The sequence below is a fragment of the Equus asinus genome, chromosome 9, assembly GCF_041296235.1.
Source record: "Equus asinus isolate D_3611 breed Donkey chromosome 9, EquAss-T2T_v2, whole genome shotgun sequence".
In the NCBI taxonomy this organism is placed as follows: domain Eukaryota; kingdom Metazoa; phylum Chordata; class Mammalia; order Perissodactyla; family Equidae; genus Equus; species Equus asinus.
The window spans coordinates 24,259,007-24,521,619 of NC_091798.1; the positions used below are offsets into that span (position 1 = coordinate 24,259,007).

Sequence of the window (262,613 nt, forward strand, 5' to 3'; positions counted from 1 at the left end):
ATTTCAATTTCTGGATTCCCACCCCGTGGGGCTTTCACTCCCATTGCTAGCCTCCAATCTCTGAGCTGCCTTCCTCCCATCTGCCAAGAAGAGAGATGGAAGATGAGGCGCCTAGCCCTGCTCGCTTGGAAAGAGCCATTGCAGCTGGCGCCCTGGCCTCCTTGCTGCTGGTTAACTTTCTGCCAACATAGCCACACTGGAAATTCTGGTTTGCCAGCCGGGCCTGGATGAGAAGCGCCAAAGGAATCCAGAGCGTGGGTTAAGGTTTCTTCCCAGCTTGTCAGGTGGGGCAGGGGGCTAAGGAGGACCTCCGCCCCGATAGGGATGGGGATGCGGGGGAGGGGGCGCGGGCAGAGCCGCCCGCCTCGGGATTGGCTGCAGACCAAGGCGCTGGGCCAATAGAAAGACACACCTTTTTTTCAGTAGAGCTAAAGATCAACTAGTGATAATTATCTGCACTTTACTCCGCAAAGAAAAATGCAGTTGTTTATTTTACAGCCGGTCTGATAAAGATGTTTGTGCCTCTCCATCTCGCATCCCGCGTTCCCTGAAAGCCTGGTCTGCACAGAGTGGTCCGACCTTTAGTCAAATCCCAGCAGAACTACGAGTGAGTGTCCTTATTTTAGGAAAGCGCCTCACTGATAATTTTTAGAGGTCCCACCTCCCTTTAAGAATCTGACAAAAATTGTAAATGCTTTCCCCAGAAAGATGCACACACTTCCCTGCACACACCACTTTGCACTGAATTTCTGGGGTGTTTTGCTTAGTAAGCCTTGGTTTTTGGATAAAGAAAAAAATCCTAAAGTTTGCATGTACATTTCATAAAGAATAGTGCACAAATCCTGAAATGTTCAGCGTGATCAATGGATTTTTACGTATGTATACACCCTTGTAACTGCCATCCAGATAAGAGAGAGAACATTTCCAGCCCTCACGATGACAGAAGGAAATTTTTTTTTTTTAATAGAACCACTCTGAGCATTTTGATGTTTGGTGTCAGTTTCTTTCCCTTATGTGGTTGCTTTTTTAAATTTAATTTTTATTTATTTTCTTTTCTCCCCAAAGCCCCCCAGTACATAGTTGTATATTCTTCGTTGTGGGTCCTTCCAGTTGTGGCATGTGGGACGCTGTCTCAGCATGGTCTGATGAGCAGTGCCATGCCCACACCCAGGATTCGAACAGACGAAACACTGGGCTGCCTGCAGCGGAGCGCGCGAACTTAACCACTCGGCCACGGGGCCAGCCCCTGACCCAAGGAAATTTTGACAACACTTTTCTGAAGCCTTCACAACATCTACTCCTAACCCAGACAGAGATAATTGCTCTCCATATTAGCACCACCCCATACACACAAGACTGTTACACTCATTACTTTGTATGGGAGCTATTTATTTAGGTGACTACCTCTCCCACCACACTGGGGTGCTTTGGAAGCCCAATCTTGCCATATGAATCCTGGCGTCCCTAGTGCTGATGACACCAGGCACCAAGACACTCAAAATGTACGTGTTGATCTAACTGAAGTCCCTCCTCTGGAATTCTTATGGCCTGCTCTGATTCAGTCGATCTTATTGATGATAACAACCACAAGGCAGTGAGTGCTAAGCCCTGTGCTGGAGTACCCTGTCCAACTTTAACTCTCACATCGACCCTAGGCGGTAAGTGGTATTATCACCATTTCACACTGAGGTTTACTGAGATTAAGGGTCTTGCCCAAGCCCACAAAGCTGTCAGTGGTAGCCCTGGGATGCAAACCCAGGCCTGTGTGACACCAAAGCTGCACAGTGGTGTACGAACTGTCTTCTTTTCTTAGCTCCTCTTGCAGTAGGGGGATGAGGGCAGGGGGGTGGGGCAGGAGGGGGCTGAGGCTGAAGTTACAGGAAGAGGAGACTGGTCCTCTCCCTCATGCAGCCAGATCCTAGCTTCCTGAAGATGACCGCAGAGCTGTGACCCCACCCCCACTCCTTTTTTGGTCAAAGTGCTGAATTTCAGTTGGAACATATGTTCTTTAAATGATAAAAGTCATGCACACTTTTAGTTTAGAAAAAATAAATTGCAGTTTCAAAGAGTATAAAATGAAGGCTAAAAGTCCCCTGGCTCCCCTCCAATAAAGAGACAGTCATTGCCACTAACAGATTCTTTCGTCTCTATCCAAATATTACACGCATAGACCTAAAAGCGTGTATCCTTTTAAAAAATGGGATCACATTATACCGATTGTATTTCAATCTGTTTTTCTCATTTTGTAATGTATCTTGCAGACTTTTTAATGTTAGTATTTATGAATATACTTTATTTTTCAAATACTGCATCTTTTTAGAATATTCTGATATATAAATATTCTATCGCTTATTTAATTACTTTTCTACTGATTATCAATAGGACAGCTTGTTTCAGGTTTCATTATTATAAACTCTGCTGTAATGGACGTTCTTGAACATACATCTTTATACTTGCGTACAGTTATACCTATGGGAGAAATTCCGAAAGTGGGTTTGCTGAGTTAAAGGGTATGATTATTCAAAATGTTGATTCCTCCCAAAGGGCTTGTGGTAGGCTGAATATTATCCCCTCCCCCAAGTACCCACATCCTAGTCCCTGCTTCTGAATTTGTTACCTTACACCATAAAAAGGACTTTGCAGAGGTGATTAAGTTAAGAATCTTGAGGTGGGGGGATTAGCTTGGATTACCTAGGTGGGTCTGACCTGATCACTAGGGTCCTTATAAGAGGCTGCAGGAGGTCAGAGTCAGAGAAGGCCCTGCGAGCATGAAGCAAGATTAAAGAGATGGGGCCCTGGGCTACAGCCTTCAGAAGCTGCAAGAGGCCAGGAGGACACTGTTCCCTGGAGCCTCAAGAAGGAACCAGCTCTGCTGACATCTTGATTCTTGGTTTTGGCCTAGTGACTAAGTCAGAAGACTTCCATGTGCTGATGTCCATAATTGTAAGATAATAAATTTATGTTGCTTTAAGCCCTTAAATTGGTGGTAATTTGTTAAAGCAGCAATAGAAGCCTGATATAGGGCTGCATCCTCTCTCATGTGCACCCAGAGAGGAGGAGGGTGTTTGATTCCCCAAATCTTTTCAAATACTGGAAATAGGCTCTAAACTTTGCCAGTTTAGAGCACAAGTTGTTAACCTGTTTGGATCCCATTGAGAATCTGAGGCAATCTATGAACCACTGTCTCTAAAGGAGAAAAGAATGCACATATATGTGTGTCTGCTGTTTTCAGAGAGACCATGGACCCCAGAAGCTTGTCCCTGGACCTCTTAAGGTTCAAGCTGTCCTTTTAGGACCTCAGACTCCCCTTCCCTTGCCAGCTCCTCCAAGGCAGGCTGAGATTCACATCCATGGTCTCAGTTTGGGAAATCTCAGACTGTTGGGGCAGGAAGAGTCCTTAGAGGTCACCTGGGGTACCATGCTCATTTTAAAGATGCAGAAATTGAGGCCCAAGGTAGAAAAAGACTAGTCCTGGGCCTCAGGACTCGTGGTCCTGTGTATTCTTTGTCTGCACATGCTCTGTCTGTGGGGGAGGAGGAGGAATGGGAAGCATTCCTGGGTGAAGCCGGGGCTTGGAAACACCTTGGCAGCCAAGACCAGCTTTCTTAACCGATCAACCCCAGGAGGGAAAGGCCTCCCATGGCCTGGCTTTGCCCACTGCTGGGGTGGGGAATGGGTACAAAGACCCAGCACGGACCCCTAGCCTCAGGCTCCAGGTCCTTCGAATGATTTCTGGGTTCCTCTTGGGAGCTAAAGAGCCTGCCAAGGAGGGGCTGGGATGGGGAAATAGGCCCTGCCTTCTCCCCTCCAGTGCATTTTCTCCCCTCTGGTTTTTAGGAACAACCCAATCTAACCTCCTGGCTTCCCGGGTTCTGTGACAGTCGTCTCCAACTGGTTTCTTCTTCCTCATCCAGGCTTTTTGGTTTTTGAATCTGTTGGAAGATAGCTTTGGACTGAATGGGGAGTGAGGATGACGAAATCTCCCAAGATGTACTTCGACCTTCCCTGGGGAGTCCTGAGTGGAAACCCAGGTGGGAGAGAAGGAAATGGCACCTGGCTGCAGAGGGAAACAATGAGGGACTCTGGCTGGCTGAACCCTCTTCTCTGAATCCGTCCCAGTTACTGAGCACCAACAACATGCCAGGCGCTGTGCTTAGGTGATTTTGTGCATGCTCTCATTCAGTCCTTGCAACAGCTGCAGAGTAGGTATTATCACTGTTACTATTCTTTTTTTTGGTGAGGAAGATTGGCCCTGAGCTAACATCTGTTGCCAATCTTCCTCTTTTTACTTGAGGAAGATTGTCGCTGAGCTAACATTCATGCCAATCTTCCTCTGTTGTGTATGTGGGATACTGCCACAGCATGGCTTGATGAGCAGTATGTAGGTTCGTGCCCGGAATCCAAACCTGCAAACCCCAGGCTGCCAAAGCAGAGCACAGGAACTTAACCACTACACCATCGGGCCAGCCCCTCACTTTTGCTATTCTTATCCATAAGAAACCTGATGTTCAGAGATTAAGAATTTACTAATTCCTGGCAGAGCTGGGTTTTCAACCCTGCTTTTAACCAGTTACTCTCTTTCACCCCCATTCTTGGCTGAGAAGGGTCCCAAAAGAGAGAAAATTCACAGCACCACAAACTGCTCCCAGCAGGCTCTGCCTCCACGCTATTCCCCCCAAATCATGCCCGTCCCTTACTCTGTTCCTTTATGGGGCTTGTCCCTGTCCTTCCTGCCTCCATCCCACCTCCACAGTCTTCCCAACCCCGTGTATAGTACAACCGTAAAGCTTGACGCCAGACAATTAGTCCTTTATTCTCTTCTCTTTCATGACAGCTGCTGCTGTAAGGCAGGCTAACTTGTTGACACCAATTACATGGCCAGCTTTTTTGAGGGGGTAGGGGATTGATTCGTTCAGCAGACATAGATGGAACACTTTCGGTGTGTCACCTGCTGTGAGAGGCACAGGCACTATGATGGGGAGCAAGACAGATGCAATCCCTGTACTCACGGACTGTATCCATTCAATGGTCACGCAATAAACATTGAATTATAACTCTGATACATGGCAAGAAGGTCAAGCACAGAATGCACGGAGAGTATTTTACGGAGCAATTGGGACCTAGGCTTCTGGGAGGAAGAGGCCTTTCAAGTGAGACTTGAAGGATGATGGAAGGCCTTAGTCTATGAAGACAGGGAGGTGAGTGGGGTTGGGGGGGGGCGAATGTTCCTGGCAGGTGTGAGCCTCTGGCGGTGCAAGGGGGAGCCTGGGGCCCCAGGATGAACTGAAATAAGCCAGTGGTATGGTTAACTTCTATTGTTTTCTGAGTCTGGGTCCTTAAGTATAAAAAGGGAATGCTGACGGTGGTGGAGTAAATTAAATGAGAATATGCGGTAGGCGTGGATGGGCTGACCCCAGGCTGCCCTGCTGAGAGTCAGCCCCTTGACCAATGCGGTCACGCATGAGCCCAGTGAGCTTTCTCCAGCTCAGGGCTGGGATCCTTGCCAAGAAGTGTTTAAGAAAAGCCCCAATCAGGCGCTCTTTGATTTCCCCTGTTCTTGTTGGTCTGAAACTCCAGAAGGCAGAAATCCCTGGGTTTTCTTCTGACTAATGAAGGTGGAGCTTAGGGGCCGCATATTTTTAGCTCTGATAGCATCTCACAGCATATTTTCCCAGGGAAACCCTCCTCTTTCCCCATTCTGCCGGAAGCTCCAGGCTAGCCAGACGGTGCAGCATCTGGGAATGGCGGGAATAGGCTGAGAAGGAGCTCAGACTGAGGAAATCAGAGTAAATCAAACCAGATGGGGAAGTGGGGGCTGGCTTTGGGGCTGGTTACTCTGCTTCTCGCCTAGAGGGAAGCAAACGCATCTTTGTCCCTTTCCCACCTCCAGCTTTATGCTTATTAGGGAAACTGAAGGCAGGATCAGAGCCAGCCCCCTCCCACCATCTGCAGGGTCTGGGACAAAAGTACCACATACCATATGCCTCTAAATAATTAAAAGTTCTAAATCACGCTACTAAACTGTTACAAAATGTGCTCTGTCTTCCTGACAACAAAATGTATCTTTATAACACAAAATAAGGCATACGTAAAGTCACGGGTTTTATATGACTGAAAGTTGGCAAAAATACCAAAGATCACTCAATTATCATTGCATATTTCTAGGTGTTCAGACTGGATAAAATAAAGACATATGTAATTCATAAGTTAATATGTATTTATACCACAAATTTTACTTTCTTGACTTCATTTTAGCAACATTATGCTTCATAATCAAGACCTCCCCTGGCTTTATTGAGATACAATTGACAAATAAAAATTGTATATATTTAAGGTGTACAAAATGATGTTTTGATAGATGTATACATTGTGAAATGATCGCTACAATCAATTTAAGTAACACATCCATCAACTCACAGGGTTACTGGGTTTTTTTTGGTGTTGCAAGAACACTTAAGATCTGCTATGATCAAGATTTTATTTTATTATTTTTAAATTTTTTTAAATTTATTTTTTATTTTTCGAGGAAGATGAGCCCTGAGCTAACATTTGCCAATCTTCCTCTTTTTTCTGAGGAAGACTGGCCCTGAGCTAACATCCAAGCCCATCTTCCTCTACTTTATATGTGGGATGCCTACCACAGCATGGCTTGCCACGAGGTGCCATGTCTGCACCCGGGATCCGAACCGGTGAACCCTGGGCCGCTGAAGCGGAACATGCACACTTAATCACTGAGCCTCCGGGCCAGCCCCTGATCAAGATTTTTATATAATTTGTGTTCTCTTGTCAGTAATGCCAAATTAGACAACCTTTCTTGAGTCATTGTAACTCTTGGTTTTTTTTTCATTAATTTCAATTTGAAGAAATTCTGCTCTGATAAGGGGTAGCATCTGAAACTATCAATAAGATTTTTAAAGCAACACTTAAATTCAGAAATGAACCATGTTACATTCAACCACTGTACTGGGGTCACATACAATTATTGTTATTACAGAAAATATTACAAATATTCATTTTATTATATAAATCATTTATATAAATATCCCTTATATGACAATTTTCACTGTCTCATAAAGCATTATCTAGAGCATATGGTATTTCTTATTCTTTCAAATTCTTCAATTCTGGGATTTATAAGGAAACCTCCCTAAAAGCAGTATGTGGCTCAATTTGTTCTGAACTCCTCTGATCAAGATTTTACTTTGACCTATAATGGCCAAAAAATAGTTTGTAAACATGTTACTTTGGAATTATTTGTATGTGACTCTTCTCCTCCTCAGTCATGTAAAATATTTTTGTTTTACTGTTTCAATTTCTTTATATTTTATTGGAAGTTCATTTTGTTGTATATGTCACATGCATTTTCATTTAGGAAAGTCAGTTTCTCTAAAATTTGCAAAAAAATATGTAAAAATTTGTAAAAATATATTTAATTATTCTTAAAATAAATTAGACAAACTTAAATGCCTTTTTTTGTAATGTGAATAGTAAACACTAGTTCATACCAAATAGCTATAGTTAGTGTAAATTCAAAATTAATTTTATTTTCCCTCAGGACCACAACTCACTTTATTCGAGGATCTTCTGTGATTTTATTTAACTCTTTTAGTGCATCTTTTACTTTGTCTAAATTAAATCTAATTACTTTAACAGCATTTTGTCAGCAACTCCGCTGAGCGTCAGAAAGTGGTTATAATGTGAAATCTGATATGCATTCCATCAAATGCTCTTTGAACAGCTCCACATTACACATAATCTTTTATGTTCCAAAAATGGTGACATCATTAGAGACACTCTTGTAACCACATCTTCTAGTAACAAATTCAAGCTATATGCTGTACATGGCACAAAAAAGTCCTCCTGGAATTTTGGCTAAAAGTGCCATTATCATAGGCTTGCCCTTTTTCTCTTACCTACATCTTCCAAGCAGGGTTCATCCCAGGGATCAGTGGCAGCATCCACAAACCTTTATTGCACTTGGACTCTCCATCTGTGAGAGCTGTGCCTCAGTATCTTCATCTGCAAAATGGGGGTAAATAACAGCACCTACCTCCTACATGCTGCTGTGAAGCTTAAATGAATGAAGCATTTGAAGCACTTTTTCTGATGCCTGGCATGGAGAAAGCTCAGTAAATGCTAGTGATTATTAGGATCACCATAGTCTCCTTCACACTCTAGTTCACTGCATGCATTTTTTATCCCTCCCATGATTTCATGAGTTCCTTTAGGTCTGTGCCATGACTAATTTTTAATCTTATATAGAATCTTGCAAGTGTGAAAATATTCAGTATTCAAGAAGTATTTCTCAAAGCAATGGCACCCCAGGGTCCCCAGAGACAGCATCTTTCTCAAATGTATCCTTCCTCTTCCCCAGTGTTATGGGCTGAATTGTGTTCCCCCCATTTCCAAATTCATAAATTAAAGTCCTAAACCCCAGTACCTCAGAATGGACTGTATTTGGAGGTAGAGGCTTTAACGAGGTAATTTAGGTAAAAAGAGGTCATATGAATGGGTCTTAATCCAACACGACTCAACTCTTTATAAGAGGAGATTAGGACACTATCACACCCAGAAGACCAGGTGAAGATACAGGGAGGAGACAGCCATCTATCAGACAAGGAGAGAGGCCTGAGAAGAAACCAAGCCTGCTGACACCTTGATCTTGGACTTCTAGCCTCCAGAATTGTTGAGACAATAAATTTCTGGTGTTTTAATCCACCTAGTCTGTAGTATTTCATTATGGCAGCCCTAGCAAACGAATACACTCCCCTACCCTATTCTCTCCCATCATGAAAATGCTTCTCCTTTCCATCTGAAATCCTTCAGTACTTTGCCAGGTCCCTGCTTCCCTAATTGTGCCCAGGTGTCATGACTGCCTGCACGTCCAGTGGTCTTTCTGTAGGAATTTTTTTAATATCTTAAAATGGACTTCCATGTCCTTAGCCTAGTGCTTTTCAAAGCACATTCCAGGAGAGGGTCATTAGTGTTGCAGAGAAAGTGGTTTCTGAGGTCATGGCCACTAGGAGACGTGGTGTTATTCCAGGCTGATTAGGTTCCCCAGGGCTCCTCAAAGCCGCAGATCTCCAAGAGGGGAAAGCGCATGGTGTGTTCCCCAAATTTATTTGACCACTGAGCATCTCTCAGGATTAACAGTCCTCCAACTACATTAGGTCAAATATATGACCTCTAATGATGAGAATCTTTGGAGGTGGTAACACGTGGCTGGAAAGATTTTGAGTTTGTAAAGCAGTCAGGCCCCTCGAAGAAAACGAGTGAGAAATTACCTAGAATCAGGATATAAGGGCTGGAAGGGAGCTCGGATTACTTTGTCCAACTTGAAGATGAGGAAGCCGAGGGCCTGAGAGATGAGAGGGCTGCCCAGGCCACAGCGGTGGGGGAGCCACTAATGGCCTAGACTATCTCTGTGGATGGTCTTCAGGAAAGCTGATGCTGTGTGAAACGAGGCTCCAAGCACTGGAGCTGGTTTTAAACACACCCTCTGGGTTCTTCTAGTGTCATCCTTTCTGACGAGGGTGAGAGGTTCCCAGGAACCGTCAGCCCGGGAACTCCCCAGCCACCATGCTGGGCCTCTCGGATACCAGGCTCCGCTCAATCTTATTGACCCAAAGACTGAAAAGTCCAGTGACCAAGTCCCTAAGTCTAGTTTTGGGGTCTGGGCTGGCTGATCAGTTCACTATAGTGTGAAAGCAACAGGCCAGGCTTTGGAACTGGGTTCAAATCCCAGCTGTCACCTACTAACTGTGAAAACAAACACACGGTACAGCCTCTCGTCAAAGTGAGGATATAACACATACAGTGACTGCGGTTGATGCAAAGGAATGGGTGAATAGGGTTTAGCATGTCTGCACACATCAGGCTTCATTAAACACTAGTTCCTATTCTTCCTCTTAAAACTGGAGACCTAGGGTGTAGAGTTACTCAGCGAGACTGTGAAATCCCCAAGCGCAGGAAGCATCTCCTAAATCTTGCCCAGTGCACATCAATTTGTAAAGAGGCAATTCCCTCAGTGAGAAAGCAAAACAAACCATTCATCTGGGATGCACTGACCTGCTCTATCTCCATCTCCTCCCATTCTCTTTCAGATTGTTTCCTTAGTCATTAGTCTTAACGTGGCCCACAGATCAGCTAGGACTGGAATACGACCGAGAATCAAGACCAAGACGCTGGTTTCACTAGTTTGGAAGCAGTTTTAATGGAGATGGAAATGTTTATCAACTCAACACAGGTACCCCAAAATACAAAGCAAAATATCATCTTCAGCTGCATAGCAAATACGATTTAAGAATTTAACATCATTATTTGATCACAAGCGTAAATATAAGTCACCATAAATAAATGTAAATTCATTGTACAAAAATCCCCAACAACTCTTAATACAAATATGGTACATTTGACAGTTTCTGAAACAGATTTTTTTTTTAACTTTTTAAAACCTAAGATTTTTTTTTCCTGGTTAAGACACACAAAAAATCAAAACTGGGGCAGTAATACCAAGAAAGAAAGAATATTAAATGTAGTCGGGGTTCATAAATAAATGCTGCTGGCGAGTCAGGGAAATGAAACGTCTCCCTCCAGAAGGTGAAGACCTCAATTTATTGGGATTAACCTTCTTGAGGATAATGGGATTCTACCCAGACGTCAAACTCAAGGTTTTGAATGCAGGGCGGGAGGGTGGGTTGTTCTTGAAATAGCAATCTCATCAAATGGATGATGCAAATCTCCACAAAAGCAAAGGTCAAGGATTTGGAATGAACTCTAGGACTGAAGAGCTGGTCATCTATCTGAAAGAGCTACTGTTCCCAGACAGGACTGAAGATTTGGAAGGCTCTGGAGCTGAGAGGTTTTATGTGGGTTTTGAAGGCATTTTCTACTGTGCACTTCTAACATGTGCTGTAACTCTCCCTTTGGCCTTTGGGACACATCTATGGTCATCAACAGGGAAAAGATAAGAAGTCAGAATAGGAAGTGGCAGCTCCAGACAGGAGGATCTGCCAGCTTCCACTCCGAACCACTTTCCTTCCCTACAAATATTTTCTTTCATGGCTCAGAGGGAGCTCAAAGCCCAAGGTTAGCAGTGGAGAGAACCTCTATAGCTGTGGTCCTCAGACGTCCACGTGGAACAGAATAACTCTGATAGCTTGTGGAAAGTGATTTCCTGCCCCTACTCCAAGAGACGCACAATCAGTGAGTTTGAGGTGGGGCACAAGAATCTGCCTCAAATGTGCTAATCTCAGGAAGTCCTGATGTTGGTGGCCTTTGGACCACACTTGGTGATCCCCCTCTCTCTCCTCCCTGATGTGCATGAATACATTACACAAATCTCTTACTACGGACACTTCCATGCTCTTTCCATGGGGTTAAAACGGGCCATCTGGTTAATAGCAACCATTTCCGTTCATCTTCCCTGAGGGAGGGGACCATTACTGCTCTATTTTCTTTTCCTCCCTTGGCTGGGGAGAAATATCAAATGTCTCATTTTATATGTTCTCACAAGCTCAGGGTCACAGACTCCCTTTGAAGATGAGATGCTCTGTAATAAGACATTCACTTCCCAAAGGCTTCCGTCCTAAGCTTAGTGGGAGATTCTGCAAGGAATTCTGGTTCAGTCTGGGAAATGGAAGTAGACTGTCCCTGTGAGATACGCCGCATACCTCAAAATCTAAGTTAAGGAACATTAAGGAAATTGAGAGCAAAAGATAAAACGTCCTCAGAATCTTTTAGGACAATGAAAGTCCTGATTCACTAAAACAGGACTCCTCTTTGGGGGAGTATCTTAGTATTAAGAACTCACTGACAAATATTATTTATACCCCTTACCTCTTTGATCCCAAGATATTTCTGGCTTCTGCTAAAATAACTCCTTAATATTTTCTTTCTCATGGGAGTTTTCCTTGATGAGAGAGTCTGGGCAAAGAGGTGGTCCCTAATTTGGTCGCCAGCTAATGCTGTGGGCAACACATGCCTGACTTGTTCAATGCTGCATCCCCAGTGTCCATCGCCCTATGTGGCTTGGTGCTCACTAAGTATTTGCTTAATGAATAAAGGACCATCGCACCATCAAGCTGATAAGACGGCTGAAGAGCTTTCTCTTTGGGGCCATGGAATTCCTGGCTGTGTTCATAAATACTGCTTCAACAGCAGGCCTGACCATCTTCTTACCCCAGTTTCACTCAGTGAGATATAGTTGTGAATGCATTTCGAAGTTCTCTAGGAGTGCCCTGTGGTTTTTGGGACTCTATGGAAGGCCAGAACCAACACATCTACCACGGCACCAATACCAGGAACCTCATTCTCTGTACATTATGGCTCAGTGTCTGGTCCAGGAGTACTCTTGGCAGTAGAATCTCTGGTATCCAGAGCAGGAGGAGATGCCACCTGGGGAACTGGAGGGAGGGAGCCACAGGAGGTGAAGAAGCCAGCAAGTGGACACATGCCCATCAGGCCAAGCTGACATTTTATGGCATGGCCACACCCTTTTCATGATCTCTGAGACTTCAGTCCTGGGGTTACATGTGGGCACCGGGCAGGAGGTCACATCTTGGGAAACAACCAAGGATGTGGGGTGGGGCCATGAGATGAAGAAAGGGTGAAACTAGGGCTCTTAACACAGCTGAGGAAAAAAAGAAGAAAAAAGCACATACTGCCATTTCTTTTCTTTTTTTTTCATTTACACTATGGAAAAACCACCATGGAGATGTCATGGGAGAGCATGCACAGGCCCAGCCCTTGGGTGTAGATGTGTTTGGGGAGGTTCTTGTTTGCTTCTAGGTCCATCCCACACGCTGTCCAGTCGGACCCTGTTGCAGGCTGGCCGTGGCCTTCTCTCTCCTGCTTCTTCTCCCTCTCCAGGTTGAGGGTCTGCAGGACTTTCCGCCTAGCAGGTGGTGGCCAAGGACTGGTGGATGGGGGGCTGGAAGCAGCGCACATGCTCCACGGTGGAACTGTCTGTCTCCACGGACTTCATGTACTTATTCAGGATGGCAAAAACCTCATTGTTCAAAATCTGGTACTTCCTAATTCTGTCTGCCATCTTCTTCAGGGGCTGTAGCAGGACAGGGAGGAGCAGGTTAGGGGTGGGAGGAGGGGATAGAGAAATAAATCAAGAGCAAGAGAAGAATTCAGTGAGGGTGTGGTCCAGGGTGCTGATGCTTCAATGATCATGTCATTCTCCTGCTTAAAGGCCTTCTATGGGTTCTCAGAGGTCAGCAATCAAATGTTAACTTGGTGATAAAACTCTTTGAGTTTGCAAACTTACTACAAAGCTACAGGAATCAAAACAGTGTGCTAGTGGCATGAAGACGGACATATAGACAATGGAATAGACAGCCCAGAAATAAACTCTTCCATATACGGTCAAATGATTTTTGACAAGGGTGCCTAGAACATTCAATGGAGAAAGGATGGTCTTTTCAACAAATGGTGCTGGGAAAACTGGATATCCATATGCAAAAGAATGAAGTTAGATCCTTATGTTACATCATATACAAAAAACTAGCTCAAAATAGTTTGGAGACCTAAACATAAGAGCTACAACTATAAAATTCTTAGAAGAAAACATCGAGGAAAAGGTTTATGATATTGAATTTGGCAATGACTTCTTGGATATGACACCAAAAGCACAGGTAATAAAAGAAAAAATAAATTGGACTACATCAAAATTAAAAACCTGTCTGCATCAAAGGACATCATCAACAGAGTGAAAGGACAAACCATGGAATGGGAGAAAATATTTACAAATCATATAACTGATAAGAGATTAATATCCAGTGCTCACTTCGGCAGCACATATACTAAAATTGGAACGATACAGAGAAGATTAGCATGGCCCCTGCGCAAGGATGACACGCAAATTCGTGAAGCGTTCCATATTTTTGTGGAACCAGCCTACATGCCCAGAAACTGATGATTGGATAAAGAAGATGTGGTATATATACACAATGGAATACTACTCAGCCATAAAAAAAGACGAAATTGGCCCATTCACAACAATGTGGATGGACCTCGAGGGCATTATGTTAAGCGAAATAAGTCAGTCAGAGAAAGACGAACTCTATATGACTCCACTCATAGGTGGAAATTAGTATATTGAGAAGGAGATCTGATCGGTGGTTACCAGGGAAAAGGGGGGGTGGGGGGAGGGTACGGAGGGGGAAGTGGTGTACCCACAACAAGACTAACAAAAATGTACAACTGAAATTTCACAAGCTTGTAATCCATCATAACATTAATAAAAAAAAAAAAAAAGAGATTAATATCCAGAATATATAAAGAATTCCTACAATTCAACAACAAAAAACAAACAATCCAATTAAAAAGTCAGCAAAAGACTTGAATAGACATTTCTCCAAAGAAGATAAACAAACAGCCAGTAAGCACATAAAAAGATGCTAACATCACTAATCACTAAGGAAATGCAAATCAAAACCACAATGAGATACGACTTCACACCCATTAGGATAGCTATTATCAAAAAAACCAGAAAATAATACATTCTGGGAAGGATATGGAGAAATTGGAACTCTTGTGCATTGCTGGTAGGAATGTAAAATGGTGCAGCCACTATGGAAAACAGTAGGTTGGTTCCTCAAAAATTAATAGAATTACCAAATAATCCAGCAATTCCAACTTCTAGGTATACACCCAAAAGAAATGAAAGCAGTGACTCGAACGGGTATTTGTATACTCATGATTACAGTAACATTATTCACAAGAGCCAAAAAGTGGAAGCAACTCAAGTGTTCATTAATGAATGAAGGGATAAACAGAGTGTAATATATCTACAATGGAATATTATTCAGCCTTGAACAGGAAGGAAATTCTTACACATGCTACAACATGGTGAACCTTGAACACATTATGCTAAGTGAAATACGCCAGTCACAAAAAGACAATTATTATAGGATTCCACTTATCTGAAGTACATAGAGTAGTCAAATTCATAGAGACAGAAAGTAGAAGGGTGGTTACCGAAGGCTGGGAGGAGGGAATAATGGGGAGCTGTTTAACGGGTACAGAGTTTCAGACGTGGAAGATGGAGAAGTAGTGGAGAAGGATGTTTGTGATGGCTGCACAACAATGTGAGTGCACCTAGCGACGCTGAACTGTATCCTTAAAATTGGTTAAAATGGCAAATTTTGTTATATATATTCCACCATAACGGAAAAAAAATCCTTTATGAGGTGGCTTCTGCCTCTTCCTCCTCTCAGCTGGTCCCGGAGACTCACCCTTTGTTCCAGCCATACATCTTCACGCCTCTGTGCCTTTGCTCTGGCTGTTCCTTTTGTCTGGAACATTCTCCCAACCTTCACCCCATATTCTGCCTGGCTATTTGCTGCTGGTCATTCTGGACTTAGCCCTGGCATCACCGATACAGGAAGCCTTCCCTGGCCAACCTTCCCGGCGGCCTCAGCCAGGTTTAGACAGCCCTCTCGATGCTCCCACAGCAGCCCTGCTTACCCCATGACAGCGCTTCTCCCATCCCGGCGCCTGCACAACTTTCGCACTGAGTGAAAGTTTGTGCAGATGAGGAAGCAGCATCAGCAGACTGTGACTGGCACTGGGAGGGTGTATTTCAGGTCTGGAGCCCAGCCCTGCCCTGCAGGTGACCTGACTCATCCCAATGGGTTATGAGCAAGTGACTCATGGCTTCCTATGAGAAGGTCCCCCTATGAGAAGGCTGCTGAGTGTCATTGGACCTACCTGCAGTGTGGGGTGTTGGCCTCCATAAGCAGCTCACCCTCCTTTTCAGGTGAAAGCCTGCTTTCAGGCCTGGCCCCATCTCCCAGGCCCCAGCCACGAGCTGCTTACCACATTCTTAATGATTTCATCCTTCCCGTCCTGCCTCTGTACTTTTAGCAGGTGGTAACAGAAGTCAAACAGGTCGAAGCGACGCTGCTGGCCCAGCAGGACGATGATGGAGCAGCCTGCCCAGTTCAAGCCATCACCAAAACACTGCCTGGGAGTGGGGAGAAGAAGCAGCTGGAGTGAGAGGCAGGGGAGGGAGGGAGCAGGGGCCCTCATCTTGGACCAGGAGTACAGCGAGTGAGCAGGGCCCATCTCTGGGCCAAGTCTCTTAATCCGTAAAATGGATACAAATGAAGCTGCAAGTGTGGATTCACTTGCTCCAGGGACTGTGGTTATATGATAAGCCCTTCTAACTGCAAAGGGGTGTCAGCCTGTCACCCCACTGATGTAAGAAAAACTACTTTTGAAGACAAATTTGCAAGGAAAAAATCCAACCAGCCCTTCAGATTTATGTGGCTGATTATTTTGGGCAAATCAAAGGAGAATCTGTCTTGGCTCCATAATGGAGCCAGAGGGACACCTGTGAGGGGAAGGGCCATTTCAAACCAGGAGACCAACTGGCCAGTGCACGCTGAGAGGACAGGGACGGGGCCTGGTGGGCGCAGGAGCTGATGCTGCTGGCGTGAGGGGGCTGTGAGTCTTCTTGGGCCTGGTAAAGCTCAGCCTGCAGGCCCCCAACCCTCACCAGCAATTTGGGAGGCTGTGGACTCATCTCTCTGCTGTTTTTTTCTCCTGAAGCAGCAGCCACAGCCTAGACTGGGCAGAGTTTCTGGCTTCCCCATTACTGGGGCTGAAAGGGCGGCCCCAGCAGCTGCTCTGGACACAGCCTCCTATCCCAGTCCCAGCGCCGTCCCTCCAAGAAGCCTTCTCTGGCTCTCATGTGCTTCCTCTCTAGAGCTCTGGGCTCCTGGAGGGCAGGCCTTGTATGCCCTCTTTACCACTCTGCTGGGTGAGCGAAGGAAGAACTGGGCTCTGTGTCTGTCTTCTCTGGGGACAGGACTGGGTTACTCTTAAAGGCCTCCTGTTTATCAGGAGGAGAGGCCTCACGAGCCAGGCCACCATGGGCAAGTTAGGGCCTGACCTCCGCCAGGGAAGCCTTTCTTGTTCTATGAACCCTGGAGTCTTGTGGGGGGTGAGGTGGACAGTGAGGTTCTTACTGACAAACCCTCACCAGAGCTCCCTCCTGCCCACTTAACCTGCTCAGCTTCCAGTCTCAGAAAGAGAGGCCCTGATGCACACACTCACAGGCACATGCTCCATCTCTGCCTCCAACGACTTTTTGCTTTTCCTGGAATGTCCCCTTCTCCCCTCTAAGATCTGAATTCCAGGCAATGTTCAAGCTCAATTCTAGTCTGTGAATTAAATTCCTTTAACCCACTCATCTCTCTTCTTGGGCATCGGTCGCCCTTCCTGCCCTTCCTGCAAAGCAGCCTCAAAGGGTGCACCTTACATCTGTTTTTTGTCTCCCCCTGGCCCCATAAACCCCACAAAGTCAGAAACTGTCTACTTTTGCTCAGCATTGGTGCATGTCCAGCACCCAGCAGTGACCGACACGCAGTACATGCTCAATAAACAGTTGTTGGGCAGCCCACCCCGTCCACCTCTCTGGCTGAGCTCTGGTGGCCTGATGCCTCTTGGGGGACAAGCAGGTTGAGGGGTGACCTTGCCTTCCCTGGGGGTACTCACTCAGCTGTGAACTCGTTGGTCCCCACGGGGATGCAGTAGACGAACTGCATGGCACTCCAGAGCCGGTGGAACTCCACGCACTCGTCAACGTGCATGACGCCGTTGGTGGGCGGTGGGCCCCGCCAGATGGGGTCCTGCAGGTAGCTCCGGATGCGGGTCAGGATGACCTCGAACATGGACAGGCCGCAGCATAGCCGCTCCTTGGTCAGCAGGTCACCCTCTCGAGCGATGGCGATTTGCTGGGAACGGAAGGGTGTGTAAACCTTCTATCCTCATCTCAGACCCCATCTTCCACCCCTCACTAGAGATTCCTGAACCCTGGAGCTGGCTGCACCTGGAGTCCGTTCACCAGGACTGATGTCTGCCCAGAGTAGGGCGCTAACTTTACAAACCTGAGTGCAGCAGCAGTGAAGTCTTGTGCTAAGTAAAACCTAATGGGAAGTAAATACCATTCATGGAGGAATAGTTTAAAAAAATTTCAATCTATCTATGTAACGAAATACTAGAGGCCACTGAAAAGACTGAGATAGACTACTGCCAGGATTATTATTACTACTGTACTATTATTACTGCCCTAGCTCATACTCACTGAGTGTGTGTAATACACTAGGCTCTGTTCTCAGTACTTGATAAAAGTATTGACTCCATTTATTCCTCACATCAACCCCATGAAGTAGGGGTCATTATCATCCCCATTTTACAGATGAAGAAATTAAGGTTCAGAGAGGCAGCCAGCGGGTGGTAAAGCTGGGATTTGAATCCTGTTAGTCTAGATCTGTTGGCTAAACTGTTAAGCGAACAGAGTAAGTTGCAGAAAAGGATGTATACTGCAACCCTGCTAAAAGATATCAACAACACACAATCCCACAAACAGACACACAAAACTGTCCGTGGGGTGTGTGTGTAAACCATTTTAGAAGGACTAACAGCAGCTGTGGGAGCAGACGGGCTTGGAGAATCAGGTGGGATGTTTACCTTGTACTTTAAATACTTCTGTACAGTTGAATGTGCTACCGTGAGTGTATGTCACTCTTTCAAAATTTGCCATTGACTTACAGACTTATTTCCCTCCAATTAGAAGTCCTCTGACCTTTGTAAAAGATCTCCACTAATAATTTACACTGGCTTCTCAACCGTCTTCTGGTTACTGCATCTCTAATAATCAGCTGGCTGGACGAGCACATCAGAACACATTACTGTCTGCATTGTGAAGAAAAATGTCTAGGAGCAGAGGGCTCCAAAGCTATCTGCCACGTAAGATAGAGAGATAGACAGTAAAATCTAAGGTCAAAGTAAGGTCTCCAAATCTAAGGACAAAGCTAACGAGAGCTGCTTTCCGAGAATGGGAGGTCCCAAGGCACTCATGGGGTCAGCAGCCCAGACGGAGGTCTCCCGAGGGAGCTAATTTACAGAGCGACTTCTCCTCTATGAATTGTCTCTGTCCTTCTTCTCTGAGTTAACAAGGGAACAGAAAAAGCATCTGCGAAAATCAATTTCTGCCTGGAGGACTCGGATACAGTGAGTACCCTTTGGAGAAGGCTGGTATCTGGATACTCCTTCTTTATATAATTCCGTGTGTTTTCTGGAAGTCTTGTACTTATTTGTTCATCTTAATGACCATGTAAGGTACCCCAACTAAGGAGGCAAAACAGCGATTAGCCCATTTTATAGATGAGAGAACTGAGATTGAGACATGAATTGTCTAGCACTAGATTATGTGACAATTCAGGGGTGAAGGGGGAACAAGGACCCCTGCCAGAATGTTCTTTCCATGACAGCACTGGAAAACAAAATTGGCCACCTCAATCTGTCCCAGAAACAAATGCAAACAATGCAATACTGCGAACGCCTCCTGGCTTTCAATGTGCAGCAGACTCACGCTGTCACTGACCGAGATGTTACGTTAGTCCACTGAACCCCAGCTAGCTCAGAAACCAATAATTTGTTAACTTTTCTTTGGTCTCTGGGACATCTACGTTTTAGACTAGTATTCCTTGAGGGCTGGGAGATTTATAAAAGTGGCACTTCCTCTCCGGCAGAATGTCTAGGCTTTTGTTTGTTAAATACTCAGCACTTGATAAATTGAGATTTCTATCAGTTCCAAGGAAAAATGGGGTTCACCGGAACAGGGGAGGAATTCAGTGTTCTAACTGGAAACACACGCCAAACCCTGGGTGCGAGAGGCCAGATTCTTGCAGGATGACACCAACCGTGGAGCAGACACATTTATATGTTGCTGGCTTGGGGGATTTCTCCCTAAAAGGAAATCTTTAGAGGACCTCCTCTCTTCAGCCCCTGAAGACCAAAAAAGAAAATGTGTGCACGCCACAGCATCTGAATTCTGTCTGCGGTGACTCAAAGAACCCAAATGCCACTCAACGTCTAGTCATCGTTTTCAGTAGGAAGTGGGTGGCACGCAGGGGGTCTGCTAGGGTTGGTCATTGCGTGACACCTCGCAGATCGCGCTCTGCAATGTGCTCCAAATACTTGCCACGTTTTCCCAGAGAAGAGGCTGCCTTCTGCCCTCTGCTGAGGATATGAGTCCTCAGACTCATATGCTTTTGTGATAACAGGAGAGAGGACGGCTGGAATGCAAGTCCAAGAATGGATTTGAATGCTAAACCTCTTAAACAGTCGGCTTTGGGGAACAAAACAAATCAGCTTGGCTTGTTTCACCACAGTGCCCTGTTTCTCTTCTTCCTGAATCCTTCCCCTGGTGCCCCCAAAATGTCAGCTTGCTTAAAGCAACTTACAGGAGAACCACATTCTTTTTGTTGTCTCTCTTTCTCCCCATTTCTCTTCTTTCCTGACTCCCTGCAGAGTCTCTGAGTTCTCTGAAGACAGGGGTCCTGCCTTACTCATCTCCATGTTCACAGCGACTGGCACAGGTTTGTAAAAATTAGCTTCAATTACAGAATTAACACATGAGCTCATTCACCTTTGAAAACATTAAACATTACAGATAAAGCTGAAATCTCCTTTGATCCCCCCAACTCTGTCTCTTTCATCTCTCTTCAGAGGTCGCCACCATTATGAACGAGGCGTGTATGATTTTCTAGGAAAAGTTTTACTTATGTGGTTTTGTTGCGTGTGTTTTAAAAAAATAAAAATGGCACCATCCTCTATGAATTGGAGGGCAACTTGCTTTATTTACCTACCCACGTGTTATGATTTATCCACAGGGATGCATCAAGATCTAATTTTTCCTTTTCATTATTATATGGCGAGTACTTAGCATTTAGATGACTTTACCACATTTTATTTAGTCGATCCTTTACTGGTTGACATTTAGGTTGTTTCCAGTTTTTGCTTTAACAAACAATGCTACAGTAAACATCTTGTCTTCCTGTTAAGTGTTTTTCTAGCAAAGATATCCAGAAGTGAACTGCTGGCTCACAGGGTGTGGAGTTGTAATTCTGAGAGATAACTTAGCGGAATTCTTGATACCTAACAGGGAAATAATAGATACTTGTCTGACTGCCTCCTTTCTTGGCAAGAAGGATGATACAGGGGGTAGAAGAAACAACTCAGGCCTGAGAGTCAGCAAATCTCATTCCAGACCTGCCCCTGCCACTGACAGACTTTGTGGTGTCAGACATTCTTTGTCTACCTCTCCCTGGGCCTCAGTTTCCCCACCTGTAAAATGAGGGGGTTAGACCAAATGCTCTCCCTCTGAAGTTCCCTTTGGATCTCAGAGTCCACGGTAGAAGGATCCTACCTGAGGGGTCCCCAGCCGCTCGATCAGAGGGACCAGGTGAAGCGGGGCGTACTTGGCTTCCAGGCGTTTCATCCGGACCTCCAGACGCTCCCCCTCTGCAAAAGTAGTAGGAGGCAGAAAATGAGATTCAGGTCACGCCAGGGCAGCTGCGGGAGGAAAAGCTCTCAGAGGACCTGGTGATGTATTATTCTAAAATTTGGAGGAAGTGTGTAGAACCTTCTCTTGGAGCTGGCAAGTGTGATCAAGACTCACTACAAGGAAAAAATGTTCTATTATCTCTGTCCAACAATGGAATCATCTACCTCATGGGGTGGTGAGTTCCCCATCACTCAAAGGACTTAAACCAAGGCTAGACAGAAACAAACTAGGGATGTTCTAGAAGGAACAAGGCTGGGAGTATCATTTCCAATTCTACCATTCTCTGACTATTCAATGGCTGCCCAAAGTTTTAACCTTCCCCCTTTCTGACTGGAGATCTGAGTTTACCAGGACTAAGTGAGCATGAGGTTCAAACTCAAGTTGGCTACTGAGCTGCTGTTAGCGCTTTCTTACCTTTGATGTAGACTCGAGGCAGGATGTTCTGGAAGGGTGCAGCATGGAGCAAATCACAGACTTCCTCCTGAGACTGCAAACAGAGATGGGGGGAAACAAAGAGAAAATCAATTTCATTTTAAACCAGGAAGAATTTTCACTCCTAAAAACTTGAGCACTGGCATCAGCCAGACCTGGGTTCAAATCCTGGCTCTTTCACTCACTGGCTGAAGGATCTTAGGCAAGTTGCTTAACCTCTCTGAGTCTATTTATTTATGGGCAAAATGAGGATGAGAATAGTACCTATTTTAATGGGTTGTTGTGAGGATTAAATGAGAGAATGCCTAGCCTCCTAGGGTAGTCCCTGGCACATAATGAGTATAATACATTTTCATTATAATCTTACAAGAAATTTGTTGAAGAATTCAAATGAGTGGCAGTGGGATCAAACAGATGATGGGCCCCAGACTGTGTTTATCTGGTTGACTGTGAGGCCTGTGGGTTCAAAGCAGGTAGCTGGGCCAATCCTCCAGCCCACTAATCCGGGATGATTCTGTGAAAAGGCTCGTGTCTAGTTGGTTTTCCCCACACAAGACTCCACCTAGTGAGAGAATAGGGACTAAAACCCAGGACAGACAGGTTTTAATGGTGACTTGTCATGCATAAAAGCAAGCTTAAAAGCAAACATAGATCACAAAGGTTGGAGGGAAAAGTCTGGGGGAGGACAGGCCTAGAGGCTATGGTCTAATGGGCTTAGTGCCCCAGGACCAGCTCATGATCACTGGATTTCAGAATACAGGGTTAGGGACAGGGACCTAGAGAAGCCACCCTCTACTGGGTTTTGGTTTTTCTTCTTTAAATTGTTGGGATTTGTATTAGGTAAGATCCAGGCTTCATTCAACTCTGACACTCTTGGATCCTAAGCATCTGAGAAAAATCAGGATTGTGAGTGTCCTTGGCTTTCTTTACCCAGGCATGGGTGGAACATGATCATCCTAGAAATCTATAGGCCAGCTGCTCAAGAAGGGAACCTCCAACCTCCTTTCTTACTACAGATCAGTCCTTGAAGTGAGGACAGCAGAGGGAGGACAAGCGAACTCTTCAGAGGGACCTGCCTAATCTGACTGACTGTAATTCTCAGTCTCTTAGCTAGAGGGGAAATTTTCCCTTTCTTAATTAAGCTGTTTCTCTCCTAACCAGTGAATCAAATAACCTGTTGCTCATTGCTCTAAGTTAGATCCTTTGACGCATCACATGACTTGAAGACTTGGCTTATTAATCATTCAGGCTATTCTTTATTAATATGGTGAGTTCTATTGATTGAGTTTTGAATGTTGAACCAGGCTTGCATTCTTGGGATAAACCTCACTTGGTTGTGAGGTGTTATCCTTTTTAAGTACCGCTGGATTTTATTTGCCATTTTTTTTGTTGTTGTTGAGGATTTTTACTCTATCTTCATTAGGGACATTGATTTGCAGTTTATAAATGTTTTTGGTTTTGGTATTAACATAATGCTGACCTCATAAAATAAGCTGGGAAGAGTTTCCCTCTTTCCTATTTTCTGAAGAGATTGTGCAGAATTGGCATTATTTCTTCCTTAAAGGTTTGGTAGAATTCACAAGTGAAATCATCCGCCTCTAGAATTTTCTTTGTGGGAAGTTCTTTTTTCCTTAACTAGGTATAAAATTTCTTTAGTACCATTAGGTACTAATGGTACTGAATTAGGACCATTCAGGTCATTGATTCTTTTCCTGAGTGACTTTTGAGGGTTTGTGTGTCTCAAGGACTTGGCTCCTTTCATCCAATTTATGGGCAGAGTTGTCTGTCGTACATCTTTATTATCCTTTTGATGCCTGTGGGATCTATAGTGATGTCCCTATTTCATTCCTGATATTGGTAATTTGTGTCTTCTCTTTTTGTTCTTGGTCAGTCTGGCTAGAGGTTTATCAATTTTATTGATTTTTTCCAAAGAACTAGCTTTTAGTTTCATTCATATTTCTCTGTAGTTTTTCTGTTTTCAATGTTACTGATTTCTGTTTTTATCTTTATTATGTCCTTCCTTCTGCCTGCTTTGTGTGTAATTTACTTTTCTTTCTCTAGATTCTTATGGTAGAAGCCAAGATTACTGATTTAACATCTTATTCTTTTCTTAATATAACATTCAGGCTATTCTTTGATACCTCCAGTAGTCAAGAGCTCAGCACAGAACTGGAGGCAGCGCAATCCATTTTTGAACAATGATAATGGTTAGAAAGTTTGATTTTGTATTACACCAAGGCTGCCTCCCAGTAGTTTCCTTTCATGATCTTTGTTCTGCTCCAGAGCATCAATGAATGTGTTTCTCTAGCCAGTATCTTCAGGCACTCCTCTCTCCTCCTTTCAGCGATGAGCTCCTTACAAGAGTTTTCTACATCTTTCTCCATTTCCCAGTCTTTACTTCTCTCCACAGCAAACAGAAATACCATTCTAGCTATATCGCATCATGGCAACGGCAATGGCCAACATTACCAAGGACTGCTCTGTCACCAAGTTCAATGGACACCTTCCAGTCCTCATCTTATTATGGCATCTCTACTCTATTAGGCACTGTCCTTCCTCAGCTACTACGACAATGAGTTCTGCTGTTTTCCATCATTTTAGTTTCTTCTTTTTAGACTCTTTAGCAGGTTTGACTTCTAACTAGCCCTTAAATGTTGGTTTTCACCAAGGTCTCACTTTGTTTCCTTTTTCTCCTCACTTTATTCTACCTGGTTTGTCTTACCTGCTCCCAAGACTACAAGCATTGCCTTTGATTCATCAACTTTGTATTTCCAGCCAGACTTCTCTCAAGCTCCAGACTTGGACATCCACCTCCTTGCTAGATTATCTCCACTTGGATATTCCACAGCTCAACATTTCTAAAGCTGACCTTCTTCCCTTCTCACCTGTGGTTTCTTTCCTCAGAGAAGGGCACAATCACCTCCTCATCTGCCCAAGCCTAAAACCTGGGGCTCATTTTCTCTCTCTTCTTCACTTCCCATGACCAATTAGTCCTCATGTCTCTTGATTCTCTCCACCTTGACCACAATGCTATGATGTTCTTAGGGGTAGGGACGCCTTCTCTATTTTTGCCGCTTAGTCCCAGTGCCTAGAATATAATAGTTTCTCAATAATTACTTATTAAATGAACAACTATTTGTTATCCCATATGTTTCTTAGATGAATAAATGAATTTATTTATCCACATGACTATCCTCCAAGTATGAGAATGCTATTACATCCATTCATCCAACAAACATTTATTGAGCACCAGGCCCTGCTCTGGGCTTTGCAGATATGATGTTGAACAAGTTAGACTAGATCTTTGCACTTATGGAATTTACATTCTAGTTGACAGAGACAAACAAAAACATGTAAACAAATTGGAAAATTTCAGATTGTGATAAAACACAACAGACAAGCTAGAGAGTGACTGGGAGTGGGGAAAGCTCTACTTGAGACAGTGGTTAGGGAAAATATTTTTGAGGGGGAGATTCTTGCGCAGAGAATGGAATGAAGTGAGGGAGCCAGCCATGTAGACATGAGGTAAGAGCATTCCAGTGCACAAACTCTGGGGGGACAGTAAACTGAACTATAACGATGCAGGGAGTCATAGCACAGTCTGAAGCCCCAATGGCAGGGAGGGACTAGATCACATGGGGCCTCACAGGCATGGGATGGAGTCTGGCTTTTCTTTTGAGTTAATGAGGAACTACAGAAGCATCCCATGCAGAGGATTGGTACACAAGGCTCCACTGCCAAGTTTTCTTATCTTTCCTTCAAAAATTTCAGTTGCTCCTAGAAATGTCTTCTTACTAGAAAAGTTGCCCATTGCACGAACTATCAACTTTCTATTTTGTTAATGTGAGTAAAATCGATCTTGGGAGCCACTTAGGGGATGGAGAAAGGGGATGAAGGCTCCGGTCCTCTACAAGGAGAGCAATGCTGCTGCTTTATTCATTTTACGCGATGAGCTTCCACTTCAGATTTTTTGGGGGAAACAAGAGTGGTCCATTTATCCCCCTCTGCACTGCCCCCTCCACCCTCTTACCGCAGTTTTGCAAACTGCAGGACCAGAGGCTTGGGTGGAGGTGGGGCGGGGGAGGGGTGTCTCTTCCTGTTGGCATGCTTCCTGTGTGCTCCCTACCTTGTAATGCCACTTGTTGATGAAGGTGAGGAAAGAGAGAAGAATGTGGTTTCCCAATAGAGGTGGGACAGCATTTGCCTGGCAGGTCTCAGAGGATGAACTATGTGGCCATTTGCATAATGAGGTGGCTGTACACTCTGCAACACCTTTTGTGGAAGGTATTCGTTTGGCATTCGTTAGTTAGATGAGGCCATTGTGACTGACAAAAATGTCCAGTTTGGAGCACACAAAGGCTTCTGTTGGGGATCCACATAAGCTTCCATTGTGGGCACCTATGCCAATAGCTGACCTCCCTCTTGTCTAATCTCTATCTTAAAGGATCCACACTTTGCCTTCCACTCTGCCCAGGAACCTATCCAGCCGTGAAGTGCACTGAGAGTAGGTTTGTCCCCTACTTGCCCCCTGGCTCTTTCTGCTCTAGCCGGGGCAGCTTTTTGTTGTTTGAATGCACCATCTGTGCACACATCACAGAATTTCTGCCTTCTCTCTGGAATGCTGTCTAACCTCTTTCCTCTACCCGCTTTGCTTAGCAAATGTCCACTCTTCCTTCAGATCTTAATTCAAAGCATCATTCCTTCCAGGAAGACTTCCTGGACTCCTGTACAACCTCCCTGCATGTGCAGGTTCCTTTGCTATGTGTCCACAAAGAACCAAGTTCTTTTCCTTTTCAGTAGTTGAACTCAATCTGTATTATACATGCCTACGTGTCACTATCTGATTAATATCTACCTCCCCCTACTGGAATGTAACCTTCATGAAGGTAGGGACAGTGTCCATTTTTTACCATATTTTATTCCCAATAGTCAGTACAGTGCCTGACAGAGTAGATGCTCGGTAAGTATGTGGAATAAAAGTTGAATGCCTGTGGTGTGAAGGGAATCGAGACTTAGAACAGGATCTCTCCTATTTTGGGTTTTCTTACAGAAGCCTAGGTGTTTCCCCTTATCATTAAGGGAAGTATTTTCTCTTCAATGTTATTGATCGCTCTGTATGAACAGTGTGAAGTATTTTAAAGAAATGTCCCATGTAGTAAGATTTTCAGGTGTTTTTAATTTTCTATCCCTCTCTCTCTTCCTTCGTTTTTCACAAGTATGTATTTACTAAATTTTCTACATTGAACATATATTTAAAAAAATTGAAAAAAACTCTGAAAGTAACCAATTCTTAATTTTAAAATAAGGAGCTTTTGGGGTCTAGATGCTGGAATCAGAGGGAAGGAAATAAAATCCACTTGATCCAGCAAGAGTTGCATAGGTTTAATAATGTAAATGGTAGTTGTTTTTGTTTTCCGTTTTTTAGGCTACACTTAAGGAGAAATCAAAGATGCGGAACAAAATACAAATCTTACAAAAATTACAGCTGTGACGATATAAAAGTGAAAGTGTAGCTGACAGGAAGCAGGAGGTGTTAAACGTCAGGAGCGGAAGTCAGGAGTGTTAATTTCCTCCTCTTCCATGGCAAGGAGTCAAGATACTAAATAATGTTACCAAACAAACTAACAGAGGTGTAAGTGTATTATCTATGATCACATGAGAAAACAACGGAAGTAAAAAGTAACATAATCCAATACTGAGAGGAAGAGAGGGGAGAGATGTAAATGAGCTAAAATCTCATCTTTCCAGCTAGGGAGTCAGTAAGTATTGTCTACAGTTGCTAATTGAGGAATAGTTTAGCCTCATATTATTAAGCATTATGGTGGTAACAAGTGGAAGAACCAAAAACAGAAATCATTAAAACAGGCTGCCTTGGGGACTGGGATGCAGGTGGGGAGAGGTGCAGTGGAGCCAAGAATGATGTTTTTCATCATAAGCTCATCTGATTATTTGATTTGTTAGCAAGTGCAATTAAGATCAGTTTAACGGAACAAAATGAAGAGATTGGAATAAATGGTCTCTAAGGATCCTTCTGTAGAACTGAGAGTCTGTCACAACATAATCGCTCTGTCCTTCAGGGATGGAGGGGAATGAGCGTTTACTGAGCACTAACTATGTGCCAGGCGCTTTTTACCCATTGTTGGCTTTGTGCTTCAGAGCATCCTGTGAGGCAGGTAGCTCTCACGACCCCAACCCAATGGCAAGGCTGTTGAGATGCTCAGAAAGGTGCAGTTTCCTCATCAGGTCTACCCAGCAATAAGGAAGCAGATGGGCTGATATGGAGACCCGGGGCCACCTCACTTCCACACCCACTGCATTTCCATGGCAGCCCATGCAGTCCAAGCTTTGGAAAGCTTGAAATATTTTTCCCTGTCATTATACATACACGTTATGAAAAAAAGGGTAAAATTATCACAAACAGAAACAGGAGAAAATTACTTAAAATCTTACCACCTGAGAAACTTTTTACCCTCACTCATATCTGATAGGATCACATCATTTGTTGCTTTGTTTAGTGGGTTTCTAGTCATAGCTACTAACATTCTTTACACACAAAAAATTGTGACATATATATGCAGTCTGAAGAAGAATGAAGAGTCTTCATCTTCTAGCTGAAGAGACAGGAAATTACTGAAACCTCTGTTCCCCAACCCCCAGAGGTGACTCCTATCCTGAATTTGTGTAAACAATTTCTTTGCAGACAACAAAGTTTTGAAGATCTGCCATTGTGATTCCACGGTAAATAACCAGACCACTCATGTGGTCACTTTATACCTACAAATTCCTTCTTTCTTGATCCTCCAACCAAAGTTCTCCGTTCATTCTTATCCATCCCTCAAAGACACATTCAAGTTTCACCTTCTAGGATTCTTCCAAGCCCCTTCAGTCTACAGGTTTTCTTTTTAAAAACTGATCAGAGCCCTTATTCATTCAGGGCGCCCACCAACCTGTTTGCAGGTTGAGCTGTCTAATCTCGCCCCAGCCCAGGGTCCTGAAGTCTGTGCTTCTGATGGAGAATCAGAGCAGTGCTTCATATGTCATGGAAACACTGATTGAGAGAGAGTCTTCTCGGAGAGACTGGCCATACTCAGGCCCTGCATTTAGTCTGATATGAGAGGCCAACAAGAAGAATATGGAGAATCCAGGTATAACATTATCTAGAGATCAAACAAGGACATGCCGAATTTTGAACACTTTCATTCTGACTAAGCTATAGCCTGAACAGAAATTAAGTCATTTATTCATTCAACAAACAATAAGCATCTATTACACACAAGTCTCCTGCAAGGTGCTAGGGATAAAACACTAAGTGAGGGAGACCTGATGCACGGTCCTTACCAAGATGATGAGGAAAACAAATAAACGGGCACTTCTAGTCAATACTACAATTGGGGTATGCATGGGGGCTATGGGAATACACAAGAGGGGCAACCAGCCCAGGGTTCTGGGGAGAATGATAGGGAAGGCTTTCTGGGGAAGGAAATGCTCGGCTCAGACCTGAACCAGGAGTGAGTGTTGGACAAGCGAGGGGGAACAGCATGTGCAAAGGCCCCAAAGCAAGAGGGACCACGATGGGTGAGGGGCAGACAGCAGCTATCAGTGCTGGGGGAAGGTGATGAGATAAGGAAGGAGGGATAAGCAGGAGGCAGATGAGCAAGGATCTTGTAAACCTCACTTAGGCACTTGGATGCTATCTTGATGGTTCCATCAAAGAAATGGCATGATCAGTCCTGCAGTTTCACCTTCTGGTTTCAGGTGAGAGAGAAAGGATGGCAGGGCATGAAAGGGGTGTTGGGATGGCCCAAGCAAGAGATAGTAGGGCCCAGAGTAGTGGCAAAGGAGATGGAGAGTGGGGAGCAGAAATGGGAGACCCAATAACAGACTGGCTGTGAGGGCAGAGAGAAGGGAATGACGTCCATGCTGAGCATTCACGGGCTCAGAGGACACAGCGAGCATGCAGGCAGGAGGAATCTGAGATCAGGTCTGGGCAAGGAGAACTTCTGATGTCTGTAGACATTCAAGAGATGTTTAAAAGGCAACTATATATAAGGTCTGGGGCCCCGCAGAGCCTGGGGAGTGGACCCCAACTTGGGAATCATCAGCAGGAGGATGGAAACTGACTCCAGGGGGAGGAAATACACAAGTGCCAGGCTAGGTGTGGGTGGGCACTTCTCAAGGTGGCCAGACCCTTCCAGATATTTCAATTCCTCTGCCTCTATGAGACCAAAGAGAAGGTGCAAAGTGCCACATGAGATCAAGGGGAGACTGATAAATTCTGGGCACTTCCATGTCTACCAACACACAACCTGAACAGGATGACAGGCCTCTTTTCGAGCTAAGTGTGGAGAAGAATGCTACTCCTGTGCATTCGGTGCTACCTCCTCCTTCCTTCCTTTAGTTCAGCAAACATCTACTGAGTGCTTGCTCTGGGAGCTGACAGACACGCCCAAGACACAGAGACAAGGACGGTGTGCTCCACCTGCTGCAGAGGGGCCTGGATGCTGCAGGAAACACAATGACAGGTAAGACAGGAAAAACTAGATTGTAATGAAGTGACATTACAGTGGGGGAAGACAGCCAAGGACACCTGTGACTGGGAAATAGAACAGACTCGCTAGGTGCAAGAGAAGTTGGCAAAAAAGGGCTCTGGGGATGCGGAGTTCGGAGAAGCGCGACCAAGGTCCTTGCAGAGAACAGGCATTTGATAAAGTGTGTGCTGCGTAAGAGAAGTGAGGGAATGAGGGAAGGATGGCTCTGAGATGGGCCTGAGAGGATGGGCAGGGTTTTGAAGAGCAGGAAAGGTACAACTGCAAATAGATGGGAGATAAGATCAAAGTCAAGGTGGCTGCTATGAAGAGAGCAGGAAGTCACTGGCTCAGCTTGTGAGTGAGGGGTGGCTGGTGGGGCAGAAGGCAGGCAGGAGCCAGGCTCTCGGGGCTTATGGGATGAGGCCAAGCCCCCTTGCTGTGGCGGAGGAGGAAAGGGGACTCCTGGTACCTGAGGGCCTACCTATTAAGCTCTGGGGACTTTACATTCATTACCCCATTTAATACAAAGATTCTAGGAAGTAGATCCTTAGGCCCAGCCTTTTTAGGGTATGGAAAATAAGGCTCAGAGATTTAATCACTTTTCCAGAGTCTCAGAGCGATCAAGTATAGAGGCAAGACTGGAACCCGGGGTTTCCAAATCCAAAGATACGCCCTTTCCATTAGAGCGCCTGGAATCAACCTGACATCAGGCCGAGACGACCCAATGTGACCCACTCTTGCCTTCTCCTCTGCGCCTCGATACCATTTTGGTCCTGTTCTGTGTAACACTCTCTAGACTCAGTGACACGATGTCTTTAATGCAAGGCACGGTGCATTCTTTGGGAATACGCATAGTATAAGTAAATACCGCGATACTTCTTACTAATTGAAGAAATGGGTGAAAAACTGGAGCTGAGGCCTCTCAGGATTCTCTTGCTGACCTAGGCCTGGCGTGATCTGTAAGTGGGCCACGGGGCCTACAGGACAATCATCTTTTCCAAATCCAGCCCTACCCTGCTCTTTCATTCTGCTCCACTTGCTGAGTTTTACAGCCCTGGATGTAGCATTGATCTTTCCTGAGAGGGACAAAGGCATGAGGATTCCCCTGGGCATGTAGCAAGTCTCAATTTGGGACTGTTGATTTTAAAACTCTACGTAGCCAATTAGAACCTGTGGGGTGGTAAATGTCCTCACCATCTGAGTTTCCCTTACTTCTTAGGCCCACTGGGCCCTGTCCCCTAGAATACATCTCCCTCAGAATCATTAGATTACACACCCAAAATGCTGGGTGTTGGGAGGGAAAGGCTGGGCCTGCAATGTGGCCAATACAACAGCAAAGGCCCCAGGGAGCTCTGTTCATGGCAAATCACTGGAATGTGAAATCAGCAAATTCATGGTCTGGAACAAAAAATGGAATTACGTCTGAGTTTTAATTGGAACAAAGATCCAGGGTCTTCCTTCCATCATGCTGCTTTGAAATGGAAACAGCTGACTGGTTCATAACATCGTTAGTGTCCTATGCCTTGCTATATGGCCTTGTTATGCTGGACTGTGCATCTGACCAAGAGCAAGTGGATATTTCAGTTGCCTCCCAGATACCAAAGCAGGACAAAGTCCAGTGCTAGACTGTCAGGGCAATCGGGCAGTGTCCAGGGGTCTCAGACCACTCTGCTTTCACTGGGAGATAAGGATACCAACTTGTCAGGGTTTGTGTTTATTTTGGGGGAGGAGGATTGATTTCCAACAGAGATGACAAAAAAGTATCACCCAGGGCTGCTGTGAATGGCTTCTGCGGATGGTGTACTGCCCAAGGGCATCCCATCCTACAGGGAGCCAAACATATAGATGTGAGAGATGGCTTGTTTATAATGTAATCATTTTCTGGCAGTTGTATTTTGTTCTTTAAAAAGTTTTATTTAAAAAAAAATATTATCATCAATATACGATGATAATATTTCAAAAGCAGGAGGTGAACCATCTTGAGGAAGGATACCTGTTGATGACTGGCCTGCAGGCAACATATGTGCTAGTGTTGGCCCTGGGGTCATCTCATGTACCAACCATGATTATGAGGCAGTGGTTGCTTTTGGAGAGAAGTCTGGCACCACATTTGGGCTCAGCAGGATCGATTATTAATGTCTGCCTTGGCCTAGAAAAGGGGAAGTGGCACTAAAGCTACAAATTTTTTATCCTTGATTTCCAAGACCATCAACAACAACAACATTTTAGTTACTTTACGTGTATTATTTGACTTGACATTCGTCATTTTCTTCTGGAAATGCACCCAATACTTAATTCACTTTCTGGGCAAAGGCTATCCTTTGAAAAACTGTTAATTTAGTAGATATGGGTTCTTTTTTCCAGCGTTATTGAGATATAATTGACCTATAATATTGTGTAAGTTTAAGATGTACAATGTGATGATTTGATACACATATATGTTGAGAAATGATTACCACAATACGACTAGTTAATACACTCTTCCCCTCACACAATTACCACTTTGTTGTGGTGGTGGTGGTGAGAACATTTAGGATCTACTCTCTTCGCAGCTTTTAAGTATACAATATAGTCTTGTTACCTAGAGGCACATTAGAGTACATTAGATCCAGGAAACAGGTTTTTATAATTGCTACTCTAGCCCTGTTCTTTTTGTTAGCTAAGGATTTATATTTATTTTTGAAAAAATAGAAAATATAAATTTTTTTTAAAAAGGAAAAAATTTATAATTCCATCACCTAGCGGTCATCTCTGATAACCTTTCAGGTTTATCCTGCTGCGTTCTTCCTTGCAAAGAACACTGAAGCATCTATTTTAAAATAAGGATGGGATATAATTTACCTACTCCTCTGTAATCTATTTTTATCACTTCGTGTATACTACGAACATCTCATCACGTGCGGTGCAGAGTTTCTACTTTAATGTTTTTCTTTGGTCTGTTTTTGGTTGTTTTTGGCCTGGAGGAGTCTTTTCGGCCCCTACACCCTTTCCTGAGTGACCATCCTACCGTTCAAAATGATTTGATAAATGAACATCCACTAAAGTACATGCTCTCACAGCATTCTCTTTCTCGAACCCATCTCAGCAGGCTTTGCACTTTAGTGGGGCTTTTAAAGATCAGATAACATTTCAAATCAATGGAGTGAGTCTTTAAGAGGAGACTTTCAGACACCGTGAGAGAAAGTAGCAGGGAGGCATATGTTTTGGGGGAGGTCCTCTTGGTGACCCTTGAATTATAATACCAAGGAGGTAAATGTAACAAGCTTAGGGTAGAAGCCAAACACACCTTGGGCCTGCTGCAGATCTTCAGCGTGCCTCAGTTTCTCGACCTGTAACCTGACCTTCAGTCTGCTGTGTGGTTGGGCTGCACAGCCAGGGAGAGGGTGGTAATAAGAGACGGGGCTGGAGGAGAAGGCATGCCTGAATTCGCCGGGCCTTGCGGGTCAAAGTTGGGAGTTAGAACATTAAGTACAATGAGAAGCCACCTGTCAGCTTTAAGCGGGAGAGTAACATGATCTGATTTATAATTGTATGAAGATCCTTTCACTGTTATATTGAAAAACCAGCTGTCATTTTATCCACTAATGCTTTATCTATTAGCAAATTCCACCTTTAGCAAGAAGGGAAAGGCAGTAACCCTCAAAGATGCTGGGCTTGAGACAATCCTCTTAAACTGAGCACAGGAAGAAGGCATTATTGGTTCTTTTTTTCTCTAGAAGACCCTGAAACAGAGGTAAAGTCTGCCGACCCTGGCCCACGGGAAGAGGGCAGCCGACAGCGGTGTCTGGTGTTCTCTCAGGACCACTCGCAAATCCCGCGTGGCCCCCTTCTAATTTGGACTGGCCGGCTTCCCTAGCTTCATCTGCGTTCCACGATCCTGAACTGATATTGCCTGCTGGTACATCAAAGAGATGGGCAGCATGAGAGTTGAGGCTGAGTCTGGCGCTAGCAGATGCCTCTATAAATTTAAAAAATGAGGTCAAAAGTAGCTCCTGGGCATATGTTACCAAGAATAAATCTCACCAACTAACAGAAGTAGCTGGAAAAAACCAAAAACTCTCCTAACTTTTCTTCCTCCTTATACATCGTGACCTTGTCTGCTCAGTGATCCTTTTTCTTCTTAACTTTCCAGGTTCCATGATGAAGTTTCCTTTTTCCCCTTCAAATTTACGTTAGGAAAAATATTAAACATATAAAGTATTTGAAAGAACAGTGAACATCTTTATACTCTTGATTTAGAGTCACAGTGAACACCTGCCATATCTGCTTTGACTCTTTCTGTTTTACTGAATCATGTGAAAATAAGTTGAAGGCACTGCATTTCTTCAGCCTTAAATACTTCCACATGCAACTCCTAAGAACAAAGACATCCTTCTATGTCACCTCAGTATTGTGATCACCTACATTTCTTAACATTATATGATATACAGTCATTCTTCAAACGTTTCTTTTAAACATGTTTTTTGGGAACCAGGATCCAACCATAATGAGTTTTCTCCAGTATGAATATGAAGCTATTGCTCTATAAAAGGACCTCAGTGATTCCCGTTTGCGAACTGCCGTGTGCTTCTGCAGAGGGTCCTCCCAAGGAGGAGCTGATGAGTGACAACTGCTAATTGGTAACTTGTGCACTTACCAGGTGCCACACTAATGCTTATCATTCCTATTGCTTAGGGCAAGCGCCAAGGTATTATGGTTATGGGAGAAGTAATCATTAGCTGATTAATAAGAACCAAAAGCTTCTGTAAAATTGCTCTTCGTCAAATAGCAAGCAAAAGTGAAGAGGTTTTTGGCATCAGGATGCAAAAAAATTTCATTGTAAGGAAGCTACATCGGAATTCTACCAGGGACGAGTATTTTATTTTGGCATCGCTTTCAGTCTTAAAATGTTTCTTTCATATTATTCTTAATTTAAAACTGATGGACCACGAGGGATTCCCATCAAATAGCACAAAACCTCAAGAGTTCCCAACTCACTTAGTCTATGAGGCTAACTGGGGACTTGATTTCTCCAGGCTAAAGGATACCACAAAGATTCAGGATACAAATTTAAAAAACAGGGTCCACGTGATCCTACGCATGTCAGATTCATGGAGAACAGCATTAGATTACCTTTAGGCTCTGCTCCTAGATGAAAAACTATGCACTATTTTCAGCTGATTTCCTAAAAGGAATCATCAAACCAATCTCAAAGCAACATTTTCTTAAATAATATTTTGTGCTGGGTTTTGAAGCAACAAAATATAAATAATGTTAATACTACTGCAGTATCTCTGTCAAGTGAATGCAGAGAAATGAGCGGAAAACCTGAGGTTGAGCACCCACAGGAATCCCCATTCCAGTTTTCCAGCAGGAGGGGCCTCGGGGGACAGGGCCTAGCCAGAGAGCCCAGCGTTGCCAACCTTTCCTTATATGGATGCACATCACTTGTTAGTGTAAGTGTTTCCTGCATGCTGATGCTAAGCCCCAAGGATACAGGGCCTGGGGAGCAGGCAGGAAATTAGGCTTCCCACATCCACCATGACCTTTCTTTGTACAGAAAGTATGAGCTGCAGCTTCCAGCCCCTCATTTGGGACTCCAGGTGCAGCAGAAAGCTCAGCTGAGCTATGCTCCATCTGCTCCTGCTCTGTGGGCCCCTCACTTCCAGGAGCTCTCTGTAGCCCTGGCAAATAAATCAGTAATTTAATCTTATCTCATTCTCTGAGCGTGTGGTCTTTCCCACCAATCTGTGCCTCACTGGAATAATGCTACACATGACTATGTCTCACCTCCACCCCTTCCCCCACCCCTCGAATTGTCCAGGGGAAAAAGAATTGTTATTCTGGATCAGAACCATGTCTGGTCAACTGGGAGAGATCCACAGCCAAGAAACTTGCCTAGAAAGTAGCTCTGCCTTTCCCTCCAAATGCATGTCAATGTCTTCCGAGGGTGGCATGTCCCAAAGGGTGGGAACTGGGGGTACAGGGAAATGGTATTTAATGACAGTGAGTCATACTGTGAGACAGTTATTTCCTCTTCCGTTTCCTATCCATCTTTTGGACAACTTTAATGAACAAGTCTCCATACGGAACCAGCACGAGTTAACACCTCTCTAACATTTGCTAATCCCCATTTTTAACAGAGAGAGGAAGCAGGCCTCAGCTGCAGAGGGCTGGGCAGGCAACAGCTGGAATCCTACAACTTTGCTTCATTTTGATTGAATTTATTATTCTGGTTGCTTTCTAGTGGTAGTAAGAGAGAATTTTTTAAGAGAAGTGATATAAAGTTTCCTCTTAAAATAAGTTTAAGTTAAAAAAGTAAGTTAACAAAAATATTATGTAAATAAACAGGACCAGTGGTCTGCAGATATGGCAAGAATTGTGACAAGGACACATCAATGACTAACCTTGGAAACACTAGTTCAAGAAGAGACAATCAGTGATTCTCCAACCTGGCTGCACATTACAATCAAGTGTGGAGGTTTTAAAAAGCCTGGGCCCACTTATAAAGATTTTGTTTTCTGGGGCTGGCCTGGTGGCACAGTGGTTAAGTTTGCACATTATGCTTCAGCGGCCCAGGGTTTGCTGGTTTGGATCCTGGGTGTGGACTTATGCACTACTTGGCAGGCATCCCACATATAAAGTAGAGGAAGATGGGCACAGATGTTAGCTCAGGGCCAGTCTTCCTCAGCAAAAATGAGGAGGATTGGTGGCAGATGTTAGCTCAGAGCTAATCTTTCTCAAAAAAAAAAAATAGATTTTGTTTTCCTTGGAGTGGAATGGGGCTCAGACAACAGGGTATTTTAGGAGCTTTCTGTGTGATTTTAATGAGCAGCTGCAGCTGAGACCCCCGACACTCCCTCCCAAGTGTTTGGAGATGTCCACTGGACAGTAACACTCAGTAAAGCAAACAAGGCATTCTACCCATTGGGATTCCTCACAGGAAAGTCATCAACACAGAATTGAATCACCAAGCTCTTATCTCTTGGCGATTATTGGCAAGGCTAATGAAATGAGCATGGCACGTTTCAAGGACTCAGGTAGCTTTGGATAAAGGTGATTCTGTCTCAAACTGAACGGCAGTATCTTGAAGATTTTAGAGGATAACCAGGTACACTTCTATTCATCATCTACGACTGAGCTGAAACGCGCCTCCCTCATTCATTTAGGCCATAGATAATGAGCCCTGTGTTAGGTGTGGAGGATACAAAAATGACCCCCACCCAGGAAATCTTTCCACCATCTTCTCCTCTCTGTTCCCACAGATCAATTCTTGTTTTAGGCCATTTTTCATTCTGTTGTTGTGGACCTAGGCCGGTGGTCTCCATTTTTTTTTTTTTTTGCAGGGAAAGATTCACCCTGAGCTAACATCTGTTGCCCATCTTCCTCTTTTTTTTTTTTCTCCCCAAAGCCCTAGCACACGGTTGTATATTCTAGTTGTAAGTCCTTCTAGTTCTTTTTGTGAGCCACTGCCACAGTGTGGCAACTGACAGATGGGTGGCGTGGTTCCATGACCGGGAAACTCACCCGGGCCGCCGAAGCAGTGGGTGCTGAACTTTAACCACTAGGCCACCAGGGCTGGCTCTCTCCAAACTTTTCTGACCATACACTTTCATCAGTAAAATTCTGAGCAGGGGCTGGCCCCGTGGCCGAGTGGTTAAGTTCGCGCGCTCCGCTGTAGGCGGCCCAGTGTTTCGTCAGTTCGAATCCTGGGCGCGGACATGGCACTGCTCATCAGACCACGCTGAGGCAGCGTCCCACATGCCACAACTAGAAGAACCCACAACGAAGAATACACAACAATGTACCGGGGGGCTTTGGGGAGAAAAAGGAAAAAATAAAATCTTTAAAAAAAAAAAAAAAAAATTCTGAGCAAACATCTCAACTGACAAGTATTTATTTTATCAATTCTGAACAGCTGTCATTTTCAAAGTGCGTTAATATAAACAGGAGGCTTAATTTCTTTCTTATTCTTTTTAGTAAATAAATAGTTAAAAGCTCTGAGATTATCCTGCCCACCCCCTGGAGGGTTAACTCTCTATGCTGAAGACTGAGGGTATAGACGGTGAATGACGCCATCAGGGAAGGGACTGTGATCAACGATCTGTGAGCCCTGGAGTCTCACACACTGCCTGGCCCATGGGGGCTCTCGGTCCTGTCTGCAGAGGCCACAGCTCATACCTGTCTGACCATCTTTGCCAGGTACCTGACATGCTGACAGGCCTAGCACGTTTGTTTTGCAGATTAGGACATGTCTGAAAGGAGGTAAAAATAATTAAAAACTGTAAAGTCACAGAAAGGAAAGGTATTACTGGGAGTCACCTCCTTTCTACAAAGCCTGGCTCATTTTCTATCAAGGACACCACGGGGCTCTGGGTCTGGGCTGAGAAAATGCTCATATGCAAAGGTGGAAGGGCGCTGCTCAAGGAGCCTGGGTGCAGGGACAGAATGCGCATCCTGGGGACATGCAGGAGTCTCTTCTCAGGGTGAGGGGCAAAATAACCCTGGATCTGGTAGAGGTGGGAACACGGAGGGAGGGTCTGAGATGGTGGTGGAGGCTGGGCTCTTGCTTTTTACTTCCCAAGCATCAGGATTGCTTACATTTGTTAAGTGTGTGAGTATTTCTTCTTAAAGGAAAAAAGCAATAAATTCAAACAACAATTTAGAGTGTAAAGTAAAAAGTGGAAGACCCCCGTCTCCTGCCCCTGCTCATACCCCATGGAGGTAACCACTCCTCTCAGTTTGGTGAATATTACTTTTATAACTAAACAAATAAACTAAAGCAAATATACACATGAGAAAAATTAATATTAATACGCTGGAACATAAAAACATCTGGAAGGATATCCTGTGGAATGTGAACAGTGGTTATCTTAGTGTAGCAATGTGGCTTTTGTTTTCTTTCTGTTTTTCTGGGTTTCAAGCAATGAATTTATTTCAGATATGCAATAAGAAAAGCAAAAATAAAGAAAAGGGACTATAAAGAGGAAGCAGGACATAGAGGTGGTCACATGTGGAGCTGGAACCAATACAAAAACCAACATGGCAATGTGCAGAGCTCAGGGAGCAGCTCTCTGTCACTGAGGATGCTGACCATAAGGACCTTTGGTCCTCGCCCCAACTCCCGCACTAGCTGTAACCCTGGGAAGGTCATCTCTTTTCTGGGGCCTCAGTTTCCTAGCTGCAAAATGGGCAACTGCACTAGATCAGTGGTTCTCAACAGGGGGAGGTTCTGTCCTCCGGAGGAATATTAGGCAATATCTGGAGACACTTTTGGTTGTCACAACTGGGGAGGGTGCTACCAGCACATGGTGGGTAGAGCCCAGAGATGCTGCTCAGCATCCTACAAAGCACAAGACAGGCTCCAACAAGAAAGGGTTATCTGGCCCAAAATGTCAGTGCCCTGGATGGCTTCTGACAGCTTTCCCAGATCTGACAACATTTGATTCTGTGAGTTAGGATCCAGACTCTCCTCGCCTCCTGTAAGAGAAGTAACGCTCTCATGATTGACCAGAGTGTGACCGTGGCCCACCCAACTATAAGGAAGGGAGAAGAAACAAACAACAAGGCCAAAGGCAGAGAACACTCAAGGCCTCGGTGGGAGGCCCTGCAGTAAAACGCAGACAGAAGGGCAGCCTCCTTCCCCGGGGCTCGGGCCCTCCCTTGCTCACATGAACGAATAGGGCCCTCCTCTGGTGAGTGGTGGCATAACAAACAATGGACTGATGGCCCGAAAACCACACAAAATTTGAAGAAAAACTTGCTGACTGTGGAGTATTTCCCTGACGACAACCTTATGATTTCTCAGGGTAGGAGACAGTGGAGGAAACACTTGTCGTCAATAGCAGAATTCCTTTAAAAACATACCAGACTTCTAAATACATACTTAACAAATGTTGATTCATTTCAGATTAGACCCAACAAATATTTAAGAGCCTGCCATGACCAGACACTGTGTGGTTGCTTGATAAACACCAGATCACTGCAGAGAGGGGAGAAGGTGGTCTTCTCAGGCAGTGGTGCTGGGACAACTTGCAAAGAAAGAAAACTGGGTTTCTACCTCCCACCAAACACAAACATCAATTCCAGGGGAATAAAGGTCTGTTAAGTCTTGAAAGGCTAAACTCTAAAACTTTCAGAGATAAAATATCTTCCTGACTTTAGCGAAGATTTTTTAAACAAGTCAAAAAAGCACCAACCATACAGGGAAAAAAATGATAAATACACTAAGCCTTAGGAACTTCTGTTCATCAAAAGACAGGCCACAGATATACATCTGCAATACATGCTCCATAATATATCAATAATGCCTACAAATCCATAAGAAAAAGATAACTCAGTTAAAAAACAGGCAAAATATTGAAGAGCATTTCACAAATGAGGCTGACAAAATAGCAATGCCATATGGAAAAAGGTCCAGCATCATCAGTCACCAGGGAAATCAAAGCCATAAGGAGATATCACCACACATCCCCCAGAATAACTATGACTGAAAAGATGGACAAATCCAAGTGTTCATGAGGATGCGAAGACATTAACTCCATACTTTGCTGAATGGGAGAATAAACGGGTACAACTGCTTTGTAAAATTGTTTGGCAGTATCTACTGAAGGTAAACATATGTCTACACATTGACCCAGCCATTCCACGATGAGGTAAATTTACCTAATAAAAATGAGTGCATATATCTACCAAAAGAAATGTACAAGGATAGTCACAACGTCTTTATTCCTAACAGTGGCACTCTGTAAACAACCCAAATGTCCATCCACGTAAAACAGACAATTCGATTAGTCTATGCAGTGAGAATCCTGCATATTCCATATATTACTGTATATATGCTAGACCTTAATTAAAAACACGAAGCAACCCAACAACCCGCTCCTAGGTATATGGGTTTCTGTACTAATACTGCACCCTGAATTCTGAGAAACATTTATAAGCACCTAACTTAAAGAAAAAAATATACTTTTGCCCAAGTAATCAACCTTTTCAATTTATATTCCCTCCACTTACAAGTTAATGACATATTAATAATCCCTGTTAAAAACAAAAAGGCAAGCCACAGAATGAGAGAAGGTATTCATAGCATATACATCTCTATGGAACCCACAACCAGAAAGAACCCTGCAAATCTATTAGAAAAAGATGACATAGGAGAAAAATGGGCAAAAGACTTCTCACTTTGTACTTTTCGGTATCCTTACAGTTTTTCTAAAGCTATTATACACTACTTCTATTTTTTAAATTCATTTTTAGTTCAATAATAATATAGTTATGCACTGCATAACGACATTTCGATCAATGACAGATGACATATATGACAATGGTCCCATAAGATTAGTATCATACAGCCTAGGTGTGTAGGAGGCGATACCATCTAGGTTTGTGTACGTGCACTCTATGATGTTCGTATAATGAAGAAATTGCCTAACGATGCATTTCTCAGAACGCATTACCATCATTAAGGGACATGTGACCTCACGTGAATATACTTTCCTTCTAAAATATCAGACATTCCAGACAAAGCGAAAGTCCCTGTGGACCTCTAATCCTAGTTCCCTCCCTGAACCTGGAGACAATGACTGAATTATTTGGTACGTTTTTCTCTAAAATTTTTTTCAATGCAGTGTTTGTTTTTTTTAAAGATTGGCACCTGAGCTAACAACTGTTGCCAATCTTCTTTCTTTTTTTTCTGCTTTTTCTCCCCAAATCCCTCCAGTACATAGTTGTATATTTTACTTATGGATCCTTCTAGTTGTGGCATGTGCGATACCCCCTCAACATGGCCTGATGAGCGCTGCCTTGTCCGCAGCCAGGATCTAAACCGGTGAAACCCTGGGCCGTGGAAGCGGAGAGTGTGAACTTAACCACTAGGCCACGGGGCTGGCCCCAAATGCAGGGTTATTTTGTGAGTTTTATTTTTTATTTGTTTATTTTACATGTATGGCATCACAATGTGTATCTAGTCCTAGGACTTGCTTTTTTTCACTCAACATTACGTCTTTCACTATTTTCTATGTTAGTATGTGCAAAGCTCCTCTAGTACCTTATTCTTTTTAACTGCTTCCGAGTCCTCCTATAAGAATGGATGTTCCAGTTGAAATAGCCCTTTCCCTATGGATGGCCATTAATGCTTACTTCTTTCCTTATTTCCTCCCCCCTCCCCTCCCTTTCCTCCTTGCTTTCTTTTTTTTCCTATTAGTACTCCTCTTTAATGAGAACGATTGTTATGTCATTCAAATATTTATTTTATTTCAGCTTCATAAACCAAAAGGCTCCAGAAAGCTCACGCCTCATTCTAAACTCAGAAAGCATCATCTTAGCCTGGGGATTAGCCCCACTTGTCTAAGCAGAAAGCATAGCACACAGCTTTGGGGAGCCCTGATCCTTGCTATGTGTCTTACCCTCTGCCCAGGGCTGGGATCAGTACTGGAAACCTATGCTGTCATTCTTCCCCCTCTGCTGCTGATGTGCTGTGTGACCCCAAGAGTTGCTCCCCTCTCTGGTTCTCTATTTCCTCACTTACGAATGCAGGAGGTTGGAACACATATACTGTTGGGGTCTCCCTCCCTCAGCTCTGAAGGTCTTTGATCCTGAGTATCCTGTTGGCCTCAGTGATATATGCAAGCGAACACCCAGGCAGGGATGCTTGGGAAAAATTTCTCCTTTCCTGTGGCCCCATCAATAATCTGCCTCTTGGGGTCTGCACAGGCGACACTGTCCCAGCTCCTCTTGAGAGGAGGTGCTAACAGAAGACACGTCAGCACTGAGGCCTCATGGCCGTCCTCTCCCACCTCCACCCTTCTGGAGCCCCTGAAGCTTCTCTTCATCTTCCTGAGGCCTGGAGCAGAGCAACGTTTCTTCCTTATCCCTGTGACTTCTGAAGGCTCAGTTGCCATAGCAACCCAGACCCACTGAACCATGTTAAAAACCTGTCACCATAAAGCGGAACACTGAGCTGTCTCGAGAGTCCATTTGAAGGGGAACAGAAAGGCAATTACTCCTTACAAAGGATGAGTAAAACAGTGCGCATTTCAGAGGCTCTGGTGGGAAGGGTCTGCGAGAGCACTGGGTACACATCCCTTGTTGCAGAGATGGGGACCCCGAAGCATGGAGTGAACAGCTCACTGCAGGTCACAGACAATGAGAGGCAAGAATCTTCTGGGGCTCTTATTTTGAGCTCTTGCTATTATCACTTCCTTCCCATCTCTCTCTACTTTTGTTCCATCTCCTTCCTAATTCCTTTCTTTTCCCTTCCCTCTCCACGTGCTTCCTGCCTCCAAGATGATCCCTGGACTGGACAAGTGCACACAGCCTCGGCCTTCATTAACCGTCCAGTTGATTCTTCTCCCAATGGCAAAAAGGGCCTTTAAAAAGAGTAAATCAGACGCCTTCTCCCACCTTCCCCCCCCATCTCACAGTGCTTCAATGGCTTCCTGCAGTGGCTCACAAGCCCCGGGGCTGCGGCCACCTGCCTCTCCCTCCTCAGTCCTACCTGGTCCCTTTGCCTCTTCACTCCAGCTCACTGTGTGGTTCTTTCTGTTTCTACGACATCAAGCTCCATCCTCTCCAAAGATAGCACATCCCTCCTGGCACCCATCCCTCCCCATCCTATTTCCCTGTTTATTCCTCCATAGCAAGGACCAGCAGCTGAATTCGCAGTCTTTGGTTGTACACTTCTTTAGTCGTCTCCCTCTCCGGAATAAAAACGGTAAGAATGTGTCTCTCTTATTCACAGCCATTTGCCCACAACCTAGAAGCCAGGTAACGAGTGGGTTCTCAATGCCCTCTTGCTGAATGAGCATATGGAGAGACCAATGCGGGAATGGATGCCAGAAGACAGTCCCGCTGCGCCTGAGGATTCGGCCTCCCCAGGGCAAGATCTCTCTTTATTTCCTGCCACCACTCAGGCTGTACCAGTTACCCCATGCCTGTAGGACTTGGCCCACCTAAGGACACCACACATGGAGAAGAGCAGAGACAAACTGAGCACACTGGGAAGAATGTGGAGGACGCACCCTCTGTGCATAAACCTTGAGCGCTGGCGGATACAGGCGAACAGTCAGGTCGGAAAAAGTGTGCTAGTTCTGTGTGGTCCTGAGAGGTGGAAGCACAGGGAGGCACGCTTTTGCTCATTATGATAACTACGACCAATTGTTTAGTTCTTACTGCGTGCACTTTACGTGTGTGACCTCCTTTCAGCCTTTAAACTACCCCGAAGGGCAGAATCAGTCTCCCATCACAACAAAGGAAGATGGCACTACACCCTCTTCCCTCAGCCTGGAACAGCTGTCCTGCTTCCTCACCAGGCGGATTCCTGGTCATTCTCCAGGTCACCTCCCTCACCCCCAAGACCGTGCCAGGTTCTTGGTTTTATGCTCCTGCTGGACCCTGCACTGGTCCCTCATAGCACTTGCTGTGAGTGTAGACACATCATTTCTTTGCAAATACTTGTTCAGTGCAGGTCTCTCCTCTATTGTACAGGACACGAGGCAGGGACTGGCCACTGCTATGTCTATATCCCCCAGCACAGTGCCTGGCCTAGGGCAGCCAAGGAGGAGTTATTTGTTTAATGAGTGGATAGAAAACGAAGACTCTGATGGGTCACCAAGATCCTACAGCCAGTGAAGGTGGAGCTGGGATGGGAACCCAGGTCTGTCTCACTCCAGGGTCTGTGTTCCTCCCAGTGTTCGAAAGGTTGGAGCTGTCTGAAGATGGAACGGAGAAGTACTGCGTGCCCCACACTGGAAGAACATGAATCTGCCTTGCAGGGCCTCCGGGCCAGGGTGCGCTAGAGGGGCCTCAAGTATCTGGTTGGGGTGTGGGTCCCTTCCAGCCTGGAGACACGCCAATGCCTTTGGGCTCAGAACTCACCAGAGCTTGCTCTATAAGCAGGCAGAACAGGATGGCATTGCCCACCTCCCTCAGGCTCTGGAACACGTCTGTTTTGAGCTCTGCGTACTCAATGATGTCCTTCAGCTGGTGGTGGAAGAACTCCAGGATCCCTGGAAGATGAATGGGGTGGTCAGTGGGAAGCGGACACAGCTCAGCCAGGTTTATGGGGAGTGCCAAATGAGGAGCAGCCCCGGACCTGACGCTGGGGTTGCAAAGGCCAAACCATACACCCCTCTACATGGGGACTCAGGGGTGAGACTTCTCTCAGGGCTCAGTAGGCAGAAAGCTCAGGAGGCTGGCTCAAATATTTTTTGCAACAAACCAAAACACACACACACACACAAATAGCAGCCCTGAATCTTTCCTAGTCCCTCTAAAAAGTCGCCTTAACTCCTAATAATAACAGGAATTAATATTTGTTTATAGGTGTTAGATACTGTGCTAAGCACTTTATCAGCACTATCTAACACTCATAACAATACCATGAACTAGCCACTATTACCCCTGTTTTCAGATGAGGCTCAGAGAGGGCAAGTGGCATGCCCATAGTCACACAGCTAGTAAGTGGGGCAGCCAGGACTGAAAACCGAGCTTTTGACCCCAGCCCTTTCCTATTCTGAATCACACTGACTTAGCATCTGACATCGTGGTTTTACAAAAAAACCACCAGGTACCAAACTCATAGACTCCATCTTTCCCCATTCCCCAGGCTCCAAATTCAGCCTCTGCTCCATTCACTATCAGGGAAAGAAAGAATTATTTCTCTGCCCAGAAGCGGGGTGGCAAAAACTCCTGTTTCCTGACTCACCTTAGAAATGTCACTTTGTACCACCACCTGGGCACCTGCCTCCTCCTAACTGGGCAAACGGAGGAAGAAATCCTGGAGATGCTGAGCTAATGAAGACTTTTACAAGCAAACTTCTATTCATTATTTAAATGCTCTCCCATTTGCTATCTTCCTCCAGTCTCCAGCAGTCCTGTGAGGCAGGCCCAGCAGGCATCACTTACCCTCACTGATGGAAGAGTATTGCCTAGAGGGACTGGAAATGGCTCAAGGCTACCTAGCCAGGGGCAGAGGTAGGATGCAGAGCCAGTGCTCTGCCAGCTCCCTGACGTTAGAGGAGCAGACACTCCAAGGCAGATGGCCAGAGGCCCCTTCCACCATGGGATGGGTTTGGATGATTTTCCCAGCACCACCCCCGCCCCTGCTTCCCCATCACCCACCTGGGGAGCCGTACTCGTGCCGGGGCAAGCGGCATATCTTGGGCATCACCTCGATCAGCGTTTTCACGTACTGGAGAATGGTGCCCTGGAGCTGACAAAACGAGAGCACACGAGGAGTGAAATAATCCTCTGCTGCTGCATTTGTGCATCTCCAGACTGAATGTGGGCTACTGGGGTGGAGGGGGTTCTGTTGGGACCTGCGGGAAGTGCTACGGACTGAATGTTTGTGTCCCCCTAAATTCGTATGTTGAAACCCTCATCCCCAATGTGATGGTATTTGGAGGTAGTTAGGTCAGGAGTGCGGAGCCCTCCTGATGGGCTTAGTACCCTGCCATGTGAGGACACAGTGAGAAGGCAGCCTGAACCAGGAGGATCGTCCCCACCAGAACCTGCCCATGGTTGCACCCTGCCTTTGGACTTGCAGCCTCCAGAACTGTGAGAAATAAACATGTGTTGTTTAAGCCCCCAGCAAGCTGCCCAAGACAGTAAGGTACCGCTCCCTGGAAGGAGGGAGCAGCTTCTCCCCTAAAGGCGAGGGACAGCCCACTGCCCTTTATAAGGGAAAATGGGCCTTTCTAAGACAGAAAAGAGCACTCTCTCATTACTCCTTTGGGCTTATGGACTTCAAGGAGGGCAATTTCTAGGCATGGGGTCCTTCCTGGGGTTGGGGTACTTACATAAGATCCAGATAAAGCGCTAAAATGACATGGGGCCAGGGAGCTGTGGAGACTGAGATGCATTATCTAATTTAAGCATGGACAATACATGGCATATTCATCCCTCCTGTGTCCAAGGCAGACATCTTTAATCAATTACCACATTTTCCTGTTTAACTCTGGATTTAGCTTCACAATCCATAACAACCGTTGGTTCCACACAGTTGCTACCAGATGACTGGAGTTAGCAGGTCAATCCTGTTTGCTAATCCTGACATGGTTATACATTACTTTGTTTATTCCTCTTTTGTCATCTCAAATTTTCAGGGAAATCTTGTTTAAATGTTTCAGCCTTTCTTCAACAGTGTTCTGGGAAATTAAACGAAGGTTCAGATGACTATACTTGGGGTGGGTACAGAATGTTGGCAAAGGGATAGAGAATTCCCTTGAGGCCAGTGCAGTATTGGTAGCAGCATTTAGCAAGAAATCCCACAGGGAAGAAGTGTGGTGATTGATTAGAGATGTCTGCCATGGGCATGGGAGGGAGGAATGACAGCCCATGTGTCATGGATTTGCCATGCTCAAGTCAGATAACAAAGCAGAGGAGGGGAACATGAGCAGTCATTAGTAGGTCTTAAATGTCAAAATCAAGATTGCTGAGTTCAGTTATCAAATACAAGGAGTGAGCTCAGGCTGAGAAACTGAGAGGGAAAGTCATGGGTCAGAATGTCCACAGAAACTTTACAGACAACAGGCAAGAGGAACAGAGGGATAAAGGCAAAGGATTCCCTGGGTGAGGCCTACAGACAAACCCAAGGTGCCTGTAATTGGATTTTATAGGCCAGGCGAAAAGTAAAAGCAGGGGCTGGCCCTGTGGTGTAGTGGTTAAATCTGGCACACTCTGCTTTGGTGGCCCAGGGTTCATGGGTTCAGGTCTCAGGTGTGGACCCACACTACTCATCAGCCATGCTGTAGTGACGACCCACATACAAAATAGAGGAAGACTGGCACAGATGTTAGCTCAGGGCTAATCTTCCTCAAGCAAAAAAAGAAGAAGATTGGCAACAGATGTGAGCTCAGAGCAAATCTTCCTCACCAAAAAAACAAACCAAAAAAAAAAGTGAAAGCAGATCTTGTTCCTATCAACCCCACCTGGGCGCATCCCAGGCCTCACTGAGGCCCCTTCTTACCAAGCTCTTGACGATCTTCAGCAGTTCTTCCATGACCACAGCGATGCCCTGGTAACCCAGGAGCCTGCAGATGGTCTTGAAATGAGGAGGCCCCACGAAGTTTCTGTAGGAGCTGTAGATGTGGCTGTAGGCAATGTTGAGAGGCTGGAAAACAGAGATTGTGGTAAAGTAAGAGACTGAGTACCAAATGGATGCTGGGGGGAGTCCTGGTGGGAGATATTTCTCTGACAGAAGGGATGGAAACCTGATGTCACCTGCACTCTCTTACTGGGGACCCCTGTGAATATGGTTGCAAGATGCTAGCCATGGAGAGAGGTGTGGTCAGTGACCACAGAATGGAGCAATGGTCGCCAGATGGAGCAGTGATTCTGTGGCACAAGAGGACAAAAGACCTCCAGGAGAATATCTTTTTTACAGAGATTCCTGCCACCCACCACTGTCACTCCACAAACCAGGACTTTCACAAATTGAGCCATGGGGTGGGGGTAAAACAGATGATTTTCTTTCTCTAGAGGCATTTTTGGTAGTAGGAACTGGCTGGAAGAACATGTGAAAACTCAGAAGCTGATTCAACATTGTCTTCTTTCTACTTTTAGATTTCTCCATCTATAACAGGGTGGGGTCTTGGGACCGAACAGGGCTGGGTGTCAGAAGACCTCTGCTGCGGGCATGGGAAATCACTTAGGTTTTCTGAGCCCCCATTTCTTCATCAATGAAATGAGCGGGATGGACTAAATCAGTGGTTTCATAACTTTCCAAGTAGTGGTCCAAAGGAAAGATGTCATGGAAACTAGTATGTGAAACAGACAAAAGCAGAGCTGTTCTGTGTGGGTGCTGGTTGGGGGCTCAGAGACCTGGCCACTGACTGGCGACCTCCATTGTCCCCGGGACCCCATGAGATACCTTCACTGAATTAGCAGAACCTCTTTAAGATCTCTTTCTGTCTGAGAACATATAACCAAAATATAGAGCCCTAAATTGGTCTCATCTGGTTGATGAGACTATAAAATTATCATTGACTTTGTCTTTGAAATGCTGCCACTTATGGAGCACCTCGTGCCAGGCTTTGTGAAGCCCTCCCTGTGTATTCTCATTTAATCCACACAACAAACATACAGACACAGACAATTCTTAGCCCCGTTTCACAGATGAGGAAACTGAGGGTCAAGGTGGTAAGTGGCTTGCTCAGGGTCACACAGTTCATAGGTAACTGATCTGAACCCATGTAGGTCTGATTCCAACGCCTGTGTTTTTAACCTCTACCTAAAACGGCAGATTTTGGAAGGTAAATTCTTATCTGAAGAACTGGACAGAGTTTACATAAGGTTTCATTTCCAAACTTAGTTCTGAGTGTAGTTTTCCTACCTGGAATTGGAAAAATCTTGTAAAACGGAACATGCAAATATGGGAAGACCACATCTGATCTTGCATTAGCTGAAATTCTCTACTTGTTGGCTAACTAGAAATTCTACATGAATTGAATAGGAACTGTAATGATGATTTCCAAGGACTGAAGGCTTCTCAACTACCTTTGGAGCCATCGAGGGAAGATTAAATTATGTTCAGATCAGGTTTTGCGTTAAGTATGTTCTACCAAATACAAATGATTCTAAACTTTACAAAACAAGCATCACCATTATAGTCCCCTCTAGTAACAAGGATCCATGAAGAACACAAGTAGAGTCCTCACTAATAACACGGATTCGTGAGGAATCAGAACACCCACCCCTCCAGCAGGTTGAATATAGCCGGTTTGGTAAGCTAATGCCTGCATACGGGAGGCCTGGAACGTGAGAAAGTGCAGCGTCCGCATGCAACGCTGATGGGCTGTCACAGTAGACTCTGCCTGAACCCGGGGGAGGGATATCTTAATGCAGTTACTAGAGAATTCTCAATGTTATGGGGGAGGAATTGTTTCTGTAAGGAGGGGAACATAACTCACTTAAAACCATGATGTTCACTGAAGTCAATGTTCACCAAATCCTGGAAGTACAGGAATGGTTGAGTTTGATTTAGCCAACCGTGGGGCCAGGCCACGCCACACAATCGACTGTGTGTGGAGCAAACCATTTTCATGTCTCTGTAACAGGCCACCCTGTCAAACAGGCTGGGACTAGGGTGAGGTGAGCGAGGTGACAAGAGCACAAAATGATAGGAGGCGTCACTCTCCTATAAGAGAGCATCTGAGTTCTGGCCCTGTAATCAAAGTCCTAATCTGTTTGCAGGGAGGAGTATACAGCAAACACCAAACAAGCGATAGCTTACCTCTGCTTGGGGAAGGAGACTGACTAGAAAGGGGCCCGGGAGGACTTTCTGGGTGACGGAAATGCCCTACATGTTGATTGGGCTGACTACACCGATGCATACATTTGCCAAAACTCAGGAAACTATATGGACACTTAGGATTTTGTATACGTTACAAACTGAATGGTTGTATCCCCCTAAATTCAAATGTTGAAATCCTAACCCCTACTGTGATGGCAGAAGGAGGTGGGACCTCTGGGAGGTAATTAAGTCATGAGGGTGGATTCCTCACGAATGAGATTAGCGTCCTTGTAAGAAGACAAATGAGAGATGGCTCCCTCCTTCTCTGCTCTCCATCATGTAGGATATAAGAAGCAGCCTACGTGCAAACCAGGAAGTGGGCCCTCACCAGACATGCGATCTGCTGACACCATGATCTCGGACTTCCCAGCTTCTAGGTGATAAAAACGTTGGTGAAGCCACCCAGTCTACAGTATTCCTGTTACAGCAGCCTGAACTGATTAAGACACTGTATTTTAGTGTATATGATTATAGCTCAATAAAAAAGTAAATTAAAAAAAACCCCACTGGGCTATATCATAACCTAATTTACTTCCCAACATTTGTTTACAAAGATTAAAAACAAAACCATGATTTGAACTTTCTCCCAAAGACGGCTGCAGCTCAAGCCTATACAGGCACGAGGGAATGGTGACCTGATGTGCTCACGGCCATGAGGGGCACTGACAAGGCTCATGAACTGCCAGGACTACCTTCTCATTCTTCTTCTCTCCTTTCAAATATCCTATAAAAGGAATTACTGAGCAGCAGGGAGCTTTCAAAAGGATATCCCTGAAGGGAACATAAAGCAATCAGCTTCTTTTTTTCCTGTCTGATTCTCTGGGTTTTTTTTTTTTTGGTGGGAAGATTGGCCCTGAGCTAACATCTGTGCTACTCTTCCTCTACTTTGTATGTGGAATGCTGCCGCAGCATGGCTTGATGAGCAGTGTGTAGGTCTGTGCGCAGGATCTGAACCCATGCCTGGGCTGCACTTAACCACTACACCACTGGGCTGGTCCCTGACTTTGCTGATTTCTTTTCTTGCTTTATCTGAGTCTACAGGACAGGCTCTGGGGTGGGTGGACCTAGGTTCAAATCCCAGGTCCATAAATTTACTAGCTAGATGATCTACAGCAAATTACTTAAACTCTCTAAGCCTTGGTTTTCCCGAAGTAAAGATAATAATACCAACTCCCATAGGGTTGTTGGAGGTTTAAATGAGACAACATATATAAAGCACTGGGCATGGTACCTGGCATCCTGGAAGCACTCACTGCAACGACAGCCATTAATATTACTTCGTTTGATGATTCGGTAAATAAAGACTAAGAAAACACAGCTTCCTGGTCAAATTTCTTCCAGTAGCTTGGGCTACAGTCATGAGTCTCTGAATGTGGAGAGGGGAGTACATACGTAGGGTACAATTTTATCCCACATGGGGATGTGACCAAGGTCACAGCTGGGACCAGGAGATGGCATGTACCCAAAATGCAGATTTTGCTCAATAGTGACAATATTATAACAATGAGGGCTGTCCAAGAACAGACTGTGCTGGGTAGAGGCCCTCACCACTGCAAGTGTCCGTGTGGAGACTGAGAAACACTGCACAGAGTTGAGAGAAAGGAACCCTGCCTGGGGCTCAGGGTTGGAAGAGATGCCCTTAACCTCCCTTCAGAAGCTCAAGCTGCAATGCCATCTGCCTGGATGCTCATCCTTCTTAGCAGTGTTCTTAACTCTCACTCCCACCCAAAGAGCTTCTAGTACCAAGATTCCCTTAGCACTTCCAAGCAAGCACAAATAAAAATGTATTCCAGTGGATGGAAACTGCTCAGCAGCCCTCCCCAGTTCTAGGTAGAGGAGGTGAATAATTTTGGAATTGTTTTACCATGCTTGTTAAGGGGGTTTCAAAAAATCCCCCTTACAGACCTGCTCAGTGCACACAGGGGCCCTCTTGTTGACGTCCCCTCATTGGTCTTGGATTCTGGTCTAGGCCAGAAGTTTAGGCCTTAGTTGATGGCCCAAGCTCAGGAAGGACCAGCATGAAATGAGCAGAATTCAAAATTGTCCTAAGTCAACAAACTCCCCTCACTCCCCTCCCACCCCCAAGATACACCACACCCATGCAAGAGGAAACGCACACGCATGCTGGAAAGAACACGCACATGCACCCCCGGAGGGCACCCATCTGACCTGCTGGCTCTGGAGGAGGCTGGGCCCTATTGAGAAAATGTGGGAATATGGGAGCCTGGGCATTTTCTGAGGTTTGGCAAAGAAAAACAGGAAGGCAACAGGACTTGAGACACTGGAAACTTGCTACAAATCTCTTACACTGAACCAGTCCTACTAACTGAGTCAGGTTACAACTCTGGGCCTGCCTTTAGAAACTAATTATGCATCTTTTTTACGATGGCTCACTTAAAATCAAGCTTGTTTCAATCTACACTGCATAAAGCAGATAACTTTATGAGAGCTGAAGAAATAAACAATCTTGATTCAGGAATTAGAGCCATATTAACGTGAGACACAGATGTGCATTTTTTTAGAAAAAGGCAAAACTATTTTAAGGAGAGAACAAATAGAGTGAGTTTGATCTTGCAGATCCTGGGCACTGTATCTGTATATAGACTTTAAAAAAAATTGTGGTGAAATATCTGTAGCATAAAAGCTACGATTTTAACCACTTTTAAGTGTTGTACATGGACTTTTAGTCAGAAGGCCTCCATCTCTCACCAGATGGTAAACAAGGCCAGCCACGTCAAACAATGCGGCCTATTTATTTAGCAAACGGAATTTGCAAGCAATTTGCATCTCTGCTTTCTGGAATCACAATTGCTGTTTTCACAGATCCCAAGGGGAATTAAAACTGTTTATAATTTCCTGTTTTAGTCACAATTTCTCTAATGTTCTTTGAGCAATTTGAACACCATCAGCACATAAACACAGCTCCCTAATTCAGGTTGGAGAGCTGCGGGCCAACTCTCTGAAACCACTGCAGGTAAATAAAGACTCGGGTAAATGAATAAAACAGCAAGACCGTCCTTGTTGGGAAAGATCACAGGGTATGATGGGTTAAAGCACTGATAACTCCTGAGCGACAGGTTCAAATCCATCGCTAGGGTGTGGGTAAAACCGCTCATGTGTCTGTCTGTCCCTTACTGACATCTGCTGATCTAGAGGGCTGGGTCTCCAATATGTGGGTTTCCTTCTTGGCCTGCTCAGCTCAGAGGCTGAAAGATCCAAGGGAGTTGCTGTAGAGACCTCAAGAAATGATGCTTTTCTCTTTCTTGTCTCACTAACAAAGTCCTTTGGAGAAGGCAAGACGGAGAACAGGAACCGAGCCTTCCTTGTTCAGAGACACCACATCAACCCTATAATACTTAGAGATGCCCAAATTTTTGGAGGAAACCAATGCTATCACTTTGTAAATAATCTGTACCATATGATGATATGTAAGTGTATAATGTTTCTCTGTTTATGAATGTTTTTACATAATTCCTTCATAACTGCCCAGGTATATTTGTTCTCTGTGGCTATTACAAATTTCCACAAACCTGGTGGCTTAAAACAACAGAAATTTATTCTTGCATAGTTCTGGAAGCCATAATCCAAAGTCAGTATCACTGGGCCAAAATTAAGGCATCAGCAGGGCCACACTCCCTCCAGATGCTCTAGGGGACAACCCATCCCTTGCCTCTTCCAGCTCCTGGTGGCTGCCAGCATTCCTGGACTTGTGGCTGCATCACTCCAATCTTCAGATCTCTCTGCTGAGATCTGGCCTTCTCCTCTGTATGCATGTCACCTCCCTCTGCCTCCCTCTCATCAGGACACTTGTGATGGCATTTAGGACCCATCCTGATAATCCAGGATAATCTGCCCATCTCAAGATCCTTTACCTAATCACATTTGCAAAGCCCTTTTTCCAAATAAGGTAATATTTGCAGGTTCCAGGATTAGGACCTGCTATCTTGGGGGCCGTTATCAGCCTACTAGACCAGGGAAGGCAGGCACAGTGATCCCCATTTAGCAGAGGAGGAATCGAAAGCCCAAATGAAGTGAGAGACTTGCCTGAAATACAGGATGATATTCTGCCTTATGTACACACTGCCAAATGACCGAAATTCTTCTAGACTGGTGGGTAAGTAATGTTGTGTAGCCTGGGAGTGGGACCACGCAGACATGAAGGGGGTGGGGGGTGGCACTGCTAGTGATGTCCTCAGTGCTGAGACAGACTCCCTTGGTCAGGCTACGTGGGAAGTGCTGGCACCCAGGAATGGCCCCAGCTGTGACGTACCCAGCTTGCTGCAGCAAAGCACTGGGTCCTCGGTCCCATGGACCATGACCTAATGGGGAAGGCACTGCCAGAGTAGGATAAATTTCTAAGGTCAAATCCTGACTCACAGGGGCATCACTTAGCAAGTGATGACCACACCAAACACAAGATCACACCAACAATTTCCAAAGACCGAAACATTAATGGGAAATTATTAGCATAATTTAAGGGATGATTTGTGCCACAATCTCTATCACTCAGAAGGCAGTTTTATGATAGACTCTATATAATTTATTTAGACAATATTTTTAAAGTTTTGACTCATATGCAAATTTTGAATCCTGAAGCAGTTGCTAAAGGTTTTTTAGATTCAATGTCACCCCTAACCCTGAGTGACAGAGCTCTTAGGCAGGGGTACTTGGACTCCAGACTCCAGAGGAGGAAACACTTGCTGGCCATATTTTTCCAAACGTATTTGATGTTTTCTCTGCCGGCTACATTCAGGTGGCTGGATGCTCTCTCTGAGGTCTTTAAGTTCCTTGACTGTTCCCATCATTCTAGAATCCACTAAACAGCAAAGTCCTGTCTCTACCTCTCCGGAGAAGGTAACACAAGGCAAAGAGCTCTCGTTGACCATTGTTGACTGCAGAACAGCACGAGCAGAGCAGCAGCGCATCCGAGAGGCCAGCTGGGAGCTCGGGCTCTGGACCAACAGACCTCGGCTTTGAGCCCTGCTCTGCCACAACCTCGCTCTGTGCTCACGGTCAAGTTAATGAACCCCTCCGAGCCTCGGTTTCTCCCTTTGTACAATGGTGATAAGAGGGCCTACCTCAAAGAGTTCCCCATGGGTAAAACGAGAAAACATATGTAAAATGCACCAAAAAGTTCTTAGTGGTTATTTCTGAGCTGTACAAGTTTTACTGTCATCTTTGAACTTTTCTATATTCCTTAATTTATGTACAATAAGCATATATTTTTTTTTAAAAAATAAAGCTGTTTTAAGAATAAAAATAAAGGGAAGAAAGTACCATCCAGGGTGCCAACCTTGCCCATTACAGCCTCTGGATGAAGCTACAACCAACTCAGGAAATGGCTCTGAGCCACTGACCTTCTGTTCTTAGTAATAACAGCTGCTTCTCCTAAGCCCAGCACTGCACAGAGATGGGCTCATCTCTCTGCTGCAACAACGCTGTAAGGCAGGTATTATTGATATTCCCATTTTACAGAAGAGTTAATCAAGGCACAGAAAAGTCAGGGAATTTGTCCAAGGCCACACAGGCAGGATGTGAACCCAGTCTGGGGGTATCAGGACCTGCACTCTGAACCACTACCTTCCTCTGGGTGCCCTGACATCATTCCTTCACTGCCACCTGCAGGAAGGACTCAGGGACCCCGCTCTTGGCTGATGTCCTCTGGCAGTAATTTATCACTGGTGTAAACCAACCAGGCACCTCCTGGCCCGACAGCTGAAGAGGCTACAACTTGGATCCCAAGAAGGGTTCTTCCTGATTGAGGACAAAGAGTGGGCTGGGCTGGGGTGCCATCTCCTGAGCAAGTGTCCCCAGGGGATCTGTCTCATTCACCAAGGGCTGCACTGGCTCCTCTGGGTGCTGCTGGTGAATGGTGACAGCCCAGAGGAGCAGGACAAGCCCTGGACTCGGAGTCAGGGACTCGGTTTCCACTCCTGACTCTGCCACTAATCAGGTGCGCAGCCTGAGGAACGCCATCCCTTCTCCTGGAATCTGTGAGACAAGAGAAGTTCTAGGCCTCGTGTTCTCTGAGCGTCTCGACTTCTCAAATAAAAAGCTCAGTGTCAAAATGGCATCCAGGAGGATTAAAAATAAATTCCCACTTTCGGTGGCAAAGGCTTCAGTTCTGTCTCGTCACTCCACAGGCCCCTAACTCTGGTATTTTTATTCCCCTCAAAATAACCTTTTCAAAAGGCACCTGCAAACTGCTGCCCTGGCCTTTCTGTGGGGAGGACGCTTTTACGCTCTGCAGGGAGTCATCATCAGCACGCATTCCAGCAGATCACAGACAGGCCCCTGGAAAGGCCAAACGCCGCAGGAAAGCCACGGAACAAGTGTCTAATCGAGGACGACGGACATCCCGAGACTCCAAGGCGCACAGAGAGCCCTGGCCCGGGGAGGGTCTCTGGCTCACCAGGCAACGCCCCATAACTTTCTGATTATCACAGGGAGATTTTCCTAGGTTCACGTGGATACTCTGACCAAGAACCAAGAAGAAAAAGGCTGACTTTTTAAAACACATCATTTGTGTAAAATAATTCAGGTCTAAATCGATCCGACCGAGGGGCGCCGTAACAAATGACCACAAACTTGGTGGCTGAACTTTATTCTCTATTTCAGACACGCTCTGGAGTCTCCCCAACGGAACGGTGGCAACATGTTATTTTAAGGCTGAGGGGAACAGGAAGGGGTGGAATTTCAGAGGCAGATAAACCTTTATGGGAAATGGAAACAGGCGAGGAAGCAAAGTCAGGATTCTTGAAAGAAAAGGAACTTTGGGGATCATCCAACCCAGGAACAGTAAACAGTTTCCATTTCTGGTGTCAACTCCAACTGATTGAGTGGTTAAGCAGCTTCTTGGGATGCCTGTGTTGAGAAGGACTCTGAGGCTGTGTTTCTGAGCCCAGCTGGAAGGACTGCTGTATTAGTTTCCTAGGGCTGCAGAACAAGTTACCACAAATGTGGTGGCTTAAAACAAGAGACATTTATCTCACAGTTGTGGAGCCCAGAAGCCTGGAATCAAGCTGCTAGCAAGGCCACGGCCCCTCTGCAGGCTCTAGGGGAGCATCCTTCCTTGCATCCTCCAGCTCCTGGTGGCTCCTGGCATTCCTTGGCTTATGGCAGCAGCACTCTAGTCTCTTTCTTTGTCTTCACATGGCTTCTTCCCTTTGTATCCCTCTGTGTGCAAATCTCCCTCTCCTTCCTCTTATAAGGACACCAGTCACTGGATTTAGGGCTTCTCCTAAATCCAGGATGATATCATTTCGAGATCCTTAACTAATTAAATCCAAAAAGAGTCTATTTCCAAATAAGGTCACATTCTGAGGTTCTGGGTGGACCTGAATTTTGGGGGGACACTCAAACCCCCACGGCACAAGTGCCATGATAGTTTAGCAAGCCTGACATGGGTTCAGGACTAGGCAGAAGTAGTATTCAAATTTTCTATCTGCCGTCCTGATCTCGCCCAAACCCACAGATTTAGAGATGATGGAATTGAGGTTCAGAAAATAAAGAGTCTTGACTAGTGCCACGGGAGACAAGAATAAAGAAAAAAGAGGACCTAAGGGTGGGTAGGAGGCAAGGCAGAATTTGAGGGGGGAGCGGGTAGGAGGGGATGAGGATGATATTACTGTTTTAGTTGTGGGATAACTGAGAAGGGCATCTTTGCATTTGAAACCATTGTCCAAAGAGGGTCTAGAGGGGGCAAAAAGAAAAAGATAACTAGCCAATTAGAGAGAAAATTTAGGAGCCTTGGAAGAATTAGCACCATTCTGAGGATGAGTTTGCAGGAGACTGTTTGCCTTTTTTCAGCCAAAGGGATGAGAGCTCCTCTCACTGGGCAAAAGCCTTTCCAGACTGGTCCCTGACAGCATCGTGCGTACAGATGCATGCTGGTTGCCATGGTGAATGATGCTGATCTGAAGAAATGAATAATGTGAGCGTTGGGGGCGACAGTGGGATTACTCAGACAGTGGCGAGAGAGACACCAAGGAGAGCCCAGAGCACAGGAGGGGAGAAGGCACCATTCTGACAGCTTTGGTCCACTCTGCCTCTGAGAGCTGCGCTCTACCCAGATCCATCATTAACCAGATCCACTACAAGCATCAGGTAAGGGACACAAATGGCTCTTCTTGGAAATGGAAATGGCTTTTCCTTTCACACTCTGCTTGGAGGAGGGCCAGGCAATGGTAATATGAATAGCTAAAAACTGGGGAAATTTAGAAACAGAAGCAGAGGAAGAAAAATAAGGGAAACTGACTTGGTCCTAAAAGCTGAGGATGCTGCTAGCATCTTCACAGAAAGCTCTTAAAAATGTCTGCTGTAGGGAACTCAGTGTGCAAAGACAGCCAGTGGCAGATACGAGGCAAATAGGAGAACTGATTCATGACAAGAAATGGGATTCCTGATCACTCCGGATGGAAGGGGTTTACAAAGGCCGTTGCTTCTGTATCATAAGTAAATGAATTAAGATCTTTTTTCATTGTAGTCAGAAGCATATTTATAGGGATGTGTGGGGTGCTGGGGTGGAGCGGAGGGAGTGTATGAGAAGGGGCACAAATACTCTGTCTCCTTTGCAATGACCTTGCCTGGAGGGATCTGAGCACATCTGTCTCGTCCCTTTCATTACCTATTTCTCTGGGAAGAAATTTCCAGCCAAACAGAAAGGAACTATTCCCCTTCCTGAGCATCTCAGTTCACTGTCATCCTTAGAGAAGAAAAACAAGGATCGGAAAATCACTCAGTGCTGTGCGTCTTTCTGCAGCTCCACTACTCTAGGAATACGCGCACGAAAACAGAAGGTTGGAGGGAGGCAGGAAGGAGAGAGAACAGCTCATAAGAGAAATCAGTTTGGCGTAATATCCAATTCAGGTTAAAGTCGGATCGACTGTTTTTTTACTATGTCACCACAATCTAAAATAAAACGTGTATTTCGTGTGAGAGAGGAGGGGCAGAGAACAGAGCTGCGTGAGACCTGTACATGAGCAGGCACAGGTTGAATACGGCTGTGCCTGAATTTTAGCTCAGGGGAAATTCAGTGGAGGGGAACTGTATCTCTCAAAGGGAATTAAAGAGAAACTAAGAAGCTTAAAGATGGTGCTCTCTTACCAAAGCGAGAGGGCTGGCCATCTGAAGAGGGCTCATTTGATTTGTCTGGAAAAACAGCAAGTGGGTCTTAGCACCAGCACCTCGTTTTGCGATAACATTGTATTGCTAAACCCAGCAGCCCTGCATGTGGAAATCTGGCGGTAAAGTAGCTTTGAGTCTTGTACTTATTAACTGAGTGACCTCAGATTGCTCATCTGTAAAAGGGGGATCTAGCTCGGAGGGTGCAATGAAAAATAAATGAAATTTATTATTGTATGCCAAGCAACTAGCATTACCTGTGACGCAGCAACTGCTAGCTAACTGTTGGAGGTTATCACCATTATTAACGCTCACAGTACAGTAGTACTAAATAGCAGTTATGCTTGTATCGGGAGCTGATTATCTTGACCTAGGAAACTAATTTCCTGGGTTCCTCTGGTTTTGAAGAAACAAACTATGAGCAGAGGCTTTGGGGAGAAATCAGTTACCAATGAGTGACAAAGCAAATTTCCTCCTGCCATGAGCAACAGAACTGAGAGGCTAAAAAAGCAGTGGGCAGAATGTTCTAGATGACTGACCTCACAGCACTTGGAGAAGCCAGAGGTCCAGAAAGGAAATTTTAGGTGAAACAATTGCCTGACTTGGAGGTCACAGACCTGTGGTAACTAACATGGGGACTCTGAGTTTGTACTGATTTCTCCTTTTATTGCCTTTCTTCTTCTCTTTTTCCAGGGCTGGGAACAATGTTGTATTTAAAGGATCTGAGCCAGGGCAGCATGAGGCTAGGGGATGTGGGTGCATCTTTTTCAGCCTGAAGGTCTCCAGCTTTGGTATGAGACAACCCTGATTTGAACTTTTGTTCTGCCATTTCTTAGCTATGCCTAGCTAAGTAATGTCACCTCTTGACTCCCATTTCTTTGTAAAATGGGGCAATATCAGTGCTCATCTTGAATGCTCAATAAATGGCGGCTATGATTATCATAAATAAGTACTTAAATAAGGGGATAAGTTACTCTTCACTTTGATTCTGATTTCAGAATCAGGATGAACATCGAGGTTGGGAACGTTTCTTATACGGGAGCCATCATTTCCTGGTCGTCCTCGGAGCCCTGCCTGGAGGACTATTACCATATTATGTATAGGCCCAATTGGAACAGCATCTTCTCTGGCTATCTTCGCTACAGCTTCCACCACGAGGAGAAGGTGCCTCGATCTATCAGCTCCGTGGTGCTGGAACACCTCGCCCCTTCCACTCTCTACTTCCTGTGCATCAGCTGTAAGAAGGCTGCATTCCCCTACAGGCACTACTGCACCATGTTCCACACCCTGGATAAGAGTCCACTGGCTGCTGGAAGCTCCCTGGTGGACCCCCAAATCTCCCTTTGGGTCTTGATGGCCATTCTGCTGGCCTGCTTCACAGCCGTCTTAGCCTTCATCTGCCTCCAGTTCTGGTGCATCCGTTGCCATGAGCCTCGATGGTCTTACAGAGCTGGTCACATGGAGGAAGCCAATGGGTTGGTGAGATGGCCAGAAGAGGCCCCAGCTCTCGGTCAGAGGGAGGAAGACCTGCAGGGGCTCCCCCTGGTGGAAATGCCACGCAAGAACTCCGGAGCTGGAGCAGAACCGGAAGCCGAAGCTGACCAGGAAGCCCCGGATGTGGGTGCCTTACAGAGGGAGGGTGGTGACCAACCCGCCCTACTGCCTCATTTTGGGGAGTAAGAAGTGGAGAGGAGGCAGCCTGCATCATACAGCCTAAAGTCGCCCCCCCTCCCGCCACTGCCCCCCTAAGCAGTAGGTCTTCTGGCTACAGACTACTCATTCGTCTTCCCTCAATGTCAGTGTTCCAGTGAATCACCTGGGTTGGATGACTGCTCTATCACAAAGCTTCTCAAGCTGGAAAACATACACCCCCATGTGCTGAGGGAGTAATGTGGCACCTCTTAGGCAAGTCCATTTTAGGGGGAGCCAGTTAGGAATTAAAAACATTATCTTAATACTAAAACAAACATGAATATATCATGATGTAGAAAGTGAGATGTGCATGGCTTAAATAAAACACCATACTTCAAGGAAATTTGTGAGTTGAAGAACGGGCTCTTTGAGTTATGCTTTCAGTCATACTGGGGGGAGTTATTCTAGAAAGCTGTGAGGAGACTTGTTCGTGAGTGTTTTCCAACTTTCAGGCCATCACGTACCACCTTGTACCCCACCCTCATTTTTTTTTAAACCATAGACTATCTTTACTATTACGAACAATAGTTCTTTAAATTGACTTATTTTTAAAACTTCAAACTTTATTTTAAGAGATAGCCCTGTATTACTCTAAAAGTGAAAAACTAGCAGCCCCCTGCTATAAATAGAAGGGAAGAGACCTAAGAATAAATATAATGAAAACATAATATTAAATTTGACAGATGCTATTGCCTACTAAAGACTGAGCTTAAAGCCTGCTCTTTTATCTTCGATTAAAAGGGAGATTAGATTAGCAAACATTGGAAAGGTAGTAAGGAAACATTAGCACCAGCTTAAGTCTTTCTCCTGTGAGAAAGTCCATGAACTATCTAAAATGCTATCTGTAAGAGTCCCTTGATTTGAGAAAGTTGCTTTGACCAGATTGGTTGTTCTGGAGAAGATACCCACACTCTCCTAGCATCAGTCCAAGACCCTCTGAGCTCCACCTTAGGCCAAGCGGTGGGAACTTGTCTTGCTTCATCACACTTCCAAATCTAGGGCTCCTCGACCTAGATGAGTACTTTGTCTACCAACGTTATATTTATCCGGCCAGTTCCTCTTCTAAGTCCCTCTGTGCTTACTTTTCGCAAATGGGGTAAAAGGTGGCCATTTTTATTCCATCACAAAGAAAAATGTTGGCTTTTTTTGTTGTTGTTGACAACAGTGGCATTCTTTAGTCGGCCTGTACCAACCCCCAGGGTAAGAAATGAATCTCCTACATATGTCATCGTGTTGGTGAGACTTTGTGAACCTTGCTCCCCTGTCCCCACCATGGGTGTGGAAATGGAACTTGAGGAGGGCAGGGATGATGTCTGTTTTAATCTCTGATGTATCCCTGGCATGTAGAGGACTAGAGTAGGTGCTTAATGCTTGTGAATGGCAAAGGATAGAAGAAGGCACCATTTGAGAGGTTTAGTTTGCGTCAAGATGTGTACATATCAGCAAAGCAGCAAAGAGATGGGAGAAGACCTGTCTCTTTGCTCTAGCTCCAGCCATCTGGGATTTCCTTCAAAGCTCCACCTCCTCAACCACTTCCTGTCTGCAAATCCCTTATATTTATGGAGCACAACATCCCAGAATCACAGGACAATACTGCAATCAATCAGCCGAGAAACAGGAGGAGATGGGACACCAAGACGAGAAGCCCCACACACCCATTTCCCTGCTCACCTCAGTGAAGTCCTCCCCAGACAGCCCCTGCCCAGCATCCAGCCCCACCAGGTCTGTGTTAACCCGCATCCTTGCCAATTGCGAACAAATAAAGATGAATATCCTCGAAGTCATTTCCGCCTGGGTCTCACTACTGCCTCTTTATCCCCACACCTTCCTGCTTTTCTGACTCACAAACAACTCTGCTATTTGCTTTTGCTCACTAGCCCTCTTAGAATTAGGACCCAGGCAAGACTACTCACCTTGGATCCATAGAGGTAATAAGGCTGGACGTTGGCGGGTTTATCTCTTTGTGGCTCTTGGGTAAAAGGAATGGCAGTTCGGACAAAACTAGTAGAAGAAAAGAGATGGGAGGGGAGTTAACCAGGTCCTAACATTATTCTTCACAGGACATGATATAGTGGGAGCCCTTCCTGACCAGGTGTGACCTCACTATTTCTTAGGTGGTTGCCTATAAAGGTAATAAAGTCCTCTGACATCCTCCTGTTCAACTACTGTTTCCCTTCCACAGATAGGAAACCTGTAGTCCAGATTCACAGGCTCGATGCTGGGCTTGTGGCTGCTCAGAAGGACAGCAGGCAAGAAAGCGAGAATGGGCTGGGCCTGAAAACGGGCTTCTCCAGAGCTCCGTCCCTCCACCCCCAGGTTGGTTTCTCAAAAGCAGGGTTCTGCAAACTCTTTCCGTAAAGGCCCAGATAGCAAATATTTTCAGCTTTGCAAGCCAGATGGTCTCTGTTACAATTACTCAGCTCTGCTGGTAGTGTGAAAGCACCCATAAACGGGAGTAAATGAATGAGCATGGCTGAGTTCCAATAAAACTTTATGAATTTCAAACAATTTCTGCTTGTCACCCAATTATAATTCTTTGGATTCTCCCCTATTTAAAACGTCAATACCATTCTTAGCTCATGGGCTGTACAAAAACATTTGCCAACTAGATGTGGTGCGTGGGCTGTAGTTTGCAGAATTCTGCTTGAGAGGATTAAAAGTCCCAAATCTTAAGAGAAGGAGAAGTCTGTCTTGCTGAGTGTGTGGATTTATGCACATTTGTAGATTCCTCCCAGACCCTTCCATTCATTCGATGCATAGTGGCCAGGAGCCAGGCCCTGAGGATCCTGAGAAGATGTGTAAATATACATTTTTGCACATCCTTATGTACTTGTTTTGTACGTGAATATGTCTCACCCCTTCCATCAGGTTTTGAACCTCTTTGGGGATAAGAGATTAGGTGTGGTCTCTATCTTGGTGGCTGGCCTGGCGCCATGTGCCCCTTGCAGGAGACACATTCCATTTTGCCACGCATGTGTGTGCTCTGCAAATGTATGCCTGTTTTGCACACATGCGTTCACATATGTGGACCTCCTCATAAAAGTACCATCTGATCATGTCGCTCCTCTTCCTCAAACTCTACCAAAGTTCATAAACGCTCCATCCTATGTGGCCTATGGACTCATGCATGGTCTAGTTCCTGCTTCCTCCTGTGTCCGGCCTTATCTTTCATGGCACCGTTCCCCATCCCAGCTCCACCCTCATCAGCCTCTCAGTTCCTTAGAAACTTTGCCTGGAAGATTCTTCTCCTGCCTTTTGCCTTATTTATGCCTATTCTTCCTTCGCATCCCAACTCTACCATTATATCCTCAGAGGAGGAAGCTTCCTTTGAGGTTTGCATCACTTCCTGGACGGGATCAAGTGGTGCCGTTCTCTCTCTCAGGTTGTGGGCTCTCCTCCATCTCCAGGTTGGCTGTTTATAGCAGTACATTTATCATACAATTGTTTGATCACCTGCACCCTCCTCTAGCCTGAAGGCTCCGAGAACCAGGAAGGAGTCTGCTTGTTCACTGTGGCATCCTTGCTTCCAACACAGAGCCTGTGCCCAGGAGGGGCTCCACAAGGTGCCTCTTGCAGGAGTAAACTGACAACCTGCACTGGGCCTAGTGTGGAGGGGGCAGCTGGCTGCTCCCTCGCCCCACCCCATCCCACTCCGCCCCAGCCCCCTTTGCACAGGGATTTCCTTACCGGTTGGTGGACCCATTGTAGCAGTAGTTAGGGAGGAAGTCGAAGTTCAGCTCCCAGAAGACGTGCAGGGTGATGCGTCCGTAGGGGGCAGACACATTGTGATTGGCTTCTCGGAACATGGCATCGAAGCTGTCCAGGGTCATGTGCTTACACAGCAGCCGGTGTGTGAGCCGGTTGATCTCCAGCAACCACTCCAGCTCCTGCCCGGAGAGAGAACCCGTGGCTACTGAGGATGTTCACACAGACCTTGCACTCATGCATCACTTTGTCTTACAGATTCCTCTCATGCAGGCAAGAGCCCCTCAGACAACCTCCTGACTGCTGACACGAGGACCAGGACCCTTGTGGTGGCATGTGACAACACTCCCTTCTTTTGAGGAGTGGAAGGAACTGCCAGCCTATGCTGAGGGAGGCTGCAAGCCTGTCCCGGGAAGGGGACCAGAGACCATGTGCGAATCCCCTGTCTATCCCCCTTTGGGTAGAAAGCACGCCTACTTGCTTTCCAGATTCCATATTGCTGAGGAAACAGCTGGTCCCTCAGTGTCTCCTGTAAAGTAAAAGAGAGTTGTGACTGGCTGCCACCAGAGGCCCTATCTCCGCCCTGCAGATGTAACCTTAAGAGCTACCAACTACTAAGTACTTGCTATTAGGTCAGACCACATGAAACTGCTGTTTTTTTAGGTCAAACACTATTGAATATTAGTAATTTCATATGGTTCAATCTAATATGTACGAAGGAGTATTCTAAGCACTTTATATGGATTAACTCATTTAATGCTCAAGAAAATCCCTATAAAGTCAGTATTACGACTGTCTTTATGCATACAGAAACCGAGGCTTTGAGAAGTTAAGTAACTTGGCTTCAAATCCAGGAAGTCGGGCTCCACAATCCACATTTTTCACCACTGTATACTACAGAAACTTAAAAAAGAGCTGGGAGCAGTACACCCCCTCCTTTGGAATCCTTCTGTGTCCCTCAGTCACAGTGGGTTGGTCACACGTGTTGGCAAAGGTGCGGCTGGAAGCCATGGACCATGGCCCTGTGTGAGCTGTGGGCCCTGAGCATTTGGAATCCCATCTTCATGCAAAGAACGGGAGCTGGGTGGTTATACCCGGACACAGCAGGTCACTGCACTGGGTGGGAAGGAAAAGGAGAGTGAAACCCTTTGGGCTTGCTTTAGAATCTTGTTGCACTGCTATCAAAAAGAATCAAAGGACAGTCTTGTGCAGAGAAGACATACCTCTACGTGACACTCTAGGACACTCCTACATGGTTTTGGTTAAGCTGTCTTTTGAGATGCCCCTGTTTCATAGAGGGAAAAACTGAAGCTTGGCAGGTTAAGTAACTTGCCCAAGGTCACACAGTGAATATAGAATAGGGCTTAGGATGCGAACCCCGGTCTTCTGATTCCAAATCACGTTTGGCCCCTGTGACACAGCAAGGGCAGTTTCCCAGAGCACGGCCAGGACATGAGATGGCCAGAGGGCCAGCTTTAACAGCTGGGGTATGGAGCTCAGCTGTCTACAGTCACAGGAGGCAGCCCCACACCAGGGATTCAACTTTATTCTCATCAGCCCCAAGGCCCCCCTAACCCTGGCTGGGGTCCAGTGTGTGGTCAGGAGGAGGCCCCAGACCATTCTTCTAATCTCGGAGCTTTGCCTCTCTGAAACTCAGATTCTATGGCTCTAAATTGGAGATAGAGAATTAGATCAAAGGTTGCACACTTAAATGGCTGCAGGGGCCAGAAAGGTCAGGTACAGAGATAAGCTGGGGCAGGCAGGAGACCTGGGGCTGGGCTGTCTGTGGCAAACTGGAGAGCCCCTGCCCAGACCAAGGCAGAGCTGGTACTTGACTGCATCTGAGGGTTGCCACTCGAAATGGGGCTTAGTGATGGCAGATCCTGCAATCTTCCAAAAGAAGGTCAAAATCTGGATTTCAATTCTGGAATGGCACACTGAGGTACCCTGTTACCAGGAAGATGAGTGTAGATGAGAAACCGAGGGATGGTTTATGTTCTAATATTCAGTGATTTTAACAGTCTCACAAACGCGTGCCAGTGTTCACAAGGAAGATGAAGGAGAGAGTCCTCAGCTCTGCAGATGCAGGGCTGCTAGAAAGGAAGGTCCATGTCTTGCACCTTGCAACAGCACAGGGGTTTCTGTTATGTTAATCCAAACTGTGCCTTTGCATCAGCATGTTCTTCTGGCCTTTAAATCAGGAGAGGGCCCTTGCCTACTGGCCACAGGGCTCAGTGATTCAGGGCACAGAAGGTTTAAACGGCCTCGGGAGTGTTCAGGTGCCTTCTGAGAGGATATCAGCTTTCGATAGTGAAGCCAGTTTACTGAGGGGCAACAAAGAAGCAGAACTGGGGAAACAAAACACCCCCATGGGCAAACTTCTGTGAAGTAGTGGAAAGAGCTATGCAATGGGAACCAGGAAACCGGATTGTCGGATTGTTAATCTGCTCTGAGACCCCAGGCAGGTGAGGAGAGCAGGCTGAGTCTCAAACTCAGGCACAGCAAGGGCTGGTAGGTCATACATATGAATGAAGTGCACCAGTGGGGCTTGCAGCAAACCGAAGACAGCACAGCCCAGCTGACAGGAACGACTAGTCATTTCTAGGCAATTGTTGCCATCTGGGAAGGCTGGTCTGCAGTTTTATTCGAATCCTTCCAAATGTTAAATGTTGGCTCAAAGTTTCAAATATGCTCTGCAGCCTAAACAAAACACAGCCTGCAGGCTGCCGGCTCTTGTCAGCATCAGCTCTCCTGGAGACTATCTGCTCAGCTGTGCAGGATGAGGGTGACTGATGGAAGAAATGTCCGTAAACCTTCAGCTCGGCCTCAAGCCACCTTCCCATCTCAGATAAGAGTTTCTAAGGTGGAGGGAAGGGCTGAGGGGAGCACATTCTGCGGTTTGTTTCTCAGAAGAGGGGAGCCTCCTGACCCCACCGGAGAGCGCGTCCCTGGGGGCCCCTCTTCATGGGCTTCAGGGGAAGCGGCTACTCTCCCGGGGGCTGTTGCCCTCACCTGATAAACATGCGCTTTTGTGCTTGTTTTGATTTTGTTCCCAGCCAGAAGAACATTCAGTGCCTTTCAAGGGGTGGGAACAGGCCACGGACACACAGACACTCCCCAAACCAGTGTTTCCATAAGAGATGTTCATTTATTACTGGAAGACCAGAAGACACAGATGAAAACAAAAATCCCACCACTTGGAGATAATCACTGCTAACATTTTGGCATAAACAAAGAAACATCTACGTCTTAAAATAGGTCTCCCAGAATGTGTGCTACGTTATAGTCTCTTAAAGGAAGTGACCTAGGACTGAGGTGGGCAGTGGGTCAAGTCGTCTTACAAAACGCTGAAAATTTCCCGAGAACGTTTCATTGCAGCCCAAGATTTCTAGGTTCCTCTCACCTTTTTTTTCATAAGCTACTAAGTGCAAGGAACTATGCAAAGCTCTTTCGAGGCAGTCTCTCCTTTCATCCTTACAACAATGCTATGAGGTGGATTCTAATAGTTCCTCCACTGTGTAGATGGGGACACAGGTTTGTAGATGATAAGTAACTTGCCCAAGATCACCTAGCTAGTCAGCGGCAGGGACAGGACTGGGACCCCAGGTCTTTCTGACCCTAGAGGCCTAGTACTTAGTCCTCCCTTTTTTTTTTTTTAAACCACTTTGTACAAAAAAAAAAAATTATTTTGAAATAATTTGAAACGTACAGAAAAGTTGTGAAAACAGCAGAGTTCCTGCATATCCTTGACCTGGTTTCTCCAATGGTAACACGTTACATAACCATTGTATAATTATCAAAAGTGGGAAATTAACACTGGTACAATTCTATCAACTAAACGATAGACCGTGTTCAGAGGTCCCCAGTTTTTCCATGAAGGTCCATTTTTCTGTTCTAGGACTCAATCCAGAATCCCATGTTGCGATTAGTCGTCATGTTGCCTCAGTCTTTTCCAATCTCTAACCGTTTCCAGTCTGCCTTCGTCTTCTATGATCTGGATGCTTTTGAAAGTACCATTCACTTTTTTTTTTGAATGCCCATTCAATTTGGGGTTATCTGGTACTTTCTCCTGCTTAGATTGAGATGATACCTTTTGGCAAGAATACTACGGAAGAATACATACCAGGGGATGTGTGAATAAATCTTATTACTGGTGATATCAACCTTTGAGGCTTGGTTAAGATGGTGTCTGCCAGTTTCTCCATTGTAAAGTTATTATTCTTCCCTTTGGAGTTAATAAATATCTTGAAGGAGACACTTTGAGATTATGTACGTATCCTGTTTCTTCTCAAACTTTTTTTCATTTTGAGTAATTTTTTTATTGTGGTAAAATATAAATAACAAATTTTACCATTTTAACCATTTTTAAATGTATGGTTCTGTGCCATTAATCATCTTTACATTGTTGTGCAACCATCACCACCATCCAGCTCCAGAACTTAATCTTCCTCAACTCAAACTCTGTACCCATTAAACACCAAGTCCCTATTCCCCGGCCACCACCATTCCACTTTCTGTCTCTATGAATTTCACTGCTCTAGGAACCTCATTAATAAGAGGAATCATAAAATATTCTTCTCAAAGTTCTGCCCACTAATTTTAGTATCCATTGCTGGATCTTGCCCACAACAACTGGTCATTTTCTATTTTTCTCATTCCTTCTACTTATCTGCTTTTGAAAGGATTAAAATTTTCCTTTGATCCACATAAAGACTGATCAATCAGGCTTATTCTAACTCTTGGAGAGAGGGAATTAGTGGACAGTACTTCAAATTACTGTTTAAAAGGAGAAGAGAGCAGGCCTGTTCCATGCTTGTGCATTAGGACTAAGCACGTAAATTTGCAGGTCCCAGTACAAAATGAAAATGTGGGACCATTGTTTAAAAATTATTCAGAATTTCAAGATGGCGGCAGCAGAGCATTAAACCAAGTACAGAGTCCTTCTGGGCCCTGTACTACTGCACACTCATGAAGCTGACCCCATTGTGCATCCTTTCCTAGCTCCTTAGTACCATCCACCTTCTTACTCGGATCTGAAGACTCCTAAGGGCAAGCAGCTGGGCCCCAGGGTTGGCCATCTCTAAAGATTTCAAGATCCCCCTCCACTCCCACTCTCCTGCCAATCAGGAGGGTAAGATTACCCTCATACATTTCAAGTCTTTTTTTTTTTCCTGCTCCATTCAGATGGGAAAGAGGTTCACTGCTTCTCTTTAACTAGCTGAATACTAGACTAACAACGGCCCCCAACTAGGCTTCTTGTCTGAGGAATCCCAGAACAGAACTCCCACCAGCCCCCAGTCTCTTACCACGATGGAGGTCAGGTCCTCACTCTCAAAGCGGCTGATGGCCTGGTCCAAGGATTTATACATGGCGGCAGAGATGCGCTGGGTAATGAGTCTGTTCAAGTCAATAGATCTACCCAACAGCTGGATGGGAAAGAGAGAGAGAAAAGTTACTTAAGATTCGCACAGGCACATGACAACTACATGCAATGCACTAACAGGAAATTGGATTAAAAGTATAAAGGACATTACTGGACAAATGGGGACTCTACGTAGAAAACAGTATTGTTAAATTTCCCGAATATGATAATTCTATTTTGATTCCGAGAGAATGTCCTTGTCCTTAAGAGACATGCGCTGAGGGATTCAGGGCTGAGTGTCATGATGCCTGCAACTTACCCTCAAATGGCTAAGAGAAAAGGTATGTATATATTTTAATATATTAAATAATATGTTAATTTAATATATTATTATATTTATAGGTAAATATATTTTTATAAGCTATTTATATATACTATAAATATATACTTACAGTACATTTACTGTATTTGTGAGAGAGAAAAAACAAATACATAAGAAAGAGAAAGTGAAGCAAATGTGGTAGAACATTAATAATCATGAATCTGGCTATAGAGTATACACGTGTTCATCGTGTTATTGCTTCAACTTTGCTGTAGGTTTGAAATATAGAAAGTTGAGGAAAAGTACGATTCATTCAGACTGCAGGAAGAGGCTAGGATGGGCTCCGGTACCCTGTGCTATACCAACATCCTAAATTTACCCCCGATGTTTCTTCCTGCATCGGTCCTGTGCCCCAATTCACCATCACCAGGAATAGCAGCCCCTCAGCAAGGACCTACTGTGTGCCTTTATGGGGATGAGTTTAAAAGCATGAGGATGCATGGCTGGTTATAGGATGGAAAAATATAGCTTATGATAATTCCCACTGGGGTACACGTGGGCACTGTTGCAGATGCTATGTAGATAGCAATAAATATTTATTGAGTACCTGCTGTGTACAGTGCCCTTGGCTAGGCGCCCAAGGATTATTCTTAACTATTTTATTTTTTCCAACTTCCCTTTTGGGAGAGATTTTCCACCAACTGACTAGGGCTCCTTAGCCATCTCTTTATGTACAGACATGAAGCCCTCAGTATTTAATGTCCTGTGACTAATTCTGGCAGCATTGGGAACTGATAACTGTAATCTTCTGAGATGCAGGAGGAAAGGCATTGAGCCCCCACTGTTGGCTGAGGTGACAATGTTCTTTTTTCTTCTATGAGTATCCATTTCCCTGGGGTTTCTCATAGCAATGAGAATGTCCAGGGCTTCCAGGTAAATCCTTTCCTCCTCACCCAGGGCATCTTCTCAGCCTCAGCCCTGCCCCTCTTCACTGGAGTCTTCTCCACAAACACCACGGACCACACAATAAACACACAGAAGCCACAGTGTATTGGCCATTTTGCCACTGTGTGGCTGATGGTACAGCCTAGGAGTGGAGTGCAAAGTCTGCGGGAGCATCTCTTGTTTTGTCTGGCTGGCTCACATTCCTATTTTGAAGCAGGATGTGTTTCTGAGCTCCTGGCAGCATTTCCTCTACATCTGAGGTCAAATGTTAACAGAAACCAACTCCACAAAAACAAACCGTCATTTCTACCCTGGGTTTAGCCTGATATGCTTCCCTTCAAAGGCCCCACAGCCGCCTTCACTCAGGCCAGCATTCGCACTGCTCAGAGATGGAGTCACCCATTTCTGGGTGGCAGCCCCAACTGAAGGAAGGGGCCTGCAGCTTATGCTGCAAAGGCAAAGGCCTGGGTGGCCACCACTACTCCCAGAGGTGAGCGGCAGATGGGCTGAGAAGCCTAGAACTTGAACCAAAGGAAGCCCAACGCCTTTTTACTGTTTGTAACATTCTGAGGCTGCGTTCCACCTGTGCTCAGAAGTCCACATGGGGCAATACACAGGGCAGACAGTAGGCAGTCCTGATCTCAGAGCTCCATTCCCCCTCCACTGGGGCTCCTGTCATCGTACCTGCACGTGTCTCTGCTTCAGTAGCGTTTCATAGCGGTTGGACGGTGGGTACGGAATGATGACTCCATAATTCTTACATTCGGCCCTAAAACGTTTATCCAACAGGACACTGGAAGGGATAAAACTTACATAAGGCCAGTAAACATGACAACGAATGGTTTTCAATCACCCAGTCGCATCTATTTCAGACCATAGGATCTACTCATGAAGCGCTATCTTATATATTTCAAATATAATTTTTTTTCTGCTCTAGAGCAAAGTTCTTCAAATTTTTTTTTCAGCCAAAGCAGCTCAGTATGTGAAACAGAATTTCTAAGTTAAAGACAAGCAACACAGAAGTTGAGCCGCTTTCCCCTTTTATTCATTTACCAAAAAAGCAATTGAGTGCACACTTGGTCAATCCTAGGAAACACTCTAGGTACTGAGGATACAAAGCTTCTGTCCTCATGGAGCTTTGGGGCCAGTGAAGAGAGACCGATACTAAGCAACTAAGCAGAGGAATAAAATGATTTCAGACAATAGTAAACATCTGCATAGTATTTGCTATTTACCAGGCGTACACAGGCACACACACACAGTCATTTTTTATCTCATAACAACCCTAGGACTTAGATGTGCTATTATTATCTTTCATACAGAGGCATGGATTGAAGAGTAATAAGTGTTCTGAAAATAATAAAAGAGGATCACTTGGGGCTAGGAGGTCAAGGAAAGCCTCTCTAAAGAGGTTTTGTTGGACAGAGACCTAAATGCTAAAAATGGAAAGATCTTGGGAAAGATTCTTTCAGGCACAATAAGCTTGATTAGATGTTAGATGTTTTCTAGACGTAATTGGAAGCCATTGAAAGGTTTTAAGCAGGAAAGTGACGATCTAAATCTACGATGTCCAGTATAGATAGCAGCCACCAGCCACATGCGCCTACTGAGCACCCAAAACATGGCAGGTCCAAGTTGAGATGTGTTATAAGTATAAAATGTACACTAGGTTTCAAAGACTTAGGAAAAAACCAATGAAAACTAGCTCTTTAGTAATTTTTAAATTGATTACATGTTGAAACTACAGTATTTTAGATAGACTGGACTACATAAGACATATTAAAATTAATTTCACCTGTTTATTTTTCCTTTTTTAAATACGGCTACTAAAAATCTTAAAATTACATTTGTGGCTCACGTTTGCAGTTGCATCATATTTCTAATGGACAGCACTGATCTAGATCCTTCTTTCCCTCCTGTGCTTTCTCTGACTCTCCCAACCTCTCTCAACCTCCCCCAATTTCTAATACTTTTGAAAACCACAGATCTTATAGGGAGGGGTAAAGATGAAGGATCCCATTTCTGATAAGGATATTTTATAAACTAAATATAGAGAGGACCCAGGGCTTGATGAGTCTCAGCAGGTTTATACAGACAATGGATCTGCATATTTGAAAAGAGAACTGTCTTAGAGAAGCTGGAAGCCCAGCTCACTGGTATAACCACATCCAGTTCAATCCACAGATACTTATTAAGCGACTGCTTTGTGAAAGGCTGTGTTCTCTTAGCTTTCTCTGAAATTCTAAGCTTTCTATGCTTTCTATACTTGCCATCATTAAGAGCCATTCACCTCATTTAATACACATTTCTGTGATAACAGAAACTTGCGCATTCCGCACGTGGACTCCTGCCTGAACTATGTCAGAGCCTCTCTAGCTGTTGAAAGCAAAATGATGCAAATCCTTTCTGCAGAAGGAAAAATAATTTATTAAGGTAAGTAACTATCCTTGAAATTATTGGTTTGTACATGTGGATTTCCAATAAGAGGGGAAACACCTATATATATATATTTTGAGGTTTTTCTTCCTGTTAAAGGTTCTTAAAACCCAGAAATTCACAGGGGTCTAAATCAATACATATCAGCAATACCAACGAGATCTAAAACTTGACACATTTCTTAGCCAGACTTCCTCACCGGCCTCCTATCTGGCCTTCACAAACCACTCCTGCTCACCTCCAATCTATTCCCCACATTTTTACGTTTTCAAAAGAAAAACTTTTAAAAATAAAAATCAAATTGTGTCCCTGCTGCCTTCTGAAATCTTTCCGTGGTGTTCCATTCCGCCCAGGGTAAGTGCCGACCAGGCCTGCAAGATCTGGGCCCTGCCCTCCTCTCCAGCTTCACCATGCAGCCCGCCCCCTCCTGTGTCTGTGTACATGTACTAACTCACGTTAATCCTCTCCACAGCCCTACGAGGTAGGCATGCTACTGTTATTATACTTCGGCCACAGGAACTTTGCACAAGTAGTTCCTTTTGCCTGCTGTTTCCTGTCCCACCCTTCACCTAGTTTTACTTAACTCCTGTCGACTTCAGATATGAACTCAACTGCTACTTTCTCAGGATACTTTTCTGTTCCTCACCCCAAAGACTGGTTCAGGTTTAACTATCATATATCCCCATATTCACATGAACTTTTCCTTCTTCAGGAGCATGTCACCTCCCTGGTCACTGTGCATTCAGTACTTTTTTTTTTTAAGATTTTATTTTTCCTTTTTCTCCCAAATCCTCCCGGTACATAGTTGTGTATTTTTTTTAGTTGTGGGTCCTTCCAGCTGCGGCACGTGGGACGCCGCCCTGGCATGGCCTGACGAGCAGCGCCACGTCCGCACCTAGGACTTGAACCGGGGAAACCCTGGGCCACCAAAGCAGAGCAGGCAAACCCAACTCCTCGGCCACGGGGCCGGCCCCCATTCAGTAGTTTTTATTGACGTCTCTCTTCCCATCTAGGCTGCAGGCTCCATGAAGTCCAGCACCATAGCTGCTTATTTTCCTTTCTCATATATTCTAGCACCCACTCCAGGCCCATGGAATTGCTCAGATTTCCTTAGGTGCTAAAGAAGAAGGGAGGTTTTGCAACAGAAAACCTTGTCTTCCAGGTGGCGATCTTAGGAAAGTTTGCGGCTCATAGCTCTGGGCTCTCATACCTGCCAGCCATGGCTTTGTAGTAAGCGAAGATCTGGTCCGCCAGCTTGTAGACAAACTGATCAAAGCACAGGTTCACCTGGAGAAGAGGAGGCAGGAAACGTCAAGAACGTCTGTCTAGCTTATCACAGAAACTTAGGCAACTGAAGAAGGCAGGATTGCCCAGAGCGTGTTGTAGGGCAAGACGTAAAGGAAAAAAAGAAGCTTCTGTGGCCAAGTAAGTTTGGGAAGTCTAGTCCTTGCTCTCGAGGTCCTCAGTTAGACATAGATAAGATAAAATTCAAAAAGCTACTCAGGAACGGCCCTCCCCAGTGGTCCCCTCCTCACTGTTACAAGGTGCCTGCCCAGGGGGAAGCCAACAGATAATCTTCGTACCCTGTAATGACTCACATCAGCCTCCCCACATCTCTCCTGATAGACTTTCTGGTCTTTTCTTTTCATTTTACTTTGCTTTGCAAAAGAAGAAGTTGATGGTCATTAGAAATTTAATCTTTGGTTTTGAAGGAACAAGCCACCATCTTGCCATTTGGGTGTCAGATTGTGATGTTCAGGTGAGAAGAAAGTTCACATCAGAAACAGAGAATCAAAGCCAAACCCTGCAGCGATGGCAAGAGCAGGAAATGGGCGAGGGCCAGACTTTAAAGACGGGGCTGTGGCCTCAGCAGGGCGTAACTCCAAAGGAAACATTCGCATTTAGGTAATTAATCTTGGTTCTTTTCTCACCACATTTGCAGCTCCATAAGGTGAAGTTTTTATTCAAAGAGCTTTCATATCTTTTATGTTACACCCCAGACTGTTATTCTGAACATAAAAGCACAGTGCTGTGTGCAGTGCTGTCCTCACATGCAGGTAACCAAGGCCTCTTCCCTGGACTTTAAACTTCAGGGGTCCCCTCCAGGTAAGAACCTGCAGGGTCCAGGTAGCGATGCTCACTCATAACCTACACTCCCCTTCTAGAACCAGCTTTGAGAATGTTTGCCCAAATGGCTGAAGGTCCTTCCAGGCCTCGTGTGTTCTTCTCCCTGGGTTCACCCCTCATGGTGGACTGTACTGCAGGTCTGTGTGCCCTTGCCCCCAGGTTGGCCTGGGGGCCGCTGTTTGTGGGCAGGGGTGTAGACAAAGCTTGGGTCTCCACACACATGCACACTAGGCCCTTCATGGTGCAGAGGGGAGTTGGGGAATGGCAAGAGAAAGGGGCAGGCCACCAGCTGGGGGTCTCAAGTTGTACTTTTGCTCCATGCTCCCCAATGTTACTCAGGGCCTAGCTGTGTGCTTTCTTTTATTTTAAAAATCTCACTTTGACAGATGATACACTAGATTTCTTGTTTTCAACCTACTGGAGAACATGACCAGCTAAAATCTTGTCAGAAAATGGACTTGTCAAAGCAAAGATGCAACCAATTAGCCTGTCTCCTGGAATCTCGCTTCCAAGTTTGCGTAGTGCTCAGGAGACAAGTTTGCATTGGGGTCCATCAAGGTTTTCAACTCCTGTAGAAATCAGAGGGTTTAGGAAAAAAGCAGCATCTACACTAGCTTTCCTTTGAAATATACAAACTTTCAACCTAATTTGGTGGTCATGCTTATCCCAAAACATTCATGTCTTTCCTTTATAAATAAAAATGCCTTATGTTTTGTATGACAGTTTTACCTAACGGGTCTTACTCTGTGTTTATATACAACCTCATGCAGTTAAGAAGAGCAGAGACTATCATTCCAATTTCTAGAAGACAAAATGGAGACATTTCGGTAGTCACGAGTGCTTCTGGTCCTTGCGCGTAGTAGGACCACACTCCCTTGCTCCTCTTTGAAGGGAGGCACAGCCACGTGACTTGCTTAGACCGGTGACATGTTTCACTTCCAGGCGGAAGCTTTAAGTACCAGACAGTGATTCATCCTAACGCTTCTCCTTGCCATGGCAACTATTGCATGTTCCAGATGGGTCCCAGATCGAAGGCCACATGGAACAGAGACCCCAGCCAACCCACAAGGGAGAAATGAATCTTTTGTTTCAAGCTATTAAGAATTTTGGGTTGTCTGTGACTGCACCATAACCCAGCTTATCCTGACCATTACAAAAATAAAGCTGTTGAGTGACTATTAAGTAGATTAATAGGTGAGAGGATGGCTGCTTCAGTCCTACCAGCAGAACGTGACTCTGTAAGCTGTGTGACCTTGTGGTAATGACACTTGCCCACTTTAAGTCTCAAATTTATTATCTGTAAAACAGATAGTAGCCCATACTTCTTTAAATTGTTATAAACATTATTTAAAAGGTGTCTCTATATAGTGCTTAGCACTGTGACTGGTGAATGATAAATATGTAATAGTTGATAGGCAGTATTACTTTGCTGTTATTAGCCAAGTAACTGAACCATAAAAAATCCATTAGAAAAATTAATTTTACCCACATGGTCCTATGATTTGCCATCCCTTAATATATTTGAAAAAGAAAGACCATCATCCCAATCTAGATCCTTTTTCATGATCACAGTGTTTACAAAAATCACTCTCCAGAACAAGTCATTGATGCCCCATGCTGTGGTCTGGATGTTTGTGTCCCCTTAAAGGTGAGGGTAAAGAGGTGGGGCCTTTGGGAGGTGATTAGGTCACGAAGGTGGAGACCTCAGAGAGCTCCCTCACCCCCTTCTGCCATGTGAGGACACAATGAGAAGCCTGCAACCAGAAGAGGGCCCTCACCCAACCATACCGGCACCCTGATCTCAGATTTCCAGCCTCCAGAACTGTGAGAAATAAAATTCTGTTGTTTATAAGCAACTCATTCTGTGACATTTTATGAGAGCAGCCCAAACGGACGAAGACAATCCCACTTTGTGCCAACAGCTAAAGATGTGAAAAGTCCAGACTCTCGGAACAAGATCACGGGAACAAAAGGACAAGCTCTCCACTTGCCTCGGCTTCGATCTCATCGTACAGGAACTGCTTTTTGAACTTGGTCAGAGCATAGTAGGCACTGTCGTTGTACAGATCCAAAGGGTACAGGACGTACCTGGGGAGGGAAGAACAATGGCCAGCAGCTTACGAATGATCTCTCTTACAGAAGGCAGATTTATACTTGCTCGGGAAATAGAAAGGGTTGGGGGAAAGATGAACAAGTGCAGAGTTGGAAAAAGAGAACCTTTCAGCTCTCTACGATGCTTCCAGCCTCCATTAGTCATTAGGAAGGACTTACTTTACAGCCTGCCCACAGAAATCGAAAGTCCATGATGCTAATAAATCCAAGGCCTGAAAACTTACTCTGGACTAGAAGAAATCGGGTGGTAATTGAGGATACTAGCTTCCTGATCCCCAGAGACAATCATTTTCCAAGCACAGCTATTAAGAGACAGAAAAGTATAGAAAAAGGGCAGTTGGGCTGGTAGACTTCTGAACCTGTCTGTAAGGCTGAGTCAGGTCTGGTGTGACCTGATCTTGGCCCTGAGCTCTCTCCCTGATGGGGCACACTGCCTCATCTGGAAAATTCTGGGACGAACAGAGCTTGCTGGCAAACCACTCTCCACCTGCATCCTGGGAACCTCGTTGCTGGCCCAATCCTGCCTCTTACTCCATCATGGAAGGTTCTTTGGTTTCCAGGATATGGTCTGTTAGAATCCAGGGCATGGACATCTCAATGGGAAACTGGATTCGCCGACCCATGGTTAACTCCAGGAAGAATTCTCGGAACCAGAGCTGGGAGAGGTCGCAACACTGCTGCAGGGCTTCTGGAAGAATGATGGAAAGAGCCTTGGGTTACACATAGGAAGCACCAAAAGATCTTCATTATTGTTTTTATTAACTTTTATTGTTCTTCTTATCGCTGTGCCAGGCACACAGCAGGCACCCATAAACACGACTTGATCAGTAGATCCTGCTCTCTGGTACTGGAAGGCCAGCTTAACGTCTGTTTAGACGACAGCATTCGTTAAGCTTCAGAGACAGCGGCACCGTGTGGGCGAAGGGGGCAGTGATGTTTTAGAGCTTTAGATGCCTGTACAATTTCCATCATCTCCCAACAAAGCCATCCTGAAAACACACAATCTAAGAGTAAAAGTGTGCTTTATACAAACGTAGTGTCAAGACAGGTCCCCGGGTGCCAGCTTTTAACTGGACTGCAGCTCCTTGACCCCTTGTATGTGGAATTCTGGATCCCTTACTGCTCAGAGGTCTCGGAGGCCCTTCTAAGGCTGTGCTCCACGGAGACATTGGGACTGTCTGAGATCTTCTTTTCAATACCACTCCCTGGATGCTGCTCTCCCTCCAGCCTGCCCTGCCCCACCTTGGCATGCATCCTCTCAGCGGAGAGGAGGAGTGGAGGACACAGGGTCAGGGTACAGCCTGGGAGCCTCCTTTGCTAGGAGTAACAAGCACGGATTGGCTCAGAGCTGCTGCTTAGAAGCAAAGACTGACCCAGTGCTGGTTGTGTCTGCATGTGTATTACTGGTTTTCATCTCGCTCTACTAAGGACCTCATGACAAATTACCAGACAGATATTCCCTGCTAAGTCAGAATAGCTGGACTGAGCCTGGCCTTTCCGAGCTCCCAGAGTCCACTGGAAAGTGTGTACTTTTTCCCTGGTGGCAAAATGTGGCCCTTTGGGTCCATGATCACATCTCTTTGCAACTTCTGGCCGGCCAGCCCTAGTCGCACTGGGCCCTGGGACCCCCGTGCTCTCCCCACTGCCCAGACACGGCGGCTCACCACTGATGTTGAGCAGGTGCGTGAAGAAGAACGACTGCTTGTGGAAGTCCTCTATGGCGAGGACGATGGGTCCGTCCAGGCTGCTCCTCAGGGTCTTCTTGGAGCCACTTTTGTCCGCGATGAGCGACTCAAGCATGGTCCGCACCATGTACAACTTGAAAGAGAAAGTAAGATGGGAAGGTCAGGGGCTGGACCTCCGTCCTGGGGAGGGGCTGCTTTGTGTTGTATTTATAGTTTTCTTTTTTTCTGCAAATATCTGCTCTTAAAAAACATTGTCTTAAAGAAGCATCAGTTTAGGGTTGGAGAAGTGACTTTGGAACATGTAAACCTTCAAGAGGAAGACTGGCCAGCCCAGGAAGGAAATTCTCCCCAGGCCCAGGAGCATCCTTGGGTAGGTGGACCTGGTAATATCAGCTAGTTCAAGGCCCAGGTTCCTGCCTGCGCTGCTCGGCCAAGGGCGTGGGCATCAGAGAAAAACCTCATTCCACGTCACTCTGGAGTCACTCCCCATCTTACTGGACAGCCACAGTGGCTCCATGAGTGGAGCACTGGACTGAGAGTCAAAACACTGGGGTTTCAAGGTCAGGCACTGCTGCTGACTTGCTGTGTGACCTTGGGCAACAAAGCCCCACTCTGGGCCTCAGTTTTCTTATCTGCTAACATGAGAGGATTGTACCAGATGCTTTCTCAAACAAGTCCCTTTCAGCTCTAATATTCTGAGGAAGTGTGAAATGGGGTATGATCAGAACGAGCCCCCCCAACCACCTCAAGTTTCTGACCCTCAGCATTTCGAATCCATTACTGAGGGATGGCGCCCTCTGGTGGCGCCAGCTGCAAGGCACAGCCTGCTGAAATCCTGGGTGGAAAGCGGGTGAGATTGGTACTTACACAGGAGGCCTACTAGACAATTAACTCCTGCTTACAGAGGGCCTTAAGTGCAAAGGGCGCAAGTGCTAATCTAGATCTTTCCACATCATTTGTCTTTGAATCTTAGGGCTGGAAGGGGCCTTGAGGAGCCAGGCTAGTCCATTCCTGCTGCCTCCTGGAGAAGTGCACCCAAACCAACCCAGCCAGGCGGTGTTATACCAGGGATCGGCAGCCTCTTCGGCCCTGTGTGCCACCAGTGGGGTGAAACAAAGCCCGCGGGGACCACTGGCAGGCCTAAGACATAGATAGGAGAGAGGAGGAGGGAATGGGAGGGCAGGAGAGACAGGGAAGAGGGAGAGAGAGGAGAGAGAGAGAGAGAGAGAGAAAAGCGAGAGGTATTGTATACGGTGGGAAAGCCGCGGCGACTGCTAGGGGCCACTTGCCGACCACCTCTGAGATGCTCCAACCTCCCTCTGCCACCACGTCCATCCTCGCTGCCTCGGATCTCCTCTAGGACCTTACCCACCACGCACCTGGCACCGGGCTGGGCAGTGCGGCCACAGGAAGCACTGGCGCCTCGCCCCTCCCACCGCACTTCCATTCAAGGTAAAAGACCTACTGTGGCTGCTGGTTTATTCGACAGGCCACCCTCTGCAACCCCATGGATGGGCGTGGCTGGTTGTCCCTAAGAATCGAGAAGCACTGTTCTAGTGATTGCCTTTGGATTCCTCAAAGAAAGGATTCTTCAAGTCCAAGCCGTGCGGGTGTTGACTGATTTGTATCAAATTCTACCTATTTGAAAATGTGTTTCGTCCATAATGGGGGAGCTCTTTTCTCACCTACTTTTGTGGAACAGAGCATTTAATTCACCAGAACAGTCAACATGCCGGCTGTGCTAGATGCCCATGTCTACTGTGTGCCGAAGGCTCTCACAGAGCCTGGGGGGGAGTCAGGAGACCTGGTTCTCGTCTCACCTCCACCTGTGACTCACCTTGTGGCTTGGCCAAGTCACTTCCCCTCTCTGGACCTCAGTTTCCCCATCTGTAAAATAGGGGGAGGGACTGGGACTAGTTTGTTTCTAAGGGCTCTTCCAGCTCTGACCGTCTAGGAGTCTATTCAAGGCAGGTCTGTGTCACCTGACACCACGCGGTGGTGATGGGGGCCGGGATTAAGCGGGGGTCACGCTCCCCTCTCATTTGCGTAAACGCTCCTTCCTCTCCTCTCCTCTCTCTCTGTCATTCTCTCTTCCTGTGCGTCCCCCTCCCTATCCTCCTTCTTTCCAGCTGCTCTTTGCCTTGTCTGTCTCTTCCTCTCTCAGGTCTCAGCACTTACAGAAACACCGGAAAGCCCTGCTCAGCCCCCCGGGGAAGGTCTTCAGAACCGTTTGTAGAAGCTTCCTCGGGATGTCCCACAACCAGCAGGCCAGATTAGTGCAACTGGCCCTCGGGCTGTGAAGCCAAGAGAAGTTACAATGAGGCTGCTGAGACCCCATCTCGCCCCTGTCCCTCCTGCCCACCCCCTGCCCAGACACAGACACACACACAGGGAGGGGGGTCGGGGGTGGGCCTCAGATGGCTCATCTCAGAGACTCATGGACTCAGGATTTCAGAGCTGAGAAAGGCTTAGAGGTCATTGGAAGAGACAGCTCCCAGCCTGGAGCTTCTGAGGCCTGCAAGACCTTTAAAAGCTGCAATAGGTGGATACACTTTTCCCCAATACCTCAAAAAGCCTACCAGAAGGTATTTATCCTTAAGCAGGTGGCAATGGTCTAACTAAGATGCCCAGATTCTGTACTTTGTTTTCCTGTAATTTTATCACTGCTTTGGATAAGCCACAGGCAACCTCTTGCTGTTCAGAAGCTCCAGTTGGCAACTCTGAATATCTGTGATTCTCCACTTTCTCTAAGGGATCAAGGGCCTTTGAACCTTGTGCTTTTGGGGGGGCTATACAGAATAATAAAAGGGGTGTTTTGTCAGTAACATGATCTCATCCAAAGTTTTCATTTTATGGAGAAGAGATAATGAGAGCTCAGAGAGGTCAAGGCACTTGCCCAAGATCACACAGCAGGTCAGAGGCAAGACTTGTGAATTCCCAAGCTAGGATATCACTGCAGGGGAAGGGGCCAAGGTTCATTAAAGAGGGACACGATAGATGCATATAGATTCCACTTTAAACTTTTCCTACGCTTTGGAACCTGTAATTTGCCAGGCTAGGAGATAGCCAGTCCTAATATTACCCCCATTTGCCAGATTAGATAACTGAGGCACAAAGAGACTGTGTAACATGCCCAAGGTCACACAGGTATCTAGGACTAGAATCCAGGTCTCCTGAATCTTAAGCCAGCAGTCCACCCCCCAATACAAAAATAAGATGGCAGAGTAAGACTAGAGCAGCTGCTTGACCCTGCCCCTCCTGCCTGAGGACCCCCAGCCCTACAGCCCCACGGCCCAGCCAGGATGACCTACCATGGCCTGGCCGGCCGCTGAGTCAACTGAGCCGGCCTGTGCCTGGAGCCACTTACCTGTGTGCTGGAGGGCCCCACAGCACGCCGGGGCACCTTGATGTCAAAGCCACCTTTGGGATCCTTCTCTCCTCTCAAGCACGGGTCATTGGGGGGCTCTCGGCCCCCCTCCCAGTCACAGATGGTTTTCCGAATTGCCTGCAGGACACTGGAGAAGGAGGAACGGAGACAGGCCAGGTTTCACCATAGGAAGGAAGCATTCCCAGCCTGTTTCTAGAGGCCATGGGTCCCAGGACCATGTGCCTTAGAATTCCTGGGGTGCTTGGGAAACATGCTCCTTCCTGGGCCCCACCCAAGAGACGCTGGTTTAACAGATTTAAGGTGCGGTCCAGACACCTGCCTTTCACAAGTGCCCTGGGTAATTCTGACACCCAGTGGCTGCCTGAGAACACAGCTCTGAGCCCGCGAAGTGGGAGGAAACTTGAGCGAGGCAGGCTGGCTAGTTTTCTTCTTGGTTATAGGAGAGTCTCATTAGTCAAATCAGATCTCTGTATATTTCAAGTTTTATTAACAGCTCATATTTGTTACATACTTACTCCATGCTGCTGTGTGCTTGGGTCTACACAGAGATTATCCCATTTCATCATCCCAACAGCTTATGAAGTAGCTACCATTCTCATCCACATTTTACAAATGAGGGGAACTGAGCTTCAGAGAGGGTAACTTGACTAAGTTCACATAGCTGATGGATGATGGATAGGGGCTTCAAACCCAGAGACTGAAGCTTAATTCATCCCAAATGTCCCATCTCCTGAAAAGGTCTCCTAGAACTTGCTGGAAGTTGCTGGAAGGGTCTGTGTGTGTTCAGAGGCTTCCAGGAAAGCTGGCTGTGCCAGGGACTTCCTCTGTGGCCTTTACCTAGCACCCTGATTTTTGATGCACCCCTGATAAAGGCCATCCAAGACCCACCTGATGAGGACATTCTTCTTCTTCCGCACTGCCTGCCTCAGGGGCTCGCGCAGGGTCACCTGGGCAAAGTCCTGCAGAGCCGCGTAGATGGTGTTCCTGATGGCCTGGTTGAAGACACTCTCCATCCTGCCCATGAGCACCTGCAGGCCTTTGATCATGGCGATCACCTGGCCAGGCACAGATCAAGGTCAGACCTACAGCCTCAGCACAGCTGTCTGTCTAGTACCCTTCACCACGCTGCAGGGAGGGTTCTGGGTGGGACGTCCAGAAGCATGAGGCCAGCCAGCGCTACCCAAAGGGCTGGTTCATGGCTAAGTTCAGGCAAGAAACATGTGCCAGATGGAAATCAATGCACTGCTTCCTTCATCAAGAAAGCCCTCCTCCAAAGCAACGATGTCAGCTGAACTGAACAGAGTGCCTCAGGACACGGCTGATTTTCATCCCGGCACCAGCACCCTATCTTGTTGCTGACTGTGGCAAGTGGCAGCCAGTCCATGGACCATGTTTTGAGTATCACTCTGACTTCTGGAGGGCTCTCCACCTACCACGCACCCAGAGACCATATCAAATGCAGCTTTTTTTTACCATAACATTTTTGAAAGAATTTTTACAATCTTTGCTTTCAAAATAATTTGGCCAGTTGCTACTTGAGTCCATAAAGTAGGATTTCTGTAGAAGTCTTGTGGGGAAGCCTCCGTCCTTCTCTTTGCCTCCTCCCTGGCCCCTTAACTCACTTATCCGTCTGCAGAGGTGGGGAGACGGGGGTCTGTGATGAGTACAGCCCGACCTTGGCGCTCTCTCTTGGGATCTGCCTGCCTGCAGGGTGTGTGCCCTCTCCTCTGGGTTCCAGCCTGCTCTTGCAGTAATCAGCCCCTCCCCAACCGAGGAAGGGAGGCACATATTTATGCAGCTGTTTTGCCTGTTTCCCAGTGGGAAAGTCTAATGGGATAAGGGAGGAATAGAAAGTCTGGTGTGGCCTTGGGTGCAAGCCACATTCTCCTGTCTAGCTTTACCAGCAACAAACTTGATCCTTTGACCCCCTCATCAGCCTCAAGTGCTAACTTCTAGATTGGTTCGGAATTCAGAGAGGAAAATGTGCCAAATCAGCCTCCTGACAACTGCCTTACTTATCATACCCATCGTGACATGTTTCACTTCCTCCTTCTGCACCAGACTGTAAGTATTGCAGGGGCAAGGCCTGGCTGTGCTGTGCACATCCCGGCCACACTGTGCATGCCCTGGTCACACTGTGCACGTCCTGGCCTGGCTGCGCTGTGCACGCCCCATCCCCAGGGCCTGGGCCCATGGTGGGCCGTCAAGAAAATTTTGTTGAAAAGGAATGAATGAATGAGCTTTGATGCTAAGCCTTTTTCTTCCTCTAAACCTTAAAGGAAGAAAAAGAACATCTGAGGTAGGGGAAATGGTGAGAACAGAGTTCAGGAGGTGAGGATTTTCACTGGAACCAACAGTGTAACAGTTTTGCTGAAGAAAACCTTTATTGTAGAGAAGTTACAGCAAAGACGCTTTAAAAGAACTTTAGGCCATAAAAGAATCTGGGCTCCTGGCTAGTGATGTAAAAAGGAAATATTGGGACAAAGGAAGGACTAATTAATAAAGATGTTTCAGAATAAATCCAAACACAGAAGAGTGTACAGATCTGTTAGACCTAACGGAAAACCTTCGCAAATTTGGACTAAGCAGGTTCTTAGCTAGAACACAAAAACTACAAACCATAAAATAACATAAGTTGGACTTTATCAAAATTAAAAACAATTGCTCTTTAAAAGGCATCCCTAAGAAAATGAAAAGGCAAGGTCACCAATTAGAAAAAATATTTGGAACATACACATGACTAAGGACTTGTATCTAGAATATATAAAGAATTTTCACAATTCAATAAGAAGACAGAAACCCAATTTAAAGAGTGGGCAAAAGATTTCAACAAACACTTCACAAAGGAAGATATATGAGTGGCCAATAAGCACACGAAAAGATGCTCAATATCATTAGTCTTCAGGGAATGCAAATTGAAATCTCAATGAGATTTCACTAAACACCCATTAGAATGGTTAAAACTAATAAGATTGACAATATCAAGGACCGTGAGGGTATGCAGCAGCAGAACTCTTAAATATAATTGGTGGGAATATAAAATGGTACACCCACTTTGAAAAACTGTTTGGCAGTTTCTCAATAAGTTAAACATACACCTACTATATGACCATTCCAAGAGAAATAAAAACCTATGTGCACACCAAGACTTATACTCAAATATTTAAAGTAACTTTATTCATATTGGCCAAAAACTGGAAATGGCCCAATGTTCATCAACAATTGAGTGGATTAACTAATTGTAGTATATCCACATGATGGAGTTATACTCAGCAATAAAAAGGAACAAACTATTGACGTTCAAAACAAGGTGGATGACACTCAAATTATGCTGAGTAAAAGAAGCCAAACACAAAAAATACATACTGTATGACTCATCTCATATAAAATTCTAGAAAATGCAAACAAATCTAGGATGACAAAAACAGTGATTGTCTGGGGCAAAGGATGGAGGGAAGGATAGACTGCAAATGGCACAAAAAGTCTGTAGGAAAACGGAAATGTCATATATGGTGTTTATGGTTTCACAGGAGAGTATACAACTATCAAAACTCTTTGAACCATACACTTTAAACAGATGCAGTTTATTGAAGATAAATTATACCTCAATAAACCTGATTCCAAAAAACTATAATATCCTCATGGAGATATCACATTCATGATACAAGAGCAGGGTGCTATAAAAAAGGAACATTCAGAGAACAAGATGGAGCTTTTAGACATTAAAAATACGATAGGCAAAATAAATACTATAGAGTTAAAGTTGAATTTAACAGAATATCTCACAAAGCAGAACAAAAATAAGTGACGTACGATAAGAGAGGAAAGATAAGAAAATTAGACACTAAAGCCTGGGTGCCCAACATCTGACAAACAGAAAACCCAGAAAGACACAAGAGAAAAATAGAGAGGAGGAAATTATCAAAATTAAAATACAAGGAAATTTCCCAGACCTAAAGAACACGTATTCCACATTGAAATGGCCTATTTAGTATCTAAAACAATGACGCAAAAGGCCCTCATCATAATGTCTCACAGTGAAACTTCAGAAACACAAGGATAAAGAGATGAGATGATAAAATTCTAGAGAGGAAAAAGAATAAAGTTGGAGGACTCACATTTCCCGATTTCAAAACTTACTACAAAGCTACAGTAATCAAAATGGTGTGGTACTGGCACACAGACAGATATACAGACAAACAACCCAAGTGAAAAAATGGGCAAGGAATTTGAATAGATGTTTCTCCAAAGAAGATATGCAGATGGCCAATAAGTACATAAAAAGATGCTCAATATCATTAGCTACTAGGAACACACAAATCAAAACCACAAGGAGAAACCGCTTCACATCCACCAAGATGGCGAAAGTTAAAAAGACAATAACAAATGATGGTGAGGGTGAAGAAATCACAACCCTCACACACTGGGGGTGGAACTGTAAAATGGTGCAGCTGCTTCGGGAAAAAATCGGCAGGTCCTCAAATTTTTAAACATACAGTTGCTGCATGACCCAGAAATTCCACTCCTAGGTATATAACCAAGAGAATTGAACACATATTTCTACACAAAAACTTGTACATGAGTGTACATATCAGCATTATTCATAACAGCCAAAAAAGCTGAAAGAACCCAAATGTTCATCAGTTTATGAATATACAAACAAATGTGATACAGCCATACAATGGAGGAAGATTCCACCATAAAGGAATGGAGTACTGATAAATATGCTACAACATGGATGAACTCTGAAAACATCATGCCAAGTGAAAGAAGTCAGTCACAAAGGATCACATATTATACCATTCCATTTATATGAAATCTCCAGAATATGCAAATCTATGGTGACAGAAAGTAGCCTAGTGGTTGCCAGAGGCCGGAGGGATGGGGAAAGGGAGGTATGGGTTTCTTTTGGGGGTGATAAAAATGTCATAAAACTAGACAGTGGTAATGGTTTTACAACTCTGAATATATTAAAAATGACCAAATTGTATACTCAAAAGGGTGGATTTTTTTTTTAAAGATTGGCACTTGAGGTAACAACTGTTGCCAATCTTCTTTTTTTTTTCCCTGCTTTTTTCTCCTCAAATTCCCCCAGAACATAGTTGTATATTTTAGTTGTGGGTCCTTCTAGCTGTGGCATGTGGGATGCCACCTCACCGCGGCCTGATGAGTGGTGCCATGTCCGTGCCCAGGAGCCAAACCAGCGAAACCCTGGGCCGCCGAAGCAGAGTGGGCGAACTTTACGACTTGGCCATGGGGCCGGCCCCAAAAGGGTGGATTTTATGGTCTGTGAATTATATCTCAATAATGCTATTATTAAAAAAATTCTATAGAGGAAAAAATAACAGGGAATCAGGGATTAGAACAGAATCTAGCTTTTCAACAACACTGAAAACTAGAAGACAATGGAAGAAAATCTTCAAAATTCTGAAAAAAACACTTTATAATTTAGAATTCTATACCTAGTCAAACTATAAGTGAGGGTAGAAGTGAAACATTTTCAGACATTCAAGATCTCAAAAACTTTCTCTCCCATAATTCCTTCCTGAGACAGCTCTTGGAGGATTTCCTCCACCAACATAAAGAAAGACGCAGCCCTGGGATCAACAGAGAGAGAAAGGGAATCCCCAGGACAAGGATGAGGACACATCTCAGAGCTGTGGCCCGGCAGCAGGTCTAGAGACAAACCAGCTGGGATTGGAAAGAAGAAAAATGGGCTTCAGCAGCAAGGGCTTCAAGAAAAAATAATAGGATTCATAAAATAATGATTGTGATTGACTATTTTGTAAGAAACTTCACATTTTGTTGCTATGTTTGAGGTTTCCTTTTTGATAGGTTCATAGAAAACTAAATAAACAAAAAATAAGGCATTGTAAATTCTAAGAAAAACCAAAGTTGTATGAGAAATGCGCTGACATTAGACCATGTGACTCAGTGATGAACCACAGTTTCTTGATTATAATAATATAGAGTAGTTATTAATTTAAGCAAAAATTAATTAAACCAATAAACTAAATTCCCACTTTGGGAAGATGGGAAATGGGAACCGGGTGTGCTGGGAGGTGGAGATGAGAGAGCTGAATTGTTATCTCCCACAGTAGGAAATCAACAGAAAATGCCATAAATAGAAAAACCAAGAAACGGCCTCCTAAGCCTGTCACTTAGAAATAGTGAGATAAAAACCAGAAGAAATAGCTTAATGAGGTGAAAGACGTTTCTTATTTTGGGATTCAGGGAGGAGTGTGGTGGCACAGGTTATTACTCTTGCCTTGTTTTATTGTTGTTAAATGCCACGTAGAACTACTTTTCTTAAATTTTTTTTGCATATTTTACTAACAAAATAAAAATTATAAAACCTCTCAAAGTACAGTAAAGTAAGGACTAGAATAAAATGCAGCAAAATGTTACTGGTGGTTGTCTTCAGATGATTTTATGAGGCTGTGGGAAGGTGAGGGTAGCAGGGGGTTGGGAGGAGTCTTTTCTAAATTACTTCCTGTGCATATGTATCCCTTTTATTAAGGAAAGAACAGCGTACACACTTTTACCAAGTTGCATGTCCCCTCTGACTGTAAGTGTCACTTTAAATAGGTTTGGGAAGGATTTTCTCTCCTAGTGATGACGATGGGGATACTGTCTTCCTGGATGACTATCAGCAATGGAAATGCCAGGTCACTGGACCACGCAGTGCGATGCCAAGTATGATTACAAATTGTCTCCTGCCTGAATTACACCCCTGAGCCTCAGTCCTTTAAAGTGCAGCTTGGAGATCTGCTAAAGAACATCTCTAACCCATTACATGTGTCTGACCCTTCACAGCTTTCACAGCTCATCTGCATCATTATCTCTGACAATTATTGCTTGATTCTCAACAATAACTCTGGGATGAAAGTGGGTAGAGATTATCAGCTCCATTTTACAGAGAAGGAAGCTGAGGCTGAGAGAGATGAGGTGACTTTAGGGCCCAGGGTAGGATGCAGGTCTCTGACTTCTAGGCTTCAGATGGTCATGAAAGAGGTAGCTGTCACTCACAACCTAGTGTGAAGGAATTTTTTCCCCCAAATAGAAATATCTTTTTGAAATTGAACAAACAAAAAAACAAATGAGAAGGTTATAAAGCAGGAAGTTAAGAGTCTTCTCTCTAGAAATTACTCCCGTTAATGGGTTGGTAAAAATGAAAATAAATACTTAAGTTCTTCAGATTTGAGCAAATATGTAAAAGTATATTAATTTCAGTGTAAACGGGATCACTTTACATGCTGTTCTTTATTTTTTTATTTCATTTTATTTTTTGGTGAGGAAGATTCACCCTAACATCTGTTGCCAATCTTCCTCTTTTTTTTTTTGAGGAAGATTAGCTGAGATAACATTCGTGCCAATTTCTCTCTATTTTGTATGTGGGATGCCTCCACAGCATGGCTGATGAGTGGAGCAGGTCTGCACCCAGGATCTAAACCTCTGAACCTGGGCCATGGAAGCAGAGTGCGCAGAAATTTAACCACTCGGCCACGGGGCCAGCCCCCTACATGCTCTTCTTTAACCTGTTTTTTTTAACTTAACAATATACTGTGCATGTCTTTCCATGTAGCTACATCCATTTCAGAGGCTGCAGAGCATCAATGAATGACATAGCTGTACTGGGATTTATTTTACCTGGTGCCATATTAAAGAACATGTCAGTTGTTTCACACATTTTGGTGAAAACATATAAACAACACTGTGATAAATATCCCTGTACATACATCTCGGTACAGTTGGCTTATTTTCCTAGGATATATTCCCAGAAGAACTTCTGAGTCAAAGGGAATGCACGATAAAAAAAATAGAATACATATGATCAGATTGCCCTCACAGAAAGCCTGTAAAATGCAGACTGGCCACCCAAAGTATCTGAGAAGGGCTATTTCCCACACTTCAACCAGCCAAAAGCACCACCGACCTTCTAAATCTTTACCATCCTGCCTGGTAAACACCACCTCTCCTTTTAGGTTTTATCCGTAGTTCTTTGAGCACTCAGCACTTTGCACACTTTTCTTATCTCTTTAGCCTTTTGTTTTTCTCTGCTTCTTCAGTCGGTTTCCTTTTGCTCATTTTTCTAACGGAATGACCCCTTTCCCTCGGATTTTTAAGAACAGAATGAGTTTCTAATCATTTCTGACTAGTAACTTTTGACAGAGACGAATTCGACGGGAGGACGGTGGACAGGGCAGTCCACACACGCGAGGAGGACCAAGGCTGCCGTCTGGCTCAACCACTCCTGGAACCACCACAACCAACAGTAAGCAGCCGCCTCTGGGGGCGGAGGAGACCCAGGGAGTCAGCACCCACCTCGACGAAGGCAAACTTCTCCTCGCTGGTGTAGTTGTAGCGCGTGGCTCGCTCGTACTCCTCCGCCGTGCCAGGGCAGTCCTTGTTGCAGAACTTGTCGGTGGGGTGAACCAGCTTCCAGGAGTACTGGGGAGAGTGGAAACAACCCAAATGCCCATCAGCAGATGAACAGATGCACAAAATGTGGTGTGCTCATGAGTGGAATATTATTCAGCCATAACAGGGAATGAAGCCCTGATTGGTACTACAACACAGATGGACCTTGAACACATGCGAAGTGAAAGAAACCAGACACGAAAGATCATATATTCCATGATTTACTTACAGGAAACATCCAAATAGGGAAACCTATAGGGACAGGAAGTAAATTGCTTAGGGCTAGGGGGATAGGGAGTGGGAGAGGATCATACGGGGTTTCTCTTAGAGGTGATGAAAATGTTCTAAATTTGACTATGCTTGCACACCTCTGTGGATATACCAAAAACCAACAAATCGACATTTTAAATGGATGAATAGTATGGTATGTGAATCATATCTTAATACAGCTGTTAAAAAAAAGTCCTGGGAAAGGCAGAGGCAGACAGATTCCAAGTGAACAGAGGTGAGTCCGGGGCGGGAGGGGGTGGGAGGCCCTCAGTCCGGGACACCTACCACCTCCATGACGTGGGCGCTCCACTTGGATAAAAGCTGCAGGCCCCGCAGGGCCAGGTCGAAGAGCTCGCGGTACTCCTCGTCCGACTTCTGGCTGTCCAGCCCGGAGCCTGTCACCACCTGGGGAACATCGGCTGTCACCCTCACTGTCTATGTGCCTGGCACTTTCATCCATTATTCCACTGATTCTCCCAAGAGCACTACGAGGCAGGTGCTATTGCTACACCCCCTTGACAGGTGAACTGAGGCTCAGACGGGTGCCTTCCTGAAGGCCACGTGGCTTGTCAATGGTTGAGGGTGCAAAGTGAGGTGGCGTGATGCCAGAGCCCCACTCACAGCCACCCCAGGATATCGCAGAGCAGCAGCTCTCCATATTTTCCGACTGCAATTTATAGTAGGAAGTAAATTTTATACAGTGACTCAGGAACATCTACCTACCCAGAGATATTAAATATAGACATGAAACATTTTTCCAGAAGCAATTTTACTCTTAATACATGGGATTTCCTCTGATTTTCTATTTTACTTCGTACAACAATGCTAATCACAAACCACTAAACTGATTTGACAACTCACTAACTAGACATGACTCACTGATTGAAAAGCACTGGTGAAGACAAACATCTATTTCAATGTGTAATATTCCACAGTGAAATATAATACGTATGTGTGCATGTGCATATGCACGAACACACATGTATATATGTACACACATACATAGAGAGCCAGTCCTCACTATTTGTGGATTCCGTATTTGTGAATCTGCCTACTCCACTAAAATTTATTCATACCCTCAACATCACCACTCACAGCACTTTCTCGGTCATGTGCAGACGTGCACAGAGCTGCAAAAAATCTGGGTCACGTTCCCAGCTGAGGCTGAACAAGGCAATGCTGATTTCTTGTTTCAGCTCTGAACTGTAAACAAGTGTCCTTTTTGTGGTCTATTTAGTGCCACATTTTCCACATTTTGTACTTTTTACTGATGATTTCACTATTTAAAATGGCCCCAGTGCAGTGCTGAAGTTTGGCCTGGCATTCCTAACAGTAAGAGGGTTATGAAGTGCCTTATGGAGAAAATCGGTTTTAGATCAGCTTTGTCAGACATGAGTTATAGTGCCATTGGCTGTGAGTCAATGTTAATGAATCAACAATATGTATTACATAAGGTGTCTTTAAACAGAAAAGCACATGAAACAAGGTTATGTATTGATTGGTTGATGAAAATGTTGTAACCAGAGGCTCACAAGAACCTAATCCTGCATTTCCTCTAGGGAGAATGGTTCAGTATTTGCTAATTCAGAGTTTATGCCCACTTATAGAACACAATTGCAGCAAATAACAAGAATCGTCTGTATACACACATGTATAAGGTGTATAATTTAAAAAATAACTTTGAGCCAGATTCATTCTTAGACCACACCAAAACTTGACAAGGAATGAAGGAGGCCCCTGCATTTAAATTATTCCCATAGCTTTAGCTCAATTGATTGGCACATATGGTTATGAAAGCCAAAGGTCTGGGCTTGATCCTGGTCCATGTCCACCAGGAGCCCTCCCAAGAACGTGGGTCACTGGTCCAACAAGCACACCACCTGCATTTGTCTGACTGTCTTCATTTCAAACATGTTGCCCGTTGATCAAAGATCTTTTCTGAGTTAGGATTTGGAAAACCGGACCACTCTGGCCACCAGCCACATGGTGGAACCAGTGAGCACACATGGGATAGTGAGTCACCCAGGACTGCCAGGGGATGAAGGCATTCAAATCAGGGGACCTGTGTTTGTTAAATCAACATGTATAGTTATTGGAAGGGTTTCTGTGGGAACAGATCCAGAAGGCTATATAAACCCAAGTATTAATCATAGTTGGTTCCGGGTGGTAGGATTTTACGTGACTGATTTTCCCACCTTTTGCATATCTGTATTTTTTCTGAGGTTGGCGCGTTGATCATGTCTCTGTACTCAGAAAAAGAAAATTTCAATGCTAGTAAAAATGCAATTAGTGGGATTACAGCAGATTTTTATGGCCTTCTTTTGTTCTTAATTGTTATTTTCTGGCTTATTACAACGATCATTTATTACTGTGTAGTTTTAAAATACTTAGATGGTGCCATGAGCATGAGTGTCGAGAGCTGTTTCTCTTGCCATCCAGAGTGGAGATGGTTGGATCATAAAGAGATAGAACAACGACTGGGCCATTGCTATCTGCTGGGCACAAGGCATGCTCCATGAATCATGGGTTTAATCCTCTCAATGAACCTTTCAGGATACTGTTATTACTCGCATTTTACAGATGAGGAAACTGATGCATAGAGAGATTGAATAACTTGTGAAGGTCAGCAGAAGAACCAGAATGAAACCCAGTTCTGTCTGACTGTAAAATCCGTGCTCTTGGCCATTCTGCCCTCCTGCCTCTGACGGACATCCTCTCACTCCTGCTCTCCATTATCCCCTGTGAACATTTCCTTCTTGACTTCTCACCCTGGGCCCATGCAGGGCTCCACCCTGGCAGCCAGAGCAAGCTCACCTCACTGTTGCTGTAGCGAGCAAGTTCGGAGATGAAGCGGATGTGGTCATCCCGGATCTGAACCATCTGCTCGCAGATGTTGTACTGGGGGCTGATGCTGCTCTGGGTGCACGTCCACCTGGGCAGAAAATCATGAGGTCGGATGGGTCCTGGCCTTAGGTGCCTGGGCGGGACAGGCTCTTTCTACTCACTAGTTGCTCCTGGTGTGCAGCCAGTGGGGCCAGCTTCCCTGGGTGGAACCAAGAGGCGTTCCAGCCACAGCAAGAGAGCCTGCTAGATCCCATGCCGTGGGGACTGCAGGCTGAATGGAATAGCCCTTCTTCCTTCCCTGAGACCCAACCCCAGGCTCTTCTAGCTATCCTGTGTCCACGGTACTTACCAGTTATATGAGCGAGGAGGGACTTGCAGCCTCTCTAGGGCTACAAAAGGCTGGAATCCAAGCAAACAAAAATCAAGGTGGGCGACCTCCCACAACCTGTCTACTGACTCTGACAGCACTGACAGCCTGTGGTTGAAGCTGGCTTCGGAGGGGGCCTTTGGGGAAAAACCTAAAGGGACTGTGCCTGTTTTTCCACAGTGACCTGGCAACATGGAAGCACTCCATGTGGAGGGATGCCATGATCATTCTGAGAGGCACTGCTGGAATGTGTGCTCACACTCTCTCTCTCTGTACTCCTCCTCTTCCTCCTTCCTCTCCAATTCTTTTTTGAAAGATACCATTGGGAAAACCAATGGAAATGAATGAATGAAAACCTTCACTCTCCTTCCCCAAGAGAAAAAAGACAGTACCCTTCACCTGCTTCCACCACCCCATGCCGGGTGACCCAGGAGACAGACTAAAAGCATGGGCACCAAACGAGGCAGATAAACGTTTTGGAAAGAATTTAATATTTCAAAAGAAGCCCCCAAATGGCCCTCATTAGGCTACACAGAGGGTGACGGACTTCCTCACACTTACACTTTGGTGTTACTCTGAGTCACTTGTGTGGGATGGGGACATGCTCACTGGAACCTCTGACCCCCGACCCTGGCCACATCACCATTTCCAACCAACATCAGGTGGTTGAGAATTGATGCAGGAAACATGAGCAGATGAGTTCAGCATTCTCGACTCCATGCTTTTCCCAGAAAACCTCCGCCCACTCTTGCAGTGGGCAGGTTTTGAAGAGACTAAACCACCTTTCCTTGGTGAAGGTCATTCACAGGTGCTCGAAGCTGGTGGAGTTCAAGGACACTCCATTTACGTATTTTTAAGGTGGTAATACCCTCAGCCCTGACTAAAGGACAGTCGGCCCCTCTGTACAGAAAGGCCAGAGTCACTCGGCTTTGGGAAGAGATGCAGGCAGAAGCAGCCTCCTTAACACCTCAAAGGTCAAAGGGATGGTCAAGGCTATAGCAGGATGTCCCCCAACTTCCCTGAGGCACTGACACCCCAGATCTTAGCACAGATTACCTAGGACGGTGGTTTGTAAGATGACCTAAGGTGAGGCCATCAACCCACTTCACAGGTGGAACTGCAGGAACCACTCAGTGACATACTTACTGGCTGGACACAAAACCTGAGGGGAGGATCAGGGTGCCGAAGAGCGATGAAGCTGCCCTGCTCCACCTGACCTCGAGGGCCAGCCATTCCTCCCCCTTCTCGAGCAGAGGAGGACTCCAGCCAGCCACGGTGGGGCGTAGCTCCACGCTGGGACAGGAGGGGCGGGTGGCTGCGCTCTGAGCCCTTTTGAACCCCGGCAGCAAAGGGCGGATACAACCAGGCTCAGAGTGCCCTCCATGGCCCCCCTGCAGAGTTCCGATGGGATCCACTTGTCCAGGGCTCTGGGGAGGGAGGAGGGGCTGAAGTGGCCCCTCGCCCCCTGCCCGGGCTGGGCATCCTCACAGGAGCCGAGAGACATTACGGCAGGCACTCACTTGGACTTGTTCTCTTCATAGTGAGCACTGGTCTTAATGTATCTGGCCAGCTCTATCTGCATGTCGCCGAAAAGGGGCACCACCTGCAGCTGCTGCAAAGGAAGCAAACACAGGCGTGAGACGCTGAGGGAGGGAGGGGCCGGGGCTGCCTTGCACCAGGCCAGGCTGGCTTCCATGTGCCTCTGGGCCAATCCCTAGTTTCTGCTTCCCATGATGCTACCGTGGGACCCTGGGACCAAAAAGAGCCCCAGTCAGTATACAGGTCCTCCCCTGCCTCCAACCAACCCTATGTTCTAGCAACTGAGCCCAGAGGGGCAAAGTGACTTGTCTAAGGTCACCCAGCAGGCAGAACAGATGAAGGATGAGGACCAGATGGCCTGCTCCTCAGGCAGGGTCCTTTCTGCTCCAATTTTCCTCTGGTTAGAGGACTCTTGCTGCTTCAAACATCGGACTAGGAGTGAGTACCCGGATGCGGATGGCAGGGTGTGGCCTTCCTGAGAAACTCCACAGTGTGAAGTAATTGGAGCCATATCACCTAACACGAGAGGGCAGACGACTCTCATCGGAAGGCCAGGTCAAGTGGAGGGGAGGCCGGGATTACCGTCTGCTGCTGATGCACTAGGCACTGTGCCAAGCGCTTCAAAACCAAGATTTTTAGGGTAGTGAAACTGTTCTGTACGATAGCATCAGGGTGGATGCATGTTCTGCAGTTGTCAAAACACAAAGAATGTACACCAAGAGGGACCCTAATGTAAACTACAGACTTCGGGTGGTTATGATGTTATCAATGTGGGGTCCTCGATTTAACAATGTACCACTCCACTGGGGGATTTTAATAATGGGAGGGGCTGTGCATGAGGAGGGGCAGGGGGTATACGGGGAATCGCTGTACTTTCTGCTCGATTTCACTATGAACCTAAAACAGTTCTAAAAAACACTGCATTAAACAAAACAAGAAACAGTCCATACAATAACCCTGTGAGGTCAGTACTATTATCATCCCCATTTCACAGATAAACAAACTGAAGCTTAGGCAGCTTAAGGGATTTTTTTCCTACAAAGTCAGAACAGTCAAGGAGCCAGCATTACAACCCAGGGCTCTGACTCACCTACGGAATCCTACCGAATCCTCCAGGGAACCCTACGAAGGAGACACTCTTAGCATTCATATTTTTTCAGGCTGGGGAACTCAGTTTCAGAGAGGTTTTGTAACTTTCTCAAAGTCATCCAGCTATTAAGAGGCAGAGCCAGCCTAAAACCCAGCCCGTGTGAGCGAGGTGGAGTTCCCCCACCCCACCACCATCTCATCTGCGCTGACTTCGGGCAGAGGCAGGTTTTCTAAGGGTCTCGTGAGACAAGCCCTGTTTTCATTCCGGGCAGCTCCAGAGATAAGTGAAAGTTCTACCTCGAAAAGAAACCAAGCTAAGCCACAGGATGCCTTCTGGTGACTTATTTTCCCCTCGCTCTCGAACAGTCAGGGGACCCTGGCCCAGCCTGTATCCTCTCTATGCCACACAGCCGAGGGGTTCTGCTCTGCATGGTAGGCCTGGCTTTTCCATGTCTGACCTGAGGCTCCACTCCCTGCCTGAAACGCCCAACGCTGGAACAAACTGACAACATGGAATTCAATTGCAAATAGGAAATCCCTTTGCGAAAACCTCAAAGGCTTAATCTATCCATAAGGTTTTACTTTTAAAGACTCGGGGCCAGAAGATCCCATCTCTGAGGCACTGGAATGGACAGAGTGTGTGATGGACGCTGATAAGGCATTCGGCCCAGAGGCAGGGGCAGCCGAGGGGGCCTCAGCTTTTCGCAAATGTGAATCCATTTAAAATCCAGTCTTTAACTCCTGCTTCTGTGACTTCTGATTTATATTAAAAATTAAAGCAGGCGCTGTCTTCTGGGATGCACTCCTTTCTTTAGAAGGCAAGGGATTTCAGGAATGGGAAAAAGCACTATGGGAAGAATCATAAGGCCTCCTGGCTGAATCCCAGCTGAATCCTGAGGCTGGGAAGTGTCTGACTTTCGGAATCAGCCTTCTATCGTGTAGATTCCCCTGCCAAGGGCAGCTGGAGGCCCTGTCATTCTTTCTCCTCCTCTCCTGGTCTTTAGAGCTACAGTGCAATCAACAGGCCCCACTGCTTGCTGGCTAATTTCATTCCTTTCCCCAGAGAGACCACCCCCGGGCGCCCTGCCTGGTCCCAGCTTCAGGCGCTGACCTTAAAGAACTTATCAATTTTGCTGAGGTTGATTCTCTTCTTGGCATCCAGTTTGTAAATGTTACTGACATTTCCATCCATCAGGTAGAGACCAAAACCCATTACCTGGAGTGAGAAGGGGCAAGCACAGAAGAAAGTCACATCCACTGGAAAAGTTACAAAATCAAAAACAGTAGGTCTGTGCATGTGGACATGCACACACCTTGTAGAGAGACATTCTTTCTTTCTTTCTTTTTGTGAGGAAGATTGGCCTTGAGCTAACATCTGTTGCCAATCTTCCTTTTTGCTTGAGGAAGATTGTCACTGAGCTAACATCTGTGCCAATCCTCCTCTATTTTACATGGGATGCCACCACAGTGTGGTTTGATGAGCAGGGCTAGGTCCCCACCCAGGATTCGAACCTGTGAACCCTGAGCTGCTGAAGCAAAGTGCGCAAACCTAACCACTACACCACCAGGCCAGCCCCAAGACAGACGCATTCTGTTATAAAAACCCACGCATCTTCAAATAAAGGACACATAGGTCTCCTTTCAACAAGAAATTTGATTTCTGTTAAGAAATGCAGACAGCCCTTTAGTAAATTGTGATAGTGGCCACTACTTGAGTCCTTACTATGGGCCAGAGTCTGTGCTTAGGGCTTTTAACAGGCATTGTCCTTAATTCTCACAACAATTGTCAAGTTCTACACAATAACCTTATTCTATAGATGAGGAATTGGAGACGCAGAGAGGTTAGGCAGCACGCGAAGGTCACACAGCTAGTAATTTGCAGAGACGGATCTGAACCCGGACCCAAATGACAACAATGTTTATGAACTCAAGAGGCTTCTTGAGACAAAGGAATGAATCTTGCTCATTATTGCATCCCTGGGGTCTAGCAGTCACAGGCACTTGATGAAAACCTGCTAAATGTTGAATGAATGTGAAACATTCATCTCTTTCCCCAAGGAAACTATAAGAATGTAAAGATTCCTAAGGAGCCATTGGTGACTTCATTAAAAAAAGTAACACAGTTTTACCTGACAATGCTCTACAAGCAGGCTGACAGGCCAACACTTGATATTCCAGCCCATTAACAGTTTTCTGAATGCTGGCTTGTTTTGCTCTTTCTGTCAAATGTACATACAGCAAGCCTGAAGGGGGTCTGAATAACCAGGCTACAAACAGCTTCTCTTGGCTCACAGGTGCTGTGTGACTGTGGGTAAGTCACGTAAGGGAGGGGATGAGAGGACTCTTAAAGTTGCTTCCCCCTTAGCTGCATTTTGTGGTTCTGCCAGAATTTTCCACTACGGGTGAATGGCGCCGCCTGGTGGCACCAGAGTTCACTAACACAAACTGCAGAGACCCATAAAAAGCAAAACTGTTGGCGACCAGACTGAGAGAAGGAAGAAGGCTGGGAAGCTGACATGTGGAAGGATTAAAGGCAGGTGAGAGAAAATGAGGGCCTGAGAATTTGATGGCATTTGATGAATTTGAAGAGCGCTTAGTGGACTAGAATTAGCAACCTAGTTTGTAGAAGCAGCAAGTCTGAGCAGAGCTGCAGTAACTGCCCAGGATAGCACTCGGCAAGAGGGGCCACCGGACTGTGGGCGACTTCTCTGGATCTCTGTGCAGAGGAAGCCAGAGCGAACAAGCCACAAAGCCGTCCTGTCCTGCAAACTTCTCGAGGTGCTATGGAAACCGTGACGAAGGGAACACCAACAGGGCTGGATTCTTAGAACAGCAAGAGTGACATGGAGGAGGAGGAAAAAGTGAACTACCAGGAGGACCTTGAAAGGTGAGGTTCTGGGGAAGAAAGAATCACAAGGGGCTAGGCAGCGTGTATAACGAACATGGAGAGGCTGCTTGTTTCCATGCTATTGCTTTCAGAGAAATCAGAAACAGCCTAAGCAGCTAACAATAGAAGAACAGCTACAGAAATGAAAGCTCATCCTTAGGACATTACTTACTGGCTGCATAATATTCCAAATACATTTACTAAATGGGATAAAAATTACAAACACACATAATCTATGTATATTGCATATGTTGAAAATATACAAGCTTAGAAAAACTAGAAGGAAATACGTCAACATGCTAAAAGTGTTATCTCTGGATGGAGAGATTGTGAGAGATTAAAATTTTTTGTGCCCTTCTGTATATTCCAGATTTTCTACAATAATAAATAATAATTTATATTAATAATTACAAGTTAATAACAAAATAATATATGATATGACAGTATATAATAAAATAAAAATATAATATATTAATGATAATATTAATAATAAATATTACTTGATAATTTAAAAATGAAACTTGTAAACTAATGAAACAAATGTGACCGTTTTGGCAAAACAGAGCAAAAGCTGGAAGATTTCACCTTCCCTCTGAGTTGGCAATTTCCCCTCCAAGAACTCTGACCTGACAAGCGTATGTACACAAAGACTGTGCTACAAGAGTGTTCAATGCAGTTTAGTAAACAAATATCCAATGACAGGGGATTTGTTCAATAACAGTGTCCCCAGACAATGGAATCCTCGGCAGCCATTAAAAGTTACATTGCAGAAATATCCTTAACGACATACGGAAGGGTGCATATGACACATTAAAGGAAAAAAATCAGGTTACAAAACTATGTGCAGTAAGATCTGTATCAGTGTTTAAGTAAGAAGAAATAAATACTACATCTTAAAAAGGATTTTAAATAAGAAGGAAGTTAGAGGGCAAGCCCAGGTGCTGGGTGTGTGACGGCGGGAGCTGTACCTTGAGGAGCATGTGCTTCTCACTGGGGGTCAGGTACATCTTGTTCTCGTAGTAATCCACGCAGATGTTGACGATGTCGGCCAGCAGCTCCTCATAGCCCGGGATCACTTCCAGTTGCTGATGGAGACACTAAACAGCAGCACCCCGCTCTGTTAGCCCCCTCCTGCATCCTCCTCACCCACACCAACGCAACACAGAAGGCCCACTGCTGGGCGGCGGTGGCAGTGCATGGCCCACTGACTGCCCCAGGTCGGGGGACCCTGCATCCTCTCCTAATGTCCCCACAGTGGTTGGTCACAGCTCCTGCACATCTGCATGGCATGGAACTCTCTCCACTTGGGGCCCTCCATTTTATTTGCTGGCACTTCTGATGGTTAGTAAGTACTTTCTTGGGCTGAGCTGAAAAGCAGTTCAGCTTTACAGAAATAGGCCTGTAGTAATCTTGGCTTAGTTTTGAGGGTGTGGACTTAGCCATGAGGTCTCCTCAGACAATGGCGAGAAGATCCAGCCCACTGGAGGAGAGCTGGGCTGGCAGGTGTCCCCCTCCTGGCAGGACACAGCAGTACAGAAACATTTCCCACAAGAGAAGGGTCTGAGGTCTCCACCTCAGGCCCTTTCTCTCCAAAGGGACAAACGGAGCCCATGCAGGGTATCCAGTGGAAGACACTAGCAAGGAGGTCTCCACAGGCAACATGGGGCTGTGTGCACAGGAAAGCAACCTGGCGCCTCAACACTGAGCAGCCTTCTGCACGTAACCAAGAGCAGGAGGGGCCCCGTGAAGCCAGCAGCATCCCTGAGAGAGATCTGGGCCTGAAAACCCTTCGAAGATGGAGGGCCCTCTCAGTTTTGGCCTGGGTCCTGCTGACACTCTTGCTGGTGCCTGTTTAGGTTGAACTGCTGGATGAGCAAGACAGGTCATGGTTAAGTCAGGCAGAGCGTGGGAGCCACAGCTGAGTGGGGGTGCCTCGGCAAAGCAGTGGCAGTCATAATAGCTACATCTTCTTATGTCCTAACCATTTGTCAGGCTCTGCATGCTAAGAGCTTTTATTTATAGTATCTCCTTTATTTCTCACAACAGTCCTGTGCGCTGGATTCTCATTAATATTCTCAAAATAATGGCCCCATATTACTGATGAGGAAACTGAGGCTTAGACCTTGCCTGAGGTCTCCCAGTGGATCAGTGGGGGCTGTAGGATTAGAAATCAAGACCATCTAACTCCAGAACCCATGCTCTCTCCAGCTCCACTGGCGCAGGGGCAGAACACTGGCTGGGAAGGCTTTCAGAGAACAAATCCGGAAAGGGTGAAAGGGAAGTCTGTGGTTGGAGGAGAGACTTAAGTTTACAGCTTAAGTGTCCAGCAGGGCGGTGGGGATGGAAGATCTGGACTGAGCTCCTCTGCTCATGGTCCACCCAGTCTTTAGGCCCCTGCCTGTGATCCTGGATGCCAGGCCAGGACTAACAAGGAGTCTGCCATCACCTGGGTGATCCTGTTGTGGTTGGCCAGGAACATGGAAAGGTTCTGTGACTCCTGGATAGACTGGGGGTCCGCCATCTTCCTCAGGAACTGTGCCGCCCTGAAATACAGGTGTTGCAGAGAAGATGCTCAAGCACAGCCAGCCTAAACCAGGCCTCGTGGGCTCCCACTCCCACCTAACCCAGAGTTATGCTGTCCCCCAGGGGTTAACGAGCGCTGAATATCACAGGTGACTCTGACGTCAAAGGAGAGTGTTCTGGGGTCACATCCTTCAGAGCTGTTTACACCCTTCTGATAAGGGTACTTGAAATAAAGAGGCAAGAACGCACTGAAGCTCCAACTCAGAAAGTGTAAGGGCAGCCAGCATCGCAGCAACCATCCTTGTGCCTCACAGTGACCTCCAGTGACACTGCACGGTGGTCACAGAGAAGACTCGCAGGCAGGATGTTCTGTTTTGTTGAGCATTCTGTTATTTACAGGAAAATCTCAAAGTTTCTAAAGCAAAGCATTGTATGGAAAACAGAAGTCCACCGAACTTAACAGGATAACAGGTGAAGGGATGATGGGTGTCAGGAACTCGCAGAACTTAAAGGGAGAAAAACACAGTGCCCCGGACTTTTCGAGCCTAAGCTGTTGTTGGTGCAGCTGGTGTCATGACAGACTGTGAAACACAGACAAGACAGCTGCCCTGCTCATGACCCTAGCCGGTCCACAGGGCATGTCGGTTGGGACCACAATGGGAGGAGTTGACCAAAATGGGGAGAGACTAGGGCAAGATGTAGTCCGAGCTATCTATGAAATCTTGGTGGAGGCTGCCATTTCTGGGTCAGACTTGAGATGGCGCTCTGGCTGCTGGGCATCCCTAGGCTTCACAGTTCACTCAGGAGGATAAAATATTGCAAATCAGTCTGTTGTCTGCTTTCTCCAGTTACTTGGGAGCCCCTGGAGGATGTGGTTCAAGGAGGAGGGGCCCTCTTCATCAGTGACACCAAAAAGTCCTTCCCACGAGATATGTCCAGACACTTCAGAGCTCATCTGAGCTCAACAAGATAAAGGATATCTGTTGCTTTTGACTGCCCTCCCCCCAGTTTAGGTGGCTGTATCCTAATTTCTGGAGAGGAATGACCCCCTCCCCCACTCTCAGTCCTTCTTTTTTGTGAGCTGACACTGACCCCAAGGGTGAGCACCTGAGGGTGCTCCAATCAGAGCACCCCAATCCCCAAAGTGACTGAGGGAAGGGTTAACACTGAGCAGAGCTGGAGCAATGACAACCCTCCTTGGGACTTTTGCAAAAGTATTTGCAAGGGGAGCATCCTTTCCTTCCTTTCAAGCTGGGCTTGCTACACTGGCCGGAGGGAAGCTCAAAGCTGCTGGGGGCCACCCCAGGGCACGAGCATGCCTGAGAATGAGGCTGATACTGAGGAAAGTCGAGCTGAGTGACACAGGGAACCAGGCCAACGACATCTGAGGACCTGGATCCAGGTACACAGGGGCTTCTCAGTTCTGGGAGCCAATCCAGTTCCTTCTTTTACATAAGCAGTTGGAATTGGCTTTCTGATTCTTGCAGGAAATGAGTAATGTGACCATTTTATGATTATCTTACTGGTCCCGTATTGAATGGGGCAACAGAGAATGTGCTGCTCCATGGGTGGGGGAAATGAGGATTCCATGTTGAGACAGAAAACCCTGCAAAGACCCCATTCTCCAAAGGTTCAGCTCTGCATCTTATTCCTCAAACCGTGAAAACAGATTCAGGCCCAACCGCGCCGTGTTCGAGGAATGGCCAGTTGGTGCCGGCGAAGGCACCCATTGGAAGGGTTCCATCCTCTTCCTTCCCTGGGCTGGCTACGCAGGAGGAGGGGATTGGGGAGGGGGCCCTGACCTCTTGTAGGCAGAGTGGTCGTTCTTGACGCTGCACTTCATATTCTTCAGCTCGTCCAAGACAGCGAACATGTTGATGAACTTGCCCAGGGTCAGGAGGTAGGCCTCGGAGACAAAGTCCTTCCTCCGCTCGGCGTGGCACAGCCGCTTCACCTCGCTGCAGAACCGCTCGATGGCTTTGCGCTGCAGGCAGAGGGGCGGTGAGTAAGGACAGGGTAGGCTGGTGGGCAGCTCCCTGCACTACATGCTGGGGAGCAGGGTCAAGGCTCCCTGGGCCCTAGGGGAAGCCTGGGCATTCAGAGAGAGGCAGATCTGCCAGGAGGTCTTTCTCAGAGGAGGCCCTACATCCAAACCTGATTTCTAGAGGGAAGCCTGGCACCTGCCCCCAAGTGAATCAAACGAACTCACTCATTCACTGCAACTCTGCTGAGCAGCCTATGTCTTAGGCATGTTTGTATCCCAGTGCCTAGGACAATATTGGGCATTGGAAAATAAGGGGGTAGAAATGGAGAGTGAAAGAGACATTCAGAGGAACAGGCTCATTCATCCAATAAATAGTATCTACTGAGCACCTATGACGTGCCAGGCACTGTTCTAGGCATTGGGGTAAAGCAGGGAACAAAATGGAAAAAAAAAAAATCTCAACTCTAAGGAGCTTATACTCTAGTGAGGGAAGACACAAAACAAAATAAACAAATTCTCTATGTTAGATTATGATATGTGCTCTGGAGAACAGTAAAGCGGGGGATGGGGGGGAGAGGGAGGGCGGGAGGAGCTGTACATTTTAGTAGGAAGAAGATCAGAGAAGAAATCACCAAGAAGTGACCTTTAGGAAAAGAGTTTGAAAGAGGAGAAGAGAGAGATGGGATAACTGAGGGAAGTGTATTCCAGGCAGTGTGAAGGGCCAGTGCAAAGGCCCTGAGGTAGGAAAGTGACTGAAATGGAATGAGCATAAGGAAGGAACCAGAAACAGGGTCAGAGGGAGGCTGGGGCCACTGGCTCTTGCAGGCCATTGTGAGGGCTTGGGCTTCAACAACTAAGCAAGTAGAGGGGATGTGGGAGGGTTCTGAAATAGGATAAGGTGGTCTGAATTATATTTTAAAAGGGTCACAGTGGCTGCTGTGGTGAGAAGAGACCACAGAGAGCAAAGATGGAAGCGGAGAGAACAGCTGAGACATTACTGCACTTAAAGGTAGAGTTGCCACATGACCCAGAAATTCCACTCCTGGGCATCCTCCCAAAAGAAATGAAAACCTATGTCCACATAAAAACTTATACGTAAATGTTCATAGCAGCACCGTTCATAGTAGGCCCAAAGTGGAAACAACCCAAATATCTATCAACTGATGAATGAATACATAAAATGCGGTGTATTCGTACAATGGAATAGCAGTCATCCATAAAAACAAATGAAGTATTGATACATACTCCAAAACACATGAACCTTGAAAACATGATGCTAAGTGAAAGAGGCCAGCCACAAAAGGCCACATGTTGTATGATTCCATTTATATGAAGTGCCCAGAATAGACAAATCCATAGAGACAGAAAGTAGATTAGTGGTTACGTAGGCTGTGGGGGAGAGGAAAGATGGAGCTATAATGGGGTGACAGATAAAGGGTACAGGCCTTCCTTTCTTCGGTGATGAAGATGTTCTAAAATTGGTTGTAGTGATAGATGCACAATTCTGTGAACTTACTAAAAGCTACTGAATTGTCCACTTTAAATAGGTGAATTGCATGGTATATGAATTATATCTCAATAAACGTGTTACCAAAAAAAAGCAGTTGAACGACAACAACAAAACAAGGCTACTGCAATAATCCAGAGAAAGCAGGAAGAGGAGGAGGAAGAGGAGTGAGGGGGAGAGAGAGAAATGACTCCTTACGTATGAGCTTCTCTCCAGGGGCCTGGGATACACTACCAGCCAGACATTTCTCTCCTTCAAAGACCAGACCAAGCCACACTTTCTCCTTCCAGAGTCTAAGTCCAATAAAACTTTCTGAGATGATAGAAATGTTCCATATCTGCACTGCCCAATACAATAGTTACTCATCTACTGCGTGGCTTCTGAGCGCCTGAAATGGCTGGTACAACTGACAAACTGAATTTTAAATTTTATTTCATCTTAATTAATGTAAACAGCCACGTGTGGCTAATGGCTACTGTATTGGACAGTGTAGTTCCAGATTATTCCAGATCCTCCCTTCCGTAAACATCTCTTGTCAGGAGGCCCTCAGTTTAGCACTTAGTTTCTAGATAGTTTTTCTCTCTTGGACCTGCCGTCCCAAAGAGACTGAAGGCTCCCTGAAGGCAGGTCCAAGAGGCTAATAACAGCAGCTGTGGTTTGTTAAACTGACTGTAACAAGGGCTATACTGGGCCCGTGACCTCATTTATCCTCACTGCAAACTGGTGAACTAGGCATTATTTCCAAGATGCGAAAACTGAAGGTGTCAGAGATGTTAACTCACAGGCACACAGTCAGATGTGGCCGACCTTTGGGTTCCTCTGCCTCCGCAGCCAGCGTTACTGCCCTGGGCTGCATGCATAGCACCTTCCCCAGACATTCCCATCTCCTGCCCCCAGGAGGCCAGCACCGAGCTGGGAACAGGGCGGACATCCGACCAGTGTTTGCAAGCCTACTTACGAAGCTCAGCTCTTCACTGGAGCATGTGGAGGGCAGGTATGTGGCATGACTCCCACCCCAGGGTGCAGACTGGTTTTAGAATGTTCAACCTGAACTCCTGAACAGCTTCCAACATAACCATAATAATCAACCTGTTTGCCTTATTTGTCCTCTGTCACTTCTGTTTAACTAGCTTGCCCTCTTACCTTTCATTCATGGAAGCCCTTGGCTCTCTTTTCTCTTGTCCTCCTTTAAATGATCACTCTCCCTGGCTTGCCAGCTGGTCTCCCTGCTGGCGCTCTTCTCCCCTCCCACCTTCCATACCTGTACTGCCCCCATTTCCCATTTGCCACACAGTGGCCAGAACGTTGTTGTAAAGCCTCAAATCAGATCATGTCACTAGAAACCTCCAGGGGCTTCTACGGTGCTTGAATAAAATCCACATATTCTCTTCATGGCTTACAGTGCCCTATATGATCCAGTCCCTGTCTACCTCCCCGACCTCACCTGGTATCACACCCGCTTCTCACTCTGCAGCCTCTTTGGTTTCATCCTATTTCTTAAACACGTCAAGTCCTTCAGGCCTCAGGGCCTTTGCCTTTGCAGTTCCTTCTGCCTGAAACCCTCTTCCTCCACGTCATCAGACACCAGCCTCTTTCTCACCATATGGATCTCAGTTCAAATGCCACCTTCTGAGAGGCCATCCCTAAAGCTACACCCACGTCACAGACACCTTCTATCCCAGAGTTTTTCAAAATTTTACTCACAGCACTTAGTATGCCCTGAAAAGTGTTGTGTACTGTTTATTGTCAGTCTCTCTTCCCACCCAAAACACACTCATATGCTCACTAGGATGTAAATTACATGGAGAGAGGGGGCTTGTCTGTCTTGCTCACCCACGGGTGTGTTGGGGGCTCCCAAAGTATTTGCTGAATGAATAAATAACATGGCACAAAAATCCAGACCCCGGTGTCTAGAAGAGCAGGGGGCCTTCTCAAGTCTCCTGATCCAGATCCACCTCTGAACCCTCACCTGAAAGTACATGAACTTCATGAGCTTGGTCACCTCTGGCTCCAGCACCTCCACTGTCTTCTCATAGATCTCCACTCGGTTGGGCTGCTCGTTGCATTTCACCTGTGGGGAGAGGGGGTTTCATACATCCTGGTTTGCCCAGGCAGTCCTGGTTCACCCCTATTGTCTTACTAATAGAGCCCTTTCTCACTCTTGAATGCACCTCATCTAGGATGATAAAAGATATGGTCACCCTAGCAAGAGGAGGCTGGGATAGCCCTGTCTGACAGGTCTGACTGGGGGCAGAACTGCTTCCCAGACATTGGCTGCAGGAAAGAAACCAGCAGGTCCCAAGAAGAGAACCCTTCTCCCCTTCCATCTCTTCTGTGCCCTCACCATGAGCTGTACACACATCCACACTGATCTGCAAGGTCTCCCTCCTTTGGACTTTTCCCCACTCCTACTCCAGTGCAGCCCCACTGGACGCTAAACAGAGAAAAACACTCTGTCCATTGTTCCAGATGCACCTGGGGCAAAGCCCCCTGGCCATATTTGGGCCCATCAAGAAACCCATTTTCTCTGCCCAGTGGTTTTCAACACATCAGAATCATGTGGCAGATGTGTTCACAGCATGCACACCCAAGACTGCCAATAGCTCGGCCCAAACTGAAGAGTGAGCCAAGGGTGACACAAGGACGTTCTTCACACTGTTGTTTAGAAATTCTTAAAATGGTAGCAAAGAGCTAAATATCCATCCATTGATGATTAAACGGATAAAATATGATGCATTCATGCAATATCATTATGTAACTGATAGAAGGAAGGAGACAGATCTACGTGAACTGACATGGAAAGACGGCTACCATTAACGGACAGTTGCAGGACAGTAAGTGTAATTTAATCCCATTTTTGTTAAACAAAAGTGTGTGTGTTTGTGTGTCCATATATAATACAGGCATAGAAAATCCGAAACAGTGCAAACCAAACAGTTAATAAGTGATTACCTCTCGGGGCTGGGATTGGAGGAAGGGAGAGGAATAGCTGCTGCTTACTTTACATACGTGTGGTTTGTTGATTGTTACAATGGGACCCACAAATTATATGATGATGATAATGATGGTAAATATAATATCTGTGTGTATCAACATGAAAAAAGTCAGTAACAAAGAATTAAGAGGAAAAAAGTAACTGGTAGAATAATATAAACAAGAAACAATACACGTTTGTAAATGATAATAATTTACAAAATAATATTCACAGGAATATTCATGATATTAAATGAAAAAGATCCAGATGAATATGCAGCGAAGTGTCCACAGTGACTACGCTTTGGTGGGAGGTGAGTTTGGGTGGTGGGCTGAGGAGGTGTGGATATCTTTTTACTTTATACCTTCCTGCCATGGTTTGGGTGCTGTACAGTTAGCATATACCACTTTTGAAATGAAATATATTGAACAAATTTTTTTTTAAGTTGTTGTCAGTTTTATGGGAAGCTCTCTGAATGTCTTCAGCGTGTCCCCTTGGTAAGAGACCCTGCCTCACTCCCTGCCACCTAGAGGAGACCAGCAATCTGGAGGGGGGTGTGGTGGAGGGTGGTAGCACTCTGGAGGGGCAGGAGTGCCACTCGGCAAGGACGGTCTCACCTGGGGGATGGCCCGGGAACAGCTACGCCAGGTGTACAGCATGACGGCATACTCGTGCCCTTCCTCCAGCATTTCATTCTGAAAAGCAAAACACTCTCAGCAGGGAGAAACTTTGCTGGTGCCACAAGGCTTCTCAACAGCCGCCCCAAATCCTTACTACTCACAGTGTGGTCTGTGGACCAGCAGCATCGACATCACCTGGAGGCTTATGAGAAATGCAGAATCTCAGGCCCCTCCCTGGGCCTATGGAATCAGAATCTGCATTTCAATACAATTCCCCCATGACTCATACTCCCAGGTGCATAATACATTTAAGAGGCTCTGGCCTAATTATCCTCATCAGACACCTAAGGGCTCTACAAGCAGGCCACATTTTTGAAAACTGGATGGCCACCTTAGAAAGAAGAAGGCAGATCTATTTGTTCCAACAGCAAAAGTTCTCCCAGATATACTGATAGCAAGAAAATAAGCACGTAGCAAAACAGCATATATAGCAGAGAGGTTAAAAAAAAACAAACAAAAAGTAATAATTATGAGAGCATATTATTGAGTATTGAAAAATATTTTGGTGGAATATATACCAAGCTATGAATAGCAAGCTCTCCATGGGGCTGGATAAATAGAGACTTTCACTTTTCATACCATACAATACTATAATGTTTGCACTTTTCTAAGAACCCATGTTACTATTTCATAAGCAGAAAAATGATTGAGATCAATTTTTAAAAATAATATAGAGCAGACGGTAAAACCCACAACGGCATGAAAAATAAATCTGAAAACTACAGTGATGACTCACCTCACCTAGTAAGCGCTACTGTGGAAAGAGCCCTAAACTCAGGGTCCAAATATGTGGGCTCATATCCCAGCTTCATCATTTAGCCCTTTGGCCTTCAGGAAGTCACTTAACCTAAAATTCTCCATTTGGTCATCTGTGAAATGACGATGACAATAACAACCTCAGAGAATTTTATGAGAATTAAATGGAATATACATACACATGCATGCACACTAGGTAATCTGCAAAGGGAGTTAAGAGTATTATTACCAAGAAAGACAGGCTGGCAGTTTCTCAAAAAGTTAAACGCAGAGTTACCATATGAGCCAGCAATTCCACTCCTAGGTATAAACTCAAGAGAAATGAAAACATATGTGCACACAGAAACGTGCACACTTGTTCACAGCATTATTATTCAAATAGCCAAAAAGTGGAAACAACTCAAATGTGCATCAACCAATGAATGGTAAATAAAATGTGGTGTATCCATACAGTGGAATAGTATTCATCTATAAAAAGGAATGAAGTAGTGACACATGCTACAACATGGATGAACTCTGAAAACGTGCTAAGTGAAAGAAGTCAGACAAAAAAGGCCAACATTGTATGACTGACTTAGATGAAATGTTCAGAACAGATAAATCCATAGAAACAGAAAGTAGATCAGGGTTTGCCAGGAGATGGGTGCAGAGAGGAACTGGGAGTGACTGCTAATGGGTTTGGGGTTCCTTTTTGTAGTGATAGAAATTAGTGGTGATGGTTGTATAACATTGTGAATATATTAAAAAAGAGTGAATTGTACACTTTAACTGCTGAATTTTATGTTATACGACGTATATCTCACCAACTACAAGAAAAAAGAGTATTACTAGACTGTCTCTTTTATAAATGTTTCTATCGATACAAAAATGAACATTGACTGACTTATCTTTTATTCCACATATCATACCTATTTCATAATGTAGTCCTAGCACATGATCAGATTCAGTTTGGAGTTTATTATTTTTTATAGTTTTGTTTTCAACAGCAAATGTCACACTTTCAAAATGATGAGTCACACTTTCAATTCTTAATTTAGAGGACTTTTTAAATCAGTAACATGTTGTCCTTGAGACCAGAGAGAACCAAGATCAAGCCTGTGGGTCTCCTGCTGCCATTGCTTCAGAGCACGTGCCAAAAAAGGGAAGTGACAGTAACACAGGGAACAGGTGTCTACTTATTAGCACCAAACTGCCCACCAGTAGGTGTATTCCAACTCACTCATTCAATGAAGGTTTTACTGAGCACTCATGGGTCCCAGGCTCTGTGCTACATGCTAGGAATAGGGTGGTGAACAGGAATGATGTGGCCTCTGCCCTATGGACAGTTAGGTGACCATCAACCAGTTTGTTGCATAAGTACGCCTGGAACATAGAGGTCAGGACAGTGGGTGGAAAGAGCCTCTGTAGGGCCGCCGGAGACTGAGTGCTGTTCCTGGCTCTGCTTGGGCTCCACTTTTACCTTGAAAATGTCATGGTTTTTCTCATTTCGAGGTAAAGAGGCTCTTTTTATCACTGGTTCTCAACACTGGCTGCACAACAGTCACCTGGGGAACTTTGGAAACTCCTCATGCTCAGGCTGTGCCCCACCGGACGTCAATCATTATCCCTGCGGGAGAGGTCCAGGCATCTCCATGTGATTCTGATGCACAGCCTAGGTTGACAGCTGCAGGACTAAGGATCTCCAAGATCCTTTACATTTATAAGAGTCTGTAAGTCCATGACTTAAACCCAATGCGAATTCAGCTCTAATTTCAGGGCTGGTAGTGACAGATTGTATCCCTCAGCACTTACTTTGGACACTCAGCTCCCATCTCACTTTCAGCAAAGAACCCTTGACGGTTTGCCGTAGCTGGTCAATTATGTGGTTTACACACTTTCTCCTCCTTGTCTGGCTATGCTGCCCTTTGAGAGATTCACCTTGCCCAAGTACGGGCAGGAAGAAATACAAAAAGATGAGCATCTAATAAGCTACTTTGCTGCTGATCAGCTCCTCTAGAGAAAGACTGAGCAAGGTACAAGGTGGAAATTGTTGAGTGAAGTGACGTTTTGGCATCATCCACGAATGTCAACAGTACACCCTATTCTTGATCCTATCCAAAACCATGTCAACACTACCCCTGTGTTGGCAGAATAAAGATGTCCATATCCCAATCCCCAGGACCTGTGAATATAGTATCTTACATGGCAAAAGAGACTTTGCGGATGTAATTAAGTCAGGAACCTTGAGGTGGGGAGGCTATCCTGGATTATCTGGTGGACCCAATGTAATGACAAGGGTCCTAATAAGTGAAAGAGGGAGGCAGGAGGGTCAGAGAAGGAGATGTGAGGATGGAAGCAGAGATTGGAGTGATGTGATTGCTGGCTGGAAGGGGGGCTGAGCCAAAGAATGTGGGCAGCCCCTAGAAGCTGGAAAAAGCAAAGAAACATTCTCCTCTGGAGCCTCCAGAAGGAATGTAGCCCTGTGGACACCTTGATTTTAAGCTTGGAAGACCCATGTCAGTCCTCTGACCGAAAGAACTGTAAGCAGATCAATTTGTGTTGTCTTAGGCGCTAAGTTTGTGATAATCTCTTACAGCAGCAATAAGAAACTAATACAATCCATCTCTGAAATAGCCCCTTCTTCTGACTTCCCTACTGCTGCCCCTGACCTGGTAAATCTAGGAAACGGCAGTCAGTGTAGGTCCCGCTCCCTCAGCTCCAGCATCCAGCTGATTGCTAAGCCAGGCAGAGCTAACCTCCAGGGTCTCTCATATTCATATCCTCTTAGCCATCCGCCACGCCAATGCCTCTAATATCTCCAGTGTAGATAACGTTAATGATCTCAACCAATTTATTCACCTCACTCACTCCTCCTTACAACTAATTCTACACATAACTAACAAATGAAACTTACTACCCAAGCAGAGTTCTTTTCATATTTCTCCCATGCACGGAACAGTATGCCCTGAGGCACTGAGAAGGGATGGGGCAGGGTATGAGAATGGGCTTAAGGAGACAGCTCTGACTGAGGTAGGGGCTTCCTGGAATAGGAGAGCACATGCCCCTGGTATGAGAAGCTGCCCACAGCCCCTCCTGCCCTGGCAGGGAGCGCATCTGTCCATGAGGGTCACAGAGACTTACCATGCTGGAGTGGACCGTAGCCTGCTCAATGTACCTTGCAATGCCTGTGACAAATGCATTCCTGTCCTCGAAGTTTGTGTCAAAGTTAGCCTGTGGGAATGAGAGGACAGGAACTCTTGGTTGTTGGAAAACAGGTTCAAAGTGGCTGGGTATCCAGGCAACAACAGCTGCCAACAAATGCCACAAGTTCTCTATGGAAACCTATCTCCACATCACGCTCTCATCTTCCCCCCAAGAAAGCCCACTCTGAATCACGCTGGGCAGGAGCTGGCTATAGACAGGGCCCGAATCTGCTTCCCACCGGTGGTTAATCAGGTTCATGCAGCGAGCCTCAGAAGTAAATGCTGACACTATAGAAGCCCAAATAGCTGTGAAAAGTTAAGATGTGTATTGCCTTCATCCAGCAGTTGCAAAAACACTCACCTGAGGGTGCAGACACACATATACAAGGATAATAACTGCAGCATTTTTTTGTGATAGAAAAAACTGGGAACCATCCAAATTCCCACTAACAGTGAAAGGCTAAATAAATAACAGTATATCCATACAATGGACTCATAAGCACTATGTGGTAGTTAAAAATAATGTGACAGCATTGTAGAGTTATCATGGAAAAATATCCATAACAAATTTTAAGTTAAAAAAAAACCAAATCATAGAGTAATATATACAGTATATATAGTATGATTCCTTTTTGGTAAAAAAAAAAAATATGGTAAAAAGATGTGTATGTTTATATATAGGTGTAGTTACAGGGAAATTTTTCTGTTAAACTTTTCTGTATTGCTTGTAATAAAAGATATTTACATAATTTAAATACTTAATCTGGGTTAGAAAATGCGAATAAACCAAGTATATGAGTTGAAACTTCAGGCATATGCTTAATAAATCTAACTATTGAATGAAATTAAAAACATATTATCTATTTATATTTAGTCTCATTTAGCAGTCCAAGAACTTTCAAAAGGTCAAATACAGCTAAAAATCTCAAATTAACTTATTCTTTCCTAGCATGGCATAGGCGCCCGGCACACCCAGACAAGGGGCTATTTGCAAGGTGGACTCCAGCTGCACCGATGTCCTTCCTACCAGGACCTGGTGGGATCACAGTTTGAGCAAACCGATTGTGGTTTATCACAAGCTCTCCTCTCTCAGCAAAAGCAAACAACTGGGACGGCTTCCCTGAGCCATCAGCTGCTGTGGGGAGTTACAGAGCTCTTCACACATACATGAAGGAGAAGTAATTACCCAGGCAGGCTCTAGGGGTTTCTAAATTGCAATATTTATTTCATGAGGTCAGAGCTGCCCAAACCTTGGTTGGTGCCGCAGCAAGAACAGCTGGGAAGGTATTTGGGGTCAGAGCAGATCAACAAGCCTTCCCTGGGGAAGAGAAATAGCCCTGGTGTCCATCTACTAGCTAATCTATTCCTTACTCTCAGCTCCACCAGTGCGCAGGGACTCCATCAGCTCACGACCTCTCACCTTCTAGATGCACACCTCCCACGTCCCTCCGCCTTCAAGGCAAACCCTCCTAGGGGGTCCCCAGAGCTCCTGAACCCCCTCATGCCCAGTACTCTGGGAGAATTTACCTGGTACATGATGGAGGAAGGTGGGGGCTCGATGCATGGCTGCTGGTCAGGGAGGGGCAGCTCTTCCAGCAGGTCCACGTTGGACAGGGCATCTTCCAGGGTGACGTGGGTGGTCATGGCTGCGGTTTCTGTATTTTGCACTGAGGGAAAGGAAGAGAAGGACAATGGAGAGTTCCAGGGACCTGACCATTTCTCTCAACCTCACCCTGTCCAGCCTCCTTCCGAAAAATAAAAGGAGTTCATATGCATTGAGACCACTTCCACTTGCTTCTTCACGTGGTGCCCTCAACCTGCACCTGATAGCTGAGGATCTCTTTACAGTTTACAGAGTACTTTTTTATGTCTATTGTCTCGACTGAGCCTCACCACAACCCTCTGATCAACACAGCAGATGGTGTTATATCCACATAACTGATGAAGAAACAAGGCTCAGAGAAATTATGTGACACCCATGCAACCACAATGACCAAGCGCAAAGGACTTCAAATAATGCCTGAAGCTCGGACATGGGCAATGGTCAGCCCCCAATTTTTGTTCTGCATGAGGATACTTATCAGTTCCACTCAAATTATTGTACTGCACAAATATCCATGATTGGGGCAGCCAAGATTATCAACTTGAAAGCAGAGCCTAGGTTTTACAAGCTAATTAAACTGCGACCAAAAGAATTCAGACTCCAGCAAATTTAATCTTATTTGCAAAGATGGAAAAGTCTCTGTCTTCCTTGGCCTGGATATGTTTTGTGAGGTGCACCAAACAAATCAGCCCTAAAAGGACATTTTTGTGTCTCAGATGCTGGCAGAGTGCAGTGGCTTTCATGAGAACTTTGCCAGGTAGTGAAGCTGAAGAGGATTTGATCAGCACACTCAGCCAACTTAAGCTAATTGCTATTTTAAGAACTCAGCACCTAGCAAATAGAATTACTTTTTTTTTTCTGCTGAGGAAGATTTGTCCTGAGCTAACATCCATGCCAATCTTCCTCTATTTTTTACGTGGGCTCCCAGCATAGCATGGCCACTAACAGAACAGTGCAGATCCATGACCAGGAACCAAACTCAGGCCACCGAAGCAGAGAGCACCAAACTTAACCACTAGGCCACCAGAGCTGGCCCCAGAATACTCCTTTTTTAAGCATACATGAAACATTGATAAAAACATTATAATTTAGGCCACAAAATAGGTTCTCACAAGTTTCCCCAAATATGACCTCCCAGAAGTCACATTCACTGATTACAGTGTAATAAAATTAGAAATCAATAATGCAAATTATAGCAAAAAAACCTCATACCTATGAAAACTTACAAAAACACACTTCAAGGTTATTCACAAGGAGGAATTCAAATATAAATTATAAAATATTTAGAACTGAAAGAGAGAGAGCATGAATAAACATGTTAAATGCATGTAGTAGAAAATAAGAAAGCGGAACTAAGTGAACCGAATTTTCCACTCAAAAATCTAAAGAGAGCGAGTCCTGATGGCCTAGTGGTTAAAGCTCGGTGCTCACTGCTTCGGTGGCCCTGGTTTGCTTCCCAATTGTGGAGTCACATCACCAGTCCATCAGCTGCCATGCTGTGGTAGTGGCTCACACAGAAGAACTAGAACGACCTACAACTAGCACATACAACTATGTACTGGGGGGCTTTGGGAAGAAAAAAAAAAAGATGTTAGTTCAGGGTGAATCTTTCCCTGAAAGAAAAAATTTAAAGAAAGAATAAAAATCAGGGGCCGGCCCTGTGGCCGAGTGGTTAAATTCGCGCACTCTGCTTAGGTGGCCCAGGGTTTTGCCAGTTTGGATCCTGGGTGCAGACATGGCACTGCTCGTCAGGCCACGCTGAGGTGGTGGCCCACATAGCACAACCAGAGGCACTCACAACTAGAATATACAACTATGTACTGGGGGGCTTTGGGGAGAAGGAAAAAAAAAAAAAGAAGATTGGCAACAGTTATTAGCTCAAACGCCAATCTTAAAAAAAAAAAAAAAGAATAAAAATCAACCCAAAGAAATGAGAACGCAGGAATTGATAACTACAGAAGCAGAAATAAATGAAGCAAAAAACAAAACAAATAGCAGACTAAATGAGCAAAAATCTAAAAACTGAGTTTTACAAGAAGATTAATAATAAGCTAACCCTTCAGCACATTTGAATGAGGGCAACACCGAGAAGGCCCACTGAGCTCCTCAGAGAGCCCGCCCTCTCCACACCCAGGCCCAGGGAGGGGTGAGACCAGCTTAAGGGCTGGAGTCAAGGAATGTCAGAGAATTTGCCTTGCTCCTTAGGAAATGTGGCATCAGAGACCAGGGCAGAAAAGGACCTCCAACATGAGAACTGGGTCCGGGGCTGCGAAGGGCTGAAAGAGCTGCAGTGCACCCACCGCATGCTGTCCCCGAACTGGCGTCTCCTTCAGGCCCACGGTTGGGAGGGCAGCCGGGGCTGAGCTTCACACTGCGCCTCACACTTCACTAGTCAGCTCACTCCCTGTCACGCACCATGGCAATGGCAACGGCCACATCCAATGAGGGCACGGGGAGCTCCGAAGTGACATCCCCCTCCGCCCTCTGCAGGCACCTGGCCTCAGGGGGTGGTTTCAGGCCCTCTCCACACCTATGCTTCTTCCTCTTCTCTCTCCTCTCCTCTGAATTCTAAGTGTGGCATTCAGTGCTACAGCAAAACCATTTGCCAATCCATGGAAAAGACTGTCTTGTTTTCTATTAAGTCTGTTTTGCAGGAGGGGTTAATGACTTTACACAGCATAACAATCTATAAGCTCCAAAGCCCTAACAATTCTCTTAATTCAAATGTAATAATAATAATAAAACTAACATTTTCTAGCCCTTACTCTGTGTCAGACACTCTGTCAAGTACTTGACTTTTCTTTTTGGTGAGGAAGATCGGCCCCGTGCTAACATCAATATCCATTGCCAACCTTCCTCTTTTTGCCGAGGATGATTAGCCCTGAGCTAACACCTGTACCCATCTTCCACTATTTTGTATATGGGATACCGCCAGCATGGGTTGATGAGCGATGCACAGGTCCACACTTGGGATCCAAACTTGCAAACCCTGGGCTGCCGAAGTGGAATGAGTGAACTTAACCACTAAGCCCCCAGGCCGGCCCCAGTACTCAACTATTTTGATCTTGCGTCAACCTAATGAAAGGCAGTATGACAACAGTCCTCCCTCAGTATTGGTAGGGGATGCAGATACCAAAATCCTGTGATGCTCAAGTCGCTTATATAAAACGGCACAGTATTTGCATATAACCTACACACATACTCCTGTATGCTTTAAATCATCTCTAGATTACTTACAATACCTATTACAACGTAAATACTATGTAAATAGTAGTTATACTGTATTGCTTAGGGAATAATGACAAGAAAACAAAAGTCTGTACAGTTTCAATACAGATGGAACTATTGTAGTCCTTTCAATCTACGGCTGGTTGAATCTGTGGATGTGGAACCTGTGGATACGGAGAGCTGACCGTTTTCCCACTTTACAGATGAGCAAACAGAAGCTCAGAATTTGAGTAATTTCACAAGGTCAAGTGCTGGCAGGTGGTGGAGCTGGGGTTAGAACTAGGTTTGTCCTCTAAGATTAAAGGCCTAGAAGCAGCTGACTACCGGGGGGATGTGGCAAAGGGATCCAGGAAAGCAACATGAGGTAGTTTCTGCTCCCAAAAGATGGGGCAATGGGAGCACCAATTACAACTCAATGCACTTGAAACAGTATCAAATATGTGTAAATCCACGAGATCATAAAGACACAATAAAAACATGGTCTTTATCACTTTGTTACTATTGCAGGATGCCTGTGAACCAACTTTTATGTTGAAAATCAGTAAATAAAAGGAAAGCAAACATTTAACCTGTTTTTCCTATACAAACTGTAGTGCTGGATAACCAAACTGCAGAAGACAGGGACGGTTCTTTCTATAAAAATATTTTTTTCTACCAGAAATAGACAGAATTAAAACATTCCTATTTTCCAATCCCTAATGAAAAAACAGATGTAGGCACTGATCATCAATTGCTGCTAACATTGATACCCGCTCAACACAAGGTTGACATAAGAGAAGCCATATTGTAGAAAGGAAAAACATTGTAACTTTAAATGACCTCTGACTAACTAGCCCAGACATGTTCTATAGATTTTGTGCCCCCTCCCAGCTGCTTTAAGATGATAACTTTTGTTATTTCAAGTTCCTTAGGAATATGATGATCCCCAGGCAGAGAGCCCATGCTGATAGCCATCATCAATGACAACTGAAAGATCAGGGTATAAGGCCCGTTGCTCCATTCTCTGATGCATATCCAGTATAACAAACGACTCTCAGGAACTGGGACCAGATGTCTGCCCCACCCAGAGGCCAGCCACCTCCCCCACCTGGAGACCAGCCCCGTACATAACTGGCCTGTTAGGCTTTGTTCTGAGAGACGGTTCTTTTGGACATGAGTCGGCCATCTTCCCTCTTGCTAGCAAGCTGTAATAAAGTCCTTTCTCTCCTACCACCTTGCCTCCTGACTATTGGCATGTCTTGTGGTGGGCAGACAAGCCCACTTGGGCGGTAACAACATCACTAAATGAAAGACAATGAGACATTATGTGTCTCCCAATGGAAAAACACACCATCACCTTATGAAGAATGACGGACCCAAAACAAAACACTCGAATCTAATTGAGCCTTTGATACAGGAAATACAGAGGACAGAAGAACGTGTTAAAATACACCACAGTGATGGAAACAGTAAAATACCATCCATGGGAAACTGCTGGACAAACGACTTAGTGCCTTCCACAAATAAACTGCAAGGGAAAAAAAGAGAGAAGAGGGGAAGCTACAGACTCTAAGAGACAAACTATTGTAATGTGTCAACCTTATTTGGATCCTATTTCAACAAACCACCACAAAAATAACATTATAACCCTTACAAGAAAATTGGAAAATCTGATGCTGACAGGATATTTGATAATATTAAGGAAAAGGTGTGATAATGATATCGAGGTTATGTTTTAAAAAGAGTCCTGATCTTCTAGAAATACCTACTAAAATACGGAGAAGATGATACAGGGGTTTCCTTCCACATAATACTGGATGGGAGAAGAGTGAGAAATAGAACAAAGTCAGCCACGAGTTAATAATTGTTAACGCTGTGTGATGCTTACGTAAGAATTTATTACATTTTTTTCTATCTAATTTTATATATGTTTGAAATTTTCCATGAAACCCCCAGCTCAGTATACACACTCCCAGGTCTAGTCTGTCTTCCCTCACTCCTACTTGACATGGCCTTTCCCTTCTCCATTCTCCTGTAACCTGGGTTTCTTCTGGGCTTCGCAGACTTCAAAGTACTCATTTACCAGAATAACCCTTAAGGTTCCTCCCTTTTCCATAACAATACTCCTGTACTTCCTCCAGAGAATCAATACGTAAATAGCTAAAAGCTAGTAAATTAGGAGTGTTTATTTTCGTTAATGCAACCTTTCCATTCTCCTTGTAAATACAGCTTCTCTAATGGATTTCTGTGTTTGTAGATCATTCACTGCCTAAGGGAGAAGGAAATCAGGCATTTTTAACTCAAGTGCTGGAAGTCACTGCCAACTCCACATCAATCAGAAAGAAAAAAACATTCTGGAAATTTTAACAGAGGTGTACATGAAAATAAGTCCTTTTCTGGCCCGAATGTCCTGCCTGTTATGCAATCTTCTACATGAGAAGAATTCTTTATATTCAGTCTATGAGCACGTGGCCATTCTGTCACTTTGGAAGAGAAATCAATGAAATATTTAAAAATTAACAGTGTTCTGGGAGCGTCATTTACCAGACCCAGCTGCAGCCTCTCAATGTGGGACATTCAAGGCATATTTAAATTCAGTGTCTTTATAACAAACTCAAACTCAGTGGCCTGATTTCACTGAGAAGTAATAACACTGGGCTCACAGGCAATTTGTGTGCATGTGTGTCGGTGGGGGGGGGCACAAATGCAGGATGGGTGCCAGGAGCACCTGGATTTGGGAATGCAGGTTCTGACTACCCATACTCTAAAGCCTGCTACTCTGTAATCAAAGGATTTGCACTGTCATTTTCTATCTGACTTTCTAGAAGGAAAATAAATAAAAGATAGTTTTAGTGAAGTAGAATGCTAGGTTAAGTATAGAGGTTAAGCTTGAGCTAGGTGTTCAGATCCATCAGCTCCCACTTACTGCCACTCATCAGCATATTACTTAACCTCTCGGAGCCTCAGTTTCCTTATATAATTAATGACAGTCCCTGTCCTCAGTGATTTATTTTGAGGATAATATAACATTAAGGCATACAGACTGCTTAGCCCAGCAGGAGGCATGGAGTAAGCACTTGAGAAATGTTAGCTAGTCAGGTGGGCTCTTTTTAACAGAGCGAATGGATGAATTAAACACTGCAACAGGGGCCGGCCCAGTGGCTCAGCGGTTAAATGCGCAATTCTGCTTTGGTGGCCTGGGGTTCTCCAGTTCAGATCCCGGGTGCAGATGTGGCACTGCTGGGCAAGCCATGCTGTGGTAGGCGTCCCACATACAAAGTGGAGGAAGATGGGCACAGATGTTAGCTCAGGGCCAGTCTTCCTCAGCAAAAAGAGGAGGATTGGCAGCAGATGTTAGCTCAGGGCAAATCTTCCTCAAAAAAAAAAAAAACAAAAACAAAAAACATTGCAACAATTCTCCTAGACAAAAGAAAGGCATTATAATTATTACACTAATATCTCAACTCTACTGACCTTTCATACTGTTTCCTCAATCACAACTACCCTGCAAGGTTGAAAAGACAGGTGTTATTTTTACTGCTGAGGGCATGATGTTAACTGAGAAGTGAAACTTTCATTCAAGGTCACATGGTCAGCTAGCATTGAGTTGCGGCAGAAAGAGGGTATCGTGACTCTCAGTTCCATGCCCTTTCTTCCAGAGCACAGCTCCCTTTGTACCTTTCTGAAAGGTACCAAGCTCTTTTTACTACTTTTTTTTCCTCCAGTTTGGCTGCCTTCCCTTTCTCCAGAAGAACAAGACTCTGCCAAGCTAGAAAGATTAGGTAACTGTCATCTTTGGGTTTCCTGAACATCAAGAGGCCAGGAAATAATTTCCCTGTCTGTAAATCTCTCCAGCTAGAAAGCAACTAAAATAAATAAACCAAAAGAAATTCAAAAATTAATAAATATATGTACATTTATATGTAAATAAAATATTATATAAGTAAATACATAAATTAATAAATTTGAAAATATATAAAAGGGGGGGCTTAGACCATCCCCCTTAAAAACATTTTTGAGCAGCATTTGACTGAGCAAGGAAAATCCAAAGAAGGAATTTGGAAGGTAGCCTGCTTTTCCATCACAGGTGTAAGCTGAGTGTGTTTGGAGACTGTGTGGGGACCAAAGTGTGCAGTGACAGGATGTGGCTCCCCAGTGGTCCCCCCACCGCTGAGACCCTTTCACATGTCAGAGCCAGCTGCTTCACCGGCATGGGGGCTAAGCAGGGACACAGTCCCTTGTGCACATCTTACAAGACTTACACAGAGTGCACCAAAAAAGACCATGTAGCTTATCCTGCACAGGGTGGGAGTGGAGAGTTTCACAGGAACATTCCACTTATCCGGTGGTCAGACCCTATGGCTCCAAACCCCACGGTAGCCACCTGGAGCCACCTTTAGAGTATTACCTGTACCAATCTGTAAAATAAAGCACAGGCTAGAAGCAGACTGGATGCTGACAGCAGCAAGCCTCACAGTGGTGCTTGGAGAGGAGAGACAGAGCTGCACAAGATGGGGAGAGGAACCAGAGAGTCTGGGCCACGGAGTACAGGAGCAAGAACTCTACGCATTTCAATAGCCTGGACAAGTGTCACCGATATCGTACACAACAGAACTCAACAAATACTGCATACATTGCCAGAATGATGCTAGAGCTCGGAGAGACCCAGGAAATGGTTACCTCCTTAAGAAGCCTTTCTGACTCCCCCACTCCCTGCCTGAATCCACTTTCTCATTTGGTCCTCAATGAACCCAGTATGTGCCTTCTCTCATGGCATCTATAATGCTTTATTACACAATTTACCACGTTTTCTCTCCTTCCCTAAACAATAAACTCCTTGAGGGCAGGAACTGTGTCTAAGTCACACCCAGCTCCTAGCACAGTGCTGAGCACACAACTTGTAGCCAAATAAAGATTCGTTCAATGAGTGGACGACCAACGAGCCCAAGACATCAAGAGAGGCACTGCTATGTCCAAGACACCATGTTTTTAAAAGCAGGGGAGGAGGAGAAGGAATGTAAATAGCAAGAAAGCCATTTATAGTTTCAAAAGAACTCCAACAAATTGGTTCGAATATATACGTTAGAGCACTTTACATGAAAAGCTTCAATATTCTGTAAACAGTTGTCTATGAAATAAGATCCCTGTCCTCTATCTGCACATCGTGATTTCACTCATCCTTCAAGGTCTCTGCCCTCTGTGACGTGAATGCTCCTTCCTTGGAACTCCCAGGGCTTATGAGCAGCGCTGGTGAGGACGTGAACCATCCTCAACATCGTTGGTAGGAATGGAAAACAGTGCAGCAACTTTAGAAAACAGTTGGGCAGTTTCTCAAATTTTAAAATGCAGAGTTCCCAGATGACCTCACAATTCCACTGCTAGATATACTAGCAGCACCTCTCTTCTGACACTTTCTGGCTCAGAAGGGTCCTGAGGAGTGCTACTTCCTCTCCCCAGGCCAGGGCAAACATTGCTTTACTGATACTGTCTCTCTCTCTCAGTAAGTCCACAGGCAGCCCCAGAATCCTTCTCATGACACACAGCATTCCAGGCAGCCACTGGCAATCGATCTGAGTTTAAGCATGAAATAAAACATATATGCCCTCCCTAGAGTAGAATGACGCATGCATGTGTAAGTTCCTTGAGGTCAGAGACCATTTCTCACCTGTCACTGAAAACCTCGGAGACCTTAGCAGGTGCCAAGGATAGATGAGGCATTGAGGAGGTATTGGATCAAAGAACGCAGGAACACACCTGAATCCCCTAACAACATAGGAGGAATGAGATGACGTGAGGTTGGCCAAGACTTCATTTCTAGTTTCCCCATTCCGTCTTTTTCACTTTTAATCATACAGACAATTTAAATCAACATGGAATACACAGTCATATCCATAAACTGCTTGTACAATTATTTACTTGATATTTTTTAAGAGACTTTTTGTTTTTACTGTATAAATACAGTTTAGAAGGAAGCTTTATATTACAATCACTAGTAGAGAACCAGTATTGCTTGTCATAGAGGGAAACTATTAAAAATAAAAATGGGGGCCGGCCCGGTGGTACAGCAGATAAGTTCACATGTTCTGCTTCGGTGGCCCGGGGTTCACCAGTTCGGATCCTGGGTGCGGACATGGCACTGCTTGGCAAGCCATGCTGTGGTAGGCGTCCCACATATAAAGTAGAGGAAGACGAGCAGGGCCAGTCTTCCTCAGCAAAAAGAGGAGGATTGGTAGCAGAAGTTAGCTCAGGGCTAATCTTCCTCCAAATAAATAAACAAATAAAAATAAAAACAACGAAAAACACAGGTCTGGGTGTCATCTGAAAATCACCTCACGTCCACCAGTGATATGTTCATGAGAGGCAGTTCAGTGTGGTAGTGAACTCGAGTTAGAATCCTCACTCTGCCACTACCTGGCTGTGTGACCTTGGGAAGATGACATAATGTTTCTGAATCTCACTTTCCTCCTCGTTGTTATGAGGAATAATTACAGTTCCTACCTCACAGGCTTTGGAAACTAAATGAGTTCATCCATGTAAATGGTGTCAGAAGAGAGGTGCTTGGGTAGGTAAAAAGTACTAATAAAATTTAGTTCCCCAACAAAACCAAATTCAGCAACATACAAAAACATACATATATCATCACCAAATTAGATTTATCCCATGAATGTAACATTGGTTTAACGTGAACATCTGAAAATCAATTAATGTGACAAGCCACGTCAATGAAATAAAGGGTAAAACCCACAGAATCCTCTCAATATATGCAGAAAAAGCATCGGACAAAATCTCGCACTCCTCCATGATAAAAACACTCAGCAAACTAGAACTAGAAAGGAACTTGCTCAACCCATACAGAGGAGCTACAAAACAACCCACAGCCAACATCAGACTTAATGGCGAAAGACTGAATGCTTTTCCCCCTAAGATTAGGACGAAGACAACGAGGTCTGCTCCCTATTCAACATTGTACAGCAGGTTCTAGCCAAGGAAATCAGGCAAGAAAACAAAATAAATGGTATCTATATTAGAAAGGAAGAAATAAAACTATCTCCTTTTGCAGATAACATGATCTTCTATGTAGAAAATCCTAAAAAAATCCACTGAAAAATTATTAGAAGAAACAAACATGTTTGGGGAGGTTGCAGGATACAAGATTAACATGCAAAAACCAATTGTGTCTCTATATGTTAGCAATGTGCAATCAAAAACGAAATTAGGAGAAAAAATTCTATTTATAATAGCATCAAAAATAATACAATACTTAGGAATAAATTTAGCAAAAGAAGCTCAAAATGTATACTCTGAAACCTTAAAACTTTGTTGAAAAAAGTAAAGACGATGCAAATAAATGAAAAGATATCCCATTTTCATGGATTGAAAGACTTAATTTGTTAAGATGGCAATACTCCCCAAACTGATATAGATCCAAGACAATCCCTATCAAAATCCTCAATTGACAAGCTGATCCTAAACTTTATAGAGAAATTCAAGGGACCCACCCAGAATGGCCAAAACAATCCTGAAAAAGAACAAAACTGGAGGTTGCATACTTCCCAATTTCAAAACATACTACAGAGCCAGCCCGGATGGCCTAGTGGTTAAAGTTTGGCAGGCTCCTCTTCGGCAGCCAGGGTTCAGTTCCCGGGTGTGGAACCACACCACTCGTCTGTCAGTAGCCATGCTGTGGCAGTGGCTCACATAGAAAAACTAGAAGGACTTACAACTAGAATATACAACTATGTACTGGGGCTTTGGGAAGGAAAAGAAAAAAGAGGAAGATTGGCAACAGATGTTAGCTCAGGGCAAATCTTTCCCAGCAAAACAAAAAAAAAAACTTACTACAAAGCTACAGTAATCAAAACTGTGTGGTGCTGGAATAAGGATAAACATACAGATCAATGGAACAGAACTGCTCATCCAGAAATAAACCCTCACATTTATAGTCAACTGATTTTCAACTAGAGTACCAAGACAATTCAATGCAAAAAGAATATTCTTTCAACAAACGGTGCTGGGACAACTGGATATCCACATACAAAAGAATGAAGTTGAACCTCTACCTCACACCATATATCAAATTAACTGAAAATGGATCAAAGACCCAAATGTAACAGCTAAAACCATAAAACTCTTAGAAGAAAATATAGGAATAAACCTTTGAGGTTGGAATATATAATGATGCCAAAAGCACAGCAATGAAATAAAAAATAGATAAACCAGACAGCATCAAAATTAAATTGAAAACTTCAAAGGACATCATCAAGAAAGTTAAAAGACAATCCACAGAATGGGAGAAAATATTTGTAAATCATATATCTGCTAAGTATGTAGGATATACAAAGAACTGTTAAAATTCAGTAATAAAAAGACAACCCACTTTTAAAAACAGGCAAAGGATCTGAACAGAATTTTCTCCAAAGAAGATCTACATTGGCCAGTAAGCACATAAAAAGATGATAATATCCTTAGGCATTAGGGAAACGCAAATCAAAATCACAGTGAGATATCACTTCACATCCATTAGAATGGCTGCAATCAAAAAGACTGATTATAACAAGCGTCAGTGAAGATGTGAAATTGGAACCCCCATACACTGCTGGTAGGAATGCAAAATGGTACAGCAACTTTGGGAAACAGTTTAGCAGTTCCTCAAATTTCTAAACACAGTTACCATATGACCTAGCAATTCCACTCCTAGGTATATTCCCAAGAGAAATGAAAATATACATCCACACAAAAACTGGTAGGTGAATGTTCCCAGCAGCATTATTTGTGATACCCAAAAAGTAGAAACAACTCAAATATCCATCAACTGATGAATGGATAAATCAAATATGGTATATCCATACAATGGAATATTACTCAGCCATAAAAAGGAATGAAGTATGGATACATACTACAACATAGATGAACTTTGAAAATATTATGCTAAATGAGAGAAGCATAACATGCTTTTTAATGAAATGTCCAGAATAGGAAAATCTACAGAGATATAACATAGATTAATGGTGGCCTGGGCTAGAGGTGAGATTTGGGGGGAAACAGATGGTACTGCTAAAGGGCATGAGGTTTCTTTCTGGAGTAACAAAAATGTTAGAAAATCGATCATGATAATGGTTGCACAACTCTGTGAATATACTAAAAATTAATGAAATGTAGGCTTTAAACCAAAAAGATGTTAGTATTTGTATGACTACTTTGGGGAAACCTTGGCTATAACCTAAGCAGCAGTGGTACAAAGAGAGACAGAGCTGGAACTGGAGTTTGGGGTGTGTGGGAACTATGATGCTGCCTCTACAAAGAGAGTCTGTGTTGAATAAAAATCAACAGAGAACAGACAGTAGGAGAGGAAAAAGAGAGCAATGGACACACCCACACTACCCCATGGAGCAGACCCCTAGACTGCAGGGTGAACTGGACCACCTTGGGGCAGGGCCAAAAGTGGGCACCACCTCCCGCCTTGTTTTTGTTACACCACCATCTGTCAGGTCCTGGGGCTGCCCCACCCAGGAGGAGAGACTCCTCAGATGACAACAACCTCTGGGTGGGGCCATGGGCTTTGAGGTTTAGAACAGCCCAACATGGGTCTCCTGCTCTCCTCCTACCTGAGCTCTCTTTCTATTGTGAGGAAACGGAGGCTGAGAGACAAGAAGGACTTGTGCAAGGTCACTTGGCTAGTTAGGGGCAGAGCTGGGGCTAACACCACAACTTCCTTATAAGACAAAGGGACCCAATACATAACAGACACGACAGAGCGGTAAAAGAAAAAGAAGAATATTAAATAGAAAGACAGAAAGAGAAAAGATGAAAGAATTAATTCTAATTCTGTGATAAAAACAAAAATCTACGTAAGAAAGGAATTACAATCAAAGGACATTACTTGGTTCTCTCTTGATCATCATTTACACATCTTAATAATATAGATGCTTTAAAGATGACTCAGGTTAAAACAGGGCTCTCACTGTATTGGGAGATGGGGCCAGGGAAGGGAGGGGGATGGTGTCAGAAAACGAAATCTTCATCCATCACAGCAGGAAGTAAACAGACAAGGTGGAGAACAGATAAATCAAAAAACAGCAGCGTAAGCATATCATTTAGAGATCCGGAGGCAACTACTGGAAGAAAGGGCGAGTTTAAGCAGCAGCCGTTGGGAAGAGATGGGCACTGGATGACTGTTTTTCATTTTGAGTCTTTCAGCATGTTCTCACATCACTTTGACCAAAAATTTAAAATTTCCTTTAAAAGACAACAACCCAAGGCCTCCCTACTAGCATTCAGACATCTGGCCGGTCCACAGCACTGTCTCCAGGCAGTCTTTGCTATGTAAGTGCCTCGCTGCGGCTCTTCTGGGACCAGAGGCCCCATCACCTGCAGCTTCTCCTGGCACAGGGGACCTGAGGTCAGAGCAGAGAAGTCCAAGTCAGCCTTGACATGGGCCCATGGAGAAGGCCTATCCTCCTCTTTGTTTACTGCAAGAAAAGATCCTGGCGGGGCTGAAGGGTTTGCCACTGCATTTGCCGTTGCACTCAGCTGCTTCCTGTGTTGTCAGGGGTGAGGGGGCCTTTCTGTTGATAACCCAACCAGGCAGATGCCAGCCTCTCCGGAGGGGAGGTCATGCTGCCTGAGGCGACTCACCGATTTCCTCCCCTGGGGCCTGTGACAGGCCACCACATGAAGGGCACCGACGTGACTTGGATCTGGGGAGAGGAGCTGCCTCTCAGAGGCACCTGGTAAAACCCAGAAAGGGAAGCCACTGCACCTGCTGTGGAAACAGGAGATTTCACGTTTGGCCACCAGATCGGAGCACACAGACCTCAGCTTCATCGACGTGAAACTGCAACCTGAACGTGGCTCAGTCTGAAAACAGACTTAGGCCCCCAACTCACATTTTCACTCACTCTAAAAGGGCAATTTCCCTATCTGTAAAATATGGAGGTTGGCCCGGCAGTGGTTCTCAAAACCTCCACTGTGATGTCAAAACCTCCACTGAGAAGGTTGCTGCAACAACTGTACTAATAACGGTTTAAGTAGTGAGGCTTGCAAATGAGGTGTTTTTATTATATGTGAAGGAGGGTTCATGACATCACTGCTTGCATGTTCCGCTCTTTTGGGAGAAAACAGGGTAGAACTGGGGAGGGCATTGGCTGTTAGGTGTGATGCATTGAGCATCATTAGTACTAAAAAAAAACCAAAACCAAAAACAACCAGTTAGGAATCACTGGACTTGAGCCTCGCTCAGGGCCCTTCCAACTCAAAAGCAAATGACTATGACTATAGATGAGACACTGCAGACAAAGGGCTTCCTTCAAGACCACACTTCCCAACATGGCTATCCATTCTTGCCAGGGTGTTTAGGGGGCCATAAACCTGTCCATGGACATTCTTGCCTTGTGCCTTTGCTCAAACTCTCTCCCTCCACTCCTTAGTGGACTGTCCTCTCTGGTTCTCAAATCCTACCCTTGACCATTGTCAAGGCCCAATTCAAGATAGATCTCCTCCATGAAGGTCTAACCAGCTGAACTCCACCACAACCTTCTTTTCTCTGAATTCTTAGAGCACTCACAGCCTAGAGTCCATAATTTCCTACTGCATTATAAACTGATTCATATTTCACTAATTCTTTTTTTTTTAAAGATTTTATTTTTTTCCTTTTTCTCCCCAAAGCCCCCAGGTACATAGTTGTATATTCTTCGTTGTGGGTCCCTCTAGTTGTGGCATGTGGGACGCCACCTCAGCATGGTTCGATGAGCAGTGCCATGTCCACGCCCAGGATCCGAACCAACGAAACACTGGGCTGCCTGCAGCAGAGTGCACAAACTTAACCACTCGGCCATGGGGCCGGCCCCTCACTAATTCTTTGAATCATGAAAATGACTGGGAGAATCATCTTTTTGGGGGGTTTGACCAATAGCAACTAGCACAGAACTGGGCACATACTAGGCATTACTTGCTTAATTAATACTTCATGAACAATCTGTTGAATGCACGAGCCAATGGCCAAAATTCATGACTTCCAGTTAAAAATAATGATACAAAATTTAAAACATCACAGTTGTCTAAGGTACCATATCTAACCCACCTTACTACTATAAGAATCTAAGGAGCATTTTTTAGAAAATTCTTGTCATACAGTTTCCACCTTAAACCATAAAAAGCTCATTCCTCTTTCCCATATGAAGATACAGGAGACTTGGAGGTTGATGGCTCACCTCGAGTCTTGAATTCTTGCCTCACCATTTATATCTTGACAAAATCAGTCTTAAGTCATCACATTTGAAAAGTATAAATCGAAAATAGTTCTCAGGTGTCCCTTCACTTAACACTGAGTTATTGAGTGTCTTCTATAAGGGTCAGCCCTGCAGGTTCCCTCTGATCCTAGCTGGGCCTTCACTGAAGTTAGACAATCCTCTCATTCATCCCCAGTTGATTTCTTATTCCACCCACAGAGGCAGCTGTTCCAAACCTCTGGAAGTTGCCTGAACTTTCCTAACCCATCCACCACCTTTCCTTTCTGCAGAGGACCTCATCTCCTGCCTTATTTAAAAGACAGAGACCACACAACGTGGCTATACTAAACACCCCTCCATTCCACGAAGAGATTACAATCTGAGCACCACTGCTCTGTGATGACCTAAAGATGACGTAAACACAAAACCAAAAGGCCTACAGATGAAGTCATCACTGGGTCTTTCTCAGGCATCTCTCCAGAAGGTCATGTTTACTTTTTGCTCTCCTTGCACTGTTTCTGCTTTGTCGTAAGTCTATCAAAATGCCACTCAGCCAGAATGACTTCTGCAAGAAATTCGGCCTGAACCCAAGCTCTGCCTTCCAAAACAACTTCTTTCAAGAATTTGCGCCCAATTTGTTTTCTCCTCTGTTGTCAAGGGTCCAAGAGGGTACAGCCTAAATGGTAGTCCTCTGAGGCACATCACACACAGCCCTTGGCATAACGGCCTTGGCTAGGAAGCCGATATCCAAACTCTTTGCATCCTGGGAGGCGTCCCACACCCACTGACTGAATTCTGAAGTGTCTTTGTACAGACAAGGGGCCTTGACAGAATCTGTGAATCATAAAGTGTCTTCAGTTTCCTGTTGGCTCCATGGTACAGAGAGGCCAAAGATTTGTCTTCTTAAATTGACACACAATATATAATTAATAAATTGTTCCTTTAGGAGCGGAGGGCAGTCATCCAAAAGAGCCACACACTCCTCCTCTCCTCTATTTCCAGGGCCCTTTCTTCTCAGACTGGGATTTAGACATTATCTCACCCGCAGGCTCCTGTGGGGGCAGGCAGGTAACAAGAGGGCAGGCAGGCTGCTTTCTGTGGCCTGGTTTTTAAAGTCAGAGAGGCAGTGGCTGATTTAAAGGCACACAGCAAGTCAGGGACGCATCCTGTGTCCTCAGGCCACTGTACTGCTCTGTCTGCCTGGGAAAGCAAAGCGTGCCCTCAAAGCTTTTGGTTGGTTGCAAAATACTGAATGCAAGCAGAGGAAGAGGTCCTTCCTGACCTCGGTGTGTTGAAATGTGAGAACCACCTCAGGGCTTCTGCTCTGCATATTCCCTCCCCCTTCTCTCTGCCCGCTCAAGTTACACCCACCATCAGGGTGCCACTCCAGAGCACTGCCTACCGGACGCCCTTACTGACACTATGTCTCACCGCTCCTTCGGTTGCCTTCTGCAGGTAAACCTGGGGCTGAGTTTCTTGGTCACAGAGACCAACTCCCCTGGGAAAAACAAAATCCAGGGAGGCTCTGGAGGTCGAGGGGTTGGTAAGAGCTGTGGGTTGACTACACACGTGAGCCACATTCTTAATGATTACATAATTAATACATCATAACAATAAATATATAAATATAATAGTACTTACTACTTTCATGCATCCCCCATTTAATAAGAGCACCCCATGAAATACTAGCTGCTTCCCCACCACTGCTGGCCTGCCACTCACCGCCGAGAAGGCAGCAGCGTGCTCCACTCCCCTGCCCCACCTCTACTACTAATGCAGGGTCCATCCTCTGGATCCTAAACATAGCTTCGTTCCTCAAAACAACAGGACCAAAGGTCTTTTACAAAGACCCCAATGAGGTGACTGATGTCTGGTTTCGTCAACTACAAGTGAATAATTAATACATGCCAGTAAAGAAATAGACTCATTGTTATGGTGGCCACATGGAGGCTACAAAAGGCCATTTTGTGACGCTCTTGGTGGAACCCTGGGGCTGACAGCGGCCCAAAGAAACAGCTCTGAGAGTGTGGGCCGATCCTCAAACGTGGAGACTGGAGCTCTCACTGTTTTCCAGGAGCGTTGTCCCCAATATTAATTAGCTTGTGGCTTATTCATCACCTAATTCAGCTTGCTGGTCAATGACAGCAGTGGAGGCTCAGCGAAATGCACACAAGAAGGCGTGATTTATCAGAGGGGACGTAGAGTGTTCTCCTGGGGCCCTTTCCCAGTTTTTAAATTCATGCCTATTTCCTTCTCTGGGCCAGCCTCTGATCCCATCTGAGTAAAGCTCTCCACTCTTACTGGGTTTAAGACCCCACTCTTGGCCCAATGCCTAAAGCAAGTTTTTCCTTTCCCATTTCCAGCAGGGACTGAACAAGGCGGGCTTGGGTGCCTATAAAACCGGTCAGAACTGGCCGGGAAATATAATAAAGAAGCTTAGTGAGCAGAGAGCGAATGCCTCCAGCCAGAGGCTCAGTGCGCAGAACTAGCCAGAAGCACTGGCTTTGTAAGCAACAACACACTCTCCTTGTGGCCTAGTAACTGTCTTGGTAGACGGCAGCCAGCGCCATCCCGTAGCTCTATATCCACAGGAAAGTTTCACCTCCCCCAAGTGGACACTGGTGCTCAATAAATGCCTGCTAGCGACAGTAACCCCTGACCAGTTACACAAACACACACTCCCACATATTTCTGCCCTCAGGGCCAAAGCTGCCCTTACAGCAATCAGAGCTGAGAGCTGCTAGATATTTTCATTTCAGAGTGCTGTTCCCCAAAATTGCTACCTAGCTCCCTACTCCCACTTCCAGCCCACTGCCTGAAATTCCACCAGGAGAGACGTCAAAAATTTTGACTTAAAGCTTTGTTTCCCATGAACATGCCTCCCAGCCTATTTCCCTTCTGGTCAAATGACTTCTGAAGCACCTGCTCTGTACTGAATAGGAAATCTTTGTGTATTTAGCTCTTGAGGATATACACTTTCACTGGCTCTTTTCTTGAAAACAACTTCTGACACAGGAGAATGGGGGCAGCACAGGGCACTGTATGGCAATGGAGCTGGGAGGCCTCGGGGACAGTCACAGAGAAGATCTGATGGTGGAGAAAACAACCTTCAAGGCACTCACAATCCTGCCCAGGGACATGGACCTAGATTTTTGTCCTCCAACATCTGCGATCTCCAGGGTTGCCAGCATGGCTTCCAACAGGGGCTGTGCCCAAGAGTAAGAGAAGAGCCCTCACCCTAAAGGGGACACAGGCTGGAGGTGGAAAGGGGGAGCATGGGAACCAGCACTGTCACGTGATTTGCCCCTCAGGCCCGCAGGACTGCCCCAGTCTCCCTGCCTATGCCATGAGGGCACAGGCACCCACCAGCTGGCAGGAAAAGATCATTGCCCTCTTCTTGGCCTGGCTAGAAGGGGAGCTGACGGCCCATCAGCCCTTGGGTTTTTGCTGTGCTGGGGAAACTAGGCAAGCACAGGTCAGATTCCTTGGTCCGGGCAGGGCACCTGGGCAGTCCTAGTGACCTTCCCTGCCAGGTTCTCCCTACAGAGAACAATGCTGCTGCTGGAACATGCTTCCCGCCCCCACCTTCACCCCAAAACAGAGAGCACCCCCTTCTCTTCCTTTTCACAGAGGCGGTGTGGACCCACCGAGGGGGAGGGCTATCCTGGAAAACAGAAGCCACAACAGACAGGTAGGCATCTTCCCCATTCTTCAGAGATCAAGAAAACCCAACCTTTTCCCCAGCAGTCAGCCCACTCGTCCCCTTCCCCCCACCTCCTTCCCCACCCTCAGCCAGCCGGAGAGAGAGAGCGATGCTAGTCTAGGCCAGAAGGCTTCAAAGCGGGTCAGAAGTGCCTCCTGTCTCATTAAAGCCCCCACACCCAAACACCGCCGCTTCGCCCCTCGCCCCACCCATCGCACGTTCCCCGCAGGGCGCTGTGTGCCCCAGGCGGCTGCCAGGCGGGCCCAGGCGGCTCTCGCTGGCCCTGGGGGAGGCGATGGTGGCCGCGGCGCAAAGGCGGCGGCCGGCGCTCTGCAGTACCTGGGCGCGGGGATGTCGCCGCCGCCGAGCTCGCGGCCGCTGCAGGTGTCTCCGGTGCTCGGGATTAGCGCCACTTCCTCTAGGGCCGGCGGCTCCGGCCCAGGCCGCGCACCTGCTGATGCCGCCGCCGACGACCCGCCCGAGCCCCGCTGTGTGTCCGCGCCTTCCTGCAGGGGGTCCGCGCCGCGGGGCCCGGGGTGAGCGGGAGGGGGAAGGGGCCCGAGTAGGGCCTGGGGTGCCGTCTCCGGGGGCTTCCGGGGACCCCAGGCCGCGCTAGCCCGGGCTCCACGCCGAGCGCCCCCAACGGGCTGGGAGAAAGTGCGCTGGCCCCTCGCGCATCCTCATGGCCACATCGCTGTCCCCAGCAGCATCCCAGTCCCTGCGCCGCCCCGGAGGCCTGCGAGCGCCGCTTACCTGAGTGTGCGGCAGGTCCAGGGGAGGGGCCCAAGGCTACGGCAGGGCACCGCGCCCGGGCACAGGATGCTCTGCCCGGCTCCGCTCAGCCGGCCGCCGCGCTCGGCCCCGCCCTCGGCCCCGCCCCTCCGCTCGCCGTGGCTCCGCCTCCCCCCCGGTGCCCGGCCCCTTCGCTGCGCGGCGGCTGCACAAAGAGCAGGAAATGGCTGCGGCGAGGGGCTCCCGGCTTGCCCCTCTCTGCGGCCCGCGCATCCCCGACCTACACCCCGGGCTCCCGCTCCCGGACAGCCAACTCCCCTGCTCTGGAGAGGAGGACTTGCGCCCAGACTCCCGTGCCTGGGAGCCACACCTGCAGCCGTGGGAGGACGGAAGCTTTGGGATCCATTTGGATCTCATTGATCTCACATTATTTGCAAGCGCTCATTTCTCTACCGAATATTTATTGAGCAGCTATGTTGTTCCAAGTACCGTGCTAGGAGCTGGATGTGCACTGGTGTACAAAAGACAGGGTCCCTGCCCTTTTGAAACTTGTTTATCAAAGAGGGCATACACTAAACCAGCAAAGGTCCCAGTTATGGCTGGGAAAAGTCCTGTGAAGGAAGGAACCGGGTGAAGTGCTAGAAAATAAGTCTAGGGGTGGGAAGAGGGGCCTCCGCCAATCGAGTCTGGTCTCTAATGCTGCTCCTCTGCTCAAGAACAACTCACTCCCTTTCAGTTCGAATCCCCAAAGCTGCCATCTCTTAAACAGGGACCTGCCTCAACTTCATTCAGGACGAACTGCCTAATGGACAAAAAGGAAAATATAGCGTGACGGGAAGGATTTCCTGGCCAAGCAGAGAAGGACCTGAGAGGATAGGCATCTTTCTCTTCAAAGCTTACCTGCCATTTAGGGCTCTCCAAAGACGGGTCTCACTGAGATGCAGCCGCTGAAGTCGGAGCACACCAAATCCCAAACCTGGGATCCTTTAGCAAATCGCTTCACCATTCTATTCCTGGGAGGCCCCCATATCTATAATGTGGGGAATAATAGTTGCCCTTCCGACCTCAAAGGGTAAATAATTTGAAGCAGTTGAGACATTTTAAGGTGTATATAGATATGAGGAATAAAGTCCTGCTACAAGGGAACCTTTCTGAAGTGTTTCCATGAGGCTCACAAATTTACATAATATAAAATGTATCATTGCAACCATTTTTAAGTGTATAGTTCAGAGGCATTAAATACATTCATAATGTTGTGCAGCCGTTGCCACCATCCATCTCCAGAGCTCTTTTTATCTTGTAAAACTGAACTGTATACCCATTGAACACCAACTCCCCAATCTCCCTCCCCGAGCACCTGGCTACCACCATTCTGTTTTCTGTCTCCGATTTTGACTAAGTATCTCATATAAGTGGAATCACAGAGTATTTGTCTTTTTGAAACTGCTTATTTCACTTAGTACAATGTCCTTAAGTTTCATCCATATTGTAGCATATGTCAAAATTTCCTTCCTTTTTAAGGCTGAATAATATTCCACTGCACATTTATGCACATTTTGCTTATCTGTCGTTTCTTTGATAGACACTTGGATTGCCTCCGTGTTTTAGCTATTGTGAATAATGCTAGAGCTCACAAATCTGTATTTAATCACTCAGCTATTCCTATCAGGGCCTATTTATAGAGGAGCCACATTACTCATGTCTCAGCAAAGAACTTGTGAAACTCTTTGTCCTCACTGATCTCGCGACACTTCCCAGGCACTCAGAATTCAAGATCCTTTTTGGTTTGATGTTACATCACCCGCTCTAATTTAAATTGCTATTTCAGAAAGTATGACTTAGATATATCATAATATAGAGATATATATAGATATATATATGGACACACACACATGCATTTCTGTCCCTGATACCATGTGAGAAAGCTGTGGGGGTGTTTGTGGAGGATGGCTTTAAAAACAGAATTGAGGTTTCTTTCTTCCTTTCTTTTGTAAATTTTCCATTTTCCACTGAGATCCTTAGGATTTTTAAGTGTCAGTGATTACAAATATGTAACAATGAGAGATTGGATTTTCATTCTAAAGGGCATACCATTTTGGATATTGTAGTTTCTGGAAGACATATTTGTCCCTGTTGTTCCTTCCCGGTCTTTTCACTTTTCAGGAACAAGTTATTTAAAAACAAAAAAGATGATGACATATATATTTAGATAGAGCTTAGGCAAAAATAATTCCCTGACCCCTGAATTCTATTGGCTTATAAGGGGAGCAATGTGGTCTGGTTGAAACCACTGTGTTGGAAACCCTGAGGCTTGCCTTTTGCTCCTAGTTATGCAACTAAGCGATCTTAGGCAAGTCACTTCACCTCTCTTTCCCCATCTGTTTGGTGAAGTAGGTGGGATGCACTCCAGGGTCCCTGTGCATGTGGAAAATCGCCTGAAGTAAAGCAAAGGACAGGCCCCTCTCATACGGAAAGCACTTCCCGAGCTCCCCACAGCTCTCACCATGGAGTCCCAACTCCTTATCATGGCCTACAGGGTTTTCGTGATCTGGTGTCTACCTCTCCTGTCTCTTCTGCTGTGAACAAGCTTGCTATGCTTCAGCTAACAGGAAGCTTTTAGTTCCCCAAATTTGCTGTCTTCTCTCTTGCGTTTGGCCTTTGCACAAGTTGGGCATTTTGCTTGGAATTTGTCCTCGTGTCCCTCCCCTTCCACCCTTTCTCTAGTTTGCTGCCTGACTTCTATTCATCCTTCTTGTATCCACTTAGATGTCTCTTCCTCCATGATCCCTCCACATCTGGGTTAGGTTAGGGTTAGTCTCCTATGCTCCCCTAGCCCCTGGGTTTTCTCTATCGTACCGCGTGTTATGCTGTGTTGTAATTGGTTATATACTTGCTTGCATACCACCATGAAAGCATAAAATCTAAGAAAGCAGGGATGTCTCTGTCTTGTTCCCTGTTTTATCCTCAGAGACTAGTACCAAATAGAAGTTCAGTAAGAATGTGTTGAATGAATAATCAAAAATGAAATCTTAGGGGCCCTCCTGGTGGTGCAACAGTTAAGTGAGCACTTTCCACTTCCGTGGTCCGGGGTTCACCAGTTTGGATCCCAGGTGTGGACATCGCACCGCTCGGCAAGTCATGTTGTAGTAGGTGACCCACATATAAAGTAGAGGAAGATGGGCATGGATGTTAGCTCAGGGCCAGTCTTCCTCAGCAAAAAGAGGAGGATTGGCAGCAGATGTTAGCTCAGGGCTAATCTTCCTCAAAAAAAAAAAAAAAAGAAATCTTAGCTTGCACGTTTCCAGGGAAATTTGTTGCTGTCTGTCTACTGCCTTCAGATTTCCTTCATGTCCAACCCCAGGCTGCACCATCAGCAATAAGAGGATTGAAGCTAGAGGTGAGAATTGCTTTGCCTGTTGCAAAGCTGTGGCCCATGCAATGTGGGTTCCATGTTTGACAATATTGCCTTGTTTTTAGAAAAGCCTCAAGTGGCTTAGGACGTCTAGGTCTCTATTTAAAATCCATCGGCAAACCCTGCTTCAATAGAAACCAACAGTGGAGGATCTAGAATGGGCATAAGAATTGGTTCTGGAGAGAGAAAACACAAATACTAATATTAATAATAATGGCTAACATTTACCAAGTGCATTATCTCATTTAACATTCACAATTATCCTGTGAGGAAAATATAATTGTTAGCCCCATTTTGCAATTGAGGAAACTAAGGCAGGCTAAATAACTTGCCCAAGTGCAACCAAAACTTATGCTTTTAACCAAAATCACACACAGCCTCATTTCTCCCCCTCCCAAACGGAATCCACGTATTCATTAATACACCACCTTATTCTAAAAGCATATTTATGCAAGTTACATGGATACATTACATTAAAAAAAATTTAAATTAGGAATAAATTTTTTAAAAGAAAGGAGGAAAAGGGTATGAGTTGGAAAGAAAAATTTTTTAAAAATCCCTCTGTGCTGTGGGCTCCCTACAATAGGCTCACACATTCGGTTTGTGTAGTTAACATTTGTGTAGTTAGCAGGAAAAGAGAAACTTGATGGTCAGTTACCCAATTTATTATTGCTTAGATAAAACCTGACCATTACTCAAAATTGCCTCATTTTATAGGTGAAACAACTGAGGCCAAAAAAGAAGGGTTGCCCAAGGTGACTGAAGCCAGACCGAGGACTTTCCATAGGAAACTGGGTTGCTTGTTTCCTTCTTTGAATCTGAAATAATTTGTTAAAGCATATATTTCTAAACTAACATTTATTGGATGTTTATTTGGGGCCAGCCTCTATGCTAAGCACTTTATGTGGATGGCTCCTTTAATCCTCACAAAATCCTAAGAAGTAACCCTGTTATTTTATAGATAAAATATTGTGGATTTTGGGGCCTGGCCAGTGGCATAGTGGTTAAATTCATGCTCTCCACTTCGGCAGCCTGGGGTTTGCTGGTTCGGATCCCAGGCATGGACCTACACACAGCTCATCAAGCCATGCTGTGGCAGTGTCCCGATATAAAGTAGAGGAAGATGGGCACAGATGGTATTAGCTCAGGGCTAACCTTCCTCAAAAAAAAAAACAAAATTGAAGACTTTTTGTGGCTGAAACACTGCAGCTCCATCCTGGGCCATTTGGAAACCCATTGCTTCCCTTCTCTGCTGTCTTTCCCTCATTTTGCTCATTTCCCACAACTTCTGGAGAGCTGGCCTCCCTTGAAGGTCAGATCTTTTACACACAGCTTGATGGCAAGTAACATTTCATCTTTATTTAAACAAATATTATTTACGATAATTCTGAAAAAGAACTGGTAAAGAGGGTCTGAGCATATTCTGAACTGGGTTGAGAATCAACAACATAGCCGGGGTGAGTGCTGCTGTATTCTCAGAGGCTAGCATGAGTGGGCCTATAATGCGCCCCATGGAACGACTGGGAGCATGGAATTCTGGAACAGACAGGTCTGGCTTCAAGCCCCCATTCTGCCATTGCTAATTGTGGGACCATGAATGATTTCTCTAATTTACTGAGCCCTGCACTCCTCATCTGTAAAAGTAAGATGATCATAATTGTACCTATCCCTTGGGTTCCTGGGAGGATTAAATGAAAGGGTAAATGCAACACACTAAGCTGAGTCTGGTACATTGTTAAGTGTGCAAAAATGGGATCGTTTATTATTATTATTATTGTTATTATTATTAACATGGCTTGAATTTTGATGTGATCTCTAGGAAGAAGGTATGAGCCTTAGAGTAAGATCTGAGTTCTAATCTCACTTGTGTTATGTAGCTCTAGAACGTCAGGCATGCTCTCTGTGCATCACTTCCCTTTTCTTCAAGTGAGACCTCCAGCCCCAACGTCCATCCCAAAGCTACTGTAGAAATCCAACGTCATCTTGGATGGGAAAGTACTTTGAGATACAAAACAGAAAAGCAAGTGAATGTATAGCTTGTCTCAGCTTATGGACACTTGTACTTACAATCAGTCTGAGAAAATGAAAAGGGACGAGAAATTCCTTAGTAGCTCTAGACAGGTGTAGAGCGGTTGGGTGGAGGTGAACCTAGAAGGTGAGGAATCAGAATCCACTTGACTCTTTCAACTAATTCCCCTGTGAATGTGGTCAGTGCCGGCTGGCTTTCAGCCTCAAGGCTCCCAGTCCTAACATAAAAATAATGCAATGGAAGTAGGTGGAATAAGATGTGTTTTTATGCATGCCCGTTTCTCTGCCTGAAATGTCTTTCCAGACCTTCTCCTTCTTGGGAACTCCCATTTACCTTTCAAGACACAGGTCAAACGTCACTTCCTCTGTGAAGCCCTCCTTGATCCCTTGTGTATTTTCACCTCTTTCTCTGTGCTCTCACTGTATTGTGACCACCGCTCCATCAGATAACCTACACCATTCTTTTGTAATCACAGTTGATTCTCATTATTTGGTGGTTATGTTTTATAAAGTCACCATGAACACAGAATTAGTGAATGCTGAACCACTGCTCCCAGGGGAGATACAGGGTTAGGTTCCTGTGAGCCTCTGGTCACAAAATTTTCATCAACGATCAGTACATAACCTTGTTTTATGCACATTTCTGTTCAAAGACACCTTATTTAATATATATCGTTGACTCCGTAACATTGAACTCACAGTCAACAGCACTATGACTTGTGCCTGAGTGAAACTTATCTAACACACATATTTTCCTCGTAAGGCACATCACAGCCTGCTTGCACTTAGGAACACTAGACAGCACTTCAGCACTATGCTTGAGGGCCATTTTAAATAACAAAATGACCAGTGAAAAGTACACAAGTGCAAAAGATGTGGCACTAAATACACCATGAAAAAGACACTTGTTTACAGTATGAGAGCTGAAGCAAGAAGGCAGACCATCGCCTTGTTCAACCTTAACTGAGAATGTGTGTGTAGAATGACTCAAATGTTTCACTGCTCTGGGCCTGAACGTATCATGAAATGACTGGGAAAGGGCTGCAAATCTTGATTTGGTGGTTACAAATAAATTTGAGTGAGTAGACAAAATTTGCAAATGTGGAATCTGTACGAATGAGGATAAGCTGTATTTGTTTATGTGTTGGACTTTTTTACTACTTGAGAGTGTCTTACACGAAGGGTTGATGTCTGTGCTGGACATCTTCTCTTTGCTCTTCCAGATCCACTCCACTCTTCTCACCCTGCTCTCTGGCCCTGGAGACTGACCTCTGTGGACTACCCTACTAGGGCTTCCTTGTTCTCTGGCCAACAAGAAGCCCCAGCAGTTGATGGGGGGAAGGGAAGAGAGTGTGGTCAGCATATTTATTCCTCTGGTTTCCTTCTTGTGATGCTGCCTTGGGCTCCCTCTGTCCCTCACTAAAGGTCCTCTCCTCTCAAGTCAACCTTCTCCAGGTGACTTTCTGCTTCCACATTCAAAATGACCCCTCCCTGTCCTCATCTTTTCAGGACTGTGGGTGGTAACTGCGCCTTGGCTGTTATTTTCCTCTGTACTACCTCCTGTGGCTCTCCTAAACCTGATCCACACTGTTTTAAACAGTCCTTTTGTAAATAAGCCCTCCTTGAGTTATCCTAATTTGAGTGTGATGTGTTTGGTCCCTAACTGGCAAGGTATCTGCTTCATCTATGTACCTAACACAGTGTCAAGCAATGGCAGGCAAATGGTAACTATTCATAAAATAAATAAGTCATCTCTGAAACTCCTTCTAACAGTATTTCTATGATTCTGTTATCTCACAAGCCAACTACACATCATGCCTTGGGGAGAATCTCAAAGTCATTGAAGACACACTCATACACATAAACGTGCACACACACTGATACACACATGCACTCAAACATACACACACAGTGCTGTCGCCAAGGGGTGGCTTTGGGGAGAGGGCTTTAGTGCACCAAATTTCCGGTACCTGCCTCAAAGCCACGGCAAATAAATATATAGTCTACGTAAAAACATGTGCCTTCTGTGCGAATGCGGCTTGACCTCCAACCCTCTCTGATCAGATCGCCTTTCTGAGCCCCTCTAACCAGGAAATGCGCAGCTCCCTCTGCACATGCTGACACACAGACACACTGCCCACCTTGCCGAAAGGGGTATGTTCTGTCTCTTCCTCAGAGTGGTAGACTTGTGTATTGGGAGATTCCAGGGAGAGTAGGGTCTGCAGGATGAATCCTCTAAAAAGCGGAGCTGTTCATCCAGTCCATTTTAGAAGTTTCCTATCTGGATCATTTGTCAGTGGGAGTAAAGCCCAGAGGTGAGTCCCACAAAGGACCATGTGGAAGCCACAAGCTTTCTTACCAGTACCTAGTGGTCCTCTGGTGCATGAACAGGCTCCTGCCGTGGACGCGGGCATTGGTAAACTGAAAGGTACAGGGAGAACTCAACACGCCGAAACTGTAATAATCCTTTTATTTCACCAGGATTTTAAGAGGGAAGGGAACAGCTATTCATTGCTGTCCAACTGTGACTGAAGAACTCAGAATTACAATTTCCACGTCACCCACACAGCAGATGACAGTGAATGAATATGAACAATAATTTGGTACTAGGAGCAAAGCAAAAATCATCTCCAAATTGGTTTCTCTTCCCCCAGCTTCATCTCTCTCAAATCCACTCACCACACTGCAGCCAGAGTATATTTTTAAACGCACATTTGACCTTCTCCCCTTGCTCAATGACATCTTTTCTGTCTATAGGTAGAGTTCAAACTTTTTTTGTCTTTTAAAACATTATCCTTGCCTGGATTTATAGCCTCAGTTTCAATTTGCCTAGTCCTATCATCCTCACTCTTGTCAAGACCACACACACACACACACACACACACGCGCGCGCGCGCACCCCTTGTGCTCTAGCAATGGCAAACTGATAATTGCTTCCCAATACATTGTTTCCTTTCTCCCTCTACCTGGAAAGTATTTCTCTTATTTCTGTCCACTTGCTTAGCAAAAATAAATAAATAAATCCAAACATAATTCATCTTCAAAACTGAGTCAGACATTGTTTTCCACAGCAGTGCTTCCCAAACTTTAATATGCATATGATCACCTGTGGATCTTGTTAAAAGGCAGATTCTCATTCAGTGGGTCTCAGGGTGAAGCCAGAGAATATGCATTTGTCATAAGCTGGTCATACTGCTGTTGCTGGACCAGGGACCACACTATGAGTAGCAAGGTTCTAGGAAGTTTCCCCTGACGGTACCTTTCCCCTGATGGTAACTTTCCCCTGATGGTACCCTTCCCCTGACAGAGTCCATCACTTTTTTCTGAGCTCTTCTCTTCTTTGACCATACTTCTGTTGTTGCTCTAATTGCTCTATTATAAGAATCCTTGTTTATATGTCTGCCTTCCCAACCATACCTGGAGATTCTTGAAAAAGCCCTTTTCATCTTTGTTTTTGCAGCACTCAGCCCAGCGGATCATAGAAAAGTCAGAAGCATTTGATGTTTACTTGTTGAACAAATGTTGTCGAAGGACATATAGTCTTCACTTGTCTGTGGAACAGGAAACCATGTAACCATTTTTACTTAAGGAAAATTTTTGGTTGTTTGACATTTGGATAAATATGGAACCCAGGCCATATAGAGCATTTTTATGAAAATATACAGCTTTATTTACTACACCCAACCTTTAACTTCGTGTGCTTTACAAAGGGTAAAGGATATTGGTAACATTTTTATTGTGAACACTAGCAATGACTGTACACTAATAAATATTCAATCTATCCAAATATAAATACATAGTCTCAAAAGGTACAAAATGCAAAATCTATAAAACCCAAATAGAACCAAAACCTTGTATAAGGGAATTCCCTGTGACCACATGGCACCATTTTCATGTGAGAGGAAAAAAAACCAGGCAGGAAGCCTATTTTGCAGGATATGACACTGGGAGGTTAACTATCCTCACATGTTGGGTTATGGCCCCAACAAATCTGAGCTTGAACGAGATAATATCATGTAAGGGGAATTTTCTAAACCAGACCATAGAAATCAGTCAATTCCCATGTTTTCCTTCCAGGCTGGATGTTCCAGAAATTATCTCTAATTAAGGGTTCCAAAAGAGAATGTACAAAATGCGTGAAAGTAAATAAGGATGATTTTGGATAAGTTGAATAAAATCATCTTCTGGATGTTAGAGTTTTATCTTGAGGCTCCCAATTTCACAATAATCATAGTTAAAAGTTATACATCTGAATCTCCAGCCCGTCAAAATGTCACATGATTTAGAGAGAGCCAATTGCATCACCATCCAGTAATTTCTCTAAAAGTTTTACCTGAATACTGTGGGAAAATTAAATCTCTCTTACATCAGGGAATACCCTTGCCCACAAAGTGTTCAAGAAGACTGCAGCCAACTCAAAGTTGGAATGATAATTAAAGGAAGCATTTATATGCTGCAGAAGAATCTTTTAAAGCTGCTTTGAAGCTCACCTATAAATGGCTTCATGCAACATGACTCTCATGGGTTGGGTGAATCAAAGGCTTGATTAACTGAGTAACTCCAAAGTCATTAACTCTGACCAAGGTGAGAATACCGACGAAGAAAAAGAAGATGCTATTCAAGTTGGAGGGCCACACCCCCAACCATAGGTGTCTACGCAGGAGTGACATTACTCGCTGCTGATGCTATGTTGAAGTCTTTACTGGCTTTCTGTCTTTTCCCTCTGCTGTATTTATCTCCTCTGCAATTCCTTTCATTCCCAGTAGGAGACAGTGTTGAGTAGGAATAAAGAAACTGCATTGGAGTCAAACAGATGTGAGCTGGAATCCTGGCTCTACATTGCCCTGCTCTGCCACTTCTGGCAGGTGTCCTGGCTTTTTAAAGCCTCAGTTCCATCATTCGTAAAATGGAAATAATACTACTATCTCATGGGGTTGATGTGAACTCAGGGTGAACTGAGATTCTACAGGTAAGCCTTGTAGCTCAGTACATATTCACTTTGCATATTTAAGCGCTCAGCCAACAGTAGGCATCTTTGTGTACCTTGGAAGCACGCAACTCAGTGCCTGACTCAGTTTCCATCCAGATAGTTTGAGCAAGAACAGACCCCTTGTTCTTCTCCTAGAATTGTGGGAGGCTTCAAAGCCTCAACCTTGAAGTTGCAAAACTCTTGAGCTTAAAAAGATTCAATTTCTCTGCAAGGCCACACTGCCCAACATAATGCTGCCCTCTGCTGATGAGGGTGGAATAGTGCAGAGAGGGGACTGATTCCTGGAGGCCACAAAAAAACAAGACCGGAGTCCTCAGTCAGTCAGTGTTCAGAAGTAATCATTCCTCCCAGGCTGCCTGCAGAGGCCTTCAGTGCAGAATGGGAGGCATAGTCACCTGCCTGGCTCGGTACTAACGGTGAGCATCAGAGTGGTGACAATGTAAGGCCTTTCTTTGTACCAGTAGGTACCCCACCATCAGATGCCCTCTTCTTGCCCAGGTACCACATACCCAGAGCTCCAACCATGGGCTTAGAATTGTTCATCCCAGTTCATCATGCTCCCTTCAAGGAGAGAGGTGGCAGTGCACTCTACGAGTAAAACCTCAGAAAGCTGCTTCTCAGAATATCCGGCCTCTGGTGTGAGCCGTTGTCCCATCATCCTCCATGGCAGGAAGCTGTGGCTGAGAGCATCTCAGTGGCAGAGCTCACTCCTTCTGACCTTAATTAGCTCACCAGTTCTCCTCGAAAAAAAGTCATGCTCCTCATTCCTCTTCCCCCGTATCCTGGGGTTCTGTATTGTCAGGCTAAGTAAAATGTCCTTTGACCATAAACTTTAGATCCATGTTTAAAGTACCAATAAAAATAATAATCGGGGGTCAAACCCCCGTCTCTCCTTTTCGCTAAGAAGAAGTGCAAGAAGTGTTGCCTGAAAGCTGTCAGATAGAGGTTTGTGCACCACAAGAGATAAGAGGCTGAAGGGAGGGTAGAGACATCGCTGCTGGTCTGGCCCCACTCCCAGTTCAGCGGCTGAACCTCCTGCCTGTGGCCCGGTGCCAGCCTCTGTCAGGGTGCTGCCTCCATGGCAGCTCAGGGACTGGGGTGATAGGCCAGCTGTCTCTGGGGAGTCCTGGGCTGGTGGCAGCCATTAATGCTCTATGGAAGGAGGGCCTCCCTCCCCCACGCAGGATCTGCAGCCCATGGCTTGCCATTGAGTTTCTGCTAAAGTCCTGATTCTGCAATTTCAGACAGTTGACTCAAGAGTCTGGAGAAGGGTGGTCGGTCTTCTGGTTTCTAGAGAGGGAAGAAAAGAACTCTGTGAGTTCCTTGTACTTGTATGCCACAGCTAAATCCAAAGCAAGCCAGAATTCAATAGCAATAGCCCCTGCTGATTTTTAAATATGCTTCCATATATATTGTATTTGAGGCCATTATGTCTTGTTGTTGGCAGCAGCTTTTCTGGAATCAGATGGCCTGCTTTTGAATCTCAGCTTTACCACTCATTAGCTATGTGACCTTGAGCAGGTTATTTAACCTCTTTGAACCTCAGTTTGCCATCTGTAAAATGCGGATAATAATAGTATCTGCATCATAAGATTGTTGTGAGAATTGAATAAAATCATGTATAAAAATGCATCATAAAATAAGTGCTATATAACACCAAAAAAAGAAAATATTTAGGTATAAATCTAGGAAATTATACACAGGATCTATATTAGGGAAAATATAAAATTCTAATGAAAGAAATCAAGAAGATCTAAATAAATGGAGAAATATTCTACATTTGTGGATAGAAAGACTCTGTATTGTTAAGATATCAATTATTTCCAACCTGATCTATAGACTCAACACAATCATGATAAAAATCCCAGCAAGTTATTTTGTAGACATTAACGTACTGACTCTAAACTATATATGGAAAGGCAAAAGACTCAGAATAGGCAACACAATACTGAAGAACAAAGTCAGAAAGCTGACACTGCCTATAAAGCTGTTTATAAAGCTATAAAGCTGTATATAAAGCTTGATTACTATAAAGCTACAGTAATCAAGACAGTGTGGTATTGGTGAAAGAACAGACAAATAAATCAATGGAACAGAATAGAGCCCGTAAATAAACCCATATAAGTAAAGTCAGCTGATCTTTGACAAAGGAGCAAAATCAATAGAGAAAGGGTAGTCTTTTCAACAAATGGTGCCGGAACAATTGGACATCTATATGCAAAACAATGACTCTAGACACAGACCTTAAACCCTTCACAAAAATTAAATCAAAATGGATCATAGACCTAAATGTAAAATGCAAACTATAAGACTTCTAGAAGATAACATAGGGGAAAATCTGGGTGACCCTGGGTTTGGCAATGAGTTTTTAGATACAACACTGAAAGCGCAATTCATGAAAGAAAAAATTGATATTGAATTTTGTCAAAACTGAAAACTTCTGCTCTGCAAAGGCATTGTTAAGAAAATGAAATGACAAGCCATAGGCTGGGAGAAAATATTTTCAAAACACATAAGTGATAAAGGACTTATATCCAAAATGTACAAGACCTCTTAAAACTCAACAGCAAGAAAACAAATAAACCAATTAAATAAACCTAATTAAGGCCAAAGATCTGATCAGATACCTGATTAAAGAAGATATACAAATGGCAAATAAGCAGGAGAAAAGGTGCTCAACATCATATGTCTTTAGGGAGTTGCAAATTAAAATTAAAACAGCAATGACATACCACTACACGCCTGTTAGAATGGCTAAAATCTGAAACACTGACACCACCAAATGCTGGTGAGGATGCAGAGCAACAGGAACTCTCATTGCTGATGGGAATACAAAATGGTACAGCCGCTTCAGAAGACAATCTCGCAGCTTCTTACAAAGCTAAACACAGTGTTACCATCTGATCCAGCAATCACACTTAAGTATTTACCCAATTGAGCAGAAAATTTACATCCATACAAAAACCTGCACACAAATGTTTATAGCAGCTTTATTCATAATTGCCAAAAACTGGAAGCAACCAAGATGTCCTTCAGTAGGTGAATGAATAAACAAACTGTGGTATATCCATACAATGGAATATTATTCAGTGATAAAAAGAAATGGGATATCAAGCCATGAAAAGACATGGAGGGATCCTAAATGCATAGTGCTAAGTGAAAGGAGCTAATCTGAAAAGGCTACTCACTGTATGATTCCAGCAATATGACACTCTGGAAAGGGCAAAACTTGGACCATAAAAAGATCAAGTTTCCAGGGGTTTGGAGAGAAGGAGGAAAGGATAATTAGGTGAAGCATGGTGGATTTTAGGGCAGTGAAACTCTTCTGTATGATACAATAATGGTAGATACATGATATCATACGTTTGTTAAGACTCGTAGAACTATACAACGCAGGAAGTGAACCTTAATGTAAACTATAGACATGAGTTAATAACAATGTATCCATAGTGGTTGACAATTGGAGTAAATATCTCACACTAATGCAAAATGTTATTAGTAGGGGAGGAGGGTATATTGGAACTCTGTACCATTTGCTCAATTTTTCTGTAAATCTAAAATTTCTAAACAATAAAGTCTATTATTTCAAAAAACAAAAAAAGTTAAAAAAGAAAAATGTGCTAAATAAATGTCAGCTATCATTATTATTACTATTGGATTTAATTCTTGCGAAGAGGATTGGATTTGTTTTGTGCTTTTACATCTTTATTGTTTGTTTTTCTGTGTCTGATTATAAAAGATCTATGAACTTACAGATCAAGCAATTCCCTTACCAGTAAGAGAAAAGAGGTTCAGAAAATTGTGCAAGGTCAATGACTAAAATGACAAAGTTGAGACAAAACCGAAGCATCCTGTATTTTTTCAATTCCACCATGTTACCCCTCAATGATCTGAATTTGTATTGTTATTTCAGGAACTTTTGACTTTCGTTGAAATTTACAATGTTCTGACTCACCAAAGGACATCTAAGACCTGTGCTGTTGTGACTCAAGGCACAGCCTGTAATCCAAACATGGGATAACTGAGATGTCTGGGGTGGGGGTACAGACTCATTGGCTCCCCATTCTGAATTGTTGCATGAATAAAATGAACTTTAATTAAATCATTTTCGTATTTTCACAGTCTAAGTGAACTTTATGAACGTTTAATGGTTTTTTGATGATACAGATTTTTTTCCTCAGAAAATTAACATCTTGACACATAGATAGATAAAACACACCCCCTCTTCCTCTCTGACAGTATGCTTACGGTTTTTGACATTATGTAGCAAATCAAATAATATTTAAGGTCACTGCCAGCTCTTTTCAGGATGGGGGACCTCTCTAGTTAATAGATGCTCAAAGTCACCTTCCTGCTTATCTATTTTAGTCATCCCTGCTGTCTCATCCTCTAAGAGAGTTCCTTTCTCTAGGAAAGAGGGCAGACCCTGAAGTCATAGATTATAACTCGGGGAAACCACTTCCTATACTGACCTCTTTCCAGCAATGATTCATGATTTGGTAGATATGTGAGGAGGCTAATCGGGGTTTGTATAACCGAAATCCGGTAGTGATGTCTTCCACCACCTCTGAGTTGCTTCTGTTTTCATATGGGATTTTGCCTTCGCTGAACACTTCCCACATCAGCACACCTACAAGAAATGGTGAGTACAGCACAGCTTATGATAAAGTTCAAAAATAGCAAATAAACAAACTTATGTCTAGAAATCACAGATTCCTTGGCATTAGGATTCAAGTCCCTACACCCAGGAAGTACAATATCAGGACACCTGTGGCTTGTTACGCTTGTCCTATTTCTAAAGAAGTGAGATTTCCCAACCTTCCCAGTGGTGAAGAACTTTCAGGCTCAGCACTTTGTTATACCTAACTCAAATGTTACTACGAAAAGTTGCACAGGACGTGAACTCTAATGTCTACACATGATGTAAATGAATGGAGTGGATGAGGTGGGCTGTAATAGGGACTAGTGAGGACTATGGAAAACTGGAGGTCAAAAGTTCTGTCTTGAGGGGACAGCTGTGATTTGGCTCCAGCCAATGTATGGCACATGGGAATGAGGGCTCAGGATTGCCACATTTTCTGATTTTTAGAAAGAAGTCATAAATTGAGAGTTTTAAAATATAAACTCAATTTGATTTTTAAAAATACTATTTAGACCAAGCAAACACGTCTTCAGGTTGTCCATTTTTGACCTCTGATTTAATCTCTTCCTCTTCCGCCCTCATAGAAATGTCACACCCGGCTTTGTTGTGTGCTGATATATTAATAGATGTCAGAGTGGGAACAGAGCTTGCAGATCACCTAACCTAGCGGTTTTCAAAGCATATTTCAGAGAACCTTAGGGCAGAGATTCCAAAAGGATGAGCCCTACACATCTGAGTAAAAATCACCTCAGAAGTTTGTTCAAATGGCAGATCCTAGGCTCCAGCCCCGACCTCGGGATCAGAATTTCTGCTCAAACCTGGTTTGAAAACAATTGCCTTAATACAAACCTTGTAATGCATTGATGAGAAACTGAGTGAGGCCAAAAGAGGTTACTTCACTTGCTTAAAGTAGCTCAGCTAATTAGGGCAAAAACCTTAAAATGCATGACCAAGTCCAGTGGCCTTGAGGCAGGCGCCGATCTCTCGGACCATCGGACTTTCTATTTCTCCGGTTGCCACCCCAGATTTCTCACCCTTTCTTCATGGAACCCTTTCTACTATGCTTCCATCAGTCATTCTTATCTCTGGATTCTTCAAATGATACATCCTAGGCAGGGGCAGACTTTAGCCCAACCCTCTAATTGTAGGATGCTGCGGAAAATTCCCAGGTTGACAACCTGTGGCAGAATAAACCACATTCAGAGTCAGCAGGTGAATGTGCCAGAGTGGCCACGGCTGCAAACGTCTCTTTATGGGACCCGGGCTGGGTTCCACGTGCCCAGCTGCATCACCTGCAGGGCTGCACATCAGCCCTACCCTTCCTGGTCATGCGCACTGGGGAAAGGAGAAGCTTCGGAGAACGCTTCAGTGCACTTAGATTTCTTCCAAGTTCACTCCGTAACTTAAATTTGGCTAACAAAGTCATAGGTGGGCCTGTAGAACAGGGGAGCTATTTCAAGGAACAGTTCAGAAGCACTCATGATTAGCAAACCACTTGGTTATTGGAAATGGATATTCTAAAATGCTGGAGAAGACTTTAAAATCAGTCCTGCTCCTAAGAGACTTAGCTTCTCCCTGGTTTCTACTACTAGTCAATATACTTGGCAAATCTTCCTTCAGATAGAATGGCCAAACCAAACTCCAACCCATTCCTGTCCAAAGCATCATCCTTCTTGTAACCCAAATCAAAGAGGGAGGTAGTGCACACAAACTATGGCTCAGGATGACATGACAAATCCAGCAAGAATATTTAGTACTAGCTGCCACACCAGCATCATTCTGTCTTTCATCTGTGCCCATTTTCATTTCTAATTAGAATTAGAAATTCTAATTCCTTATCATGGCCTGTGGACTTCACTGCCTACTGTTCTCCCACTAAATCAGTCTCCTTCTTTTTCTTTGGACACACCAAGCTTTGAACTTGCAGGTTCCTCTGTCAGGGACACTGTTCCTTGGATCTTTGAATGGGGACAGGTCCTTCTCCAGCTGAACACAGATCCAGGCCCAATGGGAGCCACAAGGCAGGATTCTCTTGTATGGAGCCCACGGTTGCTTTTGGGTGCAATTGGCAAAGGGGAAAAAGGTCATTCATCATTCAGGTCTCTGCTCAAGAGTCACTTCCTCAGAGAGACCTTCCCAGATCATGCTGTTTAAAATAGACCCACCTTCCATCCTAGTCACTCTGTATCCCATTACTATTTTGTTATATTCATAGCACTTACTTATCACCACTTGACGTTATCATATACACATATCAGTTAGGTTGTTTGCATGATTGTTGTCTGTCTCTCCTCCTCCCTAAAATTTAGCTCCAAGAGAATAGGAGTCTTTTCTATCCTATGCACCACTGCGTTATAAGCACCTAGATTAGCCACTGGCATGTAGTAGATGCTCAATAAATTGTTGTTGAATGAATGAGAAAAACATTTATTGAGGGTTAAGTGTGGGAATATCATATTGGAAAAAACGTGGTCTCTTTCCTCAAGGAACTCATATTCCAATCTCCTGACTCCTCTAACTTTCGATCTCACAGCAGCTGTCACCATAATCCTCTTTCCACTTTTATTTTTACCCCCTATTTCAAAGATCTCCAGGAACAAATACAACAATGAGTCCCCTTCACACTTTTCAGGGCTGCTCTTACACACAGGGTCTCAGTGTCATGCCCTTATCATCCAGTGTTCAGGGCAAGTAGGGTTGCCTGAATCCAACAAATAAAAAGGCGGGCCCACAGTCCCAGATCACGTGGGTGTGGTGCCAGAATGACACTCACCAAATGACCACACATCCGACTTGCTGCTATAGCGATTGAAAGAGAAGACTTCCGGGGATGCCCACTTCACCGGGAATTTGGTGCCTGTGGAACAGGTGTATTGATCATCAAGGACGAACCTGGGGAGAGAGCGGGGGGAGAACATCAGCATGTTCTGGAGGCCTGAGTCCCATTCCTGACACTTTGCTGGCACCACATTCCCCTATTACCTTGTCATCCCAAAGTCGGACACCTTGATGACTTGGTTTTCTCCCACTAAACAATTCCGGGCAGCCTGGAGAGGAGACAGGCGAACAACAGGGAAAAGATAACTGTGGGCGGAGAATCAGAAATTAAGGAGTCTCCTATAATCACGTGCTTTGCTTTTCAATGTGCTTCGTGCAAGGGCATGGGGAGCTTTACAGCTGCTATTTAAGCTGCACTAGCACCTGTTGGAAGCCAGAGAGCTGAATGTGTAAGATCCTTTATCAGGATGAGTGAGTTTGGTCTCTTATCTTCATTCCTGGGACCCTAATTAGAAGAGAAATTCATGGTGTTGTCTAACCAACGACATGCTCGAAAGCATCCTGATGTGATAGGATATGTTAACTTTAGAGATGATGTGAAGAAGCTGTCGCCCATTTGACTAAAACAAGAATGTTTTGAGATTGCTAATCCTCTTAAAACTATTCTTTGATTGGGCCAGCCAGGTGGCTCAGCAGTTAAGTGTGCACATTCTGCTTCTCGGCGGGCCGGGGTTCGCCAGTTCAGATCCTGGGTGCGGACATGGCACCGCTTGGCAAGCCATGCTGTGGTAGGTGTCCCACATATAAAGTAGAGGAAGATGGGCACGGATGTTAGCTCAGGGCCAGTCTTCCTCAGCAAAAAGAGGAGGATTGGCAGCAGATGTTAGCTCAGGGCTAATCTTCCTCAAAAAACAAAACAAACAAACAAACAAACAAACCAAAAAAACACAAACTACTCCTCAATAGCGAGAGTATCTGGTCCCCAGTTAATATCACAGATTGTTGCATCGGAAGAACCCTTGGTAACAAAAGTCTGCAGAGCGTCTCAAATTTTAATGTGCCCACAACCACATGGGGGACATTTAAAAATGAATATTTCTGCGCCCCAACCCCCAGAGATTCTAGGATGGTTTTAGGACCATCCCAATGTGAATCTGGTAGATCCCTGGATAACACTTTGAGAAAAATTGTCCATTTCCCTCATTTTACCAGGAGGAAACTGAGGCACAAAGAGGTTAAGAAGGAGAGGCTGTTAGCTTCATTTTGGAAGAATGTACACCGAAACTCAGAAAGCGAAAGTTAGAGGCAGGGCTGAGGTTAGAGACGAGATCTGAGTCCTCATGAAGCACTTTCCCACTAGGACATCCCGGAGTGGGTGGAGGAAGGAAGACATTGAGACGGGAAGGGCGACGGTCTGGGACTTATTATTATTGATTAATGCATTCCTAGCCTTGGTAGCTCTACATTTCAGTGGGTCATGCCCCTTCATCCTGGACCTGTCGCTGTTTGCCCCTCTCCCTCTTACCAGGTCTCTGTGGATGACGCACACCTTTTCCAGGTAGGCCATGCCCTCACACACGTCAAGGCACATACCCAGCAGGGTCTCTGCAGCAAAGAGCCCCCGCTGGTTGCGCAGGTAATCCGACAGGCAGCCGTGTTCCATGAACTCAAACACCAGGCAGATGGGGGCCTGCTCCAGGCACACCCCATAGAGCTGGACCAGTTTGGGGTGAGAGAGTTTCCTGGAGGAAAAAGGCAAGGGGTGAGGTGGCCTAAACTCAGCCTCCCAAAAATGCACCCCCTGCCCAAAACAAAAACGTGCCATTTGAGCCTAGACCTAAAGTATGGCAGGGAGTCACTTGCTGTGTATGAGGACAGATGGAGGCCAGTGTGGCTGGCATGTCTTGGACCTGAGGAGAAATGGGCAGGAGATGAGTTTGGGGAGTGGGCAGGGCCAGATCATGGTGAGTCTTACAGACCATGGTGAGGAGTTTGATTTTATTCTCCATGCCATAGGAAACCGACACTGGATTTGAGCAGGCACAACGTGGCATCAGAGCGGTATTTAAAGAACACAGCACAGAACATCCTCCCCAAGGCATCTTCACGCATCCTTGTTTTGACCACTCACATCATGACTTCAGCCTCCTCTATGAAATCCTCCTCTGACATAGCCCCTTCCTGAATGGTTTTGATGGCAACCTTGTCCTTGTTGAGCCAGTAGCCGAGGTGCACCAGCCCAAACTGCCCGCTGCCAATCTCCTGAACAAAAGTGAGCTCCGAGGGATCGATCACCCATTTGCCTGGAAGAGAGAGAGGGATTTGCACGGTTGCTAAGCAGTAGATATGAGGTAGAGGGCAGCCAGGAGACTGTGTGGCCTTATGTAGAATGTTAGCCTATTGCTACTATCACCCAAAGATGGCAAATGGTATAAGCCCAAGACTTAGAACTGCCATAGATAGATACAATTATTCTTTTTGTCCAAATAATAACATAGGATATGCATTTAAAACGGTGAAAAATGTATGTGGCAGAGATTACGTGGAAAGAGGAAGTAGGATGGCATTACTCAAGATATTATAGAAAGTAAATGAAAGGGTTCCTGTAAGGTCTCAACCATTTTCTACACCTGATTGAAAAATTTTTATTGTCATTTGCCATATGGAGCAAATTTCATTTGAGCTGGTCATTCATTCATTCGTTTATCCATCAAGAGCATCCACTAGGTACGCAGCACTCTCCTAAGCCTCAGCAGGGGTTGGGGGTGAGGAGGTGGATTCCAGAGGACTGGTGCAGTGGTACAAAGCAGCACTGTGCCTGGCACATGGTGGGCTCTCAGTAAATGTTCAGTAAACAAATAAGAGGATCTGAGTCTCAGTTTCCGTGCTGACAGAATGAGTGGATTCACAATGATCACTGAGATCCCATCCAGCGTGGCCACGTTAGGCTCCTACACATATTAGAATAACTTTATCTTCATAAGGAGGCTGAAGAGGCACTTTCTTTTCCTGACACTGGGTCTGGTACCATAAACAGCTAGATTTCTACCTCTTTGAGGCAGAGACTCAACAGAAAACAGTGCTGAGTACCTATTCTGTGCCAGATATGGTGCTGATTGGGGATGGAGAGCCCACGACAGTGTTTCTCAAAGTACTACTACCCTCTCACCACCTGTGTCAAAATCATCTAGGGTGCTTGTTTAAAATGCAGACTCCGGGACCCCACTATCAGGTTTTGTGTTTTGGTATGTGTTGGGGAGGGTCCGAAAGTCAACATATTTTTTGCTTTTACGAGGAAGATTGGCCCTGAGCTAACATCTGTTGCCAAACCTCCTGTTGCTTGAGGAAGATTGTCAATGAGCATAAATCTGTGCCAATCTTCTTTTATTTTATGTGGGATGCCACAACAGTGTGGCTTGACAAGTGGTGCTAGGTCCACGCCCAGGATCTGAACCTGTGAACTCTGGGCTGCTAAAGCAGAGCGTGTGGACCTAACCACTATGCCACTGGGCTGGCCCCTGTGAGCCAACATTTTTAATAAGCATTCCAGATGGCTTTAATCCACACTAAAGTTTGAGAACCACCAGTCTAGGAGATGTAAATTTATACCAGCCTTCTTAACCAGCACAATTTGGACCAAGGGATGCAAACTCAAATGCCTTCAGGCTCCAGGCAGATAGTCACAAGTAGGTGAAGCAGTTCCTTAAGACAAGAGGAATAGTAAGGACTGTGGCGCTGGAGATGCATGCCCTGTCTAAAGGTATCAAAAAATTTTAACACTTTGCTATGCAGACAAACACTTCTGGATGCTGCCAGCATATAGCCCTTGCAACGAACCCATTCCTAACGAAACAGATAATACAGAAGTTCTAGAAGATAGGTAGGAACACAATTCTAAGGCATTGTTTTCTAATATTTTTTCCTAATAGCACTTATTAGAGTGCTGTGTACAAAGTAGGTGCTCAATAAACGCTTTATTGACGAACTCTTACCTAAAACCAATGGACACTGATCTGGCCTAGATAAATTGTTGAGTCTCTGCTCATATATACACTTGTCTTACTCACACACATCATAAATGTTCATTTGTGCACACCTTCTCCAGATATACAGTGAACCCGATTTTAAGTCTGGGGAAGAGTTAGACTCACGGAAGGTCCATTCAAAATTTGCCCCAGACCTTCAGGGATGTGAGTTTTAGTGCAAATGCACAACCTTCCAGAAGGCTCTGCTCACCGTATCGCAGCCCTGCCGTGACTGGGGCTTTCTGCCTCCAGGAGCAAACTGGATACCGGAGTCTCGTGACCAGGCCTGGGTGGATTAAAAAGTGAAAGTCAGTGGTTAGAGCTTTACTGTAGCAACCGTCTAAGTTAAATCAGCGGGGAAAAATATAATCTGATGTAAAAGCTCCTTTTATTCTGGAAAACAAATCCCAAAGCCCCATCATGAATATTACACCCACCCTGAGAAGAGTCATGAACACATGTAGGGAGGGGGTGAAATCTCATGGTTTCAATAGCAGAATTTGCTACTGGAAAATATGTAATATAATCAAAGATCGGCATCCTTTTCTATTTGTTTATTTAGTTATTATTTATGGTCAGCTTGTCTGAGATGAAGAAACCTGGCTGGGTGTTCACCATTTTTCTCCAGGACTCCCTGCGAGGGTCCCCCTCTGACCCGGTCCTTAGCACTCACCTCCTCCATTGTGTTGGTGATAATTGATGAGGAGAGGGATGGAGTCAAACACATACTTTTCAGCCACATAATATCGCTTGGGGTTCTCATTCGTTTCTTTGATGTGATAGTGCTTGATACAGGGGTTGTTCTCACTTAAACAAACGAAACATAAATGCCGTGATTACGAAGAAGCAATATTTAGACACAAAAATGTTGACTGGCATCAGATTCCTATTAGCTTTGATTTTTACCCCCTCACAAGGATGGCTGATGCATTTCAACTTGTGTGTCAGTCTCGACATGTTGGCCCTGGGTACTGTGTTAAGAAGGACTCTGAGGCTGCATGTGGACCCAGTTAGAATCAGTTCTGTGATGGATTGGTGATGTTCCTTCCACAATCACAAAATGGGGCATGGTCATGTATGTGCTGCATGTTTGCCTTCCCTGCTCTAAGGATTTAATTAATTGTCAGCATATGTTAAGGAAGCATCTTGGGCCCCTTCATACCTATTTGACTTTGTGCAGCAAAGAGTTAACACAGCAGCCATGACTGCTTCCGTAGAAAGGACTGCTTGCAAGGGTGGCCCTTGGCTGGCATCTGAGAACTTGGATTTCAGGCGGGCTCTCACCATTCTCTAACTGATAAGGGTGGCCCCTGTGACAAAATTGTTTGTATCAACAATGGGGTTTATGCTCGATGTCTGCTTTTCATCTGAGAGTCTGGACTTTTGCTATCTGCCAGGCAGAGGGTCCCTACGTGCCCAGCCCCCAGTGAAATCCTTGGGCCCTGAGGCTCTCATGAGCTTCCCTGGTGGACACCATTGCACCCCTGTTGTCACAACCTGTTGCTGGAGGAATTTGGCGTGTCCCGTGTGACTCTCCTGGGAGAGGACTCTTGGAAGCTTGCGTTTGGTTTCCTCTGGATTTTGCCTCCTGTGCCTTTGTCCTTTGCTGATTTTGCTCTGCATCCTTTCGAGGCAATAAAGCTTAACCTGAGCACAACTAAACGCTGAGTACTGTGAGCCTTCCTAGTGAATCACCAAACTTACAGGTGGCCTTGGGGACCCCCGACATGGACTTTCTTTCTCATTCCTTCTCCATAGTACCTTATGGAGTTGCAGGTCACTCTCATCACTGTCCCCTGGCCATGGCAGCGGTGAGGCCCCTCTGTGACGTGCACTGTGCTCTTTCCCATCCCTGGACAGCCCCGTTCCTCCTGTCTAAACCCTGCTCCTGCTCTGATTCTTGCTCATGTCCTCTTTGCTCAAACACGTAATCCCTGAGGACAGCTTAATTATTATTTTTCTCTCTTCTCTTAATTCTTACTGGACTTTGGTCATTGCCAAACTGCTTAGTTCTTACTATTTTTCTGATTAGAAGAGAATTTGAGACTTGGAGAGGCTCTTAGACACCCTTTTACAGAAGGAAACAGAGGTCAGGAGTGGGGCAGACCAGCAGTAAGGGTCTTGCAGTTGCCGGCTGGAGCATGAGCGTGGCTTGACTGCTTGAGCTCCATTCCTCAGGGAGGGGCCGTCAACTATTTGAGCCTCAGTCTCCTCCACGTGAAATGAGCACAGTAACTCCTGCTTTCGGGGCCTATTAGGATTGGAAGTGGTCTGTAAAATTCTGGCACACACAGAGTAAGGACTTAATAGGTGGTAGGCAGATTTAGTAACAGAGCCAGCACTAGAACTCATATCTTCTCCTTTCCAGTCGGAAGTATCTTTTCTCTTATTCTATGTATTAAATTATAAACTCATCAAATACAGGTGCAGGTATTTTATTTCTTTAGAACTCTGTACTCAGGGATGCTAATGGGGAAGAGAACCTGGCGTCTGGCCCCAGCTCTGTCACTTTCCTGTTAAATGACTTCAGTTCTGTTCTTAATCTCCCTGGTCTTGGTTTTCTCAGGAGGATCAGGGAAAACGTACCCTTTCTAGTGACCCCTCTATTTCTTGTACTCTCTGACGTTGCTGAGCATGCCCCCTTTCTCATCCACCTCAGGACTGTCTCTCTCTGCTTTGCTGACCTTAGTTAGCACCATACCTTACGATGGCCTTGGTAAAAACAGACACGGTGTATGTTCCTGGAGTCCTGGAGTCTCGTACCATGAAGGCTCCTTCTTTGCCCTGGAATGGTTAGAAAGAATGGAAGGTTAGTGATCCCAGGGAATCAAGCTCACATATCAAGCTCCACTTCCCTGCCTATGAAAAGAGGAAATACTGTAGGCCAGGCTGGCATAAAGCAGACTTCCAGAAATAATGGCTACCATTTAATTTCTCATTCAACAGATATTTCTTGAGCTCCTACCACGGGTCAGCAACTGTTCTAGTGCTGATGTAAGCAGTGAATGAAGATAAATAGACAAGTTCTGCCTTCTTGGAGCTTACAACGTACCAGACTCATTACAGATATTATCCATCCCTAACCACAACACTGCAGTCTAGATGTTATCCTCCTCAACTTACCAATGAGGGTACAGATTGCCAGAGAGCTTAAGCGATTGTCTCACGATCCACAACTAGTAAGTGGCAGACCTGGGATTCGAACCTTGAATGTGGCATGTGAACAAAGCCCATGCTCATTCTCCTATTCCATGACGCCTCCACTCAACAAATGTCAGAAATCACTTCTCCATTCCCCCAACCGGGAACAACACTTTCTGTCCTGGAAGCTTTGTCAGTTCTTGAATGGGAATATTTTCTTAGGCCCGTTCCAGAGGGCTGACTTTGCTGCAGGGCCAAAGAAGAAAGATCAAGAAGCTCCCGGTTGTATGAGGGAGGTGGGGAGAAGGGAGTGTCCTGAGAATGTACCCTTCACCCCTCTGACAATTTTGTCAGCTCTGGTGAAATGAGCACAAGCAAATGGATACACCAGTTTATTCATTACTGGTGGGAATTTTTAAATCTTAACTCTTTTTTCAGTACTTCGTATCTAACACTCTGTTCCTACCCAGCTGTGAATCTGTGCTTGTGGGTAACATTTGCAAAACCTATTATTATGATACTTAACTTAGATGTAGTGAGGGCCATGAGTGAAGGCCAGAGATAGACACGAGCCTCGTGTGGAGGGCATATACTTATAGTATATGGAGAAAGCATATACAAGTTAAAAAACAACATGAGCCCCTCCACCCCCCAAACCCAAAGGTAGGCTGTCTACATATAACAATAAACACACAGAAGGCCATGCTAATCATCTGAATCCTAGCATCTCAGGGTTAGAAAGAACCTTGTAACGGTTATCCAGCCCAAGGTTACCCCAACCTCAGCAATATTAACATTTTTGGGCCCAGTGATTCTTTGTTGTAGGGGCTGTCCTGTGCATTATAGGATGTTTGGCAGCATTCTTGGTCTCTATTTACTGGATACCAGACATTGTCAAGTGCTCCCTGGGGGACAAAATCACCCCTGTTTGAGAACCAGTGATTTGGTCAAACTCCATAAATCCCTGTGTCCCACACTTTGTTGATTATCACAATCACAGGCACAAAACTAGACAAAACAAAACAACCAACAGCTGACCATGTTCCACCCGATACCTACACACTCAGAATCCCCAGGATCGGGAGTCTGGTGCCTGAACTTTTTAAAAACTTGCCATGCGATTCTTCTATACATCCGGGTTTGGTTCTCACTGACTCGACCACACGAGCAGCTTTTACTTATAACAGTCCTGACAAGTAGTCTCTTGTCTCTCAAAACAATATTAAAAGTTAGAAATCTCATCCTCACACAGAGACATCACCTGCTTCCTCTGACTTAGCCCTAAATCGGCAGGGGTGGGGGACGATTGGCCCTTACGTCATTGTGCATTCTTGTCAAACCCATAGTTTACCACACAAACTTTGTGAAACTCCCCAAACTCTTTGTACCTCCGCTGGGAGTTTCAAGAGTGTGTTTTGAAAATTGAGGGGGGTGGAGGGTGGGAGAATTGCATGAAGGTGGTCAAAAGGTACAGACTCCCAGTCATAGATAAGTTCTGGGGGTATGCAGTACACCATGGCGAGTATAGTTAACAATTCTGTATTGCACCTTTGAAAGTTGCTAAGAGAGTAGATCTTAAAAGTTCTCGTCACAAGAAAAAAGTTTGTAACTATGTGAGGTGATGAATGTTAGGTAAACTCATTGTGTTAATCATCTCACAAGATGTACACATATCAAATCATTATGTGGTACACAAACTTATTCAATGTTATATGGCAATTATATCTCAATAAAACTGGGAAAAAGAAAGAAATTTGACGCTGAGACCTGAATCTTCAGGTCTCTGCTGTTCCCCTGTGGCCTGCCTTTCCCAAGGCCGTGGGCTTGGCCTGCCCTGGCTCAAGGTGGGGGCAAGAATTGAGGAAAATGCAGGAAGCTACTACATCCCATTTTGTAAGATGTCCTGAAACATGCCTAGCATTCTGTCTCTGTACACACACAGAGTTTACTTTAATGACTTTGTATTTCATGAATTTTTGTTAAATTCAAGAAAATGACTTATAGATCTTTCTGGAATAATAGTGCGATCTTGTACCCACATGCTCTACAATGCCCTCTGTGCAGAATCTTGGACATGGGGAGGACAGAGGTGATCTAACCAGATGCTTATTTCCCTTTTCTCAGATCTGAATGTAAGCTGTCCATCCAATGAAATATTAAAGACCCTTTATCTTATGTTTACATACCACCCTTTAAAAAAACCTGATTTTCCAAAAATTAGATTTTTCTCCCCCGTTTGGGTTAGTAATTTATTTAACTTCTGAGGTAAAGGTCTGTGTGACATCAAAAATCCAGATTAGTTCATTAGATTTTAAAATAGCTTTTGAGGCATAATTTACATACCACAAAATTTTCCCATTTTAAGTGTACAAAGTTGTGAAACCAACACCGCAATCTAATTTTAGAACATTTCCATCACTCCCAAAAGACACCTATCTCATCTGTACCCCTGCCATGCTAATAGGCTTTCTGTTTCTATAGATTTTTCTATTCTAGACATTTCATATAAGCGAAATTCTACAATATGTAGTCTTTTGTGACTGGTTTCTCTGACATTGCGTAATGTTTTCAAGGTTCATCTAAGTTACAGCATGTGTCAGTACTTCATTCTTTTTTATGGCTCAATACTATTCCATTGTATAGATATATCACATTTGTTTACCCATTCATCAGTGGATGGATGTTTGGGTGTTTCCACCTTTTGGCTGCTGTGAACAGAGAATTGGTGTCTGGATTCTTTTGCTAAACATCATGTTTGTGATATTCATCCATGTACTACATGCAGCATAACTTGTTTTCAAAGTTTTTCCCCTTTTACCAAATATTGAAGCTTTTGCCCCTGCCTTGTTGAAATGCGATGGGTTAAACTCCAGGCATGGACAAACAAAACTTCAGCAGAAGCAGACTTCATCCACATAGGTAACTTACTCTAAAGGGTAAGAAACATAGACCAAAAAGACCAGAAATTTATCAACTGTGAACAGGGGAGTGTAAATATCCCTTCTATTTAATTAAGAATGTTTTGTTTGCACTCCCACCAGCAGCGTAGGGGAGTTCCCTTATCTCCACATCCTTTCCAACACTTGTGATTTCTTGTCTTTTTAATGACATGGAGATTTCTTGGAAAATTAAAAATAGAAATACCATATGATCCCGCTATTCCAATTCTGGGTATTTATCCAAAGAACGTGAAAGCACTAATTCGAAAAGATATATACACCCCTATGTTCATAGCAGCATTATTCACAATAGCCAAGACTTGGAAGCAACTCAAGTGCTCATCAATGCATGAATGGATAAAGAAGATGTGGGGTATATATATACAATGGAATACTACTCAGCCATAAAAAAGAGAAAGTCATGCCATTTGCAACAACATGGATGGACCTTGAGGGTATTATGCTAAGTGAAATAAGTCAGACAGAGAAAGACAAATACCATATGATTTCACTTATCTGTGGAAGACAAACAGACACCTGGATAAGGAGAACAGATTGTTGGTTAACAGAGGGGAAGTGGCTGGGGGAAGGTCAAAAGGGGTAAAGGGGCACATATGTATGATGACGGATAAAAGCTAGCCTATTGGTCGTGAACACGATGCAGTCTATACAGAAGCTGAAATATAATAACGTAGACCTGAAATTTACACAATGTTATAAACCAATGTGACTTCAAAAAATTGATTTTTAAAATATTGTTGTTGTTATTCTTTCAAAGAAGCCATTATTTTCTCTTTTGAAAAATATTTGTAATCAGAGCAAAGCCCAACTGTTAACAAGAATAACTATCGATAGACATCAGAAAAGAGAGCAGTCCTGTTTGCAGTCAACTCTGCCGATCGTGGGAGGCGCAGAGCTCCTCCTCCATTGCAGTGGCTCTAGGTGCCATTCAGCGATGGGGACAGGAAACTCTGGTTTGGGGCTGAGGCAGCCTACAGTTCTGAGGAAAATGAGGCATCCAGCATGCACCTTACCACCCACTTCCTGCAAAGGGCTCACAGGAAGTCACAGCCACCAAGAGCATTGGAGCCTAAAGGGTCTTTGCTCATATCACAACCCAGCAAGGGGGTACTGACCTGTGCAATGCAGCCAGAGGGGGCCCTTGCTCCCTTGGGACATATTCAAAGTCTCAGTCTACCTTTTGCTACTCTATCTAGAAAAATAAAGAAGCAACTAGAGGGGTCGCTGGGTGGTGTACTGGTTAAATTCGTGCATTCTGCTTCTGCTGCCTGGGGTTTGTGGCTTCAGATCCCAGGCATGGACCTACATACTACTCATCAAGCCACTCTGTGGTGGTGTCCCACATACAAAATAGAGGAAAATTGGCACAGATAATTAGCTCAGGGCCAATCTTCCTCAAGCAAAAAGAGGAGGATTGCCTACACGTGTTAGCTCAGGGCCAATCTTCCTCACCAAACAAAAAAGAAGAAGAAGAAGCAACAATAGAAAAAAATCATGCCAAGGAGGTGAAATATATGGATGGGAGAATAGAACTTAACTCATAGGTTCCCTTATTTACTGTGTGTGTGCATGTGTATATGTGTGAAGAAACACCCCAGGTCTGGTCCAGACTATGCCGCTGATTCATGCTCTGAACTTGGCTCTAGTTTACTCCCCTGTAACACAAAGGGATGGATCATATGTTCTTTAAAGAGAATTCTAACTCTAACCGTCTATAATTCTGTGAATTCCAGATGTTTCCTGGTTAAATGTATGAGCTTCAGTTTCCTCACCTGTGAAACGATGTTTGTAAGGTTGTCAGGAGAATTAAAGTGCGTAAAACAGTTCCTGGAATATGATACCAGAACAAGGGCTATTAGAGCTATTGTCAGCTATTATTATCACACACTATGGTATACCATCTGCTGAGGTATTGATCACGTTACTTCATCTGCCTTCATCTGAGGTATGTTGACCATGTTAGGAGTATATGTCTTTCTTTCTGTCCACATGATTTGAAGGTCATCTTACAGAAGACAATCTCAAAGTAGTTGAGTTAACAGTAGTTGCAATAACAGGAGTTATTGCAAAAAAGACTGACCTGTAATTCATAACCTTGTCACACTGCATCATGCTTTAAGTGTCTCTGACGTACAGTCACTCTTCACTCTGGATGTTGTTCTTTTCTTCTCTTGAAACAAACCCATTATTAAGTCAATATTGCATCTGTAACTAATGGCGTCTTAGAATCATGGAAATATGATAAACCAATGTCTCCAATCAGGTTCCTACTTGAAATTCAGGTCACTCAGTGTATGCAATGCTGTAAGATATGGAGTACCTGCTTGCAAGGAATTTACCCTCTACCTAAACGGGTTAAGATAGAAGATAAACTGCTGAGGTCCAAGGCAGAGTGAGAACAGTGCTATTGAAAATGTAATGACATTGCACCATAAGTGCTCAAAGGTGGGGAAAAACACATTCCATGGCTAGGGAGAGGGAAAGCATGAGAGCCTTCCTGGAGGAGGTGTTACATGAAGAATCAGTAGGATGTAGTAGGAGATGCTTTTCCAACGTTCTCAAACTTGGGTAAGCCCCAGAATCACCTGGGTGCTATCTCCAGAGGTTCTGACTGGTGAGGGCTGGAGTCCTGGAATTTGCATTTTTAAAAAGCTCCCCCAATGATGTTCATGACCAGCCAGGTTCTGTTTGAGGTTAGCTCTTCGTTTAAATACACTTATTAAGCATTTGATGTATTCTTTCATTTAACAAATATTTATTGAGCAACTGCTTTGTCACAGATGCAGTTCTGGCTCCCCAGGTAACAAGATAAAGGGTTTATATTCTAGTGGAGAACTATGTAGGGGCAGACTATTGGGAGCTTTAGCTAATAAAAATGAAAGAATCCATTTTTCACTAATAAAAATGAATCAATCCTTCTCTTAAGGGTCCTATATTTGTTAGATAAGGAGACAATAAATACACCCGTGAAACAATTGGGCCATTGTTTTAAACAGCACACACTACAGGGACCCACTGAAGTTTCCCCTTTTAGTACCTAACGAGGCAAAGAGGACTTGGGAAAGTAGTGCAGAATATTAGTAAGGAGGAATGTTTCATCTGCGCCAGCAAGCAAAATGTCTTCAAGTGTCTCTCCGAAGGACTACTGCAAATTGGGAGTCACCTTTAGCTAGTCATTACTGTGGGCTGTTTTGAGTGTTCCACAGGCAACACTTTATGAATCAATGTGTGATTGAAAATAACAGAACTGCGCTTGTTTCAACTCATTATAATTCAGGTTTTTAATTAATTTCACACTCCTCAATTAGTTCTTATTAGTCAAGCTTTACTATGTCATCCAATGACATAGGTTGGGGGAACCAGGTGCCAAGCTGGCTGCATATGCATCACAAGTTTGACTTGAAAAATACAGATTCCCAGGAACTAACCCTAGAAAGTCTGATTCTGTAGGTCTGGGGTGGGGCCTGGGAATCTGTGTTTTTGAAAGTTTCCTCCTGATTCTAATGTGTGGTTTATTGGGAACTGCAGGAAATGATTAAGCGCTGAGTTGATGGGGAACCAAGGAAAAACCAGAGTCCGGTAATGACTCAGCTCCACTCTTCTTTCTCCATGAAATCTTTCTAACTCCTCTAGAGTCTTCTCTGAGCTCCAAAACCACCGAAAGACTGCCTCATATCCTCTAGCCTGTTCTTCAGAGTTTGTCTTGTTTCCCAACAGATTCTAAAGCTCATCAAGGTCAAAGATCCTTTTTTTTTCTGAGGAAGATTCGCCCTGAGGTAACATCTGTGCCAATTTTCCTCTATTTTGTACCTGGGTCACCACCACAGCAGGACTGCTGAGGAGTGGTGTAGGCCTGTGCCTGGGAACTGAACCTGGGCCCCTAAAACGGAGTGCACTGAACTTAACCCCTAGGCCATGGGGCCAGCCCCAAAGATCCTGTCTTAAGCACCCCTAAGAGCGTGGTCCCATGCTCAGCAAAATGGTAAGTAAGGTATGTGGGTTTATACTGAGAAATTCTAATGAAGGAAATGGTGTAGACGTACCATAATTGAAATGGGTGCTAATTGAGACGGCCAACATAATATACACTGCCTGTTACACATCCCTCGCTGGGAAATGCACAAAGTCTATTGAGGAATCTATAAACAACTGAATTTGCTCTCTTTGATGAGAACAAGCTGCCCGAGGGCAGAGCATCTCACCTTGTCCTTTTTGCTAGCTGCCTGCTAATCAGTAACTTACCCAAAGGAGAAAAACAAAGTTCACTGCTCCCAAATGTGACTGTGGGTTTTCCTTCTCCCCTCTGCTTATCCTCTTACGGAAATTATATTTTTGTCTTTGATAGAATGAATCAATCTATTACCAGCTTCCTTTACACGAAAGTAAATAGCAGGTTAATAATTAACTCCATGCCTTTTAAATTATTCTTTAACAATATTTATCATCCCTCCACCTTCCCATCATAGCCTTTCTTTCCCTTCCTGACATCTTTCCAGGTCCCCTTCTCTAAGGCTCACTCCTAACCACTATCCAAAAGAATGGATGGTTTGGGTGACCAACTGTCCCAGTTTGCCCAGGACCAAGGTGGGGAGGTGCCTTTTGGGACACAGGACTCTCACTTTTAAAACCAAGACAGTCCCAGGCAAACCAGGATGACTTGGTCACTCCAGCTTCATTCCGTGAAGGAGAGATTTGCAGTTTCATTTAAGATTCTTAAAGATAAGAAATACCTTCAAACTGTAACTAGAAAATGGCATATGGGGAAACGGCAGGAATACGGTTGGCATTTTGGCACAGGGAGACTCAGGCTTCTATCAACTCATGCCTGTGGGTTACTGGTCTCACAGGTAGGGTCAGTGCCGGGCATTGGTCATTAACATCGTCTGAATATTAAACTCCCCTGGAGAGATTTTTCTCTACATTACTAACGCCTGGAAACTACAAACTAGAGATTCTGATTTAATTAATCTGGGTGAAGCCAGGTATTGGAATTTTTAAAAATGTTTCCCAGGTGATTCAAATATGCAGCCAGGCCTAAGAACCACTGCTCTAGACATATGTGCTGATAAATAATTGATTGCTCTGTGGAAGGCTTTCTCTTGATACTTCCATGCATTTGGTTTCTCTGCCAGAGCCATAAGTGTAATTTTCAACGCTACTCAAAGTGTGGTGTGTGGATGGGCGCCAGTCAGCAAATCATTACTGATCTACCAACAGACAAAAGGAGAAATTGAGAGTAAGCATTTAGAAACCTTTTATGGCAATAAGAGTCAAGTTATGTTTAATGAATCTAATAATAATAATAATAATAATAATAATAAATTGGACTTGCATTTTTTATGTCTTTGCTTCTCTTTTAGTTTTTCCTACTAATTCATTTTTATTGTATTTTGCAAAATGTAAATCCCTGACAAATTGGAAATTAAAAACAAACCACAAAAAGTGATCCATCATCACAGATATTTTGAGAGGCACTGCCCTAGGATAACAAATGATCTTCCAGTCCAGGAAGAGAGGGTTCATCGTGGGCACCAATCAATAGGTGGCAGCTGCCTGAAACACTGTGTTGAAAAGAACCCCAAGGCCATCAATTATGATGAACGGTGTCAGCCGTAAGACCAGAAGCAGAGGGTGGCAATGTGACTACTGGGTAATTGTCATCCCTGATTGAGTCCGATGCTCATCTTGTACGCATTGAGAAACTGAGGCCCAGAGGAAGAAGAGATGTCCCCAAAGTCACACACTGAGTTGGTGACAGATCAGGAACCAGGACCCAGTACTTTGCCCACCACACCATGCTTTCTCTCTTCTCATCCCCCTCTCCCTTAATCCTGATGTCCCTGGGTAAGATCAGTCCTGCTCCTCACGCTGCATGGATCTTGAGAACTGTTGCTTGAAAAGTAAGTTAAAACAAGTGCTGTACTTCCCCTGCACCCACAGCATAACCAGGCAGAATCTGAGTCACAGCCCCGCCTGACCTTGCCAGAGAAATAGGCAGAGAAGACTGGCCCCGATGGATCCCCGGGGTCAGCCATCACAGCTGGAAAGAATACCGCGCCTGTGGTGACGATTGCATGTCAACACCAAGGCCTTTGACCCTCCCTAGGCTTGTGCTGTTGTATGTGAGTCCTGTAAATCACAAAATATTTTTACACGACACAAAAACCACCGTTAACCCAATATATCAACTCATCGCATTGGCATATACCACAGCATGGCTGAAAGAAAGAGCACAATTCGTTTTATTTTAAAAGTCAAAAGGCAGGTTAGAGAGACTTACTGTGTCCAAAAGAAGTTTTTCAGCTTTGTCTCGGCTGATACTCTTATTGTACCACCTGAAAGCAAGAAAAAGTTGTATGTCAATGACATTTTAAAACTTTTTAATATTTTATTATTTTTTTATAAAAAAAGAAAATTTAAAAATTTCTTTTTATGAGAAAATCTGAGATCCAACGTGGTGAAGAAACTTGCCCATGGTCATATTTTATTATTATTTATTATTTTATTATTCACCTATAAAAGATAACTAATGCCAGAAAATTGTTTGGTCATTTTCTGTTTCTACCAGTGCTTTCAAACTCAAAAATGAAGGCAGGAACCATTTCCAGGTAATAAAATGTTTAATTGGAAGGGCATAAATGAATCAGAATTGATAAAATATTGATAATTGTCAAAGCTAACTTCTGGATAAGTGGAGGTTCATTTATATTCTTCTCTCTACTTTTGCGCATGTTGGAAATCTTCCGCAATAAAATTCTAGGAAACATTTATCTTCTGCTCCATTTCATAAGTCAGTGGGTGGTTTTAAGTAGAATGATGTTAGGGCAGCTATAAAAACGTCGTACAAATTTGAATATATAGAAAATATCCTTCAAAAACAATTGCAATATTTTCCTCTTTGACTGGTTTTCAAGATCTTCTGCAAAGCAGTTACATTATTTTTATAATTTTGGTGTCTGGTGAAAAAAAACAACTAAAAAGTGGTAAAGAAGAACATGAGTGATTTTTAGAGATGAAGTGTTTGGATGTTATTGTTAACACCGGAGTCACAGCCTACCTCCCTGGCCACTTAGTACATAAGAGGAGATAGAACCAACCTCAGCTAACAATCAGTTTTGGAAACTAATAAACCCAGGAGGAGAGAAGTTCTGGGTGGGGAATGAATAGCGCTTATGCAACTTGTTTGGCTAGGTGAGAGTGGCCATGAATAAGGGAATTAGTGGATCCATCTGAACTTTTGAATATCATACAATTGAATGGTACTTTACACCTCAATGGGCTCTTAGAGCTTATCTAGTTGAGGGCTGGCAAATATGCTCTATTTCATGTGCAAACTCTGATCAATTAATAGTGCTTGCCTAGAGCTGTGTGTCTGGGCTCAGCGGGTGTGTCCCTATCTAAGAGTGATGTGTGCCCTGAGTCCAGGCAGGGGGAGGGAACGTCAGCAAGAGTGCCATAATTTGCTTCCTTCATCTTGTCTGACCCTTCATTTTAAGGAAAAGGGATCTGAGATCCAACCTGGTGAGAAAACTTGCCCAAAGTCATGCCCCTAAACTAAGACAGGAGACCTGAAGCCAATCAATGGCTGTGGGTTTACCAACCCGTGATCACATTTTTGAGTTCTTATTGCAGATATCAGCTGAAACTAGACAATATTAAGTTCAAGGATGAAAAATTATATTGCGTATTTTTTATATACCTAGATAAATACTATCTGGACATTTGTGAGCCATTTTATTTTCTAGCCAAGAGACTATATCTGAAAAATGCAAACAGTGCACAGAAGAAACAGGGCTCACAGACTGTTTTATTTGTGTAGTATAGTGTTTTACTTTAAAAATGACTTAAAATACCTTCAGAAAGGGAATATACTTTTTCATTTTTTGGCCCCAGGCTCCACCATTCCCTATTGCTTTATACTCTGTTGGAATTTTGAGTTTGCCCCCTCTATCGTAAATGAAGAGATTCTGATTAAAAGCGAAAACAAACAAACAATACTTCCTAGCCTAGGGATCCTTTGAAATAAATGCTTATTTTTTCTGAAGGCATTGACTGTAAAATAAAATTATTTTATTTTATTTAAGCCTATCTCATATCTGTTTCATTGCAGTTCAATTGTTCTTGGAACTGATGACTCTTCTGTTAGCTGAGGGAGGGACTACTCTCACATATTTGATCAAAACAAGTCTCAGGTTGAGAGACTTTTCAGAAAATGATAGCTCTTCACTACAGAATCTATGAGAATTTCAGCAACAAAGAACTTGACTGAATTTGAACTAGTAAGAACCCAAATGAATAAATAGAAGTCTTCATTACCTAGTATTCTTCAGCGCTGGTATCTTATATATTCACATAAGCATTTTTTATTTTTAAAGAATTTCAAATTTACAGAAAAGTTATAAGATATTATAAAAGAACTTCCACATACACTTGACCTGGTTGAACCAATTGCTGACATTTTACACATTTGCTTTACCATTCCCTCTAGATAGATAAATATATTTTTTTCTGAGCCATTGACAATAGATGTTTACTCCTAAGTACTTCAGTATGTATTTCTTAGAAATAGAATATACACTTACATAACCACAGTACAATTACCGAAATCAGGAAATTTAACATCGATACAATACTATTATCTAATTTCAGCCTTTATTCAAATTTCATCAGGTGTCCCAATAATGTGTTTTGTATTTTTTTTTTTTTTGTGGTTCAAGTCCCAATCCAGGATTACTAGTGCATTTAGTTACCACATCTCTTTAGTTTCCTTTAATATGGACCAATTTCTCAGCTTTTCTTATCTTTCAGGATATTAACAATTTTGAAGAGCGTAGGCTACTCATTTTGTTGACTATCCCTCAGTTTGGATTTGTCTATTATTTCCTCATGACTAAGTTGAGGTTATGCATGTTTGGGCCAGAATATCACAGAGGAGATGTTGTATCCTCGTCAGTGCATCCCATCGAGAGACACATGTCTGTTTGCCCATTATTGATCACTTAGTTAGGATGGGGTCTACCAGATATTTCCACTTTGTTATTAAGAAGTGATTTGTGAGAAGATGCTTAGAGACTATGTAAATATCAGACCGTCACCCTCTGGTTATGACATTTACTGAAGATTCTTGCCTGAATCTGTTGATACTTTAAGTTACAAAATGGTGATTTTTAAACTTTATCATTCCTTCTACATTCATTAGTTGACACTGTACTATAAGAAAGAGCTTTCTCTTCTTGTTTGTTTGTTTGTTTGTTTACTTATCTAGTGAGGTATTTCTTATGGATTCTTATTTTATTCAATGGATTGTATTCCATTACTGTCATTATTCATTTTGATACTCATTGTCCCAGATTTGAGCAGAAGGAGCATTTTTAAGCTGACTTCTGTGCTCATTTGACATGCCACATCATTTAAAAATTTGGGGAAGGGTACTTCTTTACTTTTTGGTGCAAGAAGACAAGATGTTCCAAGTTCACCTTACTCTTACCCTGTCCCAACTCTGGATCCCCAAGCCATTTCTCCGAGAAGTCTTGGTTCTTTTTAGTGGGAAGTGTTATTTAGAAACCGAGATCTGGGTGTGCACATTGCTACTGTGGTATTATTGCTTCTGAGTCTTTCACCAGCTGAGTTAGGAAACACATGTACATGGTGAGTACTTGGTGCACTACAATTGGATCTTATTAAACATTAGGTAGTTCTGTAAAAAGTATATCCATGTGAACTCTTATAGCTTGAAATAAATAACACAAGCTAAGCAGATATTTAATATCTATGTGTCTGTTACTTTGTTATTGGGAGTATTGCAATGAACCAAGTTTTAAATCAGTTTATATTTGATCCAGTGTTCATAGTGTTTTTTTCCTTCTCAAGTAAGACCGGTATTTCTGGGATTCCCAGAAGAACTTTTTCCTCTTACTACTATCTGTGCAGGCATCTGAGAGTCATCCCTCTGATAAAAGGGGAGGTGAGCACACCCTCTCCCTTTTCTTATTTAAAGTGCTCCTTTACTGTTTATTTAGGGACCAGAGTATAGGGGAGAAGAAATTGAGTCAAGAAGAGAAAATGCCTGGTAATTTAATAATCAACCAATGATTCCCTCCTAATCTAAGGAGGACTCCTTAGTAACATTTTTGGAAGACAAATAAAATATCTTACTCATAGGTTTCCAGGTTATTTGGCGACTTTTCCACCAGATAACTGCTTGGTACATATCCTTCATGCCTGTTAAAAGGGAAATTAGTGTTTAGACTGCTATAGAACCAGTTTTCACATCTCCATATTTTAGGTTTAATCCACTAAAGTCATTTGAAGATGGGAGAGTATTGGGCATTCTGAATAAGAGATTTTAAAGTTTTAGAATAAAAGAATTGCTAAAAATAACAACCTGCTATCTGTTAAAGACTATAGATTTCACACTTAAAATATAAACCATAATAAATAAGAAGTGGCTATTTCACTTAAAAAGCTATGCTTGCTATTCTCCTCATCGTGAAATTTCCTCTACCGGAAAAAAAGATTAACGTTCAGTCTCTATTTTCTATAACGAAACATATTTTTTTGTGTGTGATAATCATTATTTTTTCCACTTTAGTGCTACCATTTTATAGTCAGGAAACCAAAATAATTAAAATATAAAAATTTGCTTTCCAACCACAGGTCCCAAAAGATGCTGCCAGTCAGCATTGCAAGCTTGTAATTCAAAGCCTCCCTGATATTTTTTTGTTGATTGAACTCCTTTGGACATAAATGGTAAAACATGAGAACAAAGGATAAAGTCATGCTGGATTTGGGGATGAGAGTTTCTTTTGAGCAGGAATAAATAATTGCGCATAAACAAAGACATATGGATAAAGAGACTAACAAGAACATCAAAATACTTTACATTTGTGTGTAGCTTTGTACTTTTCAAAGCACTTTCACATTCATTATCACATTTGATACTGCGAGGTGCGAATAGTGCCCCTTCCAGTCTCCTGGCCTCAGGCTCCGCACCTTTAGAATGAGGGACCTAAACTAGATTTCACATAAAATCCCTCCAGACTCTACTAATCTATAAAAAGATGCCTGAGAATTCTTGCTCTTTACCTCACAAAGTGTTTTAACAATTTTTGCATAACAAGGCCATTTTTCAATCCAGTGGTTATGTTTAATGGGGAATGTGTGATCTATTTCACAGAATTGCTTTGAGGAGTGAAGAAATAAAAACTGGAGAATCCAAATATGGGATGATGCTCTCATATCTTGTGCCCTTGGCTGACGTGGCTAGTCAGGTATGGCGTGCTCTCTTCAAAGAGTTGGCCATTCAGCCTCAGAATCATCCTTGACGTGGTGCTCAAGGCAGTCAGTGCCAATTGATGGGTGTTGACTTGTTCTGAAATTTGCTATTTCTTTTATATCTCTCTTTTGGAATTCCTTTTAATTATGTCTGTTTTTCCCACACCATATGTTTACAATTGTATTAATAGGTCAAATACTATTTTTGCTTTTGAATAGAATAACTGCATTTTAAAATGCCAACCAAAGCTGGGTTATGTCCGCAAATGATAATTCTCTTCACTTGTATGTGGATACAGAATTTGCAAAGCCCTTTCACTTTCATCATCTTATAGATTTTTCTCCACACTGTGAGATAGCCAAAGCTGATATTAGCATCTGCATTTTACAGGTAAGGAAATGGATTAACAGAGGTTAAGTGACTTTTCCAAAGTGATACACAACAAGAGCAGCTGATACTAAAATGCAAGTCTTCTGTCTCTCCATCTTGAGTATTTTGCTCTATACCGCACTATTTCAAAGCAAACTGGGGAAATTCCCACGGTGCTGACTGGCTTCTGGGGTGTCCTCTTCTATGCCCTTTGAAGTGCAGAGTTGAACGTTTCCACAGGCCACTGAACAAAGGGCAAACCATCATTTGGGGAAGTGAGACCTAGGAGAAGAAATTTCCTGGCACATTAGGTGTGCTAAATACATGTTAGTTGATTGAGGGGATGAATTTCTGTGTAAGTTCCTCTGGTGTTTGTAGAGCCAGGTGGTTTTGAATGTATTTCTGATAAGGGCCTCCCCATTACTGGCAAAGAGAAGGTGATGTGACTGGCCTTGTTTGCTTCCATGAATCAACCAGAGAGGGAGGGTCCAGATGAGGGGCTCTGGGGCCTGTTCTCATCGAGCAAGCAATACTGTCCCCCAGACCACTGTTCTTGACCTAATCATATTTTACAGTCCTCCCTCCCTCACCCTGCAGGGGTGCTGAGAAAGCTACTTAAAGAGAAGATGCCTGGAAAACATAAATTTTGGTGTAGGTAAAGAGTAAAGTCTTAACCTTAAAGATCTATGTGTATCTCTTTTTTTAATCATCAGATTGGCTTTTTTTTTTTTTAAAGCTTAATGATACCCAGTGCTGACACTCTCATACTCTGTTGGTGGGAATGTAAATTTGGCAACCTTTTTGAGGGAGTTATCTACCAAAATTAAGATGTCACGTACTATATAGTTAGAAATGTGAGACATATACATATATAATGTTATATTATTATATGTAACTTTTTATCAAAAATACGTATACTTAAAAAAATTATATTTTTCAAAAGATTGCCAAGATGCATGAGCATGAGCAATACAAGATCTTCTTTGCAGCCTTGTTCAAAATAAAGAAAACAACTTCGAAACTAAGTGTCCCGCCATAAAAGATTATTAAATATTTATAATAAAGTATACATTCAAAAACTACGCAATTATTTAAAAAATGAGATAGATTTGTATGTGCTGATATAAAAAGATCTCCAAGATATACTATTAAAGGTTAAAAGCAAAGTGACAAGCAGAATGGACCCCTTCAGTGCAAACAAAAACCTGATGCATTTGTTTATGCATAACTTTTTTGTCTAGGATACACAAGAAAACGTTAATAATGATTACTTTCGGAATTGATGTGGGCGCAAATGGAGGGTGGCTTATTTTTCATGTATATTTCTTTCTACTGTTAGTTTTTTTAAAAATAAAACATTGACATAGGCTATTCAGATGTTGCAATAATGGAGTGTTTTCTTTTTCTTTTCTGTATTTTTAAATTCATAATAATCTCATACTTTAAAAATGTTTAAACACTTAATATTAATATACAAAGACGTTAATTGCAGTTAATATTTGCAAAATATTGGAAATAGCCTAAGTGTCTAACAAGGGAATTTGCTAAATTATGGTACATTTTTGTATTGGATTTGTGCAATCCTTGAAATCATATTCTGGAGAACATTCAAGGGCATGGGGAAATACCTCTGATATATTCAAAAGAAAAAATAAAGCCTTATAAAGCAGTGTGAATCTGATGCCTTTAAACTAAGTACTAGTATCTAAGTCACACATCCCAGAGCATGCTGAAGGTTATTAACATTTTGTTGTATTTCAGATCGGAGAAGGGCTCACAAGATTTTTTCTTTCAAAAGTCCCATAGTGGTCAATTGGTATTTGTGCAACTTTATTTTCTCCATGTATCATTTGGATGGCTAGTTCAAGATTATTGGTGTAATTAAATCTTTAGTATCTTCTTTCTGATGCTTCTTGATGTAACTGCTGTATCCACCATCTCTACATCCCTTTTCTTTCCACCCAAACTAAGCCCTTCACAATGGGATGTACCTTCAGTCTGACTTAAACACTCAAGAACAATAGGACTTTGTGGAACAAGTTGCCAATCTCAAAACTGTGGATGTCAGTGGAAAGACCCAGGACATTTTTAGATGAGTTTTGGGGCCGGGGTGCTTGATAGGGTGTAGGGAGCAACACAGCAAGTGGCTGCCTCCTAGTCACTTCTAAGAAGTGGGAAGATGTGCCTCCGCTACTTCTTTCCTCCTCCTCCTTCTGCCTCTGCTCCCCTCTCCTAACTCAGTGCAGTAGTCACGCTGAGAGAGGCAGGACCAATCATCCCAGTATTTTCTTGTTCCTACCTCACTCAAATGCTGAGATACCAACCACAAAGATTCCTTACCCGTTCCTATCTTGAACTCTCCACCAGTGAATCTCGGAACTGTCCAGCAGGTAGTACTCATCATTGCGTTGGAGAGTGAGTTCCTGCGGACCGTTTGCTTGGTAGTCATACAAGGCAATGACCAGGGTTTCTTCAGGTTCCTGAAGTGGTCGCTAGAGGAGGGAGACAGTAAAATTAAGAAAAGATATAGGAAGGACATAAACTGAAGAATACGGTCAGCAAGTTCCTGAGCCATAAGCTGCTCCTAGAGCTATGCCAGGTCAACACACCAGTGCCTACAATCCACTGGGGTATTTGCTGAGACCATTTGCCGCCGTCTAGTTGACTTTCTGTATGAGTTATGATTATGGTGCTGACTATGACACAAAGACATCCAATACCTGGAATTCATTGCCCCTCTCATCCTACGTGGTAAATTCTGACCACAGTGAATTCCAAGCAGCCATATTCTTTCACTAAAGTCTGCTGGTTTCTCTACTCGCACCATGTCACACGTTGCACCTTCTCTGCCAAATGCATCACATTCCTGGTGAAGGTGATGCAATCAACACTAGATTATTCAGTCCATGCTTTTCTGATTTGATTTGTGGGTTTGTCCAGATCCGCAAAATCGTAGACTATCAAAGCTAGAATGCCTTTGAGAGCTCCTTTAATCTACTCATTTGTTTCGAACGGGGAAAATGAGGCCAGGATGGTGAAATGGATGTGGCCAAATTTCGCACTGGAATTGATCTTACTGCTTTCTCCACTATAGCGCATGGTCTCCTTTCTTCCTCTTTAGGCTCCTTTGCTTATGCCTCTACTTTGCAGTACCTTTCTTAAGATGAGATGCTGAGGACGCAAAGAAGGGACTGTAAGGCAAATGGTCTTAAGAGTTCAGGACAGGCACACCTGCTGCAGCTTGGCAGATTTTGTGAGGGAGTAAATATGGGAAGAGATTGAGATTATTGGTTAGAATGAGATTTGGTGTCAAAAGTCAAAAGTTTTCTGAGTACACTGAAGCATTTGGCAGCATAAAAATACTAGAGTTAAAAAAAAAAGGCTGTCACAAAGATGCAGTATGTCATCCCAGCTGAGCCCAGATTAGAATTTGAAGTCTGGATATCTGTAGAGCTTGTGAGGTGGTATATTGGGTAATCCTGGGTCTATGGGCCTGAGGCTTTCACCCTAAGAGCTAATGGAAGAAAGAGTTTGTTCAAGGGCACCTGAAGATAAACGAGGGCTATGGCATGGTGTTCATCTCATTATAGGTCCAACTAACTGACGAATCCCCATGAAGAGAAAGTCAGCGCAGGGTTCACAAACCATGGTAGTATCTTTCCAGAGGGGTCATTTTGGAATCTACGGGGGTATTTTGAGTGTTACAAAGATTGAGGTATGCTACTAGCATTTAGTGGGAGAGGATGAAGACTGCAAAACTCTCTGCAGTATCCCACATCCTGTACAGATTCTGAATGTTCTGTTAGACATTCATGTGGTGAGAAATCTGCTTACAATAATAATTTACAGTAATACTCTGAGCCCAGAGGCTACCTCCACCCCATACAAAGTACTTGGTTTCCTAGGAATGCAACCACCTTTTCCACTGGAGGAAGACTTACACTTGGTTTAGTTCAGAACTTTACCAGGAGTTGTTCACCATTTTGGAAAATCATATCACAGATGGTAACAAATTCCTGTGCCAGTCACATCTGAGATGCCAGATCCCATGGGATTCCAGCTACAGGTGCAAGCAATGGACTATTTCGTTCTGTCTTCCAGTGTAGTCATGCCACAATATTTATATAGAGGAACATATTATTTTGTATAAATTATTCTTCTTTCCTTTTAAATACTACGGTTAGAAAATTTATTGATTCTTTTAAAAAGTATGTGTTGATCTTTTTAAAAGTAAGTTGCATTATCTATGAATTTATTTTCATGATAACAAAAGGGGCTTTACAAGATATGCGCCATAAAAAGGGAGTATGAGGTCTGATAGGGTTGGGAACCACTAGATTAGAGAGAGAAAATGAAGAGGTGGCATTTGGAGGAACTGAGACTCTGTGCTCCAGAAAGGTTGTTGGGGGCCCAGGAGAGAAGCTAAGTTATGGAGGAGATAAATGGCCCATATCCTGGCCACTCTGCTTTAGGCCTCATAACAGCCCTGGTTCCCAAGAGCTCACCTGACCCTGGCTGAGAAAGGCCCTCCCAGAGAGCCCAGGTAGCAGTGGCAGGGAGAAAGGACACAGGCAGACACATTGCTGAGTGGCACCTCAGGAAGCCCTTCTGGGTTGACAAGGAGGGGCCTTGAAGGAAGGGCTGAGTTCCTGTGTATGCAGGGTGGCCAAGATTTGCTGAAATTTGGGCTTTAGTGTGAAATGTGCCCTCGTTTTCACCCATAGGCTAGAGAGACCTGGGATTGTCAGTTACTCTGATCATGGATATTCTTCATCCTGACCAAAAATAGCCACTCTCAACCCTCTGGAGGACTGACCCTATTCCACAGTTTCTCATACAGAACATCAGGCCTGTTAGTTCAGGTTGCATGAAAAATATAGCTTCTCTAGATGTCAACTCAAGATGCTGTCACTCACTAGAGGACAGAATGTGAAGATGAAGGGCGAAATGAATTCAAGTGGCTCAAGGTAAGAAAGACATTGCAATGGATTTAGACGTGTGGTTGAAACTGGAACAATGACTCCCAAAACCCTGTGGTCAGTGTGCTACAATGGTATCAACACTGCTTATCTAAAAAGTCTGAAAAGCCAAATGGCAGAGTCCAAGGAGAGATGCAAGAGAGATGGACGGACGGTCAGTGTTTTCTGGCTTTCACCTTTATGATAGTGAAAATAAGATAAGAGCAAACCGGCTCAAGGTGCAGACATGTGGGTTTAGGTGGGACTGTGGGGGACCATCTGTAAGCCAGGGCAGCAGGATTCCGAACCACGTCTTCAAGGACGATGATGAAATATTCTTTAGAAGATCAATGAAAGAAAAGGGAAAAGAGTTCATTTTCTGCTAGAGTTTAAATATACTTCTTTCTTGTCGTGAGGGAGTGGGCTGAGGACAGATCTAAAAAACAGCCCGTGGTTTTGAATGATTTAGAACTTCTTTTATGGGGAGACTGCCAGTTTTTGAAATGTCACCATATTGGTTGGAGAGAGATAAAAAGCAGAACTCATTCTTCAGGAAGAAGTATGAGGAAGCAGAATCAGTAGGTTCTGGAATAAAGAGAAAGCTCTCAAATATGGATATTGGTGTTAATATGACCATAAGGTGAGGCCTGATCTTTCTCCTATTTATTGTTTTTTGTCTTCATAACAGAATGGCTTCCCCAGATTTGGCTCTATGCTGCCTAGATCTTGTAAATCAGTATACTAGACCAGTTGTCAAATTTGAGTGTGCCTCAAAATCACCTGGAGGTTTATTAAAATGCAGATTGCTGGACCTCTCTCCAAGAGTTTTGGATGTAGAGGTCTGAGGTGGGGGCTGATAACCTGCATTGGAGTTCTAACATGCTCACAGGTGTTGCTGATGCTGCTGGTCTATGGATCACACTTTGAGAACTGCCACTGGAGTTAAATACCACCACACTAAGACCTCTGCAGCCGCCTAGCTTGACTACTAAGTGGCTGAATGGCCCTGGGAAAGCCTCAAAACCTCTCATGGGACTTGATTTCCCAAGCTTTAAAATGAGAACACAACTATAACTCCATTAAGTGGGTAGAACTGATAGCGAGTTTTGAAGTAGTGAAAGTATGACAGTGCTTTGAAAAATAAAAAGTTCTATCAAATGTATACTTCCAAAGTGCTTGTATGTCAAGGTGTAGAGTAAATCCACCATTTTATACAGATGTCGGCTGTTATTATACTCCAAAGTTGTTAGATGGCTGGATGCACAGTTTGATACCAGTAAGTATTTATGGAGTGAATAAACTAAGGTGAAGATTTGGCAGCTGAGTGGTCCTTTTACATGGACAGACCCTTGAGAAATTTCAGGCCCAAGAAACCTGATTCAGTTGAGTTCTGCTAAATCATGACAGTCTGCTGTATTTGCCTAGCGTTTGAGAAATCTGGGCAGAAGGGGAAAATGCAAGCGGGCAGAAGCGAGTCAGGCAGCCTGCAGGGCTGTGGGCCCACCTGCGCCCAGGGCTTGAGCTCTCACTCACCCTGTTGTCTTCAGGAGTAGGAGGAAGAGGCTTCTTTGAAGCTGAAATGAGAAAAACAGAAAAAGAAAATGAGCCTGAAACTGCATGTGCCCAACAGACAATGAGCAGCCAGGGAGCTTTTCAGAGAAAAGGGGCCCCAAGGAGAACAGCAGAAAGAGATGATGAGACGTGGAGAAAGGAAAATTAGGCTTTTCAGAATCAGTATTTTATCTCTGTATGCCTGCTGGGTCCCGATTTCATCTTCTAGGAGACGTTAGAAACTTCTAGAAGTCAATATTCTGGGTCCCTCTTTCTGTATTCCCAGGAAAAGCCTAATCCAAAAGTTGCCGACAGAGGGGTTAGGCTGCGTTCTCTCCTGCAGGCATGAAGACTTCCATGAAGGCACCTACCACCTGCTAAACCCAGGAGTGGGAATTGGTGACTCAGGGGGACTCTGACTCACCGGCTTCCTGAGGCTGTTGTGTGCTTGCGGAGGGGGTGGATGAGATGAGAGGTCATCATGCTGCTTTTCGAGAGGACTGGAATCCACTTTTAGCTACCTTAAGGCCACTGAATATTTGTTCTTGCTGCCTCCAAACAGCACATTGTAATGCCTTTCTCTCTCTCTTTCTGTGTCTCCTTGTCTCCCTCTCTATCTCTCCTCTCTCTCTTCCTCTTTCCTCCTTTTTCCTCTCTTTCTCTCCCTTTCCCTCTCTCCTTCCTTTCATGTCTTCATCTCTGTTTCTATTTCTTCTTTAAGGCACTGGAAAGGTCAGGCCTGGAATCAATGGACCAAAGTTGTGTGCCTGGGAGTATGTGTGGCATGGAAGGCAGCACTTACTCTTCCATTCAATTCAAAGACTTCTTTAACAATTAGAGGTAAGAAGTGAATGGGCTCCATAAAATGGTGGTGAGCTCCTCATCTCTGCATGAGGTTGACTTGAAGTTGGACACCCTGAGCTGGGGATATGGTAAGAGGAGATTCACTCATTGGCACTAGAGCCTAGCCCCTGTGCTAACTCCTTCAGGAAGGGCAGGAAGACTTAGGTATGAAACTGACAGAGACGGAAGACAGACATCATAGGAAGCATGGTTCCTATTCAGCATTCAACTTGGAACCAGGAGACTGGTGTTCTAACCCCAGCTCCACCACATACGAGCTGTGTGGTCTTGGGCCTCTTCCAGCCCTGAACATACTATGACGGGTCTCTCTTTATCCTTCCTCTGGTCCTGCTCTTCCCTTCCTTCCTCTCCCTCTGTGTGAAGTTGGTATGTGGTGACATCAGGGCCCGTTCTGGTTGCAGAAATGAGTGCTGATGTGGGTTGGGTATGGCAGAATATTTTTACTTAACCACGTCTGCTGCTTCCCAGACACACAAACACATGTACTGCTATGTCTTAGCTTCAGATTCTTCTGTCCACAAATAAGAAAGACTAGTAGACACAGTTGCCATTTATTGAGAGCTCAGTAAATGGAAGCTGTTGTACTAGGAGTTTTCCACAACCCCATTGTTGCAACACAAAATCAGGACCATTAGCAGAGCAACTGGACAGGATCAGGCCCTGGGTTCACGTGGGGAGGAGCTCAGCATGACCAGCCCTCCCCAATTCTTGTGCTGATGAGTCATTCAGATGCTCCTCACACCTCAGTCATGTGTCTACGACTCAGTGGAGGGAAATACCGTGTACCCTGAAGAGGAACAGCTGTGACAAGCATGGTGAAAACTGCAAAATGGAAACAGATTCAACGAATTTGAGAATTGGAAGGGGGCTTAGACATTATTTCATCTTAGACCCCCTAAAACTTCCCCTACCATTTTAGAGATGAGGACATGCCATCCTGTTATTGTGGTAGATTCCATCCATATTAAACCTTCCATTTCTTTTTCATTAAACACTAGCCTTGGTGAGTATGGTCAAGAGGGCTGATGCAGAAGATCACTGGCTTCTAAAACTAAGTAAATATTATTCTTCTGGGCCAAGGGACTGATAACCTTGAACTTTCTCTCCCAAGGTGGAGGGTGAGAAGCAGTGGTTTTTAAAGTGGTACTCAGAGGGGCTGTGACTCAGGAAGCCGCGGAAAACCCAGCCATGTGTTACATGTAGCACATCCGCCTTGGGTCGTCAATCTGAGGTATCAGGTTTTAGTGCAAAAAAGAAACTGACAGATGAGAAAAGTAACTAGGGTAAGAGGTTGAGAGGAGAGGGAAGTAAAGCAACATAAGCCACATGATCCATCATTCCTATTCAATGACAGCTTTGCAGAGCACTTCCTAGCTATGTGACCTGGAGCATACTGAACTGCTCAAGGCCTTCTGTTTCCTCAACATCACACCATCTACCTCAGATGGTTGTGAGGAATGGGAGCATAACCCACATAAAAGTACATTAGAGTACAGTTCCACTTCACTGGGGGTTCAAGTTCCAAGGTCATCGCACAAGATCAAGTCCAGTTGCACTCCAATCCCCAGGACCTGGGCCATTGACCTCAAAGGCCAAGAAACAATGTCTTTTGCTTTCATTTTGCATTTAGGCTGCAGCCTCCTTTTCTCTGAGGTTGTGGTGGTCAAGGGCAAGTTTGAAGGGGAGGAGGAGAGAAGCCACAGAGTAAAACAAGCAGTGTTTTTGGGTTTTACCTTCTTCTTCTTCCTAATGTACAGAGTTGAATTTGTGTAATCACACACATGTGTGATGTGATGCCACAGGAATAAATAATATTATATACCTCCTAAGGCTGTCTCTACAATTTAAGATTTGAGTAGACCATGCCATTCAAATTTCCTAACTTGCAAATTATAGCAGTGCTTCTTAAACTTTATTCTGTCCACAAATCTTCTAGTGATCTTGTTAAAATACAAGTTCTGATCCAGTAGACCTGGGATAGAGCCAGAGAATTTGCATTTCTAGCTCGAAGCTAGATTTCTAGCTCCCAGGTGATGTTGATGCCGTTGGTTCAAGGACCACATTTTAAGTAGCAAGGAGCTATAAAGATATCTGCTTTGAGGTGTAAAAACCTCAACAGACTGGTGGTAGAGGCAGATGATTCCTCTTAGAAAATTCAGAAAATGTAGAATTTTGCAATCAATCTCTGATACCGCTGAGGATGGGAAGCTGAGAGCTTTCTCTTCCTACTAGTGGGGGGTCAGTCCTCTTACAAACAAGAAAGGGAATTCCCAGTCTCTTACCATTCTTGGTTGGATCGTATTGGGCACAGCCCACTGCAAGCTTCTCCAGCTGAGCGCAGCACCTCCACTTCCCATCCATCCAGAAATTAGGATGATACTTGGGCACCAAACTGTTATTATTCCTTGTTTCTGAAAGGGGTTGGCAAACCATTAAAAGAGTTTTTTCCAGGTCAGTCTATCAGGGACCACCAGCTTTATAACTCCTTGAGACGAGACCCTGCCATGTGGGGTTGAATGAATATTACCCAGACTAAGTCAGAAAAATGGCCTTTTCTATGGGCATATACATTTATGGAGTAGTGTGTGTTAGATTTAGGTGTCAGCAGATGTGGGTTCTTATCTGGCTCTGTCTTGGGTTAGTTGTGTTCTTCAGTTGGGCAAAACCCTCATCTGAGCCTCAATTTCCCCACTGTGCAAAGAGGTCGTTAGACTGGATCAGTGGGCCCCACAAAAGTGCCTTAGGGGTAATGGGAAGACTGAGTAGGTGGGATTCCCACCCCTCCATCTCTCCCCACTTCACAGCTACTTTGCATTTATCCCTTCTAGATTTGTGACTTTAAAGTAAAATTTTGGTAGGCAAAATCTTTTTGCTGAAAAAAAAGTATAAAAAGCAGAGAACTAGACAGATCAATTCTAACGCTCCTTCTAGCTTTAGCATTCTATGAGTAAAGCCCCTTCACAGAGGGAGAAGGGCCAATGAACACAGTTGGGCCCTTTGATGATTTTTCACTTCAGTGTTTGTTCTGTGCCCCGGGACTGCTATACTTGAGAGCACTTTCCAGTTTACCCAGCACTTGCCTGTCATATTCCATTTGAGACTCACAACAACCTTGGAAGAAGATAACACTGGTGTTTTTACTCTCATTTCAGATAGAGGCACTGTGGCTCCCAAGATTTCAAATGGCTTGCTTAGCCTTAGTCCTCATGGCTAGAGACAGATTAACATCTGCACCCAGTTCTCCTGCAAATCCAGGGCTTCAGGCTCAATAACAATAATAGTAATCCTGATTGAGCACTTTCTTCGGGTATTCTTTGAAATGTTTGACATGTCCTAACTCATTTAATGCTCACAATAACCCTATGACTGACTATCAGTCAGAATTTATAGCTGAGGAAATGGAGACACTGGAAGGTCAAGGCATTTGCCCAAGGTCACACACTATTAATTGGCAGAGCTGGGATTTTCGCCTTAGCCTGGCTTCACGTTTCACCAACCCACACACTGTGCTGGTTCTAATTATGCCGTCAGGAAGGGGAGCCTTAAGAAATACCCTCACTGATGGTCTGAAAATCTTTAAAGCTAGCTGACGTTATTGGGTTCCAGCTATGGGCTGGGCTAGATCTGAGGGCTTCACCCCAAGCCGTTCCAGAGGCAGGCACTATTATTATTATTCCCTCCTCCTCCCCTTTTTTAATAGATGGGGAAACCGAAGCACAGGGCAGTTAAGGAGTTGCCCAATCACATATGGCTAGTAAGTGACAGAGCCGGGATTCAAACCCGGGTCATCTAACTCGAGGGCTGACACTCTTATTCTGCACACTCTGCCAGGAGTCAGCCAACTTGTTCATAAAGGGCCAGATGGTAAATATTTTAGGTTTTGCTCACCAGCAGGCAAAATAGATATATGATGTAGGCGCTTATATTAACCCTTTAAAATGGAACCATTTAAAAATATAAGAACCATCCTTAGCTCAGAGCCTTACAAAAACAGGTGGCAGGCTGGGTTTGGCTGACCCTGCACTGTGCTGGTTGTTTCCTCTTGGGCCCGGGGAAAATAGTTGGAACCTTCCACCAACACCAAAAGGAAAAGATGTTTAACCATCAGCTGCCCTTTATTCTACTGTGGAACCCAAGCCTACTGGAGGATCAAGGGGTCTCAGGGACTCAATCGCACAGGAGATTACCTTCTTTAAGGGCCAGCACCCAGCGCTGCCGGCTCTCTCGGTCTGGAGCGAATACATACAGGAGGTAGTTGTCATGTACAACCTGCAGACACACACAGAGTCCAAGGTGAGCCGGGAGATGGATGATGGACAGCAGGCACATCTGGCTCACTGGGACGAGGCAGGGTCTCAGAGGTTCATGGTCAAAAGGGCAAACATTTGGGTGAGTAGGGGACCAGTGTCCCTTTCATCCAGATGTTTGGGTGCTGTGCAGACACAGGGTGAATTTCTACAGCTTAGGCTACTTGTCTCAGATTCCGTGTCACCAGTAAGCCATCATTAAATTGAAACAGCTGGAGAGAGAGTTCTCCACTTGACTAGACAGCACATTTATTTCTCATATTTTTCAGTGATTAAAAAAATCTTTCTGGAATGTGAAAGAGAAAGATATTAGATGACAAATATATCATCGAGATCTTTGAAACTTCTTATTTGAAATAATGTAAGACACTCAAGAAGTTCCAAAAATAGTACAGAGTTCCTGTGTATATTTCACCCACCTTTCTTCACTGATAACATCTCATGTAACCATAGTACATTTTCAAAACCAGGAAATTGGCTTGGTCTAATAATATTACCTAACTACAGATCTTCTTTGAATTTCACCAGTTTTTTCATGCACTCATTTAGAATTGGAATTTTAATGATGGGAAAATACATGTTATTCCCTTTGCTTTCAGTACCAAAAATTCCAACTCATAGAGATCACCTTTCTAGTAGGAAGAAAGTCCTTTTCTATGCCACACTAAAAGTGAAATATTTTCCCCTCAGATTAGCAAACGAAAATGGTACCCTAGAGGCCAGCCCTGTGGCTGAGTGGTTAAGTTCTCACGCTCCGCTTGGGGCGCCTGGGGTTTTGCTGGTTCGGATCCTGGGCACAGACATGGCACCGCTTGTCAGGCCACCTGAGGTGGCGTCCCACATGCCACAACTAGAAGGACCCACAACTAAAATATACAGCTATGTACTGGGAGGGGTTTGGGGAGAAAAAAGCAGAAAGAAAAAAAAAAGATTGGCAACAGTTGTTAGCTCAGGGTCAATCTTTAAAAAAAAAAAAAAAAAAGAAGAGTGTCACCATAGGATATGCAAGGGAATATCCACTCCTTCAGAGCCACAGATGCCAAGAGTGGTAGCAAGATTGAGACAATGTCATGACCTAAAGACTAAAGATACCCTCCACCAGCTCTGTCAAATAGAACTTCCTGCAGTGATGGAAATGTTGTATAATCTGTGCTGTCCAATACGGTAGCCACCTGTGGCTACTGAACATATGAAATGTTCATTCATTCAGTGTGGCTCAGTGTGACTCAGGAGCTGAGTTTTTAACATTGTTTTGCTTATGTTAATTTACATTTAAATTTAAACAGTAGCGGCTACTGTATCGGACTGCACAACTCAAAACAGTTCTCAGATTGTAAAATCTGAGTCTTTTTACCCCAGAAACTTGAAGTAATTTCTAACCAAGGATTATAATCTCTTGCCCCAAACCATAAGTAAACTGTACTTAAAGAACATTAGGCTTGGGCCCTTGGTAGTTTTTTTCCTCCCCCAAGAGCAATTAGGATCTTGAGGTAGGGAAAACATAAGGGAAAGGGGAAGGAGGAATGACAATTTTTTCGGGATTTTGTGCTTAATCTTTCTTGAATGAAAAAATGAATGTCGTTGACTGAAAGAATACAGCAGCTTTCTCATGGGATTGGCCAAGTTCTAACTGTAATCCAAAGTCATCCATTTTTGCTCTTCTCTTACAATGACTGAGGATTTCAATCACTGTCCAGGGAACGGGAACCAGTCCCCTCAGGCCTGACGGACTTACCTGAAATGGGTATTTATAGTGGCACGGGATGCTAATGTCACTTTTCACAATCTCCACACATTTGATTCGGGAGAGTTCAATGGAGCCCTTCAACGTGCGCTTCTTCTGTGGGGAGAAAAACCACACCCCATTTAAAGAAGAGAGAAGACAATATTTTTGTCTAGGTTGCTTCTAGAAATCCATTACTAGATAAGATCCCTTAGCTTTGTAAACCAACCCCCAAATATCCAGAAGCTACTTCTTGACCCTCAGTGTCCGAGAAGGACACTCTGAGAAGACTCCTAGGAGAAACATGCTCTTTGTATCATCTTCTTCGTGGCCACATATTGAGCCATGGCATCTTATATCCCAGTGACCTTGTGACAAATAGCAGCATGTGCAAAACTTGTAGCTGGGATGAGAAGTGCAATCGATGGGAAACCAACCACACGTGTGCCAGTTTTCTCTGTTTTGTGCCTATCCATGGCCTTATTAGCATAGTAATTGAGCTCAGGCCTGACCTGAATGGTAACCTATACCTTTGGTGGCACCTTCTTTTCTACATTTGGGTTCTCCATGTTCCTTATGGTTATCCACTGTCCCACCATGACACCTTGTAGGACATTCCTGACTCTGCCTATAACTATCCCTTCTCCACATCCCCAGTAAATCTTATCAGCCCCGTGTCTCATTCCCTTGCATGTTTGTTAGATGTATTTCCTTGATAGCTAATTCACGTGATGGTCTTTATGATTTATAATGATGCTACATGTTATCCATTTCTAAGGGTTCTTGTCCTTGAGAGCGAATTCCAGGGAATGTTACCCAATGGGGACTATCAGGGGCTCCAAGGAAGGCTAGTTAGGGAAAAGCTTTTGGAAAGCAGAAGCCTTTCACAGGTGCCTAGAATTAGGCTTCCAATGAGAATAGAGGGTTTAATTCAGCTATGGAACCAGGGGCAAAACACTTCATTACGCCTTATCCCTTAGAAAAAGGTAGCAAATGGTGGGGAATTGGGCACAATGTTGGAAAGGTCTAGGTTCAAAGTTGGGCTCTAGTCTAACTAGCTCTGTGACCTTGGGCAATTCATCTAATCTTCCTGAACTTTGATCTCCACATCTGATAGATGAGGATAATAATGCCTACCTTTCAAAGGTTGATTGGAGAATAAAATGGGAATATGTAAAGAAAATTACCTGGCTTACAACAGGTGCTCTCAATAAAGGGTATCCTCCCAATTAAAGAGGTTAAGGAAGTCCTAACTGTGGCAAGAGAGTTGTGATACATGAGTGCACTTAGTTGGTATTCAGGAAGCCAAGATGTCATCAAATTCTCCAGAAGTGAGCTCAGTCTTTACTTTCTATTTTTTCATACCCAGCCTGGTTTCTGGCCTTTACTGTCATAGCTGAGGCACAGAACTCAGATGAAAAAAGTCAAGATGTGAGAAGGACCCCCTGTCAAATAAAGAGAAACTTTGTGTTCTTTTTAAAAATTTTCTTTCTAAAAACGACTTTATTCTCCTTTTTTTTTTGAGGAAGATTAGCCCTGAGCTGACATCTGCCGCCAATCCTCCTCTTTTTGCTGAGGAAGACTGGCCCCTGAGCTAACATCCGTGACCATCTTCCTCTACTTTATATGTGGGACGCCTGCCACAGCATGGCCTGACAAATGGTGTGTAGGTCCGTACCCGGGATCTGAACCGGCAAATCCCAGGCTGATGAAGCAGAATGTGTGAACTTAACTGCTGCGCCACCAAGCCAGCCGCACAACTTTATTCATTTTTGAAAGTAAAAAATCTGTCCATGTTCCTTGTCACAAATCAAATAATATGGCGATGTATGAAGAAAATATTTATAGTGTCTTATTATCCTACTCTTCTCCACAACTCTTAGGTAGCCAAGGTTAACCATCTGGAATGCATTTGTCTTTTCCACACACATTTATAGGATATATATACAACAAAAATGAGCATCTGCTCCGCAGAGTGGTCCACAACTTGCTTTTGTAATCTAACGATGGAGTAAGAGGTCCAGTCTTCCCTTAAAAACCTCTGAAAACATGTGCCCTTTGGACTCAAACTATCTTCTCATTTAGAGTCTCCCACAGCTGGAATACACGCCCTGATCCTGCCCATAATCATAGCCTTTGGAACGGTTAGTCTGTTTTTCAAAAACACAAGAGCACAAGGGAGATGCCTTTCAGCAACCATCTGCTGCTGCGGGTAAACAGGCAGTCTGAGCTTTGAGGTTATCTTGTTTTCCAACCTCTGTTGGGTTATTTCCTTAGTAGTGTACACAGCAAAATGCAACAAAAGGCTCATGGCAGTAACATGACAACTCCGTCTGCAGACATTTTTGTCCTTGGAACTCACTAAGTCCTGCACTCCCGGAGAGTAGAGACCAGGACATCAGTCACCGTATCCCCAAGGCCTATCTCAGTGGCTGGCCCACAACACGTGCTTACTTAGGATGATATGAATGAAAGGCACCAAGTTGGAACACTGTTTGAACAATCTCAATCAGATTTAAGGCTAATACATTGAACCATTCAAGAAAATATTTATTGAGGGCCAGCTGTAGCTGTCTCAGCTGTGTGAAGCAGGAAATAGAGAGCTGAACACAAAAGACTTTCTCATGGAGCTCACGGTCTCTTTGGAAGGCAGACACTATAAAAAAGTGCTCTAAAGAGATTAGAACACGTTAATGTGATCAACTTGTGGTCAGAGCAGGCCTCCCTGGAGAGAGGGCATCTGAGAAGAGATCAGAAAGTTGAAAAAAGAGCCAGACATGAGAAGGTCTGGGGGAATGAGAATCCTAGGTGGAGCGACTAGCAAGAGCAAATGCCCTGGGGTAGAAGTGTTCTGGATAAGTATCGCCTGTTAATAGCCTGAGATCATCATAATCAGGGTAGAGAGTAGAGGTAAATATTTACTGGAGTTGTGAATACGGATACAGATTCTATGTGAGGTTCTAAAGGAGCACTGCCCAATACAAACATATATGTAATTTAAAATTTTCTAGTAGCCACATTAAAAACAGCAAAAAGAAACAAATAAAATTAATTTTAAGAATGTATTTTGTTTAACCCAATATATCCAAACTGTTATCATTTCCACATGTAATCAACATGAAAAATTGAGATAAATTACTTTTTTGTACTGTCTTTGGAATCATGCATTTTACAACACATCTTAATTTGGACTTGCCACTTTTCAGGAGTTCAGTAGCTACACATGGCTGGTGGCTACCTTATTGGACAGTGTGGCTTCAAGAGTTCCAAGAAAGATTTCTCCTCTAAACTCAGATGATGGCTTTTGATTTCTTAATACTCGGTGGGCTCAAACATGGATTTTTTTTTTTTTTAAACAGAATGATGCTATAGGTACAGAATGGTTGTCAGTTTTTTTGTTTTTTGAAGATTGTCATCTGAGATAACAACTGTTGCCAATCTTCTTTTTATTCTTCTCCCCAAAGCCCCCCAGTACATAGTTATATATTCTAGTTGTGAGTGTCTCTGGTCATGCTATGTGAGACGTCGCCTCAGCATGGCCTGATGAGCGGTGTTAGGTCCACGCCCAGGATCTGAACCCGCGAAACCCTGAGCCGACGAACCGGAGCACGCGAACTTAACCACCCAGTCACCAGGCTGGCCCCCTCAAACATGGATTTTAAGAGACATTTGTGCCTTAACAGTCTGCTGTTAGGTCTGCTCTTCTATTGGAATAGATTTCATTTTCCACTGTCAAAACTCACTCTCATCACCAAATGAGTGTTCGGGTTCCCGCACAGTCCATCCTGCACGGTCAGTCCCTCCAAAGGCCCTGAGATGCGTTCTCCTCAGATCTCATAAGATCTGACACGTTGTGAACAACAGGGCCAGCTGTGCATTCCTCTAGCTGGGCACCGGGGAGCAGCGGGTCAGCAAGCTAAACACGGCTCTCTCTCTGGGAAATGGTGATTGCCTGTAATCATCCCAAATAAATGTGCTTTTTCTGAAAAATGCCAGGGTAAGCCTTCCAAGGAAACCACACAAGAACCACCAGAGAAAGAGAGCCACCAAGTAAAGCCTGCCCTCATCCTTCCTTGTTATTCCATCTGCATCGCTCCGGGTGAAATGAAAGTCACAGGACTATTCTTGGCCTTGTCCCTTTTCTTGGCCATGTTCAAAGCTGTCCTCATTTTCCAAAGCTTCACCCTAGACATCTGATGTGTGTCAAACATGATCCAACAAGACGCTGACGCCCACGTATTTGGACAAAGGCAAGCTTACGCAAGCAGCTTTTATATCTCCTTTCTTTTTATGTTAATATATTGTATGAGACAGAAGTTTGGATTGTGAGTTTCAAAGAGAGAGACAGGAATAAACAAAATAAAAGATAATAATGTTTTTGAGCACATCCTATATTTCAGGCACTCAACGAGCTATCTCATTTAATCATGATCCCCTAAAGTATTATTCCCCATTTTATAGGTGAGAAAATTGAGGTTCAGAGGAGCCAAGTCTCTTAATGAGTGGAAGAGCAGCGTACAGCTCAACTCTGTGACTCCAGAACCTGAACGCTTAACGACTGTGCTTCACGGCTTTGCGTTTGCCCCAACTTTCCACAGAAGACTTTCATTTCCCAAACCCAACACCGAGCCATCAGTTGCATGACTGATTTTTCCAAGTCATGACCCAGCAGAGATTTGTTTCTGTCCAATTTGGTCATGGGATGCTTATGCTAAATTTGAAAAGGAGAGCATGTTCCCTGGTTCCTCAGAATAATGGCTCCTCTTTCCTCCTATAACATTGCCTCCTTGACTGCTCGGCCAATATATCAGTGAGAAGCTATGTGTATGATCCCCATGAGAGAAGACAGCTCCACCCCTCTGAAGAACAGCAGAATTTCAGCTTTCTGTTCTGGGGAGGCAGAACGCGACAGAAACGAGCTTCCAGGTCGGGCAGATCTGCATTCGTCTGACCAGCTCTGAAAGCTGAGGCCAGTGTCTCAGCTTCTCGGTTGCCTTGTTTTTCTAAAAGTGGGACTGGTAATAGTCCCTGAATCATCGGTTTAATTTAGAGGACTTAAAAGAACTACATAAACCTACTAGCAAAACAAAATCATTCAAATGATAAACAAATCACGCAAGTGTTATTTCTTTGCCTTTCTTTCTCCAAATGCTGCCTGCAAAATAAGACCTTGTTCTCTTGTCTTGATGTGTCCACATTTTCTGTGGGGATTTTCTTTCGGGCAAATATGTAACCAGGAATAACCTTTTGGGAAGACGACATTAATTTTTAACTGGTGATACGGGTGATTTTGACATTTCGGAGTCATTTGTTTATTTTGCCAATTATTTGTAAAATCAGGGGAAAACCATGAAAGGGGCTGATTTCCTGGTCTCCCTAATTTGTCACATTTGCTCTCACTTCGTCAAATGTGAGGGTTTATCTTTCTGCTTCCCCTCCCCCCTGTCCTGTCAAAACCTTCCCCCAAAATGTCATTCACCAAAGGTTTCACTTACTGATAGCTTAAAGCTTGGCTGTTTCAGAGTAGTTATGATTAGGAAAGATATTAGAGACTTAAGCCAAGAGGGAGCTTTGATAATGGAATTTTAGGCGTCAGCTGAGAGAGTACTTTTCAAAGGGAACCACCTAGGGGTGTAATGCCTCTAAGACTTTCCTGGGTCACACTGCCAAAGTGGCCAAGGCTGCCTTTATCAGAGCCTCTTTAAGATGAGAAAATCTTTCTGATGATTCTTTTAACAAGGCATTTCAAATATTTTGCTCATTGCCTCTTCTGGGGTACAGTAGAGCCATTGTACCGATCTAAAAATTGTCCAATGACACATTGAAATTAAAACTGAGATTATATGAGATGAAACTTAAGTGACCGATTTGGGGTTTTTCCCCCTCCCCCTAGCAAGGTGCAGAATATCAGTTCTAAAATTGGTTTTAGGGTTCTTCCTGGATTCTAGTTTCATCCCCTGTGCAAAACATGCTGGAAGTTACCCACGAATTTCCTCCCAGGCTCCTAACTCAGTTTTCTGTCTCATAATAAAGGGATCCCTTGTGCTGCAGGGGAGAAAAATGCATACTTGGGACTGGGAAAAGCCATGGTTTGAATCCCTAGGATGACAGGCCACACTGGGCAAGTTGTCTCAGTTCTCTGAGCTCAGTGCTCTTAGCTCTTCTTAATCTTGCAGTTCTTCGGTAGTAACGGGGATGCTGACAGCTGCTGCTCAGGGTTATTATGACCTGAGCTACAGGAAGGCACCTAGCACATTGCTTGATACCCAATAAAGAAGGGACCATTATTGTCTCTATGGGAAAAAGTAGCATCTTCTAACACACCAGTGTGATTTGTAATTGGCTATTGCTGGTTCCTCCCCTCCCCCAGCCCATCTTTACCTGGACGTACTTTCACTAAACTTTGAGGTTCTGGGAAGATCTGGAGCTAAGGTAGCAGACTTTGAGGCTCCTAGAACGACTTAAAATCAGGAAACTATGATGCATCCCACACCTGTCTTCTTTTCTTTCCTCTTTTCCACAAGACCTCTTAGTCAGAGCGAAACCAGAGTTGACTGGCTTTCCTTACCTCAGAGTTTTCACACTGCGGTTTACGATGGGGCTGATCGTGCTGTGGGGAAAACACTTAGTGTTCTTTCAGCCTGCCATTTTGTCAATAGTAGTACCCTGACTACCCGACAGAAAAAAGTGAAGATTTTACAAAAAAAGAAGAAAGAGAAAGAAAAGAAAAAGAGCTATACTCTCATACGGTTTTCAGAGGGCAATTTGGGATCCTGTCTTAAAATTACAAACGTATTTTCACAAGAAATTATGAAGAACAGATACTCTTGGGAGTGGTTCTGGGGTTTGGGAGTGGGAAATATGAAGAAAGGTTCTCTTTTCACCTCATATCCTTTAAAACTGTTTCACTGTCTTACCATGAACATGCATTTCTTTTACTGTATTTAAAAACAGTTTACTAAAAATAGATGAATACATTTCCCTTATAGGATTTATCCTATGGAAACATTTGTTCAAAAAGTATAAAGATGTAGGAAAAAGGATGTTCATACTGGCATTATTTATTTACTAAAAATCCTAGGGAAATCTAAATATCCATCAATAATGGATAAATGGTTAATTTAGTTAAGGTTCATCTATTCTGTGACTACTCCGTAGCCATTAACAGAGTAAAGTCAGTCTATATGGAGGGACAAAAAAGTATATATATATATATAATGTAAAAAGCAGGTTTAGAGCAATAGATGGAGCATCGTCTCAATTTTGGAAAAAGAGAGAATAAAATACATAATAGTGCATGCAATATTCAAGGAAGTGGTACAAGAGGGAACACTGCTACACTGACTCTTCCTTGCGGATGACCCTATGGCAGACTTTCACAGTGTAAATTATATATTTCTATAACTTTGGAAGTTTTTAGAGTGAGCATGTAAACTTACTAAGCAGAAAAATGGAAATAATATTTTAAAGCAGTCAGAAATTTTGGGAACACCACACTGTAATACAGCTTTGGCAGACGACTGTGGGAGAGGGTCAAGGGATACACAGCAAACGCTGGCTGTGTAAACGATGCAGCTCCTTGCCCTCGTAACCTCATACCTTATTAGCAATAAGTGGCAGCCAGGCAGCACTTGTCTCCTGCACGGAGGTTCAATGTTGTGACAGCTCCTCTCAGGTTCTTCCTGAGTGATAGCCATTTTCTTCATAGATGCTAATAAAGCAACTCAGTGTGCTTTTATATGGGTATATTTACCTTCGAAGTGCAGCAATAATTTAGGAATAATTTCCAAGCCTCATTCATGTTAAATAAAGGTATTAGTGATCCTAGCCTGAAAAAAAGCATGTTTGGTTAAATTTGCTTACAAAAGTGGGCAGAGAGAAAAGGAAATTAAGAGTAGGAACTAACTGCTATACGCCGGTACGAAGCAGATCCCCAAGGTGCCTTACACATTGTGTCTTTCAGTGTTTTTGGTCGGTGAAGCTTTTTCAAAGCCCTCTTTCTTTCTGGAATAGGGCATATGAGATTTTTAATGAGTTTGAAAGAATATATTTTTGTATCTCCCTTTCAAGCACTGAAGAGCCAGTAGCCAAAACATGTAAATTAATAACACTTGATTGCATTTCAGGAGGTAATTCCTTGTACGGAGGTGATGGTCAATTAATATTTGTAATTGGTTGATTGACGGAACAGCAGGTTAGAACAAGTGTGCAGCAGAAAGTGATATTTGGGGATCCTGTGACAAAACTCTTAATAAAAATGATTTGAATAAGATTTCCGGAATGATTGGCAGGTGGATAAAAATCTCTCGACAATTGAAAAGTAAGTTAAAACTAGTCTGCACAAAAGGTTTAGCTAACAGATAAAAAGCTATGAAAAGAAGCTCAAACTCACTACAATAACAGAAATGCAACTGAATTATTGAGATACCATTTTTTAAAACCTATGAGACTTGCAAAGATCAAAACGTGATAACGACATTGGCAAGGTTTTGAGAAAAGGAGCATGTCACATGTGGCCCTGGGGAATGTTTATTGCTACAAATTATGTGGAGAATAACTTGGTTGTGTTCAACGAAATAGCAGATGCAAATATCCTTTGACACAGCAATTTCACTTCTTGAAATGTTTTCTATAAACCAGGACTTCAACCTTGGCACTATTACATTTTGGGCTGGATAATTCTTTGTTGTGGGCTTGTCCTGTGCGTCTTAATAGGCTTAGCAACATCTCTGGCTCTACCCACAAATACCAGTAGCACCCTCCTCCCCAGTTATAACAACGAAACTTTTCTCCAGACATTGCCAGTGATGGGCAGAATCACCCCTGGTTGAGAACCCCTGTTACAGACATGCTTGTACATGTAAACAGCGACAAACCCACAAGGTTATTCACTCTCTGTTATTTGTAATGACAGAAAAATTTGGAAAGAGACTAATCGTCCATCAAGATAAAATTTTTATCCATACAACGAAATATTATGCAACCATACAAAAAGAATGAATAAACTCCTTGTGTATACATGTATACGTAACATGTATACATGTTATGGATTTGATCTCCAAGAAGTATTGCTAACCAATCAAAAGAAAGGCTAAGAAATGTGTGTTGTGTATGCTGCCATTGTATAAAAAGGAAGGAAAGAAGAACGTTTATTTGCATTTGTGTATACATGCATAAAGTATCATGGGAAGAACTGTTAAGAAAATTATATTGGTTGCTTTCAGGCAAGGAAGTGGTGTGGCTTAGAACAAGGGTGGGAGATTGGCCACTGCAGAACATTTTCTAACTGTTTTTAAAAAAATTATGTGAATGTATAATATATTCAAGAATTTTTTTTTGAGGAAGATCAGTCCAGAGCTAACATCTGCTACCAATCCTCCTCTTTCTGCTGAGGAAGACTGGCTCTGAGCTAACATCCGTGCCCATCGTCCTCTACTTTATATGTGGGATGCCTGCCACAGCATGGCTTGACAAGTGGTGCATAGGTCCGCACCCAGGTTATGAACCAGCAAACCCTGGGCCACCGAAGCGGAACATGCAAACTGAACCACTGAGCCACTGGGCTGGCCTCTATATATTCAAGAATTGTTTAAAAAATTAATCTACATTTTGCAGAAGATTTGCCTAACAAAAGTAGCTATTAATAAACAGAACTGCAGTCCCACAGGCACAGAGGCATAGGGGCAAGAGGTCATTCTACCAATAGTTAGTTCTGTTTTGTGAACCAATTATATCAATTTGCAACACAGATGAAAGCAAAGTAAATTTTGCGCTAACCTAATGTCATTGAGATTTATAACGTACTTTTTTAGAATTATGACAGCTTTTTCTTGAAGTCAGAGAAATTTTGAGGTCAGGCATTTTGGGGCAGCAGGCTCACTTGCCCCTGAGTCAGACTGTCTGGATAGAGCGTGGGGGCCCAAGAAGACCTCTTTTGCATGTCTCTTCTGTGCTTACCTCTCTAGGTGCCCTGGTCTCTGTGGATGCCCCTCTGTGTCTCTAAATGTCCGGTGAAGGTTATTATATTTCACTTTCTGAACTATTTAAAAACAAATAATCATGAATGATGATGTATGTTGCTATCCTGTGGATTCAGTGTTTCAGGCTTCAGTTTGCAACCCACACATGCAATTTCCACCATAATCTACTTCCATCAAATGGCATTATGTCCTTAATATTATTCTTTAAATTGATTTACCTTTTCATTTAAACAAATTTATTTTAAAAGGAAGTTTTAGATCACCACCATAAGTTTAAAAACACTCTTTTGCTCTTTCTGGTGAGGAGATTGGCCCCGAGCTAACATTTGTTACCAATCTTCCTCTTTTTGCTTGAGGAAGATTGTTGCTGAGCTAACATCTGTGCCAATATGTGGGATGCCACCACAGCATGGCTTGATGAGCAGTGTGTTGGACCACACCCGGGATGTGAACCCATGAACCCCAGGCTGCCAAAGGGGAGCACATGAACTTAATCATGACACGACTGGGCTGGCTCCTAAAAACTCTTTTTTGTTTTTATTTATTTTTTTGGTGAGGAATACTGGCCCTTGAGGAAGATTGTTGCTGAGCTAACATCCATGCCAATCTTCCTCTATTTAGTATGTGGGATGCCACCACAGCGTGATGCTGAGCGGTGTGTAGGTCCACGCCCAGGATCCAAACCTGCTAACCCTAGGCTGCCAAAGCAGAGTGTGTGAACTTAACTACTATGCCATTGGGCTGGCCCCACACTCTTTTAAAACATTAATTGTAATAAACACATAACTATTAAATTAAAAACGTATCAAAATTAAAAACGTATAAAAATATGTACCATCTTGTCTGTGCCTAGTGGTACCCCATTTTGGGAAACAATTGAATCACTGTACATAAAACTGGCCATAGTATGGATTAAGAGAAAGGGCCAGGTTTGGTGTTAGTACCCTCAATCTCACTTTCTGGGCCCCTGGTCCTGGCTGATATCCCTTACATGGTGGTCTTCCCTGTATTACCACTCTGGATATAGGATTCCCAGAATGTTATTCCCAGAAGGTGCCCAGTGAGGGGTAGCTCTTATTATGATTACCTAGTCTGATAAACCAAGTAGAGCTGAGGCTTATACAGCATCTTTTCTTGGCAGAGGTTTCCCCAGGATCAGACGCTCAGCTTTACAAGTTCAGGAGCTCATTTTTGTTGGCCTACAGAGTCCAGGTGGACAGAAGTACACTATGCAAAGTCACAGGGGACTGGTGAATTCCCAGACTCTCAGTAAGAAACAACGGCCAAGATGCTTGTGTCAGTTCTTCAGAGAATTCTCACAGTAAATTCTTCTTGGGCAAGCAAAGAGATACAAGAAAAGGACACCCTAATGAGTGTGGGATCAAAGTACGCCCCAAGGCAATCACTACATCCCAAGGCAAGGTGTTGTTTTTACACTTACTATCCTGTTGTGACTTTGGGCACATTGCTTAACTTCTGTGTCTCAGTCGCTTCCTCTCTAAAACAGAACTTGACTTTTATCTTCTTCAAAGAATTGTGAGGATTACACAAGAAAATCCATAGGAATATGTTCAGTCCTCTGCCTGTGATGATGCTAGTTATTGTTAATGATGTTGTTTGTGCTGCCATCCAGGGGTCCTGTGCTGGTCCCCACTCAGGACCTCCATCAGTTGGAAACTCGTCAACGAATCCTTGCCCCAACTTTCCCTTATCAGCCAACACAGTTTCTATTATAAGACTTAGACCCAAACAAGCTAGATCTGAAAATACCCATTGAAGAACATTTAATCCAACTTTTAATATTTGTCCCAGATGTGTGACCTGGGAAAAGATACTCAGCTTCTCTAAGCTTCTGCTTTCTCATTGATAAAACAGGACTAATGATAGAACCTCACGCATGTGGTTATTGTGAACATTTATGACATGCTACATGAAAAGCACTTAACCTGGTGCCCTGAAGCACAGCAAGAACTCTTTAAAGATTTTATTTTTCTTTTTCCTCCCCAAAGCCCCCAGTACGTAGTTGTACATTTTTAGTTGTGGGTCCTTCTAGTTCTGGCATGTGGGATGCCGCCTCAGCATGGCCTGATGAGCGGTGCCATGTCTGCGCCCAGGATCTGAACCAGAGAAACCCTGGGCCATGGGCTCCTATTATCTTATGTTGGTTACATTTGAAATGACTGCCTTCCTTCTTAAGTTGTATTCTTGATGTCATGCTTGGATTTTGACAACATGCATGTCTTATTAGTCACATAGGTATTAATTACCTCTTAGATGTATTACTTCCTGGAAAGCCTTCCATGTTTTGCTGATCTCCATATCTATTTGTGAATTCCTGATATCATTGGCAGAGAGATACCATGACATAGTTTGCACTTTTTTGAGCTGGATGGGTCTTTAGAGATCATTCAATCCAACTTTTTGTGTTAGAGATGAAACCTCCAGGTGAAATGCTTTTCTAAATTGGCTTTTGTCTTTTCATGTCTACAATTAAATTTATACCCTGGGGAGACTGAGGTTGTAGAATTGGAAGGCACGTTGGTGATCACTGCAGATCAAGGGACAGGCCAAGAGGGTAGGGTTCTGGGCAGCCTCTACGTTCTCCCTTCAACCAGAGCACTTCTATCTGCTTTATGTGTGGCGATGGTGATGACTCATATAATTTTGTACTACAAGAGTGTTCTATGCTTTAGAAAGGTAGAAAACCACTGATCCAGTCCAATCCGTTGATATTATGGATGAGAAATCTAAGTCCAACATAGAATAAGACACTGACCAAGGTCACGTAGGTTAATTAGTGCCAGGTCTCCATTCTATTAAGTGGCCGTGTTGTTGTTTCCTCTCCTCATCCCACTTTTATAGAATTACAGAATTACAGTCTTTCTGAGACTTTCCATCTTTTAGGCCCCACCTAAAGTGAGAACTGATCTCTATGGAACAATCAAAATGGTTTATGTGATACCTGCCCTGTATTTCATTTGCTTCTTGATAAGGACACTTGACGATCTAACCCAAAAGCTCATTCATGTGAACCTTTCAGACCCCCTAAGATGATCAAATAGGGGGGCTGATATTTTGCATAGTAGAAGGCTCTTTGGCAGCCATTAATCCTACTATGTAGGCGGTGGCTGGGTTCATCTATGTATTTATATAAGGCTGACTTTAATCAAATCATCTTACCCATGTATAAAATATTATATATTTTCCCTCTCTCTCACCATGACATTCAGAGCCTATAAAAATAGTTTACTTTAAAATCATCACAACAATGAGATTCTTTAGTTTTTATTAGTTCCTTGTTAGAAACATAATCTCTAATGGTTCTGGTAACTTTTTGTGGCCCTGTGCATTTCTTCAGCCTCTTAGGAAGATGATACAGCAACAAATGATAGAGGCCATAGCGTGTTCTTATCCTAGGACGCAATTATCCCATGTGTGGTACTCTATCCTAAGGAGCTGATTTAAAATGGAGACAGTCTTGTGTTAGGTGTACTATTGTTTTTCAGTGTTTTCATTATACCTAAAACCACCTGAATGTCGAAGAATAGATAACAGATAAGTTCATCAATTTGTTCCAGTACATAAAATAGATGAGTATGTCTCTGAAAGGAACCATCTCAACCATTAAAAAAATCATATGTATGAGAAAATGATTACTTTGGAGGCCATGTAGATATATGGAAATTCATCTACAAAAGAATAAATGAAAAAAGTAGAATAGAAAATTGTCATGCATTGTGATTATAACGACGTGAAATTTACGTCTGCATGAGAGAAAAGATCACTCTCGCAGAGACACTAAATTGATGTCTTTAGACAAAAGAGTAACGACGAACATTTTGGGTGCAATTGTTTCATTGATTTTTTTAACAGTATGGGGATGTGAAGATTTGTTGCTGTCTCTTGAGATTCATCAAAGTGGATTTAACCTGATTCTAACTTGTTTTCAGTCTTTGCTGCTAAAAGCTGCCTGAGCTCAGTGTTGGGCCGGAGGCAGGGTATACACCAGGCATTTTTCCACCAAAACGTGGAGTAGGATGATTCTGGACAAAGTATCCCTGGAAGAGGGGTGCCATACGATGTCAGCAAGAATCCCTCTCTTGAACTCTGTATGTCCAAGACTCTGTCCTTCACACAGGCCAAACCTTTTCCTACCTCAGGGTCTTGACTTTTGCGGTTCCCTCTGCTTGAAATGCCCTTCCCATTTCTTCACTTGCTTGGCTCTTTCTCATCCTTCACGCCTCAGCCTAGATGTTAGTTCCTTCTCTTCACACCCTTCTTCCCAACTCAGCCCTAGCTACTGCTTAGTCTTTCCACAGAGCCTACTACAGTTTATATCTGCCCCACGCATTTGTATCCTCCACTAACACGTAAGCTTATGAAGACAGACATCTTGTCTCTATCATTTTCCACTGTATTCCTACCATGTAGCACAGAGCCTGGCACATACTAGGTGCTCAAGAAATGTTTGCTGAACAAATGAATAGGTCTAAATATACCAATATAGAAACATTTCCTCGATACAGTGTTAGGTTAAAAAAATAATAAAAAAAAGCTTTGGCAAAAAGATATGCAGTTTTGGGGGGGGTAAGTCATACATTTGATTTTTCTTATAACAAGAAGATATAGTTTCTGTGACTTTGGAAATATTTAAAAAGGAAATGTAATGAGAAGCCTACTTATAAATAACCTTAGCTTAACGGGAATTATATGGCAACATAAGTCTTTGGACCAAGTTCTTATTCTATTAAAATATTGACAACTTTTACTGAAATTTCAAGGAACTGAGCAGACATTTGATCTAAAATGGAAATTTTATATGCTTGGGAAACCATTTTAGAGTTTGATTTCCTTCTCTGGATCACTTTAAGTGAGGCCCCCGGTGTCATGATGGTGAACCCAGACTGACCTCTGGATGAAAATTAGGTCCTGGAAGATCTCCTCTTTCCAATAGGACTAAAAAACTCATGGAATGGAAGGAATTGTTCCTAGTTGGTTAAGGAAATTGGGGCCAGGGTGAGGATTTTCTATTTGGCCCATGAAAATTTGAGAAGAGCTTTAGAATAGTTTACTGTGAGGTGCGTTTCTGAGTTTGATGTGAAGATGTCTTGTTTCACATGGATCTCATAGTTTATGAAACTGAGCTCTTCTGCTTTCCAGTTAAGCCTTTGTTCCAGGTTGAATCAGAAACTAAATCCTCACATTCATAGTTTTGCTCTGTGGCCTATTTTTACTGTGGAAACTGATTAATGGATTCACCAGTCCCTGAGCAATAGGTACCAAATCTAATTTTAGTATTTGCCTCTAAAACAAAAATTCTCTATCCAATGGCTTTCTCCATAAAATATCAATGTCACATCACACAGGCAAAAATCAATTTATGAAGAAACTCCATTATGGCAGACATTGAAACAGAACATTTTTGGCCTTGAATGGCCTACATTGCATCCTTACTTTTCTTTTCCAGGCTAGACAAGGCCCACATTTTTAGCTCCCAGATGCTCTTCTGAATTCAATTTGAGTTATGTGAACTTCACTCATTCACTGGGTACTTAATGACCACCTGCTATGTGCCTCACACTGTTCTAGATGTTGGTGATACAGTGATGAGGAAGGCAGCCAAGACCCCTGCTCTCATGGAACTGATCTCCCAGTGGATGTACAGACAAGGAAGCATGCTAATAAACCCAATAAACAAGTGCAGATACTGATGTATTGAAGTATCTATATGCCAAAAAAAAAAAAAAAAGAGGATCCTGGAAAATATTTGAAGAGATGAGAAATAAAAAAGAAACAATCCTGCAAAAATCTAGGGTATTCCAGACAGTGGGAACAACTAATGCAAAGACCCTACACTTGCAGGACCCTGAGTGTGATCACTCCCTTAAGTATGCATCTCACTTGCCTCACCCTAGTCCTGACCTTGTGCAAAGGCCCCAGGGGGAGCAGGAGCTTGGGGTGTTCAAGGTTCAGAAAGAAGGCAGATGTGCTAGAAGCCTGATGGATAAAGGGAGCGTGGTGAGAAATGAGATTGGAAATGCAAGTGTGAACCACTGAATGAAGAGTCTTGTAAGCCCATAGTTGAGAATTTATTTAAATACTCTTCTAAACAGCCACAGATGGCTTTAAAGTAGGGAGTAATATCTGACTTATCATTTTAAAAGTTCATTCAAGCTGTTGTGTAGATAACAGATCATATGGAGCCTCAAGCATCAGTGGGAGCCTAGCTAGAAGGCAGTTCAGTCCCGTAGGAATGAAGTGCACAGAGATCAAGACTGATGAAAGTCTCAAGCAAAAATGCTCAGGTAGCTTTAAGAATATTATCTACAAAGGGTTTAGCTCTTAAAGGGAAGGAAGGAAGGGTAAGGCAGAGTGGAGGAAAAAAGAGAACAGAGTTACATGGTTCTCCTAAAGAAACTGGGGTGGGGGGAGGGTGCTGGGGGGCTGGTCCACCACTTGGTTCCTATATGTGCCTCTCTGGCCCAACTCTTAAAATTCCAACCACCTGAATCCTCCTTTTCCTTGTTCAAGGCTAGGATGAACTGCTGCCTCCAGGAAGTCTTATTTACTTACTCGCACACCCAGGAATCTCCTGTTTGAAGTCCCATATCACTTGCTTTGTTCTCTGCTCTTTTGACATTGAGCCTTGTTCTGTTAGGGGTTCATTTGTGCAACTTCAACCTCTCCAACTGTATCTATACCTCATTTCTTTCCTCTTTCCCCTTCTTCTCTCTCGCGTTTTCTTCCTTCCACGAATAATGAATAAGAATGTGCCGGGCACTGTCCTAGACATTGGTGATGCCATCTTTAGCAAGCTGGGTGCCAGCCCTCAGAAAACTTACAGTCTTATGGAGGGTGGGGTGGAGAATTACATCAGTACAATAATCATATTAATAAATGGGTAATTACAAATTTGGCATGTGCTCTGAAGAAAGGGTACATGTTGCTATGACAGAGTATAACAAGAGGAGATGATCTAGTCTAGGGAAATCAAGGAAGGCTTCCCCAAGTAAGTGACATTTAAAATGGAGGCCTTAAAGTTGAAGAAAACCTTGTGTGATTGGAGCCCAGAGAGATGGAAGAAAAAGGGACGTGAGCTGAGATGGAGGAGACCATGTGATAGATTCTGGTGTCCACCCTCAGGGCAAAGGGAGAACTGCTGAAGGGACGTGTCAGCTCCCGATGAAGGTCGTCAGGACAAGATCACAGTCACCATGTGACAAGCTCACATTGGCTGCTATGTGGGGAATGGAGTGGTGGTGGACTAGGGTAGAGTGGGTGCAGGGAGACCATTAGGAATGGTGGCAGTCCCAAGTGAGAGCTGCTGGCAGCTTTCATGAGGAAGGTGACTGTAGGAAATGGAGAGAAGTGGACAGATTCTAGAGGAACTTTAGGAGGCAAAGTTGCCAAGGCTCTCATTTCTTTTTGGGCACATAGTGGGGCTCCCCGACGTGAATGAAGACAAAGATCTCTCCTGGAGTGGACGTGGAAATGATAGACTCATAACATACTTCATTGTGGAAGACCCAGGTGGCATGAGATGCTGGTTTTCAGGACCACCTTTTACAGGAGGACTTTAGAGTAAGTAGGCATTGCACACTTTGCTACAACCCAGAAGAGTCTCCAATTACCTATGAGTAACAACTGCCAATAGTAATAAGCACCATTTAGTAGGGAAGCTGTGTAGGCTCTGGAGACATATGGGAGTTATATAAACTCTCCCCATGCAAGTTGTTTAAATTCTCTTTGCCTCAGTTACCTGCTCTGTAGATTAGGGTAATAATAGTTCCTAATTTACAGGGTGGTTGTAAGGATTAGATGAAATAATCCACATATAGCACAGTGACTGAAACACAGTAAGTGCTTAGGAAATATTGGTTACTATTATTATTAGGATAATAGTGACATCCATCTCATTAAAAGGACACAAGATCAAGAAACAAAGTTTAATCATTGTAAAAAATGTAAATAGCTTTATAGAGCTATTATTTATAGAGGTTCACATAGCATTAAGCGACTCATGCAAAGCCACACAGATCTTAAGGAATGGAGCTAGTTTTTGACCCAGATCTGTCTGATACCAAAAGCTGTGTTTTTGACCACTATGCAATGATGCTTCCAAAAGCCAGGAAAGGGGACCATCTCCTCACCTGCCGTCTTTAATTTAGGAAGGATGCATGCTGCAAGAGACTGTAGGCTAAAGGGAAGAGTCCATGATGAGTGGAGACCCTCAACTGGACACTGACTAGAATGATGATCTTGACTGTTTATCCTGCCCCACGTAAATGGTAATGGCTCCCACACCATGGTGGGCACAGAAAACTTGATTCCCAACGTGTCAAATCATGAAAATAGGGAAACCTTTCCAGTTCTCCCAAGGGCCTTTCAGAAGATAGAGATGGTACTATTAGGGCCAAGCTTATAACATTCTTTTCTCATGAAGTACGCAACATTGCTTGAGGTAGGTAGTATTGGGGTTCTTACTTTACAAAGAGGAAACAGAAGCTTAAAGAGGTTCAGTATCTTGCCTGAGGTCCTATATCTAGAAAGTGACAGAGGCAGCATTTGAATCCAGCTCTAGTTGGCTACGCTGGCCTCACCAATTTGTGATGCTTGTCTCCATCTAGGCTGCCCCTTCTGTCCCCTCCCTACTCAACCAGCCCAAGGCCCTCCATTTCTCTCTTTCCCCCTACTGAAAAGGATCTGATATCCGTCACGTGCAACTAAGCACGTTGCTTAGTCGGCAACTATCTCTCCAGAGATAATTTGTACTTAAGCTGCCAGTGGTGTGCTGGAGTCAGTTTGTACTGGCCCATGAGAACTGATTCTAAAATTTTCAGGAATTTTGTGAGCAGTACGTATCATGTTGGTAGTTTGAACTTGGCTATCATGGGAATATTTACACCAGAGAAATTGGCAAACACTGCGAATCAGGGTTCCCCAACACTCTCTACTGCCACTACACTACAATGGTTGTTAAACATGTACCAGCACGCTACCGGGCCCTAATCTCTCACTGTTTTTTGTTAAAGAATGCCAGGCATCAGGGACCACTTTGTAAAGAAATTGGCAGGCACAAGGGAGCATCTGAAATCATGCCTGCGTGTGAGCCACCACATGCTCGCTCTGTGCTTCTTTCTGGCCCACTGGTCCAGCGGGATGAAGCAGCTGCCTGGCCCCCCTGAAAACACTGCCATATCCCAGTAGAGGAAATAGGCATCTGACATAGAATTAAATCCATGTTAAAATGAGAGGCTCAGTCAGGATGATAATGACAATAGGCATGGATATCTAAAGTCAGAAAAAACATACTTAATTTGCAGATCTACAAAGTTTGTTCCTGAATAGGTAAAAGAATTATTTTTCATATGCTGTCATAAATTTACAGAATTTTAGAGCTGCAAGGAACATAATTTTGCAAATGAGGAAAAAGAAGAAGAAGCTGAGACCCCCAAGAGGGGCCAAGGATGGCCCAGCATCAGACACTTCATGATGCTTGTATATCTCTCCCCACAGACTTGTATTTAGCCACAGAATAGAAGGAACCAGGACCCTGATGTTTGCCTGACTTTGAAGAATCCTTTAATGTTTCCCTTCATTTGAAATTAAATGTGCTATGCCACCCTGTTAGCTCCTTCAGAGATATTATAGTGATACAAATAAGAGCTAAATTTGACTAGTTGATAGGACTCATGCTAAGTACTTTATATATTAAGTTGAACTATACGAAATTGGCAATATCTGGCCTTTTTTGATCTACCAAATGGTAAATTCAAATAGTTCAGTCTAAATACATTCTGTTAAGCTTTACCATCTTCCCACAAAGTGAGTACTATTATTATATCCATTGTACAGATGGGAAAGCTGAGGCTTTAATTTCGAAATAAAAAGTTTATTCCCACAAGTGTAATGCTATTCTTATTTACGGGCGGTGCACAAGGCACTCATGTGCAAATTGATGGCCCTAAACAATGGAACATACATAGGACATAAACCATGATAACTCACATATCTTACCCTTCTCAATGACCTCAGATAAACTTTTAACAAATAAATTTCTATAATATCTAAAGTAATGACTTAAAATGTTATTTGTGAATATAAGCTATGGGCATTAGAAAATGGGAAATTTGATGTTTGAATATCATATATCCACTATATCCCACATGGAAATCTTAAAAACTATAGCTCAGGGCTCCCCAGAATAAATTAATTGTCCTGGAATTTTTCGTAACATTCAAATGAAGAAGCAAAGTGACTTCACAACATTGTCTACATGCAAATTATAACCAACAAAATTCTGAATCAAGACCATTTGGTTGTGTGATTATTTGCAGATAAGATGGTACTGAATTCACAACCAAACAGTTCCCCAACAGCAATGCTGCTCAGGAATGATCAGTACTAACTAAATGAGATGATGCTGTGTTGGGTCAGGAAAACAAGTTGGTGAAAACTGTAAGATGGGCTTTGAAAAAAAAAATATTTAAAGGAAAATGATTATTCTTTCAATGTGAAACGAACTTCTAATATCTCATTCATAAAAAGAAAAAAACGGACTGATGTCATGTGGATTATCGGCTCTACGTGATGAATACTCTAAGTTCAGAATGTGACCTCTGGCCCTCTATTAATTTAGTCAACAAATACTTATGGGGCACTGAACAGAGAGGCCTTTCCCATGGGTAATTCCATATGCTTTCTGATTGATTGGTTGATTGTTCTTGGTAAGAGGCTGCTGAAGTCTCTTTTCACCTCTAAGCACGTCTTTTCACCTCTAAAGAACAGGCAGTACTATTTCACTTGCAACTTAAAAAACCAGGCACCCACAGAGTTCACAGCCAGCCTGGTTTCACTCAGGACTCCATTCCACTGAACGGTTCAAAGCCTGGCTCTCTAAAGAGTGTCTACAAAATCACACCCACACCCACTAAGTCAGATCCCAACAAGGAATTGAGTGCCTTTGTCTCTAAGTGATCATCTAGCACCTAATGTTATTTCCCCTTCAGTAAAATACAGGTGAAAACTCTTGCCCTTCTACCCTACTGACAGAAAAACAATACAATGATACACTATGAAGTCATTGTGCTTTGAATAATTGCGAGAAGGGCTAAACAAGTGCTATTTTATAGAAACAAAAGAGTTGTAAAGAAGAAATAAGTATTGTAGGTGGTATTTCCAGTCCTTTCATTTTATAAAGAAAGAAACTGACACAGAAGGTAGAAACATTTGCCCAGGATAACTCACCTAGAGAGAAAACGAGTTGGTCTCTGACCCCTTGCTCAGTGCTTTTTGTACCAAACTACATTGTCATGATTATTCATGTTGCTCTTATTCTTACTGATGTTATGGAACATAAGAATATATTTAGTTACATAAAAAAAACTGACCTAGCTTAGCAGCTGTAATCATCTGGATAAGAACCAGGTCTGTACTGCATAACACTTTGTACGTGGTAACTCTAGTCTCCTGGGAAGTTCTCCAAGGGATGAAGAGGTTTACCACCGCGCCTTGCAAATTTTAGACAATTAAATGCCCAGGGAATATTATTCTAAGTTATTAAGTGAGCGGTGACCATTGAGACAAATAGAATTTAATTCGTAAAAATGTTGACTCTGGACCCATCACTGAACCATTGTAAGTACCAGTTTCATCCACTATAAATTAAGCAAACTGGGCTAGATCATCCCTTAGCTCCCAGTGAATGCTAATATTTTATTAATCTATGTTCCATAAAACGCAGTATATTTCGAATGAAATTCAAATCCTATCCAATCATAACATTTGCCACATGAAATATTATAATTCAAAATTAAACTTTCAGGGGAGGGGAAGCTAATAAATATTAAACTTACTCTTTTACAGATTTTAGAACTGAAATCACCTAATACAACCACCTCATCTCTTGACTTTTTTGCACATTTCTCTTCTGATTACTCTTACTGTACTTTTTAGGTGTTATAACAAGCATGCACGTGTTCCCTGTGTTCTTATTTTATTCTATGGATTCAGCGCAGTCTAAATATAAAATATTGTTTAAAAAAAAGAGAAACAAAGTGCTCACATACCCCATGACGATCCTCAAAGTACGCCAGGCTGGTTTTGGTTAAAACAAAGAAACGGACTTTAAAGTTCGAGGGAGAAGTTCTTCTCTTTTGTTGGGATTTCTTAATTAGCTGTTCTTCCAGGAGGATAAAGTTGTTCATGATCCAATTCTTGAAAAGTGATGCGCCCAGGGCATCACCCCTTAGCACAACCAGAGGAAACAGCTTCGGCACAAGGAATGCGATGGGGAGGCAGTTGATCTTCAGAGCGTTGTTCAAAGGCAACTTGCCTCCAACGTTATCTTTCTATCAATGTTCAGTCAACATTGCGGAGCCTCTGCTCTGATGTCAAAGGCCATAACCACATCCTTTCGAAATTCACAAAGCCAAGAGGCCTATGTAAAAAATACACATACCCTTTGCTGTATGGTTTGAAAATGAAGAAATGAAAACCCTTAAACTCAAAATGATATGAAGGATTGGAGTTTAATCTTTGTAGTTCCTGGTTTAGCCCATCCAACAGTTAAGGCATGTAGCACAAAGGGTGGGAACATGGGCCCATGGAGCCCATGAGCACCGCTTGTGTATTAGTTTTCTGTTGCTGCAGTAATAAATTATCACAAACTTAGTGGCTCACAAATTTTTTTCTCTCACCGTTCTCTAGTTCAGAGGTCCAAAATGGGTCTCATTGGGCTAAAACCAAGATGTGAGAAGGGTTACATTCCTTTCTGGAAGATCTCTAGGGCGGAATGTGTTTCCTTGCCGTTTCCAGCTTCTAGGACAACCCGCATTCCTTGACTAGTGGCCCTCTTCCTCCATCTTCAAAGCCAACAGCAGCAGGTCAAGTTCTCTCATCCATACAACTGTAACCTCTGCTTCTGCTTCCCCCTTACATATTTAAGGGGACCCTTGAGATTACCCTGAACCTGCTTAGATTATCTAAAATTATCCCCATATTTTAAGGTCATCTTATTAGCAAACGTAATTCCATCTTCTACCTTACTTTCCTTTTGTCATGTAACCTAACATATCCACAATCCAGGAATCAGGACACGGATACCTTTGGGCAGCCATTATTCTACCTGCCACAGTTTGAATTCTGGCTCCACCACCTAACTAGCTGGGAGACTGTAGCCAAATTACTCAAGAGCTCTGAGCCTCAGTTTTCATCTGTGAAAAGGAATAACAGTGCCCCTACACAAGGCACTATAGGGCTGCTCTCTGGCTTCCTTCCAGTCTCATCTCATTCCTTGTTCACGCCTTCTCATGTACTCACTCCAGCCTTCATGGCCGTTCTTCACACCGCTTTGAACATCTGCTTACTTTGCCTGAAAATATCTTCTCTCCCCTACTTTGCCTGCTTAACTCTAAATTATAAATTCCTTATGACCGTTGTAATTGTACATTTTGAAGGGTGATTTTTGGATTAATGTTTGTCTCCTTCACTGGTCTCAAAGCTCTATGATAGTGAGGACTGTGTGTGGTTTTGCTCACCATTATATACTCAGCCACCATCACGGTGCTGGCACATAAAAGGGATGTTTAAGAAAAATGTATTGAATGAATAAAGACCAAACTGGATCAGACAATTAAAAGAGACAATGACCATAAAACACTTAAGAGAAATATATTGAAGGTTTTTATTTTTTTATTTTTATTTTTTGAGGAAGGTTAGCCCTAAGCTAACATCTGCCGCCAATCCTCCTCTTTTTGCGGAGGAAGGCTGGCCCTGAGCTAACATCTGTGCCCATCTTCCTCTACTTTTTATGTGGGACGCCTACACAGCATGGCTTGACAAGCAGTACGTAGGTCCACACTCAGGATCCGAACCAGTAAACTCTGGGCTGCTGAAGCAGAACATGGGAATTTAACCACTGAGCCACCAGGCCAGCCCCTGAAGTTTTTTATTTTTTAAAATTTAAATGAAAGCTCATAGAAGTTTCTCTGCGCTGCAGAGAGATGATTGCTTTTCTATCCCAAAACTTAGTGGAAGAGTAGAAAAGAAATTCTTTACAATGGCACAACAAACAAAGCATGTATGGGCTCTGAAGACAGACGACCTTATGTGGAAATCAGATCTCTGTCACTTACTAAGCTGTTTCTCTTTGAGTAAACTACTCATCCTCGCTGATCCTTAGTCTCCTTGTGTGAGTCCTTTTGAGGGCCGAATCCCATAAACTCTGTGAGTGGTGGGTGCGAGTCATGTATCTTGCCCTAGAATTAGTGCTTAGTTGAAGTGAGTCCTATTTCTAGCATGAAGTAAATAGCCAAGAAGTCTCGGTGTAAGCAGAGATGGCATATACTGGTCAGGGACAAAGAATGAAATAAAACAACCATTATTGCTAAAGAAGAGTTCAATTATCTAAAATTTATTTTTTTAGTGCAAATTACCAGACTACAGTTTAAATTCATTTCATATATTAGATGTCCTGGCATAATCAAGACACTCAGGAGGGTGGGGGAGGGGATAGTTTAAATGATTCCCCCTCCCACATTCGGAGGTTTTAAGGCATATATGTGGAAATACACCGCCCAAAAGATGGAGTATTTTTTTTCCTCTTGAATATGGGCTTGAGACAAGGATTGCTGTTTTCGCCAAATATCTACTCTCCCCTTCTTCTTGGGTAACTGACTCCCTGAAGGTTATCTCGGCATCTGGCCAGCTAGAATAAACACTACATTTTTCAATCATGTGACTGTTTTTTAGCCAATGGAACATAGCAGAAGTGATGCGCACAACTTCCAGGACATGTTCTTAATGGTAGTCATACTCTTTTCCTTCTCTTTTTCTTCCTTCCTACTGACTAGAATGTGGATATGATGGTTGGAGCTGGAGCAGCTTTCTTATATCATGAGGTGAAAACTGCATGTTGGGGACAGTGGAGGGTAAGATAGAAAAATTCAGGGGCCCTGAAGACTTTGGATCCTTCGTGCCAGCCTGAAATCACATTTTTCTTTTTTAACATAAAGAGAAATAAAATTTTGTTTTCTAAGCCCCTGTTATTTTGAAGTTCTATCATGAAGAACAAATGAAATTCTAACTAATACAGTGCTATATTCCAAACTAGATTGTAAACTCCTTTGAGAAGGGTAGATTTATTCACAAACTGTTTTCATTGGGAAAGCGAAATACTATTAGTAGCTGTTGTAATAGGAGCCTTTCACTTGCGAAGTCGCCATGGAGTACAATCATAAGTAATTTTATTCTCCCTCCATAGAGCCTTCAAACCCACTCACTGTGCTTGGTCTTTGTTCCCACCTAAGTGTAACCTTAAGAGGCCCGATATTTCCCCATCACTTCCAGGAAAACATACATAAAAATAAATAATTCCTTTGTTTTGGTTTCTGAAAGTCCAACTCACGGGAGCTAAATTCAACAAGCTCTCACTTACCAAAGATGGAACAATTTGGGCATTAAAATGAACCATAACTGCAATTGATTGAAGAACAATTGAAATGTTAAAATCATGAGTTCATAAGATAGTTGAAAAAAAAATCCCAACCCATTGGTTACTTTCGGAGGATGCCAGAAAACCAATTTATTGTTCTGAAAACCAGAAAACAAAGGAAAAGAATAAAATATATTTCCTGTTTTTCCTTAAGAACTATACCTCCATTTAATAATCAAATATTTAATGAGGGAAAGTCCTTCTTTAGAGAAAAATTCCAATGAATAAATGAAGAAGGAGTAATAGAAATCACCTTTTTGCAGTCCTAATGACATAATTGATCTAGGCAATGATCATCAACGGCTGCTAAAGTAACTATGTGAAAAGCCAATAAGAAAATTTATGATTTATACATTAGACTGACAACACTGTATCACACTGATCAATCTTAACATCACAAAAAGAGAAACAACTAGACATGACATGTCTGCTGATGCAATGTAATCGGAAGTACACAAAACCACCTAAGCAGAACTCTTGCCAAAAAAAAAAAGAATCAAATATTAATCTCATCAAACCTCTAGATGTAAATCCGAGTTTGCAGGAAACATGAGAGATAAAGGAACACAACAAATGACACCATGGAGATGCAATTAGATAACTCCAGAAAACAGAAAATGCTAAAGACAAATGATCCTGTGTCTGCAACAAATGAGTCAGAAGGAGAAGCAATAGATTAAGAGAGTCTTTAAGAGACATATTGAGCATGTGGTGATTTTTGGATTTAGATGCAAACAAGTTAATTGTATAAAGACATTATGACACAATTGGGAAATCAGAACACTGACTGCATATTTGATGATTAAATTATTACTGATTTTTAAAGGTGTGATAATGGCACAGTTCTTACGTTAATAGTGTCATTATGCACAGAAACTTACTGAAATAATTATTGTTAAAATAATAATGTGCTCAAGATTTGCTTTGTTATAATCCAGGGGAAGGGGAGAAATAGGTAGGGGAAGAGATGAAAAATCTTTGTCCATGAGTTTGTCCGTGAGCTGAAGCTGGGTGATAGGTAGGTGAAGGTTCTTTATTCTATTATCCTTACATTGCTGTATGTTTGAAAATTTCCATAATGGAAAGTTAAGAAAAGATAAAGACTGGTCCAGATTAGTGTAATAATCAAAACTCCAAACATACATTAATGAATGCTTTTTTTCTCAACCTAAGCATAGGTCTTCTTCAGGCTTCGATGCATGTTGCCTTTTCCACTACGTCCTAACTCCTCCTCCTTCCCTACACACTAGCCTGGCTCCTGATCCACCCTTTCAGCCTCAGGTCTCGGGGAAGAAAGGAAAAAGGCACAGCATTCAATGAGACTACAGCTGTAAGCTTGGGTTGATGCCCTCTGCATGTGGTGAATACACGCTCGTTACTTTTTCTTTCATGGGAAGGTTTTGTCATGGTCATTATTTTCAGAGGGCTCTGACAGCAGTTCTCTTGGTGAAGGAGATGCCACTCTGACTGGCCAATGAGCCCAGCCCTCAGCTCTTGGGCTTCTGCTGGTCCACCTACCACGTGCCTTCTACTCCTCCAACTCTGATGGGGTCCCTTTGCCCATCTTGGTTGTCGTTGGGTGAATTTTCCTTGAAGATGAACTGCACGTCACTTATTCCTTCCCATGGCTCCAGTGGAAGACTCAGGCATCCTTGCCCTGCCATTGATGGATGTACCACTTGCCCCAAGTGCAGCATCTTCTCCCTCTGACACCAAATAAGCAGCTCGTCCCTAAGCTTTCACCATTACATTTCTCTAAATGGGATTTAGACACCAGTCCTTGTCTCCTAAACTCTCCAAGGCTTATGTCAAGCTCACGGAGGAGCCCCTTAAAGTCCCTGTCCCTTGGCTTCTGGCGGATGCAAGCACCCCCTCTCCTTCTGCCTGGGTGGGTTGTTAGAGGAAATGCATAGCACACCCAAATCTCTCTCTTGATTTTTCAAGTCTTGTTTTCTAAAGGCTAGAGGTGGGCGAACACTATTACCGGCAGAACCTGTTTTGCTTCTTATTGCGTCAAGCATAGAAGATATAGTCCTCTATTTTAAGATAGGAAAGTACTTGATTCCTTTAATTATATTATTGTAGGTCTTTGTGGCGTCAACTGAAACTAAGTTGGAAAAGCCTCATTTAACATCTTATAGCAAAGAAAAAACCTATTCAACCTGGCACTACTGGATCCAGGTGCTTAAACAATGACATCAGAAATTTTGATTATCATTTCTTAGTTTTGTATTGGTTTCACTCCTGGGCAGGCTTTCTTCCATAACAGCAAAATGGCTGCCAGGAGTTATAAGTTGACATTTTACTAGTGAAACTGGATTCTTTTTCCTAACAGTTCCAGTGAAAGTCTCAAAACTGTGAATCATTGGCCTGGCTTGGGTGACATGGTCCCACGTAGCTCAATCATTACGGCCACAGCAATGGAATATTCTGTTGTCTATTTCGAGGCTGCGTCCACTCCTGGATTTGGGGGTGGGACAGAGTCAGCCCTAGCCAACCACATGGGCTGAGAGTAGGGAGAGGTGGTCCTCCAAAGGAACCCCAGGGTATTGCCACTAGAGATGGTCGAATGGATGCCAACACATCAATAAATGATCTCACCCTTTCACTGACCTAAAGCCCATCTTCGTTGCTTTATCATTTGAGGCCCTACAATTCCAGTCCTCTTCTCTGCTCCAGGGAATAGCCATTTAGATAAGTGAAGATGCTTCTTATATAACTCCAGAGCCCTCTTGTGTGCAGGCCAAAGAGATCCTTTAACTGTCCTCTTAGGACGTGGCTTTGAAGCCCTTTAATTTCCCTGTGGTTCTCACCCAAGCTTGATCGTTTATTTGTATCTGTTTAAGAGCAATACCCAGAATCTTTTGGTGATTATGTAGTCTCTTTCTTCTGAAAAAGTAAAAAAAAATCCTTATTCCTTCTAGAGCTATCAATCCTACAGAAAAAAAATAGCATGAGCACGTAGAGATATACGCACAAAATGTTCAATGCAGTGTCGTTTGTAATGGAAATGATCTATGTGTGCATCACTTGTGTTGGTTAAATAATCTATGGTGCATTCATTCAATGGAACACTACAAGATCATGAAAATGAATAAAGTATATCCGTAATGTATTACCCTAAAAAATTACAAGATACATTGTTAAGATAGAAAAGGTGCAGACCAATACTCATGGCATAATCCTATTTTTACACCAAAGCCTTTTTTGTTTGTATTCAGGTATATGTGTATGCATAGGGCAACGTCAGGAAGTTTACATATCAAACTCCCAATAAATGGAGCTGGAAATGTAGAGAGATGTTTCACTTTTTGACTCATATAATTTAAAAAGACAATATTGTGGGAGAATTTTTTATCTTCCAATTTAAAATAAAAGAAAAATATGTCTTTTGCAGAAATCCTTGGATTGATTAGTAGAAGACTGATAACTGAGGTGGCCAGGAAGCTTAGGGCTAATTTTTTGAAATATGTATATACTTCTGGCTATGAAAGTAAAATATACTCTCTTCCTGGAAAAAGACCCGCAAACAGAAAAAAGTAGCAATCACTTCTGGTCTTATCCCTCAGAGAAAATCAATGTCAATGTTTATTGTACGTTCTTCTAGTATTTTCTCAGAGTCAAATTCAATATTTAATTGCAATAATCATCTTATCCCATTTCCTGGGTCGTTTATCTCTCTCTACCTACATACAGTTTTTGATTTTTATTTTTAATGTTAACTCTTTTATTACTTGTGCGTGTATTTAATTGCAAGCTTCTTTGGTATAACATGAAAGAAATACGCACATAGACCGAGATGGGACATTTCATGGCTTATAAACTTAGCAACATTGGAAGCCGAGAGAGGGAAACAATTATAAGTGATGAGCAGGACAGAATTTGGTCTCAGAGTGAGGCTAAATATGGCTGAGCAGGACAGAAACAAGAAGGGAACAGATAGTGTAGGAGGGGAAGAGATGACGCTAGCTGGATCACAATGTTGAGAAATAAAATTATTTACATCACCTGTCTGGCTGCTTTTATGTATACCAGCTCATTTTCTTTTTAAACCCAAGGTAGAGGCAAACTGCTTTGCATACCGGCCCTCAGGGGAAGAGTCTAGGAGGCTGTGGTCTTTTTTGATAGCAGAAGGTAAGGCAGAAATCAGGTTGGCTTCCTGAAGTCCTAGGTACCTAGGCTAACCGCAGCTCATCCCACGCCGCCTCGGCTTAGCAGCATCGACATAAAAGTACTGTGGATTATATTTTAGGCTGGGGGATTTACCCGGCAGACACATCTTGTGTACAGTATGGAAATCTCCCCACCCTCACATCCTGCCTAGCTCACAGTACCTTCTCAGGTGGCATACTCGTTGAAAAGGCTATGTAGCTGCCTGCTTGTCTTGTTTTTCAAAATAATAGATGAGGAACAAAAGTTATTGACTTGAAACTTCTTCCCATGATAAACATGTAGACTTCAACCACCCATAATTTTGTATGTCTATATATTCTCAGTACATCATGTACAGTGTTTTGTGCTTTCACTCTTCACATCTCGTCAATCTTACACCAATTTAAAACGCACAGAAAACCATCTTTAGAATTGTGGTTTCGGCAGTTTTTCTTCTTACACAACATTGTTGGTTTTAAATATTGTGATGAGAATTATTAGATCTGCCATTCATTCAACTCATTCACTATGACTCTATCACGGATTTAATTGTCCTCCTGTTTTGTTCTCTGTTTCTTCAGTGTGTGTTTCTGTTGGATGGTAAGCTTTCTGAGCTTAGAATGATGGTTTATACATGCTCTACTATATTCCCTGTTCAGTAAAATTATCCAAAACTTGTGAATAAAAAAATTGTAAAGCAGGAAACATGTACTTTCAATGTCATATTAAAACATTATTTAACATGACTGCCTGAGGATTATTTAATTATCTAAGAGAAGGAAGTAAGACAATGTGGTTGGATCAATAAGTCAAGAATGAAGTATTGCTATTTATAATTTTTAACAGCTTTATTGAGATACATTTCACATACCATGAAATTCATCCACTGTAAGTCTACAGTTCAGTAGCTTTTAGTATATTCACAGACTAGTGTAACTGTCACAACGTAATTTTAGAACCTTTTCAACACCCCAAGAAGGCTATTATTGATTAAAGTCTCAGACTCTGTGAAGTTCTATAATAACTTACAGATTTTCGTTTAGAAGAGATGCAAATGATTTCTATTGAGTAGAAAAGATAACCCCAAAGGATATGATTTTATGGCCCTGTAGAAACTTAACCAGTTTGTATCTAACCTGGCATTATTAGCCCACATTCTGTCTCCACTGCCAATGTTTACTCCTCTAATTCACCTTTGAACCAGCTTTACCATCCTGCTGACTCCCTCACTGATGACTTAATTAAATCTTTGAAATGTTTTCATTCCATATTTGTATGAGAGTCATGTTTAAAAATTTTTGAAACGTATTTTGACAACCTAAGTCCTCTTAGCATAATGATAGTCACACAGTGGGCAATCAATAAATACATCTTGACTTACTGATCTCTGTTTTTTTGATAGGGAAGGTGTCAGACTTTTAAACTTTGGGGGTAAAGACTAAATTTTCAAAAGATCTTAAAGAAAACTCAGAAAATGCATTTTGAATGATATTTTGTATTTTGCTTCTCAAATTCTGAAATTTTGGGGCAGAGGAAGTTAAATTTGAATTAAGCTATTTATTTACTTCTTTTCTAGATCAAGACTTGAATTAATGAATATTCTAACAATATAATTTTACTGGCACGACATGATAAATATGTAGACTTCAACCATCCATAATTTTGTATGTCTATATATTCTCAGTACATCATGTACAGTGTTTTGTGTTTTCACTCTTCACATTTCTTCAATCTTACACCAATTTAAAATGCACAGAAAACCATTTTTAGAATTGTGGTTTCGGCAGTTTTTCTTCTTACAAAACATTGTTGGTTTTAACTATTGTGATAAGAGTTATTAGGTCCGCCATTCATTCAACTCACTTACTATGACTCTATCATGGATTTAATTGTCCTCCTGTTTTGTTCTCTGTTTCTTCATGTCATGGCACGACATTATATAAATCTATAAACTTAAAATATTATTTATTTTTGTGTAAGTAGTATATACAATGGAAAAATATCTTGAGGGTATAGAAGAGAATGCCCTGGAAAACTAAGTCTCCAGCCCACCGTTTCCCTTAGCCAACAAGCTGCTCCTCTTACCAGTTTTCTCTGCATCCTCTCACACGTACACACATACACACATTTTAAAATCTTTTATTCAAAAATATATGGCATACCATATGTGCTGTTTTGCAACTTGCTTTTTTAAATTACTAATATTTATTGAAAATTGTTCAACATCAGCATACATAATAATTGCCTCAATCAAAACATGTCTAGTAGCTGATCACTTCTCACTGCTTTCACCACTACCACATGTCTTACCCATCATCGTCTCTACAGGAGTCACCCAGTCTCCACTTCAGACCCCCTGCACCTGTACCATCTCTTTTCAACATGGCGGCCAGAATGATCCTCTCTCTCTATAGTTCAGATCACCTCCCATTTAGAGCAAAGCCAATGAGCTTGCAATGCCCTACAAGGTCCATCCCATATGATCTGCTCCCCGCCCCTCACCACAATTGCCTCTTGGCTTCATCTCCAACCACTCTCCCTCACTCCACTCTTGTCACTGTAGCCCCACTGGTGTTCCTCTAACACATCAAGCATGCTCCTACCTCAGGATCTTGGCCTTTGCCATTCCCTCTGACTGTGCGGCTACTGTCCCAGACACCCGTGTGGCTTTCTCCCTGACTTTTTTAGGTCTTTGCTCAGAGTCACTTCTTGTTGAGCCTTTTTTGACCACTGCCTCCAGCTCCCTACCCCTTGCCCCCACTCCCATCCCACTTGCTTACCTAGTCTTTTCTTTATAGTGCTTATCAGCATTGGGCATACCATATATCTTACTCATTTATTGTATACATGAAGCTCCATGAGAGTGAGGATATTTGTTTTGTCCACTGCTGTATTCCTAGCACCTAGAACAGAACCTACTACAAAGTAGGCACTTAATAATATTAATTAAATGAATGGATGAATTTATGCTGCATAGTGCTTGTGCATTTGTGTTCTGTTTGTGTGACCAAGTCTAACGTAGTTTAACCATTGCCACATTTGGGGACTTCCATATGCTTTTGGTCTCTTATGACCTTGATGAAGTTGATTAACTTCTCTGAGCTTTGATTTCCTCCCCTATAAAACAGCAATGGTAGTTGTACCTACATTTTATAGGGCTCTTGTGAGGATTAAATTTTTTAAAAACCGTAAAGTGGTTAGCACCATGCCTGGCTTGTAGTAAGTTCTGAATAATACGATTATGATTTCTCTCATTATTAATCATTCATCAGAAATGAACTTGAGAGAAGAATATGGTTGAGTATAATACAGAAAAAACTTACTTCTTATTTTTAAACCTAATAGTGTTAACTTTTAGTAATTATCTCCATATAGAATACAAGCCACTTTGTTCTATTTTGGAGAAATCATTTTACATCTTTAGAAAAACATTTTAGCTCTTCAGAGCTAGAGAACTTTATCTTCACACTTCCATTTTATAGCTGGTCCCCAAAATAGTACTTGCTCATTAAATTTTGTTGACTAAATGAATAGAAGAATGGATTTCAGTGGGCACAAGCAAGTTCATATTAATTGAAAAGCTGCCATGTGCAGGTACTGCAGTAGGCACTGGGGATAGAAAAAAGAACATTATGGGGGTTGAAGTTAATTTCAAGACCTTCACATAGTAATCGTTGAGTTTGGGGGATATATTTTTATTTCAGAAGTTGTTTTCTAACTGGGGGAGGGGGAATTTGGATTCATCACCTTGTAACAAAGAAAGAAAACTCCAGAAAGAGGTCTTTGCCATAATCTCTCTGAAGAGCTTTTCAAAGAAACGAAACATCAATGGTTTCTCAGGTAGACATCAAGAGCAAAGCAGCAGGCATACCAGTGTGGGAAATCCTATGGTGATTCAAGACCTCTACGAATTCCTGTGGTTCCCAGTAAGTCCCCACTCGTACTGCTAACTGCAAATGATTCCATATTTGGTGCAGAATGAGAGCGAAATGGTGAGCCATGCAGCTTGAGACAGAGAAAAAGCCCTTACCTGAGTCACGAGACCTGGAATTGAATTCAGCTGTGCATTCGGACCCCGAGCAAGATCATCCTGAGCCTCAATTCCTTGCCATAAAATTACAGTTTTAAACATTAGCTTCCATCAAATGATAAAATGGGTGAGAAAATCGTCCACACCCTGGAAATCACTGTGCAAATGGGACTCTGTTTCTTATAGGTAGCAGAAGCCCCTTTGGACCATTCATTCAACAACTTTTTCTGAGTTCTGGCCAGCACCAGGCTATGCACTGTGAACATGGACAACAGCAACCCCGAGAGGATCCTTCCCCTTATCAAGCGCATAATCCACTTCCAGGATTTTATCCTTAGGAAATAATTCAACTGATGCAGAAGCATGTTTGCAGGAAGATGATCATTGCAGGGATACCAACAACAAGGAAACTGGAAACAATCCTGATATTTACAAAAGTGGAACGTTTTCATATATTTTGCATCCCAACATTGTGATTAGAAAGAATATCCAGTCTACCCACGCCTACACCCTGGCAGGGTCAGCCTGTCCCCTGTGGAGCTGGTGGTTTGTTTGAAGGGAGGCTGGTGACCCTGCCCCAGGGGGTGGCTGCTTAGAGGGACAAAGGGATGTGTGATGGTGACAGGTCACAAAGGACAGCGGAGGATAAATGTGGTGGTCTGAGGAGATGTAAGCAGAGCCCTGCAGGGAGATGGGCAGTTGCCTTCACTCCAGCTCTCTCTCAGGGACTTAATTTGTGCCTGGCGGAGCTGTCTGAAATGAAGAGAACTATGAGCAGTGAATGTTTGTTACCTTATTACACAGCCCAAAGTTACCGTTCAATGGGCGTGTTCAACACCTCCATGGGAGATCTGCAGCGACAACTGAACAAGGGAGGAGAGTATGATATTTTCAAGTACGCACCAATGTTTGAGAGTGATTTTATCCAGATCAGCAAAAAAGGAGAGGTGATTGATGTACACAACCGTGTCCGAATGGTGACTGTGGGCATTGCATCCACCAGCCCCGTCCTTCCATTACCTGACGTCATGCTGCTGGCCCGACCAACTAAAGTCTGTGAGGAGCATGCCAGACCCGCCCGGCCCACCAGGAGGAGAGGTCACAAGGCCACAAAGACCCTAGAGCTCACCAGGCTGCTTCCCTTGAAGTTTGTCAAGATCTCCATCCATGATCGTGAGAAACAGCAGCTGCGCCTAAAGCTTGCCACTGGCCGTACTTTTTATCTGCAGCTGTGTCCCTCTTCAGATGCACGAGAAGACCTCTTCTGCTATTGGGAAAAACTTGTCTACCTCCTGAGACCACCAGTGGAGAGTTTCAGCAGTACGCCGACACTCCAAACTACAGATGCAGTGACCACAGATGATGACAAATGCCTAGTGGTAAGCATCTACAGAGACTCAAGAAAATGAGGCAGGGTGCTTTGGGAGGGCAGCTCTAAGCTGGTCCCACAAAGCCTTTGGTGCTCTCTGAGGCTCACCTGGGAAATGTATTCCATTTTCTAAAAAGCTCAGGGCCAAATGAGCCACCACTACGGGACTCACTACTCTGGGGAGGTTCCTAGTGCTTCTCTAAATTGCCCCACAAGGCCAAACTTCAGAGACCTTAGGTATCAGCTGCTCTGGTCTCATACCCAGGGTTGTAATCCCTTCTACAGCATCCTGATTGCCCAGTCTCTTCTTAAACACTTGCCCCAACCTGGGTAGTCTCCTCAGTTGTGAAACATCATTAACAATTAAGAATTCCTTCTTTCATTCTGTCTCCCTGTGACTACCATGTGCTGATTAAAATTGATACAACCTGCATGTGTGTCTGCACATGCACAATTTGTTTTAGCAGCCACCAAAATGTGAAATGTGTAGATCCTGTGACCCAGCAATCCCACTTCTAGGAATCTGTCCTGCAGACAGATAAGCACAAATGTGTAAAATAAAGGTGTATGAGGATAGGGAATTGCATCAGCACTTTTCCTAGCACTGGGATTGTTCAAGCAAAACTGAGTGACCCTTTGACAGGGTGCTCTAGATAGGATCTTGCATCCAATGGGAGATTAGACTTGATTTCAAAGGCTCTTCTAATTATAAGCCCTTGATTTGCCCAGCATCAGGATGAGAGAGGAGCAGACAGTTCTGGTCTCACTTTCTGTCATCTCTATTTTACCTGCCTCTCCTCCCCTTGGCACAGACCACAGAGCACCACGGAGAAGGAGACCAGGATGAGTTTAGACTTCACAAGCTTCGTGACGTGTCTGGAGCCAGCTCTTCTGCTTATGTTGGAGGAGAGGGAATCCCTCATGCCCCTCAAAGAATGACCAGGTCACCTATAGACATGAAAACTCCAGGGACGGCCAAAGGGGCAGCCACAAGCGTGGCAATAGCAGGGACAGCAACAAGCCCTGCAGCAGGCGCTGTGAGCCTAGCAGCAACCAAGAGTGGAGGTACAGGCCAGGTAAACACGGCCCTGGCAGGAGCCGCCACCAAGGGTCCAGGAGAAAGTGGATCTAGCAAGGCCATTGCAGGTGCTGCCAACATATCTTCAGAGAGTACGAATGTGGTCTTGGTGGGTGCTGCAAGTACATCTTCGCTAGGTACTTCCACTGGAACGACGGGGGCTGTCAGTGTCTCCCCAGAGAGCAGCACAAGTATAGTGTTTGCAGGTGCGCTGATGACCAACAAGCCTGCTGCAGAAAGAGCTGAAGGCCCCGCAATAGCACCCCTCGTGTCAACCTTGCAGAGTGAAGGCTATATGAGTGAACGGGATGGAAGCCAGAAGGTCTCCCAGCCCAACACTGAAGTCCGGAAGGAAAGAAGGGAGAGAAGAGAAAAGAAGGACAGAACTACCACTAGGAAAACTTCCCGTCACCACAGGACAGGTGAAAGTCACCACAGGACAGGAGGGGACAAGTCGACCAAGAAATCATCCTCCCACCGTTCCTTATCTAGCCATGGAAAAGCAAGAGATGACAAAAAAGAAAGAGGACAGAGCAACAAAAGGGGCAGAGGACGCAGCTCTCACAAGAGTGCCAGTCACGGCTCCACTGCAAAGGAGTCAAGGAGAGCTCACAAATTGGGGAAGAGCAGATCTGCAACCAGTTCAGGAACTGTAAGTAAGCAATCCAGTAGGATTGGCTCTTTCTTCAGGAGCTTCAGAGTCATTCCTGGTTCAAAAGCAGTGGTCACAAAACGCGATACAGAGGTAGACATTGTGGCTAAGACAGTAGAGAAGTGCAACATAGAGGCCAAATTGGAGAAAACCCCGGATGGCAAGGATGTGGAGATCTGTGGTACCATGACATCTGAGACGATGGAGACAATAATCATTGAAGCCAAATCCGTTTAAATAGGAGTCAGGGCAGGAAGCTGCAATGGAGAGCAGCCTCAAGGAATATCCCTAGAGAGTCAATTCCAGCTTTCTTTAATAAAGGAAATTGTACAACTCTAAAAGAAATGCTATCTTCTGTTTGAATTTCTATGCCCCCTAGTCTGGTAGTGACCTCACAGTGGCTTCTGTGATGTGAACTGTGCTGCAGCCTGAGACCCCAGCCTCCCATCAAGCAGAACCCCACCTCGCATCCATGCCGTGCAGAGCCAATGAGCGCACTACCTTGCCTCAACCCCTTGCTGCCTTTGGTTTCCCCAAGACTATGGCTGCAAGTCACAGACTATGAGCTGGCAAGCATCACCACTACCATGTCCCCATGCCCTTCTTCCTCTCCACCCTGCAGGTCCCTGAATATGGACATTCAGTCCAATCTTTACACAGGGAAGACAGAACTCATGTCTCCTCAGGAAATAATCAGGGGAGGAAAGGCGGGGTGCAATAGCATTTGTATGCAACCAGAATAGTGAAGGTTCTAGATCAGGAATTGGCGTCTGAGGGCCAAATCTTGCCAACTGCCTGGTTTTGTAAATAAAGTTTTATTGGAACATAGACAAGAGCCATTCATTTACATATCATCTATGGCTACTTTCACATTAAAAAGACAGATTTGAGTAGTTGCAACAGAAATTATACGGTCTGAAAAGTCTAAAATATTTATTATCTGGCACTTCACAGAAAAGGTTTGCCCACCCTGGATCTAATCTTAACAATTCTCCTTCCCCCTGGGTATATACTCTGGAGAAACTCTCACATGTGCTTGCCAGGAAACAACTAGCAGAACGTTTATGGGAAATTGATTTGTAATAGCAAAACTCTGGAAACAGCCCAAATACTCATTGAACAGAATCAATAAATTGTAGTATATGCCTACCGTGCATATTATGCAGCAGTGAAAACGAACAGTAGCCATACATGTTGCCCTGGGTGACTCTTACGTAATGGTGAATAGAAAAGCAAATCAGAAAAATACGTACGATACACTTCCACTTGTAGAACAGTTCAAAAACAAGATCAAACAATATGTTTGGGGGTACATATTTGCTAAAAGTGTAGAGAAGAACAAGGAAATGAGAAACACGAAATTGTATATAGATATCTATAGAGTACAAAAGAGGGAGGGGTGATCTGGGAGGTACACACAAAGAGCTTCAACAGAGTGGGGAGTGTTCTATTAAGCAAAGGGGTGAGTCCATGGTAATTTATTATTGTATCTTTTTTATTTTAACCTCTCCGAAATCAGGCTGGTTTTCAAATTGCTGTCAGCCAGGTGGCAGTCACTGCCTTAGAAACAGCCAGTTTATCTCACTTATGTTTTCCTTTTAATATATGCACAAGAGAGATAGATGACAAAATATCTGTCTTAAAGCTATCTTTCAACAAATATAAAATAAAAATTCTAAGTGACAAATACTCACAATCTAGGGACATGGAAAAGCTTTAAATATATTGTTAAGAGATAATACAATAATCCAAAATGCTGTGTACTAATGAACTATGTAAATTATGTATGCATGGGGAAAGTAATTCCAAAAATAAAAAATCATACTACACTAGAAATGAGATTATAAACTGTAAAAATTGTAAAAAAAGAAAGTATGTTGTCTTTTCAATTTAAAAAAAGTTGTAAGTAAATTTCATGAGTTTATGAAAATCATTAAATTGTTAACTGCAGATGACAAAAGTTGGATTTACGAAAAATGATTCTGAGAACTACGTGTGTTTATATGACCCTGGGGGTCATCTGCCCAGCCTTGCAATTCTTTGCTCATTCTCCTCTGTGTGAATAGTGTCTACCAGGATGGAATTTGGGTTTCCAGTAAAATGAAGGGACTTTCTCCACAGAGCAAGTGTGTGTGGTAGAGGGGAGGAGGTGAGAAACAAGGTACTCCGGGAGGACTAGTGGTTTGGGAGTATCAGGGGAGGCCCTTCTTGGTTGCTCTGGTGAGTGGTTGGAAAATCCCACCTTGTGATTTCTGATATACAAAGACCAATAGATACTGGGGATCAAGGTGTCCTTGGAGTTGACTCTTGAAGCAGTGGGCACAGGTAGAAGGAGAGAAAGAGACATATTCTCAAAGAGCTTAGAGGGGCTTTGGGGAAGCTTTCTGGGAATGCGAGAGGTTTTAGGGTAGAGGAGAGAGACAGAGGTGAACTCTTTCCAAAGCCTTTCATTCAGAGCCCCAAATTTACACTATGCCAGAGGCTGAATTATCCTCGCTACATATGGCTCGAACTCATGAATCTGTAGCCCCTGGCTTTATCGTTCGTCCTTCTCTGAGCTTTGCTTTGTACACTCCCACTCCCATACCCCAAAGGGCTTCTTTAACAGGAACCTAGTTTGTCCACCATGCAGGGTGTTAGCTCAGCAGACCCACAATTTATACAAACGCCACTGAAGTAAAGTGGAGGTGGGGACTTGCCCACCACAACGTGCTCTGCCAGGCACTTTCTCTGCATTTCCTTTTCTATCTGACAGTTCATCAAGAGATGTATGCATATAAATACCTATGTATTTCAAAGCAACAGCTCTCTTCCTCTGGAGGGAGATATCAATTGGGGTATCAGGGCAATATACCCTATCAGATAAAGGCCAATATTTTTGACAGCAATATTCATCACCATGGTAGCAATTTTGCTGCTGCATAAACAAAGACATAATGGATGGTTGATTAACCAGTGTCCCAAACTTAAAGTTTGGCACACATACACACATATATACAAAAGATGAGAAAGGGATCTTTTGCCGAAAGCAAAATAAGGTCATTCAGGGAGCTGCTGTGATGGAGTGGAGTCTTTCAGATAGAAGAAAGATGTGCTATGGTGGGAAGAAGTAAGGTGCCTCAAAATATCGAAGGCAGTATCATGACTGGCAGGGTAAGAGTGATGAGGGAGACGCTGGAGAATGCAGCAGGGGACAGGCCAAAAAAGGCTTTGAGGTTCATGTAAAGGATTTTGAATTCTGACCTTAAGGTAACAGGATGCCACTGAGATGTTTTAAATAGAGGAGTGGCTTGATCAAATTTGTACTTTGTAAACGGCACCGTGGTGGCTGTGAAGAGAAATATTTGGGGAGGGATTGTTAATATGTGACCTTATGTCATGTCCTGTCTTTTGCCACAGGATCTATAAAATGAGGAGATTGGAGGGGATGTTTTGAAAGACACTTTTCCTTTTGAAATATCCATATGGGTTGGACAGTTCTTCAAGGAGGGACTTGTGGCCCCAGCTGCAGGGAGTGCTGCCCATGGACAGCCTTCAGCTGGTAGTGAGTTTGGAAATTGCCTCGGCTTCAGAGAACTCCCTCACTGAAGGTAACGCTCTTCCCAGACCGCACAACAAGAACTGACTGATGTGGAGAGTGAAGGTCTGGCCATCTTAACCCAAGGCAGACCAACTCTGAAGGGCCACTCTAGTTTGAGAGCTCCCCACAGAGCCTGCATCACAGCTTGACTTCTCCCTCTGTGCACCCCTGCTTCCAGCACTTCCCTTCCACAGGTGCTACTCCTAAGGGTACTTCCTAATAAACATCCTTCTCACAAAAATCCATCTCAAAATCTGCTTCTTGGAGAACACGATCTGTGACACTGTGCTCCTGTAATGTGCTGTGGTCTCCTCCTCTGACTCCACTAACCTTGTGAAGAGAGTTGGTGATGGGCAGGAAAGGAATAATGCATTGTATATGGTTTTGAATTTAGATAATTTAAAAATAAAGTACGTTTCTTTATTGCAAAATTGGGTCTATTTTAGAAAGTTTAGAGCATGTAGATATAATAAAGAAGGAAACAAACATCCCATTGATTGCCTTGCTAATTCACTGTTTACTCAAAAATGGACTGATTAGACTTATGCTTCCAGAAAGATGGAGTACACATATTTTTCCCTATTCCTCTCATTTGTACAACTAAAGACCTAGGACATTGTATATAAGACAAGCATTAGAAGACTCTGAAAGGTGGAGGGAAGACACACCAGCCAGGAAATGAGGAACAACATGGTGGTGAGTTCCTTGGATTTCCTTTTTGCCTCATACATCCCAGACTTGGAGCTGAAGAAGCTGGCATTCCTGAAAATAAGTCCCAACAAAAACCTCTCTCTAGCCAAAGAACCAGGAAAGGAACAGCCAAGACAGACAGAAACCTTTTAGACAATGACTGCTCTAATTCAGCCAAAGATCACATGCCCCCCATTCCCCACCATGCAAGCAAAGGCCAAGTGGGCACTCTGGACTAACATCCTCGTGAAGCTGTAGCAAGACCTCCAATACTCCCCCTGGGTGGTGTCATAGAATGAAAGGAAGGGAGCTAGGGCTTTTATCCAGCTAGCTGGTAGTAAAGCCCCTCTCCACTCTTCCCTCTGTCATTGGAGACCATGTAGGGAGTCGAAAATCTCACCCCTGCCTAGAAGTAATGAGAAGCCCCCACCTCTGGGATGTGTGATCTGAGGCCAAGCGAACACCTGACTTCGACAGCAGTAATAAGATGATACCCACTCCCCATTTCTCTGCTGGAGTAGTGTCAGAGGAAGCCTGTGAAAAGAAGTTTAAATAAGAGCTAGAGTCTCTTCAGATGATACAAAAATGTTCAGGCTTCAACCAAAAAATCATTTGTCATACCAAGAAACAGGAAGATCTCAAACTGAATGAAAAAAGACAATCAGTAGATGGCAACACTGAGATGGCAGATGTTAGAACTAATGACAAAGATTTTAAAACATCCATGAAAAAGCAATTAGAAATATGCTTGAAACAAATGAAAAAATAGAAAGCCTCAGCAAAGAAATAGAAGAGAAAAAGAATAACCAAATGGAAATTTTAGAAATGAAAATACAATAACTGGAAAAAAAAAAAAAAGCTCAGTGATTGGGCTCAACAGCACAATAGAGGAGTAAGAAGAAAGAATCAGTGAACTGAAAGATAGAACAATAGAAACTACCCAGTATGAACATCACAGAGAAAATAGACTGGACAAAAAATGAACAGTGCACCAGGGACCTGTGGGACCAGAACAAAATATCTATTATTCCTGTCATTGAAGTCCTAGAAGAAGAGGCAAAAGGGTGGGCTGAAGAAATATTAGAAGAAATAATGACTGAGAACTTCCACAATTTGGCAAAAGACATAAACCTACAGATTCAAAAAGCTCAGTGAATCCCAAACAGAAAAAATCCAAAGAAATCCACACCAAGACAAACCACAATTAAACTTCTGGAAAAAAAGAAAGAAATCTTGAAAGAAGCCAGAGGAAAATGGTGCCTTACCTATAGGAGAAAGCAATTTGAATCACCGCAGATTTCTCATCAGAAACCAAGGAGGACAAAAGGAAGTAGCACGATGTTTTTCAAGTGCTGAAAGAAAAGAATAGAAAACTCAAAATCCTGTGCCCAGTAAAAATATCCTTCAGTAAAGAGCATCCACAAAAACCTCCAGTAAACGTTATATGTAGTGGTAAAAGATTGAATGCTTCCTTCCCAAGATCAGGAACAAGACAAGGATGTTCACTTTCACCACTCTTATTTAACATAGTGCTGGATGTTTTAGGCAGTACAATAGGCAATAAAATTAAATAAAAGGCATACAGATCAGAAAGGAAGAAATAAAACTGTCCTTATTTGCGGATAACATGACTATCTATGTAGAAAATCCCAAACAATCTACACAAAAGTTCCTAGAACTAATAAGTGCAGCAAGTTTGCAGAATACAAAATCAATTGCATTTCTATATATTAGCAATGAACTTGTGTACACCAAAATTAAAAATACAATACCATTTACAATAGCTCAAAAAATAAATATTTATGTGTAAATCTAAAAACACTTGTACACAACTTGTATGCTGAAAACTACACAATGCTGAGGGAAGAAATCAAAGACCCAAGTAAATGGAGAAACATATCAGGTTCATGGATTAGAAGTGTCCACATAGTAAAAATATCAGTTTTCTCCAAATTGATATACAGATTTAATACACTGCTTATCAAAATCCCAGCAAGATATTTTGTATATATAGACAAGATTATTCTAAAACTTACATGAAAAGGGAAGGAAACTAGAATAGCTAAAATAATTATGAAAGAGAAGAATAAAGTGGGAGGAATCAATCTACCTAATTTCAAGACTTATTACATAGCTACAGTAATCAAGACTCTGATATGGGTGGAGCGATAAGACACACAGATAAATGGAACACAATAGAGAACCCAGAAATAGGCTATACAAATATTCCCAACAGATTTTTTTATTTTTTAAAGATTGGCTCTGAGCTAACATCCATTGCCAATCTTACTCTTTTTTTCTTCTCCCCAAAGCACCCCCCGGACATAGTTGTATATTCTAGTTGTAGGTCCTTCTAGTTCTGCTCTGTGGGACGCTGCCTCAGCATGGCCTGATGAGCGGTGCTAGGTCTGCATCCAGGATCTGAACTGATGAAACCCTGGGCCGCTGAAGTGGAGCATGCAAACTTAACCACTGGGCCATGGGGCCAGCCCCCAACAGATTTTTGACGAATATTCAAGAGCAATTTAAAGGAAGAAAGATAACCTTTTCAACATATAGTGCTTGAGTATAATAATAATCATAATAATATAGTAATAATAAATAATAGTAAATAGTAAAAAACAAAATAAATAAAATAGTAAATAAACCTTGACCTAATTTCTCTTTATCAGAAAAAAGAACTCAAAATAGATCACAAACTTCAGTAAAATGTAAAACTATAAAACTTTTAGGAAAAAAAACATAGCAGATAATCTTTGGGATCTAGGGCCAGGCAAAGAGTTCTTAGTCTTAACACCAAAAGCATAACCAACATAAGGAAAAATTGATAAATTTGATTTCATCAAAATTAAAACCTTTCACTCTTTCAATGATCCTGGTAAGACAATGAAAAGACAAGCTACAAACTGGGAGAAAATATTTGTAAAAGATATATATGACAGCAGATTGTTATCTAAAACATACAAAAACTCTTAAAATTCAACAATAAGAAAGCAAACAACTCTATTAAGAATGGACCAAAGACTTTAACAGACACCTCACCAAAGAAGATATACAGATGGCAAATAAACATATGAAAAAATGCTCCACATCATATGTCATCAGGGAATTGCAAAGTAAAACAACAGTGAGATACCATTACACACTTATTAGAATTGCCAAAATCCAGAACGGTGACAACACCAAATGCTGGTGAGGATGTGGAGCAAGAGGAACTCTCATTCATTGCTGGTGGGAACGTACAATGGTACAGCCACTTTGGAAGACAGTTGGGTGGTTTCTTACAAAAGTAAACATACTCTTACCACAAGATACAGAAATCGCACTCCTTGGTGTTTATCCAAAGGAGTTGATAACTTAGGTCCACACAAATCTGCACATGATGTATGTAGCAGCTTTATTCATAATTGCCCAAACTTGAAAGCAGCCAAGATGTTCTTCAGTAGGTAAATGGATAAATAAACTGCAGTACATTCACACAATGGAATATTATTCAGGAATAAAAGGAAATGAGCTATCAAAACAAGGAGGACACACAAATGCATATTACTGAGTGAAAGAAGCCAATCTTTAAAGGCTACATGCTGTATGATTCCAACCGTATGACACTCTGGAAAAGGCAAAACTATGAAGACAGGGAAAAGTTCAGTGGTTGTCAGGGGTTCAGGGGGAGGTAGAGACGGACAGGTGGAACACAGAGGATGTCTAGGGCAGTAAGACTATTGCGTATGATACTATAATGGTGGATACATGTCATTATATATTTGTCAAACCCCACAGAATGTATAACACCAAGAGTGAACCCCAACATAAACTATGGACTTTGTGTAATGATGACATGTCAATGTTGGTTCATCAATTGTAACAAATGTACCACTTTGGTGGGGAATGTTGATGCTGGGGGAGACTCTGAGTATGTAGGGGTTGGAGGTATTCAGGAACTCTTGGCACTTTCCACTCAATTTTGCTGTGAACCTAAATGCTCTAAAAAATAAATTCTATTTAAAAATTCTACTTAACTTTTTGGTTGTGGAATTCCAAAGCTTTCCCCCAAACCCCTGGGAAGAAAAGCTTTTTTTCCTATTAGACATGACTTTTCAAATGCTCTTTGAAATGTGTGCAATTTCTAGGTCTAATTTGTATTTATAATCAACAATACAAACAGAGGGAGTTACTAATAGAACTAATCAATGTCAAAGCTTAAGGAAACTTAGAGACCCTAAGATTCAGTGGTTTCCAAACTTTTGGTACAGTTTGACCTTTAAAAAAATTTTTATAAGAAATCTTAAATGGACCCTAGTGAACAAAGAGATGAAGGTGGAAGTGTTCTGGTTGAAAGTGGGGACAGGGCGAGCAGCCTGAAGTCCCACCAGTTTGGCTCCCCTTTGCCTTAGTGGACACCGGGAAAGCATTTCCCTGACTTAGACGCTACTGATTTCTCCTGAGATTCTCATTTTACTGAGAGAAGATATGGCTTGCTCAAGGTTACCCATTGGGCTGGTTGAACTCCAGTCTATTGACTCTTAGGCCAGAGCTTTCTCCACTCTCTTCCACTCTGATTGAAAAGGAAGGTTCCTTAGCCCAGGATAACAGATGCTTGAGGACAAATTGGGCCTCAGGTGTCGAGAGGTGGAAGAGGATAATAAGGAAACAAAGAAATTCAGAAGGAAGATAGCCAAATCCTGTGCAAGTCACAAAGACCAGAGTGTGTATTGGGGAAAGGAGGCTGTAGGGGTCTGAACTCATAAAATCTGTCTCTGTCCTTTGGAGGTCCAAAGTTCTAAGAAAAGTTCATTTTGGACCTGAAGCAGATGCAACCGTGGATAAAGACTTTCTCAGATAACTGCAGAGAAGCAGTTTCTAGGCTTGCATTGAGTTGGACCACTGTTTTACAGCCCCTAAGACAGTAGCTGGCATTTAGTAGATGACCAATAAATAATGGATGAATGAACAAACTTATTTTTTTATTTTTTATTTCTTGTGAGGATGCTTTGCCCTGAGCTAACATCCGTTGCCAATATTCCTCTTTTTTTTTTTTTTGTTTGAGGAAGATTAGCTCTGAGCTAACATCTGTGCCAGTCTTCCTCTATTTTGTATGTGGGATGCCTCCACGGCATAGCTGAGGAGTGCAGTAGGTCCACACCCAGGATCTGAACCCACGAACCTGGGCCACCAAAATGGAGGATGCGGAACTTTAACCACTTGGCAACCAGGCTGGCCTCAGATGAATGAACAAATTTATTAGAAAATGAAAATGTCATTAAACTCTAAATTGCTGTCTAAGAGTGTATTGCCACCCATGCCTTCAGGAAAATAATTCTAGTCTTTGAATGATAGAGTTCCATGGAAGGATCTCTCCTCTTTAAAGGGTGGTATGTGAACTACTGATCCTGTCTTTATTTAAAATTGTAATATTTTGCCCATTATGGATTTTTGCCTTAATTTTTATCTCTAAAATATTGCATTAAAATATTATTTATCTTGCCTACTGAGTTTTGCTCTCTCTCCTTAATTTTGCAGCTGAGGCAAGTGCCTTGTATGCCTTGCCCTAGTCTCAGTTCTGAGGTGAAGTGATACTGAAGGCAGGCAGCTCATATTTGTACTCACTTGCCATTCGGGAAACATGGAGTTTTTCTTCTTTCTCTTGCTTTTGTTCAATATCCATCTTTCAAAAAATACCAGCACTGGCTATGTGTGAGGCAATGCTGGGAGCTGTCAGAGCTGATGCCCAGACAAGTCAGGAACTTAGCTATAGCCACAGAAGTACAGCAGGTGCATAATTACACCTTACGGTAGAGAAGTGCTGTAAGTACAGAAAAGAGGCTATGAGTGGGTATGGAGGTAATATTTATTTTGGTGAACTTGGAGAAAACTTTTGCAGAAGGTCACATTTGAGATGAACCCTTAAGAAGGATCTTAAATGGGTTGGATATAGTCCAGATCCTTTTGGGAATGCATAGGAAATAAATCAAGCAACCAATAAGACGGGTTGATTTGGGATGATTCAAAAACAGGTATGACAATATCATGGATACTATTACACTGGTGAAATTCCACATAATAACGTAAATGTAGACTTTAACCACAGTAACAGCTACAATAAAAAATTCAGTAGGGATTACCTGATTTTTGTAGGATTTTAAATCCATTTTAAGTTTTTCAGCCTGCAGGAGATAAAAGATTTTGTCCTCCAGTGGGATCTCATGTGTGAGACACAAATCTTTGTTTAAATGAAAAGTGTAAACTGGGATAGTTCCAAAATGCCAGGGTTACTGCTGCCCCCTGCTGCTAAAGACAGGTGTGGCAGCCGAAGCAAACTGGGCATCCTGCCCCCCATCTGCTCACACAGGTCTGGGTGTTGCGATTGTTGTTAGCGATAAGGTCATTAGCACCCATTAGACAACAACAAGAGCGAAAATGGTGATCAGCAATTGAAACTATACAGCAGACTAAAGGGAACAATGCATTAGCAATGACTCATCCAAAGTGCGTTGTTTAAACACTATATATGAGCTGACAAAAATCATACGATAGGAAGAAGCAGTGGCTGGAGATGAAAAACTTAATCTGCTAGCTTTCATTTCTTCTGCCTGGGCTGATTAACAAGTAAAGATACAAGGTAATTGACTAATAAGACTTCAGAGATTATTATTTATGAACCTGTCTACCAATGACAGAGGTAGCAAGACCAAAAAATCAAAATCAGGGTAAATGGCACTGGAACAATTGGGCTCCCACACGCAAAAAACCAAAAAACCCCCAAGTAATATCAATTCATCTCACACCACATATAAAAATTAACTCAAAAAGGATGTTAGACCTAAATGTAAAACTCAAAATTATAAAACTTCTAGAAGAAAACACAGGGGAAAACTGTGACCTTGGGTTAGGCAAGGATTTCTCAGATAGAACACAAAAAGAATGAACCATAAAAGAAAACAATTGGGGCTGGCCCCGTGGCCAAGTGGTTAAGTTCGCGCACTCTGCTGCAGGCGGCCCAGTGTTTCGTCAGTTCGAATCCTGGGCGCGGACATGGCACTGCTCATCAAACTACGCTGAGGCAGCGTCCCACATGCCACAACTAGAAGGACCCACAACGAAGAATATACAACTATGTACCGGGGGACTTTGGGGAGAAAAAGGAAAAAAATAAGATCTTTAAAAAAAAAAAAAAAAGAAAACAATTGATAAATAGGACCTCGTCGAAACTAAAAACCTCTGCTCTTTGAAAGACACTGTTAAGAAAATGAAAAGATTAGCCACAGACTGGGAGAAAATATTAACAAAACACATATCTGATAAGGGACTTGTATCCAGAGTGTTGTTTGTGTGTGTGTGTGTGTGTGTTGGTGTGTGTGTGCATGCTCTTACAACTCAATAGTCAAGCAAATAAGCCAATTAAAAAATGGGCAAAAAATCTGGACAGTTCACCAAAGAAAAGATACACGTGGCAAATACGTATATAAAAGATACTCAACACATTTGGGCCAGCCAGGTGGCATAGTGGTTAAGTTCGCACACTCCACCCTCACAGTCCAGGGTTCGCAGGTTCTGATCCTTGGTGCGGACCTAGCACCACTTGTCAAGCCATGCTGTGGGAGCACCCCACATAAAATAGAGGAAGATTGGGACAGATGTTAGCTCAGCGAAAATCTTCTTCCAGCAAAAAGAGGAAGATTGGCAACAGATATTAGCTCAGGCCCAATCTTCCTCACACACACAAGATGCTCAACACTAGGGAAATCAAATTAAAACTACCACATAGCTATTAGAATCACAAAAAGTAATAATAAAAAGGAAAATACCAAGTGCAGGAGAGGATGCAGAGCAACTGCAACTCTTATCGTTTGCTGGTAGAAATGAAAAATGATACAGCTTATTCAGAAAACTGCTTGACACCTTCTTATATAGTTAAACACAACTATTATAAGGCCCAGCAATTCTGTTCTTATGTATTTATTCAAAAGAAATGAAAACATATGTCCATACAAAGACATCTATATGAAATTTATAAGACTGAAAATAACCCAAATGTCCATCAGTTTGTGAATGAATAAATGAATTATGGTACATCCACACAATGGAATATTCCTTACCTATAAAAAAGAAGAAACTATTGATACATGCAACAACACTCATGGCCCTCAGAAGTTTTATGCTAAGTAAAAGAAGCCAGACACAAAAGTCTACATGCTGTATTATTCCATTTATATGACATTCTGGAAAAGGCAAAACCATATGAACAGAAATCAGATCAGTAGGGGCTGGGGGTGATGAGAAGGGATTGACTGCAAGGGGGGAACAAAAGAAATTGCTTGGGGTGATGGAAATATTCTGGTCGTGGTGGTTATATGACAGTACATATTCATCAAAACTCATCGAACTGTACAACTAAAGTTAATTTTACTCTAGGTAAATCATAGCTCAATAAACCTAAGCTTACAAAACCAACAGGGTGGAGAAAAAGTGTGACTATTTCTGCTTGTCACTTAGGGTGAAATGATAAATAATGATGTTCTTTATAATGTGCCAAGCTCCTAACAGGCAAGATGCCGGTTACCACGTACCCCTGCCTGTTTCTGCCCCTCACCTCCTCTCAATCTCCCTTTGCTCATTAGCTGTAGAACTCACAGGCTCCTTTTCTGTCTCTCTAACTCAGGAAGATCATGGCAGTCTCAGGCTCTTTGCACTTGCTGTATCCCAGATCTCTGCACAGTTGACTCCTCGTCACTTATGTCTTGGCTCCAAGGTCACCTAGTAGAGGCTACCCTGATCACCCTCCATAAAGTAGCTACCCCCCAACTCACATAGCTATCACATTATTTTATTTTATTTTTTCCCCCATAGTCCTCATCATTATCTTAAATTTGTGTTTGTTTGCATGTGTGTGTCTGTGTCTCTCCATTAGAATGCAAGCCTTTTGTTCGTCTTTTTTACCTTCTAGAACAGTAGATGCCCAATAAAGATTTGTTGAATGGATGTATTCCTCACTAAGCTATAGAGAGCATCTTTAAGGAATAAACTTTCCATTCAGATTCTGGAAATGTAGCCACCTAAATAATGTTTATTGCATGTTATATTTTCACTAGCCTCTCTCATGATATAAATTTCATACCATTATTCATTTGTAGTTTATTGTAAAGAACACTAGACTGAGAGTCCAGAGTGCTAGTTCTATCCTTGATCCTTCCACTAACGGTAAGACCTCGCACCTTTGGGTCAAGTAATTCCATTTCTAGAAATTTATCTCAAGAAAAAATATTGGACACACGTGGAAACACATATGCACCGGGATGCTCATTTGGTGTATTAACAACAGGAAAAATTGGAGGAAGATAATTTCACACAGTGGGGCTTTGGCTAAATAGACTGTAGTTTATACATCAATGTCACACTGTGAATTCATTTGAAAATGATGATTATATTCATTGAGTATTTGCCAATTTCAGGCACTGTTCTAGGTGCTGAGAATGCAGCAGTGAGTGAAAAAAAAGCCTCCCACTCATGAACCTTGTATTTTGATGAGGAAGAAAGACAATAAAAAAATAAATCTACTACATAATATGATATCAGATGATAAGTTCTATGGAGGAAGGATAATGCACAGTAAGGGGGTTGGGGCATCCCCCACGAGAATGATTGGGGACATGCTATTTTTACAGAGAGTGACCAGGGAAGGCTTCTCTGAGAAGGTCACATTTGTCCAGAGACCTAAATAAAGTGAGGAAGTGACGCATGTGAATTTGTGTGGAAAGGGAGTTCCAGGCAAATGCAATGGCCCTTAGCAATCTTGAGGGAAAGAAATAATGCCTGTGGCTGGAGAAGAGTGAGCATGGAAAAGAATGGTAGGAAATAGTATTGAAGAAGTAGCCAAGGACCGGATTTTGTAGCGCTTTATGTAGGCCATGGTGAGGACATAGATTTTATCATAAATGTGATAAAAAACCTTGGCAAATTTTGAATAGAGAAGTCAGTGTCTCATATTTTAAGACAGTGTGATAAACAGGCTAAAGGAGGACAGAAGAGGAAGCAAGGAAACCAGCTAGGAGGTATTTCAGAAGTCCAGGGGAGATAATGGTGGCATGGACTAGGACTGTAGCAGTGGGGATGGTGAAAATGTTATATTTGGGACTTTTCCTTTTTGTAGATAGAACTAATATAAAAGGCCGGTATAGTATACTCCTATGCTTCGATGGAGTGTAAGGAGAAAGAAGAGTAAAAGTCGAATCTTTAGATGTGAGCCTTTGCAATGCCGTGAAGTGCACTTGAGTAACGATGTGCAATACTGTTGGAAAAAGGGGTCTGAGTGCAAAGGAGAGGGTGTTGCCAAGGTCTGGAATCACCTGGACATTATTACCTGGATGAGTCCTGGGCAACTCGAACGATCAAATGTGCCAAATGTTGCTGAGAATGGAGTAAAAGGAAGACTGAGAATGACCATTGGAAGTCAGGGGTGTAGGTCACAGTGGGCTCAGTAGCAGGGAGAAAAGCCTGATTGGGATATGCTCAAAAGTGAATGGATTTCTTCAAGAAATAAACTGATGTGGGGGGAAAATTGAGATGAGGGAAGAAACCTATCGATTAACAGGTAATTAAAAGACATCAGCCAGTCACAAATGGGTATGCTTCACTGGATCCTGAGACAACTGGTATCCAAATATTGACTTGATTTTGGTGATATTAAATAATTATTAATTTACTTTTAAATGAGACAATAGTTCTGTGGTTATGTGAAAAAAATAAGTCCTTATTTTTTAGAGATGCATGCTAAATGAAATGCAGATAATTGTTCAAGTCGGGTGATGAGTACACTGTTCTACTTTTGTGTATGTTTGGAACTCTCCATAATAAGTTTTTTAAAGACGAAGTCAAAGAATTTTATTTTAAAGAGGTAAAGTTGAGAGCTTTTATCAAAATAACCACCTTACTTTTTAGGTGCAACATGCTCTTCTAAGATTCCCACGAATTTAGAGATTTGTGACACTTCTTATGAAAGTAACATCCAAAAGAAAATTTTAAGTCTGATTTTTAAAAAAAAAAAATTGTTAATTTATTGCTTGGAAATATAATAGACATCGCTGGATTCCTAAATGAAAATAAAAGTAAATGGATGATGAGGAAATGGAAATGGAGAATACATTATTGACTCCCAATCATGTTCACAAATATTTCCACACTAAAAAATATATAAATAGTATATAGAGTCCAATCTCATTTCTTTAAATGTTATTTTTGACAGTGGGGTTAGAGTCGACAGAATTTTTTAAAATATCCGCTTACCCGTATTTTCTAACTTATGTAAGGCACATGGATGGATGCCTTGTTTAATTTTAAGCGTTAAAAAACAAAGGAAAAGAAAAAAAAAAGAACGAGACACCACCGGCTGCTTTTAGTGATACAAAATACAAACACTCTCCCGCCAACTCCCAAACCTCCGCCGAATTCCGGAGACAAGAAAAGAGATATGCGCAGGCGCAATAGCGAGCCATCGGTCTGAGGCGGGACTAGAACCTCGGTTAAAGGACAGCTCTCTCAGCCAATCCAGGGGCAGTGTCAGTGGCTTCTTCCTGGAGGAGGAGGCCGGAAGTCGGGTTTCGGCTGCGGTGGCGGAGGCGCTTGTCAGTGTCAACCCGCCGCGGAGGTGAGTGGGCGGCGACGACTCGGGGCTCCGTTCTCCCTGCGTTTCTGCCTCCGGACCCCGCGGCCTCCTCAGGGCGGGCTGGGAACGCGGGAGGCCTGGCGCGGCGTGCCCTCGGCCGCCTTCCTCGGAGAGCGCGGGTTTCCAGCCGCTCGTGGAGCCCCCGGTGGGCAGGCAGGCAGCAGGTGCCCTCAGCGCGGCGGGTTCGGGCTTCCTCCGGGTGGGGAGGCCGAGCCCGACCGGAGCTTGGGAGACCTGCGTTCGCGTCCCGCGCCGCTGGTTTGCTAAGCTGTGTGGCCCTGGCGAGTCATTGGCCTCTCTGCCCTTTGTAAGATGAGAATGACCCTTCCTCCCCAGGGAGCCATCCTGAAGTAGGCTAGTTACCGGGGCCGGGGGAGGAGGTGGAGCTCCAGTCTGACGGCAGGCTCATCTGGAGAGCTTCCAGCGGGCCCGTTCACAGTAGACAAAATGAATCGAATGTCTGGGGGTGGGACCGTGGTGTACCTTTCTTCTTTTGGGTAAGCCCCCCGGATTGGAACAAACACTAGAAAGTGGGTCTTGATTCTGATAAACCGGCCATGCTGGTTTTGCTAAACATCTCCATCACCTTTGATAAGTTCAGTCCAGAGACGTGATAGAGAAGTAAACATAATTCTGTAATATGTCAGGTTCTTTTTGTGCGCTTGGAGGCTTCATAGTTTACCGGTTTAAAAGAGCTTGTACTTTGCAGCCCAAAGGACCAAGGGTAAAAATTCCTGCTGTGCCGCTTACTGGCCTTTTGATCTGGGCAAATGCTTGCCCTCCCCTTGAGATTTGGGAGCCTCATCGCTAAAATGAAATTGATAATAGTACTTAACTCATAGGATTGTTAGGAAGGTTAACTAAGCGAGGATGTAAAACAATGGTACTTGTCACGTTCTTGGCCTTTGGAAAATGGCAACTTAAATAGATGGTGCTGGGAAGCACAAAACAGTGGAGGGAAACCTGGGCTGGCTAAAATTTATTTTGAAGTACCAGTTCAATGCTGATTCTCTGATTTTGGTAATTATGTGGTTATAAGAGAACATTATTGTTTTGGGGATACACACTGAAGTATTTAGGGGTAAAAGAATGAGAGACCAGTAAGGCAAATGAAGGAAAATATTAACATTTGGAGAATCTGAGTGAAGAATATGGAATTTGCTTTGTACTATTCATACAATTCTTCTGTAAGTCTGAATTTATGTTAAAAAGTTGATTATAACTATTTGCAACTGTAAGTGTGTTGTAAATAAATGAAACAGTACGCAGCGTTTATAACCCCCCACCCCATGCATTTTCAGCCCTTTTTCCTTAATGGCTGTATTGTATTATAGAGACAGATTTTATGCAGCCCTCATATTGATGAAATCATGAGTTATTTCTGACTTTTCCTGCTCTTTCAAGCAGTCCTGCATTAAACATCCTTATACACATTTTTGTGTACTTGTACCAATATTTCTACAGGATAAATTTCTAGAAATAGAATTGTTGGTTCAAAGAATATCAGCATTTAAAATTTTGATACTGCCAAGTTAAATTCCAAATATGTATCTGTTTCCTTTCCTGTCAGTTGTGTATGAGAATTCCTCATATTCTCTTAGCTGGTACTGATCTGCCACCTAAGAGGATTATGCGGAGGTGGTGATGGTGGCTTCTGTGAGAGCTGAGGAGAATGGATGCTCCACCACAAAAGGGTTTCCTGCGAGGCCGGAATAGCCAAGAGCCTGCTTCTAAGACTGGAATGACCACCCTGCAGAAACTGAGAGGGAGTGTGTGACCTCTGGTGGAGTCTAGGGTCTGCCACATAGAAGGCATGTTAATATTTGTTGAATGATGGAATATTTGAAATCTCGGTAGTCTGATAGATGAAAAGTACTCTTTTTTTTTTTGAGGAAGATTAGCCCTGAGCTAACATCTGCTGCCAATCCTCCTCTTTTTGCTGAGGAAGAGTGGCCCTGAGCTAACATCCGTGCCCATCTTGCTCTACTTTATATGTGGGACGCCTGCCCCATACCGCTTGATAAGCGGTGGGTAGGTCCACACCTGGGATCCGAACCAGCAAACCCCAGGCCACTGAAGCGGAACGTGCAGACTTAACTGTTGTGCCACTGGGCTGGCCCCGAAAAGTATTCTTTTTAAAATTTACGTTTAAAAGGGTGTTAGTCTGAATATTTCCCTGCCTTTATTCAGCATTTGTTTTTACCTCATCATCTTTTGTCTAGTTTTCTATTTTTTTGAAAACTCATTCAGTGGACCTTTATTGAGGATCTAGCACCTTCTAGGCATTGTTGAGCTGCTGGAGTTAGAGTTCTGAACAAGACAGGCAATCCTGGAGTCAGTGCTTTCCTTCTAGTGGAGATGGAGTTGGAAAATATGTTTTTAAAAAATCAAATTAAAATTTTTAGTATTTGCCCTTTATTAGCTCACAGGCATTTTTCTCCCAGAAAGATGGATTGTCTTTTAATTTTGCTTGTCATATTTTCCTGTATGGAACTTTTAGATTTATTTTTGATAGATATGTTGGTTTTTTGCCTGTAGTTACTTATTTCTTGTCTGTTTTCCTTGATAGATTGTAAGCAATGTTAGGATGGAGACACTGTTTCTTGTTTATCTTTGAAAGATAGTGTAGTGTTTGAGATCTTTAGGCTCTAAATCCTTCTACTATTTACTCTGTAACTTTACACAAGTGGCTTAACCTTTCTGAGCCACAGTTGTCTTATCTCTAAAATGGAAAGAGCACCTTTCTTTTCTCAGATTACTCACAGCCATGAGAAGAGCATTTAGAACAGCGTCTGGCACATAGTATGCACACAAATATTGTCTATCATCATGGTCATCGTTGCTGGATACTCATTGTCATATATTAGACAATAAATATTTGAAGGAGTGAATATGTATTGAGGGTGTTTGTACCTGCTTCCAAATTCCCATTGATTAGAGCCCTCTTGAAAGGGATAGCGCTGCTCAACAAATGTTTAGGAAGCCCTTGTGTGCAACGTTGTGGCTGCAGTGAGAACTATAATAAGAGTCCTTCCTCTCATGGAGTTTATGGCCTGGATGGGGAGACAAATGAGATACTGGTACAGAAAGAAAAGAGAAAGCAGCATCTACTTTTGATAGAGAAGTTGTGTCTTTAGAGGTGACATTTTAAGCTAGTGCCTGAAGCAGGCAGAAAAGGATATGAAAGACCCAAAGGCAGAAGACGTTGGTATAAAGAATTGTGAAGAATGCTAGATTGAGGGGCCAGCCCCATGGCATAGTGGTTAAAGTTCAGCGCACTCCACTTTGGCCGCCCAGGTTTGCAGGTTTGGATCCTGGGTGTGGACCTATACCACTCATTAAGCCATGCTGACATGGCAACCAACATACAAAATAGAGGAGGATTGGCAAGGATCCTAGCTCAGAGCCAATCTGTCGCACCAAAAAAAAAAAAAAAAAGCTATGGAATTGACTGAGATCTTCCAAGGGAGACTATAAAGTAGAGGTCTAAAACTAGTGGCCAGCAGACCACAAAGATCGTTGTGGCTAAGTTCTTTTTGACTCCACAGTACTTGACAATTTCTGGAATTAATTACCCGTGTTTAAATATTGAGAGATTTCACCTAAAAATCTGGATTTTGGCCCTCTCTTGAAAAATTAAGGAACTGAGGAACAATAAATCTTCATTTCCACGTGAAGGCTAATGGCTGGAGTTGTTGAGATCTGGCCAGCCTGTGCTTGTTAGTTCACCCTAATCCCTGCCCCAGAGCACTTCAGTCGTTATGTTGCCTGCCTTTCCCTTTGATATTTGAGTTTGTGATTCCCTACTTTAGAGAGAGAAGAGGGCCCAGGGAGCGTTCTGCAGCACCCCGCTGTTAACATTTGGGTAGAGAAGGAGAGGCAGTAAAGGACACTGAGATGGAGTGGCCATAAATGCAGGCTCACGGAAGGTGAAGGAGGGGGGAGTGTGTTGGGAAGGAAGAAAGTACTGCTGAGAGATTGAGATTAGAAAAATATCCATTGGATTTGGTGGTATGGTGACTGTTGATGACCTTGATGAGCAGTTTTTCTGGAGGTAGGAGGTTGAAGCCAGATTGGATAAGGACAAAAATGAATATGCAGAAGGTTAGTAAAGCAGCAAATTGCGGGTTGGTAATTCACGATGCCACTGCCACTGCCTCATTGACTCCCAGCAGCATCTCATGCAACACTGTGGCTTGGTGGAAACTCAGGGCTGCCCGGTCCGGTGGAATACATGGATGATTGAGGATGTAATGTGAATCAGAAGAGCGTGGCAGCCTTTCCCTGTTGTAAATGTTAGTTTTAGAAACTAAGGAGATCATTTTGTCTCGGACCCCAGACTGCTGGGGGAAGAAAAGTCAGCCAGTGTGACTGGTTTGTTTTGTAGCTCTACTCTAAATCTTTGGTCTATTTTTATAGGTTCTGGATCTTCCACAATGGGTGAGCCACAGCAAGTAAGTGCTCTTCCGCCACCTCCAATGCAGTACATCAAGGAGTACACGGATGAAAATATTCAGGAAGGCCTAGCTCCCAAGCCTCCACCTCCAATAAAAGACAGCTATATGATGTTTGGCAACCAGTTCCAATGTGATGATCTCATCATCCGCCCTTTAGAAAGTCAGGGCATCGAACGGCTTCATCCTATGCAGTTTGATCACAAGAAAGAACTGAGGAAACTCAATATGTCTATCCTTATCAATTTCTTAGACCTCTTAGATATCTTGATAAGGAGCCCTGGGAGTATAAAACGAGAAGAGAAGCTAGAAGATCTTAAGCTGCTTTTTGTACATGTTCATCATCTCATAAATGAATACCGACCCCACCAAGCAAGAGAGACCTTGAGAGTCATGATGGAGGTGCAGAAACGTCAACGCCTTGAAACAGCTGAGAGATTTCAGAAGCATCTGGAACGAGTCATTGAGATGATTCAGAGTTGCTTGGCTTCTTTGCCTGATGATTTGCCCCATTCAGAAGGAGGGATCAGAGTGAAAACTGAACCGATGGATGCTGACGATAGCAACAATTGTTCTGGACAGAATGAACGACAAAGAGAAAATTCAGGTCATAGGAGAGACCAGATTATAGAGAAAGATGCTGCCTTGTGTGTCCTAATTGATGAAATGAATGAAAGACCATGAAGGGTGTTTCTTTTTCTTCTTGCTTTTCTTTTTTCTTTCCAGTAAATAGCATCGTATATTAGTTAATTTGCTCTTGGAGAGTCTTAAAAGAGATAGAACTAGAGGTTATGTAAACGGCTTGACTCTCCAACTTTATCAATGATGAGATGTCAGGCAGTAATTTCAGTTTATGGCAAACATAGGCAAATGAGTGTGCCTATATTAAGAATAATCACCTTAAAAAGGAAGATGTTTGCTGCTTTTCTGTTGAACCTGCTTGTTTTTGGAGTTTCAGTAAACATTGGAGATATCCTCAGTAATAGCAAGCCTTCATCCTTGTAAAGTAGATTTGTCATTTGCTTTAAGAATGATGGATAAATAAAGGATATCAAGCTGTATAAGTGTGAAATTATGAAGTCTTTAGATTTATTTCACTTAAAAATTTACTTAATCTCTGAAGTAGTGTAACATGTTAAAAGAGAGGAACCCCATAGTTATAAAACAGCGATTTTATTTTGTCTTCTTTTGTGTGTGTGTGGAGAAGATTGGCCCTGAGCTAACATCCGTTGCCAGTCTTCCTCTTTCTGCTTGAGGAAGATTGTCCTTGAGCTAACAATCTGTGCCAATCTTCCTCTATTTTGCATGTGGGACGCCACCACAGCATGGCTTGATGAGAGGTGTGTAGGTCCACACCAGATATGCAAACCCACAAACCCTGGGCTGCTGAAGCAGGGCACACAAACTTAACTACTATGCCATTGAGTCAGTGCCGTATTTTAACTCTTGACTGCTCCTGTAAATACACTATCTCAGCCTCTTCTTCTGATCCTGGCGGGATCCCATAACTTTTTTCTAGTCACTCAGTAAGTCCTTTGATCACTTTTAGTTACAAACATTTAGTAATTAAAATGTCTATGTAATTAGCTATACATTTCCTTTAAAGCTAAACTCAGGCTTGCTCAAGGCTGCAAGCCTGCAGTGGGAAGGGCATTTGGTGGCAGACTGTGAGATGTGCTCTGGAGATTCTTGCTGCCCTGAGATATGGCTGTCCTGCCAGGGACTACATTTCCCAACTCTCCTTGCATCTGTCTAAGGCCATGTGACTAAGTTCCTAGCCATGGAATATGGGTGGAAAAATCCAGGCCTGCGTCAAGAATATCTTGCATGATCCTCCATTCTCTTCTCATTTGGTTGCATGGCCGCACCCAGGATCACTTTGGAAGCCACTTGAAGATGGTAGAGGTTCAGTTTGGGTCCTTGAATGACTGAGGACTAGGCCCTCCTTTCATTAACTCCACCCCCAGCCTACCCCAGCTGGTTCAAGTTTATATGAGCAAGAAGTCAACTTGTCTTGAGTGCTGAGGTTTTGTTCTGCACTTTCTTTTCTGCCCTCCAGCCTCTCCTCCACCAACGTCTTGGTGTAGAGTCTGCCTGATGTCTGAGATTCACTGCTGGCCTTTCCTTAATGTAGGCCAGTGGTTCTCAAAGTGTAGTCCTGGGCCAGCAGCATTAGCATCTTTGGGGCACTTAGAAATGTAAATTCTCAGGCTTCATCTCAGACCGACTAATCAAACTCTAGGGGTGGGGCCCAACAAACGTGGTTTAAGAAGCCCTCAGGGGATTCGGATGCATGCTTGAGGTTAAGAATCACTGATGAAGGTCATGCCTTTTCGCAGATGTCCACTTGTGAGTCTTCCCTCCGTCCTGGTTTCCAGTATACCACCCTTCAGGGATTTGCACTGTGAATGTTTCCAGCTCTAGAGCTGGCGAAGGCCAATTTAAAGTGGCCACAGGCCAATTCTAAATGGGAAACACTCATGTGTTTCTTTTCTTTAAGAATCGGGAGTGTAGGCTGTTCCCAAGTAAACACCTCTCTATTAGAGAGGCAGCTAGCTGGCCAGTCTTCTTTTTTTCTGGTATGTGTTCGGTATAGATCTTTGGGCTCCAGAGGCTCCAGAAGACACAGTCCTGGCTCTCTTAAGTTTAAATTGAAGGGAGAGGAGAGCCCCCTCATCCGCTCTTGGGATGGGTTAGACATTGCATAACACTTGAGCAACTCTGCAAAGAGATCTCTGTTTTCACCTACTCTTTTTATAATCTTGAGGGTTTTGGGCTTAGAGGTACAAAACCAATTTTTGGCTGCCTTGCAAATTCTTACGTGGAAGTAACTAATTGAATCACATTGTAATGTCATTGCAAGTCACATCATTTGTTTATGAATTTGTGTATGCGTGTGTGTTGGTGGGGAGGAGGATTAAGGGATTAAAATTCTTAGAGGAATCTTAAATTCTAATTTTGGGAGTATCTGATCTTGCGGTTCTGTGGGTGGGAGCTGACATAAAAAACTTTTTAAAAAAGAGTTCTGATGTGAACTACTATTACAATGGGATGAAGGAGCTTCAGGGTTCTGATAGTTGTTACAAGTTTAAAAGTTTCTGTGCAGCTGGCCCTGTGGCTGAGTGGTTAAGTTCACGTACTCTGCTCCTGCTGCCCAGGGTTTGCTGGTTTGGATCCTGGGCATGGACCTACACACTGCTCATCAAGCCATGCTGAGGTGGTGTCCCTCATAGAAGAGCTAGAATGACTTACAACTAGGATATACAACTATGTACTGGGGCTTTGGGGAGAAAAAAAAGAGGAAGATTGGCAATAGATGTTGGCTTAGGGCCAATCTTCTTCCCCAAAAAGAAAAGGTTGCCTTAAAAAAAAAGTTTATAGAAAGTCTTTCAATCTTGTGAGGAGTAAAATACACCTCTGCATGCCTGATTATAATGAATATTCCTGATAGATTGAGGCCTCAAAGTGAAATATTTGGAACAATAGCCTGAGTATCTCTTGAAATTACCAGTGCCCAGGCCCGAGACCAAAGAGATTCTGATTTCATTGTTCTGGAGTGGGGCGTTGGTATTAGTTTTAAGAAATCTGTAGGGGCTGGCCCTGTGGCATAGTGGTTGGGTTTGGTGTGCTCTGCCTTGGGGGCCTGAGTTCATGGGTTCGGATCTGGGTGTGGACCCATGCTACTTGTCAGCCATGCTGTGGTAGTGACCCACCTACCTACAAAAAGTAGAAGAAGATTGCCACAGATATTGGCTCAGGGAGACTCTTCCTCAAGCAGAAAAAGGAGAAGATTGGCACAGAGATGTTAGCTCAGGGCAAATCTTCCTCAGCAAAAAAAAAAAAAAAATCTGTAGATGATTTTACTGTGCAGTGAATTAAAGGAGTATTGCATTAATACTTTCTGCTTGAACTAGTGTAAGCAAAAAGATGAATTTGTTGAAAGGATACTGTGCTGTCACATGATTGAAGGATAAGTGGAACCTCCACACTATGAAGAGGACTAGGAGGGTCTCTAGAGCAAATGGGACTCAAACTCCGGACCCGTCTTGTCTCTCCTGTCTGGCCTCTGTTAGCTTCATTCCCTTTACAAACCAAATGCGTTCATGGTATGGGTGGAGAACATGGCTGCTAACAGTTCCCAAGTGTTCAGTTTTTCTGCACCACTGCCTGGGAGTTGTCCCCCCCCCCCCCAAAAAAAGGAGGACTAATTAGCTAGCCTGGGAGGAGGGATTAGGGGTGGCATTCCTGATTGCACCTGGGCCACTCAGCAGGGGCCTGTAAGAGTTGGACAGTCCTGAAAAGGTCCATGCGTGGGAGGAGGTAGGCCGCCTGTCAGGGGAAAGGAGTTGCTGAGCTGACCATACTGTGGATGTCCACTACAAATTAAGGACATAAATGAACTTTTGATATAACTAGCAAAAATAAACAGGTGTGCCAATTTATATTCCTTTTATCTGTGTGAGAGTGGTCACCCCACCACCATTCATTCATCTATTCTTTGTATTCAGTTAGTGAAGATTGTGGTCCTCTCTATGCCTGACACTGGTTTAGTTGCTGGGGGTCTGGAGAGTGGGGAGGAAAATGAAAGATAAGAAAACAAATGAGTTAATTTTTGAAGACGTAAGTTCATGCATGTAACCATGCAGCCATTACAACACTCTGAAGAATCTGGATCCAATTATATTGCTCTTGCTACCTCAAAATGCCTTGTCCACATGATCTTTTCAATTTAGGTTGATGTGTTCACATTTAAGGGCTTTGGAAGGCAGCTTCAACTGTGCTGCGCTGTATTTCAGAGAAGAGGCTGTGCTAGGCCCCAAGGTCACTGGAAATAAAATAATTTTTATTTCCTGAGGAAATAAAAATCGGCATGATTTGAGTGAGAAAGGCGATTATGTTGGAGCCAGAGAAGCCGATGGAAGGCAGATTACGGGATATTGAAGGTGAAGGGAAGGAGTTGGAGATCGACAGCAAACATGTTTAGGGCTCTGTTGGCACTATTCTAATCTCTACATACATCGGGTCATTTTATCCTCACAACAACCCGATGAAATCAGTCTGATTTTGACACCCACATGACAGATGAGGAAGCAGAGGCTCAGAGAGATTATGTAATTTACCTAAAGCCACCAAGCTAGTGGGTGGCAGAGCCAGGATTGAAACATTCTAGTCTCAACGCCTAAGCATTCAACCTCCATACTTGACCACCTCTCTACTGCGTCATGTAGTTGAGAAGTCATAGGTAATAAATAGTGGGCCGAGAGTGGAATCCAATATTTTGACCCTAAAGTCCACACTCAAACACTACATGATACTGGACTGAGGCGGGAGCGGATTTGTAGATGGGACTTAGGCGTTCCCTTTGAACATGTGAAGGCATTTATGCCTCAGACTTCTGCAGCTGTCTTGAGATACTGTGCCTATAGCGCTAATCTTCCTAAAAACCCCTCTTGGTAGGTATTATTCCCACTTTACGAAACTGAGGATCAGTTTTGTAGTTTGCCTAGGTGGCATATTCAGATTAGAATCTAGGTCAGGAGTTGACGAACTTTTTCTATAAAGAGCCAGTTGGTAAGTGTTTCAGGCAGTGAAGACCATGAGGTTTCTGTTGCAACCACTCAACTACCGTGGTGCAAAAGCAGCCATAGACGATATGTGAAGAAAAGAGAGCAACTGTTCCAGTGCAACTTGTATGTGGACGCTGAAACTTGAACTTAAATATTTTCCACATTATGAGATATTATTCTTTTGATTTTTTCCAACCATTTAGACACCTAAACTAAATCTTAGGTTGTGGACTGTACAAAAAAACAGGCAGCCGACTGGATTTGGCCAGCAGGATATGATTGATCTAGGTGTTTGGGTTCTAAAGCCTGGAGTGTTTTCACAAAACCACTAATAACCACAGAAATGAACATTACAGGATTGTTCTAAGGCCTAAAGGAGATTATGGCTACAAACACTTAGAACAATCTCTAGTACTTAGTAAACTATCAAAGGTCAACTAGTATCCTTCCTGCTAAGTCTTTGTGTCTTGCGTTTGGCATTTAGAATCAGATTGAAGAGCTGGTTTCAGACTGCAATGTGATGAGGCTAACAGTAGGTGGCACTCTTACCCCAAGTTTAGGAGCTGCATCCCCGTGGCAGAGGAGGGGAGTAGGAAGGAGAAACTCAGAGGTGCTGCTGATGATGTTGAGCTTTTTATTCAACAAGTGAGATTTGCTGCCTGTGCCTGTCTTTGGTCTACAAAATCTTTTCTCATGGAGAGAACAGGGTGTGAATTTTTCAAAATAATCAGTGTTATGTTGTGAATAAGAGTCTTTTGATCAGAACCTTTCTGCCAGGGCTGCCTGGACAAGACCTGGGGAAGACCCAGGCATTATTGGTTAATACTGAGTGGATGATGACAGTAAGATGCTTTTTACATTTGCTTAACACATATGACCAAGTTCTAAGAAGCTGCTGGTTCCCTGCCCCCAACTCTAGGTTTGGAGTATGGGAAGACAGTCAAAGGATGGGAGTTGGGTGGGGACATGTTACATTGTACTAGAACTACAAGGAAAGATGCCCTTTGGCTCTTTATTGATTTTCACACTCATTCATTCATTCAACAAACATGAGGATCTACTATGAATACCATGAAACCAGTAAGAGCCATTAAGAAGAAGAATACTGGGGCCGGCCTGGTGGCGTAGCGGTTAAGTTCACACACTGTGCTTCAGAGACCTGGGGTTCACTGGTTCGGATCCCGGGCATGGAGCTGCACACTGCTTGTCAAGCCATGCTGTGGTAGGTGTCCCACATATAAAGTAGAGGAAGATGGGCATGGATGTTAGCACAGGGCCAGTCTTCCTCAACATAAGAAGAAGATTGGTGGCAGATGTTAGCTCAGGGCTAATCTCCCTCAAAAAAAAAATAAAAATAAAAAGAATGAGAATACTGAACCAGCCTGGTGGTATAGCAGTTAAGTTCATGTGCTCCACTTCGGCAGCCTGGGGTTCCCTAGTTTGGATCCCAGGAGTGGACCTATGCACTGCTCATCAAGCCATGCTGTGGCAGGCGTCCCACATATAAAATAGAGGAAGATAGGCATGGATGTTAGCTCAGGGACAGTCTTCCTCAGCAAAAAGAGAATTGGCAGTGGATGTTAGCTCAGGGGTGATCTTAAAAAAAAAAACAAAAAAAAAAGGAATGAGAATACTGACATGGAAAGATATTCTAGATACGATAAAAGTAAGTTTCTGGGTATAGTCTGAACCCATATTTGTATCTATCATCTATCTATCTAGCCATCTATCTATCAATGCATAGTCAAATTGGAAAAATATGTAAAAACTATTTTATAGATGAGGAAATTGAAACTCAAGAATGTAACTTTCCACACACCAAGGACATTTCAGCTAGGAAACGGCAGAATTAAAACTTAGGTTTAAAAGAAAAGGAAAGAGAAAGAAAAAGATCACAGCACGGTAGAATTCGGGCTCCACCCTTTACTAGCTGTGTAGCCTTAGTTGAAACTCAATTTCCTTACTTATGATAATTATAGTACCCATATCGTAGGGTAGGTACCATCTAATATTGAGAACAAAAGAGAAGACACTAGTTCTTTCCGAAACTTGTTTGTCCCCAAGCAACATACTCAGTTGGGTCTCAGGCGTGCTAATCATCTGTGCAGAAGCATCTGAGCTGGAAGGGCCGAGTGGGTCCTGAGCCTGGGGCTCGGAAACACTGCTGCTCACAGGGGAGAGTGATAAAGAAGAGAGGAGGAAGGCACAAATGACCAACAGCAGAGAGGAAAAAGGGACATGACTACAGATTTTATAGACAGAAATAATGAAAATGTTATAGATTACCAATAAATTTGAAAATTTAGACAAAGTGGACAAATTCTTATAAAATTACCAATATTGGTTTAAGGCTAGGAAGCTGGAATAACTTTTTAATGATTAAAAAAAATGACCAGTAGTCAAAATCCTCTCACAAAGAAAACTTCAAGTTCAAACAGCTTTGCTGGCTAGTTCTACCAAACACTGCCAGAAAAAAAAAATATATTATACAGACTCTTTCAGAGAATAGAAAAAGAGGGGATATTTCCCAACTCTTTATGAGACTAGCGTAAACAAAATATTAACACATTGAGCCTAGTAATATGTAAAAATAAAAGGTAATGTGTCATGGCCAATCTGTGTTTATTTTAGGAATAAGAATAGAAAATTAGTTAATGTAGTCTGTCACAATAATAGATTAAAAGAGAAAAATCATTTGATCATCTCAACAGATGCACAAAAGGCATTTTATAAACTGTAGCATCCATTTATGAAAATGAAAAAGAAAACAAACCATTTAGAACATTTAGGAATAGAAGAGAACTCCTTTAATCTAATAAACCATAAAACCTATAGCATGTATTATATTTAAGGTGGAGAGCTGAAACCTTTCCTTTAAGAGCTGGAATGAGATAAGGATGCCTGCTATCAAAACGTCTATTAAATATGTGCTAGATTTCCTAACCAGCATGGTAAGAAAAAAAGGTAAGATTGAAGAGGAAGAAACTAAACTGTCATTATTTGCAGAAAATATGATTATCTACATAGAAAATTCAATATAACTCCAGATAACTTATTAATAACAGATTTTACTGGTTGGAGGAAAAAAAAATCAACATTCAAAAATAAAGTGCTTTTCAGAACACCAGCAACAAGCAGAAAGTAAAAATTTAAAAATAAGATACTATGTAAAATAGCATCAGTAATATGAAGTACCTAGGAAAAAAATCAAGGAGTAAGTTGAAGAACTCTGTGGAGAAACTTTTGAAATTTTATTGAGAGGTATTAAAGAAAATCTAAATATGAGGAGAGATAAAACATGTTTATGGATTAGAATACTCAATAATATAAAGAGATCAAATTTATTCCACATTGATCTTTGGATTCAATGCAAGCCAATCAAATTCCCACCAGTTTTTTTTTTTAATTTGATAAGGTGATTCTAAAATTTATAGGAGGTATAAAGGACCTAGATAGCCAAGATGCCCTTGATAAAAGGACTAAGTGTCGGTGGGGGGGGGTGTGTGTGTGTGTGTGGGTTAGCCTAGTGGTGTAGTGGTTAAGTTTGCCCACTCTGCTTCAGCAGCCTGGGGTTTGTGGGTTTTGATCCTAGGCGCAGACCTACACACTGCTCATCAAGCCATGCTGTGGTGGCTTCCCACATACAAAATGAAGGAAGATCAGCACAGATGCTAGCTCAGTGACAGTCTTCCTCAAGCAAAAAGAGGAAGATTGGCAACAGATGTTAGCTCAGGCCCAGTCTTCCTCACACACACACAAAAAAAGGACTAAGGGGAGGATTTGCCCTATGTGCTATCAACATCTCCCATAAAGCTGCAGTAACTAAAATAATGTATTATATTGGCAGAAGGATAGGCAAATATCTCTCTATATATTGGTACAGAGTAGAAAATCAAGAAACAGATCCCAGCCTATATTATTTTCGAAATATAGCAGAGGTGGCATTACAAAGTAGTGGGAAAATGCTGGAATTTTCAATAAATGGGGCTGGGGCAAAACATACCAGTATAAATTCTTGGAGGATTAAAGGTCTAACAGTGAAAGACAGAACTATAAAGCTTTTAAAGCTAATGTGGGCGAATATTTTCATAATCTCTAAGTGAGAGAAGAATCCTTAAATAAAATACAAAAGTACTACCTACAAGAAAAGGCTCGTAAATTTTACTATGTTAGAATTAAGAAACTGTGTTCAAGAAAACCCACCATAAATAAGTGAAAAGCCACGAAGTGGGAGAATATATTTACAACAGATGAAACCAGCAGAAGACTAGTATCCAGAGTATATAAATTATTCATATAAATCAATAAGAAAAAGTTGAGAAACCCAACAGAAAAATGGGCAGAAGATTTGAAGAAGCATTTGTTTCCCTACCCTTCCCCAAATCCAAATGGTTCATAAACAAAAAAAGGTGTTTATTAACCTTGTTAGTAGAGAGAGAAATGCAAAGTGAAGCCACGGTGAGATGCCATCGTATCCTTACCCATTTGACAAAAAAAAAAAAAAAAAAAAATCTGGAAATACCAAGTGTTGATGAGGATGTGGAATAAGAGAAATTCCTATACAGAAGGTGAAACGTTCCTCTAAAATAGAATAAACACATAATTGGAGGCATATCCATTCCCAGGGAAACTATTCAGTAATAAAAGCAAACAAACTACAGGGATATACAAAAGTATGAATGGATCTCACAAATACACTGCTGAGCGAAAGAAACAAAACATGAAAACCTACAGACGATATGATTTCATTCATATGATGTTCAAAAACAAGCAAAACTATACATATAATTTGGGAATACGTACATAGGTGGTGAAACTATAAAAAAGACAGACAACTGTCGCAAAATTTAGAATAGTGATTACCTGTAGGAGGGGGAGCCTTTGTGATCAGGAAGGGACACATGGGCTTGGAGTCGGGGTGGAGGGATTTTACGAGACTGGCAATGTTTTATCTTTGGTTTTGGGGTCCTGGGTACTTGAGTGTTTGCTTTGTAAGTATTCGTAAACTATACATTTGAGTTTATGCAACATTCTGTACATTCGTTATATTTTCCAATAAACAATGGTTTAACCTCACAGCCACAAGGTCATATCATCATACACCCATCATATTAAATTAAAAATTAAAAAGTCTGACAGTGTTAATATTGCAAAGACATGGAACATCATAAGAGTTCTCACAGCCAGTGAGAATGTAAGCTGGAATAAGCACTTTGGAAAACTGCTCAACCTTCTCTTATAAAGTGGATGCCTATGAGAAGAGAAAAATGAGAATGTGGGTCAGGGACAAAGGGGGAGAAAAGTAAAATGAAAAAAAAACTGAGAGAGACCTCACCAGGACTGATGAGGAGTATGTCCCTTGAACTGAGGAGTATGATTAGCTTCACCCTCTCAACCTGGAATAAAAGATGAATAAACAAACCCAAAAAAAGAAGAGGTGCCACCACGGAGAACATGCTCAGGATGAGTGATCACTCACACAGGTCCGCCAGGGGCATGGATTCTGTAGGAGGGAGAGGGGCCTGCATTTTCAAGATGAGACTGCAGATAGGAGTTCCTGCGGTGACTCATACGCAGTTCAACAGTTTCCTCGCTGGTAGACCCCTTCTCAGTTTCATCACTGGAAGCCCTGCTGAGTTACTAAGGCTAAATGAATTCACACCCCTCCCCATTTCCTCGACTCTGAAGAGGTTTGATTAAGTGGGCAGGGGCACATTAACTTCCCTTAGAAGTTACTTGCTGCATAAATATTGTAATATCTCAAAATGCAGACTTGTCTTCGCTGGGCCACTGTTTTCTGTGCTGTGGGGCAAAGAGCACTGGAGAGGGCTCTGAGCTGCCTCTTGCACTGATTTGAGTGTGACCTCAAGCTTAGTCTCCCTGGCATTCATCCATAGTTACTAAATATAAAAACTCTCTATAGACATGAGAGCTCCTTATCATCTTCCTAGGGTTGTGAAGAGTGTGTCCTTGCAAGTTAAAAAGTACTGTATTAGTAAAAGGTCATTTTTGTAAGAAAAAGGACCATACGTGTTTGGAGGGGCAGGTTTTCTCTCCCCATCTCCCTGCCCCATCCCTTTCTGGGAGGGGTCTGTAGTGAACATTTGCTTTTGCTGCCCAGCATCCATTTCTCATCCTGGAATGCACTGAATATTTTCTTTAGGGGAACAACCCTTCTCTCACTTTCAGAACATGAGGTTTGAGGACGTGACCCAGGCATAACCCAATTAATCCTTTTTGACCCCGTGGACACAGATTGTTCGGGAATGAGACTATGTCCCAATTTGGACCTTTGAAGAATGTAAATCTGCCTGTGTGGAAGCAGCCAAGAGATGCTCTTTGTATGTAGATTGGTGCTCTGCAGGTACAGGAGAGGGACGCCACATAGAATCTGAGGAAGGAGCCAACACTGGAGAGCCAGAAACTAGGTCCCTGCTCACCTCACTGGGGCCATTGAACCAAGTCTTGACTGAACCTGGGCTTTTCAATAATGTCAGTCATAAATTCACTTTATGGTTTAAGCTACTTTGAGTTGAGTTTTCTGTCATCTGCAGCATAAATAAACTAAGGGTCTTTGGTGAGAGGAGAAGTATTTGTGGGCATAAGAACACACAAGGATCATTCTATGAGCGGTGGTCAATAGCAAGGGAGAAATTTATTTGTCTTGGAAATGACCCTGAAAGACCTGGAGTTCCCTCCTGGTATGCCCAGGATCTCAGTGGTCTGAAGCAGCCCTCTCAGTGCTGGGACCTGGTGGGGAGGACAATGTCAAACACAACTTCATGTAAATGAGAGCACTGAGCCACAAAAATAAATGTAAAATAAAAATAAAAAGACTTCTATCTGAGGTGGAGTCTATGAATGGACAGGTGATTTAATGGAGAGTGTAAAGAAGTGTTTTGTAACTTCTCCTGGATCCCCCTGTGTTTATGATATTCACAACTGTCCACGAGTGAGACTTTCTTTCTGGTGATATACCCTCAAGATGTCCTGCCTTTACATGTTCGCATGTATATAAAGGTATGCAGAAAAATATCTGAAAGGAGACCCATTGTGTTGATAGTGGGTATTTCATGGTACTAGGAATATGGCCTTTATTTTTATGCTTATTTTATTTTTCAGAGTTTTCCACAGAGAATATGACTTATATAAAAAAAAAAGGGTTTTCAAGTACTGTACAGACACACAGGTTACAAGCACTCTTAAAGGGAAGTCACATGGCTAGCTGCAACCTGGAAGTCAGGACACCTAGCTCAAAAATGCTTAACTTAACCTCTTACTCTTAATATCCAAACTTGGTGTCTCCCTTTGCAATATTTTGGGACTAATGGTACATGGAACCTCGCTGAGATGTTGTGATTTAAATAAGAGAGGGTTTTTGATTCAAATCAAGGCCATATAGGATTCCATCTTTAGTGGGCATTGTGGTTATCTCTCCAGTATCCATCCCACTGCAGCTCCTCCATTGTGTGGGGTAGATTCTAATTGCACTGAGTTCTTCCAGATGACCCCGTCTATACCACCCGTGTTTTCCTGTCTCCTGACCTGGGTGGAATTCTCTAACTTCCATTTTCTGAATTTTGTCAAGTGGCTCCATAGTTATAGCCAACATTTAACAATTTACCCCTTAGGAAAATTCGTGATGCAACTTTCTAAGCACAATTTAGAATCTAATTAATTACAATACAAAAGTCTTCTTCAACAAAAACACACTCTGGGCTCCTTTTAAAAAAGCAAACTTTCATTGCACATAATTAAAGAATCATAGGCTGGGGCTGCCCGGTGGCTCAGGGGTTAAGTTCGCACGTTCCGCTTTGGTGGCCTGGGGTTCGCCGGTTCGGATCCCAGGTGTGGACATGGCACCGATTGGCAAGCCATGCTGTGGTAGGCGTCCCACATATAAAGTGGAAGATGGTGGGCACGGATGTTAGCTCAGGGTCAGTCTTCCTCAGCAAAAAGAGGAGGATTGGCAGCACTTAGCTCAGGGCTAATCTTCCTCAAAAAAAAAAAAAGAATCATAGGCTGAGCTGGGTCTTTTATGATCATCTTTACAAATAAACTGAGACATGAAGTGTCTATTTCAAGAGGATGATATCTGTTACTGTCACCCAATGTTTTTGTCCAATGGGATCTATGTAGCTTTCATAAAAAATGAGGACATTCTATATGAGCTGAAATGGAGAGATCTTCAGAATAGAATGTTAAGTTAAAAAAGAAAGGTGCAAGCTGATCCCTCTTACCATCTCTAGATGTGGAGGGACCAGACAGTTGTGATGGAATCTGAAGCATGCAGCACCAGCTGTGAAGAATTCTTGCCCAAAAGTCGAACCTGAGTCTAACCAAACCTCACTTATAGGAAGCACAAAGAAAAGAGAAATAATTTAACTGCCGCCACAAGGAAGCAGACACACCCAGAATGTGGAACATTATACAAAACCGGTTTGTACAACCAGTCCATGGCAGAGGGAAAGGAGGGAAAATTGTCCTAGATTAAAAGAGACTGAGACGTAACAACCCAGTGCGGTGTAGGGAACTTGTTTGGGTCCAGATTTAAACAAAGCTATCGTGAAAGGACATTTTTGAGATAATCAGGGAAATTTGATTATAGACTGAGGAATTAGGTGCTGCTAAAACATCATTATTAATTTTGTCAAGAATGATAGTGGTATTATGGTTATGTAGCAGAAGGTCCATTTTTTGAAAACAAGATGCACACTAAAGTCTGTAAGGGTGAAATAACATGATACCTGGGATTTGTTTTAAAATAAAAGTTTGATAATTTTGGATCTGTGCTTTGAGAACTTGTACTATTCTCTCTGGTTTTGTATATGTCAAAAATTTTTATATAAAATAATAAGTAGAAAATGCAAAGTGCAAAACCACGTATATGATATGATATTTTTTTTGTCTAAGAAAGGAGGGAATAAGAATATTTATTTTAGGGGCTGGCCCAGTGGCACAGTGGTTAAGTGCGCACGTTTAGCTTCAGCGGCCCGGGGTTTGCTGGTTCAGATCCTGGGTGTGGACATGGCACTGCATAACAAGCCATGCTGTGGCAGGCATCCCATATATAAAGTAGAGGAAGATGGGCACAGATCTTAACTCAGGGCCAGTCTTCCTCAGCAAAAACAGAGGAGGATGGCAGCAGTTAGCTCAGGGCTAATCTTCCTTGGGAAAAAAAAAGAATACTTATTTTATTTCTTGTGTTTGCATTGGGAGGATACACAAGAGACTTATGAAAATGGAAACCTAGAGCGTGGGTGGAGAAATTGGTTGACTTGGAGGAGTGAGAATAAAGCTTCTTAATATACGCTTTTTATATTGCTTAAGTTTTAGCCATTTGGATGTATTACCTAGACAGTTTTTTTTTAATAAACAATAAGTAAAAGTTAAATGAACATGAAAATGTTCAGAAACAGCTCCCTAAACACAGAGAAAAAGAAGGGAGTTGGAGTAGATTTCTCGGCTCCTTTATGTCTAGACTTCAATGAACTAATAAATTGTTCATGTTTTGTAAAGCTGGTCCCAGTGGCAATTCTGGAGATGCACAGAAAACAGAGTAATAACAATAAAAAGCAAAACAAAACAAAAAAACAAAACACAAAATCTGATGGCTGAACCTTTTAAGGGTGTTGCCTGGAGTCATGCTCTTAGTAAATATGACCCCTGACCCCATGTTTAATCCACTCCGCCTTACACTTCAATATGGGCATTTACTGGTTGTTATTAGTTATGTGGGCAGACATGTTAAGGGCAAATATGAAATTTATGGAACGTACATATATAGCTTATAGAGGAAAAAAATCTAGAGCTTAGGGGACTAGAGTTCTCATTTTGAAATTCCCAATCATGCGCCTTTGGGCAAATCAGTCTTTTCAGGCCTCAGTTTCCCTGTCGATAAAATGAAGAAATTGACTATGGTCTCTTTAGTAAATGCTAGCTCTGAGGTGCTATGGAGGTACACACACTGAACACGCTGGATATTTATGTTAAATGCATTTAATGGCATAAAGGAGAGTGACAAGGAAATTCAGGAAGGAAAGATAGAGGAAGGCCACCATCAGGTTTTCAGAAACTGTTTATGTGAGCTCACTTCCCTTTTGTGAAGAATTGTTGGCTTTTAAGCCAACAGAAGTCACTTTTCCAGCGCTGAGAACTTTTGGGTGTGAGATGTTACCTTTGTGATGGAGAGTGTGGCTGGAATTCAACACTTTCTGACAATTTATGCCTGAAGCTCCTGGGGTAGGAGCAGAGGGGACATCTCGTGTATGTGAGATGAGATAGAATACTGAAGTCCCCTCACTTCTACCCACGGTAGGGCGAAGAAGCATTGCAGAAAGAAATGTCTTTCCTAAGCGAAAGAGTTTGAAAGTTCTAGTCAAAGCCAGAATATTAGAGCAGGGAGCTGTGCCTATACCATCCAACACAAGTTTCTCATTTTTTAAATTTTGTAAGTGAGGAAACTGAGATCCAGTAAGGTCATACGATATAGCCCAATTTATGTTAGAACAAGGCTAGGAATTAGGCTCATGATTGGAGTGGAAAAGGCCCAAAAATGTGAAGATAAGGAACACATCATTCATTATGGTATTCTTCATCTCCTAGTCCACTGCCTGACACATAGTAGGTGCTTCATTAACATTAGTCACATGACTGACCAATTGACTGACTTCTCTGAATGAATGCATGGATGATATGTTCCTACCTTGTGTTCCGTGGAAACTAGCTGGACCCGTACCCTGCCATTTCAAGCAGAGGACTATTTCATCAGAGATATTAGAAGGCTCTCTCTGCTTGCTGAGACACTTTTTTTTTTTTTGAGGAAGATTAACCCTGAGCTAACATCTGCTGCCAATCCTCCTCTTTTTTGCTGAGGAAGACTGGCCTTAGCTAAC

The 262,613-nt window shown here is 43.5% G+C and overlaps 5 protein-coding genes and 1 non-coding gene across 20 annotated transcripts; 4 read left to right on the top strand and 2 right to left on the bottom strand.

Annotated features, from left to right (window-relative positions):
* Positions 1-10,188: 10,188 nt before the first annotated feature.
* CYFIP2 (cytoplasmic FMR1 interacting protein 2) lies at positions 10,189-136,157 on the bottom strand. 9 transcript variants are annotated; one of them, XM_070517153.1, is made up of 32 exons: positions 136,013-136,157; positions 135,599-135,765; positions 116,047-116,186; positions 114,458-114,547; positions 110,519-110,596; positions 108,897-108,998; positions 105,239-105,420; positions 103,360-103,456; positions 101,882-102,010; positions 99,138-99,242; positions 96,919-97,010; positions 95,002-95,119; positions 92,473-92,592; positions 91,822-91,947; positions 84,385-84,551; positions 83,476-83,623; positions 80,088-80,241; positions 78,955-79,111; positions 78,303-78,399; positions 75,395-75,471; positions 72,433-72,541; positions 70,426-70,545; positions 65,102-65,301; positions 63,328-63,415; positions 48,275-48,418; positions 46,429-46,519; positions 45,184-45,314; positions 21,782-21,854; positions 21,230-21,324; positions 17,512-17,750; positions 15,829-15,976; positions 10,189-13,063 (listed from the first exon to the last, which is right to left on the bottom strand). In XM_070517153.1, the coding sequence occupies exons 3-32, from the start codon at positions 116,161-116,163 to the stop codon at positions 12,896-12,898; spliced, it is 3,762 nt and encodes a 1,253-aa protein (XP_070373254.1). In that variant the 5' UTR covers positions 116,164-116,186; positions 135,599-135,765; positions 136,013-136,157; the 3' UTR covers positions 10,189-12,895. The 9 variants fall into 9 exon arrangements, with proteins under 9 accessions (XP_070373254.1, XP_070373252.1, XP_070373250.1 ...); XM_070517151.1 differs by lacking the exon at positions 135,599-135,765 and adding an exon at positions 81,174-81,248 and having other exon boundaries at positions 96,919-97,007; positions 136,013-136,149; XM_070517149.1 differs by lacking the exon at positions 135,599-135,765 and adding an exon at positions 81,174-81,248 and having other exon boundaries at positions 136,013-136,149.
* LOC123289104 (U6 spliceosomal RNA) lies at positions 13,788-13,894 on the top strand. Its single transcript, XR_006532870.1, has one exon. It is a non-coding gene; the product is annotated as a U6 spliceosomal RNA (small nuclear RNA).
* Positions 58,409-63,197, top strand: FNDC9 (fibronectin type III domain containing 9). 2 transcript variants are annotated; one of them, XM_044777737.2, is made up of 3 exons: positions 58,476-58,705; positions 60,416-60,513; positions 60,721-63,191. In XM_044777737.2, exon 3 carries the CDS (start codon positions 60,728-60,730, stop codon positions 61,400-61,402), a length of 675 nt encoding a protein of 224 aa, XP_044633672.1. In that variant the 5' UTR covers positions 58,476-58,705; positions 60,416-60,513; positions 60,721-60,727; the 3' UTR covers positions 61,403-63,191. The 2 variants fall into 2 exon arrangements, with proteins under 2 accessions (XP_014698197.1, XP_044633672.1); XM_014842711.3 differs by lacking the exon at positions 60,416-60,513 and having other exon boundaries at positions 58,409-58,705; positions 60,721-63,197.
* Positions 136,158-145,077: 8,920 nt separating the features above from the next.
* ITK (IL2 inducible T cell kinase) lies at positions 145,078-211,360 on the bottom strand. Of its 2 annotated transcripts, none has more exons than XM_070517157.1 (17): positions 211,063-211,360; positions 189,027-189,131; positions 187,172-187,253; positions 185,267-185,395; positions 182,103-182,143; positions 177,952-178,103; positions 174,123-174,188; positions 170,248-170,302; positions 160,568-160,650; positions 158,540-158,673; positions 158,078-158,152; positions 155,973-156,144; positions 155,391-155,583; positions 154,046-154,110; positions 153,837-153,955; positions 150,894-151,051; positions 145,078-147,711 (listed from the first exon to the last, which is right to left on the bottom strand). In XM_070517157.1, the coding sequence occupies exons 1-17, from the start codon at positions 211,198-211,200 to the stop codon at positions 147,640-147,642; spliced, it is 1,839 nt and encodes a 612-aa protein (XP_070373258.1). In that variant the 5' UTR covers positions 211,201-211,360; the 3' UTR covers positions 145,078-147,639. The 2 variants fall into 2 exon arrangements, with proteins under 2 accessions (XP_070373258.1, XP_014698192.1); XM_014842706.3 differs by having other exon boundaries at positions 155,367-155,583.
* Positions 211,361-223,439: 12,079 nt separating this feature from the next.
* Positions 223,440-226,005, top strand: GARIN3 (golgi associated RAB2 interactor family member 3). Its single transcript, XM_014842705.3, has 2 exons — positions 223,440-224,048; positions 224,851-226,005. Exons 1-2 carry the CDS (start codon positions 223,440-223,442, stop codon positions 226,003-226,005), a joined length of 1,764 nt encoding a protein of 587 aa, XP_014698191.2.
* A 15,543-nt stretch (positions 226,006-241,548) lies between these two features.
* MED7 (mediator complex subunit 7) lies at positions 241,549-247,215 on the top strand. Of its 5 annotated transcripts, none has more exons than XM_014842702.3 (2): positions 241,549-241,679; positions 246,117-247,215. In XM_014842702.3, the coding sequence occupies exon 2, from the start codon at positions 246,134-246,136 to the stop codon at positions 246,833-246,835; it is 702 nt and encodes a 233-aa protein (XP_014698188.1). In that variant the 5' UTR covers positions 241,549-241,679; positions 246,117-246,133; the 3' UTR covers positions 246,836-247,215. The 5 variants fall into 5 exon arrangements, with proteins under 5 accessions (XP_014698188.1, XP_070373259.1, XP_014698189.1 ...); XM_070517158.1 differs by having other exon boundaries at positions 241,634-241,842; XM_014842703.3 differs by lacking the exon at positions 241,549-241,679 and adding an exon at positions 241,686-241,861.
* Positions 247,216-262,613: the final 15,398 nt, after the last annotated feature.

Coding starts and splice junctions, on each gene's coding strand:
- ITK (XM_014842706.3), bottom strand. CDS start 211,200: ATGAACAACTTTATCCTCCTGGAAGAACAGCTAATTAAGAAATCCCAA. Junction 158,153..158,539: donor TCACCAACACAATGGAGGAG/GTGAGTGCTAAG, acceptor TAATCCACCCAG/GCCTGGTCACGAGACTCCGG. Junction 147,712..150,893: donor TGAATCATTGCTGGAAAGAG/GTCAGTATAGGA, acceptor TTCCCTCTCTAG/AAACCAGAAGACCGACCACC.
- MED7 (XM_014842702.3), top strand. CDS start 246,134: ATGGGTGAGCCACAGCAAGTAAGTGCTCTTCCGCCACCTCCAATGCAG.
- GARIN3 (XM_014842705.3), top strand. CDS start 223,440: ATGAGCAGTGAATGTTTGTTACCTTATTACACAGCCCAAAGTTACCGT. Junction 224,049..224,850: donor ATGATGACAAATGCCTAGTG/GTAAGCATCTAC, acceptor CCCTTGGCACAG/ACCACAGAGCACCACGGAGA.
- FNDC9 (XM_014842711.3), top strand. CDS start 60,728: ATGAACATCGAGGTTGGGAACGTTTCTTATACGGGAGCCATCATTTCC.
- CYFIP2 (XM_070517149.1), bottom strand. CDS start 116,163: ATGACCACCCACGTCACCCTGGAAGATGCCCTGTCCAACGTGGACCTG. Junction 114,548..116,046: donor CTTCCTCCATCATGTACCAG/GTAAATTCTCCC, acceptor TCATTCCCACAG/GCTAACTTTGACACAAACTT. Junction 13,064..15,828: donor ATGAAATCATTAAGAATGTG/GTAAGCAGCTCG, acceptor GTCCTGCTACAG/CCCCTGAAGAAGATGGCAGA.